This window comes from Thermobia domestica, chromosome 2 (genome assembly GCF_964235325.1).
Source record: "Thermobia domestica chromosome 2, izTheDome1.hap1.1, whole genome shotgun sequence".
Lineage (NCBI taxonomy): Eukaryota > Metazoa > Arthropoda > Insecta > Zygentoma > Lepismatidae > Thermobia > Thermobia domestica.
In genome coordinates, this window is record NC_137455.1 from 312403701 (window position 1) to 312692058 (window position 288358).

The 288358-nt window shown below is 35.3% G+C and overlaps 1 protein-coding gene across 3 annotated transcripts; it reads right to left on the bottom strand.

Moving 5' to 3' along the window:
• Window positions 1-64448: 64448 nt before the first annotated feature.
• Window positions 64449-205949, bottom strand: Epg5 (ectopic P-granules autophagy protein 5). Of its 3 annotated transcripts, XM_081748982.1 has the most exons (31): window positions 205717-205949; window positions 195680-197975; window positions 190218-190390; window positions 188770-188910; window positions 183053-183726; window positions 177279-177422; window positions 173053-173230; window positions 164813-164839; window positions 159649-159885; window positions 158451-158614; window positions 157396-157602; window positions 153220-153343; window positions 148145-148311; window positions 144552-144701; window positions 141002-141176; window positions 140025-140167; window positions 138915-139092; window positions 132320-132514; window positions 123014-123145; window positions 119377-119616; window positions 113945-114128; window positions 112003-112221; window positions 110019-110179; window positions 106833-107012; window positions 101341-101504; window positions 92103-92311; window positions 84177-84428; window positions 72866-73082; window positions 71291-71497; window positions 69148-69267; window positions 64449-66688 (listed from the first exon to the last, which is right to left on the bottom strand). In XM_081748982.1, exons 1-31 carry the CDS (start codon window positions 205753-205755, stop codon window positions 66454-66456), a joined length of 7932 nt encoding a protein of 2643 aa, XP_081605108.1. In that variant the 5' UTR covers window positions 205756-205949; the 3' UTR covers window positions 64449-66453. The 3 variants fall into 3 exon arrangements, with proteins under 3 accessions (XP_081605108.1, XP_081605110.1, XP_081605109.1); XM_081748984.1 differs by lacking the exon at window positions 132320-132514; XM_081748983.1 differs by lacking the exon at window positions 164813-164839 and having other exon boundaries at window positions 205717-205948.
• Window positions 205950-288358: the final 82409 nt, after the last annotated feature.

Consider the following 288358-nt stretch of genomic DNA (forward strand, 5'->3'; position numbering starts at 1 on the left):
TTTAATCATAGTCTCTTTTAGCTCAAAGGACATAATCGTTGGACACTAAACTGAATTTTTTATTATTTTTTGCCACTTTGCCATATAGGGGAAAGAAACTGGCCACTTTATTCCTGCTTTACTGGCCCTACTTAGTTGCAGGGACGTCATGTCAGACTTCGCTTGAGGGGAGCAAGAGCACCACCGACATAAGACTTTCATGTTTTGCACTAGTATATTAGTAGACAATCTATTAATGTATATATGTATTCCTCAAGTTCTTGAGGGGGGCAATTGCCTTCTCCTGTCCCCCTAAATGACGCCCCTGCTTAACTTCTTTAAGGAAGTTGGCTAGAACTTGCCTTTGGCAGAATACTCAAACAGGCCATGCTTTATTATTATCATGGCTATAACTCAATTTTACTGTAAATATTAAAAATAGGTACGTTTGGTCGCTGAGAATTTATATAAACAACTTATGTAATATATTTCTGCAAGACTTTTCTATGCTTTGTTTTAAATGATGTTTCAGTAAAGTTACATTGAAAAATGATAAATGTGACACTTGATTGTAATTTTAAAGCGATCTTCTGGCAATACATGTGCCAATTATTCACTGGAAACCTTTATAGTGTACAATAGTAAGTTACCGTAATGAAAATGTTAAACTTATGCAATACCATTTGTGGAGTCGCCAAAATATAATAATGGCTTATTGTTACGCTGTCTGAAGTCATAAACTGTCTACAGAAACACGTTTTCTGAAATTCTACTCCAGAGTTAGACCTACAGTGAAATTTATAAAAGTTAATTGTCCTCGGTTCACCACAAAATGACTAACTTATCCAATTGGCCAACTTATTAGCTAATAAGAAGAGAACATGGTTATAGCCGGGTGGTTACACTAAATATGCGGTTAAATTAATCATGTTGTCAAGCTGCATAGCTGGATAAGTCTACAGTTTATGGAATATTTTCACTTACATACCGGTATTCTGTCTATACGTATATTCGCTTCGACAGGTAGTTTAATCTCCATACTCAACAATATATTATAAACCAATTTACCGCAAGTCTCAAGTATGCTATCAGTTACATTAATAAATGAATTTTAAAAAGATGAATGTTAAGTAGGTTAAATTGGGATTGACTGATTGATTTATCGAAATTTAACGTCCCTTTCCTAGTACAGAGGCTGTTACGCTCAGCCTTACCAGAGTTCGAATCCGACTGGAGTCGAACCTCGGTTCATCTGAAAACGCTATGGACGCGAGGATTCGTCCGCTGGGCCGCCTAAATATTACTTTCCCTCCTACCACTGGCGCAAATCCAGGTGGGTTGAGGGGAACATGTTCCCTCCAATCTTGGAACTGGGGGGACTGTCCCCCCAATAATTCGATTTTAAATGTGTTTTTTTGGGAAGAAATGTAATGATTTGTGTGCGATTGCCTCAAAGGAAAGTAAGATGAAATTGATGTCCCTCGAGAATGAGCCTCAAATCTGTCCACCTTCCAATGTTGAACACAACTCTGCTCCCCTGATCCTCCACAGCATTATTTTTCAACTTCATAAATATTTTGAACATGGTTATATATATGTATATTGGAACGGTCTTACACGCCCCCCCCCCCCCCGTGTTCAGGACAGATTTGCGCGGTTGTCTCCTACTTCACTCCAAGACCAACCTCCCTCCGAACGAATTCCAGGGCTTTGGAGAAAGGAAATTCTTGGAAGTGGAATTAAAAAAAAAAAATACGAGTGATAAAGGAAATGCTTTGCTTCCGATCTTCTTTCATATAACACATGCTGCATAGCTGAAAAAGGAAAGTGTTTCTCTAATTTTAATATTCTGGGAATAGCTACACTGACTTTCATTCTTTTGTGTAATTACTACAAAAAAAAATGGGTAGCCAAAAAATAATTAGAAATTATTTAACAAAAATTATTGCCAAGGTACTCATCAAATATTTTAATATTTAAATGAGTCAGCTCAGCTAGATCCTTATGTAGCAATGCTCAGTTTTGTTGTTTTGCCTAAATTAAGATGAGAGGTAATTTAAACTTGATTTAATAGAAAATACAACACTGAATTTGGATAACACTGCGCCTCCATCTGCGCCCATTCCCACTTCCTAATGGCCATTTTCCGATTGGTCTTCCAGTCAAGACTTTGAAAGCGTCTCTACTTTCTTCCATTCTAGCTACATGACCTCCCCACCTAAGCCTTCTAGGCTTGACGACCCTAACAATGTTGGGTAAACCGTATAAATTATGTAGTTCCTCGTTATGAAGTTTCCGCCATTCCCCATTCCCGTTCCTCTTGGGTCCGAATATTCGTCTCAGGATCTTGTTCTCAAATACTTTCAGTCTATGTTCTTCCCTCAGAGTAAGCGACCATGTTTCTCAACCATACAGAACAACAGGCATGTTTATCGACAGAATTTGCGACGACAAGAGATTTTGAAACGAATACTAACACCAATTCTCTGCTTTTAGTCGACATTTAATTTCTTCGTGAATATGATTTTCGTCTGTTAATATTGACCCTAGATGTTTCAAAGTATCCACTTTATCAAAAGTATTATTTAATATTTTAACGCATCCATAATTTGCCGTGTTACGGTCCCGGCGCACTTCCATGCATTTAGTTTTTTTTTTTTTTTGCATTTACTTCTAAACCATGTCTCTGCACGCGTTTAATAAGATCTCTGCATTTCTTTCTATTGTTCTCCTATCATCCCCTATTAAATTTACATCATCAGCATATGCCATAACCTGGTGAATTCCGTTGAACTCGAGGCCCTGGTTGCTATTTTTGATTTTCCTTATAGTGTATTCCTGAACGAAGTTAAATAATAATGGCGACAACGCATCTCCTTGTTTCAGGCCATTTTCGACGTGAAAGCTGGTGGACAAAAATTTTCCTACCCGGACTTTACTTTGGGATTCATTTAAACATATCTCAATTAATCTAATTAGCTTTCTCGGTATTCCAAGTTCTGTAAGAACGTTGTATAATGTTTCTCTGCTAACCGAGTCGGACGCTTTTCTAAAATCAATAAATAGTTGATGTACCGGGGTATTGTATTCCCACTTTTTTTCGAGTATTTGGCGAATGGTAAATATTTGGTCGATAGTTGATCGATTTCGTCTAAATCCGCACTGATAATCTCCAATACTTTCATCTGCGTATGGGGTCAATCTTGCTAATAGAATATTTGAAAGGGTTTTATACGATGTTGAGAAAAGAGAAATGCCTCGATAATTATTACAGTAAGTTTTGTCGCCTTTCTTGTGAATTGGAACAATGATTGATTCTTTCCATTCTTGTGGCAATTCTTCCTTGTTCCAGGGGCCGCGGTGGCTCAGTGGTAGAGCGTTCACCTCTGGTGCTTGGGGTCTCAGGTTCGATCCCATCCCCCGCCAAGTGAACTTTGTGGTGGACAAACACCGTGTGCGTGGGTTTTCTCGGGGTTCTCCCGTTTCCTCCCACTTTCTTCATTCCACCATTTCATTCATTACTCATCATCACCGTCTCCTTTAGCCTAACCGGCATAACCGTGGGACGTAAAACTCAAAGATTTCATTTCATTTCATTTCTTCCTTGTTCCAAATAAGGAGAATGAGTTTGTGTATCTTGTTACACAATTTTTCTCCACCAGCTAAAATTAACTCAGCCGGAATTTCATCTCAGCGGAGATTTGTGTTTCTTTAATTTCTTTATAGCGGTTTCTACTTCTATTCGGTTGGGAGAGCTCCTCCGTGGCTAAGCGGTTAGCGTACGCGCCTTTGGCGTGGGAGGCCCGGGTTCGATTCCCGGCGGGAGCTCATGTGGTTCGGATTCCACGTTAATCAGTAGGTCCACGTCTCATATAGCCTCGCTGCTGAAAGGGACGCTAAACTAAAATTAACTAACTAACTACTTCTATTCGGTTGGGTTCTGGAATATACGGTTCTGCGGTGTTTATCTCCTTTTCTCCACGCACATTAGTTTTTGGCTGCGTGTTAAGCAAATCATCAAAGAAATCTTTTCATCTCTTTAAGATGCTATCCGTATCAGTGAGAACTGTTCCGTCAGCTTTCTTTAATATATAAGCACGAGGTTGATAACCTTTCTTAAATTCGCTGATCCCCTTATACATGGCCCGAATGTTTTTATTTTTACTATTATCTTCAAGTTCCTTAATTTTAGCTTTCAAAAAATCGCGTTTCTTTGATACATATACATGCAATGAAATTTTTAAGTTTTACGTCCCACGTTTATACCAGCTAGGCTAAAAGAGATAATGATGATGAGTAATGAATGAAATAGTGGAATGAAGAAAGTGGAAGAAAACGGGAGAACACCGAGGAAACCTATGCACGCGGTGTTTGTCCACCACAAAGTTCACTTCACGGAAGCAGGGTTTGAACCCGGGACCCCATGCACCAGAGGCGAACGCTCTACCACTGAGCCACCGCGACCCATATATATATCATAAAATTTAGTTCGTTAAAATGGCTTGGGTTTCTTCCACACCCGACAACGATAAATTATCATGCTGACAGCGAGGGTTCTTGTTGGATGGTGAGCGAGATGACCACTTATCTGATTCTTAAAAGTCATTCTCTGTCCAAACTCCAGATAGAACCAAAAAAAAAAAAAAAAAAAAAAAAAACATAAGAAGTGAAACAAAAGTATATATAGGGTCTATATAAATAGATTTATAAATTTATATACAATTGTGGAAGGTGGTGACTATCATAAGGCTATATGAGAAGGGATCCACTGATTAAAATGTAATCCTGACAACTACGTTGGGTTTGTATCTGAGGTAAGTAGCCAACCGGAATCGAACCCAATTCATTAGTTTGGTTGATTTAAGTTTAATATCCCTTTTCAGCGCTGAGCAAGTGTTCGAAATAGGATCCTAACCACTAGGATTCTAGTTTGTATGTGAGGCAAATACTCCTACTGGAATCAAGTGTATGACCACACAGACATTTGGCCACAAGAAGCACAATACACGAAAAATGGTATCCATATTTTATATGCACGAAATATGATTTGCTTAAAGATTATAATTTATGAATTACAATATAATGAGTGCATGCTTCACTGAACTGATTTGCTGCGAGATGCCATTGAACGAACAATCTTATTCAAATATATTGTGAAAACTTTAAGTATCAACATTCAATTTTTGGGAATTGATTATTATTTTGTTATTTTTCTGTTAGCGATAGAAGAAAGGAAGACGGAAAGAATATTTTGTAAACGTAAGAATTAGATCATTATGTAGGCTACGTACAACATTCAATGTAGTATTTGTTTTGTGCAGTTGTTGCATATACTGACCACAGTCAGTATATGCAACATATACGTACGTAAAGAAGTAACGTACGAAGTGGGTAGACGGATTTTATTCACAGGTGATTTTTTTTTTTTTCATTATTAAATTTTCTGAGAAGTGTTTGGAAAGTATGTCAATTTCGGAGAATACGTCATTCTTTGCTTACCTGAAATTTAGCTAAACTAAACTGTATGAAACATCCTGGAAATATTCCAATAATGAGTGGGAGAGAGTGATAAAGTCGAAGAGAGTGGTGATAGAGAGACTAGACTAGATTATAATGAATGTCATTATAACAGTCAATTTCTTAACAGAAAGCTCTGATCATTACTTGCTAAAGCGCGGAATTTTAATAACTGATATATATTACAGTTTATCACTTAAATATCTGTTTAGCAACAAACAGATATAGCCATAATATTTGGTTGGACTACATTATACTGTTTATGAAAGAACATAATGATAACTTCAATTTTTATAACAAATTTAATATATAGGACGCCGTGTGGACTTTGTGGTGGACAAACACCGTGCTCGTGGATTTTTTCGGGGTTCTCCCGTTTCCTCCCACGTTCTTCATTCCACATTTCATTCATTTCTCATCATCATCGTCTCCTTTAGGCTAACCGGCATAACCGTGGGGCGTAAAACTCAAAGATCTCATTTCATTTTCATTTAATATATAGGATGAACTTGATACTGGCAGTTATTCAGTTCTCAACTGACTAGAGTAGTAGGAGCTGATTGACAATATGTTACTATGTGATTCGTGAGTAAATACATTGTAAAAATTTACTTTATAAAAGATTCAAACCTTGTTATATTTTATAATCAAGTGAGTTTACAATGAATAGAAAATTATCGAAAGATGAAGATGTGTTCATACTTTAAAAGTGATGGCTACGTACATGACAACAATTACAAAGATACGACAGATATTTGTGCAGCGTTTTCCGAAGACTGTCAACTCGGCAAGCAAACCATAATCTAAATCAAGGGATTCAATAGGTGGGTCTGTAGCGAATTTTCTGAATTTGGTAACACATCACTTGGCAACATTAGTGATGTAAAATGTACTTAGATGCTTAAAATATATACTTTGTGCATTGAAAATGACGGAGAACATTTGAACACTTGATTTAGATAAATTAAGATTTATCTAAATGTTAAGCTGCAATTTGTAATAACTTACTAGATTCGTAATTGATAAATAATGTATTTCAAATGAATTTTTATTAAGTGACCTCTAGGTATGCCTCATCTTGTAATTTGTTGTTTCGTGACACTAATTATGATTATCTTCCTACGAACATACTGGAATACATATCATCCATGTTGATTAGAAGGCAAATCTTTTAAATCTAATTGTTATCGGAAATGCAAACTAAAAAAAATGCTAATAAATAGGCTTTAGAAAATGCACTTCTTGTTTATTTAGTTCCAGATTGAGTTACTCGGAGAAAAAACCCTTCCCACTTTTGGTCCACATTTTCCTGTGTATATCCTATTTGATACGGTATAGTTGAATCCTATGATCTTTCAACCAAACCTAATTCTCTCGTAAATCAGGATTGTTTACCTTCTTCTCAAGTAGCGGATAATAGCTGTGTTTGATGTCATAAAGTGCAATACCTATTGTTCTTGTTTTAATTACAAAACAAATACCGTGCAAGAAGTGTGCGTGATTCTTCCTTGTCAGCTCACCGTACAAGACTTGACAAGGAAATTGAAGTTTCATGGATTTTAGCTATTCGTCCTCTTGTGCTCATAAAATAATCAGGGTGGAATGGAAAATAAACAACAATTGTCCACTGCAGATGGCTTTCCTATAAACAACATCCTGTTCGCTTACAATAAAACACCCGTTAAAACTTTTGCTATTTATGCATTCTATGGAGTCGCGTCCTGTAGACAATTATAAAGGAGGAATGAAAGGAAAGTATTACTTCTCATAGACTAAACACACGTTTCGATGGTATATTTCGAAGTAATCGCGTCACATTTGTAGATTTAACTACGAATTAAGTTTTCTATTTTACGTTAGAATTAAGTGCAGATTACTTTAGTTTCAGTCTCGCATCTAATGAATAATGCCCTTTCAGGCAAGAATATTACAAAATAGGATGATCCACAGTGATCCAAGTAGGTACTATCAATGGTAATTTCAGGTTTCTTCTGGAACAGAGCCGCCTGTATGGGATAACCCCGACAAATGTCTGAAGGCCCCGACGTGAACTTTTTCATTCAATTCTGGTTGAAGTTTAGAATTCTTGGCAGCAACAAACCATAACTTTTCCGAAGACTGAAGTAAATGAAATTTGATTTTAAAAATATAGATTTAGCATCATTCTTTGCTGAGCAATAATATAGGAATTTAGCAATTTTTGAATTGTTACTTGGTTACCTCCATACAAACGTTGTTAGCAATAATGGGGGTGGGGTTCGAGGCAAGATGGTGTCAGGATAGAAAGAACTGTCTCGAACTCAAGTTTAATACAAGCGTAGTTTTTTTCTTAATTTGTTTATTTTAAATACAAATTGTAGTAAGTGTGGGTATTCCTGGCGTCAATACTTTTCATATTCACAATAATTTAACTGTGAAACCATATTGTTTAACACGGGCTATTTCGGGCTGTATGCCTGCGCCATTTTGTTTACATCTTAGTTTGTAACTACGACAATTTAAATGCAAACTAATTTTGTTTAGTACAATTTTACTGTTTTATAACAGTGTATAGTGCAATAGTCGACATGGCTAATGGTTGTGACATTCATTTATAACCCTTTGGGGATCTCATGGTACAATTTGTACCATACGGGGTGTTTCATGGTATATTGCGTTATAACTCTCCTATTTGAGCTTTTTCGTCCGGTTTTCTTTTTTTTTTTTTTTTTTTTTTTTTTTCAAGTCCAGGGGCATTGCAGAAGACATTACGGATGGTTTCACACCTTCCTGTGTCGAGACATAGGAGGTGATGACGTCATAAGTCTAAAATTTATATTTTCGTGTAATACTTTTTGGGGGGGGGGTTATGTAAAGTATTTTTGGCGGGCTTATTTTTGCACGTAGAAGATTGAAATTTTGCACAAACATGCAGTCCACCGAGTAGTATTTACCAGATTTTTCTTCAGATTTCTGCGTTAAAACAGGGAAGGGGGAATCCAGAGGGTCAAAAAGTTGAAAAAAGGGATATTTTTACCCCAAAATCCCGTTTTTCCTTATTTTCCCGCCTTAGATACATGATGGAGACAAGTGAATGGTACCGCCTGAAAGGCAGTTCTATTCTGAAGAGAATGATGTGCGACACATGGCCCTAGGGTAATTAGGAAAGTGTCAGGAAATGTTTATCAAAATATACTTCTGTATAGGGGAATTTTGGACATTTTCGGTACTATTTTTGTGCTGGCTTATTTTTGCACCTAGAAGATTGAAATTGTACACAAACATTCAGTCCACTGAGTAGTATTTACCAGATTTTTTTTTTTAGATTTCTGCGTTAAAACAGGGGGGTACAGAGGGGCTAAACGTTGAAAAAGGGAAATTTTTACCATAAAATCCCTTTCATGTGATTTTCCCGTCCTAGATACATAATGGGGACAAGTGAATGATACCGCCTGAAAGGCAGTTCTATTCTGAAGAGAATGATGGGCGAAACATGACCCTAGGATAATTAGGGATGTCTCAGGGCATGTTTAAAAATTTCCCTCTGTATACGGGAATATGGGACATTGTCCTATATATATATATATATATATATATATATATATATATATATATATATATATATATATATATATATATATATATTTTTTGGCGGGCTTACTTTTGCACCTGGAAAATTGGAATTGTGCATAAACATTCAGCCCACCGAGTAGTATTTACCAGATTTTTTTTTCAGATCTCTGCGTTAAAACAGGGGGATCCAGGGGGGCTAAAAGTTGAAAAAGGGATATTTAGACCCAAAAAATCCCGTTTTTCCTCATTTTCCCTCCTTAGATACATGATGGAGACACGTGAGTCATACCGCCTGAAAGGCACTTCTATTCTGAAGAGAATGATGGGCGAAACGTGACCCTAGGGTAATTAGGGATGTCTCAGCAAATTTTTTACCTGAGATCATGGTGTTTTACGGTAATTTGGGGCATGGTGGGAATTCCTGATAAAATTTCTCCCGCCCTTGGTATTCAAGATAGAAACTTGAAATTTGGCACACACATTCAGTATACCAAGTACTATTTATAATTTTTTTTTTTTTTAGATGGCTACGTTCACACAGGGTTGCTCCAGGGGGGGCCAAAGTGCGAGAAAAAATTCCCTCCAAAATTTTCCCTTTGACATTTTTCCCGCTCCTGGTATATAGTGGAGGTCCGTGAAATTTGGAAGTCCATGAAATCTATTGGCTGGATCTACTCGGAATGGATTTTCAATAATTACACGAGGAATGAAAATTTGTACTGCGAAAATACTGACAATCCACATTCAGCACAATTGCACGTCCCCAGGTCCTTTCGGCCACTCCTTGAAATTATCACTGGGTATTGTCACACTAACCAAAGACAATCGTGAATAGTTTGATTTCGGAAAGTTTCCTCCAAGGGGAAATTTCAATACATTGTGGGTAAATTGTAGTACTGAGAAAATACTGGAATCCTTATTGAGAGCGATAGAAAAACTCGCCTCTGCTCACCTCTGAAATCATCCATCACTTTGATAGTAAAGAATTGTGTAAACAATATTAATTTGACAGAATAACTTTTTAAAAAGTTAATTGTTTGGCACTATGTTGAGAATGGCAAACATTTCGGTTACTCCAAATCTTTGAGAGTTATACGCAGGGGCGGATTCAGGACCGACTTCTGGGGGAGAAGACGGTGGGTTGTCATAATGCTACTTTTAAGGACTCCAAACTCTGGGATGGATTTTATTTGTATATATAAAACAAGAAAGTTTCCTTTTCTGGAGGGGGACGATCGCCCCGATCGCCCCCCTGGATCCGCCCCTGGTTATACGGAAAGAAAACTAGCACAATAGTACCGTATAATTGGAGAAGGAACATCAAACAATTGTAACATACGAAAATTATAGCCAAAAAATTACTATTTGTAAATATTCTTTAGATTCATAAATCTTTAGATTCTTTTACAAATTTATGTAAATATTTTAAGCCTTACTTAAATGCTGACTTAAGCCACGGTAGTTTCCAAAAAATAATTCGGATTATTGAGACAAGCCCAAAATTTACTTCATTTTAGCACGCACATTGAGAAACTTTCAGACAAGAAAATATGAAAGATAAGGCCCTATGCAGAATACATTCCAAGATTTAAAATAAAAGGATCCTATGAACTGAGTTCCACTTTGATACCAGATACTTCCTAGCTATTAGACAACAGAGTCGCAAGGTCTGGCTTTGCTCAGCATCTACAACAAATTACTACCGGTATTGTGTCTGTCTTAAATCGTATCTTTCGTATTCAAGCACAACACTTATGGCCACTACGTGAAGACAGGTTAATTGCATTAAAATTTCTATTATTTTATAATTGGATTTGCATTCTCTTCATTACACTTTTTCATCATCTCACGCAAGATACTGTGAGTGGTTAGTGTGAGATATTAAGCAGATTAAGAATGCCAACTAGGTATTTTCGGTTGAAGCTCTAGTATCTTGTACTTTGATCAGAGTAAAACAATTTTGCCAATATTATTTCTCGTAATATGATCTCTAACACGAGCGATTGGTGGTTGAACGAATGTTTGAATGGTTATAAACTTTAATTTGAAAACGGTTCTCACGATTTTCATAAAATTTGATTTAAAAAAAAAAATCTTACTTTTCAGTACTAGCAAGCAACTAGCTAGGTTTTAACTTTGAGAAACCTCATTTAAAGCAACACGCGAAAAAAAAAGGCAGGGTTTGAAAGCACACAAAATAATTATGCTTTACGATAACTACACCATTTATGTACTAAGATGAAGTTGCTACTGAACTGTAACCTCATGCTTTTCATTATGGCATTAGCAAGATGACAGTACATAGTATGGTTCATGAGATAAAGCTCGAAATTATAATTAACATTTAATCTTTAATTTTTAAGTAGAATATTATGCAATGATGAACTACATACATAGAGGATACGCCATTTATTTTGTAGCTTTTAAAGTAATAGATAAAATTTGATGAAATTTTGTACCCTACAAATATCGACAAGGAGATACTATTTGACGTACTTTACATCATCACCAGGTTAACTATGTTGTCAACCCAATGTAAAATTGTATTTCTTTAAATGGTACTCTTAGGGTTATTACATATTTCAAAAATAATGTTAAATGCAAAATCTCACCAAATTTATTTATTAGTTTAAAACTTAGGCTACAAGATTATTTCAAAGTAAACAGTCTGCCTCGTATATATCAATCGAGAGATCACATGGAGCTGAACACAATTATATACACGAGAGTTCAATTATCATGCGTAGTTTCCGACAAAAATCGACGAGAAAAATTTTTATGACGTTGGAAAGTATGATGCTAATTAACTCTATGGCCTATGGAACCCGATGCCGCGTGCACAAAAGTTCTTCACTGACTTCTATCCTTAGCCAGCTGGATCTAGTTTCTACTTTGTGTTCCTATTTCTGCGAGATCCATCTTATATTGTCCTCCCATCTGCGCCTAGGTCTTCCTAATGGTCGTTTTCCGATTGGTCTTCCAGTCAAGACTTTGAAAGCGTTTCTACTTTCTTCCATTCTCTCTACATGACCTGCCCACTTGAGCCTCCTAGATTTGATGACCTTAACAATGTTGGGTAAATCGTATACATTATGCAGTTCCTCATTATGAAGTTTCCGCCTTTCCCCATTCACATTTCCCTTGGAACCGAATATTCGTCTCAGGATCTTGTTCTCAAATACTTTTAATTTATGTTCTTCCTTCCGAGCAAGCGACCATGTTTCTCAACCATACAGAACAACAGGCATGATTATAATTTTATATGTTCGTTCCCAGTAATCATTAATATATTTTATTCTGTTGAAATAGATTTATATATGTACTGTGCAGTATAGGTTAAAAAAAAAAAACACCGTTAACTAGCTGACTATCTAATGTTGTTTGTCTTCTTTCAACGGATACACTCTAACAGTAACGCACATACTACTTATGAATATGACGTAAACCTCAACCGACGTTAGTCAACAAATATTTTTTTCAAAAAGTACGATGCAGAGTCCTTCTCCCGCGAAAATATTTTAGTGTAATCTGCTTATTACTGTTTGTTTGCTTGTACCGTACATGTAACTTATGTGTAACATAACATTCAGCACCGAAGCTGAATGAAACGTGGACATCTTGTTTAATGTGGGATCAGAATCATACAGCCCATACCGGGGATCGAATCTGAATCTGTCACACGCAAGGCAAGAACACTAACGATTTAGCTGCAAGAAAATGACTTCGTTAAGTTTAACGTTCCATAATTATGGCCTATAGGTTAAGGAGACGGATGATTAAAGCAAGTGAATGATGATGGAAGAATTGGTGGAATGAGAATATGGGAGGAAACGGGAGTACCTCTAGAAAACTCATGTATACGATGTTGTCCATCACAAATATACTTGGCCGGGGATCGATCCAAAAGCCCATGCGCCAGAGGTAAGCGCTCTAAATTTAGCTGAAAGAAACCTTAGATCCGTTATCACGAATTATTTTTAAGGAGATTGGTTTACCAAACACAACTCTTTTATACATTTACCCTGTCTCTCCGTGTGTCCGTTCGTTCGTCTTGGAGACAAAAAATCTCAAAAATTACTTGATGGATCACCATTAATTTTGACCAGGATGTAGAGAATCTAAAGTTAAGAATCGAGTACGTTGATGGAGATGATATTCAGACCGGAAATGGTAAAAAAAAAAAAGTAAACCATTTCTGATTTTAAAGTTAATCGCTATAGAACAAAAAACGATAATAGATAGCGAGAAGCGGATTCCTATAATCGGGACTCCCAAATATACATCTTTAACACTCTACTAAAAGCAGAAGTGATAGAAACGCACTACAATTTCCAGTTTTAATACTAATCCACAACAGCGAGAAGTTGCTTATATGGAATTGATTTAGCATTCTAATGAAATATGTACCATCTTCTCTCTTAACTCTCAATTCAAACCGGAAGTAGCAGAAATCAATCACTCTATTGTTGATTGATATAAAGTAAAAAAACGGTTACATATTGCGAGAAGTGGTTTTCGGCAATCAATCTGGCGTCCTGAGAATAAGTACCACCTCAATAATAATCTCTCTACTGAAACCGGAAATTGTAGAAATATACTACCACTTCCGGTTTCAATAATAATTGAAAAAATATCACGATTAGCTCGTTCGTGACTAAGCGGTTAGTGTACGTGTTTTTTTTGGTGTGGGAGACGCGGGTTCGGTTCCCGGTGGGAGTTCATGTGGTTCGGATTCTACGTTAAAGCTATAGGTCCACGTGTCATAGTCTCGCTAAAAGGGACGCTAAACTGATGGAAATTTTAAAAAATACTAATAAAATTGAGAAAAACTTATAATTATTTTCTCCAAACGCCGTCGTATACACAGTTTAAGATATATAGAGAAAATTCGTTAAAAAAAAAATCTAGCGCGAGAAACCGTTTTACTCCCTTTCCAGCCTCTTACATGCTGAATTTAAGAAAAATTTAAGAAATACAGAATTTTAAGTAATAAATTTACAACATTCCTATGTGTGAAATAAGTATCTTTGGATAAATGTTACGTAGGGTCTTGTCCTTTGATCCATCTATCAAATATTATTGGGAAATAAAGAATTTATATAAAATAATATTGCATAATGTTTCTGTATTAAATAATTTGTTTGATACTTTTATGATTGAAGTATTATATATATATATATATATATATATATATATATATATATATATATATATATATATATATATATATATATATATATATATATATATATATATATATATATAATATGGATTTCTTGAAGGGGGTGCACCAATAAATACAACTACATTTGATTTAAATTTTTAAGTTTTTAAATGTCTTTAGGCATCTGTGGTGCGAATGACGAGTATTATTTTGTTCAGTGAATCCTTTTCTTTCAAGTTTCAGAAAATCGACGTAAATTATTGCTTTTGTAAAATTTAAGCTTTCTTTTAAGCCTCAGACACATAACAGCAGAAAGTTTCGGAAAATGTTGCTTTTTCAGTGCTAGGTTCTCATCTTAAATAGTGTATATTTACGTATATTTACAGTGAATGGGGGTGTATGTACTCCGGTGCACCCTCCCTAAATCCAGACATATATATATATATATATATATATATATATATATATATGAGAGAGAGAGAAGGAAGCATGGTGGTGAAAAAAAATCGAATTCGACATTTCAATTGATTTACACGTTTCATAGTCCCTATATACCGAAAAAAGTGATTTTTCACATGACTGTCCGTTCTGATGTACACTCGCCTAGAGGTTATACCGTTCAATGTGTCGAAATCAAATTTTAAATTTAAGATGTTTGTGATTCTCAGGGGCTGACGATTTTTCTTCATATCCCCCAAAATAAGGTAGTTTACTGGGGATAAAAATTACAAGAAAAGTTATTTTTCTCGAAAACAGCTCTAAAAATCATGAAAAATTCGCAAGGGGAAGTTTACTCTTGGGATCTTTTTCACAGAGAATTTTCTCAAAAATGATTCAGACAATTTTGTTCATGTAAGTAAATGTTTCATTGAGAAAACTACAATATGGTATAAACAATTTTTATTTAAAAATTCACAAGGGATCGTTTACTCTTGGAGATGGGTTTCCAGGACGATTTCCTCAAAACCGATTCAGGCAGCTTTGTTCATATTTTATAAATAAATGTTCCATTAAAAATCTGCAATATGGTACAGTCACGAAAGAAAGTATTCTGCAGTTGACAAAATTTCTTTTCCTAATAACTCAACAATAAATTAACCTATTAGAGCACCGACTTTGGCAAGTTGTCAAGTTATAACTATTCTAAAGATAGCACCAAAAAGATCCAAATTAATTCATTTGTTCTCGAGTTATTGGCAAAAGAAAATTTGTCAACTGTCAAATACTTTCTTTTCCGTGTGTACAAACCAGGAGTTTTCAAATTGTGCGGCGCGCCTCCCTGGGGAGGCACCGAAGGTTGTCAGGGAAGGAGTGAGGACTTAAAAAAAATTCTACAAAGGACATATTTCTAATGCAACACGCATACTTAAGTCTGCACCCTTCTTCTTTGCAATACATAGTGGACTAAGCCTATGTATCACCTCTGTTCCACATACGATCAGAGATGACTCTTTTACCTTTGGCTTAAATATATAAAGCTTGTTAGCTGGCCAGTAATGATCTTCTACTATATATCTGTAAAATAGTATTTCTTCTTAAATGTCTTTGGAATTTCGTGTGACGCCATGTTAGCCGAATTTTTCTTTCTCTTAATTTTCTGTTATTATTTTTGGGACGATTCTTGAGTTTTAATCTTTTCTAAAGTATTCACGAATAGTCTTTTTATATATATATATATATATATTTTCATGGGTAGAAGCCGTTTTGCGTCTTGCCATTTCAAAATATGTGCCGAGATTTAATAAATTGTGTGACTGAAGACAGGCTCATACATCCCATTGACTTTGCTCAACATTTAAAATTGCCGGTTTTTATAATTTAAATTCTCTCTGCTCGTATTTATCATAAATACCTGACTTACCACAATGTATAATTGTTAACACCAGCTAATAACATTAAAAGGCGTAGTCAGTGTGTACACTGTAGATCACCTGTATCAACGATATATTTCCATTAGTGATTAGTAAATGAAACATAGTTTATCATAGTGACAGTCTTTCTTTTAGGGACACATGAGTTTGTGTTGTTGACACATTTCATTTTTGTCAGGGGAGGAGCGTTCAGATTTTGGTGGCTGAGGGGAGCCTCAACTGCAAATAGTTTGAAAACCCCTGGTATAAACCATTTTTCATTAAAAATACACAAGGAGTAATTTATTCTTGGAGTTGGGTTTTTCAGGACGATTTTCACAAAAAAAACTACTCAGGTAATTTTGTTCAATTTTCATAATGGTTTTACGCCCCACATTTATGCCCTTTAGCTACCAGAGACGGATGATAAATTAAAATGAATGGTAGAATGAGAAAGTGTAAGGAAAAGAGAGAACTGCGAGAAACCTCATGGACATGATGTTGTCCACCACAAACTTACGTGCCCGGGAATCGAATTAGAGACATCCCCCTCTGAGCCATAGTGTCAACTTCACTACGTGGGTTGTGAACTCAACTTTGACCCATTTCCATTTGCTTGTTAGGCATATATTCTTACTTTAAATACGTCCTTCAAATTTTACGTAGCCAATAGGACAGTAGTTCCAAATTAGTTCAAGGTTGCGGACCCTGTTTTTGTTTTTACGGCAAGGTGCGGACCCCACATTTTTAATTTTTTTGTATCTGTAGTGTGATAGTAGTCGAGAGATATGCAGCAATTTTAACACAGAATGATATACAAACTCTTATTTATGTTAAAAGCGTATAACATGCAGTACGTACATACAGGGGTTTCATGTCATTATTTATATATTTTATAAATTGTGAGATGTAAATAAGGTAATAGCCACCCTAATTTCGTTGAACGGACCCTAGGGATCCGCGGACCACTAGTTGGAAAACACTGGAATAGGATGTTTTTACATAATCATGTCTCATGGTTTGTAACAGAAAAGGTTTTAGGAAAATGCGAAGATGGAATAGTTTATCTCACCTCTCATTCCCTACAACATAAAACAACAACAACAACAACATTGAATTACTGAAGAAAAGAACGACAGTGTTTTTAAGAATAAAAGAAAATAAGACATTGCACAGGTATTGAAAAAAGAAAACAAGAAAACATGGTCGCGATGGGTTTCCCAGTTCCAGAGATTGGTTTGCAGCTTCATGATTTGTAGAACTGCTAGAATAGTGTTCAACAACAAAAGTTTTTTAGTCAAAAACAAAGTGTCAGTGTTTACTGCATTGAGAGTATAACGGTCATATCTTGTCCCATATTATAATTATTATGAATTATAGTTTTAATTATAATCTAAAACTTCTAATTAGTCACAGGTTTCAAAAACCAAGGTCACGTCTGCTGGAACACAGGCTAAACAGGTATTTACACTGCATTCTTTAACATTCGAGGAATAAGCTACTTTTACATTAGAGGAACTCAAAAGATTATAGAATAGCACACATCTGCTCTGTTTTGTGTTGCACTTTTAACGATGTTCGTCGAAACTATTTCTATGATATGAAGACACTGCATAATATCATAAACATGGAGATTTTCTACAGGATTAGGATTAGAATTGATTTTTGGGCTTTCGGCAGTAACGCAACTAAGGGTAAGGTGCGGGGTAAATGGAGGTGTGACCAGGGCGTCGGATTGGGGGGGCGCAAACATTTATTTTCACTATTAGGCAAGGAAAGGAGTTTTAGCGCACTAAGACCATAAAAAAAAAATACCTCAAAAACTTAAGAGGACAACAACGACTCACCAACCTTAGGATGATATCCATAGAGCATAAGTTAGCTTCAAAGCTATCTTTTGAGGACATTATAGAAACCTTTGCAGCCAAAAGAGCCCGCAAAGTTAAATTTTGTTTCCAGCTTTTTGTGTTTTTATTTAACTTACATCAATTTAAGAGATTTGCAAAATGCCTAAGTATAATATTTGAGACAACAGTTTGACTGTTTGTCATAATTAAATACTCCATTCTAGAGCAACAGGATTGTTGATTCATTCTACACATAAGCACATCCCGATATAATTCCAAAAACATTTTGATTTATAGTTATCATGATAAGATTATAAGAATATGTCAAGAATGCTACTGTCAGATTATTTGGCAATCAAATACTGTTAAGTTTGGTGTTTTGCACTAAAAATTAAATTATGTACTGCAATTTTGAAATCAAGCTGTACCACTTGAAGAAAAAATGGAATAAGAGAACTACTGGGAGGATCCAGGGGAAGGGCGATCGGGGCAATCCCCCCCGCCAGAAGAGGAAACTTTCTTATATATATATATATATATATAAAACCCATCCCAAAGTTAGGAATCCTTAAAAGTAGTAGTAGGACAACCCATCGCTCCCCCCCCCCCCAGAAGTCGGTCCTGGATCCGCCTCTGCTGTGTGATGCCAATATCAGGTGTAGTCAGGGAGCATTTTGGATTGGTTGGTTATGGGGTGGAGGAGAGTTTTTGCCTGGACGACAACTAACCTAGTTGCGTTACTGGCTTTCGGCATCTATGGCCATGTTAGCCCGTCACGTATGAGGGATGACGTCCCTTGGCGAACACACTATCCGGGGAAACGGAAGGAAGAAATTGACCTGGGATCTGCATATTATACACCATCCCAGCATTTGCCTGGTGTGAATGAGAAAAACCTCTCCAGGATATTTGACCTGAAAAAGCTTTTACACTTTTTTTGACCGAGTATCCCCACTGCGAATCGAACCAGAGACTGCTCGCACTAAAGACATTTTCTACAGTGAGATAAATTCAATTGGAAGGTCCCAGAAATATTTACAGGTATATCTTTATTATTTCATTTTAATGAACTCTAGTAGGGAGACTGATCTATTTGGAAATGTTAATTAACCATTCATATCTTCAAACCTTATGAATGTTAGATTTATAGTTTTCTCCTTGATATAAAAGCTTCGAATAATAATAATAGTAATACAGTGAAATCTCTAAATAACGGACACCACTGGGACATAAGTTAAAATGACAGGTGTCCGTTGCAGAGATGTTAGTTACATTCTTCACAACTCATATGATAATTATATGCAATGTACAGTAAATACTGTACTCATTGCTTGAATTACTGGGAAAATCATCTGTAATGAAACAATGGACGTGTACTGCAAAATATGACATGTGTGATAAGCTCAAATCATACTTCTATAAATGTCCCATAATTCGTGTACTAACTGCATTAAAAAGTAAAAGTAATTTCAGAAGAACATAGAATACTGTTATATTAAATACTGAAAATGAAGACAACCATCATGAAAGTTCATGAATTTCTTGTAAGAAAGAGCGTAATAATAGCTGTTTGCCGTGTAATCCTGCAAACACATGTTTCTGACCGAAGTTTGGTCGTAACTGCTGAATTAATTGGAGGTATCAATTCAAGGTTTGTTTTGAAATTGTGGAAAGAATTTTCTGAGTGAAATACGAGTAAGCTGAGAATAATTCTTGTCTGTTATGAAGAGGTTGCCAAAACGGGTTAAAAGAAGACTGTCCGTATCCGTAAAAGGGAAGGTTCTCTCCCATAATAATTCGTACGTTTTTGCTCGGACATAAAAGTCTGTCCGCATCACGGAAGAGTTAGTTAAGGGAGATTTCACTGTAATAATAATAATGGTGCACTTTTAAGGCCTAGTTTGTGATACATGGTCAGCGCATCGATCCTTAAAAGTCATTATTTCCAGCTTTCTTAATGTCAGTCTCCTATTTTTAACTTAAATAGCTCTTATACAGGCTTTCGAAAGAACATGCCCTGCATAAGAGTGTCATGTAATTGCTATTTAATATACCTTAGCTCCGGAGGGGGAGGGAGATACCTCCCGGAAGTATGTCTAGAAGAAACACTGTTCTTATGTTATCTATCATGATTTAAAAAATGCCCTACCGGGATTCGAAGACAGAGCTACGTTCATCTAAGGCACGGGCGATAATAATTTCGCTACACGGAATAAAATTATTATTGTTACTACAGCGTAATCTACAAATTAATTCCTACATATATAGCATGGTTTTCTTACCTGATTGTCCTGCAGTTTGATGAAGTAGCAACAGCATAAATTGTATCACAGTAAGTAAATTTATTAAACACATCCGTCGTAAAGAACACATTTATCTTCTTTTATATGGAGCACACGGCGAATGGTCACTGTGCACTCACTACTCAATCACAATAATTACAATTATATTTCCTACGGATTTTTCATAATTTCACAATCTATCATTGATGTTAATGTGAAACACTGACGCAAAAACAATCATTTATATGAAAAAAAAAAGTTAACACAACAAGTCAACTATAAATAGACCTCATCTTTCTTTAGCACAGATAATGGTCACTGTTTTAACCTTCGATGCACCGAGCACTTTAAAAATAATTATAATGGCATTAAACCTGTCTCACGTTATTACACGAGCGCGCGTTGTCACTTTCAATGGAAACTTGTTAGTGCAACCGGCTGCATTGTGAGCAATGCGTGAGCTGTCAGTCAGTCAGCTGGAGGTTTTCTTGCGTTCAGGTGTGAAATGCTCGTCAGTTTACTTTCTTCCTCTGCGATCCACACACTGTGCCTCCATCCTCAAGCACTAACGACGAGGGGAAAGGGAGTGACAAGGTTTCCATCTAAAGAAAGAAAAATCCAACATTGCTCTTCCTCGTAGGATTCACGACTACATAAGAGATATGAACGAATATTTTCTTCAAAATGTTACTCATCTTCACGTTCTTTGTTGAGCTTCAGCCACAAACACGGGGATCTCTGGAGGGGAGACGAGGGGGACGCGTCCCTTTCAATATTTTGAAGTACAAAATATTCAATATTCTATTCTAATTTAATTTATTTATTAACGACATAATAACATATAGGGCTAAATAATAATACAGTGAAACCTCTCAATAGCGGACACCAATGGGACGTGAAGTTTTGTCCGTTACTGAGAGGTGTCCGTTATAGAGAGTTACAGAAATTTAATGTCTCATAAGGGTAATTGTATGCAGTAATATCAGTAAATACATTATGTATGGGCGTAAAGACGTAAAATTCAATATGAAAATAGTCTTATTTAGTACAATTTCAATTACTGGGAGGGATGAAGGAGAAATTCATTTCTATTAAATCATAGCCTGTTATTGCTGGACAATGTTTAACGAAAAAGGCATGCTTTTTCCTCTACAACGGAAATAAAACACATTAGCAAGTGTCCTCTAAAATCCTAAGTACGATTGCAGAAGAAACAAGTGTGTGTGTGTGTTTGTGTACTGGCGCGGCATCTTCGTTGACAGAATGGATGAAAAGGCAAGCTATTGGGGGGTGCATATTTATTGACCCAGGCCCAATCACAAAGAATATCATTTTAGAGAAAATGAAAAAGGAAGCCGGGAAAACTCCATCCCAGACTTGTACCAGTATCATGAGTAAAAGAAAAATGTTTCTTTTCCAAAAAAGTAAGAGAGGTAGCATTGCTCGTTGAAAATGTTTGTTTTGTTATCTATGAAATTATCGGTAAAGTTGCAAGGTCCAGACGAAAAGGATTAAATTTGTTAGGGAAGGGAAGATCTTTCGCATAGAATTCCTGGCCTTACGACTAACCCTGCATGAGTGTTATTGCTTATTGAAAATTTTCTAGGATTTCCGCCAGAAACCAGTTTATTGCGGGAAAAAAAATTAAGTTCAGCTGTTCTGTTTGATAGTTCACCAGGTCTGGACTCATGAGAGATACACTTATGAGGAAAAGACTTTTCTGTATTCTGTGATATATCACAGAACCGAGAACAATTCCTGTCCGTTATGAAGAGGTTATTCAAACGTTTGGGAGGGAAAAGGACTGTCCGCGTCCGTATCTGAGAGTGTCCGTAAAAGGGAGGGTTTTGTTCCGTAAGAGAACATATATTTTTGCCGGGACAAAAAAATCTGTCCGTATTATAGAGGTGTCCGTTATTGAGAGGTGTCCGTTAAGGGAGGTTTCACTGTAATAATAATAATAATAATAATAATAATAATAATATTTATTTTAAATACAATATTCAGGCTGTGAAACGATTATAACAGAGTTTTTGATATGTCTCAAAGATAAGAAATGGAATCGAAGTTAATAAACAGATTGGGCTAGGCACTACCATTTAAATTACTTTCTTTGATGCGCTCCCCCCCCCCCAAATTTTACATGCCAGAGACGCCAGTGTCTGTAAACATTTCTATAACAGCTGATCAGCCTTATTCATTGGTGTTGATTCCGATTAAAGTTCTGAGTTAACCCTCTCAAGCAGTTTTGCTTGGAGAAGACTCATGAAGATGTTGCATGAACTCTGCATGGAAAATATCATAATTGTTCTTTATTAGGTCCATAATAAAGTGAAAAACATAAACTGGCATTTCACTATCTTTAGGTTAGTCTCCTATCTTTCATTTAGCCATGTCTTGTGATATTTCCTTTTCATGATTTTTATAAAGGACTGAAATAGTGTGAGGTCACATCATTCTCGTTACCACAGAGATTGCATTTTTTTTTTTATTCTAAACAATATGGCATAAGAATTTAATTACAAAGTGATGTATTAATTTCCAGGTGGCAAACATTAGAAATGAAATCTTTTAAGTTTTACGTCCCACACTTATACCGGCTAGGCTAAAGGAGACGATGAGGATGAGAAAGGAATGAAATGAAGAAAGTAGGAGGAAACGGAAAACCCCCAAGAAAACCCACGTACACGGTGTTTGTCCACCACAAAATTCCCTTAGCGCAAGCTGAGATCAAACCAAGGACACAGAATACCAGAGGTGAACGTTTTACCACTGAGACACCGTGCTCCTGGCATTAGAGTAAATTTATATATATATATATATATATATATATATATATATATATATATATATATATATATATATATATATATATACGAGGGCTATCCAGAAAGTAGATTACGTTTTCGTCTGTGTCCGCTAGGGGCGGGGCTAGCACGGCCATCTTGGGGTCAGAGCGTTGCGCAGCTCAGTCGGCATCTAGCCGTGCTAGTGAGAGGTTCGTGCTGTGCTCCGTTAAGATACTGTGACGGTTTGAAATGTCTGCGTTAATTGAAAATCCCGCGAGCTGCGAGGTGCGTGCAGTAATAAGGTTTCTGACAGCAAAAAACTGTAAACCGATAGAAATCTATCGGCAGCTGTGTGAAGTGTATGGGGACAACATTATCACTGAAGGTGGAGTGCGACAGTGGGTCATAAGATTTAAAAATGGCCGAACCAATGTTCACGACGAAGATCGAAGTGGGAGACCCAGCAAAGTGACTGCCGAACTTGTCGAAAAAGTCGATGTTAAAGTCCGTGAAAATCGAAAGTTCACAATAACGGAACTTTCTTTGAGTTTTCCACAAATTTCGCGAAGTTTGTTGCACGAAATCATCAGCGAAAAGCTTGGTTACCACAAGTTTTGTGCAAGATGGATTCCAAAAATCTTGACAGAGGACCACAAAAATCAGCGAATGGCTGCAGCGTTGCACTTTTTGGACGCCTACAATAAGGATGGTGACTCTTTACTCGATCGCATCGTTACTGGTGACGAAACATGGGTGAAACACGTGAACTGTGAAACGAAATTGCAATCAATGCAGTGGGGGCACACAGGTTCTCCCCAAAAACCCAAGAAATGCATGCAAACAATGTCGGCAAGGAAGATGATGGCGACTGTTTTTTGGGACAGAAAAGGTGTGATTTTGGTGGACTTCCTGGAAAGAGGCACTAGAATAAACGCTCAAAGGTATTGCCAAACTCTGCAAAACCTCAGAAGAGCAATTCAAAACAAGCGCAGAGGAATGTTGAGCTCTAAGATCTTGTTGACTCACGACAACGCCCGGCCCCACACGGCAAATATCACGCGTGAAGTTCTTGAATCTTTTCAGTGGGAGTTGTTTCCTCATCCGCCGTACAGTCCCGACCTGGCACCGAGCGACTTCCACCTATTCCCAGCAATGAAGAAGTGGTTGGCTATGCAGCGTTTTGATGACGACGAACAGCTGCAAGAAGAGGTAACGAAGTGGTTGAAGTCGCAGGCGGCCGAATTTTTCGACGAAGGAATTTCCAAGCTCGTACATCGCTACGATAAATGCCTTAATTTGAATGGTGATTATGTCGAAAAGTAGTATTTGTGTGTGGCTTTCATCTGTATATAATAAAATTTGTTTCCTATACTTTGTTGATTTTTTATTCCAAAACGTAATCTACTTTCTGGATAGCCCTCGTATATATATATATATATATATATATATATATATATATATATATATATATATATATAGGATGTTTCAGAGCTAGGGCTGTCCAAAATTGTGGAAAAGCTAAATTTCAACAGACCCTATTTCGAATTCGAGAAACTGCGGATGGTGATCCTTATCAGCGTAAAGGGAATCACGCATACGCAATCTAAAATGCATATTTTATCAATGTAGATACAATGACTGTATAGAGTATTTCCTACAGGGTGTAATTCTCAGATATGTTCTCAATAGAGTTTTCAGATATCCCCTTTGATCGAATCCAATTTGCGAAATACTTCGCGCCTTTGTCTCTGTATATAATGGATTTTGCTTTGCTGCAGTTGAAAAGGTACACCAACGTTTTATCCAATGTAGCGACGTATTACCAACTTTGGTTTGCTGATGCTTTCGAACAGCTTCCGAGCGTTATAATACTTCATCGGCAAGGTCATGACCACTAGCCATGAATACCTTCCCAAGATTTAATCGTTGGCGCAAAATTAGGGATGCGCACGAGACGAGTCGACAGGATTTTCCTGACAAAATTCGAGTCGCGACACGGTTCTTCCAATAGAGAAATATACATTTCTCGAGTCGAGACATCACTTTTACAGCAAATTTTCGAGACGAGTCAGCCACAAATCTTGTCTTGTGCGCATCCCTACTCAAGATACGGTTGATTTCCAAAGACACATTAAGTCGATTCACCATCTGTCTTTGGGTCGGAAGATCCTCCTGCATGGCTATTCTACGAAGTTCCGCTTTCATGGGGGCTTGTGTGCACGGCTGTTCTTGTCGCCTTTGTTGGAAAACTAAACGGTGGACCACGAAACCCCTATACATACCAATCACATTTTATTTATTTATTTATTTTATTAAAGTCAAGCTAATGTCAGAACCCTTGCTGTTACACTGCTTCCTGATAATTGAAACACCAAACGTTATGTCGTAGAGGGCTACAATATTGTGGGCTCCGGGTCATTTAATTAAAAGAATGATCCGTGGACCAACAAACCCTCACAACAAGTGAAAATTTCACCGTTGTTGGCCAAGATAGCTAACAGCAGGAATACGCTTCCTCGTTAATCACTCAAAAACCTAGATAAAACACATGCAAGAAAAGTTAACAGCTAATGGTATGTGACTATCACCCAGGTGAATGATCGAAAACAACCGAATTAAAATCACACTATTTATTAGGCTGATGGTCTCAATATTTAAATATACAATTTAAAAGTATTTTACACTGCGAAAATATTTAACAAAATATTTGTCCAAAATATTCGTCCACTGTTTCCATAAACTGTGATACTTATGATTGTCCTCCGTGTAGCACGTGTTTTGCACTTCTTCTTCACAAGAAGCTCACTACTTGCTCCTCTGCTGCCGAACTGCTCGGATTTCCAGTTCCTGCCTGCTCCAGTCACCGTCGAGTTCGAAGTGGACGAGTCTCTCCCGCTGCTTGCCGAGTATAGCCGCTTCGTAGGTTCGCCGACTAGACAGCAGTGTTGCCAACCTTTGGGTTGACGTCACTTGCAGAGTTCTGTGGGAGGGGACTACCACAATATAAGCATACTAAAACGATTATTTTGGCAGAGTTTTCGACCTATCGAAAATGCACAAACACTTCCAAAAAATATATAATATGTTTCTTCCGAAAGTGACGAAGTTTAGGCGGTATTTTCGGTCCAGTTAGAAAACACATTCTTTTACAATTCACACATTACACTGAGTCTGACCAAGGGCGGGTGCATTCATTCTGCACGTAGGGGAAGGAATAGCATTTGGTCAAACATACGCGGAACAGCCTTCTATTTATTGTTATTCAATACTATGTAGATGAAATATCCGTTCTTCGCACGGAAAGGATAGGTTTGTGGAAAATATTTAAATCCTCTTTTTCCTTAACCCGGGATCGGTCGGTTGTTAGCAGTGTGCTCAATTTTGTTTTTATATCGTTTCTGTATGTACGTAAATTTGTCTATTGACCTGTGCTGCCATCTAGCTGCAGATTGGAATGTTTTGCGTGGCCAGGAAAATTTTCATTAATCTCTCATGTGCCCAGTTTGAAGCAGAGTCGGCATAGTGACACATGTTCTGTATGTGAGCGGGCCGCTAACAATCGACCGATTGTGTCGGTGTTTTTTTTTTTTTTTTTTTTTTTTTCGATCATTTTAGTGCGTTAATGTGATTTCGAGGTGAAATGGATTCTGAAGCTGCCCAGATAAGACAATGGTTAATGGAAGAAGAAAATGACACATATATTGATAATAATATGTTGTCAGAATTTGACGATTGTGCTGATTCTGACGCAGGTGAAGACATAAATACAGACCATGACAGCCATAGTGAAGAGTCTGCCAATGACATTTCGCCTAGTTCTGGTGTTCATTATCTGGGCAAAGCCAAATTGTATGTTTGGAATGCTCTCCCACCACGACAAACAACACGTAGAAGACGAAGAAATATTGTTCTTTATCCTCCTGGTGTAAAGAATGAAGGTGCGAAAAATGCTCAAATTGTTCGTGAAGCATGGAAGTTATTTTTGAGGATGAAACAATAGAAGAAATAACCAAATTTACAAACGACCGTCTTTACAAACTGAGAACCAGCTACACAAGGCACAACGAAGTTCCTGACACAAACATGGATGAGATTTGCGCTCTCATAGGACTGCTGTATTTGGCCGGTGTTCTAAGATCTCACCAAATAGTAGAAGATCTGTGGAATACAGATGGGACAGAATACTTTCGTCTCGTAATGGGCTACAAATGATTCTTGCTGTTATTGAGGGCTATGCGGTTCGATGATGCAAAAACAAGACAGGAAGGAAGAGCTTTAGACAAACTGGTCCCTATTCGAAAAATATTTGATGAGTTTGTACAAAGATGTAAAGACTGTTACAGTGTCAGTGAATATGTAACTATTGACGAAATGTTAGAATCATTTCGCGAAAGGTGTACATTCAGACAATATATGGTTAAAAAACCAGCTAAGTATGAGATAGAAGTGTTTGCGATAGTAGATGCCAGAACGTTCTACACATCAAATATGGAAGTGTACGTTGGTAACAACCAGATGGGCCGTTCGTGTTGGATAACAGACCTGCAGCTGTTGTCAGGAGACTTGTGGAACCGATCCGTGGGTCAAGGAGAAACGTTGCAATGGACAATTAGTTTTCTTCTGTGCCTTTAGTGAATCAGTTGGTTCGTGAGGAAAACTTGACAGTTGTAGCAACACTGAGGAAAAACAAGAAAGAGCTGCCACCTAAAGTTGTCAACACAAAACAACGGCCTGTTAACAGCAGTCTCTTTGCCTTTTCAGAAGACAGTATGGTCGTTTCCTATGTTCCACACAGGAATAGGAATGTAATACTTATTTTAAGCACGCACGACTCAGATGAGATTGATGGAACAAATGTTGACTTGTTTAAACCGTCTGTCATAACATTTTACAATCTCGCGAAAGGAGGAGTAGATGTTGTAGATCAAATGATGTCCACCTAGAGTGTTGCCAGTCTGTTGCCGTTGGCCCCTCAGAATTTTTTTCACATTACTGGACATTGGAGCCATTAATGCCCAAATTATACTTTTGTGCAACACCAACCAGAAAATTACGCGCAGAAATTTCCTGAAGGATTTGGTTCTGGATCTAACAAGAAATCACATGATCAGGAGACTTTCAATGTCAGGTGTTCGAAATGATGTGAAGATTCGTATTAGGAAACATCTCCAGCTTTCACCTGAAGAAACTGTCTCCGAGCCAACCAAGAGCTGGGAACGAGTGAGGTGTGTGTTTTGTCCTAAGAGAAAAACCGGAAAACGAAGACAAGATGTGCCAGTTGTCAACTGCCCATCTGTGGAGAGCATGTAATCATAATCTGTCACAAGTGTAGAAGCCAGAAGACCGATGCCGCTGATGACACAGAGGAAGGATAAAATATTTTTGAGTGAGATGGTAGTGTTACAGCAGTAAATAAGGAGGTTTTCTGGAACAAATCTTGTAAATTTTCTTCAAGTCTACTGTTTCAGTGAAAGTTTACATGATTTTTAATTTTGTTTCAGATATTCAGTGGTTTTAAGTGTTCAAATGTTACTCAGTGGTTTGCTGCAAGCAACTTGTGACTTTCGATTCCTTAGCTTTTATTTACGCATCGAAGTTTTTAAAAATTTTACGATGTTGTGTTTTGTATTTACTTTAACTTTTTCCAATAATTTTCACAGGTGTTATTCCTGTATATCTTCCTGTAAAATGTTAAATAGCGAACACAAGTACAAGTTGATAAGATGAATATAGATAATTCACTTTTTATATGTTAGGTTAGGTTTATAATTTTTCAATAACATTTAATAATTGAATATTACAACGTGAAAACCTTGTATTGTGCAAACTAACAACAGAAATGACTATTTTACAATCATAATAATAAAGTTAATGCTTATATTGTAAGTGTGAGCACGATGCTCACAACCGACCGACCGCGTTACACAATATAACCGACCGATGCAGGCGCGTTTCAGCGAAATTATAATGATAAAAAATCCATAATATACTCTATTTTTGGCATACATTTGAAACACCCTACCCTCTACATTACACCTTTTAATCAAAGTAACATGATAGACACCATGGATGATGCAGGTAATAAGGTGGGTTCCAAAAACCATTTCAAACGAATTAGCCATTTTCCCAACCGCGAAAATTATGGATTCGACACTAATCTCGGTTCTTTTGGACATTAAATTTTTCACTTCTTTTCACCTCCCTACTGATAGGGGCTGAACTTGGACAGGAACGTGACTGTCACTATTCATCTCAGTAACCTCGAAGATTATTGACTCAACACTAATATCCGGTTGTTCTCTATTACTTTTACATATCATTCACTTCCCATCCTCACCCTTAGGGGGTGTCTTACCCCTATAATATTTTTCCAGATTGTAAATCAATCCAATTCTTACTGAGCAGGACTATCATTTAATAAACCTAATATGTAATTAGAAGTGGATAGATATTAAAAGAAGTGCTTTTCGACTATATTCGTAAGTTCGCAATGCGATAAAAAGATCTTGGCCAAGTATAAACGCAGCTCGTGAAACGAAGTGAAGTTTTAGAAACTGTAATTGTCACCTTATTGTTACATTTTTTTTAAAGTACAACTCAAAACACTGAACCTGAACCCATATGAACTCCATAATGGATTGAAATTAGATTCCAAATAGTATTGAACGGTCCATTAGTACTCTATTGAGATTTTTTGCACAACTTCTGTAGATCTACGATTCTTCGAATATATATTTTCGAATTTCTTTCGAACAAGTTGCAGAAAAGTTGTCATTGGGTTAGAGTACTTTGTGTATAAAATTGCAGATTTTTTGGTCCACTCCTTGCCCTGCCCACTTAAGAAGGTCAAAGTTTTCCGCGCCCTAAATTAGGCAACAAGCACGTCGTGGGCTGCATTTTTTAAAACCATTTTTCGCGCTTGTAATGTATATTAATACCGAGGAAACTGCTTTTAAATGTAGAGATCGTAAGTTTGAATGTTTTTAATGTAAAAATTTTTGTCTTTTTTTAACTCATTTTACGTTGCGAAGAGACGAAGATTCAAACAAAGGTCATGTATAAAAAATGTAGTTTTGTGTAAGTGTTTCTTGTTTTGTTGTTATTAACGGCATATCATGGGCGTAAATAAGGACCCCGCAGACACCCTTAGTTACGCCACTGCGGCATATAGTTTCTCCATAGCTCTCTAAGTTCATAAAACAAAAATAATTTAGTGATTCTTATTCGGATCATTTTTGCAGCTCTCGAGTGATTTCGAATTCACCCAATAAAACTAGGAAATTTCCCAAAACTCACGACGAGAAGGGCCTGCAACTAGAGTTTCTCCCATTTATCTTAACATGTTGTTATTCATTCTTCTATTAGCAAGCTTGTTTTCCCTTCACATGACATAATCATGCTTAGTTCCAAATACTGGCATAGGCTGACGAGAGGCAAGTTTTGCCTGTATGTGACCGTCACTTCTCTGGCGTTCACAAACTGCTTTCGAAGCCTCCGTTACCATACGTACGATCCTCTCAACGACTTAAGTATGGTACAGAAACCATACTGTTATAATTGGTCTTGACTGCGTTTTTGATGTTTTCCTCAAATTGGTCCGTCATTATCGATTTAGTCAGCGGTGGTTCCGTTATTTGGGTGGAAAGCCAATCGATTATGTCATAGTAATCGAGTGATGCAAAGTTGATTTCGGGAACATTGAAACTCCGAAAGCCTCTTCTTTTCTGTAGTCGGCATTTCTTGACACGTCTCCATCTCAAAGTTTTAATATCGCTGCTTTTGTCCGTTATCATGGATCAAAGGAGATTTTCAGGATGACAAATATTTATTAACACGTACGGATGAATGAAAAATTTTGTTTCACTTTCACGTCTTCTGGAAGAAACTGACCCAATTCAACGATTTTCCGTAAGTGTCGAGATCCGTCTCAGCACGATGAGTGTAACCTAATTTCGAAGCACATAAGGGCGTAGACTCGAACCATACTGAACCAGCCAATGTAACGCTTCTTCAAGTGCAAGCGTACTTATACAATTATCTTGATGAAGTTATTAAAAAGCGAGATTGTACAATTACTTCAGGGGTTTTCTTTGATACGTTCGGCGAATATGTGTCACTAGAAACAGCTCGACATGTCTCTAGTAGGTATTGTTGGTCGGTACTCAGTTGAAATCAGTCATTATTTCGACCCATTGGACTTCAAATCGGTTGGGAAGAAGCGATAGGCAATTCTTTACAGGCAGTCAATCTTTTTTTCAATCGAACCAGATGGTGTCTTTGGGAAGGTAGATGCTCTATCGAGGTATTTAACCAGGTGGCAGAGAGGAAGTTCGTCCATATCAAGTAGACACAATCCTCTGCAGCTTCTTTCCGAACTTTTTCTCCACACATGTCATTACTTCACCAAATCTCACACTAGTTTCATCGCATCCGAATGTAAGCAGTTGTGAAATGTTTGTTTCATTTTGCTCTATATACATAAACTGCAGAATAGCTTTTACTATTTTGTCTCCATACCCTGAAAGCGAAACATGTCCGAGATAATTTTAATTGGGTTCTTACATTAATGTATAGTGGTTTTCTTGTATCTCTCTTCAGTAAAATTTATTTCCAACTTTCTCTTTTTCGTCCATCGACATAAAAGCCATGAAGTCCATCTTTCATCAAATCGCACGCCAGTTTTTGCTTATCCAGTCAAATTTTCGATTTATCTATTATTTAAGCGGCGTCTTTCGACGTGACAACGCCAACGTCCTGAAGAACTGCAGTCGCTGTCATAGCTGCTTTTCTATATGAGATTCTTGTATAAAAAACAGCAGCAGATACATGAAGTAGTGATAGGCAAACTTGTGAAGAACTACACACTATTGTGTATATATATGTGTGTGTGTCTAGGTCCAGCTTCGAATTCGAATCCAGTAGTACTGCTTGAGTCACTCTTTTGCCTCACCTCACTCGCATGATTAATAACGTTGGGTCTGTCACGCGTGATGTTGCGTTCGCTCTTCCCTTCGGGTTCTTGGAAATTCTCAAACGCAATGAAAATCAACAAAATGGCAGCAAATATGTGGACTTCAGAAAAAAAATCAATAAATATAAAAGATCCTTGCTTGTAAGTATGACTTTTTATTAGAATATTACTAACAATAACAATATTAAAAAAAAAAAAACTTTTTATTTAAAATACATTACAAACAACGTATCGAAGTTAGAACGAAGTTATTTCCGATGCTTAACCGAAAAAGGCAAAAATGCTATTTGTAACGTGCTTATTGCCTACCTTCGACCGCAGACAACGTTGATATTCTTGAGGCAGGTTATAGAGTTAGCCAAAAATTCTGCAATTTTCAATGTAAACCCAACGACAATTTTTCTGCAAATTGTTCAAACGAAATTCGAAAATAATAATAATAATAATAATAATAATAATAATAATAATAATAATAATAATAATAATAATAATAATAATAATAATAATAATAAACAAAAATCGATTCATTCTATTACTCATATGCTTCACAGATCTTATTAGCTTAGTGTCACGATCAGCCAGTGTCTCAAATTTTCTACACTCGTCAGGGCCGGATTTAGGGGGGTGCACCGGTGCATGTTATAAAATCGTAATTTTCCCATTTTCATCCCCCTCGCCCTGCCCAACGAGAAGTTAATCGTAAAAGATTTTTACATGTCGGTAATTTTACGATTGAGATAAAACTAAAAATGGAATCCTTTCAAGGCGTGATTTGAGTTTATGAAGTGATTTGAGTAATTTAACTACTACAAATCACTATTACACATAATTTTGTTTATCTGAAACCACCTTATTTACCATTTCGTACGAGGTATCATCAATAACTAAATATAAGTTCCGGTCGTCTATGTCCTAGTTTTGATATTCATATTGTTTTAGATTTTTTATTATTCTACTATTATTGCTTATAGATTTTTCCATTTAATATTTTGAACTAATTATCATTTATCGGGCCGCGATGGGTCATTGGTAACGTGCTAATCTTTGCCGCGTGGGTTCCCTGGTTCAATCTCAGCTCCCGCCAAGTGGGCTTTGTACTGGACAAATATTGTGTGCGTAGGTTTTCTCGGTGTTTTCCCGTTTCCTCCCATATTTTATCATTCCACCAATATCTTTCGTCTCATTATCACCATCTCCCTTACCCTCGGTGCATAATCGTGAGACTCAAATAGTAATAACAATAATAAGCCGAGGTGAACCGAATTCAGAAGCTCCCGGTTTACAAAACTGAGGAACACAGCCTTTGGTGCCGAGCCGAACCTGTCCCTAGCCAAGATCGGCCTAGCGAGCTTTATTTCTCAGACAATGGACTACTTGTCCTCCAAACTTCGTTCAGATCCGGCTAGTAGTTGCCAGGAAATAAAGTACCACACACAAAGCAAACGGAGCCGACTCGGATCTTGTCCCTGGCCGAGCCGGACCACCAAATATAGCAATCTTTATTCCTTACACCCAAGGCCGCCAATCCTGGGGGGTCGCTGGGGCCCGGCCCCCGAAAAGCTCATGTAGACCCCCTATTGTATTTATGAGTATACAATATTTGGCATAATTTGAGTGCAATTTGTCTTAAAATCTTCATATATATATATATATATGCCTTCTGCATCTGAATGCCCCCCTCCAAATTTACAGAGAAATCGGTGTCCTTGCTTACACCAGTGGTTCCCAACCTTTTTTGTTTGAGGATACTCTTTACTGAACGACCATGACTTACTTCATTTTTTTTAATTAATAATAATCATATAATTTATGATACTACAAACTTCTTAATCTAAGTGACACGCTAAAAAAATCTTAATAATAAACAACCTGACCAATAGATTCCGTTAATAAACAACCAGGCTAATAGACTCAGATAATAATAAACAACAAGGCTAATAGACGCCGCTATCTGCGCTATCACTTGCCTGTATAACGAAATCCTGAATAATTGAATAAATATAGGTGGTTAGTGGGCAAACTAAGAAAATAATAACATAATTAAAAAATATTAAATGTGAGCAATTTGAGCTTTCAACTAAGCACGATTTTAACCTACAGTGGGCTAAATGGTCGGGAGCCGAGACAACGCTAGAGGATTGTTAATGGGGCGAGCACCCCCATGGTGGCTACATCTACCCCCCACAGTGTTGGGTAAGTTACTTGTAAAAATGTAACGCGTTACAAGTTACTTTACAGTAGAAACTCGATTAACCGTCACCCTCGGGACCGGGACCATGACGGTTAAGCGAATAGACGGATAATAGAAATATCGTTATAAACCTCTACAGTAGATTTAAAAGGTTCTGGAAGAAATAAATAACCTTATACAAGTGAATAATACATGTTTATACTGTATTTAAATTACTGTACTGTACTTACATACAAGAGTAACACTGAACTGGTAGTGAAATAACCACACATTTAAAAATAATCTGTCATCTTCTTCTGCTTCTTCGAACGCCGAGCTTTTTGTGCGGCAATGTTGCGTATTTTTCTAAGAAGAAGTATCTGCGTGGCACTCGCTTCCTCTTGTCTCTCAAACCAGTCGATGCACTGGGTTAACATTTTTTTCGGCTTCGGAGTGGCTAGTGGCTGGTCGTTGCTCAGTTTCAGGTTCTTCATCCCCGTCGTCAGCTTCGTCATTGGCCTGCAGAACATTAGATATAATTTCGTCGTCACTCAGAAGTTGAAAACGTCCATCCATTTTATCAGATTCTAACCAGGTTGTTATTTCTTCTGTCGTTAAAGTTTCACTGTCCAATCCGTTATTGCAAAGTTGCACAATTTCCTCAACACTAACCGTATCATCAGTAGGAAGTTCAGGTTCAGGTTCAGCTTCAGGTTCAGGCCAAAGCTTATTCCACCCATTTTTCAGACTTGAATCTTTAAGATCCGCCCACGCACTGGCAAGATTAAATATAGCATTCTAATGTTGTAGGTTTTCCAAAATTCCTTAACTGTCGTTGCATCGTCAGATGACAGCAAACTTACAATGAAACTTCTTCTGTACCGACGTTTCATATTTTCAATGATCCCCTGGTCCATAGGTTGAATGAGGGTTTTAACTTAATCAAAGGGATGTGACGGAGCGTTGTCCATAATGAGAAGTGCTTCCTGCGGCAACTTCAACTTGGCGAGATGATCTCTAACTTGCGGTACAAATACTTTGTGAAACCATTCCGCAAAAATGGTTTGGTCCATCCACGCGGTCTTTTGTGAATAATAGTTCACAGGAAGAGCATTCAAATTTAAGTTTTTTAAACGCGCGTGCTTTTTGATTTACCAATCACTGCTAAGGGTAGCCTATGCTTGCCAGTTGCATTCGCACAGACTATTGCAGTGATGCGATCTTTCTGGACCTTAAAGCCTGGTGCTGTCTTTTCTGAAAGTGATGCCAGTGTCTTTTGTGGCAAAGCTTTCCAGTTGAGCCCAGTTTCGTCCCAGTTGTACACTTGTTCTCTCACAAGTTTAAGAGCAGTAATTTTTGCCTGGTCTTCTATGACTGCGCTGTTTGAACTAAGTTTCTCGCCACTTATATCCAGTTTTCGAATGCCGTGACGAAACTTCAATTTATCAAGTCAACCCATGCTGGCTTTAAAGTTAGGATCCCCATCTAACTTTTTATTAAGTTCGATTGCTTTTGTCACTATAATTGGCCCTGAAATTGGGATTCCTTGACTTCGAGCTTGAATAAACCACTGATACACAGCATTGTCGAGTTCTTTTATCTAGCAGGTTTCATAGTTTTACGAGTTTTTACATCTACATCGGTACTCTGCATTTTTGACACATGCTGCTCAATCTTTTCGGCATCCCGTTTTATGTCAATACGGTCGTTCTACCAACACCATAAATCAGCGCGATACTTGTTGCAGTTTCGCCCTTCTTCAAACGTTTAATAATTTCAAGTTTTTGGTCAAGTCCTAACACGACTCGTTTTCGCTTTTCAACCACCTTCCAAGCATAACAATCAATAGTAAGTTGATACGGAGTATGTACACTCTGTACGCTTTGTAACAGTACTCGTACTGTACACACTAAATCTGCGTGCCAACTCAAGGTGTCCAGTGAAACTGACAATAACTGATTGAGTTCCCAAAACAGTAGGAGTGGGGCAGGGCCTACGAAAGGGTGGGGGTGGGAATTTTCCGCGTTCAATAACAATGGACTAAAAAATAGTCATGACGTCAGAGAAAATTAAACTTTAATTTAAACAAAGAATTTTCAATTTTACTAGATATTTATGGAAGCGTATCTAATCAGCAATTCTCTTAAGAAAATCTTAGACACAAACCTCCAGTTTACTAACTTTTATATCTCTTATTCCATTGTATACCTGTACTAGCTAATCCTATTGGAGATGATGTCTTGCTCTCCGCTTGTTCAAAGGGCAATCCTGCTCCAGATAGTAATGCACCAGAGTAATGCATTTTGGTGCAATGCTGCCGCAAGCCGGACCGGCGTTGGAAAAAGCGGAAATCAAGCAACATCTCTCTTTTAAAAAATGGATTTTTATAAATATCCATCACAACTTATAATGATTGAACAGGACCAGAGTAAACCGTATTCCTTCCATGTTACACTAATATAGGTCGTCTTGAAAATAATTCATAACAGTTTGGAATTTTATTTTTGGCATCTTGAGTGTTTCAAGTCCATGCTTTTCTCCATAAGGGTTTCAGTACTGTACCAAGTTTTTGTGTGGAAACTAGCATGACCAGAGGTGACGCATGACTATTTCAGTCCATTTCGCTTACACTTTATTCCGTGCTCTGCACGGCGCACGGCGTCAATTACGGCGTCAAGTACAGTACTGTCCGGAGCAGTGACGGATAACAGAGAGTGAAGGTTAAAAGAGTAACGGTTAATCGATTTTCTACTGTACTTTCTCTTTAAATGCAACGCGTTACTAGCGCGTTACTTTTAGGCCCGAAACTTTAAATATGTGAAAAAAATACTACTTCAATTTTCCGTACTACTATTACTACCGCTATTATTATTATTATTATTATTATTATTATTATTATTATTATTATTATTATTATTATTATTATTGCACTTCTGAATCGTTTTATGTAAAGTATAAATTTTTACTTGTTATATGAACATTTTCATATAATGTAACATTGATAAAATGCCATAGTGCGTTACTCGTAGGAATGGGCACGAGCGAGTTCGAGCCAGTTTTCTTTGAAACTCGATTCGATTAGAAACATACATCTTTGAGCTTGACCCGAAAACTCGGCTCGAAAAATTTCCTCCACGGTCGACTCAAATTGGGGTCGAGTTTCGAGTCGAGTCGAGCCAAATCCGGTGTGTAGTTTCGAGTACTCTCTTCAAGTATATTACATAGGCAATATAATTATTATCAATGACACTACTACTACTACAACTTTTATTATTATTATTATTATTATTATTATTATTATTATTATTATTATTATTATTATTATTATTATTATTATTATTATTATTATTATTATTATTATTATAACAACTGTGTATATAAACATGAAAGACAGCCGGTTTGTATTTGAATACTAAAAACTAGTTGATTGCTACCCTCGGTAGTCGTGAAGTCTAGGAGTCAAGGACATTGTTCACGAGATTCTGAATTTGGGTTGAGAGTCTAGGTTGAGTATTCGGGCCCGAGCCAAACGCTGTTAAAAGTTATAGGGCACTGGCCAAATATCTTCAAAACTGCTCTACTCGGGTTTGGAATTGTCAAGAACTCGAACAGCTCGGCTCACAGCTCATTCACTATCGACCCGAACCGAGAAGTGAGCCGAGCCAACAGCTCACCCACCGACTTGGCTAGAGCTAGAGTTGAGCCGAACCGAGCAGATAGCTCATCCCAACCAAGCCAGCATGAGTCGATGGTTCACCACAAGTGATCAGACTCGAGCCATCTTGTCAGTTGAGCCGAGCAGAGCTGAGCTTGTTATAACTAGGCTTGAATTCGAATCGAGTCGAGTTTTATCTTGACTGGTGCTCATCCTTATGCGTTAGAGAAAATGGTTGCTTATTATTATTCTGCTAAACTAATTATATAATAATAACAATGTTGTTCTGTAAAATTAAAAATACAGAATATAGAGAAACATTACACTACAACTAATAAAATGAGCTGGGGATGAATCTAAACTTGCCAGTAACTCTAAAATCGATACATGCTTTTTAAAGCTAGTTTCAAACTCTATAATCAACGGGACTGTAGGATAAGCAAACTAATCTGAAAGAACTCCAATATTACTATCAGCAAACTATCTAGTAATAAAGTAGGCCTGCTCATCAGAACAGTTTATTCATATTATCCCCTTACTGTATATCGTAAATTATGGCACCCTAGTTGTTGATATTTTCCGCCGGAGCACTTCAGACACTTTACTTTTAAATTCTGTCCACCATCATCCTCAGCTGTTATTATTATTATTTTTTTTTGAGTTTTACGTCCCACGGTTATGCCAGTTAGGCTAAAGGAGACGGTGGGGATTAGAAATGAATGAAATGGTGGAGTGGAGAAAGTGGGAGGAAACGGGAGAACCCCGGGAAAACCCACGCACACGGTGTTTGTCCACCACAAAGTTCACTTGGCGGGAGCAGGGTTTGAACCTGGGACCCCGAGCACCAGAGGTGAACGCTCTACCACTGCCTTAGCTCTTTAAGAAAAAAAAATATTCTTTCAAATGTTCGAACGGTAAAATAGGCCTATTTTCGTTCTCCATCTTTATAAAAACAATACCAATCAAAGTAAAATGGACTACCGGTATCATTGCACCCCTAGTTCACTCACTGAATGAATTGATTTGGAGTTGTCAAAATATACGACAAAATCTTCCAGGTGCTTGCAATCAGTACACCTGATTTCCCTGAGGCTGTCCTCATCTTCCAAAAACAGCAAGTGGCACTACGAACTTATCTGTTTCTCTGTGTGTCGGTGATGTCGGTCACTGACATACGTAGTTCATGTTCGATTGTTTCATTCTGAGTAATTCACTTACAGGAAAGAAACGTTTCCGAAATATATATATATATATATATATATATATATATATATATATATATATATATATATATATATATATATATATATATATATATATATATATATATATATATATCGGCCATTCCACGTAAATATGAGCCTAAGGACAGAAAATTGTTTTAAATATATTTTGCTCGTTATTTATTTAAAAATGACCAGAAAGGTTCAAAATTTACTATGCAGATCGATTTCTTGTTAAAACGTTTTAGTTTTTGTCTTTTTGAGCGATTGAAATTCTATGCTGTACGAAGCCAGTCGAAGGGAGAATTTACCAACAATATTGGACACCCCTAAACAACACATGATAAGCATTTGATTCAGTTGCACTGCGATGTAGACAAGCACGTACACCTTAGGAACTGAAGCTCAGAAGTTTTATAGCTGTTAGTATATTAAGTAGTCTAATATTTGACTACTTTTTGGTACCAATGTAATTATGTAACGCCCGTTACAAAAAAGATATATATTTTTTTCTATACAACTTGTACTAAAAGTCAGAAGTAGTCTATCTTTTGCAAAAGTAAAAATGAGCACATGGGCAATACAACAAGAAAATGAATATCATTATATTTATAATTTAATAGTCAAAAACTGCGTAACGGGTGTTACATTGCCAATGTAACGGGTGTTACACGTGAATTGTTAGCTTGGTTTAAAAGTGATATTTTGTGCACTTAGGCTAGCTCTAAGGCTCTAAATAGGGAATTTGAAGTTAGTAAAGTTATAGAGGGTCCTCTTCTGAAGACATAAATTATGGTAAGGATGAGCAGTGGGCGAAATTAAGGGACATTATACCGGAGGTGATGAAATGCACTCCAGAGAATATAATATCTAGGAAATATCGTACGATGGGGGACTCCCTCTCATTCCCCCGTTAAGTCGCATACTCAGGGTAGTGATTAAATAGCATAAAAGTGCCGTATTTTAATTGAGTACTCATTATATACCAGAAGTCTACTTCTTTATCAGAAGCCCAATACGCTGCTTTGGAAGTCTTCGTTTAGCAAATCATTAGAGGCTGCAGCGTGACAGATTTTCATTAAGAAACCAGAAAAACCCTACACTACAATGATGTATACGCAGACTCCGAATGAAGTTGTGATCAGCCCTTTGCGGAAAGATGTTTGTGTTGGAATGTTGTCTTGCTGGCAATGAAAGATGAAATAAGTAACAAAGATTATCGTCAAGTTGGAATCCGTCAAGGATTTTCGGACGAAAATTGTGATATTAGAGTTATGTTCCTGAAATCTTGTGGCGAAAAGGAATTCGAACTACGCCGAAGTTTAGAAAGTATACTAGTGAAGTGCCGTAAGGGGGGTTTAACGGGGCGACGGCCCCGGGTGCCGAAGTAAGGGGGTAAAAAATTCGGTAGGAAAAGAAAAGGAAAGAAAAAAGGGAGAAAAATACTTCACATATCAGTACAAATAAGTATGCACTTAAATCCTCTTCCTGTTTTAGGAATTGGTCCTATAATGTTACTCATGTTAGGAAAATGCATGTGCACATATATAAAATGGAAGGAAAAAAGTAATAAAAAATCCTCGAAATCAAGGAAAAGCAGGGTTTATTTTGGAAAAGTTTCTTATGGTTTGCACCAACCATAGGGTCGCTTCGCGGCTGGTCTGTCGACCTGACTAATATTAACGGGAGCGCCGTCGCATACTCTCGCCCCGGGCGCTGATTTTCCCAGCACGGCACAATATAATTCATTTTCATGACATGATTGGTAAACTGCCAAATCCGGTTATGAAAATTAAAGAATAACAAAGTTGTGTAGCAGTTTAGTTCTAGAGTTAATGTCACTGAAGCATAAGAAAAATAGACTTTTGTTGATGATCAGTGTATCAACAGACCTACATATTTAATACTGAAACCTCCTACATTCTTCTGATTTATATGTTTATTATTTTGTGTTTTTATTTCCTACACTGTATTACATGTGTATTTTTTATCTATTAACATTGTAATATTTTGTTCTTTACATAATATGTTCATTAAAAGTGAAGTTGGTTTAAGTTCATTCGCACTGTGTAACACCCGTTACAATTTGTGTAACACCCGTTACGGTATTGAACATTTTTTAAAATAAAAGCCATTACACTTATGGAATTTCTGATTCTAATATTCACATCATCATACTTTCAGACAAGTGTACACATAATTGGAAACAAATTCTGATCTGGACATTCGCAGAGTTTGGCTTAACTTTGCATGCATCGGAAAGTGCATGTCCAATTGCTGTAACACCCGTTACGCCACATTTTTCACTCTCACTGAGTTGTGGTATCATGTATATGTAACAAATTAAGTGTTTACTAAAATACACAGACAAACGGTGATGTTTCGAGGCAGTTTGATATATCTTGACCCATTAAGAACATTTCTATAACAATTTCTATTCGTCCAAATGTAACACCCGTTACGATGGAATGGCCGATATATATATATATATATATATATATATATATATATATATATATATATATATATATATATATATATATATATTGTAGTTAGTCATCCGAAATGTAACGCGAAAAAAGTAACGCAAACTAGGTACGTTAAAATTTGTAACGCGTTACCGTTACAGTTACTTTGGAAAAAATGTCACGCGTTACTAGGAAACGTTACTTAAAAAGTAACGCGTTACTTACGTTACGTTACTTCCCAAGACTGACCTCCCAGACATGTGGTAAAGCAATATAAAACTCCTTTTCCGTAACAAAATATAGCTGCAGCTCCAAAAGTTTCTCAGTCCTCCAAGGAATTAAATATGGCGTCCTCTCTGCTCGTGAGGAACATTAGTATGTGTAAGATTAGATGATGGAATATTAAAGTTCGCATTCTTACGTGATATTAATTCCAGCAGTGTCATTTCAGCTTTTGCAGGGGTGGAAGGTAGTCCATTGATATAAATAAAACTTTTACATTTTTTATTAGTATATTAGTTAGGATTAGGAATAAGGGATTACAAAAAAAATAGATTTCTGGGCTTTCAGCATCTACAGTGTTGAATTCAGACATTTTCACCCGGGGGGGAATGTCAACTCCTCGGGGGGGAGGGTTGTTTTTCTGTATTTTTGCAAGAAAGCAGCATATTTAACAATTCCATTCACATACAAATCTTACCTAATATTGAGACTAATATTTGCTGATAAATATTCAATGTGAAATTATTTTTTAAAAAAAAACAATCGTTTGATTTCATCTAAAGCATTAAATAAAGACTGGCAAAAATATTTTACACTAAAGTTTAACTGCTATTTACAGTAGCTATTTTTGTTATTATTTCCTATATTCAGTAGTTAGATCTACTGTTTGTTACTAACGTAGAAGTTTTTTAAAAAGATTTAAATTAACTCAAATATTTTTTGTCCTAAAACAAACACAGAAATATCTTAACAAAAAGTTATCATTCTTTCTCACACTTCTGATTCTAAATCAAGCATATTAGCCTTGGTTTCTTCACTGCATACACATCAATAGTTTAGTTTACGAAATCTTTAGTAGGATTAGTGCCGTGTCGTGGAAAATCAGCGCTTGGCGCGAGAGTATACGACGGCACCCCCGTATATATAAGTGAGGTCGACAGACCAGCCGCGAAAGGCGAGAAAATTTTGAAAAGTAAACCATGCTTTTCCTTGATTTTGAGCACTTTTCATTACTTTTTTCCTTTCATTTTATATAATATGTGCACATGCGTTTTATTCCTCTGTTTTTCTTTTCTTCTTTTCCTTTCTTTTTCCCTCCCGAATTTTGCACCCCTTACTTCGGCGCCCGGAGCCAACGCCCCGCTTGCCCCTCCCCCATGGCACGGCTCTGAGCAGGATCTTCATCACCTTCAATAGCAGTCTTTCACTTATATACTACTATCATATTGATAAATTCTATATAAGTCTCTAATCCAGGAGGGATAATTGTTCCTCCCTGATCCCTCTAAATGACGCCCTCTGAATCTCTCCCTTTAACTGAATTATTTTTAATTAAAGAAAGGTGTGTTTACTTTAACAATCGTAAAACACATTTACGTCTGTTACTTCCGATGCGAGAAATGAGATTTAGGTGCCCTATTTCAAATAATGCAAGAACTGTACATTTTCAAGAACTGAAGTCTGTTGACATCAGAGATCATATGAAATGATCGAAAGATTTTCCCTATCTTTCCTTTCCTATCTCAATTTGTGCTTGTGCTACCTACTAATATACAATATAGGGCAAGAGTATAGTACCTACTAAAATACAAACCTTTCTTCAACAGTTAACAATTTCATGTTCTGCCAAACTCGGTCATAGCGTTAAGAAATACAAGTTTTATTGGCTATTTGGTATTCTATCTTAGATGTTACATGTTTAATATTTATATGGAATGGGTCGGCGTCATTTATATGTATATTGAGAGATTGGATTTCGTCTGCACGTGCACGGAAAGAAAGCAAATAATTATGTGAAGTAATTTCTACATTTTGTGACTGAATTTTTTTGAGTTTCTCCGGGATGGAATGAATTTTCTTCGGGGGGAGATTCCCCCCCGGGCTACCCCCTGAATTCAACCCTGCAGCATCTATGGATATGTTAGCCCGTTACGTATGACGGATGATGTCACTTAGTGATCACACTATCCGAGGAAAGGAAAGGAAGGAAGCGGCCTGGGACCTATATGTTAGGTACTGTCCCAGCATTTGCTTGGTGGGAATGAGGAAAACCTCATTCAAGATAGCTGGTCTGAAAGAAGCTTTTACACTTTTTCGATCGAGTGTCCTCACCGGGAATCGAACCCGGGACCATAGTATTAGTATACAATCTATTAAAGAGTATGGGTATCTAAAGTCAGGGAGTAAATTGTTGCCTGTCCTCTCCAAATAACGCCTGTGATTATTTCTCTTTCTTTCCGGAGTGGATTCCGAAACAATTTTTGTCCTCATTCGATATTCTGTATTATTCTGTCCCGATTTAACAAGGAAATACATAACTGCATAAAAAAAAACATTAACTCTGAAAGTAGAGCTGCAACGTAATGGTATAATTGACGTATACGTAACAAGAGAAAAAAGGACGTTTTTCTGCTATATACCTGCCTTTATTCATCGCTGGTAGATGACACTTGTTAATAAATGTCATGTAAAGAATATAAAGTGTATGAGTTAGAAACACTGTCGGACATGTTCTACGATTGGAGAGGAAGTAGGTTAGTAGTGTAGTATTTTGGTGGGAAGAGTTAAAGAGGTAGGGGTAGAACATAACAAAACAAACAACTTTGATCGACCTCACGCAGTATACAACTGATCCTCCATGGCTATTATGTATCATGCTTAGCAATCACTCGACCGTAAATTAATGGAAGAAGAACGAACGTTTTTTAAAAAAGAGAGAGAAAAAACAACAAAAATAACATCGACGTTCAGGACTGAAACGATGACAAAAAGAAGAAAAAAGTCCTTTAAAAGAAGAAGAAGAAGTGTCTACAACTACATCTTTCGAAAACGACGTGATCTTTTTTTAGCCCTGATTTTTCGCCCCAGTTTGTTCATGTTGTTTGACGCTTAAATATTCAAGGCCAGTTTTCATTATGCTTCTAAAATGGAAAAGAGACGTACGTTTCGTATTATACAGCTTTACAAATTGTAATCAGTAGAAAGTAAAGCATGCGCTAATCAATAAAGGAAATCAATCTTCAAAGTAGAGTAGTACATATTTAGAACTAATTCTCGCTTTCAATCTTATTTCACTTTTTTTTTTTTTTTTTTTTTCATCTCTGAATCAATATAGCTTTCCATTGTTCAGCTGATGCATCTATCTGCCGGAGGATAACTTAAGTTATTGACATGAAAGTATAAAAGAAAGGGATATTGTTTGCGCCGCCGTATATTTGGAAAGACTAGTAGCACATGCTATGCTTGTAAACAAGATGTATGCCAAACGAATGGTAGACAACGCATGTCATCGTTTTTTTTTTTTTTTTTTTAACTTCATAATTAGGTCCCTGCTGGAGAGTTTCACTTCATTTATTCATCAGCTGTACACATAAAACAAGGAAGGAAACTAATATTTCTCGTCCACAAATAGCCTATAATTTAATAGCGTGTTCAAACAAATGGTACTACTGCTGCGCAATCGCTTCGCAACTGCGATTTGATGATAATGAAAGTTGATTTGGTATTGCGAAGAGACAAAGCAAGAGGTAGCATATGCTTCGTTTATATATATACTAGCTGAACCTGCGCTCTCTAAATAGCGCATCATTCGCATATGAGCATAAATCTTCTCATTCCTCACAACATATGTACATGTCCCTTTACAAACACAAGTGAAAGACGTATTAATTTAAAAAAAAAATCGGCAAGGGGTATCATAAAGGGGAGATTTTTTCGATTATTTTTTCTCAATATCTCGCACCGTTTGCAAGATTTGAGCCTACTTCCGCTTGGAGTTTCTAATTCATGTATGACCAGTGTTTTCTTTCTTCTTGCACGCAGTATGTAATAAGCAAATACATCATATATGCAACTAATTATAATGTCAGTTATATATGGTGTTCATTGGGCAAAACACTCAAAAAATAAAGATTTATCTTAGACTCGAGAAATGCTTATAATTCCTTTTTTCATTATCACTTTGCCATGAACATACGCCTGAGACATATACAACCCCAATATACAACAATGTGGTGTTGGAATGTAAAACGCGTAGGATATGATGCTTTAGTTTTTTTTTTTTTTTTTTAATTTCAACGCTTCCAGTGTACCCTAAAAATGTAATAAAGAAATAATACCCATGTCTTTTTTAAATATTCAATTAGAACTGGACAAGCTACGCAAAATTTGCAATCGATCAGTGAAAACGTCATCTTTCTAGAGCCTGTAGTGTCCAAGATCTCATTGTCGAAAGGGTTGGCCACAAACATATAAATTTCCAGAAAAATATAGTTTAAAAGAACTCCTAAGATTGCAGCATAGTTCATTTGCATTCATTTTGGAGAAGGCTTATTAAAATACAAAGATTTTGAACACTAATTTCATATCATAAACTCTATGAAAAAGATATAGTTAACTAATTTAGACTATTTAAAGTACAAATACTTAAACTGTTTGTCTCTTTTAAACGTGAAATCACACATAACCGTAAATGAAAGATTTGAAAGCTAAAGTTATAGGTTGGAACTCGGGCACTTTTAATTGCTATTGTAGTATTTTAATAGATAGATACCAAGTAGGCATAAGTTACAATTTATGTTTTTGCTTGACAATCAGGGGCGTCATTTAGAGGGCAAGGAGGGGCAATTCCTCTCCACTGAGTTTGAGATTTGTATAGATTTTATCAATAGAATAGTAGTGTCAGTGAAAAACGCGAAATTTTACTTATATCAAGGGGTCTTGACCACCCCCCAAGCCAAATCTCAAATGACGCTACTGTTGACAATCTGCACAATTCTAACCGAGATTTGTCAACGATTTTTTTTTTTGGCACCAGATTAACACCGGGATGGTATCTTTAGATATACATCCAGGAGACTTTATTTTCTATTGCTAACGCGGAAGGATTCTAGTAACTTCTAGATGAAATTAAGAAGAAAAAAGAACAGGGCATAAATTTACAAAATGACACGAGACGAAAGAAACTTTTTTTTTTTTTTTTAAGAATCGAGACGAGAAAGAATTCGAGAACCGAAATGATACAAAATACTTCTAGAAACATTACAAGACGAGATGATAAAATCTTATTATTCATTTTATTTCGTCTCATGAGCAACACTAATTGAAATGTTTGATGTGTGTTTCTTTCAACGTCAACGATTCAACGTCATTTGTGCCCTTCTCAATTGGGGCCACGGAGAAAATTCATGTTCAAGAGTGTCAGTTGCGACCATTGATGGCTATCTGTAAAAGTATCTGACAGATGCGTCATTTGCGACCATGTGGAACTGTTAAGTTCAGTTTGATTCCATTCGGTTCATTACGAGCATTGCCACCTCGGTTAGATGCATTTTTCTGCAATAATAATTAAAACATAACCTTACAGGGAGTATTGAAATATCAAATATAGGAAACCGCATTTTTCTCAAGTCATTATAATATACACTGTGTAGTGGTTTACTGCTCAAGTATAAACGTTCGTTGTAGACTAATATAAATTTTACAATAAAAACTGTTCTAAGAAGTAGTACACAATTTGCAGTACCTGTAGTGCAGTGTTTGTTTCAGAAATAATGTTCCGGGGGGCACGTTGATACTATTCTATATATATTATAAACGTATTATTTTGTTCTGCTACTAGGGGACACTGTTAGAGCTCCGGGAAGCAGTGCCACCCCAAAAATAGGTCTGGAAGAAACACTGCTGTAGTCTACTGCAATGTAAGAACAAAAGTTTAGACTTCGTTTTCTTTTAAACGCTACTATATGTGTTGGCAGTCGTGTAGCTAGGGGTTGAGGTGAACATATGTTGTTTTTAAAATGCCACCATACATTTTGGCAATAGCGTAGCTAAGTGGAGGAAGAACGAGCATCTATCCCCGCTCGCAACATCTAGAAGTGCCAATTGATGTTACAAAAGATGAATGAACTTCAGACTGAAATGTGTTTTCCTCTTAAATGCACTTCGTAATGTTACAGTTATGTGCACAGTTACATTTATGTTTTACTGTAAGTTTTCGTTTATTTTTCTGATCATTTTAGCTATTTTTGTATTCAAATTTCTTTAAAATTACCGGTAATTCGTCAATTTTTTTTTTATAATGCCTGACACCCATTTTCAAAATTTAATTTCATTTTCCATTCTTCAGGAATAGTATAGCTACTAACAAATTCCTAATGAAATCTTTATTTAATTACAAATCAAAATCCTTTTCTTTCTTAAAAGATAATTTTCCTCTTTTTTTTCTTTTTTTTTTCTTGACTTCAAAGCTGACATAAGGAGCATTCAATTTGGTTAGCATATAGAATTATTCCTTTTGATGTTAGGAGAAACACATTTGATGTTTCCCTTTTTAATTTCACTTGTCGCGATAGTCAATGTATTTTATGTTATGTAGATACAACGATATGTTGAGCATGGTTTCCAAAACAACTATGAAAAGAAAAAGAAGGTATGGTGAGTTGATATTCGTTTGTATATTCCCTGTGAAGGGTGCGACACTTTTTTTTTCCTGTCTGCTTTTTCCAGAAAAATCTTTGGAAACCGAAAATTTGTTTAATAATTGAAAAAAATGATAAAAAGCAATAAAAATTGTGCTCATAACAATTTTAAAGGACATCGGGGTTCTTTCACAACATGGAAAGGAAGCTGATTGACTAAAAAAAAAAAAAAGGGCCTAAATTTTTATTTCCGAACCGCACAGTAATTCAAAAATGCAGCTCACCACGTCTGAGATGCAGTCTTTTTCATTGTTTACATTACTACCTGGTTAAATCAAAGGGAACGAGGAATAACAAGAGATTACAAACAAAATCTTGATAAATTACATTTATAGACACCTGGTTTCCATTTTAAATAGAACAATTAAGCCCTTTTTGGTATCATTTCTTCTTCTCTGTCTATGGCTCCGTTGTTCGCTGATCATAGTAAGCGTGCATCCTAATCACTTAGTAACCATGTGCATCCTAATCACACAAAGTGCATCGCGCGTGCTTTTTCCTGCTTCCGGGAGCTAAAGAACTCGTCTTTCCAATTAACATTAAAAGACAAAATATAATTTTATAAATTTAGAACATAATTTTTATGAATGTATGGTATTAACCTTGTAAAGGAGTATAATCGAGTAAAGGAAATGTCCATTATTTTAGGAAGAAAATGACTCAGTTCGGAAGCTTGTCCAAAGACTTTACAAAAGCACTGAGATAGCTTGGGCGTCGCTGTAGAAAGTACAATATACAAATCATTTGGAAGACTAATGAATTACAGAAATTGACAAAAAAATGTTACAATACTCAAATACAAAGAGAACAGAAGATACATAAGACAATATAAAGAAGTATGATTATGATGAGTTAGGAAACGAAATATACGACAAAATTTATTCGATAATACCAAAATAGAAAATATGAAGAGAAGAAAAGAAAAAAATATTGAAGGAAGCGAAAGAATGAAGAGCAATTTGAGCTCGTCCCAGTATTTAAAATTAAATTATAATGTATCTAAATGAATCTGAAATACAGTAAGCTTACCAAATTCTTTGACATGTATCGATGAATCATAATGTAGGTGAAGTTATCCACTTAACAATATTGGGCAAAGTGTTCGAATACTATATTTTTAGAATATTGTTCTTAGAATGTTTTTCTACTTACTTTCTTTTCTGGTTTTGTCTTGCGTCAAAATTTCCTATAGATAAACTATTTACAAGGCAATGGAAAAATATTTTACGAATTCAAGTCTCTTATGGCCTTATCAGTTGATGTTTTTATATATATATAAACTATTGATTAAAGTAATTTTTCTATTGTATTTCAACAGCGATTGCTGCTAATGTCTAAGCTTGTGGCTATAATGAGAAAACTAATCTTAATGGAATATTAATATCGCAGCGTGATTAGAAAGTATGGTATTCGCCAGTCAAAGAAATATCATTAACAAGCTATTAATATTTTTCTTTGTGTTTTATCTTGTAAAAACTCGTAAATATTGCATTTATAATTACTATAATTTCAAGCTCATTATCCTGAAACATCTTAAACATACTCAAAAAGCCTGCAGATGTAGATGAACATTCTTTACTGCGAGTGCAGCTAAACAAGGCACACTGGACAGTGATAAATTGGCCACTTAATACAAACCACCTGCGTAAATTGAAGAGTTTTGAAATACATATAAAATTATATGTACATAATTACCAGTATCACAAAATAAAAACAATAACTTGATAAAATATGTTCTTCAATTAGTGTAAAGTATACTCTCACCATTAAAACATATGTAATAACTATTATAATTGTTGCATATATCATGATTTAAATTTCTATACAAGTGTCTGTCTCATAAGTTGTAATTAAGATAATGCTTTTTGTAAAGATGTTTAACATTTTATTGCTATGACATGCTTTTAGACTTACAATAGAACATTACCACCAATTACAGATATAGAAGGCTGCGATTTAGCTGCAAAATGGTATATACAATGAAATGTTTTGTGGAAAATCTTTGGTAGAAGGGAATGTCTTCGAAAATTTCCATTATTTTAAACTATCTTTCTTAACTGTTTCATCAAAAAGAGTTGATATTTTAGTTTAACGCTTCTTTTTCAGCACTGAGATTATATAAGATATGGATCTACAGCTTAATGTAAGATCTGAACCTGGAAAAGAACCCCAGATTCCCGCCGCGAAGGAGGGAATTCATCAATAATAATCAAGATGCCACATCAAGATCAGTTTTTAGATTATCAAACTATGCTATGCATAAGTATCGGAAGTCGTATAAAATTACTATGTCCGTCTGTCTGTCTGTCAACAGAAAAAAGTGAAATCTTTGAATTTAACGTCCCACGATAATGCTTGTTAAGCTAAGGGAGATGATGATAAAAGCAAATGAATAATAATAGGAGAATTGGTGAAATGAGAAAGTGGAAGGAAATGGGAGAACCCCGAGAAAACCCACGAGCACGATGTTGTCCACCACAAATTTACATGGCCGGATATCAAACCAGAGACCCCACGCATCAGAGCTAAGCGCTCTACTACAGAGCCACCGTGCCCCCGAGAGCTCCCTCCTGGCTAAGCGGTTAGCGTACGCGCCTTTGGCGTGGGAGGCCCGGGTTCGATTCCCGGCGGGAGCTCATGTGGTTCGGATTCCATGTTAATCAGTAGGTCCACGTCTCATATAGCCTCGCTGCTGAACGGGACGCTAAACTAAAATCAACTCAACTCAACTCAACCCACCGTGCCCCCAATGTTTGTCAACAGGTATCAGAACAAAACCGTTTAGATATCGAGAAGCGGTTCTTTGCAATCGATGTGTCCCAAAAATAGCTTTCTGGTGAGTAGAATATGTTTCCTCTTTTTTACTCTAGTCAAACCTGGTGACAGAAATTAATTAATTTCCTGTTTCAACATTGATCACCATAGAGTAAGAAAGGTAAAAGATAGCGACAAGTTTTATTACAATGACTCAGTGTTTCAAGAAAAGACTATCTTCACCTAATCTCTCTACTAAAACAGAAAGTGACAGAAATTTACTACTACTTACGACTTTAACACTGATTTTTATATATTGTTAACTATCTATTCAAACCGGAACTGCTAAAAATTAACAATTTCCGGTTCCAATGTTGAGAGCAAACGGTAATAAATAGCATTTTCTTAAAATCGATTCCGTGTCTCAGAAAGATACCATCTTCACTTGAGTTTCACTACTGATTAATGAAAATGATTAAAATTAAATAAGTAGAATTAGGTATGGCAGATGATCCACACCAACCCGTATTCCACGCTGTCTCATAAGAGCATGAGAGGTAGGTTTTAATATTTTTTATAGAAGTAAGTAAAAGAACCCTAATTTCCCTCAAGATGCTTGGCTATTTTTATTTTTACTGTATATACAATGAGGTTAATTGCCCAATGTCTAAGATACAATTTACAATAAGATTTACGTCAGGAGACCAACTACTATGGCTCAGAATGTCTTTTTTAGCTGAGTTTTACTAGAGGAGGTAATCGAACTTATAGTTAAAGGTAGAGACCTCTCATCAATGTCCGTGGTTACTTCCTTTCCACATGCTGCACTCCAATCACCCTCGACGTTTAGGCTGTATTTTTAATTTTTCTTTCCCTTCTGACCGCCTGAGGCCCCTTATATTCCCAATTTTATTAGTTTTTTTTTCACATTAAAGATTTATTTTTTTTTATTATTTTTTTTTTTACAAAAAGTCTCATTACCTTTTATATCAATTGTCCCTTAGGACAAGGTTGTTATAATCAAAAACATCTTCATGGTTCCTCTTTTTTTCTTCATTAAATGTTTTTAACACTACCAAAGTCAAAGTGGTGGAAATCTACTACTAGTTCCGGTTTCATAGAGGAAATCAGTTAGAGAGCGAAGCAGTTTTCTAGGGTAGGTAATCTTCATAAGACCTAAAAGGGATAAATCCTTAAAATATGGGCACAAGACCTAAATTTTAAGTCTTTTATCATTTAGGGCTTATGCCGTTTAGGACTTGTGCAGTTTAGGGCTTATGCAGTTTAAGACTTCTGCCTGTGCCATTCGATTGCTCTAGTTCTGAAATGTACCACCACCAGATAGAACTGCGATAGTGCAGTAGTTGTCACAATGCTGTTACAAACATAGCTAGTTAATTTCAACGGTAACAGGTTAATACTAAAACTATTATTATTATTATTATTATTATTATTATTATTATTATTATTATTATTATTATTATGCAGTTATACATGAATTATATAAAATAACTTATTTCTTTGTAAGAATATATTAAGCCAGATTTTCTACATGAAGGTTATTACAAAATATAAATTCCTTCAGTAGAAGATGCCTTCGTAAAGAGATATCCAAAGCATGAACTGATATATTTTTATAAATTTGTTTATTTGCCAATGGACTGTGCCATCAGAAATGCACCTCCCTTTATAAAAAATTTTTAAAAAAAATGAAATTTTCCGCTTCTATTGTACCTAACCTATCAGAAAATATATCAAAATACTTTTTGAGTGGGGCAGTTTTCTTCATTGTAGTATAAGGCCGCGCCTCCATTACATCCGAATGCGACTGCGAACGCGAATGCGAATGCGAACTGCGAATTCATGTGCCTCTACTACATCCGAAGTTTTGTGAATGCGAATCAAGTTTAATATCTCTTTCAAACCTTCAATGTGAAATATTTTTGCTTGAAAATTCATATCTTAAAGTTTTCAGAGCAATAATAATAATAATAATAATAATAATAATAATAATAATAATAATAATAATAATAATAATAATAATAATAATAATAATAATAATAATAATAATACTGTATTAATTTCCTTTGTGTGCAAAATAGAGTGAATGTCGCAAATGTCGCTCCTGTTATTATTATGCTTCTGTGGTAACCGCTATGTTCACTTTGAAATAAATAAACTAAATAAAATTTGAGATTTCAAAATCAACCAACTTTCTAAGAAAATTTTCTCCATGAGTAAAAAACCCGTTTTTGCTATTTCAAACATATTAATCAATATTATATGTATTCGTAAAATCATTATTTGAGGAACAAAGAGGAAATATAAATTGAATAAAAAGTTGCGGTTCGTGTATTAATTAGATCTTCATATTTTAAAGAGAAAACAAATAAAATTATAAATATCTTCCACTCCAAGTTCTTTACTTACATCTGCCCATAATTTGTTCACGACGTGTCGTTTGTGGTAATCTGGATGACCTTGGATCCACAATGGAACTTTATAAAAAACACAATTTATTAAAACATCAACATATATTTCCATTATTATTTTCATTTTTATCTCCGCACCTCGCACCGTCGACTACTTTCACGCAAAAAGAAGTTTCTTCTCTCACGTAGCGCTCAATTTCTCTGCAGACGACGCTCCATTCGCATCAATTCGGACGAACAATCCCAGCATGTTGGGATCGTTCGCATTCGCATCTTTTCGTCGGTTTTCGCAATTCGCAGGTCGGAACTAATCGAGGCACTCCAATTCATTTACACGTGCTGGGAAATTCGCATTCGCATTCGCAATCGCATTCGGATGCAATGGAGGCGCGGCCTAAATCTGTACTTTCAATTGGCGATTCACACGGTAGAACATTCACTTCTGATGTGTGGAGTACGTGGTTCAATAGCAGCTCGCGCCAAGTGGGCCTTGTGGTGGACAAACACACTCAGCGTGGGCTTTCTCGGGGTTCTCTATTTTCTTCTACTTTTTTCGACCCCGCCACTTCATTAATTCTCATCATCACCGTTTCTTTTAGCTTTCTTGTAGTATGTATTTCCTTTAGGATTTTCCAATCATTCCCATTGCTTGGAGTTTAAAATTTACCAAGAATAAAAAGTGAATTTACTCTAACCCACGTTCTAATAAAATGCTTCACGATAATTTATTATTATTATTATTTTTTTTAAAAAAATATTTGAATTTGTCACAATATCGTGTGAGGGTTTTCCCACAATTCCATTAGTTAGGGTTAAAATTACCACGGTTATAAATGAGCGCGTTCGTTCTTCATAAATTTTATAGTGAGCTAACTCGTTTTGGAAAAAAATGTGAACGTGATTTGAGTTAAATCGAAATATACGTGAGTTTGAGCGTAAACCACGCTCAACACCGTATATTGTTATTTTCCTAAAAATAATGTAATCATCCAGCTGTTCGTTTGCTGTTGTCCGATCTCTGAGAAGAAACTTTAAATACTAATTTGTCAATAAGCTAATGATGCAAGCTATTGAGGTTAGCGCTAGAAATATTGCGAGGCGGTTGGAAATGCATCTATGTCAAGTGATATTTGTATAGTTGGTGCAATTTATCATATTTTTTATGTTGTCCAAGATTATAATACGATAGTTATGAACGAACCAAAGAGAGAGAGAAAATATCTTTCCTTGTGTACAAATTCGTAGGTTATTTTATTTCTAAAGAAATCAATAGAAATAGACCTGCATCCCGCAAGTATTGTGGGAAAAAAAAATCACCTCGATATTTTAATAAATCAATTACTTTTTGAATTTCTCCACGTAATAACAAAATGAAAGTAGTAGGGCCATGTTTGATATTTTTCTTTTCTTTCCTTTCCATTGTGAACTTTTGTCGTCTTTTGGATTAAATTATTTATTTATTTTGCAAGATATAAATCATACATTAGTCTCGTTCTAGTATTTTACTTTCGAGGGATGATAGGGAAGAAAAAAGTATATGACCGTAAAAAAAAAATCAAATTAGAAGGTGTCCCGGCCCATTGAGGTTTCTTGGAAGCATGTGTAGTCCCACTAGGTAATCTCTATTATCCTCAGCCATACGTTGAATGTGAACCGTTGCTGGTGTCGCAATTCATGCAAAGTATAGTGATTTCCGTCGCACCAAACGTGTGTATTGTGGAAATTTACAAGACCGTCGTGGGTGAAACCTGCTTCATCTGTAAATGAAATATCATCACATACTGTGGATGCACTGCAAGCTAGTTTTTCATCCATTCACAAAAGGCAATTCTTGGGGCAAAATCCACTGCCTAAGTCCTTGTACACGTTGAAGGTGATATGGATATAACAAATTACGATGTAAGATGCGCCACTTACTACTCTTAGATACGGCATGTTTCCGTAGCGCTATTCTTCTAAGTTGAACTTCCCGGTAACGCTTCTACGCGTTGTAGCACACTTTCCTCTACGTCGAGTGTTGTGACGTTTGGCCTACCTGTTCATTCTCCAAATCCAAAACTTCAATGTTCTCGTAGGCGTTGATGAACCCTACTCTCGGGATGTCTTCGGTTGGGGAAAGCATTTTGGCACATTCGAGTTAATAGTTTCAGGATCTCTGAGATGAACAGCAACACTTCCGATGCCATCCAAGTTCATCCTCATTAGTACCCGTGGTGACCAGGAAATGGTGACATGAAAAAACAATAAAAACGACCGATATTAGTATCGAATACATAGTTTTCGGAGTTCTAAAGTTGATTGCCGATACTCCCTATACCATTCAAGTCCACGTTTAATTTCCATTATCACGCCTGAGGTGGTGGGAAGAGGTTAACATGTAAAAATAATTGAAAACGACGAATATTAGTGTCGAATCCATAGTTGTCGATGGCGCTGAGATTAATAATTACAATCCCAATAATGTTAAAGTCGAAGTTTATCCTCCATCAGCATGAGAGGAGATGAAAAATAAAATGTTTTAAGTGTCGAACAAGTTCGTGTCGACTGAGATTAGTGTCGAACAAGTTCGTCAAGCTATTAGTTTACGATTGCAATGATATTTAATCCCAAGTTTAGGCAGGAACGAGCATGTCAGCTGGACTGGGAATTTCTAGACGCAGCATCAAAGACTGCTCGCATGTCTATCTGTAGGTCTACATCTTTATAGCCTCGCTGCTGAAAGAGACAAACTGAAAATCAAATCAATGTGAAGAAACAAATTATAGAACATGTCTCTCTTAAAACGAAAATTTTCAAAAACACTGGGCCACAAGTGAGTTTATTTTTAATGGAGAGTTTATATACAGGGTTTCATCCTCATAGCTTGATGGTTCGTAAGATACTTAATTTTTGGCATAAATTGACCTCGCCCTGCTTTTTCCTTTAGGATATCATTTTAATAAAGGTAACATATAAAAAAATCATATAAAATGGTAGGGCCATTTTCACCAAGACCACTTTCAATTTTATTATATAGATTACGAACGTGGTTTCTTTCAACAGCTTGCACCCCACTTGCTCGCTCTTCACGCCTCCCTAGAGGGTACACCCCTCAGATTGGGAGCCACTGCTCTATTGCAACCAGAAGTTCCAGTTTCAGTACTGAATTTGCATAGTTTGGAAGAGGTGTAGTTTCCCACTGTGAAATGGAACTCACTTTTTGTATTAATTGGAAAGGCGCGTGACTTTGTCCTTATAGAGCTGTCTCTGATCCATTATTCTACGACATGGGTGTTATAATGTAATCCAATTCACTTAAAGACAAGATAAAACGATAAAGAAAGGTCTATTTTCTGTGAAGTATGCCCGCCAACTCCCAATTACCTAAAATTCTCGTCCCGGTATGGGTCTGGACCCATGGAAATAGTGGGTTCTATCTTTGATAACCTTGGTATTGCGTAAGGGCAAAAAGGAAAAATCAAGAATTATCAAGCTCATATAAAAGAAGCGATCTAGAGTCAAACTCTTACCCTCTCTAAAATATTGAATTCCTAGTCAAGGAATTGATGTTACATTCAACAAAGTCCTATACGCAAACTTTTGATAGGTTCCAGATTTGGTGTTAGTAAAGCTCTTCTCTCACCTTGTTGAGGGTTCCTAACCTCACGCAAAAGCGATTCATTGTAACTCCTTTCCAGGCAAGTCGCATGGGAGCGCAAAGACTTACATTACTTCTACGGTTACTTCTAGGTACCCAGGTTATTCCGGGTCTAGGTACCATCTCGTGAGTTTCACATCATTAAAAAAAATCCATATCAGAATTTAGCATCTACAGAGCTCTCCATCTTTAAATAGTGAAAACTAATGGGACACCTGTGCGCTGCTTAGATAGCAATCATATCTTCTGTTGCAGTTTGTTCTAATTTATAGTAAAAGCTGTCAGTGTTTTTTGCTCCATAACGCAACTTTTCACTAACTCCATTTATACACTGTTTTAAAGATTGTTATTCCCAATGGCAGCTGCTATTAGTCGTCTCGGAAGTCGAATCTTCAATTACTGCACGGTCTAATGGTCAAAACCATATAAACATATGGCGGGTCGTGTTCAAAGAACTGTTTTACTACTTAACAGTTATATTCTACATTTAAAAAAGATGAAAAAAATAACTGGATTGACTACTTTTAGCCTTATGCATCATAATCACCAATATTACACACTGGATTAACGTTTCTTTTCAAAGTAGCCCGGAGGTGATATTCAGAATAGGTGTGGGTATAAACGATATTATGGGCAGGATGCTCCAAAGTATTGCACTAACTTTCTGACTTACCTTAATTCCAGGATAGAGAATGTCACGGCTTGATGGCAGTCCCGTAACTTGTGTGTTTGAGGGTGGGAGGACAACTGTCCTTATTTAGGCTCCCTTCGTTTGAAAGGAGACTCACTTCTACATAAAACTTTGTTAGTCTATATTATACGATACGAACATGAATCTATAAATTAGAGGGATGTCCAAATTGAGAGATTATACTGTAGTATGCTGATTGATTTCCAGTTTAACGTCCCTTTCAGCAGCGACGCTTTTTGCTACTGTCCTAAATTAGGCGGGTTGTCCTGAATTTTAAGGAAATTTTCAGCATTTCGAATTACGCTTAAGAGGACATATACGACAGGTCAAATACAAAATATGGGACAGATAGGAACGCATTATATGGCGGATGTCAAATTATCCAAAACACTTAAAACAATATCGTTGTGTGCCTATGCTACTGAGGCTTACCTGGGCTCAGAGGCACAGCGCACACTAGACGCTCTTTTCCAGATGAGGTTTCCATACCTACAAATCTAGAACGTATCCTCATGTTTATTCTACGAAGGAGATTATGAGAGTAAATAAAGGGTACACAAATTTCGTGGAGGAAATTGTGAGCAAAAGGAAACATTCATTAATAGCAAAGGTAGTGTGTGAGGCTCAATGCGAGTACCTTTGTTCTCTAAAATGAACCTAATTTGGAATTTAGTTTCTAGAAAAATTTTGATTAGTCTCGGGCTGAAAACAACACTTAGCCTCAAAACAGACATTCAGACGGGAGAGCAGAGTTATAGACATTTGTAAAGAAACTACAATAGATTCAGATCTATGTCAATGAATGCTTACTACTTACGGACTTAAAGTTTTCCATTCCAGTTCGTCGTGATCGGCACCAACACTCACACAAACACTTCACTACTACACAGTTTAAAGAAGTTGATCGGTGGCACTTGTTTAATCCATAAAGATGAATGGAAAGTCCTCTAATTCATTGGACATCAAAATTGCTAGAAGTTCAATCCTGAGCGGTGACCAATGAGGAGTCGGGGTCCCAGCATCATAGGCGGCTAGCAATCGTCTTTTCCCTTCTCTTCTGTGAGGGCGATGTTTCCCGGTGACTTCCCTCTTTTTGGGCGGATGTCGAGGGTATCTTTTAAATACTCTGAAGTATCCAAAGAATTGTAAAACAGTCTTTTTACGTATTGGATGTCTTCTTCCTCATATTAAATTTGTCTTTCGATGATTAAGTTAAACAAATAAGGAAGAGCTCGCACACGCAGATCTTGCGCGACAGACTTTTGGAGGCAGAAAGATTAATGTTACAAATCGTTGGTCTTATTTGTAGTTTCGTATGGCGTTCTTCGAGCGATGAAGCGTCCATATCTCAGCAAATTGATTTCCTGGCGATGAGAACGGTCTCTTCAATGCGTTTCTATCTTAGGTTTGCAGTTTCATTGATTTTTTTTTTTTTTTTTTTTAATCTTATGCTCTGTCTGCATGTCTGTTTCCCGGCTAATGTTGAAGGCCGATTTAATGAAGTAAGAAAAGTAATTGTTTCTATGCAATGAAAATTAATTTGGAATAGTTTAGTTTTTCTCCGATTATTTCCTTTTACTCGTTCTTATTTATTTTTTGCTTTCTTTCTATAAATTACAAATTAGATGAGTTTTACGATATAGAACAGATAGTGACACATTATATCGGGGGGGGGGGGGGGAATCAAATTATCCAAACACAAAATATGGTAGAGATAGGGACGCATTCTATGGCGGGATGTCAAATTACTTAAACACAAAATATGAAACATATTATATAATTCACAGCGTCTTAGACTATCGAGATATCGACATGGTTCTAGCGCTAAAATTTTCGTGTTGGCAGCAGTAAAATCACAGTCAATGATGTTATGCTTTGATCGGTTCAATGGTTCATATAATTTTTGTTCAACTAACCGCCAACAAGCTGATGCTATATTTTCTGTATCGTGTTTTGTTTAAAATTTCATTACAGTTTTCATTCACGAATATATGTATTTCTTTCTATTATTCGTAAGAAATTGTTCTATGCACAATTTTGGTTCTGAGGAACCGGCGATCTGCACATATTAATAAACGTGTTCCGCTTTACGCTTATCAGAAGATGACAACTCCACTTGAAACATCCGCAGAAGAGTAAAAGAAATTTTATTAATACCCTCTCACTTACGTATTTACTTAGAGAGAGAAATTAACACATTTTAAATTAAAATTCTTAAAATTTTAAGTGAAAACACTAACTCTGTTGATTGCGTCTGTAAGAATTTTCCGGAACAGTTTCGACCACTTGTTCACCATGTTAAATCATATACATTAATTTTAGAATCTTTGCAATGAAGGTGCAAAATATATTTATGAAGTGATTCGATCTTCATGTGAATGATTTAACCTGGCGAACAAGACCGAATAAGTGGTCGAGGGAAACTTACCGATGTTATGAACGGAGTGTGTTTTTTCACTTCATTTAAATGGTCGAAACCATTCAGAAAAACTCTACAGATGTAATGAACGGGTGTATGTTTTTACTTATCTTTTTAATAATCCCCACACTTAATTCACATTTGAATTTGGCGATCTTTTAAGATTCTTAAATATATATACCATAAGGAACTTGAAGATAGATCGTCCCAGAGTCTGCTATTGGATTCTTCCTGCACCAATCAACCTAGTCAGAATTGTTGTTACTCATCAGAACCCTGCTTTATTTTTCCTGCCATCTTCTCGTTGGTTTACCCAATGTTTTATTCTCCAGGCTTCCCCACTACATCTTATGCGAAATTCCCATGTAAGTGGCGAGTATCACCCACCTTAAACACCTTGACTTTATTTCCCGTAAGACAATACCTAGTCTGTGGTTGAAAGTTCCGCACTTACTAACTTTACTAGTGGCATGCACAAAGTCGGAGTCGAAGCTATGGAGAGTAAAAACTAAAGCAAGCAATAGTTCAAAAGTGGCAGATATAATTTTAATGCTTAAGCCTAATTTACAATCTGGCGAAAAATGCTTCATAAAAAGATATGAACCAAAAGGAGAAAAAGAATGTAGTAATTTCTATACTTTCATATTTATGCCAATCGATGCTGGTTTAAAAAATTAAAGTATAAAAGTTAATGATAATTGTATACTATCTCTCCTTAACCATATTATGTGCTGTTATCTTGCTTGTGACACAATGAAAGGTTTGATGAGCTTTTATTTTAGTATGTTTCACCATAACAGGTGGTACAGCGTCAATATTCGTGTTATCAACACCAAAACTTGTTTCTGTCGACTCTTTCGAAAACTGTAAAGATTTACCCTAAAGAATGTGATTTTGTTCACCTCAATGAGGTCTATCAATTAATATATGACTCATTTGGGCATTTTTTTTTCATTACACGCTAGTGACAATATAGAATCTATCTGTTTGTTCAGCTCCATTTACACGAAATTTTCCTCAAAACAAGAAGACCGTTTGCGAGTTAGCGACCGAACTTTAATATCCAATTCAACGGACAGAATTACGCTTTTATAGACTTTCCTTATACTTTTAGCTTCTTTGATATTACTCGCGACCACGAATATTATTAAATAAAGTAGTAACATGCATCTTCCGCCATTATTCGGGCGTCTTATTTGTTGTTAGCTTCGTTCTTATTTGTAACACTACGCCTACGTATTTCAATTTACCTCCTCTACATTATTAATGTTAATGTTTCGGTGAACTTGGTAGACCTTCTGGTCATATACTTTATTCTATCTCCATTCATTTCCAGAACAATTTGTTACCAAATGTCAGTAAGATAGTCCCATTTTTCTACGCTGACGTTATAAAGTTTATGTTGTTTGTGTATACAAGTAGCTGATTTAGGTAACCAATGATAGCTCTATGACACATAATTAATCTTCCTAATTGCTTATTCGAAAGTGAATTTAGGGGACACACACTACGCAGATTTCGAAGATTTGGCAGTATATTTTAGAAAGGTGAAGTACAGTTTTAAATATCTTACCCTCAATTTGAATGCAAACCCCCAAGTATGTTAATCAGCGGGTCAACTGGAGCTATCAAGGATAACTGATAGAGAAATCCACTTACCTTCCCATATCACTCTCTATCCATGCACCACTTCATAGCACGTGCACGACAGATCGGAAATAAATGAAACGAAATTACAAAAACTAAACATTTTTCGCAATACTTTATTGTTGTAAATATGTAAAACAACTATTATAAAGGCCAGTGATTCTTATAATTTATTATTAACCAAATATAAGGCAGCTTTGTAAAGTGAAATTTCTTAAAATGTAAGCAACTGCGTAGTATTTTTCTATTATGCTTGATTCATACTTGTATAGCGTAATTATTATGCTTTTACATCTGATGTATATTGGATCTAAAAGAAGATGCACAAATTATTGAAAAAAATAAAGAGCTTAATATAAATAATTATTTTTGCCACTTAATGTCATGTGTTTTAAAACTAAATTTAACTTCATACATTTTCTCTAACACATTACCTTTAATTCGAGAATACATTTAAATTATTCTGAGATAAGTAACAGAAAATTACGATCATCATCATTTGCTATAAGCTATTTTCTATTTATTTACTTCTTCAATTACCGAATACGTGCAGCCACAAGAAAAGAAACAATCAATCTTATATATTATCTATCAACAAGTTTTACTTTGCAGCATTATTAAATTTAGCACAATTATAATAATCACAAATAATATCACAGGTCAGATTTACTTAAATAATTTACCTCTTACACACAAATAAACTATTTCATTGAAAATATACAAGTTGCACGACATTAACAAATTAACAAATGAAAACGACATACAGTAAAATATGAAAAGAAAACTTAACACACCTTTTCTACATTAACAGTGCGCCGGTTTTTAAAATAAAAACAAACAATATATAGAAAAGAATATATAGAACAAAATAAAGATAAAATATGTAATTATATTTACATTCTCTTTTAAGTTTTAAAAAAAAGTATAGAAAAAGAGCAAAAAATTATAATTTCTGAAATTTCCCAGAATTTGATCGACTTAAGCAGTTACCATAAATCCAGGGGTAAAAATGAGAGGGGAAAACGGGCAGACGTCGTTCGCACACTAACGAAAAATATCAACGGCGTCCCCACCTTTCTAAAAAAATTACAATGGGCAAAGTTAGGCACGGGGAACGGCGTGAAATCAAGCGTCCACCTACCTTTTCAGATCCACTTTTACCCCTGAAATCTTTTTCTTCTTTTTTTTATAAGTACCTTGAAGTAAAATTATTCAATATATGTACGATTATTTCTATTAGTGTATGACGCTATGGATGTAAAATATAGGACATTGAAGAACTTAAGTAATTCTAGAACAATGATTTCAATCTTTTATGAACACTACTTTATTTTTAACCATGTAATATGTTAATGTAAGAACAATGCAGTGAGATTCAAAACTTTTAGAAAAGTGACATGAAAATATATGTAAAAATTCTCAAAAAGTTGTGAAGTTTTCCGTAACTTCTTTTAGAAAAAAAGCCTTGTAAACCACATTGAAGCTGCCAAATACTATATTGACAAATGTCATACTAACATCTTAATATACACTTAAATTAATAGCACATATATGACAGGAAATCGATGTAAAAATGCGAGCAAGCGCGAATACCACTGCTGTGCAATTGACTGAACACATATTAGCCTTATGTATGTTATGTGCTTACAACCATGGAAGTTTCAACAGTATCCATACAAGTGAGAACATTGGGTAGCTTTGAACTAGGAATTACAAAGATGATAATTGAGTAGCTTATTCGAGTTACAAGATTGAATACATCCATTTGTTTAACATATTCCCACATTTTGTTTCCTTTTGGAAAAAGAAATGTTCATTTTTTAATCTGTAGTTTTAATTCATGATAAGTTTAAAATTCTAACACTATAATCTGTATCGTCTTTTTTTCTTGCTGAATTAATTGAAATTTTGCAACATTAAGAACGTCTTGTAATGGGCAGAACAACACATATTTTATGATTTACAGCTCACCTCTACAAATTTTAAGCTGAAGCTTTGAAATCTTTCGCATATTTTGAGAGAACATGAAAACTGATTTTAGCATCCCTTAATTCTATTAAACAGAAACTTAAGTATAGTGGTTAGAGCGTTGGATTCGCGTCCACGTGGTCCCGAGTTCGATTCCCGGCCGATGCTTCCCAATTTTCGGCGTCCATCCTGCGTCGTGAGACAAATTGGGGAGTCATGTGAATAAAAGGCGTGGCGGCCACTAGATCTAAACTGCGTGACAAACATCTTGGCATCTGAAGGCGGCGCTCCAAGTTCTTTCTAAATGCTGCTAGCAAATGAGAGACCAGCGGTATTGCCACGTTTATTTTGTACACATCCACGTCTATTTTCTATCACCTGATTGCGCTATAGTATGTCTGTTTAGCCATAGCCACACCCCTCAACACTCAGCAACATCGCGTCAGAGCTTGCGTTTTATTCGTTTAGCTGAAATGCCAAGATGTTTGTCACAGGCTTTAGAAAGCTCCTGATACGCATCGCAGCGCGTTGACCACGTGTTCATCGCTAGGTTGTACGTAGTTCAGCCGGTCGCTAACAGATGGCGTTGGAGCGGCTCAGGCCCACAAAAGGTGCTGTTAGGCCAAGTGAGAGGTGGACAATTCCGTTTAGCAAAATTTAATTTTCTTTATATTTTCGGAGAATTTCTGCTCTTCAGTATTATTTGTCCTTTCTTTTAAATGGATTGCTTAAATTTTTGCTCGAATATATATATATATATATATATATATATATATATATATATATATATAAAACTTTCGCACACTTTCTCGTTTTACTGAACAAAAGTACCGGAACTTAAAACCCTGTATTATATTATTATAATGCTCTCATTTTAAAATAAATAAAATGCGATATTGCACAGATATAAACCTTTATATATAATCTGCAATAAAATGAAACATTAAACTTTTTTCAGACAATAAGGGGAAAACAAAACACACAAATAGCATAGCTGGCCAAGATTTTCAGTACGAGAAAGAGATCTTCTCTGATACAGCGAGATTTGACACAACTTTTTTACTTGTACGGTTGAAATATTCAAGCGAAGTTCAATCTAATATTTCTAAGATCTTCAAAATTAGACAATAATGGTGTTAAATCTCATTTGTCCTTAAATTAAATTTAATTTTTTAAAAATCATTTTGACATTACTCTTTTCTTTAGGACTGCTTATGCATCGCTTGTGCGTGTACCTCGGGGAATATGTGTACCACATGCTGACAATTATTAAGATACTCAAAGCTAGCTATTAAGGAAGTAAAATGTATTCATAACGGATTTTATTTATATATATATATATAACATTACGAATTTATTGAATTGATATATATACATATGGTTTCACAAGGAATAACTTTATCTCAAGCCTTCATTTCTCTTTATTTGTACATACAGTAGACTCCGAGTATCCGGTTTGCGATTATCCGGTCTAGTTTTCTTTTATGGTAATTAAATGAGGAATGCAAGGCAGTGGAAGCGGGCGTCTGCTACGATCCTCCTACGTGTCGTGTGCAAAATTCAAGTTGTGACAGAAAAAGAGCATCGTTCTGCTCCTTGTTCATTGTTTCGTCAGTGTATAACGGACCTCAAAACAGTACGCTTGCCGCTGGTCCTGATTATAACTGTACATACGTACAGTATTGTATTCGTAAATTGTTCTTCGGAAAATACGTACTGTATTACAACAGTGAGTTTTGGTATAAAAACTGCTTTCTGGTATTGGTGGGGCAAAGAAATGAGTTCATAGAACTCCAGCCTATCCGGCTTTTTTGTTATCCGGCCTGCCCTTCCGCTACATTAGGCCGGATACTCGGGAGTCTACTGTATAAAAGAACGAAAACCTCTCTTATTATTATTCTTAATTTTCAGTAGTGCTACTCCAGACCTGTCAAATAAACTGAATATATAGTTCACACTACACTACCCATGTTTCACAGCTCGCTTGCTCTTTCACATCTTGTTCTTTCTTCACATAGATAACTGCGGAAAATAATGAAATTATGCAGTATATAAAAGAAAAGTGAAAAATGATCATTAACATAAAACCCGCGAATATATTCAAATTTCAATCATATTAATTCGCTTTATATACAAGTGCGCTGACTTATCCTAGAAATATTTCATAGGAACTCATGACATTATGACTAGTAACAAAAAAGAATATATATATATATATATATATATATATATATATATATATGAATCAAGTACAACTCGCTCGATTCTGTTTTCTAAAACGTTCAAATGTTCTCTTTAGTACATTCTTTTGTTATGTAATATACAATGATTTATTTAGCTGTTAAGTACATAACAATATTATCATGGTAGTGTACACGGATATATCGTGTACATAAACAATAACAGATTACAAGATTATCACAATATAATCTTGAAATACCTTGAGATCTGTTGGGAACACACAAGCAAATGCAACACAAAGAAGAAAAAGTATGTGTATTATTAGTGATTAAAAATATTTAACCTCAACAATAAATAAATTCTAATTTATGTTCTTCCTCTACATTTCTTGTAATAAAATTACACAATAAATATAACGCGTCGTGTAGATTATTCAACGGAATATTTTAAACATGGATAAAAACCACAATTTTACAATAGAGTGTAAGAAATACATTCAACTATTTTAATCAGTGCTTAAAATTTAGATTGTTCAATGAGTCTCACAACGATCATTTTACCCTTTTAACTCTGAAAGATATTTTTCATGGTAAAGTTCTGTTGTAAGTGACCCAAGAACATGTTCGGCATTGTGAAGAGAGTTACATCCATCACGAACCAACTTTACAGCTATTTCCACCACTCCTCTTAAATCCAAATACTGTTTATTAGTTGTTAAACTCTCGAGCACTTGAAGAGCCTTGACAGCCTCCGCTGTAGGGATATCTTCACCAAAATCCGGTGATGATGGCCTACAAAAAAATACATAGCTTATCTATACAGTAGAGGAATTATAAGTTTTCGGGAAACCTCGACCGAAGATAACAAATTCCCCCCCCCCCCCAAAAAAAAAAAAGTAAAAACTTCCTAGTGTAGATATTTTCATATGCAATAATTATGCAAAATTATAGGTTAATGAAATATGAAGAAAATCTCACGAATCATTTGTGACACCCCCCCCCCCCAAGAAATCACCGAAAATTCTGGATTTTTTCAGGATTAATGTGTGATGCCATATTCTCAGGTTACCAAAGAAATATTTATGACATATGAACAAAATCGCCTATTTGGTTTTGAGAAAATTGCTTAGAAAATCTCTCCTCAAGAGTAAAGTAGCCCTTGTGGATTTTTAAAGGACAAATGAGTTATGCTATATCGTCAGATTAGTAATGAAATATTTATTTATGAAATATGAACAAAATCGACTGAGTCATCGTTTAAAAAGAGTTCATCCCACGAATAAACTATCTCTTCTGGACTTTTCCTAGAAAAAAAAAAAACGACTTATACAATATTATAGGGTTGTTAATGAAACACTGATCTATAAAATATGAAGTAAATACAGCACTTTTTGCAAAAATAACAGATTTTCATTTGGACCCCTCTGTAAACTATAATTTTGGGGTGAGAAAGTATGGCAGCATAATTTAACGTCGTGGAAGAAAACATCTGAGATTGTAAAAGAACTGAGATTGTAATTTCTTGAAGCAGAGTATTACAAATATCTTCGAGATCACTTAGATAACCACATCATTGGTAGTTGAGAAAACTACGGAGGGAATAAATAGGTATCTCTAGCTCTTTTGTCAGCTGATGTGCATCCTGTGCATGTAATACGTTCGCTCAAAGCCGTCACATAAAAACAGAGTACTTTTGTGTAGCACGTACTACGGAAGTAGTAGAACAAAATTTTGTCGAAATGGAAAAGTGAAAAGGAACGAGTGATTTCGCATATTACGTTTTGGCCTCAAGGTTTCTAGTAGTATTAATGGATGTTAGGAAGTCATGTATTTAAGTGTAAATTGAGTGATGAAACTTAATTGGTAAGGTATAAAATAGAAACAAGTTTGTGTTAGGAATTTTCTGCTACATTTGATAAGTTATGTGTCATTTGATAATGAAAAGTGAAGTTATACAAAATACTGCAAACATTCGCACGAATAACTTAAGGAAAATTTGTTAATCTAAATTTGAGGAGAGGAAGAGATTTTAAATTTTCGACTCAACACTTTATAACTTTTCGTTTTTAAAAAAAATCATTGCTTTGGAATCGGCCAGTGGTGAGGCAGTTTAAAAGATACTGCATGTGCCTTCTGTTTCATGTTTTGAGTTAAAGGACACGATTACGTATTTAAAGCAACTTTTGATAAAAGATATTACTTTGACATTTAGTCTTTACCATTATATAAAGTATAGAAATATTGTTGACTTCAAGTGAGAAACTTACGAAAGTGTTACATAATTTAAAAAAAAAAAATGTACATATCAGAAAACAGGAAATTTACAGAGAGTAGAAAAAATTTCTCTCTTTTGTGACAGTCGTTTGAAACAATTTTCTGCGTTCCCTTCAGAATCACGGACAGTTCGTTGTTGTTGCATTTAGTTTTCGCTGAAGCTGTTAAGATAAACTTAAAAGAATGAAACTCCAGATTTTCACTTCATTTGCCACCATATTTAGGCTTTGTTCAAAATTTTTACATAAATGTTTAACTACATTTTTGGATGAGATTTAACTTTGGCTTACTGGCTTTAAAAAAGTTAATAAACGACCCAAAAGCGAATTTATATTACATTCGTCAGTGCTAGGATTAGTTCCATTCTGGAGAGATTTATTTCTGTGCCTATGGATAAAACTTATTAACAGTCATAGGCTCATAACTCTTTCTCACAGCAGGGCCGCGGTGACTCAGTGGTAGAGCGTTCACTTTTGGTACATGGGGTTCCGGGTTCAATCCCTGCTCCTGACAAACACTGTGTGCATGGGTTTTCTCGGGGTTCTCCCGTCTCCTCCCACTTTCTTCATTCCACTATTTCATTCATTTCTCATCACCACCGTCTCCTTTAGACTAGTCGGCACAACGGTGGGACGTAAAACTCGAACATTTCATTTCATTTCTTCTTTCTCAGAGCAGAAGAAACCCTTGATACTCCGTGTATGTCATATGACAAAAGAAAATTCGACCCACCCACCCCTAGAGAATTTTACATAAACCTTAAGTTTAAAATTTACTCCTGATACGGTATGGCCTCTAGTCAAATGAACTAGAACATATTTACAATAGAACAAACGGGCGGACAGTCATTATTTATGCATAGGGGCCATGAAACGTGTAAATCCGTTGAAATCTCGAATTCGATTTTCTTCACGATCACCGTATTTTCTTCTCTCCCATTGTTACTTGAAAATAAAAAAGGAAATTGCAGAGCTCACCTTCTACTGCAGTTTCTGCCAGCAACCGCTCCTGGAGCCTCGGAGTGAATTCTAATACCATCTTTACCAGGAAGTTGAGCCAGAATGTATGCTGCCATAGCACGTGATAACAGCCTGAATCTGAATGCAGAAACAAAATGGCTCAAAATACAAAATAAGGAACAGTGAATATACAAAACAGTGTAAGTCTTTACTAATGTATTATAACAATGTAACAACTGTCAACAACTGGTGTTTATAATATGTAACTATAATAACTCATATCAAAAATTATGGAAGAAGCATATGATCTACTTTAATCAAGCAATAAATAGTAGCTTAAATAAATAATTAAAAGTATCAAATAACTAATCCAATCAAAGCTTCAGTTCATAATATTTTGTGTTTAATATGTTTACGAAAATAACTAGTGTCGTAATCCTTATGAAATAAGATGAACTTACATCAGATTTTACAACCAATTTAATCAAGACAACAGTTATCACAATAACTTCTGCGCAGGAACATATGAAGTTAGAACAAAAGTAACTTACATATTTGCCATCCAGGGTCCTATTGTTGTACCCAATTTTCGATTTCAAGTGGGAATCATAGTCATATCAAATACAATTACAAATAGGATTCCTCTCTATGTCATCCACTTAAAGCCTCTATGTTTTTGATGTGAACATGATTCCCACGTAAGTAAGTTTCATTTAAGTTTGCAGCTTTCTAATTCAAGTATTTAAATACGAATAGGTAATTTTATTATGTTACTAGAGCAACTAATCCATTGTTACATTGACGTTAGCTATTGTTACAATTTTCTTCTCTTTTTTGTTTAAATACTGCCAATCTATTAAGAATTTAGTTTCTGTTATGAAGTATTTCATTTCTGTAGTGAACATATTTTCGTTTATGTAATAATATGAATACTGTCATTTCAAATATAAGCTATTTCTTTCTTCATATGATATGGCTTGAGGTACTAAACGCTCTATTAGATACTGCCTATTGTAACTAAGAGCAAAGATGCTAGTACGAAATCCGATAGCCTTCTCTGCACCCTAGCAAAGATTTCTCATGCATTTCCTACGATGTGATGATGAAGAAGAAAAAGAAACTATCTCAAGTACCTGACATATTTCTGTGTTTTCTCTTGTATTTGTGTGTATTAATATATATTATAAACTTTTTTTATATTGCTCAAAAAATTATCGATTGCTTGCAACACTATCACAATATACACAACATGAAAGACAAGATAATAAATATCGAACTTAAGTAAGTAATTTTGTACGTATTATCTACATTTAGTTTTCTGTACTGTAATATTTAGTAGCATCAATATCAAGCTTATCTTTATCAGATTTCACAACTTCTTAGTAGTAGTAGTAGTAGTAGTAGTAGTAGTAGTAGTAGTAGTAGTAGTAGTAGTAGTAGTAGTAGTAGTAGTAGTAGTAGTAGTAGTAGTAGTAGTAGTAGTAGTAGTAGTAGTAGTAGTAGTAGTAGTAGTAGTAGTAGTAGTAGTAGTAGTAGTAGTAGTAGTAGTAGTAGTAGTAGTAGTAGTAGTAGTAGTAGTAGTAGTAGTAGTAGTAGTAGTAGTAGTAGTAGTAGTAGTAGTAGTAGTAGTAGTAGTAGTAGTAGTAGTAGTAGTAGTAGTAGTAGTAGTAGTAGTAGTAGTTGTTGTTGTTGTTGTTGTTGTTGTTGTTGTTTACTACTACTACTACTAACAACAACAACAACAACAACCACGACTCCTCCTCTTCCTCTCACGCTTCTCTTCGCAGTATAAAGTACTCCTAGCAAACCAAGAACGTCTCATATTGTCCAAGATTGAGATTATGAGGGCTAACGTTGTCAAATTCAATTTATTTACACTGCACTCTTCTTCGCTTTGAAATTTAAACAAATCGTGATATTCTGTTTAGTTTTTCGATAAATTAAAAGACGTATTTTTCAAGTGACCAAATGTGTAAATGTTTATAATTCAAAACAAAAATACTAAAATTGTGTTTGCGATGCAGTATAACTATTGATTAAGATATTTTTACATTCTATCAAAAACTTTTTTTTTTTTTTTTTTTTTAACCTTTCCAGTCACCAATTTCAGTATTTTTCCTCCACCAAAAATCCTAACTCTAATAATACCAGTATCCATTACCTAGTTGATAGAGAAGACTGTTTTCCTAGTCCGATAGCTCCTAAGATTCCCCAGCCAGAACGATCCTCCGCGAGTACACTCAGTGCGTGAGCAAACTTCTGTAATAATTTAGCAGGTAGTTTTATGTCGCCTGCATACAAACACTGCCTCAATGAAAGGCACAAAATTTTACTCCACAGAAGAGGAAGTTTGCTCTCTGTTGATTCGCTGTAATAAGAATAAGAACAATATTTAGAAAAAAATGTTATAATCTTCATTAGCTTACAGAACAGAAATGTGAGACCGTAAACTACCAAATTCATTTAATTTCATTTCTTTAATGGTATCATAATTATAAAGTAAATCGACAATTAATCACAAACAACTATAGCTAACAACTGACATCAGCTATTGCGGGAAAAAATCGCTCTTCATTGATTATTTTATGACTATATTTACAACATAGCTGATTAACTTTCTCATAATTTACTTTCTCATGCCTCAGTTTCATGTATTTTTTTTTCTTTTTTCTTGATAATTTAACTAAGTCCAAACCTCAACTTTGATAAGCCCAAACCTAAAACCAAAAGCCTATATAGCATATTTCATATGCGTACCAAACTCGTCACGGTTCGCCTAGCCGCTAATGGTACCTAACGCTTTCCAAGTAAACTTTCATTTCATATACTTAAATCCATCTATACATCTTCGATAGCTACAAAACTGAGTTGTCAAACAATCGAAGAAAAAAGAACTACGTAAAAGAATAACATATAAGAACTTCCTACAGACTAAAATAAATAAATAAATAAATAAAAAGAAATCGCAACAGGTCCTACCAGCCGGCTTATGCATGGTTAGCACAGCGGCTCCCCTCGCCATTAATACTGGCTTCCTAGACCGGACCAGCTTCCAAGTCGCTCTCCCAACTTCTTCACGACAGTAGGTGGATACCGGAACGCAAACACTATCTAGTGAATACGAACGATCACTTGTCTTTCCTCGGACCAAACTCTGCTTGACTTCACTGATCTCACGAGAAACGGTATTCCAGTGCGGTTAGGGCGATGGCACTACCACCTTCAAACAGTGAAAGTATTTACCTCTCAAACATTGCAAGTATCTATAAACTCAATACCGGATTTTTCAATAGGTCAAGTCCAACACAGTTTTGAGAACTAAAGATTTTATTTATTTCTCTTTCTAAAGGGTTTCACTAGAAGGCACAAACTCTCACACACAGAACACCGATTTAACAACATACAGAAGTCACTGAAAAAAGTACAATCAAATAGCGAAATAGTTTGAATTATTGTCTAATTCATTGGATGCAAGGTAAGATTTTCCTTCTTTTAGTTATTCAATATGCATCATACTATAGCATCTACGAGCAATTTAAACTCGTCAATGTCTATCAACATGCCAAATTTTATAAAGATCGGATAAGTTTTATCGACCACGATATATAAATGTTATTCTTTTCTTTCTTTCTTTTTCTTTAAGTATAGGTGATATTCATCCCCCACGAAAACTCAGGAGCAAATGAATTAATTTACAAATAACCGCAATGTAATGTGAAATTTACAAACAACTTACACTGGTTTTACGTTGATCATCCAGTCAGTCAGAGTTTCTAGAATGTGACCTTCTTCGTTGATATCTCTGCACGTCTTCAGTTTCTTTAACAACAAGGCATACAGAGTAAGAAGATGTCCATTGTTCACAAGGCTTTCTTCTACAGGAGGTTGACGAGGTGCTCCAAGTTCTAGACTGGAAATCGCTCTATTCCAATCTGGTGGTGGAACAGGCGGTACTGAAATATGCAAAATAAAATGAACTCGTAAATGAATTATGATTACAACAAAAGAGTATCGTTTCACAGTGTGAAACTAGGACTTCCAACCTGTGTGAATCCAACACTCAAACATGAAGTTGTGCATCTATATGTACTGGTTGCAACTGAGTAATAAGATCAAAGATAAAACTTATTCTTCAGACGTTGAATCCATATCAAAAAGCCATTGCTCGATATGCCTTATTGTTTTTGTTTTATGGTGATAAAGGTTGAAACCACATATAGTTTATTTCAACCACTTCCTGTTTGAATAGAGAATAACAGAGGAGATGGAACCTATCTTTCGGACGCTGAATCAATTGCAAAAAACCGCATTGCGATATATATCTTACCGTTTTCTTTCTGACACCAGTCGACAGACGGACAGACAAAGCCATTCCATAAGACTTCCGACACTTATGCATAGCATAATTTGGAAGTCTAATAGAAAGAATAAAAGAATAAAGCCATGGATTTTCTATTAAGGTAGTACAATGCGAAAATTATTCTTGACAATAATGAAATATCATTTCTAAACACCAGAAGAGCATTTTCTTATTTGAATCAACACAGCACGTTTGGCAAAGAATCATCACATCTTCGAAGAAATTTAAGAAAAAGATACACAAATTGGCATTTATTCCGAAGTTGGGCGTCCGCTTTCGCCACGTTTTTTCGCTGTTATCTTCTTTCCACACTTTCTGCAATTTGTTATTAGGTTCATTAATCCGTGCTCTTCACAAACTTTTAAAAGATTTTGCTCGTTATCAACGTATTGTTTCACAAATGTTAAAACTGTTAGTTCATTGCCCTTGTACATTCGCCATGTTGATAACATAAATGCTCGTTTCTTTCACACAATGCAGCTGTTCGGTTACCTTGCGCCAAGTAGTTCCCTCCGCTTGCCGTATAGTCCCATGTTTAAAACCGATTATATATAACATACACAGATTTTTCGAGACTCTTATACATTATCAAGCACACAAACGATCAAATTATCCATATCTTTCCTGTAAATTTTAAAAATTTTGCTGGAAACGGACGCCCAACTTTGGAAATTAACCCCACAAATTCAAAATTTCTTACTTAATATTCTCAAAGAACTGGTTTAATACAAATCTAGCCTACCACTGTTTTTAACGAATTACCACCATAGTTTTAGTATCCCATTAATATCTGTTATTATAAATGATTAATATCTGTTATTATAAATGAAATACAATAATTATTTAAACACCAATCATTTTTCAAAATTTTACTATTGTTTTTCACAGAGTTTTAAGGCTCTGAAACCACTCACCGTTCGCATTATGCACCGTTTATCGTCTCTGTCGGCTGCCATACGCGATGCTTACGACTGAAAACAGTATCTCTTCCTTCAAATGTTGTTCTCACGTATAAGCCACAAGTCATAGTCCAATGGGTTAAAATCCAAATTGCTACAAGACTAATCTGCTGGAAATATAGCTTCAAAATCGTTTTTATCACAGGCTCTGGCAAAGTGTTATTTCCTTTGTCACAGTGACGAGATTCAGAAATGCCGCCATAAGACACTCGTCATCAAATAAAATACGAGTCAAGATGGTGGTTTTCTCTGAGACAGCTCTCCTAGCATAAATCTTCTATTTTGTAGGTTGAAGGAATTTTCAAATGGCAAAATTTCATCATCAGCGAAAAATTGAAAATTTTATGCGGTAAGAACGCCGAGACCTGTACTTTCCTCTGATATTTAACTGTGAACAAACAAATGGCTTGTACTTCGTTGGCAAACTCTCACTCTTACCTAATAGCTTATTGTCCACTAAGTGAGATATCAATATCTTTGAAATTGATACATTAGCGTTTTGCGAGCCACCACTGATCTCTTCCTGGCAAGATTTCTCCAAATTCAATCTGTCACTTCCCTAATCCAGCAGTTCGTCCTTACAATGTGTGGCTGACACTTTCTAGAGCAGTTACGCACATTCCAGTCTTAGTAAATATTTTGTTAGTCAAACAGACAAACATTCATGTAATATTCAGCTCCTGAAGCACGCCAAAGATTCACCAAAGCTAGATTTCCTACATTATGTACCGATACCACAACAACACGATTCTCAACTGTTTCATAAAAAAAAAATTTTTTTCTACTTCATGCACGTCACACTAATCCGTCATCTACTAAGCTATTGATGACCTTGACTACTTGTTGTTTGCCGCCTATTAGAAGTTTGAAATAATATTTATGATAAAGAATGGATATACTGATGTTTTGTCTACCATTTGTCAAAATGTCAGGAAAAGATTTTTAAAAATGTATAAATAATTTTTTTTTTTGGGGGGGGGGGGAGAGGAGAACATGAGAATGCTTTCCGAAGCTAAAAGAGGATTGGTGACCTCTCCAGTTTGAAACTCATTCTCCGTTGCACACTGACTTGGCGTTGAAGCTCTGCACAAAATTCTCATATTCAATAATACAAGTTCTTTTTTTTTCTGTTTAATATTTTATATAGACTTCACAATTCTTTATATTTTTCTAATACTTAAAAAAAAAAAATAAATAAATAAAAATATTTATAATAATAATAATGTAAGAGATTTTGACTTTTATATATTATCCACGGCGAGCTGCTAGATTAGTAACTTATACAGTAAATTCCACTAGACGTTTACAGAACGTATAACTTATATAACATTCTGAAAGAATAACGACCCCTCTTGTTTTTAAATGCGAAATAATTGGTGCAAAGCGTTTCGTTTTTATTCTGTGGAAAAAAAAAATATCAGGCTGAGTCGAAAGTAATGTTGTCTTTTAGAAATTCCAGTTTGCGTGAAGCTGGAGCAGTGGAATGGGAATTTCAAATAACCAATGCTTGTTTCGAGGCAAGTCATAGTACACATGTGACACAATGCATGTCGAAGTGAGGCTCTCATTTGCAATTTGACTTAGTAGAACGGTAGAGAGCAATATATGTATATTATTAATATTATTATTACAACAATATGAAAGGTAACACAATTGTTGTATTAGTTCATGAAATGTGTATGTTTAAATTTGAAAAAAATAGTTGACAGTCTCACTGCTCAACGCTGGTCCTGAAATTCAAGTAAGGAGAAATAAACTTTAAGAAAAATACAAGAAGCACAGATTGATGTGGTCTTTACTCAAGGTACAAGATATCAACTTAAGAAGCAGTTTGCAGCCGAGATAAGAACCTCTCAAACTACCATTCTGGCTTATCACAGGCTTGGGTTTATGAAATGTGATCTAAGGTTCTCATAATCAACAGACTGAACCAGACTAGACATTTTAACAAAACGTCACTTGAAAGATTCTAGGTTCTAGTGGCGCCACGAGCATTTATTTTTACAAGCCTCATGTGATGCATCTAAAATGGTTCTATCTAGGTAAGTCGCATTAGCAGATGACGACAGATCCAAAACTACGGCAATATTGTGATTATGGTGGAGCTGTAAATCCTGCGTGCCTGAAAATCATTCTGGATGGCGCCTTATTATGGACATAAGTTATATGCTCACCCAATGAAACGACTACGCAATACAGGGTGTGACTGAAAAGTACCGGAACTTTTCCCGCCGCGCGGCTCCCTGGCGTTCGAAAAATGTGAGGGGTGGGGGAAAATGTGCGCGGGACTTTCCTCTTTCAAGCGGAACTTGGCCCAGTGCGCTGCGAGCAGCGGTTGAGAAAGCATCGCTGTCCGCGCGAACGTCGTTTTGGTCGTCGGTCACGTTTTTTGAGCGCCGAAAATGGAGTCAAAGATTGACCAACGCTACGCCATCAAGTTCACCGAGGGGTCGTACTCGTAGCACCATGTTTCATCACCACTGATCACACTGTCTAATAACTCTTCGTCGGCTTCCACACAATCCAGTACTTCACGACTCATTTTCACTCGCAGTTCTTTTTGCTCCTCGGTCAACACCTTGGGGACCAGTTTGGCGCACACCTTCCGCATGTTCAATTCTTCAGTCACAATTTTTTTGCACTGCATAGTATGTCAAATTAAGTTCTTCGCTGATCTCCCGGAGGGTTGTCTGACGGTCCAGGTTCAGGTATTCGCGAACTCGGTCGACGTTTTCATCGCTTTTCGACGTCGACGGCCTCCCAGAGCGTGGTTCGTCATCGGCGTCCTCCCGGCCTTCCCTGAAGGCCTTGTGCCACTCAAAGATCCGAGTACGGGACATCACATCTTCCCCAAAGGCTTCCTTCAGCAGGTCCTGGGTCTCGGTGAACGTCTTTTTTAGTTTGACACAAAACTTGATGGCGTACCGTTGGTCAATCTTTGCTCCATTTTCGGCGCTCAAAAAAACGTGACCGACGACCAAAACGACGTTCGCGCGGACAGCGATGCTTTCTCAACCGCTGCTCGCAGCGCACTGGGCCAAGTTCCGCTTGAAAGAGGAAGGTCCCGCGCACATTTTCCCCCACCCCTCACATTTTTCGAACGCCAGGGAGCCGCGCTGCGGGAAAAGTTCCGGTACTTTTCAATCACACCCTGTATATTGTGCTGGCTTGGTAGAAAGAAGATTTATGTATACAACGGTCTATCATTTTGTGTCATGAAATGTGAACAAAAAGTCTGAGCTGCAGGGATCAGAGCTGTTGTGCAACGTCTTTATTTCTTATCCCCATCAACCAGCACGTTTCTTACAAAGCCAGACCACCACTCAATATCAAAGGGATGAAGTAAGAGATAGAAAAGTTCCTCGACCTCATTACCCAGAATTAGTGTCCACGGAGAAACGATATAAAATGGACAACATCGCGAAATAAATAAGAGTTGTCATGCACGAAGTCATAATAAAGAAATTACAAAAAGATACTTCGACTCAACCTGAAATGAAATAAATACAAGGTAAATACACACACACACAATAGCAAATTAAGAGTAAAATGTGAGTATTATTCGCAACAGAACCCTTTTGTTTATAATACTTTCAGCGGCATATTTTCTATATTAGACAGTGCTTTCGCAGCTGCATCAATGCGGCAAGCTAAAAAGAAAATGCAACCTGTTCCATAATTGTGAAAAATTACTCAGCTTATTATTTGAATGTGCAATATCAAAATCTTTTATACTCTTGTGCGGCTTTGAACCTAAAATTAGAAGCATATTTTATACGAAAAACTATCATTGCAATTCAAACTGAACAAAGGTGAATTAAAAACGCTGTAGGCACTGGAAAATGATCAAACCTTTCATCATTGCCCTGGTGGAAGCCTGCAAAGTGTTTCGTCGTCTAAACGCTGGAAAAGAAGCAGTTCATATATTTGTTTACTTAATCACTGAATACATCAAGGTTTCCTTCTTTCTCCCAAGTTTTACTTTTAAGAAATATAAACTAATTCAAGGATCGAACGATAAATATGGATGCTTCATGAAAATTTATATATACGTATTTCATACTATAACATCCCTTTATGATAAGAAACACTTCGAAACTACAATTATAAATTTCTACTCGGAAGTTCTTTTTTTAAATTTATTTCTAAATATACACTAGAACAATCAAAAATTTTGTCTTTATTACTGAAGTGTAACAAATACTGAGAACAAACTATAAAATAGGTTCCGTATATTACATTATATTCTCTATGGAACAACTAAACATTTCCTATCAAATCAGTGTCTAGTTCAGTTTTCCACTGCAGCTAGGACGTTGGAGCTGAACATACTATTACAGACGTAAAAAATTTATACAAAACTTCAACCATGCGAAAATTTGTATTTGAATCTTATTATATTAATACGAAAGAACCGGAATTGAGCTTAAATAAAGGAAATCTGGATAACCAATGGTAACATCATAAACAATTTAAACCATAAACACGGACAATGGTAAATTCCCTTTGAATCTCTTTTGCACCAAAAATTCCCACGAAAACAACTAAAATAGGGATCTTTTCTTTGGGGGGGGGGGAGGGGTAGATTACACGGAATTGTGATACGGTAACATTGGTGCTCTTGGAACGGAACTCATGCTAGTGAATGAGTTCGTGAGTTTCACTTACATACTTCGTAAGTAGATGCGTGTCTTTATATATATTTGTTGCCATGCAATAGTCTTCAGTGTTCAATAAATAAGTTGCATGACATTAGACTATAAAATTTCGTTTAAGGATAGTAGTTTCTAAAAGATGTAAGACAAACATTTGGATTTAACAAACATCTGAGCAAGACCACAGGATGTTGCAAGGTAACCGACACATCGTCCCAAAAAATAACCTGAGGGCATATAGGTAAGCAATTTATAGTTTTCAATAACTTACTACAGTAACAATTACGTTGCATATGCTTATAACATTACTTTTGTACATTGATTTTAATTCCTGTCCTTTCCTTTTTGTGCAAAATCATGGATATGTTTTACTGTTCTAATGATAGATACATTGATAGTTCTAATGATAGTCATCCTTGATTTTCCCTTATATTCCACAATGGTTATTCTTCGGTAGGGAAATTTTAAATGTATGGGTTTTAAACATACTTTATTTGGCAAATGTTTCTCAAACTATGGTCCGTGGAACAAACGTGGTGTTCGAGGTACAACTTTGTGGTCTTTTTAAATTAAATATTAGCCGAAGACGACAAAAAAAAAAAAAAAAAAAAAAAAAAAAGACTCAAGTGAACTACGTATCACAATATAGTTTCAGATCTCAAACGGATGTGGATTATATAAATAATACATTATTCAATTTAATAATGTAAAGATTAATAAATGTTAATATTTTAAATAGATGTATTATTATCAAATATACTTGGTTATGTTCAATTATTTAAAAATATTAGATGTACAACTTTGCTTCTGCCGTTGTTTTATTTCCCGGCATTCGAGGTTTTATTGTACAAAAATTGGTTATATATTTACGATTCAAACCATCGATGGCCACTACTTTCTCCCATCTTTCGGGCAACGTACGAATCCTGCATCGAAAAACCTGTTCATCCTTTAAGGTGAGCCACGTATCGATACAATTTTTTACTTTTCCATAAAAAAGTAAGAGCTGGTTAGCCAGGCCGTGTGCCATTAATCGGAACAAGCGACAGAGGGAGCAATGGCTGGAGAATACGGCGGGTGGGGCAAGTTCCCATTTCAACGTTTCCAAGTATGTTTTGACCGACTTTGCGACATGGGGTCAAGCATCGTCATGGTGCACAATCACTTTATCGTCTCTCTCGTTGTATTGCGACCGTTTGTTTTTCAATGCTCAGGTTAAACGCATTGCTTTCGATACAGATCACCTGTGATTTGTTTCCGTCGGTTTTAGTAGCTCATAATACACTACACCAAGCTGGTCCCACCCAATACAGAGCATGACCTTAGAGCTGTGAATATTTGGTTTGGCCGTCGACGTGGAAGCATGGCCAGGAAGTCCCCATGATTTTCTGCGCTTGGGGTTATCGTAATGAACCCATTTTTCGTCCGCAGTCACAATGCGATGCAGTAATATCTTCCGTCTTGTATTTTTGGTGTGCCCAGTTCAGACAATTTAATCATTTTATTTTAAAGGCTGCTACTTCTTTACCCATAGTATAACTAATCGTTGTATGTTTTCACAACGGATAGATCAGCAGCGAAGCAGACGATAGTAGCCGACGGTCTTGGCTGTCGCCAGCAGCTAATCACCGTCCTACCAGTATTTACGTCACTCTGGTAGGTGGGATTCCTGTGAGCAGCAGGAACAAAGAAGCTGCATGACGTAATCATCATTGGGCGCCGAGACTCCGATTCGAGACAAGTAATTTACATTCGCTGCTCAAAACGATTCATAGAAAAGATAGCAAATATGTGAATCCAGCGTATATTTCATTTATCTTGTGCATCTACACATTTTAATAATTTCAATGCAATCTCCTTATTGTAAAATTATGTAAGTATAATAGTATTTGAAATAGAGCATTTATTCTGCTCGTAGCAACAGCGTCAGATTGATTGAGAATTGCTACCTCGTGTTATTTCATGGTGCAGTATATATTGGTACAAACAGATTATCGTTTTATGTTTTCTTTCAGTTCAAATGCTGCTGTAGTTTTACTCTATTCATAAGTTTAAGGTTGTTGTTTGAATTTTTGCCTACGTATGGTTAGCGGTGAAAGAAGCTATTACGCTAGTGATAACTTGTTTCGTCATTAATGCTCAGGCGAAATATTCGATCAATGACTACCTAATATAATGCTTACTCTACTTGGATTTCCATCCTATAGGGTAAGCATCAGTCTTTGCCTTTCAAGCAGCTGTTCACAAGCAAATAAAAGTCGTTCAAACGCTGGCTTCAACTCTTACTGCACCCAATTTCCTTGTTTCTGAATCATTCCCATGGCTTTGAGGCGTTTTGAAATGGCTTGTTGAGTCACTCCTAATGATCCTGTCAATTCTTCTTGCGTTTGACACGAATCTTCAAGAAGTAATGCCTCAAATTCTGCATCTTTGAAAACCTTCTCTCTTCCACCGCCATGCCGGTCTTCGATGTCAATCACCGTTCTTCAACCGCTGACACCACTCACAACACACTCTTTCACTAATAGTGGTCTCTCCGTAAGTGTTTGAGAGTATTCGATGATCCTCCACCGCATATTTCTTCATATTGAAGCAAAAAATTAAAACCTCCCACAAATGAAGAGAATTTAGTTCGTAAACTGACATTTTCAATCGAGAATAACTTTACGATGCGATCAAAAATCGACTATGATTCGATGGGGTTACGTTGACAAGTGCCCAACCTTCATGTATGACGTCTATATCTGATTATTTCCACCATCACTTACCGTTTGAGCCATCTATTGGGAAACGGCGGAAGCAAAGTTGTACACCTAATAACGACAAATAAAATACTAATAAGTAACTTATTTTCTTCTATTAATACAATGTAAAATAACGAAAAATTTAATCAATAAGCCTATTATTAAAAAAATGTAAGTACAGTACATGTTCAAAGCATAACAAACGAAAAAAAGATAAATTTGGGACAAGAGGAATCGGGTCCGTAGAACATTCTGACTAATAAAAGTGGTCCCCACTTGAAAGAAAGTATGAAAAACGCATGTCCATATGATTTACATTGTCATTACCAGATACGTATAACACAATCAGCACAAACAGTTAATTACTTTCCCTTCAGCTTCTACAGACGGTTACGTCGTCACTTCGTTAATTTTTTATATTATCCATTTTCTGTATTTTGGTCGGTATATGGGATATACAAAATTTAAGATCATTTAACAATTTCTTTTATCTATGAACAGAAATTGAACATTAACCCCTTGCCATATTTTGACGCGCTGGACGCGTTGCTTTTCACTTTTCACTTCCGTATTTTGACGCGTGTCACGCGTTCCGATATTTGAGCGAGCGGCTGTTTTCGCTTGTTGTGAATAGATTGCAGAAGCTTTCAGGTTTCCTGTGTTTTGTGAACATCTGTTAGTTTAAGTAAGCGCCAGAAGAGGCACAGATGTTTGTTTTTGTTATTTACAAAACAAATTAAACAAGTGAATGTGTCAAGTGGAATTTAAATATGGCTACGCGCAAGAGACCGGTATATCTAGGAGCCGAGGAAATAGACAATTATTTGGCTGCAAGTGATACTGATTCAGAAACTACTAGTGAAAATGATGGAGTAAACTCCAATGAATCTGTCAGTGATACAGGCAGTGAAAGTGATGGTGAAAGTGATGTCCAAAGTGACACTTCAGTTGATGCTAATATCGCACCGAGTGTCAAAAGAGGGAAAAAGGAGAAAAAAAAATGGAAATGGGAAGAAAAGAACAATGAACTCTTGTCATTTCAATTTACGGGTAACCCTGGTATTAGGCCAAGTGTTTGTAGACTATAGGGGGCAATTCTTCGGTATTAGATGTTTTTTTTTAAGTGTTTGTTTATTTCCACGGCTCCTAGATACACCGGTCTCTTGTGCGTAGCCATCTTCAAATTCCACTTGGCACATTCATTTGTTTAATGTTTTGTAAATAACAAAAACAAACATCTGTGTCTATTCTTGCGCTTGCTTAAACCCGTAAATTGAAATGACAAGGGTTCATTGTCCTTTTCTTCCCATATCCATTCTTTTTCTTTATCCTTTCTCCCTCTTTTGACACTCGGTGTTTTATTAGCATCAACTGAAGTGTCACTTTGGACATCACTTTCACTGCCTGTATCACTGTGTAAGCCAACTAAAGGTAAGAATATAATAAACATTATTATTTGATGTCATGTAGTTTCATTAATTTCACATAATAATTAATACAGAGTGATCATGTTGTAACTACTAACACTTGGGGTATACTGCATTCACGGACCATACAATAAAGCATACAGCATTGCAAAAAAATTCCGAAAAAAGTCATATGTGAAGGGGTTAACAGGAAGTGCCTAGACAACAGAATGGATTTTTAAAACTTTCTGTATTTTCAATAGTTACTTCTTTTCTCTTGGTTTGAAAGCATAACGTAACAATATTCTGTTGTTTGTTGTTTATTACAGAAAGACCAGATTATTACACAATTTGACTTGAAAGTACAGAATGAGAAAGTCAAAAATTAGAATGATTTTCTGACTGGAAGATTTTGTCCTCTGTGATATTGACCGTGTCGCTTTGACCACGGCCGGTCCATTTTACTTGAAACCTGTAACGTGAGCCAGTTTTCATTGGGGTCCTTTGACATAATTTTTTTCCGATCCTGACCCTTTTGATGCAGGGCCATTGACCGGATCTCTCTGTCCTTGCCCCTTCGTCCAGGTCTTACTGACACGATATCGTTAGGAAGATGCCATATATAAATCAAAACCATAGGAAACATTGAAGTCTTTAGTGAGTGAAATATTTATCATTCTGGACATCAAACGAATGCACTGGCGTACGAGGGAATCATGCGGATAGCAGTGTCCTTGATTTAAAGAGTGGTTACTATAAAATGTAAAGCTATTGCTACAAAACTTGCCCTAACAGTGAAAAACTTTATATTCCAAGTCGTCATATGCACTGCGCACTTCGGTAGCAACATATCAAGCAATTCATTCGCATCCCAGTAGTCTAGATGTTTTAAAAGCCGTGTAAGACTTATACTTACTACTTACCTACATCCTTGAAGAAAGACTGTAAAGCTGCTTCCAAAATTGCCCCAAGAGATTCTGGTGATTGCACACTTGAACCTGCTATTCTAAGAATACCCTGAAGCACAACGCTGGTAGAATCGTGGGAGTTAAGCCAACGAACAATGCCATCAACTGCTATTTTCGACATTGGATTTGTAGAAGGTTGATTCACCAACGTAAAAAGTTCACCCAATAGCAAGGCACTTTCTGCTACTTGTTGTTGTTGAGGTACAGCTGCAAAATAATAATTTAATAATATCTATTATATTTACTTCATACAATAGTATACCGGTATCATAACAAAAAATAAATGCCTATATTTGCAAGGTTAAGTTAATAGTTGCTTTACAACCTATAACTTGTTTCTTGTTAAAAAAAAGGGGGGGGGGGACATATTACAATTTAATTTTGGAATATACAAAGAAATTCATGAATTACAATCAATGCACATAATTATTAATATTTTTCTCTTAAATAGAAACACGATTTGTTGATTTGATTAAACAAAACTAAAGTTGATTGGCTTTGTTGATTTGATTAACCATACAACCATATTTACTCACGTATATTATATTCACGCAAATATTACTCATGTAGCACTCGAAAGAAATTCACCAAGTCTCATGTAAGAGTCTATCATGAATTAATTTTCCGATCCTCGAAAACAGAGATGAGTTTTCATTTCAGCGAATGTACCATACTTTTTCTGTTGATATGCGCACTCATTTGCACCAGCATTTTCATTAAGACTACTATTACTTGCATTAATTACATATAAATTTCCAAAGAGTTCTTATTTAACGACAAATTTCTCGATTATATTACGTACTTCAAAGTTTACATCGAATTTTTGCAAAAGAAAGAAATGAATAATATATGAGAGTAAATATGGTTAATATTGTAGAGATATATTAGAAAATTATAATATTTTATTTGGTGATTGGGATAGTTATATTTTAAAATCAAACTTAAAGCTCAGAATATTACAACGATGTTAAATTGTGACATGTATGGCACGTGTTATTGTTTGTTATTGTCTGTCTGTCTGTGTAAGCAGTTGCACATGGTTATGTTTATGTTTTGTTATTCATGAAACCCTGGCGAGACGCTAACTCGCAGGATTATGTAAATAGAAATTAAGAAAATTAATGTCAGCTTGAAATGTGTAATAACATCATTTGTTAACATTGACACAATTCGGATATGGCATAATATTCAGATTCGCAGAAATTGATAGTCTGGGAATTCGGTCACAATGTAATACGGTTTGAAACAAATGTTTGACCAATAGCTGAGGTAAACAAAGTCGAATCACAACATGACGAATTCCATCGTCTGCAAGATGAAACAAAAACCCAGATTTGGATGGAATGTGGATCAGTCGAAGAGTAGCGGATGAGCCATAGATCAGTCGAAGCTCAGAAGTAGATCAGAAGTTGATCTACATTAAGTTCCAGGTACAACGAATTACCATCTACTAATGGTTGGCAATTAGTTGGCTAACTGTGGAAGCCGAGTCGCAGATACCAATCTCGTCCGGATAGGGAGACATAGCCCAGCAGTGGATATTCGTCGTTCCAGTCTGAAGCTATATTACCAAGGTATGTGTACCTCAGTTATGTGTGTTACTCGTGATCGAAACTCCAGGCATTTGACATACTGTGATCTGAACAATTAGGTCATATCCAATATTCCACACACTTACACTATGACATTCGTTATTCAAATACATGACGTTTAATTGAATTAAAGTGTTTTTGTGATTATCCTCTCGCTAGAACATCTACTTGCTAGGTACCCAGGGGTGCCCACAAGGGAAGGCTATGACGCAAACTGCGTCATTGAAATATTTGGGGGGGGGGTAAAAAATCTATATAAATATGTTTGAGGGGATGTAAAAATTAATTGAAAAGATTTTTTTTTATGGAAGAATACCTACGGATAGACAATTGAGGGGGGTGCGTCATGGATATGAGGGGGGTGGGCACCACTGAGGTACCTACTCATTTCAGATAATAAGTGGCAGCAGCTTCTTTACGTCAACACTCAATTATCCCCAAGCTTAATAGGCACGATGTAAGGAGGTTGTTAATATGGTATCTACACTTCTGGTGTAGTTCCGTCCGTGTGTGATCATTGTTATACAGAAGACGGTGTAATTAACTACAGTACACGGATACTGTCAAATTATCTTGTTTATTTATTTAAAAATCAATTTTGGAGTTATTTTTATTTTTGACGAACAATTAGAATTAGATTCAGAAAAAAATATTCTTCAGTTTTTTTGCGTTTGAAATCAAAAAGACGATACGTAATAACAGCAAGAACAGCGGAGGCTCAGTGATAGAGCGATTCTACGCGCCGAAGGTGAGCGCTAATTCGATCTTAAATCCCGCTAAGTAGGCTTCATAGTGGACAAGCATCGTGTGGGTAGGTTTTCTCATGGTTCTCCCGTTTTCTTTCACTTTCGTCATTCCATTATTATCATTCATTTTTCATCACCGTCTCTCTTAGCTTCGATGCATAAACTTGGGACATTAAACTCAAAAAAACATCAGTTTCGTGTTTCGTGCCAAAACTCGAATTCCATTCCACACAGAAGTAGTTCAGTTTATACGTTCAATTATAGATTCATCTCGGTGCTGAACAGAGGTGTTAACTTCAAACACAAATATGTAATACGTCAATGGGCTTGCTTGCTTAACTATAGGATGCTTCATACAGCGATACAGATATTTATCGGCTCACTGCATAATTAATTTTATTTGTTTATTTTTATTACGAAAAGTGTGCAGCAGTAAATGGGCCAAGCTAGAGTAACATTAGTTCTACGTTCTACAATCAAATATATTGCTACTATATGTGAATTATTATAAATGGCGTCCCAAAAATATGAACCATTTGGAAATCAAAAATAAAAGATGAACCTCGAAGCAAGTCTTTTCACTGAGATAGCTAGTGTCGAGTATGCAATTAAGTGTAAACATGTTAATTACTTACAGAATATTTGCACACCTTAAGTCACTTTATTGCTTTGTAAGGACGCTTCATGCAGAATAAGTGATGTATGAAAGTCAGACGAGGCCAATCTTCATCTCAATGGATTCGCCAATACGCAGTAAGCTAAATTTCTGATATTGAGCCTTTGACCCACGTGTCCTTACAGTAATAAACTGAAGGTATGGTGTGCAAAATGGTACTTATTTTAACGACGTCATCTTCAAAGCAGGAAGGTCATCTTGTGAGTGATTAATATGTTTACAATCAACTGCATATTCTTCACTAGTCATAGAGCTCCTTCGTGGCTAAGCGGTTAGCGGAAGACCCGGGTTTGATTCCCGGAGGGAGCTCACGTGGTTCGGATTCCACGTTAATCAGTCTCATATAGCCTCGCTGCTCAAAGGGACGTTAAACCCAAAATCAACTCAACTCTTCACTAGTCATCTTCATGAATGCACCTGCTAAGAGGTTAACCATCATATCTTTATTTTCAACTTCAAAATGGTTTTTAACAAAAGGAACACTGACAAAAGCTTAAAACCCACTGTATTTTAAATTATAATATGAAACGGTTTCGGATATCTAATATTTCCTTCTTCATCGAAGATTTATGTTCGATAGTGTCTGAAGAAGGATATGTTAGATATCCAAAACCGTTACATATTATAATTTAAAATACAGTGGGTTTTAAGCTTTGGTCAGTGTTTCTTTTGTTAAAATAATCAATCCAAAGCCATGGATAGTCTTGCTTTCAAAATGGTCTATATTTTTAGGACATCCTTTATATTTGATTTTCACGTATTTGTTACGAAATGCACTAGAAAATTCATACTTTTACAATCGGAGCACAGACCAGAGATTTTATTGAAGCACTTTTTTACATTAATGATTTTGATTGTAACAAATACGTACAATAATGTCAACTTTGAAATAGTAGAATGAGAGCTCACGGTGGCTCAGTGGCAGAGCGTTTATCTCTAGTGTGTAGGATCCCTAGTTCGATCTCAGCCCACGCCAAGTGAACTTTGTAATAGAAAAACACCGTGTGCGTGGATTTTTTCGGGTTTCTTCCCATTTACTTAATTTCATCGTTATCATCCATCTCATCATTATTATCTCCCATGCCCTCAGTGCTTACTCATGCGACATTACATTAAATGAATATAATTAAACAATTAATTTGTTTATAGATATCTAGGTATATGAAGGTCATACATGAATGTGCCATTTGAAAGCATCATTTTTATTTGAAAGTATAATATATTCTCCTTTGACCTTCTCTTGTTTATCATAGCACATACATACACAAATAATTACATTGAAAATATTCCGAAGTTAGTAGCATTTTCTTGCGACTTCCTACAGTATTTTATGCGAATGTGCAAGTGTTTAAAACTTAAGTTACAAAACGAATATCATAATGTAACCCAAAATTTCATTAAAAAAAAAAAAAAAAAAAAAAAAAAAAAAAAAAAAAAAAAAAAAAACCTATCTGATACCAAAATTACAATTGTTTCGCTGCAAATTTGCATTGTCGCGGTCACGAGATGTAACCTACTTCACATGTAACCAAAATTACATTTAGTTCAAATCTCCACTCTATACGTAATACTTCCATTTTATCCGACGAACAGCAGTGTGGGTAAAATTGAAATTTTGCGTATAAGTAAAGATTAAGGAATACTGTTTCTTTTTCTTTCTTGAACCTTCATTTTTTGCTTACCACATTTAACACATTTCTTTGTTACCTCATATATAATATTTTATTCGACTGTCGGTTTTACATTAGAGTCGCGACCTTAAAGCCATGTTAACGTTATTACTAGAATTGTTCTTGTATTCGATAGTTAAGGTATGAACTGTAGCTAAAGTGTTCCGGCCATTAAACTGAGCAGCCTGTTCTCAACTGCAATGTTTGCACTAAAAAATGTAATAAATATTATATGTTAATGGCACCAAATATACTAAAATTGTTCTACATTACTTAAAGATCGTATCAAATAATACATTCTTTAAAAGCAAGATTGTTAAAAAAGTTAAAAATTGAAAAAAAGTAAGAGTTTCAGATTGTAATACTCATCTGGCTGCCATTTTAATCTCAATTCCTACTTCATTTATAAAATTTAATTAATAACCACAATAGTCAAGATATTCCAGTACATAACCATGGTCGATAGATACTGCATGCCACATCCTTCTACTACCACCACCAGTGGCAACAGCAGCAGTAGCAACATTTCTGCCTTCGAACAAGAGACCTGGTTGTTGTAGTAGTACATGTGGTTGACGGTTTGTTGGAATTTAACTTCCCTTTTCATTATTGAAACTATAAGAAACGTACATGTGATTCAAATCCCAAGTAAAATTATAGATTCATATTTCATATGTAGCTCAGTGTTGAAAGGATATGATAAACAATCAAACAAAAACAAACCAAAACCAACCCATTTTGGGGGCCTAAGCGTGCTCCAGCACCATCTGCTAGCGACGGGCTGAACTACGTCCAGCCTAGCGGCGAGCACGTGATCAGCGTGCTGCAACGCTCTGTCCCAAACAGGCGCATTAGGAGCTTTCTACACTTAGTGGCCCTTACGTCTTGTTTTCAAGTGACTCCCCAGTTAGCCTCACGACGCTAGGCGGACGCCGATAATTGGAAAGCACTAGCTAGAAATCGAAGTCGGGACCACGCGAGACGAAACCGAGAAGCTTCAAAATTATATGTAAGAAGAGATAGGCACAAGCTTATAGTGTAATATATGTTAGGGGGGTACACTGTTCGAGTGGAGACACCAAGTCCGAAAATACAATGTCTCTCCAGCACAAGAAAATCTATCGTGTCCGTGACAAATCGGAGATACAATAGTGTGTGATTTTGGATAACTCCTCCTACTTCTCGCGTCCTACTTAGAGTGAGCGTCGCTTCACCCCAACGGATTTCAGCTTGGCTGTCGAGCCCGTAGAATTTGAAATTTTGAAGTAGTCACCCTGGTCCTCGATGTAGTTTGTCAGAAACTCACGATAGATGTCTCTGTAGTTTAAGGTTTTGCTTCTGCTTCCAGAATATGTTCTGCTACTTGAGTATGTTTTGTTATGTTTATAATATAAACTTTCTGGATGATTCCGAACTATTTACATAATTTAGAACGTTGACATGTTTTCATTAAAGTATTGGCTTGTACTAATATAGGTCTGAAGCCTGGTTAATGGTTTTGAGAGGTAACATATGGGAAGACACAAACCAAAGTTTTTTTTTTAACCTCCACCTACCATGCTATTACTGGGAGCAAGGAAAGGAACGCTCGCCAGAAAAACAATCCTTTTATTTCATGTTATACGTAATGACAGCACCTGAGAGGCTATGTACAGCTTAATTAATGTATATAATCTGTTTAATTTAGCTTAATTACGCTGAAAACAATTTTAAAATCCAAGAAACTTTGAAAGAAAACAGCGTTCAACGCTGCAACCCCAAATGTCACTTTGACAAGAGTTTGGGTTATCTGTCACTAGGTGGCAGCACAAGTCAAGACCAAGGTCGCAGTGCAAGGAAAGTGAGAATATTGCAATTTTTTTTGTGTTTATTTTAAGTTTTCGGATAGAGTACGTTAATGTGTGATTAAGTGACTTATACCAATTTCAAGCTCGCTAAACGATCTACATAATGAACATAGTGACATAAGATGATAACATGATAACCTCCCGTGTCGCATCTATGTACAAAGACTGAGTTTTAAAAGCTTTGTGCAAGTAGGGACCAAGATACGAACTGCGTCGTATAAAGTTGTATATAGTATCACCATGTGTATATATATTATCCTCTTAGTGCATCGTGTAAATAGATATATTTTATTCATTTTGTTTCTGCGTGTTTCATTCGAGCAAGACTCTTTAGTGCCATGCAATTTGACCGCACTATGCTCGAGATAACAACCGACACTGGTTTGATGCAACGTAGAGGGTGTTAGTTACAGACCCCTGTAGAAGTGAGGAACACAGCCTACTTTCGACCCAGAGACGGAGGTAATCCAGGGAATGAGTCCAGAGTCCCACCATCAGCAGTAGGAGTTTGCAAGGATCGGAGATGTGGAGAATGGTGAACTGAAAACCGAAGGACACTTCAAGAAAGAAGACCACAATGAAGTTGTGAGAAAAGCGTGCACGAACGGTAAACTTAAGCGAGAGCTCCGCTAAAAATAATAATAGTGTTGAAATTCGAAATTTAATTTTTTTTTCTTTTCTCTTTCTTTTGCTCACATGCGCGCGAGTGTCAAGTGAAATGTATTCGCACTCTGTGGATTCATATCAATTCGATTAAAAGGATTGAAGCTGAGATCTTGGAGAGTTTTCCATTCCATCACCCCATCAATGCCGTCAGGTATGTATTGGCAATTTCATTTCGTATGTTCTCTTTTCAGGCCAGATGCCAGGATTTGGTAAGCCCCATGAATCTGCTGGGCGTATTTTTATGTTGAGTGAGTAATTTTCGACTCAGGTTGTGCGTTAAAACTACGCGTACCCTGTCATTAAGATTCTCATATTCTAAATTCTATTTTCTAAATTTTAAATTTTAATTATTTTTAGCTCTACCGACTGACTTCAATGCATTTGCATTAAGCTTTGTGAGTGGAAGGGTACAGCTCATTAAAGTAATTGATAGCTTGTGTGTGATGTTTCCTCCCGCATTACCATTTCACTAAGTCATTTAAATATTAGTTTACACATCACATACGTAAATCTTCCCCCCGTTCACAGCAAGTAAGTGGTGACGGACGAACTGGCAAAAGATGAAAACAGAAAGAAACGGGAAGACCTCCAGAAAACTCACAGACACGATTTCGTTCACTAGAAACTCACATGGTCTCAGATCAAACCATCAAAAAAGTATAAGAGAAGAAACATTCAACTTACTAGTTATAGTAACCACTTCCACATCATCAAGCAGCTTCCTTACGGCTATCTGAAACGCAACTTCCTTCTTTGCAAAGAGAGACTTGTATCTTCCAGCCGAAGATAATAGTAACTTCACACAAGCTCGTACAAAAATCTGTCTTTTCTTCAAAGTTTCCAAATGGAAATGACTAGCAGACGGTGTGTATGCAGCCACAACCTGCAATAGTCTGTAAATATATCGAAAAGAGGATGTTACTTATTGTGCTAAGAAAGAACGGGTTTACACACAATAATTACATATAAATTTATTCCCAAGAAGTATAATACATGGTAATACTTTAGTGTTTGATATAGTTCATTGTACAATTATTTTGGTATAGTCCAGGGGGAGTCCGAAAATAAGTTTCCCCTCTCGTTCTTCTTAGGAAAACAACAATGAGGGAAACAAGACAGCGGTTGCACGCGCAACCCCGCTCTCCCACGCAAATAGGTATCAGTCGCCCGCGATCCTGCAGATGGCGCCATTGCAGCATCTGCGTAAAGTGGAGATGAGTCTCTCAGTCTGAGCCTGGTAGCTATGGAGAGAAGGTGCGTTATGACATCGTGGTCAAGGGAGGAAGTGCGAGCGGTTGTCCGCTATGAATGGGCACGTGACGTATCGGGAGCAGAAATCCATAACCGCTTCGTGGAAGTCTATGAGCCTGATGTGATGTCGAAACAAATGGTGCGGAGATGGTGTTGCGAATTCAGTAAGAGGAGGCAGCAAATACTAGACACACCGAGACCTGGAAGGACGTGCACGGCCACTACAGACAACAATGTCAGGATGGTGGATGATATAATGCTGAAGTCACAGAAGCTATTCGACGCTTCTTCCGTATGCAGAGGGCTGAATTTTTCCTGGAAGTGTTTTTGAAGCTTATAGACCTGTATGAGAAATGTCTGAATGTACATGGTACTTATGTGACAAAACAAAGATACATCTGATCTTTAATATCACATATTATTTTTGCATCCCCACCTCCGCCTACAGTCGCCTGGGGAAACTTATTTTCGGACTTCCCCTGGTAATATGGTTCTGGCATTTGAATTCGAATAATACATTTCCAGTGAATATTCACAAGTACGTCGAAATCAGCGTTATTTCTGTTTTTTTATCTGTTCTAAAACTAGAATATTCACCGGATATTCAGATATTCTTATTTTACATTTCGATTGAAAATATCAGCTACTCTTAAACAGCTTTTATTATAATTTGTATCAATTCTGGCCAAATTACGGCTAATTAATGACACCAGCAGAAGTGCCTCTGTTTTTTGCACAACAAGAATAAAGTTTGTAGAAAATATCTGAAATATGTAAGTCATTGTCAAAAGTCTGAGTACACTATTGATTTTTACAATTTTCCAAATAAAAGACACTGTGTCCACACAAAACCATGTTTATTGGACTCTTTTTTTGAAAACAAATAACTTTTCCATATAGGGATACGAAAATTCATGGTCTTGTTGACATCGAGAGAAATTTATTGAGGAAAGCTGCTTGGCAATAAACAGGCAACTAACGTCACGTTTTGTTTGATGATACATCGTTTCAACGACACATAGTAGTGTGTATATGAACCTTTGTTAGTAGCTGTCTCTTTACTTCAACGAACAGTTATGTACACGCTACTCAATCTCATCAAAATATGGGCAAAACTGGATGCATATTTGTGACATGGGAACTTAACGTTTTCATTCGTGTGAACCAGTTGAATAGTGTGAAGAATATGCAAATACTATAAAATTCGAAAGGGAAGCTGTTAACAAAGAGTTGAAAAACGTGTTCAAGTGTATATTTTGAGAGAAGAGAGTCATTCTCTGCGAAAAATCGCTATGATCAGGCAAAACAGTGCTTCGGACTCTTGAAAGATAGTCACAAAGTGGTGTAATATTACACGGAAATGCACTGATCGTCCAAAAATAACAATTCTCTTAAGGACTACTTCACTGGAAAAATAAGCAAACGGAATAGACATTAGCAACACCGGAAGAACCAAGAGAACTATGGAAGAGCATTTCCAATCGGTATTAAATAGGACGGTGGCTGAGAGCGTTTAAATCTATAGTCTTGGAGGTACGATTGCAGTAAAGAAACCATTCTTTCAAGTGGAAACATTACAAAAGGTCAAAAGATACTCCTGAAAAAAAATCTAAATTCCAACTTTTCGCCTTCCAACGCCAGAAGTTTGTGCGTCGTCGTTCCGAAGAGCGTTTTCATCCCAACCATGTAAACCTACAGCAAGGCACGAAGAAGGTAGCGTCACTGTTTGGGGATTCTTTACAGACGACCATGTTGATAATTTAGATCAATTTAATGGAATAATGGACCAAAACACGTTTCACAACATTTAAGTGAGACATGGAATTCCATTAGGAACGAGAATTTGGAGCAGTAACTTCATACTACGACAGAATTACCATCCCAAACATTCTTCCAAGCTACGCAGTAATTGTCTGCAATGCAAAAAAGACGCTAAATCATCAATAAATGGAATAGTCCCCACAGTTACCGGATTTGTTACTCACGGAACTCTTGTAATGAATTTGACAGCACAGTCTGTAAATAGATGCCAACGAATACTGAAGATTTTTGGAAGACTCCTCAGAGCTACTGGAATCAAACAGCTTCGCGAAAGTTGGATAAATCAATGAAACAAACGACTGAAATTTGTAAAGCTCTTATCAAGACTAAGGCTCGGCATTTCATTGACGCAATCTGTCTCAGTGGAAACAAGACGTTGTTTTAATTTCTATAATATAAGCAATGACGTTTATTTTGCAGAACAAGTCCAACAAATTGGGTTTTGTATTCATATATACTTTTTTTCTTTTTTTGAAAATTCTGAAAAATCAGTAGCGTGCTCAGACTTGGTGCATATATATATAATTTTTTGGTTCAAGACATTTGTTGATGCAAGTTCGATATTAATGTAGTTACGTGTGTCCTCACAATATCGTATTTAAAGAAGTAGTAGTAGTAGTAATTATATTATTATTATTATTATTATTATTATTATTATTATTATTATTATTATTATTATTAAACTTTTAATTTCCCTACCTGTTCTTCGAAACAGCAATTCTAAAAACTTCATCTTACCAATAACTTAGGTATATAGAGAACATTTATACAAAATTTCAACTTCTAGAACATGAGAACTATTAATCCCCACTTCCATCCTCTCAGATGTTGAATTTCACGAAATTCCATTTTATTTTTGATCTAGTCACAGAAAAACGTTTCTACGAAATTTCAACCCTTTACGCCCAACGGTTTCGGATCCTCCGCATAAGATTCAAGGAGAACATTTGTATAAAATTTCAAGTTCTTACGCCCAATAGTTTCCAAAATATAGTGAATGTCGAAGAGAAGGTTCGAGGTCCCCTTTCCCTTGTAGGATCGCATTTCGTAAAACTTCGTCTTAGCTAAAGTTCACGGAAAACATCTGTAAAAGAAGTTCCTCCACTTAACAGTTTCGGATAACTAGTGAAGGGTGAAATAAGCTCCAAGTTTCTTCATGAGTTGCATTTCGTATAATCCCGTCTTATTCTTAACCTATAATTCCATGAAAGAAAATTTTCGTACAAAACTTCAAGTTTCTCTGTCCGACAGTTTTGGAGAACACGTGAACATAAAAGAGCTCAAGTTTCCTTTACCTCCTAGTGGTCGTATTTCGTAATTCTCCGACTTGTCCTTAGCCTAAATTCGAGAAAATCTGTATAAAATTTCATATTCCTCTGTCTAACAGTTAGAAATATGATGAACGGGGAAAATAGTGATAAGCCTCCTACTAAATTTATATTGCGCATTTTCTTTCCTTTCTTTCAAACCAGAGTTCAACGAGTACATTTATACAAAATTTCTATGTCCAATAGTTTGTGAGATATGGTAAACGTCGACAATACAATTAACATTTAAATAAATTATAACTAAATCACAAATAGCAGTTGGTTCGAAGCCCACAAATTTTACATTACAAAGGATTGAGTGGAATGCAGCAGTGTTTTTTATATTATCCACATATCTATACATATGAAATATAATATCAAAAGATTTAAAGCCCCTTCACCATTGTAGTGGTCGCATTCCGTCTCCAGAAGATTTATAGAACATTAATTTGAAATTTCTACTGATCTAACAATTTCGGAGACCTGGTGTACGGCGAAAAACATTTCAAGCTCCTCCCCCTTGGGATTCCCATTCCGTAAAACAACCATCTTATCCTCTGCCTAGAATTAAAAAAGAACATTCCAGACAATTTCAAGTTCCTACACTTAACAGTTTTGGAGACGTAATGAATGGTAAAAAAGAAGTCAGAAGTCTCACTTTTTTGCCTTCGGGTTTGCATTTTGCAAAACTCCGCCTAATACTCCCTAAAGAGTTTATGAAGGATTTATACGATATTTCAAGTTTCCACACCAAAAGTCTCGGAGATCTAGGAAACGGTAAGAAATATCTTAACTCTCATTACTCTTGAGATTCACATTAAGCAAAAACTCCATCTTATCCTCCGCCTAAGGTTCAGGGAGAACATTCGTACAAAAATGTTAAGTTTTTAGACCCAACGGTTTCAGAGACCCGGTGATAAGTGAATCAGTGGATTTACACTTTTATAGATGTAAAAGAGTACAGAAAGATACGTTTGTGTAGGTAATCTGCCGCAGCTTTCCTTATTATTAATGTACGAAAACAACTTATACCTTGTTTTTATTTTTATTTCTCTTTCTAATTTCCGCAGACGGTTACGCTATCTATATTGTATGAGTTATAAAAATTTTATATCTCTGCTGCCAAGAGAACTCAAAATTTATAATACGAGTATAACATATACATAAAATATGAGCAAAAGAAAAAAAGTGCAGTATGGATGCTGACAAGGAACGGACATGAACCTGTCATCTGGACATCCAAATCAAATCTAGTCCATTCGATAAACATAACAAAGATATGTTCATGCACCAAAAATTAGGTACCATGGACAACGGGGTAAGTCCCTGGGGCTTATTAATCCTGTTAGTATAAAGAAAATCGTAGACTCGCAGTGAAATAGCTATTACATGAACACTGTTCATTGTAAAGTCATAGTTTATAGTTCGTTCTCTTCAGCACAAAACAAGCTTTCCAGAAGTGCTATGTATTGGGGCCCACAACGTACTTAAACGGAGAAATTTGAGAGAATGTCGGGAAAAATCCCTCCAGAAATCCCTCGCATCAAGTTTGGACCCCTCCGGAGTGGTCCCGGGTAAAAGCACACAATCCAAGTGTATCTCGAAAAATACTATTGGGGATAAGAAATGTGTGTACCAAGTTCTGTATTGATAGACGGAATAGATATGAGATAGCTATTTAAAATGTGTTTAAAAATATTTTCAAAATCATGACTATTATAGAATATTAAGTTATATATATATATTTGCTACTTCATTATCTGTGGATGCGGATAGAGATGCTGTGGATGCGGATGCGATATTTTATATCCGCGCAGACCTCTACCCGTGTACAATGAAAGATTAAGAAATCGTCTCACCAGAATAAATAACATGTTATACATAAGTAAATAACACACACACACTTACTTATTTACTTACAGTCACTCACTCACACACTCGTTCTCTCACTCTCTCTCTCTCTCACTATCTCGTTCATATATGCACGGCCGCAGTGGCTCAGTGATACAGTGTTCATCTCTGGTGAATGGGGTCCTTAGGTCGATCTCAGCTCGCGTTAAGTGAATTGTGGTGGACCAACACCGTGTGCGCCAGTTTTCTCGGTGTTCTTCCGTTTCCTCCCAATTTCTTCATTCCACCATTTTATACATTTCTCATCATCACCATCTCCTTTAACCCGACTGGCATAATCGTGGGATGTAAAACTTAAAGATTTCATTTTCAAATATGAAGGCCTCTCCACTGATCTGGTGACTACCGCACGTGCCTTTGATGTGTGGAGCCCCTGGTTAGATTCTTATTAGGAGAATCTTGAAATCTGAACGCATCACAACGATTCGGATTATTGAATCTTAATCTGTAGATCGAGGTCTTTCACAACCTCGGTGCTGAAAGAAACCCTAAACTTCAATCCAACTAACCAAAGCAATTTCTTACGGTACTCTACCAGAGTTAAAAGGTGCTTACCTTTACTGCACAAGACGTCAAATGAATAGAGATGCAAAAAAGCCGGCTTTTTTGAATCGATGGTTTTTTTCACATAAAAAGCCGGCTTTTTTGGGAAAAAAACGAGAATTTTGGAAATTTTGGCTTTTTTCAACTTCATGATTTTTCTATCTAAATAGCTTTCTTATAGTATATTCTATAGTTAGATAAGAATTCCATGACCTGAATGTGATATTTCGCTCTGAAATTCACCATCAAGATGAATGGAGCACATGTTTTACGAATTAAAGCTAACATGAAGAATGTAGTATTTGAGGGTAATTTTAGAGGCTATTTAACTTTATTTTAACTTTTGAGTTATCGACATCTTTTTTTCTTCTCTAGTTTGTCATCCCTGTTTCATTTCTAAGATCTTTTAGTACTCTAGCTTCTAGCGCAAAAGTTAAACTTGCCCGTTTTTCTATTTATCCGTCAAAGCGTACGTTTTTCAATATATCCGTCAAACCGTACTTCCACATTTCTGTTATACTGTAGCTGTGAAGTGATTTAGCAATAATTTTCCGGACACAACCTTGAATACCAATTTATACAAATAATCAGTAGCGGATTTAGAAAAGTACTTTAGGAGGGTTTTTTCTGATTGTTTCGTTTCCTAAAAAGTCCTAATTTTATTTGGGAAGTGCTTGAAGTTTATGAGTACAGGCATAACTAATATTTCGTTTCGTTTATATGTTTAGCAATAATCTTCCGGATACAACTTTAAAAATCATTTTATACTGAGAATCAGTGGCGGATTTAGAAAAGTATTTTGGGAAGGGTTTCTTACTAATGTTTAGTTTTTTTAAACATTCGTAATTTTTATTTGACGGCAGCTTAAAGTTTATGAGTAAAGGCATAAATAATAGATATTTCGTTTGTTGCAGACATTCCGTAACTTTGGGGAACGGGCTTCAGTCCGAAAGACCGCCTCCTAACCTTCGCAAAACCGTCACTGCTGGTAATTAGTAATAATAACGATTTAAAAACAATAAAAAAGGAAGTCGCCCAACTCACAGTACACGCACTATTTCTACTTTCACAGATGGAATGAAGAAAAGCTTTGACAGAATGGTCGAATGCTGGTTGAATCCCGGACTTCCCGATAAAAGCGCAAATCATTCAGTCATGTTTGTTGTGCAGTTGTATTTAGCTTAACTTAAATATATTCCGTAGTCTTTTTTTTTTTTTTTTTTGGGGGGGGGGAGTTCCGTAATGATATGTTGAATCCCTCTTGTTAAAAATTCAGAAAACTTGAGGATTGGGTGAACTGTGATGGTGGTTCTATAAAACTTAACTGTAGAATTTCAAGAATATACAGAACCAAAAGCTCTAGATGTGCAGTCTTTAAGTGTATCATATAAATCTAAGTATTTCTCTTATGTTTTATTTTAATTTTATTTTGTTTCAAAAAGAGGGTATGGAATATTTTGAAGTAAAAATACTACATACTATTTTGCTAGTTATTTGTGTATTCTTTAAAAAGAAGTGTTTACTTTTAGGGTTGGCTGATTTACACCAACTTTTTTTTTAATAACTGGTTTAAACCACAAAAATAAAAAGAATGAAAAATGCGAATCGTGTGAACTTCATGGTAACGTTTCCAGATATCAAACCACCTGCAATAGTTTTATTTCCCTTTCACCTTTTAATCAAGGTGTCCCATGTTCAATTCTCGGTCGAACCACAATCCTTCTTTCATGCGTAACCCAAGTAGCGGTTCGGATGTCAGTTTAAGCGAAAGTCTTCTCCTTGATAACCTCGGTATTTCGTAAGGATGTTAAGCCTAAATATACGAAACAAACCAAATTGTATATTTCTACATGTCTAAATGCGTTTGTTTTATAAAGAAGCCAATATTGCTTAAATATATTGATAGAAATTGGCAAAATTTATCAATTGCCTACGTAGCTTCCAACATTAGCTTGGATTGGACTTTCAATGATATCTACGTACCGGTACTAAATTTGTAATTTAATACCTCAGTTTTAGCGTACTGATTATGGTACGTTGACCTTTAAATTTTACATGCAAAGCAATAACAGGATTTTCCCGTTATTGTCTTACATTTCAAGTAATGACGGGATTTTCCCAATGGCTAGGGCGGGAGATTCTCAACTTAAGAAATTTACTGACCGCACTTCTTTAAGCTTATGGGAGTTCTTCCGGCATAACCCCGCTGTTGCATAATAACATCAAGGCGAAACAAACTTAGGCTATTTCTGTGAATATGTAATATAAATACATAAAGCAAAAAATCTAAGTCAAAAAAGCCTGGTTTAAACCAAAAAAGCCTGGTTTAAACATCCCCCAAAAAACGGGTTTTTGGCATTTTCAAAAACAACCACGGTTCTTGCCAATTCTGCTTACTTTTGTATATAGGAGGTTAAAAAATTCTTATTATATACATTGGTTAATCCTGTGGAATTCATAATGTAAATATGTTGAAGAAAAATTGTTTGAAATATTTTTTCGAAATTCATAGTTTATTTTCGATGTTTTATATTATTATCAACATCAACCACTAATTAAATGATTTTTTGTGTTATAGAGAAGCGATACAAAGTCTGTTTTATCAATTTAAAGCAGTATTTTGGAAAAAAGCCCAAAATTTCCGAAGCAAAGCAGAAAAAACCGAGTTTTTTTTTTCAAAAAAGCAGTTTTTTTTCCGAGCCCTTGCATCTCTACAAATGAATAATACTTAACAAGAACTATGCAAGAAATATAACGACGACATCATTTACTGTATAGGGATATCGTTAATGAATCTGAAATAAGTTTTAAAAAAGCGGAACAGGAAATGGTATCAGATGTCCTCGAACACTCTTAACATGCTTTAGTATATTAGAAAATTTTGCATCTCTATTACATTATTTATTTTATTCCTCACTTTAAGCTGGAAAAATCTTTATAAACATTATGGCAAAATAGAAAATTGAAAACAGTAAAGTTACTGGAAAATAACCTGCAAATCTATTACACTTTCAATACTTAGATAGCATTAATTTGTTACTGCTGAGAAATTAGTTCTCTGTGGTAGAGTACACTTAACAAATACTTACTCTAAAGCTAAAATGTCAATTTGGTTTCTTTCCTCCATTTCTAAAACAACCCGAGGATCGCAGCTCATCACATACCAATTTACAACCTGCTCGAAAGCTGCTCCGTCAATTAAGTGCCACGAAAACTTTTGAGCATCTAGAAGCAACGGAGCTATTTTGTTCGTCTGAAAAATAATTAAATAATTTTCAGTAAATTTAATGAACAGTAAAAAAAATCTAACACTACAAATTGCGGCATGTACCGATACTTTCTTTCTAGCACCAGTTTAACAGTACTACATTAAATTCACAGAGATGCAGGGGCGGATTAAGGGCCGGGCGCCAAAAGGAGCCTCAAAAAGTAAATGTTATAACGTGTTTTCAACTGATTTTTTGATTTATATTCTTGTAAAGTGGCGTCAATTACATCATCTTTTTCCATTCCACCATGGAAGAAGAGAGTTTTTCACAGTACTAGGGGGACTGTATCGATAAATGGAGACATATAGCATGTAGAAGAAAGAGTGGAGGGGAAGATGGTATTGTTTATATTGGGCTATGTTCTTTGCGAACTTTCCCCAGGCAATGAATGTTATTGGATTTATATATATTATTCTTTTAAAGTGATAAAAAGGGGGAACAGTACATACAACACTTACTTTTGATTTCTTAGAAGCGACACCGCCGTGCCAAACTGTCGACCTTTGTTGAAAGTCAGTTTGAATATGAGGCCTTTGATGAGAGCACTGCGGATCCCAAGACTTTTTTCAAAAGTAGTTTTTATTTTCACGTTTTGGATCAAGCCATAAGCTCACTAGAAGAGTTTTCTCAACTAAACCAGTACCATGACCTATTTGGGTTTTTATACAGGTTCAAAAATAAAGACAAGGATTCCCTGATGAAGAAATGTGCTGACCTTCAGGTTTAGCTGATGAAGAAAATTGTGGCATCGGGGGGGGGGGGGGGGGGTCCAACAGGAACTATTCTTTTTACTCTCCCTACTTCTACTTGACGAAAATGCTAAAAGCCTCCTTGAAGTATTGAAATACTGGACGAGTAACCAGCTGACTGAAAATTTTCCTAATGTATCAATTGCACTCAGAATTTCCATCACGTTTCCTGTCAGCGTGGCTTCAATCGAAAGGAGCTTCTCAAAATGAAAACTAATTAAAAAGTATTTCAGATCTACCATCTGCAGGAGCGCCTCATGAGACTCGCTATGATGTCGATTGAGTTCGACAGTCAAAGATTTTGCAGACAAAAAAGCTCAGACGGTTATGTTGCAATTGTTGTGAGGTGCTGAAAATAAATGTATTTAAAATTGTTTAATGTGTTGCTAATTTTCAGTAATAGTGGAATTTAACATTTTATTTAGTTTTTCTTAAGTTTTGTTATGCTATTAATTATCACGTCCGAGGCCAAAAGTTGCAAAATTAAAAAAGGTGTAAATTATTCTAGATTTTAAGGTACTGTTTTTATGGAAGAAAAAGATATGGACGCTTAACTCATAAAGGTCTATAAATTGACTTTCATATGGTTTACATACTTATCAAACTTACGACAGTTAAAGGATTTCTAATACTTGATAAAACCTGTTGTTAAGCTTTACTGTTGTAAGAGTTTTCAGCTTTTGTTCAAATTCATGAGATACGTTTTATGAATGCTATGGACTTCAACTACTACGATCTACATAAAAAGGGTTGTTTATATTGCTGTGCGTAAAATACATTCAAGATAAGTGAAATGTATTTATTGTTATTTCTCGTTATTAGAATAGATTGTTACATAATCGGATATATGGTAGAATGATTCCTGATGTTATTGATATAACAAAACAATAAAGCCTACAATATAATGTAGTAATCATGTCACCATTAGTAGTATTCGATAAATGCTGTTTGATATTGTTTTTGTTTATACATATCGATGTAAATCTGCCTTATGGATACATAAATAATAATAATAATAATAATAATAATAATAATAATAATAATAATAATAATAATAATAATAATAATAATAAACACAATGCAACTGATACCATATGTACACTCATGTCCAAAATTATTGTCGCATATCTATAACTGTCTTCTTGTAAGAATATAATTTGATAATGATTTGCAGGGTACTTTTAATAATGATATTATGTGTATAATCAGGAAATGTATATTTGTGGTAAATTTCATAGATAAAGAATTATAAATACGAAAATTATAATGAGTAAAATAAAATGTTAAATGGACAAGAAAATTTTATTTTTGTTTTATTGTTCTTATTTACTGCTCTTTTGACATGAAATTTGCCACATACATGTCTTTGCCGACTATACACGCACTAACATTATAAGAAATACCGGATGATTCGTTATCAAATTATATTCTTAGAACAACATATTTATGGACATGCGACAATAATTTTGGACATGAGTGTACAAGGACGAGTCAAAAATTATCTACACTTTTGTCATAACTTTTCTTACATTGCGCACTTTGTCTTCTGTCCTCACATATTTTATTGTTATAGTGTTGTGGTAATGCTCTGAAAGTGTGACCTTAATTCCTCCATTTTTCTTCCTTCTGTTGCAGATATATCATGGCTGCTCCATTAGAAGTTTGCACCAAAGAGAAACAACGAGCAGTGATCCGATTCCTCTGGTCGGAGGATGTCAAAGGGTCAGACACTCATCGCAGACTATCATCGCAATATGGGAGAAGTGCACTATCACGTAAAACTGTGTTTTGTAGCTCGAGAAGTTTAAAAGTGGTCGAACAAGTGTAACGCATGAAGAGGGAGCAGGACGGCCATCAACCTCCACCACAGATGACAACATTCAGTAAGCTCGAGAGATGGTTCTGGCGAATAGGCAAATCACTATCGACCTAGCTCCATCTGGCTTTCACTTGTTTGGGCCACTCAAGGATGCTTTGCATGGTCTCCGATTTGCCTCAGATTTAGATGTGCAAAATGCGGTGCAAAAGTTGCTTCACGACCAACCGAAAACCTTTTATTTGTAAGGAATACGTAAGCCCGTTGACCGTTGGGCCAAGTGCATTGATAAGGAGGGAGATTACGTAGAAAAATGATGTGCATAGTATAACCCTAAAATCATGTAAATAAACTGTAGAATGAAAAGTGTAGATAATTTTTGGCTTGCCCTCGTACATTTTAAGTACTAAATATAACTACATGTATATCATGTATTTGAGTATTAATTTTTCTTTTTGAAAAATGGGTTTAAAATATTAAAATCACTGTAATAAAATGTAAAATATAGGGTAGAACTAGGAGAGGGCGCTAAAAAGTCACTTTGCCTGGGTGAAAATTTTGCCTTGGTCCGCCCCTGCAGAGATGTTTAATGCTTACACAGTACCAAAATCAAGAAACGTATGATATTTGATAAAATTTATTTGTACACGATCTACTAAATTCACTTTTCTCCAAGCTATACTCAAAACTTGTAGTAAAAACCGACACTGTAGCATTCTAAAGAATAATTGTGGCAACTTTGAAATGAAGGGCTTTGTTGAATGAAAGAGAAAATATTATTATTATGTACTTTTAAGATAAAATTACGTTTGTTGCTGATTGAACGTAAGAAACACATATTAATGTAAGTTAATACTAACCTGGAAGTATTCCTACCAGATTGAAAATTATCTTCAAATAGTCATCTATATTTCTAGTGCAAATCTCGAATGCTTTTCGCCGGGATGGTTCGAAGCTTAGATCACAATAACTGGTGGTACTGATCTTAACGTAATTATGCAATTTTATAGATATCCTATTTATAGATATAGATTTTATACTATATACAATAACAAAAAATTCACATCGAGAGGTTTGGATCTACCCTTGTGTCAAGCTCCAAATTATTTTATTAAAGATAAATAGTGCACTATGTATATTCTGTCTATGTATTGATTAATAATGACTGTGTATTAATCAATAATTAATTACAATGTATTTTTCATTTACAGACCTTAATAATCCCAAATCTATGGACAGTCTTTGAAAATCAGATAATGATGATTTAAGCTTTGAACCATCCCGATGAATGGCACTCGAGATTTGTGCCAGAAAATTGATAAAGATTTGAAGATAATTTCAGTCTCATAGACCAGGTTACTCTTAGTATTTCGTTTATTCATGAGCAAAAGAAGAAAAAGCAATAAACAGTCTGCAATATTTTAACAAATCGTATCGTTAACATTGTAAATTTTTAAATTAAAATCTTAAATCTTTTAAATGAAGCTAATTCCAAAATGTGTACACAATAATAACCATCTGTTATTGCCAAAAAGCGAAATAGAAGTTTTTATTTAAAAACAGTCCTAATTTTAATTATAAATTTGATTAAAAATAGAAAACTAGCATGAATAAATACATATAAAATTGCTGCAGTTTCACAATTGGGTAAATGGTGACTACTACCTATAAACACATATTTTATTACAGTTTTCGAAACGCCAACATCTTGTTTGGTTGGGATAAGCTAACAACATTGGGTTAATAATATTTTCTTTAGCTGGCAAAATATCTTCAAAAGCTTTAGCTTTAGCTGGCAAAATATCTCTCAGGCACATTAGAGCACTGAACAACAGTAAAATGAAAAGCCGAACACATTAAGAATAGGGGTTATAATAAGGATTGATTATTTATGCTAAGTTTATATGGATCAAAATGTAATCTAAATATTGAAATTATAGTCAGATTGAGCCAAGTAAACCATCCAAATATTCTGAAACCCTTATGAAGGAATACTTATTTCATACAGTCTTTGTTATTAACTATAAGGAGCTTTCAAAAAGATTTCTCCCCAGTTGTGTCAAAAATTACGCTTCACGTCTACTGTTACAGACACTGCAAATATCCTAATACACCTCCTCATTACAAGAATGGAAACTATGCAATGTGTTTTTGTTGGAGTCTTATTTCGATCATCAAAGATATATCGGTCCACATTTGAACTGCTTCTACTAATATCTGATGTTATAAAATGGACAACATTTCCCATATGCATCGATCTTCTATATATGTTTTATTGTTGAGTTCTTTCTTTGGACAAACAGAAACTTTATCCTGGACGATATTCGGTTTTGTCCATGTTGTTACATATTTCTATGCTCAAGCTTAGTGATAATATAAGAAAAAGAGCAACAGTTCTGAGAATTTTAAACGGAAAATGATACTTCCTACAATTTCTGTAGCATAAAGGAGAAAACCTTTCGAACGTTTCTGATTTATGGTTAAAAATCTGGAAAAAAAAATCCTCAGACTAAACATACCAGTAAAAGAAAATCGAAGGAAATACTCGATATATTCTCTATTTACAGTAGTATTTATTGGAAAGAAAGAAAATTATATATATATATATATATATATATATATATATATATATATATATATATACATATATATATAACGCGGTGATTTCGTGTCTTCATGAGTACAAGGCATGCTAAATTAATCCATTTGTTCGACTTTTAACATAATCTGATGAAACTCGTAGTTACCTGACGGACAGTTGGTTCTGTAGAGAGCTTGATAAGCAAGTGAAGTAGGCACACATGTGTTCTCACAGCAACGTGGGATGGAAAGGCTGACGTGATATATGAAATCCAATTACACCACGGTATTTCGATAAACACACCACCAAGGAATGAATGACAATCTGGTAAATACTGATCAATCACCTAGAAGTAAATTATATTGATAATTTAACATGTTAATTAGATATGTTAAACAATGCAATAAAGTGAAGTATGGACTATAAAAAATTACTTAAGAGTGCCGATAAATAATAATACACACAATACTATTACTAAAATAGAAACCAAACTAATTCCCTTGACTTGACATCCACAAAAAAATATAGCCGGGCAGAATGCTTTTAGTTGGGTAATGTATAATGAATGGTTAGTACCAGAGGCGATTCCTCCATGGAACAGACTGGAACTCTCTTTTCCATTCCTTTTGTGCTTGCCTAATTAAGGTTTAAATTACTCTAAAACCTGCACTTCCTAGGGAAAAAAATCATTCGCTGCCTTATTGCAAGCAAGCGTCATGTTGTCTGCTCTGCAAAAGGGCAATGCCGTTCAGATTAACATTCAATTGCTGTCAATGGTGAGACGGATGTTTTTTTCCGAATGAAACTGAGCAGACACGATCATAGCAACAAAACTAGACAAATCTGTGTTTGGCCTGTTCCTACCAGTGATTGGGCATAGTGGATTATAACGCATCATACAGTTAGTTCAATTTGTTTATATTGTAATGACTTTATGGATAGAGTCAATAATGGACCGAGATTCATCCCTTCACCAATTTTATTATAAAATTAAGTCTTTCGTGTCTACAAAAGTTCTAATAACAAAGTTTCTCTATAATGACCAGATTTGCTGGTTAGAATGTTCTGTACGGGTAATCCCTTAGCTTCATAGCAGCCCTCAGGATTCTCAAGGATTCGGTTCTAGGAAACCTCAGTTCATAGCAGCCTTTGCGAGGTACAGTGTTGTTTAAGGTGATCCCCTTAGCTTCATAGTAGCCTCCAGGGTTTAGGATACGTTATGACCAGTTGTCGACTGATACCAGGTCCCTCCGTGGTTGAGCTTTTATTTATCCTCTTCGGGTCCTTTCGTGAGGTCCGTTACCTTTTGGCTTCCTCCTGTGTCTTCCGTGTTGACTTCTCGTCTGCTCCATTGTTTGCAATCAATAACACGTGTTGTAATAACATGTGCTTCTGTCACGATGTGGGGATCCTTACAAAATAATTTTAGTTTGCTAAGGAATAAAGGAATTTGTTCATCCTTTTGTATAACGTTGTATATGTTGTATATGACACTGTATAACTTTCTTGATAAAAATAGGGAAGATTTAGATTTCCATACTACTAGTTAAACATGTGCAAATTAGACGACAACGGAGTAGGTGAGTAGTAGCGCTTTCAAGTTCATGAAGTCAAATTTCGTGTTGCACAGAAATGATCCACGTAGATAGATCAGGTGAAAGTGTGTTATTTCGGTTTATTGAGTGTTATGATATTGTACGGTTATTTCAAATGACAGGCCTATCTCTTACCTTACAGAATCTAAAAAAGAAAATTTTACACTAGGCATTTTCTACGTAGTCACCATAATTCTACAAAACGTTTAACTGAGTGTTTATTAAATAATAAATTGCCATATTAGTCATATTTATTTTGATATTAAAAAGGTGTTGAAACGTCTTAGAATTCAATGATCATATTTTTATGTAAACAGTGAATATCTTGAATAGTCCTAAACCATCTTCATCCAAGTACTGCGTAAAGACATTTAATTACACTACGACTGACGGTCAAATGGATCGCTATGTGATAATGAATACGTAGAAAGGAACAGAAAAAGAGAAAGTCTGATTAGTGTTAGAGGTAGGACCGCAACCAGCCCACAGAGGTTTGGGGGCCATGAATAAGATCGGGTGGGCCAAGTCATTAAAAATTCTCTTACAAATATCTAAATTGTGATTTTTGTATTAATAACAACACTTTGTATTACGGTCTGGAGGGGTCATGAAAAGTTTACGGGAGGCCAGACCACCCTAGCCCCCTCTAGTTGCGGGCCTGGTTAGAGATGTTAGTGGAAAATATTATTGGAAGTTCCAAACTATTTGTTGAACATAACTATTTGCTAGAACTTCCAATAAAATTCAAAATTACGTAAGCAACTACATAGCAGAGGAAAACGAAACAGGGCATGAGATTTTCAGTTCTCTCTTTGTTGCAATATTATTTCACGAAATAACAGGCGTGGCAACTTTGAACCCTGCTACACTACGTGACGAAGAGCGTCAAGGTGGAAAAGAGGTTTCCATGGTTCGAAGATGTTATTGGAAATCGACCAGCCGCAGTAGTGGTCGAACATGTGTAAAAATTAAATGAATTCTTTAACTTGCCCCACGATAAGGTCATTTAAGCTAAAGAAGATTAATGATTATGAAAGAATGGTGGAATGATAATGTGAGAGGAAAGGGAACTCAGAAAACGCATGGACACAATGCTTTCTTGTTAGTAACGCATGCTAATATCACATTGTGTTTGACAATACCAGTCTTGATCTGTTCCCCGATCGGAAAATCACCACATGCCACTGGCCAGTATTTTGGCATTCATCGCCACTAATTCTTTATCCATAGCAATCAACAAAACTACTATAAATTTCACTTAACTAAAATACGGGAGTAAACAGAGATAAACTTTTCTGTTAAGCTTAACTTGAAGGAACGTGTACGTGTGGGGTTGGTTACTCGACTTGCTCATTTTATCCCCTCTAATATTGTCAACAATTTTAGCATTTGCTTTTCGTTTCTTTGACTTCAAAAGCATGATTGTGGGACGTAAAAAAAAATTAATCTTTTAAAAACAAAAATGACAAAAAAGCACATTATGTAACTATCAAAACGCTACAATAGCAGCAAAACAAGTTTTTTTTTAAAACTACAATAAATAATTGTAACTCTAAACTTGGAAAGATATATATTTTCAAAAAAGAAGATAATTCAAGATGAAGATGATAACTCATAATAAATTTGTCACAATGGAACAAATTGGCAAGTGCTGACTTATAAAGAAATAATGAGCTTATTTACTTTATAATTTGAGTAACTGGTGGGCAAAATATCATTCATGTACAGAAGTAATACAAGATCATTTAATTTCTTACCTTCAACATCAACTCGAGATCTTGAATTGTAGGCCAGAAGCGATCCCAAGGAAGTGTCAAAAGGCTACCGTGCATAACATTTAAAATATGGTCTTTCACTGCTGAATGGGCGAAACTCGTAACATAATACTGCCATACAAAACACAACACATTGCTACAAGCTGAAACAATATAAGAACATAATTCAGTACTATCCAATGATCAAACTGCACATATCGTGTAATAAAGGAGATTTGAACCCTCTTACCATCACAATGGAAGTCATTTGCTACGTCTCTAACAGTTTCCACCTAACAATAAGTATTCCCGACATATGGAATAGCAAGTTCGTCAGGGTTATATGAATATAAACTAGAACATTTTTTAGTGTTTACAATATTCATTCATCATTAAAAATCAAGTTACATTTTGTAGTAACTTTCGCTTTATTTCATCACAGAAACGTGGTAGTGTACTGAAAAGAGACTGCTCGCATCAATACTAAACATACGTTTCTTTGTATTTAAAAAAAAAAAAAAAAAAAAAAAAAAAAAAAAAAAAAAAAAACCTATGATTTGAATTAGAAATAACATTCTGGTATTAGGAATCCAATAAAGAATCCTAACTGCTATCCCACCATGAGCGATACAGTAAACATAACTCCTCCATTATGTATATCTACTAACATGCAATGAAATGAAATCTAAGTTTTACGTCCCACGTTATGCCGGCGAGACTGTGATAATGACAATAAATGAAATGGTGGAATAAAGAAAGTGGGAGGAAACAGGAGAACCCCGAGAAAACACACGCACACGGTATTTGTCCGCCACAAAATTCACTTGGCGCGAGCTGGGATCGAACCTATGACCCCAGGCACCAGAGACGAACGCTCTACCACTGAACCACCGTGATGTCTACTAACATGTCTTGCTTTGCAGATTATTCTAAGCTAATTATTTTGAAATCAAGGAGCTGTAAACCATAGCGAGAACCACAATGAAAGGATGAAGTATCTGTATTATACATATTAAGAGTCATTACCTATAAAATTGCACGATTTTCCTTACTTTAAAAATAATAATACTGTAAAACACAAGACGATATTAAAATTTAGAAAATACAACAGCCTACAGCATGCGAAGTACTATGAAATTGAATGGCAAGACGTCTGAATACATTATTTTCAGTTGAGAACTTCGATATAACTAAGTTGTGACATCATAAAGTGTCTTTTGTAGACCGCTAGTCTTAAATGATTTAAATAAGAAAACGATCTAAATAAATAAAACTTTTTTCTAATTATTACTATTTTTAATTTTTATCTTCATCGAACATGAAAAACATCTCCATCAATACGTTCCATATTTGTATACCGAATAAACATACTCGTATACATTCTACTACCAAGAACTGGATTTAAGAAACCTCTACCCCTCCCCCTTTAAAAAAAATCTGAACAGGACAAAACTAACAAAACACTATCATTTTATCATTTCGCTAGTTTCAATTCCTTCACTCTTGTTTGAATACACACTTTGTCATTATAATTATATATTTTCTCTCCATATTTTCCTTACTACTTCCATACCAGCTAGTCTCATCATGTATATTTCCTTATTTATTCTTTGGGTTTAATTTCATCTGCTATTCTACCTACACTACTTACGCCCCCCTCTCCCTCGCTCTTTTTCCTCTCTACTTCTAATGACACTCAATGCAAGTTTAATGTTTTCTTTGATTTTCGAGAATGTTTTTGGAAAATCGATCTAGTAAAGTTTTCGTCAGTTACCCCACTTTACATTGCGTACTAAATTTCATGCATACCAGGAACCGGAGCCATGGTTAACACTTCTCTTCTTTTACAAGCTGATGGTGATCCAGTTGATTTAGAAGTTAGACATCCGCCCATTTTATATATATATATATGTGTATGTATGTATGTAAACTCCAACAAACCGTATGTGAACACACATCAATAAACAATTTTAAAATGCACCCGTACCTGGCAGTGTATCCAATAGAAATCTTATGCATTCAACAAACATCACAACCATTCGATTGGCATGACCACCATCGCCAGGTATCCATGGCAATACAGCTGCTTTATCATCTGTAAGTTGTTGAATCCAGCTTGCACTTTGTTCCTTTATTTGTTTACCCCAGTACGGTGCAATCCATGGAGAAAACATCTCATTCAGTGGTGGCCACAACTTTTCAGATACTGCAGAAAAGAAAAGTTCAGTTAATAATGCAGATTATTTTGTTCTAGCTGTTCCATATGAAGTATACAATATGTCTACTAAATTTCAAGACTGGCAACACTGTAAGGTAACCACTGGAGTCAATAAGCGGTTATTGTATGTAGCTTTTTTAGTAGTATGTAGTGTTGTGCATTACAGAAAGAATTCATGAATTTATGTTCCGAATTTTGTGAGTTAGTGATTTCAGTGAACTATGTTTTCTTTGTTCGTCATGAAGTGGTAAAGTGGAGCAGAAAGTAGCCATCAACTTTTGTATAAAGCTTGGCAAAACAGCCATGGAGACCGTGGATATGATTAAACAGCTTACAACAATGATGCTCTTTCTCGAGCGAACATTTTTGTGTGGTACCGTCGTTTTCGTAAGGGTCGGGAGGCGGTCACGTACGACCTTTGACTTGGCCGTCCGGTAACCGTTCGAATTGACGAAAATGTTGAAAAAGTATGGGAAAAGCTGGCTGAAAATCGTTGTCAGTCCCACAGGATGATTGCGGAGGACTTGAACATTAGTAAGGACACTGTTCGGAAGATCGTGGAACAAGATCTACAGAACAGGGAGTTTTGTTCTAGATTTGTGCCCCACAATCTGACAGAGAGACATTGAAGTACAGACATTTTTTTGTAAAAGAGACATGTTTCAATCATTCGCCCTGCTCATCTGACCTGGCCCCTGCAGACTATTTCTTGTTTCCAAAGGTCAAAATGGCGTCCAAAGGAAAACATTTTGACTCATTTCGATTTCCAAAGGGCTGTGATTAAGGAATTTAACACTGTCGGTAAGATGACTTTCAGAAAGGAATTCAGAAACTATACAAACGTGTAATTGCCTGTATACAACAAGGAGGGTCATATACTGAAGATTAGCAGCCGATCAAGGTAATTCTGTTCTGCATTATTTTCTGATAATACCAGTCTTAAAATTTAGTATTTATTTTATGTGTTGCTCTAACACTAATTTCACTTTGTGAAGATTTTAGAATATCTTAACTCTCTGAGTACATCCAAATCTATTCACCTCGAATGACAAGAGTGTCTTAAGTTGCACTATGCTATTACCTGCTTAATTATTCTTTTAAAATAGAGAGAACTGGACAGCACATTTTTGGTACAACTGGGACCCTGGTTCGATCTCAGACCATTTGAGATCAATTCCGCCAGAAGTAACTTGTCAGCATCATCCGTTTCCTTTATCTTATGGTACATGGCATTGTGGAACGTTTCCTACATTTCTGAAGATTTCATTTTATTTTCAGAAGGAACTTTAAGGACTTATTCTCCACACTTCCCCTAACATACTAAAACTTATTTTAAACAATAATAATAAACTATTAAAGAGAAGGGGAAATATTTAATCCCCTGCTGGAATATTGCTGATTTAATGATAGGCCATAAAAGATAAGTCAGCGTTCAATCCAAGCTAGCGTGATTAGAAAAATCTTGTTTCGTTAACACAATGTTACTTCTTATCAAAATTCTGGTATCCAAGGCAAGTGTTACCAAGTCAACAAGTGCTGCCAAATTATATAAAATAAAGGAAAATGATACTTTTAAATTTTCCGTATCAGTTACGTATGTTCAGTGATGACTATGTATTTGACATATTTTTCCAATTTATGGACAACAATCTTTGAAACAGCACACAACATTATGAAAATACTCAATTTTAGTGTCAAAAATTTTACGCACACTTATCAGACAATGTTCCTTTGTCCTGCTGCAACGTACACACAATCAATGCGTGGCCCACCATTCCTAGGAAGACTGTGAAAGGTTCGATGTAAGCTCGATATTTCGGATATAAACCATACAGCCCATATTGCAATCTTTCTTTAGTAAAATACGTTGACAACAATCGAGCAGTCTCTCTTATCTGTAAATCAAGTAATTAGATATTATTATAATCATACTGTTGCTTTTAAATAAAATACAAACACTAAAAATTACATATGCATACATTTAAAGACCTCGAAATACGTTCCAAAGTGAACAAAGTAATTTCTGATTTTACGAGGGTGACTCAGACAGTAATGCCTCCAAGCCCACTACTTAACCAATTGTATTGTAAACATTCTGAACTGTTTATCGTTAATGTATTGATGTTTAAGCTGTAGAATGTCACTTGTTTCATCTTCCTATCTCTTCTAGTTCCAGAATAATTGAGCAATCCATGGCATTCAGTGGTGACGTCCGGTTGCAACAGCGGGCTGTTATTGAATTTCTGACTGCGGAAAGTTGTACGCCAGGAACGTTCATCGCCGGCGACGAGTCGTGGATACACCATTACGACCCGGAAACGAAGTGTCAGTTGATGGAATACGGCCACACATCCTCTCCTCCGTCAAAAAACTCAAAGTTGTCTCATCTGCTGGCAAAGTGTTTGCTGACATTCTGCCTCATCCTGCCTATAGTCCGAATCTTGTGCTCTGTGACTTTTGGTTCCCCAAACTTAAGGATCGCCTTAAGAACCAACGCTACAGTTGTGACACGGAGATGAAACAGCAGTTCGGCAATGGTGTCGCCAGCAGCCACCACAATTCTTCGCCGACGGCATGAAAAACACTGCTTCGCGTTGGCGCAAGTGTGTTTCCCGTAACAGAGGCTACGTTGAAAAATGATGCCATCATTTGTAGGTGACACTGCAAACTTTCCACTGATACATGTATCGGTGCTATCTGTGAAACACAAATAAATGTATCACCTTGGAGGCATTACTTTCCGAATCCCCCTCGTAGTATCCAATATTACAAGTTTTTAGTTTTCCACTACAATTTGAACATTTAGATTATAAATACTTGGATAAAAATGTTTTTTTTTTATTATTATTTATACGGATTTTTATACCAATAGATGTGGAATTATGATAAAATAGTACGGACACATCTGATCGCTAGATGGGCAGGGCTAAAAAATACGAAAATAATCGTATCGCCAGTAGCTCAATTAATACAGATCCACCTGGCAAAGTGAGATCGGGGTTTACGATCAAAAGTGGGAGTTTGGAATTGAGAAATAAAGCATCAAAAGGACAAAACACTGTCACTAACAGCCCAATTGGTAAATTATTCACCAATGCACTGAACAAGAGGATCGGTGTTCGAGTTTCTGTCAAACCAAGAGATTATACTTTTCTGTTATATCTTTACTGTAATGAAAATATAAAGTTTTTAAAACAGTAATGGAATAATACAGATAAATTTGACCGTTGGATCGGCGAGAACTCAAAACGTGGTCTTCCTTTAGCAGGGCATATTATTTCTTCATAATTCTACCTGACACTGATTGGTACACTCATGTCAAAAATTACTGTCGCATGTCTATAAATATGTTGTTGTAGGAATATAATTTAATAACAAATTCACTCGGTATTTCTTATAATGTTAGTATGTGTGTAATCGGCAAAAACATGTATATAGCAAGTTTCATGTCAAAAGGACAGTAAATAAGAACAATAAAACGAAAATAAAGCTTTCTTGACCATTTAGTAACATTTCGTTTCACTCATTCTAATTTTCGTATTTATAATTATTTTCCTATGAAATTTACCACAACTATACATTTCCCGATTATACACATAGTATCAGTAGTATCAGTATTAAAAGTACGCTGCAAAATCATTATCAAATTATATTCTTACAAGAAGACAGCTATAGATATGCGACAATCATTTTGGACATGAGTGTACCTACTAAAACCTGGTGGAAATATAATAACTTAAATAATTGTTTTAAGTATAACCTGAATTCTCCCCATACAAAAGTTTAAATTTTTCGAACATTAATATATTCTCAGCTACGGATCAAGAGTATTTGATATGTTTTCTTTTGAGAATAACCTTCAATTATTGACTTTCCCAGGCTACCATACCTTAAAATTTACTTTATAACTCTGATTATATTCTTAAGATAGTAGTGTAAAGTTTGCTATAACACTCTCAATTAACAGTTTGGGAGTCAATGATATTTTAAGAAAGGATATCGATAAAATTAGAAATAAAGCTTGAAGGCGAATTTCGCTTTCTTTCCCCTGAAGGCTCTACAAACAAGAATACATTAATATCTTAATTAAAGTCTTGCAAATAATAACACACTAATAACTTCTTTAGAGACTTTGTCTCTTGAATTCTACATTGAACATATAAATATGTCACATGAAACATGTGCTTGCATATAATATATATATTTGTGAATCGCTTTAATCAAAATCATATACCTGCATTATGCACAACTATCACAAGCTTACTCAAAATGAAACCTTCTCCAAGTCTTTCATAGTAAATACTGCACTCCCCTCCATCAATTTAACTTTCTTCAATGAATTTTTGAGTGAAGAGAAATAGAAAGAAAAAAGCAACTAAACTAGTCGGTTAACATGGTACGTAACTATCAGGAATTCCCTTCTAACGCCGAGAACACATTATTGTAAACTATACTTGGACTTATTGTAAATTATACTGGTACAAATCACTGGAATACACGTGGTTGCAAAATATTGCACACTAAATTATCAACTATATAAATTTTCAGTACCTGGAGTTTCTCGTATATTTCAATGTATTTTATAACATAATACAAGATTTTGAAGAAAGATATAGTGTAACAATTACTTCGCTGGATCTCTAAAAAATCCGTAAGGTCAAACTGAATAAGCAATCGATTAGGTTTATCTCATTTACTAATATCTGCGATATCAAATAATACTTAATTTCTGTCGAAAATGTCAAATATGTTTTCAACTGAAAAACAAATATGTTGCGATCTGCTTCGTAAGGAATAGCTTTACTTCACATTCAGTAATATTAATACAGAATAGAAGCTAAGAACAGTGACTACATGAATTATATCAGTACATACGTAGAGGAAAAAATACGTGTAAAAGCTTGATTAAGTTCCAAATTATGTATCTATTAGAAGACCTACAAAATGAGAAAAGAAAAGTGTCATTTCTTAAATTAATTACTGGAATCCATCTAGTACTTAAAACTCAGAAAAGTAAATTTCACATCAAATACAAATAAAAAGATTTCTCTTATCTCTGAACTTTCTGATGATAAGCATTTCGAATAGACAGTTGCACTGTATTTCCACTACATAGACAATACCGCAAGCTAGTTGCTGAATCTACCACATTCATCGGTTTTATTTATTTCCTGTTTTGTCCTGACGATGTCCTAACCAAACAGAAAAACGAAGAGGAAATAGAAATCTTAGTTTCCCGTTTCATTTAACTACACAGATAAATCCCAATAATTAATTTGGGAAATTCCATTTTATTTTCTCATTTTGTAGATTAAAACCTCTTGTTAGTAAGTGCAACTTTTTACGAGATGAACACCATAATGTATTACTAAGTTTATACATATATATAGAGAGGAGGACTGGAACTTGTAGTGATGCGGTTGGACAAGTAATCAACTCGTTTTATGGACATTCCCCGTAGACCTAGAATATAGTATTTCTTTTCACTATTTTATTTACCTCCCTTAATTTGTTCCTGTTTCCCCTTGGTCTTTTGACTAGTGCGTACCTTATGCACACGGGGTCCCAGGTTACATTTTCCAGCAGGAGAGACTTAAAAAATTTGAACGCATTACGGTGATTCGGGTTTCACCTTAAACTTCACGTCCACGTCGTATAGCCTCGATGCTGAAAAGGGATGCAAAACTTCAACAAATAAACAAACTGAATACACTGTAGAAGGGTCCCGAAGGGCTTGAAAAGGAAATCCTGTTATGAGGATATTGTAGTATGAGTAATTTATATTTAATTAATTCTACTCCTGTAATTTCTTGTTACACCTATTGTATGAACAGTATATAATTATGTTATACATGTTTTTGTGTGTTTCCGGTGAGTTTCGGGAATCTTCGGTTCCGAGACGACCCGAACTCATTCGTGTTTTCTCATGATGCTAAACAAAGGGCACCATTTGTCAGTTAGCAGTTACAGGTATTTGTGGTTGTGGTTGAAAAACATGGACTTATGCTGGAAGAGGATACATCGAGTAGAAGACATGTATGTGAAAATACCTTAAAGCTTGTGTACAAGACTTCATCTTTTCAAAATAGATGACGTGTAAATGAATTTCTGAAGAAGGAAGAAGATCGGTACAAACCACATCTACATTGGGACAGTTTTACTGGAGACAATACTACTAGTGGTAGTGGAGGTATTTATGCACATAAAATTCACAAATCTAGTACTTACAGTATAAACAAAGTAAGAAACTGTTTTTCCTAATCATTACTAGAACATTATGTTGGTACCGGTAGGCGTGTTCTAAAACACCGCGGATACTCTGCAAATTAAAGATAGGAAGCATTGAACAGCTGTGAATGAACACGTGCCTTAAGTATTACGTAATTAATGTTGACAGGTTAACTCAGGACTACAGTGACACATTTTCAACTTTTCTGCGTAGCCTTTTGAACATTATTACATAATTTACAATCCGATAAACACACAATACAATACATCTCTAAAAAAGATTGCAAACCAACCACTTACTTCCACTGTTTTAAACTTTTTTTCGGTAGTAATGCAAGTGGTGCCTCCAGCAATCAGCATAAGCAAAAGGGTGAGAGGCTAGTATGATTGAATCAACAGTTAGTTCACTACTATACATAACGGCCATAGAATTACGTAAGGAGGTTAGGAAACAAAATGCTACATTCGGCATTAAGGGGGTTAATGTTCTTGTAGAAAACGAATTGTAAACGTAAGTGAATGGTAATGGAAAAATTGATGGGATGAGAAAGAATGGGAGAATCTGAGAAAATCTCAACATGATGTTGTTAATCATAAACTCACACTGACTATGATCAAAACTGCTATCTTTCTATGGAAGGTCAACAATCAACAATTGAACCACCGTGCTCATTTCTGTTCTTTCGAAAATATAGAAACACTATATCAACTATGACGCTTCTTAAGTCTAGCGTTGATGAAAGGTTTGTTTCACACACGCCACTGAGTGTGTGTTGCAACTCTTCCCAAGGTGGGCAGTCTTATAGAAGATTTCACTCATCTTTCGCAGAATAAAGAAACAACACATTTGGTTCTAATTAAATGCACTACGAATATTAGTTCACATAAGTTAATGATTATAAACGAAGTACTAACCTCCTGCTGTGTTAAAAGTTTCTGTTCCGTGGCGTATTTACGTATTTCTTCTTTAATTTTCCCCAAATTCTGCCCTTGTTTCAACTTCAGCTTATCGCATCCTAAGGCATTAAAAACATCATACCATACATCCAACGCAATGGTCTGACTTTCGCTACCACGTAGCAACATATTCAGTATTTCGCCATAATGTTCGGGAAAATCATACATCAGCAGTACTTTCAGATGATTTCTATAAACCTATAATTAAGAAAATATTTTATAAATAAATGATTATAAAGCACACAGGGTATTAGCAAAAGCTAGCCAAACTTCAGGAAGTGATTTTTCTATACTAAGCAAACATTAAAAAAAAAAAAAAAAAAAAAAAAAAAAGTTATTTCTTCTAACCTGCAAAGAAACAAAAACCAACTTCCAGCTTTCCTCCTCTTTTCCATTGCAAGAGGAGAAATCAAGTCATAATCTAGTCAGGAAAGGAAATGTCCTGAACGAACAGTAACGTTTGAAATGTAAACTTTCCCATTCACGTGCGTACTTGGTCTCTGAGAGGACACAAGCTATTCTTTTTATCACCAAATATTACAACTACATATAAATGTGTATATTTAATTTTTATATTAAGAAAAGTATTCACAATTTTTACTTATATATATTATTTTCGATATTTGGTCATTTCTATTACTTGGAATAAGAACTACTGGTTATGAACTCAATTTATAATAACACCATTTAAGTCAGGAGATTGTGCACAAACTAACCTTGCTTCAGTTCCCATAAGCATATATGCTATTTTATAATGTGGGAGTATAAGCCGAAGTATGTGATATTTTTCTAATCATTTGAAGGTCTTGTTAATCAGTTTAAGCATTATATCGATTCATTATGTTTGTTTTTGGATTGTACTTCAATTTAAACTACTGTATGGATGTAATAAATGGTGTACAATTTCTAACCTTGTTTTCGGTTGAAATAATCGTTCATTTAGTACACAAACTTTGCCATTCTAATAACTTCTTACAACTCCCGATTCTCTCATTTAAACGAGCAATAATTAATTGATAGTGTCTGATGAAGCCAAGTAGACAGTTGGCAAAACTGGTACACGTTAATAAATTTTACAATAAATGTAACGTTAATAACTTTTACAATAAATGTATTGTTTTGTTAAGCGAATAGTTTAAATCGGATTTAACTATTTGTTCTATGTTAACTTAATGGTCATTAACTATGTGTCAGTATCGCATATTGTAAGGTTGAGCCGACAGATAATAAAATTATTTCGCTTCATTAGTTTTTCTCACGTTATTTCTTTGACTTAGGATATAAATAATAGTTAGAGCTCAGTAAGTCCCACTGAATGCATTAATTAGTTTTAAAATTTGAAAGGGGTTGCTTAGGTAAGTCAGTAATCAGTTGAAGCCCGGTTCTTACAGTCTACAGGGCATAACAGTAGACTTAAAACTATAACTAAATCTAAAAAGTATTACACTTTTACTCTTTATATAATGTTAAAAGTAATATGTTTACGAGTCAAGTCTTACTATTTGATTTCAAGAGTTCTCCATATTGTTAATTATTATGTTATAATTTTATACAGTGTTATTTACCCTCGCACCCTTTTCTACAGCAATAATAATCTTAAAAGTTTTTTCTATTGTAATGAGCATAATAAGAAATTCAAAGTGTAATACGGGGGGCAGTCAAAAAGTTCTCGGAATTTAGCTGTAACTCTTTATTACCACAATATAGGCACACATTCACTTAATCGCCTTCAAAATAGGCTCCTTGAGAATACTCATACTTGTTCCATCGCTCTTGTCATATCTGCTGTTTCTAGCACCAGCGGAATCAGCGAATTTCTGGCTCTTCCCCAAGATCGAAAAGGGCCTCGAAGGTAACCGTTTTGCCACCGTAAAAGACATCCAAACCAAGGTGACGTTTGAACTTCGGAAAATACCAAAATAGGACTTTCAGCATTGTTTCCAACAATGACAAGAGCGATGGAACAAGTGTGAGTATTCTCAAGGAGCCTATTTTGAAGGCGATTAAGTGAATGTGTGCCTATATTGTGGTAATAAAGAGTTACAGCTAAATTCCGAGAACTTTTTGACTACTCCTCGTATCAACCCACATAATTTACAGTAACTACTGACACAAAATTAATCTGCATATAAAAACACAAAAATCTACATATAAGCATTCAGAAGGCTCCGGTGACATTTAAAGTAGAATTATATATATATATATTTGGTCTAGGAATTAATTCGTGCGGGTGGACAAGAGATGGCGCAACGAACGGAGCGTCCCACAGTTCCGTGTATCCACACATGTGTTGCAAACCCCTGTCATCGCGTATCGTTCGTAGTATAGGGTAGTGGATTAAAGCGTCAACAACACCAGTTTGTAGTTAAGTGAACATGGAGCAATTTGTGCCTGATAAAGTGTTTTTGCGGGGTGTCCTGCTGCATTACTTTAACATGCAGAAAAGTGCGACTGAAAGTCATCGTATTTTGGTGGAAGTGTATGGTGACCATGCTCTAGCTGAGCGAACGTGTCAGAAGTGGTTTGCACGGTTTAGAAGTGGTGATTTCGGCTTGGCAGACCAAGAGCGAGCTGGACAGCCAAAAAAATTTCAAGACGAAGAATTGATAGCATTGCTCGAGCAGGATTCGTGTCAAACGCAGGAACAACTTGCAGCAGCATTAGGCGTTGATCAAACAACAGTCTCCAAACGTTTGAAAGCCATGGGAATGATTCAAAAGATGTCACATTGGGTTCCACATGAATTGAAAGACAGAGACGTTGAAAGACGAAAAACCATTTGCGAATTGCTGCTTCAACGACAGAGCAGAAAGGGGTTTCTGCATCGAATTATTACGGGTGATGAGAAGTGGATCCATTACGAGAACCCTAAACGAAAAAAGGCCTGTGTGAAACCAGGTGAACCAGGTCCATCACAACCAAAACGAGATATTCACTGTGCAAAGGTTATGCTGTGCATATGGTGGGATATGAAAGGTGTGGTGTACTATGAGCTGCTGCAACCGGGTGAAACTATGAATGGAGAACGTTATCGACGACAATTAATGCGTTTGAAGCAAGCTCTGGCCAGAACACGACCAGAATGGGAGAACAGACATGATAAACTTATTGTTCAACATGATAACGCTCGCCCACATGTCGCAAAACCGGTCAAAACCTATTTAGAAAATGTCGGATGGGAAGTTTTACCCCACCCGCCGTATTCACCAGACGTTGCTCCTTCGGACTACTACTTGTTCGATTGCATGTACAACGATTTGATTGGACAGCGGTTTACTTCTTCAGAAGATATCGAAACATGGGTCTCTGACTGGATCGCTTCCAAGGATGAGGACTTCTTTCGCCACGGAATCCGTACATTGCCTGACAGATGGGCGAAAGTGGTGGCTAGCGATGGACAATATTTTTCTTAAGGTATTTATGTATTTTGTGTTTGTACTACAGCTTCAATGTGTGCGTACCAACCGCACGAATTAATTCCTAGACCAAATATATATATATATATATATATATATATACAAATCACCAAGATATGATAATTTGTTACTGTATGATTATGCTATGAAGTCACTAACAACCTTATTTTTATATTTACCTCGTGAAGAACTAGTCTTCCATCTTCAGGAACAAGGCCCGAAATAGTCAGAGCTTTACCAACGAGATCAATGAACTTCGATCTTTCACTCAGTTTCGGTCTGTGCTTCATAAGCCATTTGCTGACATCGAACTGTAATACAACAATCAATTAATTAATTAATCAGTCATGTATTTAGTTAGAGCAAAGAAATTCTAACTTGTTGCATGTAAATCAAAATAAAAGGTACTTGCTATTTAGAAAACATTCAAAAATAGATGACAATGTCACACGACCACACCTCTTCGTTTCTAGTATCTTTTTTTTCTCGGCTTACAACAGTATCGACGAACTGTTCTAGACTTGACTAGCGACTTCAATGTGTATGTTCTAAACAGTCATGCAGCTACCTTCTATTTTATATATCAAAGTAGAGCTCTATGTGTAATTGTAAATCCTCGCCTACTAGCTGTGGAACTTAATGAAATACATACATCAAGCTAAAAGGGCATTTCTGTCAAAACATTTTTAAGTCAATGAGTATCCATCGTCTACAAGCATTAGTATGAACCACATGATGATCCTTAAAAATATCAATGAAAGAAACACTTATACTGAAAAAGGAGGGAATTAAAATTGTAGTAGTTATTAGGAAACGTCAAGGGAAGGTTTTACTATTTACGAGACAAATTCTAAATTTCTATAGACGGCTCCAAGAACAAATACTACACCAATCTTGCTCCTTATCTACTACACAGTGTTCTTTTGTGAATATTGCAAACAAGTATATTTATACTTGCGTTTACACTCGAGAAAACAATAGATTTGCCCTAAAGACTATCATAAAAAATATTTTTAAAAAAGTCTTCAAATTAGATGAAATTTCGAATCATTACCGAAATGTGAATAATAATGTATGAAAAAATCAAGTACGGATTGGATGTAGTAACGGATCCAACCAAAAAATACGCAAAAGCATTTGAAGATTTAACCAAATCCAAAAAGTTTGAAAGTATCTGAATTCGGATTCATTACAGGTGTCAAAGAATAAGAAACCAACAATATTTGACATTATATGAACTTACTAATATTCAAGCCAGGATAATCTTAGAAGACTAGGTTTGGAGTAAGTATGTTTTATATCTTGAATTTTATCATTCGTACAGAACTGCCATTCGAACTTTTATCGGTTTCTTTGAGTCTACTACACTCTGCTAATAAGTGCAAAATAAATTATTTTAAGGCAAAGACTTATTCAATGTTTTCGTACTAGTATTGGTTCTATCACTGCTAATTTTCATGCTATTCATGTTACTTGATTTTTCGTTTAATATAGGTTACTTATACATAACAGAAAACCGGGTTTGACCTACAGAGAGAGCACCTGTTCAAATCTTAGATTATATTGTTGGTTCACGTTTCATAAGCACGAGTCCTGGAAAAAGATTTTAAAAAATAATAAAATAAAATAAAATAAAATTTAAAAAGCCTATAACAACTTATACAACGAAGAATCTCTAGTGCCCAATCCCTACTTTTGTTTGGAATGTGTTTAAGTGAAAGTGCATTGTATTACAAGAGTAAAGTGCCATAAAAAATGAATACGTGTGTGCATGAGTTGAGAATGCAAAGTACTGGCAACACTGTCAGAAGGCGAGTATATGCAAAATCGTGCGCGACAAGAGTCTGTAAATTTGTTAGTTTGAACCACTTTCGACATATGCTGCACCAACCAAGTCGAGAAATCGAGTAGTTGTGTTGTACGTGGCTGAAGTGGCCAATATTATGTAAGGCACCTTAAAGCATGCTTACGAAACTTAAATAGCATTCTTGGCCAAAAATCCAACTGATCTGGCAGAAATAGACGTCGCTGACCTGATACGGTAGAGCAAGCGTGCGGATTGTATCGGAAAGTTGCACGATAGGTCAAGGTGTTTCGTTCAGGCCTAAAGAAGACAGCTGACTGAGTGCTTAGCGGAGGAACAGATGGAGTTATTTCGAAATTTCCTTGACACTGACCATCGCTGGACTCAGGAAGGTATCCGCTGAAGTTGGACATAAGAAACTGTGTAGTCCATCCTGAAGGAGAAACTACCCTCATTGTCCTCTCACAAATACAGTGATTAATTGTTGGCTAGGTAAACTTAGGAGGTCTTAAACATCCGCCATACTCGTCAGACGTCATCCCCTGAAATTTTGCCCTGTTTCTACGGTTGAAAAGAACTCTTCTGAGGCACAGCGTTTCCAGATATTCAATCCTTGCTCAAAGTGGTAATCGCTGAAATCATCAAAAAACTTTCACCAACGTCGTAGGACAACTATCATGGATTTGGGGAACAGTGTACGGCAACACAAGTTACTACACTGAAGGTCTGTGGTGTGATTATCAATGTTCGTTCAATACTGTGGGTATTAATTACGTTGCTGGTACTTCACATACAACTCATGTATTACGGTGGATTCAATACATGCAATTAGGAAAATCAGCAATTATACGAAGATTTAAAGAACTATTTTCAGAATTCTGATGTTTCTTGATTCTCGACGCTGATAGTTTCAAAATTTGAACTTAAATTTATTTCTAAGCCTAAAATAAATGTAAATTTTAAAAGACATAAGTGTAAATGTAAACGTGCAACACTCAATTGCTACGTGAAAAAGGCCAAATTATGTACTTCAATTTCGATAAAAGTTCAGAATCCTAAGAAATGGAAGTAGCTTCCAAACCTTAGCACAAGAAATAACAATGCAGATTAAAAGACAAGAATGGATTTACCGACAATTCTTTAATTTATGAACAGTAATCAAACAAATATCACTAACAACAAGGCATTGCAAAAGCAACAGCAATTATTATTATAAAGTGAAGAAACGTGTCCCTTCTCTACTGTGAAAACAATAATTGAAATTTATTCGATAGTGTTTTCAGAGAAATTCATATTACAAAAATTAAATTCTACCTTTACATCTACTTACACCTGAATTACAGTTTCTATATCACTTTGTTATAGTACTAAAATGAAATCTTAAGTTTAACACCTTATATTATGCCCTAAAGGACGCACTGATAAATACAAATAAATGTTGATAAAATAATTGATAAAAAGTTAGATGAAATAAGTTGATTGTTGAAAACCTAAGCAGCACACACTATCTGTTCACTGGAAAGAAATATAATATGCGCCCAGACTTCGAATTTGCAAATCTAGATGCGTCCAGACTTCGAATTTGAAAATCTAGGAATTCTGAACCCTATCAATCAAGAATGTAGTGGATTTTCCAACAACCGGTGGTGTGTAGTGCTTCTACAATATTCCCATGTGATTTGTTTTTAATTACAGTAGTAATTATTAACATATCTACGTTATCATCGAATTTAAACAGAATAATTAAGACTACTCACCGTCTTCACACAAAACAAAAATTTCCATGGATGTTGTAGAACAGTCCGAAAAACGAGAAAAATTCAAAACTTAATTATTTTGTAGTGATGTTTTTCAAAACTGTTACACAATATACAAAACAAAAGCATTAAAAGCATAATTCGTTCAATGCTCGACTTTGAAGTTCACGAAAAAAAAAAAAGTACTTAAATTGAAACAGCATTGTCTATTACGCATTGGATTAATACAGCTTGAATATCAAAGAACATCTTTTACTTCTGGGATTAACGATTGGAAAAATGCCTCAAGAAGGGTGCAACAACACGAAAACTCACCTCAACACAAAAACGTGTGAGGAACCTTACACTGAGGGTTCATGGGTAGATTCTCGTGTGGTGGAGCATTTTGAGGAGGAACGCAACTACTGAAAAATATTTTAAAACAGATTGTTGTGATAGTCAAGTTATTTACCACTAAGGGGACTAAATTTTCGAGAGGCAGACAAGTACATAGGAAATCCTAATAATAATAAGTACATAGGAAATTCTAATAATAATAATTTTCTCTGTTCTCTTGAGTGTCTTTATGAATTCGACCCGACTATAGCACAACACTTAAGGACACAATATAATAACGTGAGTTCTGGGAAAACATCGTATTTTTCTAAAACTATATATGCGGAACTAATTACTTTAATGAGCGATCACATTCTTAACGAAATTGAGAGAATTGAAACAAGCCAAATATTTCTCTATTATTGTTGATTCTACACCTGATATATCTCATGCAGACCAGCTTACTTATAATACGTTATACAGTGTGTCCATAAAGTTGCACAACCTAAAGTTTGATTGTGTATATCTTTTGAACCAAGATCGATGAAGACATGAGACTTTAAACAAATGTAACCATGTTCTATGTAGATATTTTCGAGATCATACCGATGTTGGAATGTATAACGTTTTTGTGTAGTAACGAAAGAAAGTACCGAAAGTGTAAAATAAAAAAAAAATGTACAAAATGAAGAAAATCAATATTCAGTTGCAGAAAACTGATTTCCTGCGGGAGAATCTCTGTGTATATGTACAGTATGCATCAACGTTTATCTATTGGTGCGAAATCATGACAAAGTTGATGCAGTGTTGCCATGTAAAAAGGCTATTTAATGCAAGTCCGTAAAATGGGTGTTTTTTTTTGACAGAAACGCGGCCCCTGCAAACACTGTTGTAAAATTACTGCAATAGGTGTGTTTTAGGTTAATTAATGATAAGCAATGAGAATTTGCACATAATTGATAACCTGTGTTTTTATGCAAAAATTGGCGATAAAACAATTACTTACCTACAACTGGCAACCCTGGAATCCTCGTAGAAAGAGAAGGGCGCTTTACAGCAAAATGTTAGGAAAATTTTTTGATGACCACATCATCTTCGAAACTTTATGGTTCTCTCGTTCTCCGAACTTAGCATCACCTAACTTTTCTTATCGAGTTACCAGAAAAATGTGGTGTATAAGAATAACCCCACGGCCACAGACGAACTGAAGACGAACATTGAAACAGAAATTCCATCCATCACCATTAAAAAGATGTCAAGACACATGGTGAAGCATGTAAATTTGTGTTTACAAGAGCACGGCAGCCACTTCGAGAATTTGCTGTAAAGTGCCCTTCTCTTTTCACGAAAATTTCAGGGTTGCCTGCTATAGATGAGTAATTTTTTATCGCCAATTTTTGCATTAAAACTCAAGTTATCAATTATGTGCAAATTCTCATTGCTTATCACTAATTAACTTAAAACACGCCTGTTGCAATAATTTTATGACAGTGTTTCCAGGGGCCGCGTTTTAGTCAAAAAACACCATTTTACGGACTTGCAATAAGTAGCCTTTTTACATGGCAACACTGCATCAACTTTGTCACATTTTCGCACCAATGGATAAACGTAGATGCATACTGCACATATACACAGAGATTTACCAGCTGCATCCTGCAACTAAATATTGATTTTCTTCATTTTTACATTTTTTATTTTAAACTTTCGGTACTTTCTTTCGTTAGTACACAGAAACGTTACACACTCCAACATCGGTCATAATTTCGAAAATATCTACATAGAACATGCTTACATTTGTTTCAAGTCTCAGGTCTTTAACGTTCTTAGTTCAAAAGATATACGCAATTAAACTTCGGGTTGTGCAACTTTACGGATACACTGCATGAATACTAACGGAATTCCTGTTGAAGGCTTTTATTTACTTCTTAACAAATGTGGGACATCAACCAGAAGATATCGTAAACGCAATTTTCAATACCTTGAAGAAATACGACATAGATACTTTCAGTTATATGACAATGCTTCAAATATGTCTGAAACATTCTCGGGAGTTCAGGTAAGAATAAAGCAACTTTGTCCTCAAGTTAACCATATTCCAAGCACTGCATATTCTCTTAATATAAAGAGTTTATACACTGCAGAGAGTTGCACAAACGTGGTACCTTCATTTGGACTGCTCCAGTAACTCTATGTGTACCGACATTTTTATTTTTTATATTTTTATATTTTAATTAATTTTTTTTTTTTAAACTGAAAACTGAAACTCCAAAGTCTGAGCAAGACACGATAGTCTACCCATTATAATGCGTGTTACATTTTGCAAGATGATTGGCCACGAACTCATGATTACACTCATGAACTCAATGAAAGGAGAAGACAAAAATATCCACTACTGCTCAATGACAGCATCACCGAAACAACAGAACAACTGAAAACTGGATCAAAAAATTTCAGAATCAATACATTTAATTTAATACTGGATATTCTTGGTTTCTCTCTCAAACAGCACAGTGTTTGCTACCAGAAACATCATTATAAATTTGGCTTCTTAGAACGTCTAGTTACTTTGGATGTAGCTTCGACAGCTGCAGTGAAACTTATATCACTGTATAAAGATGATCTTGACTCCACTTTGGACGATGAATATCGTCTGCAACTTCTAACAACGGACAATGAGAAAGTAGCAACTTTATTATATCTACATGTAAACTTCTTCAGGAAGAGAACCTTGTGGAAGTGTACTCAAATGTGAATACAGTCCTTAGGATGGCGCTAAGTACACCGGAACTAACTGTTTAGCAGAACGCACTTTTTCAATCTCTGAAGCGTGTAAAGACTAAATGGAGGTCATAAATACTTGTGGAACGGCTTTTAGCTTTGGCAGTCATATGAAATAGTTAAGCATGAAATAGACTCCTCAAAAATAAATGTGTATTGCGCCATACCGCGAGAAAAGTTTTAGGGTCCCCATTTTTTTGCGGGAAACAATGTTATAGAATTTCATATCTAGAAATGCAGAATAGCTACTTTTTTAAAAATTTATTTTTTAATAGGACGGAGTACCACAGCACTGACACTGAAACGTCCGTTGATTTCTTGATACTAACTTTCCTTAACGATGGATTGGCGGTACAAGACCTATCGACTTGGGTTTGCATCACTGGCCACCGAGGTCGCCCGACCTCAATCTGTGACTTTTTTCTTGTGGAAGTTTATGTAAGACTGCGCTTGATTTATCCACTCTTCCAAGAAGAGCTGCATAATTGCATTAACAATAGCAATAACAGACGAATGCACAGGGTGTCTACTGGAATACCAGAAAGTAAATTCATGACTTTTTCATGACTTTTCATGACCTTTTTGTTCAAATTTTCATGACCATGGCGATAAAAATTTACCATTAGTAATAATAAACCCCTACCATCAGTGGTGCATCGGTTAAGATGAAGATCACACTACGTTCTTATTTGTCTAATGTACATAATGTCCATTAGCTGACAACTAATTTTAAAATGCAAGAGCAATTTAAAAGGCAGTAAACAAATTTTTAATTGCGGTTCAAAGAGACAAAACAAATTATAAAAGAAATTCGTTTTAAAAAAATAGATCAAATTTAAAATCTGCAAACTCAAACGAATAATATTATTTGCATAAGTCTAAAGACCCAAAAATACACAATTTACATTTCTTAGAAGTAAAGAAATAGCAGATCAGAAAGTTGGACAGTAAAAAGTTGTTACTATATTACAGAGACTAGAAGATGAAATGGGGAGCAGCTAGGAAGACAGTAAAGTACCAGTTAGCCAGCACTAACTGGTGGGGGAAATTCTCACAATTACTGACCTGATACAACTGTTTCAGTACATGCAGTATGAGGTATAAAAGTATGAAGTATAAAAATATACTCTGAGATTTCAGATTTTCATGACCAGTTGGGTAAATAAAGGACTTTTTCATGGCTTTCATGACCACTAAGCAAAATATATGACTTTTTCATGACTTTCATGACTTTCATGACCAGTAGACACCCTGATGCAAAATATACACAAAGATGTTAATTACTGCACACAAAAACGAAATGGAATCCGTTGAGTAAAGAATTTAAAAAAAAAAAAAAAAAAGAGTAGTCAGGTCCAGTCAAGTGCGAAATGAGCTTGACAATAGAGTGTATGTATACGCACGACCAAAGGTAGCCAGCCATTTGTAAAAATTGTGTAACTAAAACTTCATATTCAACAATCTTAAATGTTTTCAATCAACAGACATAAGATGAACCAACAAACTGAGATACGGATAGGAATGGAAAATGAACATTCAGAAGTAAAGGCGGGCAGCAATAGCGCTAGAAGCAGACAAAAGTGTCTAGATATTGGCTGGTGAAGAAGTAACTTTTCTACTTGCAACTCTAATCTTCATTACCGGATTTTTTTGTGATTAGAGATACCGTGCGCGTATTTACTCCAATAGCAACCGCGGATCTATGAACATGAGTAACCGCTGATGCAGGCCCATCGTTGCCATGCTCTTTTCTAGAATATTCTCTTACATTTAAACACGATCTTCCTTCCCTCGGAACAAGTGAACTAATAATTTCTAACTGAAATTATTGTAATATTTCAAATAAATAGAAAACGAAAGCAGAAATAACGATTTAAAAAAATAGCAACTAAACCTGTACAATAGTAACACTAATAACACACAGGGAATTTAGAAATCATGTGTGTGTGTGTGTTGTGCCACCAAACTTACAATACCACTCCACAAGTTTTCAGACAACGCACGTGAACAAATAGGTGGGCCAGACTGGGTGTTAGACTTCTGCAGTTATAGTCACAAGATCTTATTTCTGGAGATGTCCAAACCGGGCGTTTGACTGCTGCAACTGTAATCGCAAGACCTCATTTCTGAAGATATCTTTATAATTGTTCTGAAACCCATTTTTATATTCAAACTACACATAATAATCTAATGGACGTTTCAGGAACATTTATTTCGTAGTAATCTTTTTCTTAAATAGAAGAACATTACACAATAATATTTCAAAGAAGCAAAACAGAGCACTAAGATTGCCGAATAAACTGATAAAGTATACCGAGAAAATCGTTCATAACGTACCCAGCTATAAATATTGACATTTCACGTCTCTACTTTTTCCCAATATAATTTACTATTTTACCTTACAGTGCTTGAAAATTAAATCAGAGACCTATACCGAATCGATGGTAACAGTGAAATCGTATATAGCAAGGGTCAAAGTATTTTATTTTATAGACGTAATTCAACCTATAACTTTACTCCATATCCCTAATTTTCAGTAATTCACATAGTCTTAACCCAGGAAACGAAGTACCCACCCAACCCTCTTCTACTGGCCTATGGTATCTAGCTCTGCTAGGCAAATCAGAGTCTGCCTTTAGGCAAAACGCCCACATCTACATATAACATTCTTTAAGTACGGTCGAAAATCATATCAACAGAAACAAAACCAAACACAGTACCGGTTAAACCAAATGAAGATTATGTAGTAGATTGTAGTGAAAAAGACTGGAAAGAAAACGATGAACCGAAAACAGAAAACACTTTATTAACAGGTGCTTATGTTCTCTCACCTTAGACAGCAGAACAAAAATGAGATCAGGATCTTGCTGGGGGATATCAACAAGTGTCTGGTACATCTGCAAAAATGTAATAGTATCAGCTGCTGTGGGAGTGAAATGAGGTGCCAAAAGACCTCCAAGTTGTGGGTGCTGAATGATTGTAGCTAAAAGTCTCGAGCACTGACTCTCTTCCCCGCAAACAAACAGCTGAAAAAGAAATTGAATTTAATAATAACCTGACGATGTGTACCGAATACCATTAATTTGCTTTTCTGCACACAGAGGAAGTGCAACACATGTAAGGTAGTATTTACAACATTATACATTGTTCTTTTAACTTCTGATTAATGCGAAAATTTCACATTATGTAATAAGAAATAGCACCGTACATCAAGGAACCAGCAATAATGACACTGACGTCAATGTGTTGACTACAGGCGGAAAATGCTCCGTTTTATTATTTATTGTTACTGTTTTAAATTAATATTTGTTAATGGAGCTCCCTCATGGCTATGTGGATAAAACACGCGCCTTCGGCGTGGGAGACCTGGATTCGATTTCCGGCGGAAGCTCATGTGGTTTAGATCCCATGTTAAGCTGTAAATGCACGTGTCATATAGCCTCGCTGCTGAAAGAAGCCAAACTCAAATCTAGATTATTAATTACCATTTGTTACAATCAGCGTTCAAGTTACGTAACAGAAATCAAAGCTTTCGACCTCCAAAGCAATGACGAAGAGAACAATATTCAATATGAAACGAATTGTCAACAGAGCTATCGTCAAATTTTGACTGAAAGTTCAGGAAAGAAGAGTTTCTTGCAAGTGCTACAGTACTTGTTGATTTACGTCATACTCGCAATTATATATAGTTTATTTAGAATAGTTGAAGTGATTTAGTATTATACGATCAACTGAGGAAACAACAATTCTTTTCTCATACCGTATCTCTCTAAATATGAATTCAACGAACTGAAAGAATGAAAAATGTCCTGGTCTAATCGTACATTTTTCAATCTTTGAATTCCATTAGTTTAGCATTATTTGAATCAAAAAAGAAATTTCCTTGCTCGTTCCCATTCCTAAACATTCCAAAATAAACCTTGTAGCGAAAAAGTATACTGGTGGTACTACTACTACTACTAATAATAATAATAATACTCTCTCTTAAGGGGATCTTCTACCTCTTCGCTTAGGTTTCTAACTCTCCATTTGATAACACGTAAATTTTAATATGGTAATTTCTAACAAAGTATTACAGGTAATGACTTGAAATTTTTAATACAAATACACAAGACCCATATAAATCCAACCACGGTCTCCAATTTACGTTACATGCGTTAGATTAATTGTAATATATTCTTCAGAAAGTTTAGCAACTATGCTGTATATAGTATATGGATAGATCTTTTTGAAGGAATTGAGAGCCCTCTAGCCCTACTAGTCTTCGCAACATGTGGTAGTGATTTATGAGCGCTTCAGGCTAAAAACCAATGTCACCTCTGTTCCTTTCCTTCTAATTTTCTTTCTTTTTTTCCTTTTTTTCAAAAACTTGTTTTGGGCAGCTTTGCCCTTTTGTCGGCTGTCTATAGAAATAGCAGTCATACTCCCTGGAATTGTTGATTCTCGGTTGGAAGAGTCACTTCCTCTCCGTCGTAAACCTCAGTGTTAGATTCGACAAACAAAAATAAACTCGAAGACAGTAAATGTAAAAAGACAACAGCAGCAGTAGTTTGTATTAAAAATTTGGAACGAACATAAATATTGTATCTAAATAACGTATTTGTGTTAAATTTACTTTATCATGATAAGAAGTTCTATATTCTTCTCGTATAAGATGCTATAAATGCTCTACTTTGTAATAAAACTAAAAGTAATGTCTTTGAAAGATGGTACTAGACTTGGCAAAAATAGGTTTTGTGGGGTCAATGTAATATTTCACACATACAATATTTTTATTCAATTTTCAGAAATTAGTGTATTGGTAATATACAAAGTGTACAGTACATGTAATTAGTGTACAATATTAAGATATTTTGTTGATAATTGTTTTTTGGATGAGTTAACTTCAGGCATATAATCATTCTATTCTTTTCTATAATGTAATTAATATAAATGTGTACACAGAGTATGAATGTTGTTTGACAAGAGTAAGGTATTTCGTTGAAAAAAAAATGCTTTTTGTAGGATCATTTTAATTTTAGATATATAGTCATTCTACCTGTTTTCATAAAGTAATTAATATAAATGTATCAACAGTATAAATGTCGTTAGTGCTAGAAATGTAGTGAAATATTTCGTTGATAATTGTTTTTTGTAGAATCATTTGAATTTTAACCTTATACTCATTCAATGGGGTTCCATAGTCTAAAAAATGAAATGAAATCTTTAAGTTTTACGTCCCATGGTTATGCCGGTTAGTCTAAAAGAGACGGTGACAATGAGAGATAAGTGAAATTGTGGAATGAAGAAAGTGGGAGGAAACGGGAGAAACCCCGAGAAAACCCACGAGCACGGTGTTTGTCCACCACAAAGTCCACACGGCGCGAGCTGAGATCGAACCAGGGACCCCAAGCACCGGAGGTGAACGCTCTACCACTGAGCCACCGCGCCCCCCGTTCCATAGTCTAGTGGTTAGAGCGTTCGACTCCTGATCGCCTGGTTCTAGGTTCGATTCCCTGCTAGAATACTCAAATTATTGGCGTCTGCCCATCGTCGTGAGGCAAGCTGGGTAGCCATGTGATTAAAAGACATGACAGTCTATATAATTAATATAAATATATACACAGTACAAATGTTGTTTGACAGTAGTGAGGTATTTCGTTGATAATTTATTTTTGTAAGATGTATACTATTTTTATAATGGTAGAATGTGTGTATACTATTTATAGGATGTAGACCTATACATTTCTTTGTATAGACTTTTATAATGTATAATGAATTTTTATAATCAAGAGCGAAAGTTTAAAACCTTAGAATGGGCGAATCTTGCCACAAAAGCGAGATGTACCCGTAGAAAGATTAATAATAATAATAATAATAATAATAATAATAATAATAATAATAATAATAATAATAATAATAATAATAATAAGAGAAGGAATGAAGACGTACTAAAGGAAGCTAGTGAAGGACGACAGATCATGAAGATAATAGGAAAGAGAAGAAACAGCATGCTTGCCTATCTTATTCGACACTCCGATCGGACCACCGTATTGGTAGAGGAAAAGGTAGAAGAAAAACCAGGAAGTGGAAGACCAAGGATAGAAACATCTATAATTTTTACGTCCCACAGTTATGCCTGGTAGGTTAAAGGAGCTAGTGATGTTAAGAAATGAAGGAAATGGTGGAATGCAGAAAGTGGAAGGAAACGGAAGAACCCCGAGAAAACCCCCACACATGGTGTTTGTCCTCCACAAAGTTCACTTGGTGTGAGCTGAGATCGAACTAAGGACGCCATGCATTAGAGGTGAACGCTCTACCACTGAGCCACCGCGGCCCGACCAAGGATAGATGCAGTTACGAAGAAGAGACCTTATCAAATTATAAAACAGCTCTCCCAGGGGAGAGAAAAGTTTTAAAATTTCCTTCTTGCGCATCAACCTATGATTGAAGTGATGATGATAATGGTGATTATTATTATTATTATTATTATTTTATCGAGAATGTACTTCTGGGTTTCCTCCTAAAAAAATACACACACTATTTCCAACTATAGTTATCCTACTTTTTACAAATTTGTCTAATTCAATATTGGTTTAAATAGTAGTAGTTTTCAAGCTACATATATGAGTTCTTTGACTAACTGAATAGTGCACGCCCCTTCTGGCTCACTCGCCACTATTTAACATTAAATTTCAGATGCCTCGATACATTTGCATAAGTTTATTATTTCTAAAATAAACGTTACGTAAAAGGTCTATTCAAATTGATATCAAGTTTTTCTGACATTTGTATATTACGCATATCTTTCTTAATTTGTATTACTCACATTACCCCAGAGAACGAACACATTTTAGAGTTCTGGTTTGAACTTCTCTTACAATAATAAGCAAATATACGAGGAACAAATTTACCATTATTGACGATGCGGAGGGGAGGAGATTTTCTGAACTAGGAAGGAATGTGTGCGGGTGCAGAGCAGATGTCTGCACGGGTCGGAATTTTCAGCCCGGGCCCGGCCCGTGAATTTACAATGTGAGGCCCGACCCGAGTCCGAAATATGTCTTAGCATTTAGGCCCGAGCCCGGACTGAGCTCTGAGATAATCAAATAAGCCCGAAATAAGCCCGAATTACAGAAACTTAATTGTTAATGCAAAATTGTATTTTTATTTACAGCAATTCGAGGTTTGATTTTGCAATTGTGTTTTAAAAGTCCTCCAGAAAGAACGGTGCAATTTGTATCGTTTTACACTATATTTACAAAGTTAGGCCCGAAAAAGTCCGAGAAATATGGTTGTATATTTAAAAATTCACAGCCCGAACCCAGGGGCGTCATTTAGGGGGCAGGGAGGGCATTTGCCCCCCTAAGTTTGAGATTTATATAGATTTTTTCAATAGAATAGTAGTAAGTCAGTGAAGAACGCGAAATTTTACATATATCAAGGTGTCTTGCCCCCCCAAGCCAAATCTGAAATGACGCTACTGCCCGAACCCCTTCCGGGCCCGAAGTGATACATGCTTTGTAGGCCCGAGCACGTGCAGACCTGTAGTGCAGAGGCGTTTCAAGTGGTGGGCGACTGCCCACGGCCTTGCATCTTTAGGGACTTCGCAAAGACCAACGAGCCTAAATCGATTTGGCACTCACTTTTGTCGATGCAACAATAGAAACAAGTATGAATTCGGACTTACTTACAGAAAAACAATACATAAGGCTTCAAACTAACTTTTCATCTATTCTTATATATTAGATCGCTAGCATACGCGACAGGCGGCGAGTTTATTTTAAGATTGCAATAATGAATGTGTATAAGTCTTTATCGTTGGGATGAATTGTTTTCGATAAATTTTATTATAATTAGCAATTTTTAAAAAAGGGGGCAGAAAAAGGGAGAAGGAAGGACTCGTAAACCTTACTCGCCTTGCTGTGCAGATGGTATGGTCAAAATCAATACTGGATAGTGAAAGTGTAAGTGTAAAGGCTAATATGGAAGAGAGAAACAAAAGAACTTCTTCAGAGGGGAATTGGGAGGGGAGGGGAGGAAAGTACAATGCTGTGACACTTGAAATGCGTCTTGATCTGTATACTTCAACAAACTTTTCTTATTAGATTACGCAATTTCTAGTTTCTTACTCCGATTATTCAAAGTATACAAATGTTCTCGGAGGGAGTGACCGCCCCTCCCTTTAATCCTTCCGTGGTGTCATTCAGTTTTGCGTTTTGCTACTAATTCAAAGTGCTTTCCGAAACAAGTTGTCTTCTTGTGACTGCAGGGGGGTGGAAGAAACAAACAAACCGTGAAAGGAAGAAAGAAGTGGTTTGGGGCTCTTCCAGTCCAGACCATTCTAACCACTGAGAAGTGATAATCACATTAAAACCAGCTAGAACAGATGGTCAGCCCTCTCCCCTCTGCAGCATACTTTTTATTCTCTGTTGCCAAACTTACTGAAGAATATATTACAATTAATCTAACGCATGTAACGTAAATTGGAGACCGTGGTTGGATTTATATGGGTCTTGTGTATTTGTATTAAAAATTTCAAGTCATTACCTGTAATACTTTGTTAGAAATTAGCATATTAAAATTTACGTGTTATCAAATGGAAAGTTAGAAACCTAAGCGAAGAGGTAGAAGATCCCCTTAAAAAGTGTATTATTATTAGTTGAAACATTCTTCATTGACTGGAATTAAAATTACATTGTCGCTCGCTGATGAAACTCTTACCTTTCATATCCAATTTTTCTTTGGCATAACTTTTTTTTTTTTTTTTTTTTTTTTTTTTTTTTTTTTTTTTTTCTTCCGTACAGTCCAGTGGTTTGTGGGATACTTCGTTAAACTACGATCAAACTTTTCTAAAATACAACAGAGTTTCTCAATAAATTAGGACGGTACAAAAGAGGTAGCGAACTCTGGTTTACAAAGCAAGAAAAAGTGGCATTAAGTTTATGACCTGGTCCGCATCGTTCAGTTGCCATCTGGCCAACCATAGTAGTTCGTGGAGTAAAACGCCAGGAAATCTAATTTGCATTCTTTTTTCATCGAAAATCTTCCCCGTGACTTTCTAAACAACTCGCATTTATATTAAAACATGTAGTCATAATTAATGTTATTTTACTAATTTAAAAATTATATTTACGACTCAGAATATCTTGCGGGCAAGGAACAGTCGAAAGCAAAACATATTCTTCATATAAAATTAATAATAATTAATAACACCATCTTATTAATTGGAGGTGACCTTCAATAGGCTCGAGTCATCCAGAAGGCGCACATTTTCGCGACCCCCAGTGTGTCCCAACATATACAGTTGAAGAACTCCCGACCTACAGAATCTGGTCTTTCTAAAAATTATAACAACTTTGAAATATAAAATGCACATTTTTATGTCTCGAAATACACATTACCTGGCCATAGTTTTATCTATAATTACTGCTAAAATATACTGACCTGTCCGAGTATCTCGATGCATGATGTCAGTAGTTGTTTTGTTGGTGGATAATACATAGTATCATCGTTAAACAATGTAGTCATGTGATAAAACAACGTCACTCCAACGTCTTGAAGTTGGCCCATAAATTCAACATCACCTCCAAATTTGCACTGTTGATGTTCATTTGATAGAACACTGAAACAAATATAATTTAGCACTACAATTTTCGTTTTATAGTTTTTAAATTATTAATAATTGCAAGTTGCTTTTTAATTAACATTTCCTATAACGTAAACCGCTTGAAAACCAATTTCATCAATAAATTCTACGGCAACTCATTTTGCTCTTTTAAATTATTAAGGATTGTTCAAAAATCGTATTAAACGTCCAAAATTTTCCTTATAGCTGTCAGTATTGTCTAGATAGAGCTAAGGAAAGTCTTTAGTGGGGATAAACACATTCCATACAAGATATACCGCAAAGTTACAGCAAGCATCCAACATATACATGCAAATTTGGCATACTCAAATAAAATGAAAGCTAACATTTGGAAAAATTTCTTTCGCGAAACTTCAATTCTATGTTCCAATAACAATGACAGGACAATCGGTATCAACTTTTCATTAAACATCTGAAACAAAATCTTTATAGTACTGATATCTTTTTTAAAAAAATGGTTTAGAAATGTAGGACGGACCAAAACAAATTATACTATGAAATGGATAGGTATGACTTTATTTAATTTGGCTTCAAACAAATTACAAATATTTTCAGAAAATATAATTTTTGCAAAGAATAAATGTTCCCAAAGAACATGGACAAATTTGGCGTTAAGTATGGCTTTGAATAAATCCGTAAGAAGATACGAGAAGAGCAAAATGTACGTGTATCACAACTACTTTTAGCCGACACTGTGAAGAAAATCGCACAAATCACTGAGCTTTCAATGTTCATATGAATAAGCTTCAATAATTATAATCGTTTTATTACGTTTATCATAGAACGGAATCTTAAGTAACGGGAGACTTAAGTAAGGTACACGAACTTAAGTCTCATGTGAGGATTTATAAAGGAATAACATTCTCAAGGAGTAAAATATGTAAAAACTAAACTTTCCGCATACTTACGTAACTACATTCTCTATGAAAACACTGGAGCTACACACTTTCTGCGGTGGAGGTGCCAGCGATCGATTTAGAAGGCTTTCATATTCACTCCTATTTTGTTGAATTTGATGTTCCACGCCTTCGTTAATACGACTTTCACAAAACTAAAAGAAATCAAGGAAAATCAAAACAAGTTATATACCATATAACAATGAAATCATGTTTGTATCAATATTGTTTGTATAAATGACCTACCAAAATAAATTATCTTGCTTAAAAAACACGAACACAAATAAAAATATTTACAAAATGTATATTGTTTAATATAAATAATTTTATTTGTATGTGTCATAACGTAAGATTATGTTTAAATGTGTTATCTTTTAGTCTGTCAATTTAAAAGGTTCCTCCAGGTCAGGTTCGGTTTTTTGGAAATTGGAGTTTCATTTGAGAAGTCAAAAAGGATGGACGCACCTGGCGGTCACTCTGTGAGTGATACGTGTAGTCGTATTATGAGTATTTTAATAGTCTAGTGTAAAGCTAAAAACGAGGCTTTCCACAGAAGTAAACTTAAGCAGATTGTAAACTACAGTGGACTTGGTAGTCTATCTTCTTTGTGAGAATGGTGAATATTCATATGCATTCGGTCATCACACTGTCCGTCTCAAATATTGAGAGTTACGGACAAGAACAGAGTGCTAAACACTGTTAACGTGTGTGACTACCAACTCTACATAAAACTTAACCAATAAATTGAACTTGTGATAATTGTAATTTTTGTATCAAGCATGAATTCTGTGCGCCTATTAAACTGCAACATTCAACAATGTTATATGTTCTTAAACAAGTTTATAGGATTTATTTTAACGCAGCGAAAGCAGTTCTCTTATTGAACAATTTTTTAAAAGTTCACGTCTTCCTTAGGATTTCTTGCATCACTCAACTTGTTCCTTTACTACAAATTCACTACGGAAATGAAATTTTATATTTGTTTTTACCTTAAGTACTATTGGCGCTGGGCCAGCACATGTAGGATTTGATTTATTTGATGGATCAGTATCACAAGCAGCATGAAGAAGAATTTCGGTCTCAACATTTTTGTACAAGCTCGGTACCAATTCTGCAAAATTGCAGTCCAGTGCAGTATGTTCTGACGTTCTCAGCGAAAATATCCTGTAAAACAAATACAAACAATACAGTATTAGCCCAGGGATATCAAATCAGAGACAAACCACAATGTCAATTAATAACACAAGAAAAATGCAGTGAATATTGTTTTATAGTTTAGTATAGTCTAAGATAGCGGTAGGCAAACTTTTCAGAAGGGTCGAAGAAAACAAAAAAGTTTAGGTTGCGGGCCAATATAATCTATTAAAAACAATAATCACACATTTTACAAAATTCTTGGAATAGCAAGTCCTATTAATAATTGGAAGTTTCTCATAATCTGTTTCTAACTGCAATCCATCGATTCTCAGAAGCGAAGTCAAATGCTCAACTGTCAATTTGTTTATTACAACTCTTTCGAAGCAATCCTATTCTTTTCATTCGTCAAATTAGGAAGATGTTATGGATCGGATAGAACCTTTCAGGAAGGGGAAGGGGGGCAACTGCTCGCGGGCCGTAGTCTGTCCATCACTGGCTTAAGACTACTGTGTAGTAGTATTTACTTATGGTAAGTCACCTGATACATACAGACTAGCATGAGACACCCAAGCAAGTGCCCATCAGGCTCATGCGTTAAGACGGCCCTACAGATTAGCATAGAGCGCCCGGAAAACTACTCCTCGACCCCATGTCTTAACAGGACCCTACACATTTGGACGCTTCTCAGTTTTTTATCTACTATATTTTTTTTTCTTTTTCCCTCATTTCTCCTCCTTTTTATCTAAATAAGTGTTCTAGCGAAAGTGTTCTTAATATTGTAGTTTATTACCAGGTAAAATTATGCTGAAGGGGACAAGAAGCACATAGAAATGGAACAGCTTATAGTGTATTTTTTTTTTTTTGGTGTGTGATAATGCTTTCAATATCTTAAGAATTCATTTTTCATTCCCGCTTTGGGATTCCATTCTTTCAACTCTCTCTCCCTATAAGTACATCTCATATAAATTGTCCGATTCGAATGCAATTCGCATCACAGAATGTGTTTGCAGAGGGATGCTGATTTTAATCTGAATGTCCCAGCACACCGGCCACCGAGTGAAAGGTGATCATAGTGTCTGTAGAGGGCACGTTGCAAATACCTTGAAGGTTACCGGACAACACGACGAGTGCATATTCAAATCCGGAGTGTGTGGATTACAGTCTTTGTCTGTATAGTGGGATGTATCAGGACGGGTGGTTGTATTGCAGAATGGTCTCTCGCGTGAGTCATGATGTATTAGTGACCCGCAACGCCGAGGAATGCTTGGACAACAGGATCATGACTATCAATAAAATCAAAGCTTTTGTCCGCCCCGCCTCTACTCCCATGAGCACAAAACCTACACCTACACCATGTGAACGCGTGAGCTCAAAACAATCGATTGTTGAAGGCATACTTACGTTTCTCTCGTAGGATTACCTCTGACGTCTAACGTTTTCGATGGTGTCAGGATAGAGAGCAGAGTAAAGAAGAATGAAGGCCACTGGTATTCAGTAATGACACTGTTTATCGGAGATAGTGATAACCGTTAGACGCACAAGTGAGGGACATGTTCGACACCACAGCTGGAATTTTGGCATGGAGGATAGCAAACTATTCAATCAGCTCGTCTGTCTTCTTTTACGGATTTATGACTAGTGTGTCGTATATTCATGACGTCACCAATCCTGTCCCCTAACCTCATCTTATTTGGCTAAAGAAGACGTGTGGTTAATGAAAGTGAATGACAGTGAAATTAAAATCTTTATGCTCTCCCACTGGGAATCCAACACCGGACTATGTGCACCAAAGGCACAAGTGCTAGCCACTAGACCAGCAGGGAAGGCTCTATCAAACACGTGCTGGTCATAGTATAACAACACCTGACTGCCAGCTGGCTACGGCAGTTATCATCACCCACCTATGGAAAAATCTTCAGAAACCACGGAATGCATTTAAAAAATAAATAAATAAATACACTCGGCATCCGTAAGGAAATCTCTACCCACGCAGCTGTTTGTATAGCTGCTCGAGGCAATTATTAAGGTGAGACTGTATTATTTTTCGAACACTCTGTATAACATGCTCGAAATGTCCCACGGACGCAATGATGGGTTCACTACCTTCATCTTTTCTTATGCGCAAAATTTGGACCAGACCTAGGTTCAATATAATATAAGATATTGAAAAATTAGACTTACACAGAAAATGAATTTTTCATTATATGCATATATAATTGTGGCAACGGTAGGTGAACATTAAAACAATGTGCATGAGAGTGCAAGAGTATAACAATGTTCCACTTTCATCTTAATGCTATAGGTAATACTATATAACAGCGTTTCCCAACCGGTGTGCCGTGAATGGGCCGCTGGTGTGCCGCGAGGAATCGAAACAATTATTAATTTTATAGCAATCAAATTGCAAAAGGTAGGGAAAAATGTATATTTGTATTTCACATTACTATGAAACTCTACTGTGAATCTACAATTTTAAGTTTCATATCGGGTTACTGTTCTGTACATTTCTAATGTTGAAAAAAAAATGGTTATCATTGTTATGACCATTATTGCTTCTTTATTGTTGCAGACTATTTCCTAACTTAAAAATTTAAAATATCATTCAATCCTTTCGACAAAGTACCTACATTTGTGTTTTAAAAGTAAATGAGATTTGTTTGTTCGTTCGTTATTTAGTGATCTTCCTTCTTAGTAAAAGGTTGGATACAGTTTTTAAAAAGAAAGCGTATTTTTAAAAACTTGAGTCTAATATTTTATTGCAATTGTTTTCTATTTTTAAATTAGAATGAAAAATAAGCATAATGATTTACCACGGAAAAAAAACAATGATCGAACTTTCTTCTCTGTGAGTAGGAGACCAATAATCACAGAAAATATACCAGTTTTATATTTACAAGTAATAACATCTATAAGTGTGCCGCGAGAATCCAAGTAACACCCGTAGTGTGCTACAAGTTGAAAAAGGTTGGGAAACGCTGCTATATAATTTGACAAAATGACTTTTTTTGAAGTAAAAAATCGTAGGGTTTTTTTTCAATTTAAAAAAAGTAATGGATTTTTCCAGTCCCATGGATACTCACTTGGGTGTAGGAACTTACGAAATAACGTATGAACACCACATTTTGGAATGCTGGAAACATTTCCATCTAACTTTGCCATCTTCCAAATCAAAATCAGATATTCTCGATGCCTGAGAGGATGTATGAACTTTTACCACGTATTTGAAATAGTATGAAGAAATATGAGTTTTTAAAAAAAAATAATTAAATACTTAAAATAACATGTTCACAAAATACACGTACTTCAAATCTTAAGAAAAATTTCAGGTCTAAACCGGAATCATAAGCTAGGTTCTGTGAACTGTATTCTATGTTTATATTTTTTAAAACAGTATGCACTTACTGTGAATACTCAAGTATTGCTTTAAAGGATGACCTCAATCCATTAAGCATAGCCCCTTTGTTAATAAGCATTTCCCTCTGAACTCTTGGAACAACTGGTTTCATGAATCTCAACGGTGGAGCAGGTACTGGATGGTCATATGATTTTAACCTGTAACAAGGGAAACAAATTATTAATTTGTATATGTATTTCTGATTAAAACTTACTGATTAAAATGGAAATATAAAGTAGACTCCCGTCTGTATAATAATAATAATAATAATAATAATAATAATAATAATAATAATAATAATAATAATAATAATATAATTAAAGCTGTTAGTAGTAACAAATGAAAATAACTCTAAATTTTCTTAAAAGAATATACACGGTGTGCTTGGAAGTTTTAAGACAGGAGCCGCCATATCTAGAGGGGATAGGTTCGCACGTGAGTGTGGAAGGGGAAGTCTCTTCTATCCTTGAAACATCCTACAAAAATCACTACGATACCTTTGTTCAGTAGAAGTGGCGATCTACTAAATGAAGACCTGTGTAATTAGCGGATTAGTGCTTTCGTAAAATAAATTAAAAACAGAACAACGAGTATGTGTGAAATTTCGAGTTCAAACTGGGAAATCAGCTTCGGAGATTTATTAATTCCTAAAAATAGCTTTCGTAGATAAAAGTCTGGACCAGTCAAATGTGTTTATCTGATACAACAAATCCAAGGCCACGAATCAATCGAAGACGGCCTCGGTCCGGTCGGCCTTTCACTCAAAAACCAAGAGAATGGCAGACGACCTGAATTAACATTTCTACGCGATTCAGTTTATTTTAACTGAACACTGGCATACATGAAGTTCCACAGCAAACGACCCACTCCTTACAACTCGTCACCGCGTCGCGCTAATTTGACCGTGGATAATTGGAAAGGGGTGTATTGGTCCGATAAATCCCGGTTTGTGCTACTCCTCTCGGACGCGAGTGTGCATGTGTGGCGCCAACAGCACAAAGCTATTGATCCCTCGTGCATGGTGCGTACTGTATACGCAGGTTGAGGCGGCTGTATAGTTTGGGGATGCTTTTGTTGACATGGACTGGGACCGATGCTGGGTTTAAGGAACACTCCACGGAGCTGCAGCTTGTGAATTGGCCCCATAACTCACCGGCGGATCTTAATCCTACAGAATATTTATAGGATATTGTGGAACGAGCTCTGCGCAACATGACTCCTGCACGACATCTGTGGGCTCATTGTGGGACGCCATCAGGAATATATGGTATCAGATCGCCGTGGAAACATCAGAAACTACAAGAATTCATGCCACGCCTTATCCAGGCCGTCACCTGAGCAAAAGATGGACCAACAAAGAATTAGGTAGGTGGTCGCAATTCAGTGAGCACTCAGTGTATTTATATATATATATATATATGTATGTAACTGAGAACTGAGCAGAACTATATAGGTATGTACTGCGTTCAATAGAGAGAGGCAATACTGACAACCATTGAACCAATACAGGAGATCATCTTGTGAATAAATTTCTAGATTTCGATTTCAGCTTTTATTGTTTGTGTACGTTTGAGTTCTTAAATCATGCAACATTTTGCGATGACTGCCTCTGCCTCTGTCCCTGACACACTCTCTCTCTCTCCTTTCCCCCCCTTCCCTCTCTCTTTCCTGACTGCGAATTTATCTATTAACTAATTTCTACCAAACTTTTCTGGGTATTTTATTTAATTTTCGTTTAGCGTCTCTTTCAGTAGCGAAGCTAGATGAAACGTGGATCTACAGTTTAACATGAGATTCGAATCACATGAGGTCCCGCTGAGAATCAAACCTGGGTCTACCACGCCAAAGGCGCGTACGCTAAACGCATAGCCACGAGGGAACTCGGGGTGTTTTATAATTGATGCTTTGTGAGTAGGTTGTAACTCCGAATTGTCAAACACACAGTAATCTGCTGAGACATTACTTTACCTCAAAAATGGACCAACACGGATTATGCATAATATTAAAATTAATGGCACAATTTCCATTTCGACATGAGGAAATACACACTCGCTGAATTGCATAAAGCAATTTTGCTATGTGCAATATTTAACTAAAATAATATATAAACACCTTCACCTAGTTTCTTAATTTTTTAGACAGAAAAATATTTGTTTGTCTGATTAAAAAATAAATAAAATTATTAAGTTTGAATAACAAGAATAAATGAGATCTCCAACTAATATGGTAACAACACATACGAGGTCTGTCTAGAAAAAAACCGAACTTTATAAATATAATGCTACTTACCGTTTGTTGAAGTTATTCAGATTTAACATCTTCAGACTATTTCCCTTCACTATTGATACATTGTTTCCAACGCGTCTTCCACTGTAGGAATGCACTTTTTGGAATAGCCTGAAGGTCCCATAGTGAAGTTTTTGTTATCTCTTCTATGGATTGGAAACAAATCTTTTAGGGTAGATTTCAACTGCGGAAATTGAAAGAAACCTGCAGATGTTAAATCAGACAAGTAAGGTGGCTGGGGTATAACAGGAGTATTGTTATTCGCCAAAATCTCCTTAATGAGGAGCTCCAAATAGTTGGGAGCATTGTCATGGTGCAACGTCCATGCTAAATTTTTCCAAGCTTCCGGTCTCTTTTTTTTGTCACAGTCTCAGTTAAACGCTTCGTCACTTCTAAATATTACTCTTTGTTCATGATTTGACGACGTGGGTCGTATTCATAAGGAAAAACACCACAAAAATTAAAGAAAACAATAAACACTAATTTAACGTTTGAGCGACTTTGACGTTCTTTTCTGGGTCTCGGAGAAGATTTTGCCACTAATTGAGATGAATGTCTTTGTTTCAACGTCATAGCAACAGATTAAAGTATCGTCACATGTTACGATGTTTTTCAAGAAGTAATCGTCTTCTTTTGCACGATCCAAAAGATCCTCACAAATTTCCAAACGTGTTTCCTTTCGTTCACTTGTAAGCAACCGTGGAATAATTTTTACAGCAACACAAGGTACGTTCAGTTTCTCAACTACGATTATGTGACAGTACGATTTACTGATTTCTATTTCCTCAACTATTTCGCGGACAGTCAAACAACTATTTTTCCGTACCACATCGCGCACTTTCTGAATATAAACATTATCACATTATGTTCATGGCCATCCAGGTTTTGCCTCGAAGTCGATAGGTGTTCTTCCTGCTTTGAAATGCTGAAACCATTCACAGCACTGTGGTTGGTTCAGATTCTTCCCCATACATTTCCTGCAACATTTTTACAAGTTTCTGTTAGTCTTGCCCAACTTGATACAAAATTTTGATGCATACACGCTGCTCATAGTCACGCAATGGCACAAGGCAGGATGATGCAATTACTGTTAAAATGTTTGAGAAGAATCCTACTACGGGGCGATGGAAAACAGAATATCACGAACAACTTCGCTGATTGTATGTTTTTGAAGTTCGGTTTCTTTCTGAACAAACTTCATATAAAGTCTCCATAGTGTAAAATAGACGAAATATATATGACTTAAGTAAATATACATATATTGATTTATGATAATTAAAAGCCATTTGTTACCATACATCTGTTGATCACTTACCTTCGAAGAATCCTAACTGTTGGTGTTTCCTTTTCTTCTTCTGTCAACGGAATAGTTTTCTTTGTACTGGGATCATTCAAACGGAAATGTTGAGCTTCCCATTCCCGTGCAGCGTTCTTTTGACTTTCACGTACTCCTTCAAAATCTAAAAATTCCAGCCACGGATTCTATTTCAAAGGAGATCAAAAAAATAATTTGTTTGTAACGGATATGGAAAATGAATATGATTATAATAAACAATAAATGAATTTTTTTTAAAGTATTTTAAATAATGAATGATATACCATATCACATTTGGTCATTCTTTCCAGGGACTGTTAACAGAAGGTTCACAAGTTAAGAACATCACCTTGTGAATCTACTCTTGTGAATTGCTTTCTAGAAAAAGAAAGCATTAGACTATAGTTAATAATGATAATGAAAACCTCTTTTTAGGTTAACCTGTATGGCTGAAGAAACCGCTAGGTCTGTTGCCACAGTAACAAAAGCCGGCAGTGAATTTTATCATGTGCCGATTTAATCCAATCCGGATTGTTAAATACAGAGTTCCTGAACGTAAGTTCTTATGTGGAAATTATGGTACTTCGCTACGAAACTAAATCTATTTCTTTTTAAGGTATGTAGCACGCAGAACACATTACGTGGTGTATGATGATGAAACTTACGCTCAGTAGGTGACACTATTAGGAAACAAATAAGCAGCAGTGTTATTCATATACCATGTGAAGGAGTTTGGTTTATATGGTGTGATATTTTCCTTATTATTGCAACAGGAAGAGGTTGTACATTTATACCACTTCCGGTTATAGTGGAGAGATTAGAGTTAATTCTTACTACATTCTTGGGATACTTAATTCATAACAGATAGTCGCTTCTCTCTACTCTACAACGATCACCGTTAAAAACTGAAAGTGGTTGATTTCCGCCACTTCCGGTCTAAATATGAGCTATTAGACTGGAGATGGAACATATTCTTAAGACACTTAATTACAAAAAGCCGCTTCTCGCTACCCATTACGATTTTTATTCTACGACGATCGTTAAAACCGGAAGTGATTGATTTCTGCAGCTTCCGGTTTGAAAGGAGAGTTAAGAGAGAAAACTGTACCTATTCTTATAACTCTAAATCGATTCGAAATAAACCGTTTTTGGCTATCTGTCATTGTGTTTGCTCTACGTAGATCAATATTGAAACCGGATGTTGTAGAGTATTTCTACCACTTCCGGTTTTAGTAAAGAATTAAGGATGGAGTTGTACTGTATTCTTGGAACGCTTAATCGATTCCAGAAAACTGTTTCTCTCTATCTATTCCTGTTTTTGCTTTATAGCAATCAACGTTAAAACCGGAAATGGTTAATTTCTACCACTTCTGGTTTGAATATCGGCTCTAAAAATGAATTTGTTTTCTAACTTTTGACTACATTCTGGTTAAATTTACTTATGATTGAGGAAATAGATCTTGAGATTTTTCGTCTCCCGGATGGATGGACAGTAAATATATAAAGAAATTTTGGTAAACCAAACTTCTTAATGACAATAATAAAATCCTAGATCTATGACAAACTGCGCATCATATATTACAAAGAATAAAATAGATTCCTGTACTTAATATATGCCTCTTCAAATTCTGCACACTTACCACACTTTTGTTGATTTTGCGTAGAGCTTACAAAAATTTCATTGCGCATGAGAACAGTTATATGGTTCAAGAAAAGACAATAAACTGGCAAATGGAGGAAGCTGCATTATGCGAAACTTCACAACTGTTATACATCACAAATATAACTCAAATAATAAACCTGAAGCTTTTAGAATGGGCGAGGTACGTCACTCACATGGTAAACACATGCGAGATCTTTAGTACTGTATTAGAAGAACTTGTAGGGAAGGGATCTTTGAGCTAAGGATTAAGAAGGGGAAGGAAGAATAATAATCTACATGCAGTGGCTAAAAATAATTATTAATGAACTGAGTTGATACACAGGATTTAATGGCGAACTTCTGTTTCAGCGGCGATGGGCTTTGGAGTTTCTCAAGCGATACACCTAGTTACTTTAGAGCATATGAGTTCGTACATAAGAAAATATCTAAATTATCATAATGATCTTAATGGAAACTCAAATTATTTTTTTCTATTTTTATTAACTGATCATGCCATTTTTCTTTAGAAAGCCTACTTGCCACTAACGGTGCTTCTAAAATCAAGTTTGTCAAAACATCTTAAAAAAATCGTTTTTGATACTACTAGGGTGTCCCGTAGTTTTCAGTGACAACCATATGGAAAATGAAAACGAAAGAAACTGGTGTAGAAGAGACTTAAATCACTGTATTCTATAGTAAATATCATCACTTGCGCCAAATTTGGAATGCTCTGTGTATACCACTCCTTGGACTTCGAGTCGAAAAATATTTGCACCCCACGTCGCACATCATCCTCATTGGCGAATGCTTTACTACGAAGAAAATGTCCCATTGCACGGAAAAAGTGATGATGTAAAGGTACTAAGTCAAAACTGTACGCTAGTTGTGGTAACAGTTCAATACCTTCGAGGTTACGGAATGTTTCTCTGATGACACGAGACATATGGCCGGTAGTATTATCCTGCTGCACCAACAGATGTTTGCGGTTAATTTAATTTTGTTATTATTATTATGATACAGCTTGATACTTTCGTTCTAGTTGCTCACAGTAAAGCTCAGTGTTCACAGCACGACTATGAGGAACAAATTCCTGGTGCACAGGACCTTCAAAATTCCACCATACACTAAGCATAACTGTTCAAACAGCTCCTGTTTCGCCACAGTGCTGCATCCTGCCTAGGTCCAACTATTAATTACTAGTGTCTGGAATCTGATAGTAAATTCACTTTTCGTCTAACGTCTCAAGTCGTTTCATGAAATGCTAATCTACAGGATTTTTCAAGAATACTTTGCACACTTCCATCGTTCGTCGTGTCTACTCAGGAGTAGGGTTGGCTGGTTTAAACCAGCTGGTTTAAAAAAAAAAAAAATGGTTTAAACCAAAAAACGCAAATGTTCGTAAAAGTGTAAGTGTTTGTGAAATCTTGATGAACACACATTTGTGGGTTATCACGTTTCACTCCCGTATATTATTCGTATTATATTCAGACCTAAATTCCCCATTCATTACTCAAAAAGATTATACTACAAAAGCAGCTTTTTTTATGTAAGTTTATAAGTGTTTGTTTTGTGATTTTTTTTATAGTTATTATTGTTATGTAATTGCAATCAAAGAAACATTCTAAATATTGTTTTGTTTCAATTTTTACTATTGATAAAATACATCGAAATGCCGTACTTTGTGTGTGTGTGTGTGGGGAGGAGGGGTCATACAGACCCCACGAGAGGCATTTAGTGAAATGAGAAGTATCTTCGATATCTATTTATGTATAAATGAGTCTGAGCCAAAGTGGACTCAAATAATTCGTATCTTTGTGATATGCAAATTAAGTCGTCGTATTTCTTTAATTTGGACCAATAAAAGTCGTTGTTAACTAACTTGAATTAAATTAGTTCTTCTGTACTCCGTAGTACTTTAAAATTGTCCATATGTAATTCAGTATAATGGTTTCACTTGTGCAACTGTTTATCTTTTTGTCCTTCTGAAATGACTCTTGAGAGCTATATTAAGAGGCATGTAAAGATCAGTACAACGTATTTTTATCAGGATTCCTTCGTGAGTGAGTCGGCAGACGTATCGCATTTGTGGCCAATTAGTCCTGGTTCCGAGTTCAAATGGAGGACAATTTCTCTCGGATGTAACTCGAGAAGCAGTTTTTATTCCGCTTTAAGCTTATGTGACCCCTTCCAGCATAACCCGGCTGTTGCATAATAACATCAAGGCGAAACAAACTTATTTCTGTCCATATATGATATAAATATATAGAGCAAATTATTTAAACCAAATAAACCTGGTTTAAACCAAAAAACCTTTTTTTTTTTTGTTTTTGGCTTTTTCAATAAAAACCATGGTTTTTGCCAACACTGCTCAGGAGGAAACTGTTCGGAAGAATTCAACATCGTCTGTACACCTTGTCGACACTGCCAATATTCTTTGTATGGTTGATTTTAAGGTACCCACCACGGCAACAAACATACGGGTGCTGGTACTCGGATTTCACTTTACAGCTTGGTGTACAGCCTCCATTTTGAAGCTAGGGGCTCTTCTTGCAGGGCCTTTCTCTGGTAAGTCATAATCACCCTATTTGAATTTTTTGACACACACCTTTGCTGTACCCTAACTCGCTGCAAGTTCCTCTTACGCCGCACAGGTGTTTCGTGGTACTTCATGGGCTGTGTGTCTCAGTTTAAACTTATACAGAAGAAGCTCACGAATAAGCATTCTTTGCCGCTCCATATTTTAGGTTAGAAGTGCACCTACCACTAGACTAAAGACAGTCAGTAATGGATATATACCAGAAAAAGGATTTATCTGTACATTGGCGTATTCGTTGCTATGTTCCTGTTAACAACGAATGTTTCCAGGGATTCTCGAAGTTCATGTTCTCATATGACAGGAAACTTACGGGATACCCTGGTATTTTATTTGTAGATGACTATGCGCGATGGCCTTTATAAAAACAGATACGTTTTCTTATCGCGACCTCAAATAGAAACAATTAAACTATTGTGATTTTTTTTCTTTCTTACAAGTTTAACAATACTGAATACTGTAGTTTACAAATGAGAAACTTCCACTTTCGTAAGTTCTCTTTCAATAGCATTCATTAGGTCGTCTATTGCTGGACGTGTTGCCTAGTTTCAGCTATTCAGAGCAAGATGTTTCATTGTAAATGATTAGTTTCATTACCTAGCAAATTTAAAGGTAGTGGTAGTTATAACTAGGATAGACTGTTGTCTCTATCCCTAGCTGATGTTTTCTCAACAAATATAGCACCTCAAACATACAAAATTAATTGAAATTACAGATTTAAAGGCAAGTTCATTTTAAAACTCATCATATACTTCTTACTTAGATTAATACATTACAAACAATACTTTGAAACTATTTATTTCTTACATTTCTGCAGCCTGTAAATTCAAAGCTGCTTACCTTATTTCCTTGAAGAATGAGTACTAATTTCTCTGAATCATACTGCGGCGGAAGCGCAGGTAGATATAAATTTGGTTCAAGAAGTCTTGGCTCTTCAAGCCACAAGCTGAATGTTCGGAATATCCTGAAATATTAACAAACCTTGCAGTAAGAGGAGAAAAAGCAATTTAAATACACTACACTATTCTTTAGGATATTTATCATTTATTAAAAATACACTCCTGGAAACTCATTTGAAAGTACTGGGAGCAATTTATTTATGTAGAAAGAAATTGATACACAAGAAGAAAGTGATTATAGGTGGTAGTGATGTCAAAATAAAGCCCATAGGACATTCCGAACAGGATGAAAATAAATTTTAAAAAATAAATAAATAAAAATAAAATTTAAGTAGACACCTTAACTCATCGTGATCGCATCTTAACTAACTAACCATCCCGAGCGGCTATAAGCAGCCAGAAGTACAGATATTGAATGTCTGTCTACGGTATCCCACGCTGTATCTTAGTATAGGTGGATATTGGTAACTGCCAGAACCCGGCAAATTGTGAAGTGCCATCTCATACATGCTCTATACTTTTAAATTCACAGAGCTAGCACGATAGGGTACAAAGTAGAGCACACTGGGTTGCTCTATGGATACATGCGTTATCCTGCCAAAGATGGAATTTCCCTCCAAAATGTCGAAATAAGGTCCGAGGGCAGAATTGACGTTATGAATGTACAACGCACTAGTTATACTCCCCAGAATGAGATCAGAGCAAGCCTGGCGAGTGACTTATTCCCATATCAGAATGATAGATGTGGGCCTTGTATGGCTAGTGCGAATACATGGTGGATTTTCCTGCTTACCAACACGTCTATGAACATGAACTGTGTTAGAGACAAAAACGATTCTCATCACTCACTGACTTCCATTCGCCTAGCAACTTCAACTACTTCCACCACAGAAAAAGTTCTCGGCGATGAGCATGTCAAGGGTAATCATACGAGAGAAGCGCGGAAAAATAGAGATTTGATTCCAACAATCGATAGTTTATGCCCTTATGTTGGGGAAGAGGGTAGACGTAACGGTGGATATCTATCGCACTCAAGTTCTCCGCCCTGTCAGTTAGGGCAGTCCGAACTATCTTTATGTCCAGATGTCCAGGTGTTTCCAAGCAGTGACGGAAACATCTGCTGTGGAAATTCTCTGCTTACTATTGTGGATATTACCAGTGCTCCAGTGACACGTCACGAGCCACGCAAATGGAAATTCTGCGGAACGGAACGGCCACCAGGCCTTTCGCACTTTCATCAGATAGCTCCGTTCAGTTGCTTGCACAATACGCGTTTGCTATGGACATTCTAGCATTACAGACACAAACTGAAATATATATATATATACACACACAAGCAGTGGTGGTGAAAATAACTGAAGATATCGAAACACTTAATATTACACAATTCAGAGACAGCTGGACTGTACGTTTAGCGCTTAAGAACGAGTTTGGGAAATTTTAAATTAGTAAAATGTTACTGTCAGATTAGCGTAGACGCAGAACCACGATTTTTGTCAGACTTGCAAAAAAGATAACATTTTAATACATATGGACTCTAACGCGAAATCGATTCTATGGCAGAATACAATAACAGATAGAAGAGGAGAAAGACTGTAGGATTTGAAAATGAGTAACAACTTAATAATGGTCAACGTAAAAAGAAACCCACAACCTTCAGGAACACTCAGGGAGACGAATCAAATATTGACCAGACAACAGCTTCAACGAAAATACAGTCTAATAAGAAACTGAAAAGTCTTGGACACCCACAGCTAGTGTTCACAATATAACAATTTCTGATATAAAATCAAACATCACAGAAATAGCTTTAAATGAAGGAGCAGAAAGCCTTTTATACAATCCGGAGGAAATAAATGGGAAGATATTCTGGAAAGAAATAAAATTACAACAAATACAAGATAAAAATTATCTAGATCAATTGGACCTATTTGACAACACTTTTTATCACTTGGAGAGAGGACAAGCATTCTCAGCAGGAATGCTTCAGTTCATTTATTTTAGGAAATCTTGACATTTGGCGATAGCGAAAGGAATTAAAAATTTTAGCTGTCACCTTTACATAAAAGAAAGGTGTGCCAAGAAAGGGAATTGCCAATCACAGTGAGTGGAAAAGCTTCAAAGAAACATTCCCAGCAACCTTTCTATAACACAATAACGTGACAAAACGTTCTCTAACAAACATTGAGCTTTTCAATTTCAATTATTTCAATGACAAATAAAAGTCCACTGAATATAAGAGTCTCGCCAGTATAAACATGAATGAAAGCGATCTGATTAAGCAACCAATCCTCAAATATTCTACCTGCAAAATTTCATGGAAACCAGTATGCGTAAAATCACTTCGATTCGCGGTAGAAATCTACAGGCTCCATTGACTTACAAGGCATTATATATATATTTGCAAAAGTAAGTTGATTTATTTCTCTAACCTTGAATTTATCGTAAATTCAATTAAGTATTGAATTAATTAATTATTTAGGTCTTTTAACTTTGATCATTTCAGATTAAGGAAATAGATTACTCAGGCAAGTCACTTACTATTTGCTACTTCTGTATTGTATCAATTTTACAACCTACTTTAAAGAATAAGGAAGATATATCTGAATCGAGAGAATAAAAGTACGCGAAAGGAGAGTATACTAATTACATGGTTAAAATTCTGATAGTACCATGTTCAAATATTCTAATTACGTTCTTAGTGCCTTCGAAAGAAACTGTTCGACTGTTTGAACAATTTAGTGGTAAATGCATATTTGCTTGAATAATGCATGAAAATTATTAAATTATTAGAACAATTTTAATATCATGAGGCACACATTAGTGTTGAAAGAGCTACTTTGAATAACCAAAAATAAAACCACCAATATATTAAGTAAAATACTAGAAATTATTATAAATTTATGTTTAGAAACAGGCGTAATATTCAAAGTGAAAACAAACTGAAACCTTCAATTTAACATCCTATGGTTATGCTTCTTAAGCAAAGGAGACAGGTGGTTAGTGAAAGTGAAAATTACGGAAGCATTCATGGAGTAAGAATATAGAAGAAAACGTGAGAACTCGAGAAAATCTATTAACACGATATTGTGCAACATGATATCGGATCGAACCAGAATTCCCCAAGGCCGCGGTGGCTTAGTGCTGGAGCGTTATGGTGCATGGGGTTACTGGTTCGAACCCAGTTCTAATAATTCATATTTACGGTTACTTGTGTGTCAAATAATTTAGTCAGTTAATATCTAGTTTCCAATGTGTAAAGAAATCCGTTAACTTTTACACAATAAATGAATTATCAATAGATCAGAAATAGCCTTTATTTTACTTTCAGACTGACGAAGAAACTTCGATCTTTCGTATTAATAAGACTTACCCTATTCGAAATCATTACCTTAGAATAATCACTCGCTAAATTAAAATATACTTTATATACAGGATGAATCTTCATGAACAAATACGACTTTTTTTTCTAGTACTGACAGTAGTACTTTTTCTTTTCTTTTATTTATTTATTCATGAAGAAAGGCTGAGGAACAAGTTTCCACTCTTAGATACTATTTCCCTAGCGAGGTCCAACTTTTTCTACTCCTAGGCATTTTGAGGACTCACAAAGCATTACACAGTATAAAAAGTCAACGAGAAAAGAAACTTATGCCGAGATTTGAGATTTTAACGATTTACAGTACTGTTGAAAAATGGTAGCAAAAAAAAAAAAAAAATAAAAAAAAAAAATAAATAAATAAAAAAAAAAAAAATAAAATAAAATAAAATACCGTCCCATATATTCAAGTGTACTTATCGTAATCATTATCATCGTATTTATCAGCTAGTTCAACACTCTGACACAAGACAATATTATTTGCTGCCATTTTCTGCGTCGCCTTGCGACTACAGACTGATTTTGAACCGTTACGTATTGTTTCGAATCGTTACGGATGAATACGTTGACCATACAAAAGTCTTACGGATTTTTATAAATGCTTTTCATTTATGGAATAAATAGAGTAGAGACATATATACAACTCACGTACTTATGTAGTCAGTTTAATATTTCCTGCATGATTACGTTGAATTTCTTGTATTACTCAAATAATGAACAGCAAGTGATTGTACTGACCTGGAACATTTCTCGTACCACTGCCTCTTTTCTGCGCTAACATCATTCTTCTCATTGTATTCTTCGTTCACGTGATCTGCACTTACAGTCGATTTCTGTTTATAGTATTCAGTTGCGTCTTGAATTCTCTTCTTCAATTTCTTCAGAAAACCTAAGTTAATCATACCCTCAAAGAACTTATCACCAACACCACCCTGGTCTGGTACTCTGAAATGAAGAAACATATCTCTTGGAATGTGTAATAAAATGTGGCGAATAAAATTACATGTAATGTACGGTGTAATATTAAACATAAAAGCCATTTTTAATGTGATATCCATTGAGAGTGATGTTTGCTGCCGGCATACAAGAGCAGAAGGAAGAAACAGCCCAAATATTTTAGCATTTGACCAGATAGGTAGAACTTCACGGTCAGCACGGATAAACGGTGAGCACATCAATTCCAAAAACAAATGGTTGAGTGAATCAGACGTATGAGATACTTAATATCAAGGTGGTAATAATTCAGAACATTTCTTGCTTTACAGTGTCATTAGGACATCATATCCGCACCTACTAATCATCCCCATTAGTAGTAGGATGCTCCTGACTGATAGCGTAATCATCTATATCTGTGTCGCTTCGTGAGAATAAACAACGCGCTAGAATGTCTCAAGTGATGTTACACCTAATCGGAGAGGTACACATATGTCCCCCAGGACAATGTGGAACATGTCCAGATCAACGAATATGCGAAATACGTGATTCACAGGACTCCTTCTGTTGATGCTACAACAATGAGCCATATGTCTAAACTGGACGGGCATAGTCCGACGAGTCTCCGGATATGGGCACATACTAACTGAATACATAGTTTCTTCGTATCAACACGAAAAGAGTATTCAGGCCGACGATATTAAGATAATCTGAGGTATATCCTCTTGCAGCTATATAGGATTCTAGCTATTCTCAAGCGGTCCTCAACTTTCATGTTCATCTCAAACTTAGTTTGAAATTATATACTTCAGTATATAATTTAATTGTATAATGTATTTAATTTGAAAAGTAATACCTACCCTGAGGCCGATGGTACTCTAGCCAAAAATAAGGTGAAGAATTTCTGCCATATAAGTGGAAGTAGAGGATGATCTAACGGAGTATCCAACGCCTGTTGAGACCATCGATAGATCGACAAAGTATTTGAATTAGGTGGAGATATCTTCACTGAGCTTGCTGCTCTCTATAAATAAAAATAAAACAAGAGACTAAATATTGATTATCAATCTACAAATGAAAACTATATATCTGGGAGATAAAAATTCAGAATAGTGTGTAGAATAATTTTGATTAACTATTATATTTTAATTATGAAATATCTCTTTCCTACCTCATCCCGTGAAATGTATTCCTGCGTACTGTTTCGGAACAAAAATTCACTGTTTCTTCCACGCACCTTAAGAAAACACACTGCTACATGAAATATGTTGTTACGGAAGATTTTTTACTATATAGAAGAATATTTAAATTAAAGACTGATTCTAACAAGTTTTAGTTTATTTTATTTTACTTATTTGTGCATTTACGCAAGGGAAAACTTAATTTTAGTGCTTGTTTTTCGAGCGGACTTTCAGAACACATCAGTAAGTATTTTGTTTTTACAAGATCCATACTAAAAAAAGGAAGAAATTCATATCACTTTGTATCTCATGTAGCAGCGAATCTTAAGGTGCGCAGAAGAAGGAATGAGTTGATGCTCCGAAACAGTATGCAAAAACGTATTTCATCGGATGATTAGATACTAAAAAGTTGTTTCATAATTAAAATATGCATCCTACTGCATCGTGAAGCAATTATTATATTTTAAATTAAAATATTGATTATCATTAGTTAATTATCATTTTTCAGTTGAACAATATCACTCACGTATTTCTTCACTTTTATGATCCCATTTTTCTTCTTTGTACAATCTGTAGTATATATTATTTTTCCGAATAGCCAAAATATTTGTAGTTCGACTTAAGTGTGCGTGGTTTTCAGTAAGAATCCCACAGGAAGAACATTAGCCTACAAGGGATGAACATGTAACACTACAGGAAATATTTTGATACGAACGTGCAAGAGAACGGATGTAATTCGTATGAAACTGCTCACCGTTTCACATATTTCCTCTTCACATGTAGTTCATAAATCTTTTATTTTTGCGGATTAGCGGCCAATTCTTCAAGAAAACAAAATTAAAAAGAAAGTATTTATAAATGTTAGAAGGGAGCTCACCTTCACAGCTTGGTCAACAGAAATTCTATCGCCTAAGCGAATTTCTTTCAAAGTTTGTCTCCACAGTCCTGTCTTTTCTTCAATTTCATCTTCCTCAACTTCTAATACGAAAAACGCAAACCATGGGCACTCAGCACAAGACGAGCGTGACATCAAAGATGTTAAGGGTACTGTACCAGTAGCTACCCAATTTATAAAAGATGTAAAAGCTCCTCCTTGTCGAACCGCTGCTGGACTCTGCAAAGTAAAATACAGAAACATAAAAGAAATCCTCATACATATTCACAAAAAACTAATGGGTATATGAGTACAACAGTGAAGGGAATATGAACTATAGTATAATTCATATGTAAGATATATTTCAATATATAATAAACTAAGAGTTAAAACATACAAGCCTATTGTGATGCTTTCTTAACACGAAAACTTTAGAGCAGGCTATATAACACGAATTATTATCGAAATTTAACGAAATAAATAAATAAAGAATAAATAAGAAATTACATGCAAGAATAACGATTGACAGTACCGGTAACTGTAAACGCAGAAGTGTATTACTAAAGACCAAAACATGCGCATAATAAGGGAGAAAAACACACTCAGACCGTTCCAAGTATTTTAAATTAATTCCGTATAATAACATCCAATTGTAACTTTGTGTAACTGTCACTTCGTGGAATCCCTTTTTGAATGTTTCCTGTTTTAGTTATATAGTGAAATCACGCTACTGCACTGATTACTGCTACCATTTGCTGTACAGAAATGCAATTAATTCTTACCTACACCAATAGGGGAAGTTTCGCACAACAACATTCGTAAAATATTATAAATAGTACTTTCTACATAAAAATAGTCTCCAAGTATCATCTTAATTAAATATACGCCAAAACTTACTTTTCCAGAGTAATATTTTTACCACCTTTGGTGCACGTGGTTCCGTGTTCGATTCCCGAAGGAAGCGCGTAAAAATTTGAACGCATTATGGTAGTTCGGCTTCTACGTAAACTTAGTTCCACACTTCGTATAGCCTCGGTGCTGAAAAGAGATGTTAAACTTAAAATTAACAACTAAACGAAATTTTGACGTGTGGGCTGCAAAGAGTTAAATAGTTACGCAAAATTTGCAACTTAAAACGTCTTGCTATGAATTTTCCTCAACTGTTTTGATGGATTTAAGTGTCTCCATCGGTAGGATGGAGTCCCGTGAACAGGCGAGTCTGCTGAAACCATCTAAGAAAATTTACAGCAAGACATATTACGTGGTAAGTTTTGTCTAACTATTTATTAAGATGAGTCAACTTAATGTCGTTAGATAAATAGCCAATTATGTAAGCGGGTAAAATTACGTATCAAATAAGATAGTGCCCTAAATACTTTGTTTCCGTTAAAGCACTGATTCAAAACATGCGAATTCATCAAGCTTCTCACTCACTTGTCTTCTTCTACAACCTCATTTCCAGATCATTATTATTATACGGATGGGTAGTGTTATTTACAAACACTGTATCGTAAAGAAAGAAAGAAGAAAAAAGGAACAGTATTCGGAAATACTGAATACCTAATAGTCAATTTCATAAAACAGCGCTTATATGGTTTGCTAAATTTTTACAGTAAATCTAGTCTTCACAGTGAAGTTGAAAACAACTTCATCCTATTTTCGTGATCAATCTTGATTTCCAGTCGAAACATTGAAGAAATTACATTTACTCGAAGGATAAGACGAAATAAGATTGTTAAACTTTCCTGAATATATTTATCTCAAAATAAGACAAAAATCGGTATGCTTCTGTCATTGTGCTTTGTTAATGGGAACAATGCAGCACAACTGTTGTAGAAGTTCGCATACCATAACGGTCCGGCATAAATGACGTAAAAGTCGATATAACATAATTTTGAGCGTCACGTACGATAATTTGTTTCATTCTGACTGAATTTTTTAAAAGGAAGGAAGGAAAAGTATAGTTCTTTTTGATAAATTCCTCATTCAAAGAAACAATATGACCATGTGTATACTTACGGTTGCGATCAGAACTTTGGAGGTGGCAAGTGCATAGATAGTTAACTTTCACTTTAGAATACTTTGTGTTTTAGTTGTTGTTGTCATAATTACACATAGTAACTTGCGGAATGTGTAACCGATTGGTTTCTATGCGAGAGTTTGTGTGCGTACTTCAGATTCGAATACCAGTGTGGCACATCATATTTACAATTAGGCAAACGTCGTATGGCATTTGAAAAAAGCTACTTGAATTAAGTTATATATTTTTCTTTTAAAAAAATCAAATTCGAAAAATTTTAAGTTTTAGTTCTAAAGAATTCCTGCTCATTCTCTGACAACTACATCATGTAGAATATATACGCATATAAAGTGTAAAAAACACGATAATCTTGCTCATCGGAATCAAACAACCTGAATTTATTTTCAGAGAAAGAAAAAAAACATTGACTCTCTTAGCAAAAATAAATAAAAAAAATAAAATAAAACAAGAATTTTAGGAATGATACAAAAAAAAAATGATCAAAAGATTGCTATCTTGGACAAGAATTAGTTTTTAGATCAGGAGCTACAAAATTTTTCAACGGCCCCTACATCGAGTTTCCGTATTTTCTACGGATTAAGCACATCATATTGAGTTAAGGGATAGTTTGGGTTTGGCTACACTATATGTAAGATCCAGATATAAGGCCTACAAGAAAATTTTTGATTGAAATATATTGGTTCTTTTGATAAAAAAAAAATAAATAAAAAATAAAATAAAATAAAATAAAAATAAAATAAAGACGAAACAAAATGAAACACATCTCATAAAAATTATCCGTTTAAATTATTTGGTGTATTCAATTATTTATTCTACACTTCTTTTAATAAGAAATCATTCTCCTGCACCTTTACACTCAACTGAAGAATGCCCGCTTGACTGTTGAAAGCTTTCGGCGAAATGAAACAGCAAAGAAGCAAGCAAAAACCATAAGAAATTTAAAATGTTCTCTGTTTGTGTGCCAATTATATTGTACCAACAAAATAGGAAAAACAATTTTTCAGAATACTCATTCAAATATCCTAATACTATCGTTAATATGAATCCATTTGAACAAATTCCAACATTTAGTGAGGGGACAATCTGAAATGATAAGAGTTTTAACGATCGAGATGTTGCAACTTTATTAATAAATATCATGATATTCTCTTGGCACATACAAACCCTTAACAGACATGAGACACTTCAACGAGGAAGGGTAGTCGAGCGGAATCACTGCATTTGTCACATCAAGTGTTCAAATGCCTTTTCTTATATTTTTAGAAACTTCAGAAGTTGGAAAACGTGAGTAAAGAATAGAGGTGTACAGAACATTTTTCAATACTAACAAGGGAACATTCCGATTTGGTGAATTCAATTGCTGAAAATGATTGCTAGCACTGGATTCAGCACCAAAAGAAATAGAGAAAAAGAGGGTGTTTAGTAGCAGACCGAATACAGGGTGGGAGATAAGTGAGGGCAAAGTGCGAAGATAGAACGTAGAAAACGTTTACAAATGCTATGTTAATTTTGAAACAAGTAGAGAGATTGAGGTCACATGTTGGGTATGAGGAATGCGTCTAGAGCTACACTGAATGGACGTAATGTGAAACATGGGGAACATCTGAATAGCCGCCATGTTGAAATTAGCGCAAAAAGATTATACGGGAAAGGAGTCATGTGACATATGGCTCTTGACGCACACCGTCTATTGATAGTTTTTGAGACCTCTGTAAGAGGGGCGTTCCACGCTATTGTAATGTAGCAATACTGTCGTAAAGGTAGCGTGAATGAGGAACTACCACAAACGTAAATAAGGCCACTTTCCAGCCAACAAAAGTCCCGATCCACCCAATATTCGTTTATATACTGGTAAAAGTGCAAATATGACTAAGGACAATCTGAAGGAGCTCATGATTGACGTTTTCTGGCCTTCTATTGAGCAAATAAAACTGCTACTCCTCGTTGATTCATGGAAAACTAATAAAGATGAAAAGTTGGTGCAGAAACTGTACAATTTTGAACTAACCCGCCTCATTAACCCTGACAGTTACACGTCACTCATACAACCATTGGATGTGTTCTTCTTCCGTCCCTATAAGAATTTCGTAAAATATATGACTCCGTTTTTGTGTCATCTGACTTAAAAACGTGACAACGGGACAACTTCATTAACTTGCATTAACTTACCCAATTCCAGCTTATAGCACCAAGATTCCAAGCTACGCTTTTTACAAAACTGGATATTTGCAAACAGCACCTAGCGCATTCATGATACCTGTCGACTACTGCTTCAATTTCAATACTGAAACAGCTGTGAGGAGCCCGATTGTGTATGTTTATCCTGTTTCAAATGTGCCCACTGTTGTCTCCATTTTTTATCAACCAACAATCATTGTTAAGGTCCCTAACAGTTGCTTATTAAACAGAGGTCTCAAACAGTATTGGCCACTATTGATTTCAATAGACGGTGTGCGTCAAGAGCTATATGTCACATGACCTCTTTCCCGTATATTCTCCTTGCGCATGGCGGCTTTTCAGATGTCCCCCATGATTCACATTACGTCTACTCAGTGCAGCTCTATATGCATTTCTTATATCCAACATTTGACCTCAATCCCTCTACTCGTTTCAAAATTAACATGGCATTTCTAGACTTTTCCACGTTCTATCTTCGCACTTTGCCCTCACTTATCTTCCATCCTGTACATGGTCGGCCACTAAACACCCTCTTTTTCTCTATTTCTTTTGGTGCTGAATCCAGTGCTAGCACTCATTTTCAGCAGCTGAATTCACCAAATCGGAATGTTTTTTTTCTCATATCTTTTTTAAAGGCAATACACGAAAAAGAAAGAAACAAAGACAATTTGTTCTACAAATGCTTAACTAATCACATTACTCTACCAAAGCTATTTTTATCAAGAGATCTAAGAAAGATTTTCATGAACATCAAAAAGAACAAAAAATCTCTTAAGCAATACTACTTACTGCAATAAAAAAGAACTACAATCTATTTGGTACATTACTGCTGGCCTTATGGTCGAACACAAACACATTACGAACTCTTAAGCAAACCTATTTTCTTTCTAGTTCCTTTTTAAACTGATAAAACTGTCAAACAAAAAGCATGCAAGAGAATAAACTAACCTCCTTTTCCATTTCTTCCACTGACTGCTGCAGATATAACAATGAAATAATTAACTAGACATATTAAAAAAAACTTCCAAGAAATATTTACGAATTAGGTAGTGAACTTTTTCGTTAAGTTTTGCAAAAGTTGTTTTCAAAGGAACCAAAAAGAAAATATGCGTAACAATCGATAATGAATCATTGAACAACGTTACCTTTAGTTGAAGTTTTTCAAGAAATGTTATAACCTAAATAAAATTCTGTCTAAAATGCGAAAATTTACACCAAAAACTGATATTACAGAACTCTACTTTTGTATAGTAAATAAATACATAAACTGGATTCCAAATGTTGCATTACGAATGACACCACCTTTCTCTAAAAACCTGCTGAGCTAAAAGGGTTTTTAAAAAATCTGTAGTCAAGTGAGGCTATTTTAAGACAAAAAATAACCACTTTTACTATAACTCCTGCATTATTAATGCCAGGAAGACAAAATAATACCAGAATATAGTGAATTGAGACCTCTATTAGATTCCATCACCTGAATGTCATTTTTCAAAAGGGATTCTGAATTAAAAATTAAAAACAGCCCATCATAATAGCCCAGCATTTGGGGCTATAATGAGACAATAGTGGAGCTACTACGGAACATGATTATTACTCTGGCCTATCGACAGTCCAGACACTGCTTCAGTAAGAATTTATTTCATAGTGTTTTCTTTGTTCCTGCCAGATTTCTCATTTTAAAAATGAAATTAAGGTGATATACATGCAAAGCTTTGAAGAACAGGCTAGATATTACTGACGACACAAATTAGTTGTTACATAATGTTATTTACCTGAATAGTGATACACTTTCGATTTTTTATAATAATAAATATTAGTACATAAACAGAGAAGCAGTGTATTTTATTGATCGTAACAGCACTCTCACAATAGCCCCGGGAACTGTCTCATAATAGCCCCATGTCTTTAATACCTAGCCCCACACAGGTTGCCTGACACGTGGAAATTTTTGGTGTTACTCCTTAATGCAGGGTTCCTACTGATCTTAATTATAAATAAGAAAATTAGAATGTGTAAAACAAAATGTTGCTAAATGGACAAGAAATTTTTATTTTCCTTTTATTGTTCTTATTTATTGGTTTTGACATGAAATTTGCCATATACATGTCTTTGCCGATTATACATATGCTAACATTATAAGAAATACCGGGCGAATTCGTTATCAAATTATATTCCTACAACAACATATTTATAGACATGCAACAATAATTGTGGATATAAGTGTACATTCCAAAAAATCTGAGCAACGTTCCATACTGTGATCATTAATGGTTGGCTAAGCTGGAATTGGTGTCCAATTAATGTTATAAAAATACACTGCATAAAATATCCCTAACTTTCCCTCATTTCCAGTCTCTTTCCCTGACCTGCACCATTTTTCCTGACTTTCCTGACTAGTAGGAACCCTGTAATGTCGACTACCTGCTAATATTTTGACTTTTGGATCATGTATAGTTTAAGAGTTTTACAATAAAAGTTTCCTAACAAAAGACTTTTTTGGGGGGGTCACAAAATGGGGGGTTTTGGGAGGGATTTTTTCTAACCACTAGTCAGTGCTCAATAATGTTTGACATACATAGGTATAACAGATCATTCAACGGGCTAACATTTAGTACTTTTTAGAAGTCCCTTGTATACATCGTTTTAATTTTGTGCGAATGTCTTATAATAGTCCCTCTCTTTAGGGCGTATCACAATAGCCCCACTTGGCCCTAATTAAGATCTTAACTCTATAACTGTCATTCGTTTATAGTAACAGGTGAGAGAAAAGGAAAAAAAAAGAAAAAAAGAAAATAACAACATTTAAAAATTGCTATGTTGCCTAAAATTTAGTATCCAGAGCAATTTCATAATACCATAAAAAAAATCAGTTGTGTTCGGGACCCGCCACAAGTAAATTATCAATTAGTCAAAACTTACAAAAATCTATAAATATTTAATGTTAGATCGAGGTAGATACCCACAATGTTCCAAAAAAAATACATTTTAAAATGTTCAGCTGTTTTCCCGTGATGTGATCATACACAATGCCGCTTTCAATGAAGAAAAGAAAATGCCCTAGCAAAAATTCAATCACAACCTCACCAGTGCCAATTTGACTGCATACCTCTCAGCGTTGTTATATATATATATATATATATATATATATATATATAGATATAGATATAACCACATAACTTTGAACTAATGAACAAACGGTTGAAATTTTGTACCGAGCAAATATTAGCAGGGAGACACTATTTGACAAACTCTGTGATACCACAAGGTTAACAGTGTTGCTAGCCCAAAATAGAGTAATAGTTTCAAATGTCACTACGTCAGATTATTACATATTTCAAATCTACATGTAAAAGGGAAGCATACAGTACTACGTTTGAAGTATTACCACTAAAAACGCTACAGTATTACAAACATCGAAAAACATCCAAATTTTGGAGGGTTCTACAACAGTAATAATGCAAGTGAAACGGGCAGGGTAATGCACATTCATAGTACTATAATGTCGAATACTACGGTCATTATATGATGTGTTTCTAATAAGTAGAAAGAAAGTTACAAGAAGTGAAAATTTAATTTTTTTCAAAGAACATTATTTAAAAAAAAAATACTAATTATCAAATCGAATTGCATAGCTGGTTTTCAATACCATTTACAGCAATTTGATATTTCAAAACATTCGGGAGATATGAAAAAAATGACAAAATTTGATATATTGCTTAAAATGGCGTGTTAGTGAAAACTTTCTAAAAGAATTTTTCATTTATTTTGCTTGTATAACATTACAATAATAATTTTTGGTACGTGTAATTACAATAAATTCTCAGAATTATGTAATTTTAAGCTGTGTTGCAAATTTTTACTGGTTTGAAATATCAAATTGCTGTAAACAGCATTGTGATTTTCACATCTGTTGAAAACCATCTATGCAATTGGTACAGGTACTTATCTACGCAGTTTTTCGAAATAAATGCTTTTAAAAAAAGTCAAATTTTAAATCCCTTCTAATTTTGTTCGCATTCATTCGAAATTCATCGTATCATGACCATAGTATTACACACTAAAGTACTAAGGATAGGCATTGCCTTGTCATGCTTATTTGCGTTATTACTGCTGTAGAGGCTAATAACATTTGGATGTTAGTGATACTGTAGCATCCTTAGTTTGCAGCATGACAAATGTGTTATTGTATATTTCTTTTTACATGTAGATTTGAAATATGTAATAACGTGGAGTAGTGCCATTTGAGAAAATACAACTTTATGTTGGGTTGCAAACACTGTTAACCTTGTAGTATCACAGAGCATGCCAAACGATGTTCCCCTGCCGGTATTCACATGGTACAAAATTTCAGTTTAATAGTTACAAGGGTATATCAAGATATAAAGGTCCACGCTGTACATATTATTCACTTGGTAATGGTTTGTCTTCCTCAGACGTGTTTGAATTCTAAACTTTAAATTTCGAAATGGTCAAGTTAATCGAATACTGTAGTATACGCTTAATACACGCCTAAAAACCTACGAAAGCCTGTAAACTGTACGCAATTTGATTTTATTTGAAACAATTTGTCATATAGACTCTAACGTGTTTTCTGTAACCCTTATATCTAAATCTAAAGTAAAAAGGTTTTTACATGTTTAAATTATTTTGTGTTATCTTAAATTATTTACTAACCATAGATGTATCTAGATGTATCTGTATCTAGATATAGATGTATCTAGATATATAGGTAAGAAATATATATAGACTGGATATCATCTTCCTTTCTTTAAATTTTAATTCTTGAACCTACTTGCATTTTTAAGTTTTTGACTCTTTTCTACAGCCTTGTCATGGAAAATAACAATATGACATCAGGATATGAATAAGGAACAGATTCACCGGGGAAATGCAGTGTGCACAAACACCTAAATCTATATAATGCTTCGATTCACTCGTCAAGTGATGATACAGCTCTCCCTACGGCACGACAAAGTCAGGCTGGGTAATCTTTTGAGTGGCAAGTGAGGCTTTCCAATTCGTGTTGGTGTTTTTACTGTGTCAGTGTTCATGTACTAATTCCCACTTTTTTTCTTTTCTTTTCTTTTTTTCTTTCTTTTCTTTTCTTTTTTTTTTTAATCACTGTCAACCAAACTTTATCTACGTTAAGTCTCAGTTGTTTTAAAAGAATAAACAAATTAAAAGAAAAAAACAGTCCCTGTATTTCACTTCTGACTACAAAAACAATTCTTGACTCTATAATATTTTGAGATATTTATTGCAAATAATATGAAATTCCTTTAATCTTATATCCATTTAACAAAGCTGGCATAGGATATTCTTTTACGCTACCAACAATCAATAAATAATTAATCTATTTCCATGAATCTCATTGAAATAACGAATTAATGCTTATTTCGAAAATGAGATGAAAATGAAATCTTTCGGTTTAACGGCCCACGATTATGCCCTTTAGGCTAAGGGAAACGATGATTAAAGCAAATGAATTATGATGAAAGAATAGGTGGAATGATTTAGGATTTAGATTTCTGGGCTTTCGGCATCTAAAGTCATTTAGCCCTTCATGTTTGTGAGGGATGACGTCCCTCAGCGAGCACACAATGAATTGGTGGAATGAGAAAGGAGGAGGAAACTAGAGTACACCGAGAAAATCCACGGGGACAATGTTGTTCACCACAAACTTACTTGGCCGGGATCGAACCATGGACCCCACGCACCTGAGGTAAGCGCTCTACCAATGTGCCACCATGCAATGCTTAATTCAAAAGCAAAGTTTTTCCATACAATTGATTTAGTAAGTGGCGAATATGCCATTTATAACAAATATTCTATGTACCTAAAGTGGACTTACGGAAGCATTGGTTACGCGCTTATTATTTTGTTGCCTAATGTTTTAGAATCTAAATAGTAAGTTTACTTTTCTCCACAAGCTCAACCATAAATTTTACAAAAAGATGAATCTCATCTAGTTCATTGATTAATAGCTCCAATTGCGAGTCCTCTTTACAGTGTCATCAACTGTAATAACATACACATTTTAATTTCTTTATGAGTTAAATATTTTCCATTCAGCTATTGTAACATCAGCTTAGCAGAAACGAAGATGCCAATCCCTCCACTTGTGAAATAAACTGTCTCAAAATAAAAAAAAAATTAGAAAAAAAAATCCGTTATACAGCATTCCAGTAACTTTAATATTTCAATCTTAGTGGTCCTTGACTTCTTTTCGTACGGAACAGAAGTTACGCATTTACAGACGAATTTAAGTGGAAAAGAGGGGGTACATGTCAATAAAATCTCTTAAGGACATTTTAATAGGGTTCGCACTGACTCACTTACAAATTTGCTATTTCATTTCAAATATATTCTCTAGGGTATACTTTAATTCACTGAAAAAAAAGTGCGCTATTTCAAATTATTTCGCTAGCTCAAATTATTTCGTAAGTTCAAGTTATTTCGCTAGCTTGTAAGTACGATAGCATTGTCCTGATATATCTCAAAGAATATCTGGCATGAATTGTTGAAAGATGTAAATAATACACAATATAAGTATGCCTAACATAAAATTAGTTAAAGATTTTTCAGGGACTAAAATTTGAAGTAAGTGATACGATTTGTAATATTTCCGAGCATGCCTTCATACAGTCTTAAATATGTGAAGTTTGCCTATCTTAATATACGGTAGTTACGAAATAAACTATGTAACTGCATTTTAGAATAATGCAACTCCATTTCATCAACTTGTAACAACTATTGAAGTTCTTTTTTTAAAAAAATATGATCTTATTAAAAAACTTATTAACACTTCCGACTAGAGTTGATATAGATATACGTTGATCCCTACAAAATGTAAGTACCTACCGATGTATATTTACATCGTTAACTTTAAAATTCTGAAATTTCATATTGCCAGTGTCATTGTTTTATGACTTTAGCCACTTTCCCCAACTTTTATCTGTTTTTTAAATTAGACACATTCACATTCACATTTACATTCACATTCACATTCACAAAGGATATCTAGCTCAAATCGTTTTTTGAAAGAAAAAAAAAGTTTATGGGTTGAAGATTCTCCATTGTATCATTTGACGTAAATAAGATGAGGACTCAAAGTGTTAATACCGTAACCAGGACCATATTGAACACTTCTGCCGTCCCGGGTCACTAAGAAAATGCTGCCCCTGAATAATTTATCAACAAATACCGGTATAGAAAATTTGAGACAGCCAAGTGAATCATCAATATTTACGTGGAAGATGATGAAAATAGCTTATGAAGTGTAAAAATCAGGTGTCATGTCCGTATGTGTTCACATAATAATTTTCTGAAATTTCCAAAACCAGAGCACAAAAAGAGACTGGTCCGAGAAAATTTAACACTACCCAAAACTTGCCGTCCCAGGGCACGGCCCATGCGTAAATATTGTTCTAACTGTAACTATTAAAATCAGGGTTGGCTTAATCCATGTGCTATTATTATCTTGATTCTTTTATACGTAACGAATATTACAATACTGCAAACCTTGACAACAATGACTTTCGATCCTCGTATACTACAGTTATGTAGGCTGATCAAAAGTAGTGAGACTCAAGTGGGCTGCGCTGCTGAAAATTGAGGTAGAGTCCGTTGCTGCCTCAGGATATCATTGAACTAAAAATGGACCCAACTTTAGAGTTGGAATATTGTGCGAAATATTATATTCACCCGAAGAAATGTATTTCTGAGACTTAAAAACTACTTCAGCAGACATACGGTGTGACCTGCATTACAAATACCTTAGCATAACGGTTGCATAAAGGCTGCATGAACAGGGAAAACGCAGAGAAAAATACGAAATGTTGGATATCAACCCACACCAAGGACAGACCCTGTAAACAGTGTTCGCTATTGTGAAGGAAAATCAGTATCTGAATGTCTGAGAAGTACCTATGCTTAATATGGTAGTGTGCAGGCTATTATATCAATAGATTTTCTGTGGCCCAAGTTTTTTTTTTTTTTTTTTTTTTTTTTTTTTTTTTTTTAATCAACGCCTACTTACAAGAAGCCAACAGATCCAGTAAACATGCAACTCAACTCATACAAATACTTAAAAAGGTCCAGATAAAGTCATGATTATTGTTACTATTATTATTTTTTATATGAGGGCCTCATTTACAATGATACAGTGCCAGCTACAACTACTAACACTGATGAATATTACTAGGAAGTAGTGGCCAAAATAGTAGTACTTTTTTTCGTATAAACCGCCACAGGAAGAAATGTGCATCATTTGAGGTTGCGTCAGGGCAATACAGGCTCGGATGTTTCATTGGCTGTAATGAGCTTTCTGAAACAAAAATTTTTGCCTCGCCCTGAGATTTCTGGCTATATCCAGAACTAAAGAAATAATCTGTGCTCGCCACTTTTCATCCAAAAAGTAGATAACAAAAGCAGTGCACGCAGTCCGCAAATTTTCCTCAGAAAATTAACTGAATTACGTGTTTGCAGCATGGCATGAGCGCTCAAAGTATCTATAAAGGCATATTTTAAAATAAAACGTGTACACTCATGTCCAATATTATTGTCGCATGTCTATAAATATGTTGTTGTAAGAATATAATTTGATAATGAGGTCTCCCGGTATTTCTTACAATGTTAGTATGTATATAATCGGCAAAGACATAAATATGGTAAATTTCATGTCAAAACAGCAGTAAATTAGAACAATAAAACGAAAATAAAGCTTTCTTGTCCATTAGCAACATTTTGTTTTACTCATTCTAATTTTCGTATTTATAATTCTTTCCCTATGAAATTTACCACAAATATACATTTCCCGACTATACACATAGTATCAGTATTAAAAGTACCCTGCAAAATCATTATCAAATTATGTTCTTATAAGAAGACAGTTATAGATATGCGACAATCATTTTGGACATGAGTGTACATAAATTGATTAATTACATTCTTTGACAGAAAAGTTTTTCCTTTTTGATCAACTACACAAAATGTACCTACAACTCCATAATTAAGAAAAACAAATCCTTCACATACACTTAATTGCATGAAACAAAATGTAAATACACTCCTTAAGATTTAAATCTATTTGAAGTAATAATTTAAGAGACTTTGAAAACCACTAACATAGAAACGAAATGAACACAGAAATGAATACGTTATTTAAAATATATTAAATATATTCCTACATTGAAAAGCTCCCTTAGCTTATTTGAAACTGCTTCCTTGGCATCAAAGTGGAAAAATGCAGAACGAAGTAATATATCCATCAAATATAAAACACCAATCTCCTTGGTCCATTCAGGAATGCGCGATAAACATGACATCCATAACATCAAGAGAGGAGCAGGACTCAGAAGACAATATCTAAACAAGAAAAAATATAGAACAAAATAAATGTTGTTTGTTATACAGCAAACGCGAATTTTCTTTGACTTGCCAAATTAATAATTGCAATTGACGAATAAAATAATAATACACTATTGTGGTCTGTTATTAAGAATAATGAAGAAGTTTCCACGTGATTGAATGATGTTTGTACAGCTCTTCACCACAAGAATGTTAATACATTGTTTCATTATTTGATTTTATGACTGATCGAGTAGATACATGCAGTTACCACAATCAGCTAACTATTCACCAATTACATTCTAACATATAATTGTAAGGTATCCTACGGGATATTTTGAATGAGAATTCTTCGGCTTTAGCATATACTGGGTACGATCAGTAATTTGCGCTCAATTTTATATATTAGTAATGTTTCAAATCAAATTTATTTGTAACAGCGAATTAGGGATGTACCGATACCACTTTTTACCGATACCCGATACCGATGAGGCCGATAGCGATACTTTTGGACATATTTCTTATATATTATAAGAAGCAGAATTTCATATTAGGTTCCACACAGAAAATATATTTCCTCTACATGTAATCCAGCTCACATAAAATAAACTAAAAAGAAGCAAATACTTAATAATGTAAACTTAATTATAAGAGTCAGTGATTGATATTTCGAGTGATAATGTACTTGGACAGTTACATTGTATTTACTAGCTTCTATTACATACATATAATGCAAACGGATACCACCGTTACAAATTTTTAATGTTTACAAAATTATGCGTGCTGAACTAGGTATTGCTGTGTATACTATAAAATAATAATAATAATAATAATAAAGTTATTTAAGCGAAGTCGAAAATGATAAAACTATTTATGAATTTTAGGACTAATGGTTTTTAACCAGTAAGTAGGAGAAAATAATGACAAAGTGGGTGTCTTGTAGGTTTCTTCCATACAGGGTTCCTACTGATCTGGAGAAATCTATTTCTCTGACCCTTGGCAGGAAATTCCATGACTTTCATGATAGGTGTCGGATGATATTCACATATAAATAAGGAATAAATAACGGTGAATATTTATATATGAGAACATTTATTCTATAGAGACAAATAGTAACCAACTGTTCATACGTGCATTCCACTTAGCTTCCATAAAAATCTGAACAATGTCCATTATAATGGTTGGCTAAGCTGAAATTGGTATACAATTAATGCTAGATAACATATATTTTATAAAATTTCCCTGATTTCCAGTCTTTTTCCCTGAGCTTTCCTGACTTGCACCATTTTCCCTGAGTTTTCCCTGATTTCCCTGACCAGCAGAAACCCTGCCATAGCATTTTCTTCTGAATCGAAACCTCTGTCTCGTTTGAGATTCAAATGACGGGCCTGCTATCCTGACCACGGGAGCACGAAGGCAGAGGGCGGGGTGGGACCCCCCTGGCTCGCGAAAATGTATACGTAATATACTGTAGCAAACCACGTATATTAAATACCAGATATAACATAGCAAACAATACACGTCTCATATAGCTTCGCTGCTGAAAGGGATGTTAAATTCAAAATCAACTCAACTCTCAATATAGCAAACATGGAATACCCTCCCCCTAGAAAATTTTCCTCGGGTGCCCATGATCCTGACTGAGGACCTTTGACTTTTCTTCAACCACCGATTTTGGCATCGAGGTACTAAAAATATCAGTTGAGTACCAGTAGTACAAATCAAAGGCGTACACATGCATAGAGCGATTGTACAATTGATAATTTAGATCAACTTTACGTATAAAAGAAACCAATGAAATGTAAGTGTCACTGTTATTAAACAAATTGAAAATAGTTCGGAAAATGTATTGGTAAATATTGGTGTCCAATGTCCATTTGCCGATATCGATACTCTCAAAACTGGCCGATATCACCGATACCGATATATCGGTACATGCCTACAGTGAATTACTCCCTAATAACTTCTTTAATAGTAACTAACAAAAGGAAACAATAAATGTGAAGTATATTTACTATATATAAATCCAGCTGTTTAAAATCCACCCACTTTTTTATAAAATTAAAATATAAAATAAAATAGTCTACCAATAAACTCGAAAGATATTCGCCATACTCTTTTGTATTCTGTAGTTAATTTCACGCAAACATGATAAACGTCGAATCTTCGCTGACAGCTGTTAGCGTTGTCCAGACATGCGTAAGGTAGTTTTAGTGAATGATGTATGGGAATTAATTACATTTGAAGTTTGAAAAACAGAAAAGAATGAAATACTTACACTAGTGAACAAAAGCTTCTTGCTGTCTGTCTTGTATATATTTTCGTTTATTATTATTATTATTATTATTATTATTATTATTATTATTATTAGAGTTCAATGACCTAGGATTATGTACCGAGGGTGTGAGATGAATGATAATGGCGCAATGACGAAAGTGGACGGAGGCGGGAGAACCCGAGAAAACCCACGTACATAGTGTTTGTCCATCACTAAGCTCATTGGTGGAAGCTGGGATAGAACCAGGTCACCGCGGCCTTATTATTATTTCCTATGTAATAAATTCCCATGCATCCTATCCCATTAAAATCTTTTCTTACCAGTGATTTGACAATGGTGACAGCTGTCAGTCAAAATTCGATGTTTGTAATACATTTGCTTGAACTTAAGTGTAGGATACAGAAGAGCAAGACATTTTTTAGCTTATTAATAAAACTGCTCTTCAAACGACTTACATTATAATGACTTAGTCTACTTTGATCCAACTTTAATGAAACACTCTCGCACATTTTCAATTATTTCAGTTGGCTCGTGGATAAACCGACGGATAAACTAAAATATTATCATCAAAAGCTGTAGTTGTAGGTTCAATTCCATGTGTATACAACTAACTATCAAGAAATTCCCGGTATAAAATTTTATGTAGTCGGAGATTATTAATTAACCGTGGGATATTATCTTTTATACCAAGCATAGGTCTATGATGATTCTTAAAATCAAATTAAATTTATATTCACAGCTACATTTTCCATAAAATATATAATACGCAACAATCCATAGCCCCCCAAGTCAGTCACGAAATCAGTTGAAATATGTAACTGCTATTATTTTCCATATTTTTATTATTTTCATTCCGCTTAAATGAAAGCTACATAAATAGTTATGGTATTGTTTTTCTTTGTTTTCTACTTCCTCTCTTTTGTATTGTTTGACAGTATTTTAACCATTTTGCGGTAATTTGTTTTATATATATATAACCCCGACAGAATGCTTCTCAATTTTGTTCTTTTCTTAATCACTCTGTCTGATAAAGTTTTGTGCGAAAATTTATAGTTTCGTTTATATTACCTATGCTTTTTTTCAGTGCTCTAATACTTCTTGGAACGTAGTCTATTTTAATCGTAACATTCAATAAGACAAACAATAACTAAAGACTACGCTTTCTTCTTTACTATTGTTTCTATTTTGTCTACATCTTTTTAACATCTCGATGACAAGACGTTCAGTCTAGGAAGCTAAGTGTTTGTAAATATTTTCTTCAGTACGTTTTGTTCCTTTAAATCTTTAAGTTTTACGTTCCACGGTTATGCCGGTTAGGCTAAAGGAGACGCTTTGTTCCTATCATGTAAGTAGTTTTAATTTTGATTCTCATATGTCTATGCTGGGATTAATACAAAGACATACCAGCGAGGGACATACGAAAATCCAAATAAAAGTAATCTGACACTATTTCATTTTTTGTATGCATATACATTTCCTTTTATTGTAGCCAAAATATCAATAATTCATTTACTCTCTCTACATCAAACAAGGTATAAACACAATACATATACCTACATAAAATGTTAGTTAAGAAAAAAATTATATCATACCGAAAGAAATATATAAAAGCCTATATACTTACCTTTATATATTCGGAATTAGATTTCTGGGCTGTCAGCACCTAAGGCCATGTAGCCCGTCACGTATATATACATATATTGGTAGCATACATATCAGCTACTTCCCAGAAAACAATAAACACATTATTACACAACACAGAAGGTACCTTTTAAGTGTGTCATTTACCTGTGAGTATTTTCAAGTTGTGACTCGATCATGCATCCAAAGAGTTTAATAACTGGTCCTGGGAATTCTGAAGCAATAAGATTCTTAGCCATCTTCATGTATGATCTATCAGCAGTTATAAGAGATATAATTACGGAAAGGAATCTGGAAAAATGAATTAGAAAAACATATTTTCATAACCAAAATTCAATACAACAATTAACTACTTCAATGTAAACTATTAGAATATTTTGTGATAAAAGTTACTAATCGTATAGCATTTACCTATATATTATTGCAAATCTCTTCTATTAATAGAAATGAAAACTAATGGTTGAAACTCTGGTCGTTGTAACTATGGCAGTAATTATATTCGAATTCTTTACTCTGCCTGAAAAGAAGGTAACAAGTAAATATAATCTGCACTTGGGTGGTATGGAAGCTCCTAAATTTGCAAAAAGTAACCTCCAGCGACAGTAGAATACTTATGATAATGATAATCCTTTTTTTCCTTTTGGTACTATTCCACTATTCACAAGGTGAATGAAGAAAATCTTAATCACGAAGGACGATTTCCGGTGCATATATTAGTACTACCACATCCATATTACAAAGACAGATTCGTAATCGGAAATTAGGATTCGTAGCTGGATCTGTCCTAACTGCAACATCAACATATACAATTCAACATGCAACATTGATCAAAATATAATGATAAAAACTGTAAAGTGGATTACGCTAAACTACATGTATTTCTATTTCTAGAAACTTTAATTTTGTCCGGTACATGTCAACCGCTTGAGGATATTTGCTACTATCTAACGGTGCGATGTATAACTAATAGCATTCTACAGGGTGAGTCAGGAATCTCTTACTATTCCTTATAAAATGCAATTGAGTGTAGATAGCCGTAATTGATAATTGTAGGGCCATGTCCGACTGAAGGGGAACCTTTATGGTGCGTGTCAGGTGATCGGCCGCCATATCGCTGTCTGCCGTTTTGAATCTCTCTCAAAAAGTTTAAATGGGAAGGGGATCATGTGATATATGAAACAGGACTAGAATTTTACGAGAAACTCAATGGTATAAACAGATTTAACATAACTATAATAATTTTGAAGTTATAAACACATGAAACTCAATTTCTCTCTTTACTTCTAGGTGATGAACCATTCTATTAGCCAAACCCATTGGGATCGTCAAGATGTGGGGCGGTAGAAGTGTCCGTCCTGTAGCTCGTGATTTCAATGAAAGGTATCCTCAACATGTTCCAGTTTCGTACGTTGCAGTGGCACAGTTACTGACCAACTTCGATGAGACAGGTATAGTCGAGGATAGACCACGATCAGGTAGATCCAGAACTGCTACTGACGAAGGCATAGCTACGACAGTGCTCGCATCATTTGTTGTCTCTACTGCGCAGCACAATGGAATGTCACGCTAATCAAAATTCCATTTCAGGGTATTACACACGCATAAAAGCATCTTTACAAGCTGCAGCTGCAGCAACATCTTTCTGAGGATGACCCAGATACGAGAGCGCGATTTTCTGAGTAAGTAGTGGAACAATTGCGGGTGGACCCCAACTTTGCAATGTACATTTTACAAACCAATGTTACAGGGGAAGTAAACAAACAAACTCTAGGCTACTGTTTCCAGAAAACGCCAAGTTGACAGATTTGTGTAAAATAGTTGGTGCAGGAAAATTTATGGTGTAGGCAGGGATCTGAGGGACACGTATCATTGGCCAGCTGCAGAGCGTTACGTGGACATGTTAGAACAACTATTCTTCCCTCAGTGTTGGCCCCGGTGGCAGCTTTCCCTTATTTTACCAACATGATGGGGCACCGCCTCATCATAGACTGCAGATTCGTCAGTATCTGGATGAACAATTCCTGGTCCTGGTCGATGGATTGGTCGACGTGGGCCAGTGGAATGACCTGCCAGATTACGTGATTTATCATCATTGGTGCACCTGTGGTGCCACCTAAAAGCAATGATATGTGATGAAAAGACTAGGGATCTGGATGATTTGGAGCAACGGATATACGATGCATGTGCACAAATCATACCTGAGATAACGCCTCGTGTTCAGACAACTTGGAAAGAAATGAAATCTTTGAGTTGTACGTCCCACGGTTATGCCGGTTAGGCTAAAGGAGACGGTGATAATGAGAGATGAGTGAAATGGTGGAATGAAGAAAGTGGGAGGAAACGGGAGTACCCCGAGAAAACCCACGAGCACGGTGTTTGTCCACCACAAAGTTCACTTGGCGGGGGCTGGGATCGAACCCGGGACCCCAAGCACCAGAGGTGAACGCTCTACCACTGAGCCACCGTGCCCCCCTTCAGACAACTTGGGAGAGACGTCTGCAAACATGCATAGCGCAACACGGCCAGTAATTTTTGTAAGTGGTAATTTCAGTTTCATATGCTTGTAACTTCAAAGTTATTACAGTTGTGTAAAATCTGATTACACCATTAAGTTTCTCTTAAAATTCTAGCTCTATTTTATATATCACATGATCCTCTTCCCATTTAAGCTTTTTAAGCGAGATTCAAAATGGCGGACAGTAAGATGGCAGCCGTTCACCTGACACGCGTCATCAAGGTTTCCCCTCGGCCTAAAAAGTCCCCATAATTACTAATCCCGGCTATCTACACTCGCTTTCATTTTATAAGTGGTGGTACGGGACTTTTGACTCATCCTGTACAATTGTTCAATAGTAGAAAATGATTTGATTTTAGTTTAGCGTTCCGTTCAGAAGCGGGGCCATATGAGACGTGGACATACAGCTTAACGTGGAATCCGAACACATGAGCTCCAGCCAGGAATCGAATCCGGGTCTCCTACGTCAAAAGCGTGTACGCTAAACGCTTAGACACAGGGTGGAGCTCAATAGTACAAAATGAGATATGAATAGACACCGTTACTCGTGAAGATATTAACGGGTTGTCAAGCCAAGCCACTTGGCGTAACGGTCCGATTTGTGGGCCTGAGCCGCTTCACGCCATCTGTTAGCGATTGGTGGAACTACATCCAACCTAGCGACGAACGCGTGGTCAGAGTGCCGCGTCGTCCTATCGCTAACTGTCGTATTGGGAGCTTTCTAGACGTAGTGGCCGTCAGGTCTTTTATTCATGTGACTCCCCAGTTTTGCCTCACGACGCTGGGTGGACGCCGAAAACGGAATAATATAACAAAGAAGCAATAATGCACTTAGCATTGTAATTCTTTAATACACAGTGTTGCAAACTTTAAGGAATAATTTTTGTATATTGTAAATCCACTTGAAACCTACATTGTCCGATAATTTCATGTAAATTGCAAACGACCTCACAACTAAAAACAAATAACTTTAAATATACACTATACTTTACAATATCTCACTCGTCTCCTCCCTTCCCTTTTGGTGTCATGGGTGCGAGGACGTTTAGAAGCGCGGCGCGATGGTTGAGAACTAGTGCTAGGAAGAGCATCGAGTGTTGTTTCCGTGTCACTATCGGAAGATTGTAGTTGTTCTAATATTGTATCAATATCTAAATATTAGATTTATCGTCCGTTTCAAAAGCATCTGAGTCGCTATCATGTAATATTTGCATAATTTCTCCGGGCGAAAATACGCCACTATCATAAGAACCACGATATGTCCCGGTGGTATTCATGACCAAAAGCTCTACTAAAAAGAGGAAGTGAACCCTAATCAAACTACAAGAAGAATGCTGAAACAACAACACACACTTTCACTGGCTTATAAAACAGAACAAAAATAGCTGCATGTTTTTTTTTTTTCTTTTCTTTCTTCTGAGTACTCGTATCTTTTTAAAGAAATATATACTTGACACAGCATGTCATTTAAATCTACACAGCACGTGACCTGTACGCATGAAGGTGATAAACATTCGTGAAAAGTAAACAGAAAGGACTAGTTGAATGCTGCCGTCGGTTTCTTTCGTCAACTGCTTGTTGAACTGCAGGAGCTGGCCTTGATAAGTTCGCGGCAACTAAAGTTGTCTCCGGGTCTCAACGCCTTGTAACAAGAGGGCAACTATAGTTGTCCTTCGAGCGTTAACGGGTTGACTTCATTAAAATCCCCGACCAACATAATCATTTTAGCTATCTACTGCAAACACAATTCAAAAATTTACTTTCGTTCAAGGGTTATCGTGTGGAATAACGGGCGTACATACTATAATCACAATCTTGTACGTCCTACTTGCGTGATCCTAATGAAGTCAATACATTACTTCAATTGAAGTGACTGTTTAAGATTGAATGTTGGTTGAATGCAATTCAAGAGAAGAAGTACGACTGCATTAGTGACCGAACTCGGGCCACTAACTCCAGAACGTCTCTAGACTAGTAACACATTTTCACTCTCTAAATCCGTGATCAGTCATTGGTTGTATGCTTGGGCTTTTTAAAACAAGTTTACATAGGGTCTTTGGTTATCCACGCATTACAATTTCATCTGAAGTAGTTTGAATTACAACACTCAGCCATGTCTTCAATAATGTTTATTCACGAAACTTGCTTCAAGTAAGACGGGCCACTCGTCACAACACAACATTGCAGGGATGTATTAATGTTCGTATGGGTGACTTCATCAAGTAAGATGAACATTACATTCGCAAAGGTTGTCACATATTTCATGACCTCCCTGACTCCCAAGCTCGTATCTGTTAAAGAGTTTGCTGTCGTAGCCATTGAAACGGAAGAGGCTTTGATGATCACGATAGCTGCTGCAGCAGCAGAAGACTCAAGGACAGCTATACTCTTTACCCGCGTACTCGACACCTTCATAACCAGAAGACAAAGTTTCGTGTCGAATGCTTTTGTTGAACTGGAGTTTAGCATCCCTTTTAGCACCACAGCTATATGAGACGTGGACCTAAAATTGACATGGGATCCGAACCATACACGCTCCCATTGGGAATCGAAGCCGAGTCTGCCGCGCCGAAGACGACTGAGGTCTTTGTAGCTTCGAAGTGTATGTTTTTAAATACATGATGAAGTGTACTGTTCACAACTTAACGCTTCAAAGACTACAAGACATAAGAACAAATAATTTGACTGGTACTCTGTACAACTTCTCCAACGCTACGAATATAACTTCCTGCCATCCTACATGTATACATTTCTCAAAACAAGTTACCAAACTAAGGTGGTATGACCTATCAGTAAAATAAATAAATAAATAATGTAAAAGTTTTGTTCCGAACATATCTAAAACAACTGTAAGTGATATTTACATATGAACTATATAATACACCAGAGTAGCGTTTCTCAAGCTTGTTTTAAATGAGGACCACTTTCATTCGTCAGAATGTTCTATGGACCATCGTACTATACTTTCTATCGAAAGCCAACTTAACAATTTTTAAAAATGTTTTGAGCATATACCAGTATACTTATATATTAAAAATTGTACTGATTAAAATCCCCTTAATTTATATTGATATTAATTACAGAAAATATGTTTTAGTTTTTTTTTTAAATAATAACTGAAAGCTATCAAAAATATTTTTAATAACACATCTCTATAAACTATTTGAATACGCATATTTTCCTTATTAAATTATACAATATATAACATATACCTGAGATTCTAAACTGTAGTGAGAAAGGCGATTTTATTATTTTTTTTTTTTCTTTCTTTTTTTCCAACTAATGTTAAATGTAAGACGAAAACGATCTCGAAGACTACTTGTGGCCCACGGATCGTAATTTGAGGATCACTGCAATAGAGAAACAGAATGTGGTACAGTTATCGGAAACTACATTATATACTAACCTGTCACTTGTTGTTAGTGATTCCGTGCACTCCACAAAAAGTGGGATCACATGTTGCAACACTTGGAGAATTGCCTCATATCTATAGTGATATAGGAGAATATTTAGCTGACAAAATCCTTTGGAACAAATTAGTGGTACACTATGACCCCATGTTGTCATCAATACTGCAACGAAACATGCTACAGGATGCTTTTCCTTCACACCTAGCCTCAGTATTTCCAATCTGGGATCACTTTCTAAGTCTGGAACGATCTTGAAAACCACTTGCTGATTGGTGATAGCTGCCCTAACACAATGATCGGGCTGATCCAACATATGAAGTCTGAGTTTTGAAAGAACCATCCATACCCAGGCATTAAAAGCTTGTTCAGGGGTTTGTTGTCGAACAATTGAAGCCAAATTCGACACACTACTATACTGCTTTTCAGGTATAAACTTCAGACATGCTTCAACAATAATAAGTGCGACTTCACAATGAAGTTCATGCGGCAGAAACAGATTTCGACCAGCTTCGTCGAAAGCCCAGTTCAAGTTGCTTAATATGTGCCTTGCTAACATATTTTCAGTGGTTGTTAACGGACGATCCATCAGCCATTCTGATATAATTTTCATATCCTTTGGTGTTGGAGACCACAGATGTAAAGGTAACTCTTTGAAGAGGTACAGGCTTAGCTACAAAATAAAGTACAAGTAAATTATCAATATTCATTCATGTTTTCATAAGTAAATTATCAATATTCATTCATGTTTTCATAATTTCCTATTTTATTTTAATTACAATATGAGACACTTCTATTGATCTCACCAAGCGAAAAGAGCAAATCCATCGTAAATTGACAACAAAGCTATTATATTTTACTCAGATATATAAATCATATACACACATACATTCATATACAGGGTGGTAAGAAACTATTTGAACTAACTTAGGGAGCTGATTCCCGACTCCGAAACTAGCAAAAAAGTACTCTGGAACTTTGGTCAGTGAGGGATAGTTTCGGCTATATAAGGTGCCGAAAGCGTGGCATAGGGATTACATGCCAGGTTATAGGGAATCCATAAGTTTCTTTGGGGAATACCTCGCACACATCTTGCGGAGGTTTGAAACATACAGTTTTCAATCGAGCAGGTATGACTTTGAGTGTCATGTTCTAAACCGCATTCTCTACGTTGCGTTGTTTTTGAATTACAGCCCTCTGAAGTTCATTTTTCCCACGCTTTCGGCACCTTATATAGCCGAAACTATCCCTCACTGACCAAAGTTGCAGAGGACTTTTTTGCTAGTCTCGGAATCAGGAATCAGCTCCCGAAGTTTGTTCAAATAGTTTCTTATATATATAATTTAATAAACAAAATCAATTTTCAAAACAACATTTAACTTCCTTTCCGAATAATTTGGAGTTTCTACTGCATTTTATAATGTAGAGTATACTTCTGAACAAAGTGCGTAATTGGGGAATTGCTTCGAAAATATTAATCGGATATCTACCACATACTTACATTACCTAGGATCGACCTTAGGACACTTCGCGCCAAAAGCGAGAGCTACAAACTCAGCCTTTCTGCCGTTTTTTACAATTAAATATATTCAAAAATAAAGATAAAAGCTGAAGCCTCTTGGCAAACCTGTGAGGAAAGAAAGGTTGAAAAAACATTCCCCCCTTCTACCCTATAGCACAACTCTCAACATTTACAAAACATCGTCATTCGGAATACTAACTCACGAAAGGTAAGCAACATGGCAAAATGAAATCTTAACATGAAGTGTTAAAATAAACCTCTTTGCCCACAGAGTATATGACTATATTAATTTTCTTGTCACAATTAGTTCTTTTTTCTCTTTTATGAGAGAGCAGAGAAAGAGTAAAATAAAAAGATGAGGTTCTTAAATGATACATTCAAGACTGCAAATAAAAATCTTAAAAATGGCAGGTGGTGGCTGCTACCTTACTTCAAAGGTTAAAGAGGAAACATGGATTTTGAACGATTTACAAAGAAAATTTCCAGATTATTTAAAAAAAAAAAAAAGATTTAAAACACACATGGTATCACTGGCAGCTCAGTGATATATTAGAATCAATTCGACCAATGGGAGAGAAGAAAGGGCGTGGCCTTTCACTTTCTCGTGTATATAAGATCTGCTGTCACCTGTCTTTTCTCAGGGTTGGTGTCTGATGAAGAGGACGTTAGGTCCTTGAAACTGTAACATATTGTAAGTATAGTTTTTAATATATTTCATTTTGCTCTGGTCAGAACTGTGTTTTATTTGTTAGAATCAATTCGCTACGAAAGTTTTCCTCGAAATTTTCAGTAGCTCCTGTTGCTCTTTCAAAACTGTCCATGGCTTGTGTGCCAACAGGGTCACAAGGAATTTTAACTTCATTTAATTGACGCTCTGCTCCAAAACTATAATTTAAATGTAAGTCAGAATAGAAGACGAAACGGCGGAAGGAGAGTTTTATATTATCAACATTATCTGAGTAGCGTTTTTTTTTTTTTTTTTTTTTTTTCTTTCTGAAATAAGTGAAAGACGCTTCATTCCTTGGTTTACAGTACGAGCAAAATTCAAGAATATTTTGGAATTATGCCTTCTAAAAAAAAAAGCAGCACCACACTAACAATGCAAACATATATATAGGTCAGTTACTGACAATAGTTGTCTAGTCTTTCCTATATGCAATTAAGTACAAATGAACATACCACATTTACCGGTATGTTCACTTGATTTCACAGTGGATTGGTGTCATGTTGTATACTTCTCTTGTATTTCGTAGTTTTTCACTCTAGAGCTATACTCACATTTTTCGAGTTCTTCATCTTATTACTCTATGCTTCTACTTTTCAAGCAATACTTTGATCAATTTACTATGGCTGCGAATGGCAGGCTTTACCTATATCTAATACAAGCATTTATCAGTTAACCTTGTACTGCTTACTTTTGTATACGAATCAGGCATTAAAAGTGGTAGTTTCAATCTTATATTTTCTATAAGATTTCTTGCAATTTCTGAATACCTTTCTTGTGTAGTTGAACTCGCACAACCAACCTGGACAAGTCGCTGTAAGACAGTATTGGATAGATACTATATAGTTTTTCTGAAAACATGTAAAACTTTACTATCCACACTACAAATTGCAAGCATTACGCTTTTCTAAATGAATTACTGACGGCATAATATTAAATAAATGTCATTACAACTCTGACTATCTTTCGAAGATATCTCAAAACTGAATATAAACCTAAAACCTGAATATACTTTTATATAATGCTCCTGTAATACTATCATTCAATTAGAATAAGCTAATTTTTGTTTTGTTCTACATGGGAAACTGAAGCAAGTTTTTAATCGATATTTTATTATTTGCTTTGTTTTTCAAGTGTAATAAATGTTATTTTACAAGTAACTCCTACATACACCTCTTTGGTAAATATGTTTCATTAAAGATTTTAAAAACAATATATAAAGAGTTGAAAAAATTAATATTAAACTAACGTTTGACTAGTGACAAACTGAATCCCTGATATCTCACGTTATTATACTGATACCTTACTAATCAATAAATCATAATCACATCGTAAAATATCTGCGCATGTAAGATAATCCTCGACTTCATCATTATATGAGAAATGAAGGAATAAACTAACCCACCTCATACCAAATCGTCTATAAGTAACTATTCAATTAAATTTAAAAAAGTAAACTTTAAAGAAAAAAATGAAAAAGTCTGACTAAGCTGGATATAAAACCCTGGATTTCGGCTTATCTTCAGATTCGCGGTAACCAATACACATTTTTACTGTTGAAGTTAGAGTTGAGTTGATTTTGAGTCTAACGTCCCGTGCAGCAGCGAGGAAATATGAGACGTGAACCGTGGAATTCAACCCACATGAGCTTCCGCCGGGAATCGAACCCAGGTCTCCCATGCCAGAGGCGCGTATGCTAACCACTTACCCACGAAGGAGCTCACTGTTGAAGTTATAGCTCAGGCCACAGAGACTATAATTAGAACTGCTGTTATACTTGGACAACCCAGCGACAAAATATCAATGAACACGTTTGACGATTAAATTAGGTACTATATGGTCAGGGGACAGGTTGTCTACGCATAATTGGTAGAGTAACGTTTAGCAACATCTGCGGTAAACAGTAGCCTAGGTTGCACTCTGGCCCAGTCCCACTTTTGAATTTCGTTCCACTAATAAATATTATTGTAAAAGCATCCAAATAAATGAACATGAACTGCATACCAGGTATTATCTCGGCTTTGAAAGAAGTTCCGTAATATTTGCGTATCGTCAAAGCGGAACTCCAAGATGGTGGAGGTGACGGCTCTTAATTCCATAATACATTTTGACTATTTAAGACCACTTGCTTTTTCTGTGAATCCTGGAATTCCTATTGTATTACTCTTCTGATATTATTTTAGTAGCCAATACTGTTGCTATCATCTGCCCAACATTAATGAAAAACGTGATCTAAAGACTTCTACGTGTTAATTCATCTTACTCCTTTTCCAAAGAAACACTAATATCAGTCAGAGTTTTAATTATTGGATATAACCTACACACAGTACCTCAAACTTGAAGATAACAGTTGTATACGAGATATAAATAAAAGAATATAAGACGCAACTATTTACTACTCATAATTTGAAATCCTGAATGTTATGATGAAAAGATTAATGTTCCAAAATTCTTATTTTACTTCACTTCACTTCAGTTTGCAAACTTCGCCTAAAACCAAACTGCTTCAACTTGTAGCCTCTAAACCTAACTGGAAAATTGAGTTACTAATTCAATTTAAAATTACTGAGACCGACATTTTTCCAATATTTTAATAATTATATTCTAATCCTTGTCAAGACTATTCTCAACTAAATTTATTTAACGCTAGATGTTTGGTCCTAATGTAATATGGTTCAAACATTTTTTTCTACTTCTAATGATGTTTTCGTAATAATTTTAACCTCCTTTAAGTTGTGTTCGGATAACCCCAGATATTTTGATAAGGCAGAGACCACAGAACTTTATAATTTGCATATCTTATGTGCTTGTATATTGTAGTTCCTATATTCTTTTTAGTCATTGCTGTTGTATTGACAAAAAGCCTGACTAACCCTCAGGATGTACAACGTTGTTAACAAAATAATTTTTGTAATCCGAAAAATTGCAGTTTGACCATGGGTGAAATCTGGACACTGAAGTGAAGTGAAATGATGTTCATTCCGTCATCATAAAATGCAAAATTTGAAATTGTAAATAGGGTAAACAGTTGCGCCTTATTGTGTTATATATGTACAACTATCATGTTCAAATTTTGAGTTACTGTGTACGCGATCACCAACATTTAAAAGTGACCTTGATACTAGTGATTGTAAAAGGATTAAGGTAAATAACATGTAAAAATCTTTAGAAGCCAATGTTCTTCAATTAGCCTCTGGCAATGATGCAAACAGAATTGGCTCCTGAAATTATAACAGGAAAGTAAGCATCAGAATAATAATAATAATAATTCCAGGGCACAAAGAAAGGGTCAGTAAATGTTATTTTGAACAAAAATGTATCAAATTTTGTGTTAAAAGAAACTTTTATTATGTCTTATTATTATATAAAATGCTTAAGATGTTAGACACTATTAAACTGCTAATATAATTTCACGTAAATTTTATACTGTTATAATATTCCTTTCTTAAACACAAAATGATAATATTTACCTTTTCGACACACACAAATTTTTCATTCAATCTGTACAGCAGATCAGACAGTAAAGACGGATGTTTCGCTGTTACATTTCCTAAAAGAACTCTTGCGTGTTTTGAACAAATTTCTTGTGTAGCTGAACTCACAAAGCCAACCTGTAACACAAAGAGAAATATATAGTAGGATTCACGTACTCGTATTACCAGTACACATGAACATAGGAAAGCAATTCATTACTATGGAACGAATGGATTGAAACGTATTTATTGGCAGGGAGTTGATAGCCTCTCAGTACTGCAAATAAGAGTGCCTATTTTAATGAATACATATCTCTTTACACACATACACAAATGTTAGCGGGTGAATTTTTTTAATTGTTTTTTTTTATTTAATTCTAAGTGTGTGTGTGGGGGGGGAGAGAAAACTAATTCGGATTATAATTAAAAGAGGTTTGTTTTAGAATCAGTCATTCAATATATATATTTTTTTTTAATTGTAAATAATGCGTGAAGTAAACAGAAAGGGCATTTACAATCTAAAAAGCGCTTTCGCATCATTTGGGTGTCAACACATATCTACATAAATAAGATATCCAGTCTTGCAGGTTGAATCCAATTAATCTCCCAAGTCGTTTACACTTTATCCAGCTCAACTACTAACGTGTAGCAGTCGAAGTGATGTGTATTTACTTTCAAGCTAATAATATAATATGTATTGTCGGTATTTAAATGAAATGAAATGAAATCTTTAAGTTTTACGTTCCACGTTTATGCCGGTTAGGCTAAAGGAGACGGTGATGATGAGAGATGAGTAAAATGGTGGAATGAAGAAAGTGGGAGGAAACGGGAGAACCCCGAAAAAACTCACGAGCACGGTGTTTGTCCACCACAAAGTCCACACGGCGCGAGCTGGGATCGAACCAGGGACCCCAAGCACCGGAGGTGAACGCTCTACCACTGAGCCACCGCGCCCCCTGTCGGTATTTAAAAATATTATAATAATAATAATAATAATAATAATAATAATAATAATAATAATAATAATAATAATAAGAAGAAGAAGAAGAAGAAGAAGAAGAAGAAGAAGAAGAAGAAGAAGGAGGAGGAGGAGGAGGAGGAGGAGGAGGAGGTGGTGGGAAAGTTCAATGTTGTTTGTATGTGAAGGGGCTGGAGAGAGTCTATTATTCCTTCACTGCCTGCTACTTAGTGAAGATCTTACGAATAATGTACTATTGGTATTTAATTTACGTTCATATACAATGGATGAAGTCTTTGGTATTCTGCTAAAACTGTCCGTAGATTTATGCACTTTATGGAGACAGCCGCATGCTTACAGGAACTGCAGATATTTTCATTGAAATCAAGCATTTCTGGATTCGAAATGAATAAAGACTCTTGTTTTCTTTTTAATAGGGAAAATAAATATCTCCAATATGTAGGAACATCATTACCATTTTTCTTACCTCGAAAAGATCCAACGTAGCAGATTTAATGAAAGCCCTATCCACATCTCCCCGAGCCATAGCCATGTTGGCGAAAGCCGTGAGCAGATAATAGGCCTCTGCATCGGGAATTGAAGTGATTTTCTCTTCAAATGCTTGCATTGAATAGGAATCTTTCCGTTTCATTTCGCATTCTGAAAGCAATTGTCAATTAGGTAAAACGACTAATATACCAGAAATAAAAATAATGTAAATATATACATAAAATACTGCATGTCAATATACAAGACAACTTAAATACAAACTTATTATTTGCTCAGCAAAATAATATATTTGCATTAAAAAAAAACTAAATACTTCTTATCAGAATCAGAATTAAATAAAAGAATCAGAAGCAAGGTGTCTCAGCGGTTGTATTATAAGATTGTACATTACTCCTGTATCTCATAGCGTCTGATGAAGCCAAAGAGTTAGTTGACGAAACTGTCACAAGTATTTAGTTTTTTAAATGTAAATATATTGTTTTGCTCAGCAAATAATAAATTTGTATTTAATTATATACAAAGCAAAACTTTTGGAACAAAAACAGGCACCTCTGTACAATATCACAAGAACAAAACTGAATATATCGATTAACACTTAACATTATTTGCATATTTGACTCACATTTTAAGTAATATTTTACATTTTATACTGTTAGCAGATAATTTATACTATTTAACAAGTAAGACTAACTGATACAAAAATTAATATTTTACTTTTCACTTTTGTACTACTTTTAAACCAGAAGAAAAATGAATTCACAATTTTATTATCAGACATTTAAGACAAGAATTCATATGGTTCAAGCTGCAACGTTAATTTTAACTTTTAACGAAAAATACTTTAATAAAAGGAATAAAGTTTTAATATACTTTGCGTATTCTTATTAGAATCAGCATAGTGCCACAATTTGAAATACAAATTTGTAACAAGAATCATACTTTCATTATTATTATTTAATGTGATTGAGGAAACAGCGTAAGCACTAAGAGTCAAATCCAGTGTTAGTTTAATTTACTACCTGGATATCCTTACAGTCCGAAGGAAGTGTTTCTATATGTGGAAGAACAACAAAAACTGAAATGTAGGTAGGAAATTTGAATTTGACTTCTAAGAGATGTGTGGTAATAAACAATATCAGAGACTAATTAAAGATGTCGAAATGATACCATCCTGATAAAGAATACGTCATGTATATTAAAACTTTATTCCTTTTATCATGCATAAGTGCGTATTATATGAAATGAAACCTAACATTTTATGAAAAGTTCATTAATTATATACAACTAAACTTTTCTTCCTAAATTTTGCCGCTAAGATTTTGGTCAAATATGACGGTTATTTGAAAACTTCTCAGATTGAAGTACACAATATTAATTTACCTCCTGAAAATTTTATTTATTTTTCAACCTAGTACAATTTTCTTGACACTACACGTTTGGTCCACCGATGTTCTAAACCTTTATTCCATTACAGAAACAAGATGCCTTTAGTCTTGCAACTCTCCTCCACTGACGCTTCCAAGCTTTTCATCTGAAGAAAATCGAAGTTCGAAGGTATTTTTCAGCTTCGGAAAGAGATGAAAGTCTGATGGAGTCAAAGTTGGTAAATAAGGCTAATGTTGCACGAAAAATCATAATCAAACTCACTGATTTTAGCCATACAACGATACCAATATGGAGGCCAAGATTATTGTGATGCATAATGTATTTCTTCTTAGATAAACAAGGTTCATTTTTGGGTTACTTTTTTTCTTTGGTTGGTCCAAAAGCTTTGCATTAGTATTCTGTGGTAATTGTTTTACCAGGTGAAAAATAGAAGGTCATTCCAATCACATCAATCACATGTACTTCTTTTGCGGCAGAGAATCAAGATAATACTTGTTTTGATTGGTTTCGTTTATGGGGCGTAGTAGTATACCTATATTTCATCATCAAGTGGTTATAAATCATCGCAAAAATCTTAAGCAATTTTTTATGGAAAGAGAATATTAATGGAATACAGGAAGTTTTCAAACACAGCTAGCTTAACTTTTCAAATTTACTGTATCTTCACAACGTAATTATTCTTAAAGTATTTCTACCACTTTCTACAACATAGGTCTAAAATGAAGCGGCTAGATAACCAAAAATTTTCTGCTAGAAAAGAGATAAGGATATATATATATACCGTAAACTGGGATTACTTGGAAAATCTGGAGCTATTTGGAAAACTTTTTTTTTTTTTTTTTTTTTTTTTTTTTTTTTTTTTTTTGTTACATGGTATAATAATGGGCGAATTATGACAGATACGTCGTTTTCTTCCAGATTAATGATAAGTTGGCACCTAACAGAAGCAATATGGATGGTCGTAAGTGTTGTCTTATTTATAGGTTGGTATAAAAATTCTAACAGCAATTGATACTTTTCTGTGTTTTTCTAATTTTCTGTAAATTGCCCCTGTGTTTCCAAAACGAAAAGTGATTTTTACCTGGTTGTGCTAAATATAATTGAGTTTAGTTTCCTGATGAGACGAATTAGTTTTACATTTCCACTCCCTTTCTAGGACAATCTGTGGCCATGTTTTAATTTCCTTCCTTTTTTCTACTAAAAACTGGAGGTACTCTGAAAGTTGTGTTCAGATGCACACAGCGATAGTGGTTCATCTGATCCGGATGATCCTAATGAAAAAAACATCAATGGAAAGTGAAACAGAAACAGTCGGTCTTTCTGATCATGAAGAAATGGAACCAGCAGGTCATTCTGATCAACAAGTAGGCGCATGTGCAAAACAATCACAGTGTCACGAAGTTGGAGTGTGGGTGATAGTAGCTTATCGTGGAAAGAGGTCATTTAAACATTATATTGGCCTAATATTGGAAAATGGTCCAGAACACAAAGTGAAGTTTCTAAAACACATTCATGATTTTAAGTCTGCATAGCCTGCAAATGATGTTGATAAGGGGATAGACAACGATGACATTATTGCGGTTTTGCCTAACTCACCTATACCCGCAGAGAACAAGATGTTTTTCCATATGATTTTGCAGCAAAGAATTTTAATATGTGAATTTCTACCGGTAGGGCCTAGCTTGACATTTACATATATTTCTTGTCCTTATTGTACTTTGTTAAATTATTATTATAACAGTATCATATGATATTTTTGCAAAGAGTTAACGTAAATGTAGACTTGGAAAAATGCCACCAGGTAATTTTGTAAACCAATGTAAGGCAACTACTGATCTCATATACACGTAGTCCATAAAATTATGTAGGACATGATTTAGCGTCTTAAAGAGGTCTTAAGGGCCTATGCATGTACTGACATTTGCCAAAATTTCCCTTGTATTGTTTAAAAAACTACCACTTTTATAAAAGCATATAGCAAAAAAAAATTGAACTGGTTCTGTAGGCCTTCAGGAAAACAAGCTTACTACTGTAGTTTAGATTGGTTCAACAATTCATTGTGTTTAACTTAATTGTTGTATTTTTAATTTAAAACAGTGTAGGAACCCATTACTATGAAAGAAACATAGGCATGTTGCATATCAATCTTCTTAGGAAAGTGTGATCTTGCAAGTGGTCCTTACCAAATAGCCCCATCTTTCACACAGCTCTTACTACAATTATCAAAAGACATATTTTCCACGTAACCCCAGTTTACGGTGTATATATATATTATATATGTGAAGCTCCAACCATCATGCCTCTTTAGAAGTCTTGTCAGGTCGCCCATTTTACCGCACCACTTTTACACCATGACACTCACAGGTGAACTGGTTACTGCTGACGGAAGAGGAAGGTCCACATGACACATTGAAAACAAAAAACGATCGGCAACCGCAATATGTCTTGTACAGTGGAGGGCCAAACTTACGTGTTCTGTATGAAGTGTTTTTAATTTTTTGGTCTAACCCATATATATATATATATATATATATATATATATATATATATATATATATATATATATATATATATATATGGGTTAGTTATATATATTTACTTTTAACTTTTGAATCATTGATGGTTTGTAAGGGTATACATAATAATGTCATAATAGCATTAGGTATGGACAGGTAGTTTTTCTTCTATAAGTATTGACTACCTGCCACTATTCCAACTACGAATTACTGATTCATCTCTTAACTTTTCTATCAACAATAGTGCGCTGTGTCGACTTAAGAAGTCACGAGAACAAGGAAGTCCGAAAAGAAAAAGAATAATAGACATTCACTGATTGTGAACACTCACAACGTTCACGAAAAATGTCTTCAAAAAGAAATATTTGTGCTGTTTTAATGTATCATAAATCTGTTAGCTCAACGTCTCGCCGCCGAGTCGTGAAGCTTGGGCTCTAAACCAATCATAGAAATATTTTGCTTGAGCTCCAACACATCGGAAAAATTCGGTACAATTCGTGGAGCCGCTTCCCGAGCGCACACTTGGGGAAATGTCGAACAGCTTAAATTCACCAACAATGTTGCCAAACTTTGACAACATAGTAAACGAGTATATAAAAAAGCCATTTAAAAATTATCAATAATAACACTGCACAACAATAACTACTGTAACAACTATTCTAAAATGGTAACAAAAGCACGAATAGTAACAACGAAAATATAACGCAAGAAAAAAGAATTAACAAAACGGAATTTGACAACCCGACAACACTATACTCTCGGGAGATGTTTTCCGTGTAGCGCGGGAGAAGACACTGACAAAATTTGATGCGTGGGGGTTGACGACTGGAACACCCTCGCGTTCTATTGGATGGTAAAATCGGTAGATCTAGGTCAAGTTTCACGACTCGGCGCGAGTACTATATGCTCCTATTACTTGAGTAATAAGTAGTATAAATGACAGGAGCATCAAAATTTTATTTCTTTGGTGAATCAACTTCATTAAGATTTAAAGTTAATGTAATAACAACATGGAATAAAGGTGACATTCTAAGTGTATATTTATTGTCGAGACTAGAGGTATGCACTTGTAATTAAGGTCTATTGGAAGCGAAATAGTGCGCTGGGAAACGGCATATACTGTGATGGATGACCTTGCATAATGCTCTATGTCCGCCAACTCTACTGTATTCAACTTTGGTCATGGTTCGGAGCACATGTTTATTACACGTACCGTCCTTCATACCCTCCATGTAGAATAAGAGAGTACAAAAACTCAACCCAAAAATAGGCCTATATTTACTTTCCAAATTACATTTGTGTGTGGGCAGCAGCATACTTAATAAATATAATGCAATACTGTATTATTCTTAAGCTAATATAGATAAATTTTTATCATTCTAAATTCAAAACATCGTTACGTCCGGCCAACCCACATTATAAATCACTCAATAGCAGAAAGCAATAATAGGCATTTCTTTTTAAATCTGTTAAAATAGGTTTAAAACTATTGAATATTTATATATATAAACAGCTTTAACCGCAAAAATTACCATACCTGGTTGGTAATCCGTTACAGAGCCAAACGATTCCTCCTCCTGATAATCTTCATGTAGAATATTGAACAGCCTCCAGAGCATGGACGTCGACACAACACTGTAAGGAATTACAGCCAGATACTGCCAGGCGCCTAATTTCTGAGATGAGAAAATACACTTTGTGGCTCGGAAAAAGAAACTATCATATTCAATCTGTAGCCGCTTTAGCATAGCAGGATCTGTAGCAAGGTAGGATGTTCTGAAGTTCTCCCAATGATCCGAAACATACTGAACCGTATGACGAATAAGCCTTCCTAGTCTCTTAGCGAATTGTCTATATCTAGGACTATTGTACGTCCTGAGGCCTTCCTTTAGCAACTTTACAAATATGGTAGAGAAAGCAAATAATTTTAACATATTGTGCTCACTGACCCTGGATATATCATAGATATCGGTCTCGTCCCTGTAATCAATCATTAACACGTGCCGAAACAGGGCGTCCATTGGTATTTGATTAAGCAAAGACACTAAATCGTTTTCTTTAAATTTGGACCACGCACCTTCCATGTCTTCGTCCTCTTCACCATCAGAATCAACTAAAACCCAAACACTATCTTCCGTTGACATATTCTCTTGCATCGCCGCGTGGATATGATCAAGAAATGACTCCCTTTCTTTGATAGGAAGCAATATTGTTGCCAATACAGTCACCAGATGATCAAGACACGGACTTCCAAAAGACGAACTGTGGCGATCTAATGTCGGCGTTGGAATCTGGATAAACTCACTGCACCATGAATGTATTCCTGCCGGGCACCTTAGTACATGATTTAAGACAAACAAATGATCATGGAATGTTCCTACGCGTAATAAAATAGACACCAATCTTCCAAGCCATTCACGAGTATCAACTACAAACTGACGGTCTTTGATTGACTTTCTTTGGAACATGAACAATATACTTATACAAATTTTAAAATTATTTACACACATCGCTATTCTTGCAGATGGATACTGTGACGATCCGTTTACCGGGGCATTATGCGGTAAAGATGTCAATTCGGGACATGAATTAACCACACCTTGAATATAGTTCTCGATTTGAAGCCTACGTACCTCCGACGAGTACGAATTGAGCGAGTGAACTTGATGAACTAACTCTTTTATGTTATTTAGTGTTCTATTGACAACGACAAGACATGGCTGGTTAAACTTAGCTATCTGGTAGTCATGAGACGCTGAAACAGGATTTCCATCTTGACATTCACCTTCGTCGGACACCATCATCATTTCAGTTGTCCACAACAATTTCTGTTGTTCTTTGTAATCTCTCTTGAAATTATCTATGTCTTTAATGTTACTAATAAGCCTGTTTCTTACTCTTAGATAATTCATAAGGAGCTCGTACAGGTCATGCTTCTGTAAGCTCTTTTGACTTTCCACAAATTGGTTAATGAATTCATTATTCATTTCTAACTCTTTATTTACACATAGTGATAGTAGCTGTGACTCAGTAAATGGTTTTATATCTACAATTACAGGTTCACTGGCTTTAACTATATCTTCTCTATGTGCTTGTTTTACTGAATTTTGAGATCTAAGATCTGTATCTAGCATATGAAGGTCGCTCCGAGTCACTGATTCAAGTTTTGGTGCAGTTGGCTCAGTATTCAAATCTTTCGTTACCACAATTTCAGAAGACTCATTTACTGAAGTTGGTGCCGATGCTTCTACTGATGTTAATTCCGACTCTTGATCACACTCATCGCATGTTTCTACTTTTTTGTCTTTTTCTTCCTCCTCTTCATGCTGTTCTACTTTCTTATGCATAGGTGAACATAATCTAGTGTCCACTTCAATATCGCATTTTAATTCATCCAGCTGACTAGTCAATTGTCCAATCTCTTTCATTTCAGTTTCGACATTTTCTCTGGGTGTTTTAACGGAATCTTCACTATAGTCTTTCACTTTGGGGGACTCAATAACAGCACTGACTATGTGTGTATTGTACTCTTCATGGACTTCCGACTGATCGTCACTTTCGACTATGTCACTCCAACGAACGCTAAAAGATTCATCATAACTTACAGTTCTACTTTCTCGTGGTCTGTGTACAGGCGCTAACTCATCTCTTTGGCTCTCGTCTAGTTTTGAGGAATTCCACAGAGGTTTTTCTTGCACTTCTTCATAGCTACAATCCAATTTGCCATCAACGGTTATTTGAATGCCACTGGGGTCACAACATAATTCTTCTAATGTAGGAACATCCGGGACACTTTCAATGTCATCTAGGGATGATCGTTCTTTCCGTTTACCCTGTGAACATAGCAAATAAAAACGGTATGTCAAAAATCACTACTAGATACTTGTTTTATTATTATTATTATTATTTTTAAATACACTGTTTATTATAAAACTGAATGCAAAACTGAGATGAGCATGCGTATTCTAGTTGCCACTATCATTTTGAACAGTTTGTTCAATGTTACTCAAACCTCATTCAATGTATCTCGTTCGATCATGAAGGAATGTTTAAAATCTGTTTATACTAAGTACAAGGGGCACATTTTTGGCTACCATTTCTTATATCCTGAACAGTCATGGACAAAGCAATGCTAATGTGTAGAACATGTAGAACGGTTTTTTCAGATATAACCGATCATGACTACCCCCACTTCAAAGCCATACATTATAATCACTACAAAAGCAATGAGCGCTAAAAGACCTGTACGCCACCGCATTTCAAAATCATCTACATCGTACTACTTTCATCGACCGAAATTTGCGGTTTCAAAGAAACGTATAAGTGGACGCATATCGCATAATAGCTAAGTTTGCTCACCTCAAGACTACTGAAGGATTCCACCTATCATATAATATTATTATTATTATAAAATCGACAATAATAGTTCAGAATTTACGAACTTTAGGGTATGTAGACCTATTTCTTAAAAACTAAATAAAATTAATTTTATACTCGTTTATAAGCTTGGAAAGCATCAGAGCTTCCTCGTGACTCTATGGCCAAAGACGACGACCCAAAATCGGTTCCCGATTCTAATGGCTAGTGCTCGTGCCTATGGTGCACGGAGTTCCGGATTCAATTCTCGCTGGGAGAGCCTTGAAATCTGAACTCATTACAGTGGTTCGTTCGGATCTCACCTTAAACTGTAGGTCCACGTCTCATATAGCCTCGGCGCTGAAAGGGATGCTAAACTCCAATCCAACAAACTAACCTCTGAAAGCATCTACAGAAAAAATAAAAAGTGACAGTTATCACTGCTATTGTATCTCGCTAATCGTGTAAAACCGCGGGAATTCCAGAGAAGTGAAAGATGTAATCTACCAGTAAGGTTCATCATCAGCACTACCAATGTGGACACAGAAAAAGAAAAAAACACTAACTACAAACGAATTAAGTGATGAATATTCTGATTCTCATTGATTATTTACTTTACATGGGGAAAATTCAAAATTCAGTCAGCACAGAGTTTTGTTGGACTATGTCACCGGACTATATACGTTCAGCAGAGAAAGGAGTAATTATTAATGCTACAAATAAATTTAATTTTATAGGCACATTAATATGTAAGAAAAAGATTTCGAAGTTTTAGCTCAGTTTTGTCATGACAAATATCAGAGAAGTCAGAAGATATTGGGTTTCACTTATCAGTTGCAAAGAATCAACATTAAGCGAGTTAAGAAGCACACAGAGTCCTAAAAATTCCATCTATTTGGTGAAATATGTATTTTTGATTAACAGGTTTAATGTTATTATGTACACGTAACTGTGTAGATACAAAAAATTAGTTTTCCATTGCTCCAAGCACCGAAAACAGTAAGTAAATGCAAATATATTTCACCAAGTAAATACTATCTTCTTAAAATTTCCTTCAACCTGTTATTCAGTTATTTATAGTAAACAGTAAAATGCTTATCTCATTCACAGCATTTCCCTCGGAATGGAAAGAATCCTTGTAACAATATGTATTTATCCTACAAGCTTTTAGTTCAACAACTTCTACTACCGGTACATTTAATCGCAGTGGCTCAGTAGTGGAGCGTATACTTCTGGTGTGTGGAGTCCCTGATTCGATTCCAACCTTCTCCAAGTGGGTTTTCAGGGTGTCCACAAAAAAATCCTTCCCAATTTCCTGATTTTCCCTGACTGCATTTTCAATTTTTTTCCTGATTTTTTACTGGCCTCCACCATCTTCATAGTCAGCCAACTTTCATCTTTCCTGTTGTATATATACATTTTTACTTTTTTACATTGTACACACAAGATTACAAAGGTGTACAAAGACTTATTAAGTTACAATTATAAATTACAAATTAATTTACAAATTACAAAATGTATTAATACTAAAATTTGTTGACATAAGGCATATGAAACATTAAAACACTGAAAATAAATAATGTGTCTGAGGAAGGCTATGTTACATAGCCGAAACTGTAACACAAATATATAATTTTAAAATATATATATAATTCTTTGGTCATTAGGAATTTTATTAGCAATCTTGAAAATAGAACGTTTGAAAAAAGGCACTTTTTCAATTATGACAAGTTATACAGACAAATTAAAAAAAAAAATGAAAAGAAAACCATTAAGAGCATGTCCTCAAAACATGGAATTGGACAATTAACAAACCCCACATATGAAAATAATATGTTTTGAAGAAGCTATTTCTCATGTAGTAGTAACAACATACACTTTAAAATAAAAGTGTTCGAAGTTCCATAATACAGACTGCTTTTCTTCTTTTCCAACTCTTTAATTCTTGCCTAAACAGCACTTTCTTTTAACTGTAATTCAGTCCGTAACCTGATATGTCTTTTAACATGTAACTCTTTCTGCTCCTGACCATTTCTTTTCTATTATATTTTCCCTGATTTTATAAGCATTTTCTTTGGTTTTCCTGACTTTCCTTGATTTTATAAGCATTTTCTTTGGTTTTCCTGACTTTCCTTGATTTTATAAGCATTTTCTTTGGTTTCATTGACTTTACCTGACATTTCCCTGACTTTCCAGAATGTGGTCTCCATGACTTTGTAGTAGACAAACACCATGTACGTAATTTTTTTCGGGACTCTCCCAGCTCCTTCCACTTTTTTTTTTTTCATTCAGTCATTTCATTCATTATCATCATCATCGTTTCCGTTAGGCTCGGTCCATAATCGTGGGATGTTGAGGTACAAAGAAAAAGAAAGGAAAAAACACTTCCTAATTTCAGGGGGATTCTGGCTCTTTCAGAAAAAAAAAAAAAAAAAAGATTAAAACCAAAAACTTATAAACAAGGTGCAGGAAAGTGATATATAAGGATGGTAGAATTTATCGAAAATCTGAATGGTATAATGCAAGAAAACTTAAAAGAGCTCCTCCGCACCTGATACATTTTACCAGGTATCAATCATGTCACTATAATCATGTTAATCCCTTTTTAACTACTTTTTCTTTTCAAATACAGACGTTATGAATCCAATCTGCCGAAATCAAGATTTAATTTTGTATTTTACATTTTACATATATTATGTAAAATAAAATACAAAATTAAATTTTGATTTCCTCAGATTGCATTCATAACGTCCTTACTTGAAAAGAAATAGTAGTAAAGAAGGATCAACATGATTACATATATATTAGAGTGGGTTGAATTCTGGTAACATTTTGGTGGGGTAACGAAATATGGTGAAATTGGTGCTCTGTGGCGTCTTGATAGTGGGAAATAAAATTATTTTGCATTTAAGTACTGAAAAAAAAAAGAAAAAAAAAAAAGAAATGAAAAGAACAGCAGTATAGTGGTACAGATTGCAGATCGGAACTCTATCCAATTACAAACTAAAATGTATTAAAAGTAACAATTACATTTTTTTCTTTTTCAAAGCGGTCCAGAACTGAAGCGGTAAATGAAGATTTTTGGCGGTCTTTGTGTGGAACATCTCAAGTTAAAAGAGAAACTGAAATTCAGACAGACGGAAGAAACGTGACGCATGTAAATACTGTGTGCCAGAGTTTTTTATGTGATAACTGTATAGTTCGCCTTATCAACCATTAAATTTTTACTTCTCTTGACTTTTAAACCGAAAGTAATCAGACAAGAACATTTTAAAAGTAGTGGTTTGAAACACACAAGTGGTTATGCTTTTCCCTAAATACTAGAACTGTTTTCTGTTATATTTTCTCTCTTAAAAAAAAAAAAAAAAAAAAAAAAAAAAAAAAAAAAAAAAAAAAAAATCAGTCTCATTGCTCTTTATCTTTGAAAGCGGACCCAGCTTTCATAAATGTGGGTTTTACAGCCTGCAAAAGAAATGCAGAATCTCACGAAAAGTCCACTAGTCATATATAATGTACTATCACTAAAAAGCCTTCTATATTGTGTGCAGTAAGTAGACTGTTTCCCGGTGTCTAAAACCTTTGAAGAAAACAGTTACTTACAGTTGGAGTTGGAATCAGGGAATACTCTAATAAAGGAGGGAATTAACAGAACTGTTAAAATTCAAAGGGGAAGATGAGCCAGACATTTTGAAAATGCTAAGTTCAAGCATAGAACTATTATCTGCCTCATGATTTTCTAAATGAAAGTTTAAACCTTATATACAGACGTGTGTCAAAGAAAATCGTTTCATCGATCCAAAACGCAAAACGGTTTGAATTAATTGCCGATGAAACATTCGATATTCATGAGACTTCATAGACGTCTTAACTATGAATGTCACAATATTAGACACTTTAACCAATGTGATGTGTGATGCTGTACGTAGATGTTGACTAGATATTCAAAACTGTCGCGGACAAGCATACGATGGAACAACTAATGTCAGAACTGTAAGAGGCGTTGCTGCTTGCATTCGCTAAAAGGTTCTAAGTGCTCTGCAGATTCAATGTTCTGCTCACGTCCTTCAACTCTGCCTTTAGGACGAGCTCTTTCACTGTTTCCCAATACAAGAAGCATTACATTTGTGCATGGAGGTCCCCAATTTAATCAGGCTTCATCTAAACGCTTCCGCGTATTCTACAACATGCAAAATTCTATGAATTCAAATGGTCCTTCCCTGAAACCCTTGTGTCCACCTACGTGGACTGTGCGAAATAAGTCATTAGAATCAGTATTAAATAATTTTGAAGTGTTAGAAGATAGCCTAGGGAAATTTCTCATGAAAGAAATTAGCCAGATATAAGAGCTACTGGTCTTCTAGCGATGATGAAGTTTTACACTTTCTTTAAACTCTACTTGCCTCTTGAAATATTTTCATTGACAAAACACTTTTTCAAACAATTACAGGAAATTAATATCTGGGCTGAAAAGACGAACAGAGCAGAAGTAACGAAGCATGTCCTTCAGTCGGAATGATAGGCAGAGAAAAGAAAGAAAGAAAGAAAGAAAGAAAGAAAGAAAGAAAAGACGGCAAAATCCGACATTGGTCTTATGTTCCAAGCACTGAAAGAATACTACCGTGCAAAATACTTTGAAGTCTATGACTTGGTTTTAAACACAGAAAATAGTACACGTGAGGGCTACACTTGATATGTGTTCAAGGATATTAATTAATAGTGCAAATTGAAAATCTGTTCATATATCCCCAGTTTTAATAGAAATATATTAAAAGGATATACATTTTGATTACTTAAAAACACAGTTAGAGTTGCTTTCCTCGCTTCGGCGAAGCAAAAATGATTCTTTAAAACACAATTCAGTGTATTTCAAGATCTGGATCTTTTATTGAAATTCTGACCAAAAGAGGTAACTCAGGATATGTTTTCGGAACTTAATAAGCTAATAATGCTTTACCTCGCCGTTTCTATGACATCAGTGACAGTAGAAAGATTATTTTCTGTTCTACGCATAACGAAATCTTACCTTGAAACAGTGCAATGACTCAACATCTTCTCGAAAAAGTTATTAAATCAGCAATATCATTGCCGAAAGTTCATATCAATAAATGAGAGAAGAGAGCGAATTAGAGGGAATTACAGTGCAGACAACTAAGTACGACGACTGATCACTGTATATTTTTCATCTCGAATATATTGTGATAACGGTCAATTCTAAATTAATAACGTCTCTTTTTATAAATTAAATTCTCTTTCCTATAACTTGCTAGAGACTACAGGTTAAATCTCACACAGTGTATGTGCTAGAAAGGAGAAGGGGTTACAACGTACGGTGAACTTTTTTCTTTCTTATTTTGTAAAATCCAGCCGGGCAAAGTTTTTCATCACGGCGCCATTGCGTAGAGCTCAACTGATTTAACTGTAATTTACTATCTTAAATGTTAAAATCATGGAATGTTTTCATTTCGATCCGCCAAAACTATATGTTTAATCAAGAAGAAGGATTAGGCTACATAATATTAAAAAAAAAAAAAAAAAATCTACGAATTAACATGAGAAAATGCAGAGAAAAAGGACAGATACTGAATCTTGCCTAATTTTACCTAACGTCTCTGTACATAAGGAGAAAGATAAAAAAAAAAAAAAAAACTGAAAACGGCTTCACTCGAGCAGACGGTAATAACGAATAGAAAATTTATAGGTAAAATACGATGAGAAATATTTTTTGTGACGGAATGAGGGTGTGAATATAATGTAAAGCCATAGTCTTCAAATTAAACATTTTCAGAATTTGGGGAAAGAAAGTGTAGCAATATTTTACTCTCCTTTCTGTTACGTATTTGTGTGTCACAAGAGTATGTCTGGTATAGTATGTCAACGTAGAAACTCGTCTGTTACGTTATTGTAAATAAATTGTAAAAATCTGTTTGTAAACAACTACACAACCGTCGGACAGCATGTTGAAAGATATTTCATTTTGGTGTGATGTCAAAATGGATGATGTCAGGGAGATTTTTGGTTGATCAAGATCTCATCAAAGGATCTTGGAAGCACGTGTGAGACTTCAACCACATTATGGAAACCACATTACGACAAGTCAGCACTTTCCAGTAGTATACAAGTCTCAGATTACGTCCTGAAGGGAGAGTGAAATTGTTAGCGAGAAAGAGAGAATTGGAGATTGCATCAGTAATACAAGAGAACTTCATTTACTGACTAGCAGAATTAACGTATTAAAGTCTGAAATTAATACTCTGGAGAAAACTGAATACATTGTTTTCATCACCAGGTAATTCTACATGGCATGAAGGTATGTACACTCATGTCCAAAACTATTGCTGCATGTCTATAAATGTGTTGTTGTAGGAATATAATTTAATAACGAATTCGCCCGGTATTTCTTATAATGTTAGTATGTGTATAATCGGCAAAGACATGTATGTGGCAAATTTTATTTCAAAAGAGCAATAAATAAGAACAATAAAACGAAAATAAAGCTTTCTTGTCTATTTAGCAAAGAACGAGTGTGAATATAATTGATTACTGTCAGTGCACAGTACATTGAAATGAACTTTGAGTAATATTGAAACTATTGCTTGTATAAGTGTTCTCTTCTAATCGTCGTTTATGCGTATACACCGTCGCTGACGCGCCTACTCCATACGGACGCACTTTTTTGCTAGCGCTCGGCCCTGTGCTGCGCTCCCGCCCAGACTCGGTTAGATAGAATTCATGGTTTTAGTGGACATCTAATACAAATTGGTTCGTGTTTTAGCACTGTAGTTTTCATGCCATACGCTCACACTGTCTTTATACTGAGCTCTCCAGAAGTCAATCTGCACGTAGCAATGGATATCATTTAGTGCATGCTCTGCTAAAAGAAATACAAAGCTCTAACCTAAAATATAAGAAATGTGTCAAAATTTGGTAGAACTGACTGCTCGAGTAATGCCTTCCTAAGTTTAACACCATACAATACGACATATGATTTACGTAGAATTCTTATGTATTCAACTTTATTTTTAAGCATATTCATGTTGAAATCTTTTGTCAAGTTATCTACGTAGTAAACTAAATGTAGTATAGCAGGTACTACAATCAGAACGACTTGTGTCATGCAGTTTCACGGATGTTTTCGTAAATAGAACAGAAAGGTCAACTCTATTTTCTAAATAATAGTTTGTACTTTTATATCTACAAACTTATTTTTATATACATTACTTTTTTAGGCTTTTTCTTCTGCTTCTCCATTGTAGCCATACTTGCGGAATTCGATGTGACGATCAATTTCAGTGGTACCAGGTACGCAGCAAATGTATTGCACAAGACGGTAAACTGAAATTAGTACTAAGATATTTCATTCGAACGTTAGTAACCTCACATTTTGTTTTATGTACTGTACAAAATTAAATGAAATGAAGGGCCTGATTAGATATTGAATTGCGTGATCGCAAGGCAATATTTGCGATCAGTTGCGACAGACGGCATTAAGTAAAATTTGAGATTAGACCAGGCACGTCCGAGGGATTATTTTTTTCAAGGTGCGAGCGTTGGGTGCGAGAAATCAAAAGATCAATTCCAGGGGAAACAAACCGATACAAAAAAGGGGGAAAGATCGATTACAAAGAAGCAAAAAAAAAAAAAAAAAAAAAGACACACAAGAACGGTCTCGAGTGTACTCGCACACACTTTGATGCATGCCTGCACCAGTGGCGTAATTAAAGACTTGAGGGCTCTCTGGCAGACAGCGTGGAGTGTGACCCTTCTCTACATTCCACTTCACGATATGGGGCCCCTGATGGCTTAGGTGCCCCTGGCCTGCACATAATGCATCATATAAAACAAAACAGTGCTGTAGTATTAAATATAAATAAGTAAGTACTACAGCATGTGAGAGCAAATTACTTTGTTTTGACATGTATTTCCAAGAACTGAGGAAACTTCGAAAATCCAGAAGGCAGTTGCCCAGTGCATAAAATAATGTATAACTAGGCAACAAAAGTATCGCCTAGTGAACAGCCATGTCACCTAGTGTCGCTTAGTGAACAGCATAGTGCAGGCAAATCAACCATCTTTGGAAGAAGAATTGCTCAATATTGATGATGCTACAAGTAATGAAGAAGATAACCCATCTTATTCTGGCTTGGAAGCTCTTCCCCAAAAACGTGCTTCAACTCCCTTGTCCTCACAGGTGCTGGCCCGCAGTAAGTACAGAAGTGGTATTGAATTGCAAAGAATTTATTTCCAAAAGGCTTCATAATGAGCAACAAGGTATTCTGAATTCAATAAATGCACTCGTCGAGGCAAGAAGCGTGAATGAAATAGTTCAAGCAGCACGCATCCAAGTTGAAAATTTATTTGGATAAAGTTCTATTACGTGAATGTAGACTAGATCGAAATTTTTCAAAGAAATCAGTATTATAATTTTATTCATAAAAACATTTCATTATATTGTTTACAACTGCATTCTGTCTGGATACAACTCTGGACAGAGAAACTATTGTTAGAAAGTGTTTACGTGCTTTTGGTGAAGGACATCAACAAACTGAAAATATCTTAACATTTGTACAAGGAAAACAATCATTTAACAAATATATTTTGCTTCGAATGTGAAAGGTGGACTTCCGGAAATACGTTATAAACACAACTTTCTCTGTCTAGGAAAGTCCAGATAGAAAGGACAAGAGAATGAAAACAAATGTGAGGTACAGCGGACTCTTTTTAATTCGAACCAAAGCTTATTCCCCTTGAAAACTGGATTATAAACAATGGTAAAAAAAAATCGTGGGTAAATCGAACATTTGAACCTCCTGTTTGGATAATTTGAAGTATTTACAGTGGAAAAATTTGCAGTGTTCGACAAATTGCAAATGGAACAACGTAATTTCAATTGGTTTTTTATCTGTTATCTTATCCAGAAGTGACCATGGGAAAGAGAATTTTTTCGATACCACCTCAACTAGACTGTCTCCCGTTAAAGAGAATCCGGCAGAAGATGGTTGGTACGCATCTCTCCACCTCCTCAATAACTTAGAAGTGTCCATCCCTTCTGTAGAAATGTCAATGACCCTGAACCCTGTCCTCCACTAGCAAATGACTTGCAAGAACGAGATATTTGTGCAATTATTTTTAACTGAACTAAAACAGTGCCAAAAAGGTAATCAGATTCGTTTGTGATCTATTGGCGTGCATTATGCACAATGTCGAATCGCGGCGCCTATTCTAATTCCTTACGAAAATGTGGTGCTTTATAGGTAAGGTGTATTGCATGTTAATTAGTTTTTCATATACAGTACAGTTATTTTATTTCCCTTGATTTAACTTTAAAATGAGAGTTTTTGGTTAATTTGAATTTTGGATAATTCGAAGTTTTTCTTGTCCCCTTGGACTTCGAATCAAAGAGACTCTAGTGTATATAAAAACAACTGGTGATTAAACCAGGGTCTTTCTGTCAGATTCATTCGGTAGTCAGTCTTCTATAGGCTGTTCAGTCTCACGTTGCGTATAGTTCGTATTGCGACAACGTTCAAAACCATTATACAGAGTGGATCAAAAATAGGTATACACCTCTGCATTGATCAAGTATAACATTCTAGTTTATGGGTTTATTTGCTTCGACTCTTCCGAGCTTAAGATATAAGTAAAAACACATTAAGGACAAATAATAAAGAAACTAAGTCTACCCGATGGATAACAATAATAAATGATATAAAATGCGATGAGCTGATCAATACTGTTCTGTATAGCTACTTTCGGGTCACCCTGTACTCTGTATTGGGTGTAGCAGTGTTGGAACCAATCATGTATGTTGGATAATTTTATTAGATTTCTATTTATTGTACTTAATTATAATCATCAGTACATGTCAATTAAAAGTTCCTCAGAACCGCAGGCTTTTATGTCCGGACTTTGTTGTTAATATTTATGTAATAATGCTATATTCTATATTGTTTTCTAATGCTGGATGGCTCAGTAACATTTTTCAGACAGTTGTGTCTGCTGTTGTTACATGTTTAATATTTGTAAGGGCCATCCACAAGCTTGCAACTTTGCTTAATTCAAAATGAACTAGGCTAATTGTTGCGTAGTTATTGAACTTTGCAATAGCATTAACTTTCAACCCGTTTTTCCACTAAATGTGACAACTATGGATACTAGAGGTAATAGAGATATTTACATGTTTAATTGTCAATAGGTTGTATTAATCTTGGTCTGATTACAATTCAATATCAATTACAACCATGATCAAGGTGATAATAACTACAAGTCTCAATTACAGGCCTTAATTACAATTATCAATGCTACTTAGCATAATTAACCTGTATGCTTAGCCAGGACGATTATAATTAACCTCGATAGTGTCGTGGTAATCGATTATGGTTTAATATTAATATGTTAGTGCAATTTCACCTTTGGAAGACGATATTGTAAGTTTATTTGCTGCTGAAAAACTTGCTGTTCCTATGAATTTAAGTAACTCCACGGCAAAATTATGTCACTATTTAAAGATGTCCAGACCGCACTCTGTATTTTCAAAATTGTTGCAGTCTTATATTTGTTTGGCCCCGCATAGCGCTGGGCCCGAGAGAGCAGTATCAGTTCATACAATATTGAAAACGAGTAAGCAGTCGAGTTATTCAAGGGAAGTTCTAAATTCAAGAATGTATATTGCTCTTAATAGTGTTGGAACAGCATTTTATGATCCTAGGCCTGCTGTGGCAAAATTTATGATCCTAGGTTTGCTGTGGCAAAATTTTTACAAACTAAAGACACAAGACAAAAAATTCCAGATCCGGAGTTACATAAGGACTAAGAATATATCAAGATTAAAAAAAAAAAAAAAAAAGAGAGAGAGAGAGAGAGAGCTGCATCTAGTGCGAAAGTTACCATTGTCTCTTGTGTGGTATGCTACTTTAGCTGAGTCATATTTCAGTTCTAAAGCTAGCTATTAGGATTTTGATTGTGATTTTTCAAAGTCAAAGAGTTAAAAAAAAAAAATGTTTTAATGATTTGTAAAAGCATTATCGTGAATTCTGATGTTCCATACATATTTGCTGTCTGTTACATAACTAGTACATTATTATGTAGCTTTGATTCTATATGTGATATTAATACTTTAAAGTACTTTATTATGTGTGTTCTTTAAATGTCATCAAGTATAGTAGTCAATGACCTCACTGCAATTAGCTGACTAGATTCAGTGTCACTAAATTTATAATGATGACTTCTTCACTAATAGAATATATCGTTGTAATCTGAAAATAAGGTGTTCAGATGTTACTCAGCCTTTCCGATTAGTGACATCGGGGCGCTGATTTTAGTGTTCTTTCTCCATAGCGTCCGCTCTGTTGGTTATCACATCATATATTGGTTGAAAAATTATATTATTATGGTATTCGGGGAGCTGAGTTATCATTAAGTCCTGCGAGTATCTTAGTAATAGACGTCAATCTGTCCGTATTATTAATGAAAGATCTTTTTTTTTTTTTTTTTTGGATGAACAGCAGGGATACCTCAGGGAAGTGTGTTAGGACCTTTACTTTTTCTTGTATATATAAATGATTTCCCAAGTTTTCTACCTTGTAAATCTGTATTATATGCTGACGACAAAACTCTTCTAAGTACAGATAAGAGTTTAGTGAATGTTAAAACTAAAAGCAATGAAATTTTGGAAATGTCGTCTATATGGTTAAAGCGCAACAAACTTTATATAAATGAATCTAAAACAGAGACTATATATTTTTCTCTTAGTAACATGACTGAGGTAGGTATGCACCATTCCTTAAAACTGTTGGGAATCCATCTAGATCCGAAATTAAACCGGGGTGAACATACTGAAAATTTATGCACGAAATTATCCAGAGTGATATTTTTACTAAGTAAACTGAAAACAACAGTCACAAAAACAATGCTTCTTGCAGCATACTATGCATTTTTTTCATTCTCATCTACAGCATGGCATAATATTGTGGGGTGATTCACCTGGTGCACAGACTGTCTTTAAATAGCAGAATAAAGCCATAAGAGCAATAAAAGGTAACTGATAGTGTATCGTGTGGACAATATTTTAAGGATTTGCAAATCAATGCTTCTTGCAGCATACTCTGCCTTTTTTCATTCTCATCTACAGCATGGCATAATATTGTGGGGTAATTCACCTGGTGCACAGACTGTCTTTAAATGGCAGAAGAAAGCCATACGAGCGATAAAAGGTAACTGATAGTGTATCGTGTAGACAATATTTTAAGGATTTACAAATTATGACAGTTCCCTCTCTATATATTTATAGTTGTGTTATGTTTGAAGAAAATGAGGACAGGTTAGGTTACCGTAACAATATCCATTCATATAATACTAGACATAAAGATGACTTAAATACTCCTTATATTAGGCTAAGTATAACACAAAGTTATAAGTATACAGGTATGAAACTATACAATAGATTGCCAGTGCATATACGAATGACGTGTGATAATGATTTCAAAAAACACTGTAAATCTTTTCTTGTAATTAATTCTATTTATAGTATCGGCGAATTTGAAGAAAAGTGTAAATTGTAACTTTTTTCTTTCTTTGTATAAGTATATACTGTATTTGTTTATATGCTGACACTGTCTATTGCAACAAATGTTGTTTAATGACAATAAATATTCTATTCTATCACATCCGGGCCGGAAGTTGTGATGCATAATATGTTATTCCCGTCAAGTGCGTGATCACCAACTCACTTTTAGTGCGGAAAGTGGTAATAACATGATGTAGAATAACAAAAAGCATCGACTTACATACTAATCAACTAACTCTATGGCCTATGGAACCCGGAGGTTCAATGCCGCGTTCACAAAAGCTCTCCACTGACTTCTATCCTTAGCTAACTGCATCCAGTTTCTACTTTGTATTCCAATCTCTGCGAGATCCATCTTTATATTGTCCTCCCATCTGCGCCTAGGTCTTCGTAATGGTCGTTTTCCGATTGGTCTTCCAGTCAAGACTTTGAGAGCGTTTCTACTTTCTTCCATTCTAGCTACATGACCCGCCCACCTAAGCCTCCTAGACTTGACGACCCTAACAATGTTGGGTAGACCATATAAATTATGTAGTTCCTCGTTGTGAAGTTTTCGCCATTCCCCATTCCCGTTCCTCTTGGGTCCGAATATTCGTCTCAGGATCTTGTTCTCAAATACTTTCAGTCTATGTTCTTCCCTCAGAGTAAGTGACCATGCTTCGCAGCCATACAGAACAACATGCATAATTATCGTTTTGTATATTTTAAGCTTCAAATTCCTCGACAGAATTCGTGACGACAAGAGATTTTGAACCGAATAGTAACACGAATTCCCTGCTTTTAGTCGACATTTAATTTCTTCGTGAATATGATTTTCCTTTGTTAATATTGATCCTAGATACTTGAAAGTATCCACTTTATCAAAAGTATTATCTAATATTTTAACGCATCCATAATTTGCTGTATTCCGGTCCCGACGCACTTCTATGTATTTAGTTTTCTCTGCATTAACTTCTAAACCCATGTCCCTGCAAGCGTTTAATAAGACCTCTGCATTTCTTTCTATTGTTCTCCTATCATCCCCTATTAAATTTACATCATCAGCATATGCCATAACCTGGTGAATACCGTTCAACTCTAGGCCCTGGTTGCTATCTTTGATTTTCCTTATAGCGTATTCCAGAACAAAGTTAAATAATAATGGCGACAACGCATCTCCTTGTTTCAGTCCATTTTCGACGTGAAAGCTCGTGGACAAAAATTTTCCTACCCGGACTTTACTTTGGGATTCATTTAAACATACCTTAGTTAATCTAATTAGCTTTCTCGGTATTCCAAGTTCTGTAAGAACGTTGTATAATGTTTCTCTCCTAACCGAGTCGTACGCCTTTCTAAAATCAATAAATAGTTGATGTACAGGGGAATTGTATTCCCACTTTTTTTCGAATATTTGGCGAATGGTAAATATTTGGTCGATAGTTGATCGATTTCGTCTATATCCGCACTGATAATCTCCAATAATTTCATCTGCGTATGGGGTCAGTCTTGCTAACAGAATATTTGAAAGGATTTTATAGGATGTTGACAGAAGAGAAATGTCTCGATAGTTATTACTATCAGTTTTGTCGCCTTTCTTGTGAATTGGAACAATGATTGATTCTTTCCACTCTTGTGGCAATTCTTCCTTGTTCCAGATAAGGATAATGAGTTTGTGTATCTTGTTCCACAATTTTTCGCCTTCAGCTAAAATTAACTCAACCGGAATTTCATCTACACCCGGAGATTTGTGTTTCTTTAATTTCTTTATAGCGGCTTCTACTTCTATTCGGTTGGGTTCTGGAATATACGGTTCTGCGGTGTGTATCACCTTTTCTCCACGCACACTAGTTTTTGGTTGCGTGTTAAGCAAATCGTTCAACTTACATACAGAAAATTAAATATATCGTCAATATCCAATTTTAGTCAGCATAATCTCATTTTGTAATTACTAAGTGAAGCTATCAGTGAACTGCAGCTCTGATATCTGCACAGAAATTCAAAGATTTTAATACGACAGTAACCATTAAATGATTGAACTATTAACCATTAAAGATTAAACGATACATTAAGGCAGAGACGGCATTGAAGGTGGGCGGGGGTGGGCAACCGCCCACCCATCTGCCCACCCGAACAGAAGTAGAGTAACGAAGATAACATCCTGTACTTCAAAAGCAATAGCTATTACTTTGGATTGTAATGTAAAAGGTTGTAGGACTCTGTTTAACTCTGCAATGAACAATGATTTTAAGACAGATACTTGTAGTAATATAATGATGCCAAATGTCGTGATTAACCTTTAAATTACGCGGACTTTAAATTCCAGCACCTCGTGAACTACGAAGACATTTAAACAGATTTCGTAGGGTTGGAAAAAATGTAAAAATAATCACTCGTAATTGCCGCAGACACATGAAACAACAACAACAAAAAAGTTACTTAATATCTCTACTTGAATTTAAGTTATTGACATATACGTGATTTTTATTGTTTTATGCATTATTAGTATTTTTGTTACTGTAAATTTTCTTTTTGGAAAGAAAACTAAAATTTCTGCCCCCATCCCTCCTCAAATATACTGAAGGAGAAATATGTGTTTATTATTCCTTGAAGTCCATTATTTGACATCACAATGCATGTAAACCTTCCCAGGAGAAAATACAAAAAATAAATAAATAAATAAAAATAAAAATAAAACTTACATGGTGTATCTAGTTTTAAAGAGGAATTTCCCCATCATTCCCAGATAATCCGCAAATTGCTGTGGACCAAAAAAAAAAAAAAAAAGTTAGCATGGCTAGAATTGTGTGCCCTCGCATGGTGTAAACATGATTAGTAGCTTGTTCTATTGGAATGAGTATAGGTGACTTGCTTTTATTCGAGCTCGTTTAATTACACATTTTCGTATTTTGTTTCTCCATTAACAGTACAAGCTGCTCGCAACTCACCGTAACCCGAACTCTGCACTTGTCCGAATGACATTTAGCCGGCGGGGTTGATACTTTTAGACTGGTTGCTCAAACAGAAACAGTTGTTGTGAATTATTGGACTAGATCAGGTCACTTCTCTGAATACAAGACTGTTTCAAATGACTTCTGAATGCTTAACTACATATACGGAACTGTACATGTTTTAGATTAGAAATAAACCTTGACAAATATTCGTTTGTAACTGGATTTGTGGCTTTTGAGCACCCCCTTTTTACGTCAAACAATTTAATAACCCGAACAGCTCAAGCAAATATTCGGATTAACGTGCGCTTCCTGCTGTAGTTATCGAAGATTACACAGATCTGCAACCAAAAAACTGTTTGCATAAGTAGCAAATTTTTAGCTTCTGGGTGCACCGAAGTCGAAAATTATCCCCGTTTCTTCCTGACCCGTCAAGTTTTTGAACAATCGAAATGTAACGTGCTCAAACAGCTAGCTGGAAATCGCTAAATTGCAAATGCATCACACGAAAATAAACATGAACATGGAAGATTAAATGTATTTGTGCTTCCCGAAACATGAAAATACATGTACATTAGTCCGGATGGGGATCACTGACACATATCGTAATGTATCATGAATGAGAGTACGAGATTACAAAGAAAAACCAAAAACAATAAATCTGTTCATAAAACGAATTTAGTAAGATTACATCTTAGATTTGTAAAACGTTGGTAAGTAGTTCTGGCTGCATTATTTGTTGCTCAAATATTACGAGTGCGTGAGTACGCGGGTTTTTGTTGGTCCTGATATTAGAAAATGACTACTTCTAATGTACTGTCTTCGTATGGTATTCCATATATATAGTATTATTTATGGCATTAAGTATCTTCTGAACAACTAACGAAATATTTTTTACCCGTTTATCTTAGGTTGCAGTGACTATGAAGAGAACGTTTAGGACAGTTATTCTAACACTTGCTGAGATAAGTAATGAAAATCGCAGTCGCACTTCTAAAACAAGACGTCTATTGAGTGAAGTGAATTTTCAGTTTGTGTTCCAACTCAACTTGTTCACACTTCTTGGAAAGTTGAAAAGATTGTCAGATTATGTACAAAATAAGGAGACCACACTGGCTGATGCTGTTTTAGTTACGAAGGGTGTAGTGGATTATTTTACTGATATTTGAAACACAGTCGAAGAGTTCGAAAAAAATTGGAATGAATCTTCGAGTCTTGCTGAAAATAATAGTATATTTCTAACGGGTCCAATGTCCAGAACACGATCACTGCCCCATCATTTACGTCAGTATATTATGACTTGAGGAAGAAGATATCCAATCCCAAGAAAACTACAGACTTAGGATATTTATTCCTGCACTTGACAGAATACTTGCAGAAATGAATAGGCGTTTTACAGAAAATACAGGTATTCTTTGAGGGATAAGCAGTCTTCACCCTAAAAGTGAACACTTCCTCTCATTTGAGAAAATTGAAGCACTTGCACGTCAATAAGGATGTGATGTTGATAGTGTAGAGGTGAAACTGAAACTTCTCCAGAAAGTTTTGAAACGTTATGAGGAGGAAAAGCAATACAAAATTACCTCCGTTTCTCAGTTTACTGAAGTAATAGATCATTTCAAAATTGCTTTCATGAAATTCACAAATTAGCCCTAATTGTTGTCACCATTCCTGTATCTAGTTCACCATGTAAGCGTTCTTTTTCGTGTCTTAGACGGGTTAAAACATATTTAAGAAATCGAATGGCAAACGGTCGCCTAAGCGATCTTTGTTTCCTCTCAATAGAAAGAAAACTTGTAATAAATATTGCTGTAGAGTATGTGGTAAACGCATTCGATGCTGGACATAAAAATCGACACATTGCTCTTCATTAAGATGCAGGTATAAAAGTTTATTGTAAGCTTGTTCGTACCATGTGATCAGCCCTTCAAAAATTAAATACATTGTTCTTTCTGTGGATCATGATTAAGTTTTGTTAATGGCTATTTACTTCTTTATCCAATTTATTTATTTATTGCTAACTTGAGTTTCAGTTTCAAAGATATCTATGTAAGCTATGATCAAACAATCGTGCTGTCGAATTTCCCTATTTTTTTAGTGTCATAGGTCTTTGCTGTTGCATATAGAGATCACGTCAAAAAATCTTGTTTTACTTTACCTACTTATTGTGTATTTCATGTTATTAACGAAAGGTAGAGTATTATCTGCTTGTCTGAGTTGTTTGAACCTTCTTTTATTTCTATGCATTCATTTGCATTCATATGCATTCTTGAAGAGAGAGGAGGTAAAGCTGTCTTGAACTTCATCGACTACACAGTACACACCGTTATTATATATATATATATATATATATATATATATATATATATATATATATATATATATATATATATATATATATATATATATATATATATGTGTGTGTGTGTGTGTGTGTGTGTGTGTGTGTGTGTGTGTAAAACTGGAAATAGAGGTAGTGTCTGCCTCGCGGAATTCGATAGGTCGAGCATATAACCACGAACTACCGCAGCCCATCCTAACTCCTGCATTTCTTCAGTCCCACCAGGCGAATGAAGGAATTGTACCTTCTATAAGGCCAAGTCAGCTGTGTTCCACATCCTTGTTCCTCCCCTATTTCGGTCTGAGCCTTAGCTAACTAAAGAGTATAAAAATTAAAACTTAGTTATTGTCAAAAACATGTCTATATCGCCCAGTTCTCATTTTCATTGTCCGCCCACTCAGAAACTAGGTCCGCCTCTTTCCGCCCACCCCGATTAAGCGTTTCTGAAACTAGGTCCGCCTCTTTCCGCCCACCCCGATTAAGCGTTTCTGGCGCCGTCCCTGCATTAAGGTCAGTGTCACCTTCACTTTATAAAATATATTACAGAAAGTATTGTACTAATTGTAAGTGTGATATTCACTGTTCACATGTTCCTTCTAGGCGATGCGATTTGAATGTGTGATGCAAAATGTTAGCGTGTAATAGACAGGATTGAAAAAATAGTTTTTTTAAAAAAAAAAAGAACAAAACGTGTTCAAAACATGAAAAAGGTGTTCAAAATGTTTTAAACATGTTTTAAAATACACAAGAAAAAAAAACACGTTTTAAACATTTTGAACAGTTTAAAACATGATTTAAACATATTTCAAAATCGTGTAATAACGTAATTATTAAGACTTTTTTGCTCTTGCAACCGATCTTTTCCTTTACTTTATTCTCGTTAAGACTACCTAGGTATACTGTGTTGGGTACAGAATATTTCAGTATAGATTAGTAATTCTCAACTTATTTCATATCACGACTCCGTTTTATTACACTCTCTTGCCAGTGACTCTCGTAACTACTTGCTTGGTTGTAATAAGCTTGTTAGGTAGATGTTAAACTCTACCTACTATAGAGATTTCACACAATCTATCAATATACATGGCAAAACAAAAGTCCTCACCACCCTTGTGTATTGAGAACGGGTTGAGGGAGAATGATGAAACTTGGAAGTGGTCTGACACATCAGATGGTGCTATCAGGCATCATGGCGGGCACCTTTGATGGAATTCGAAATTCCAAATGCAAAGGGAGTCACGTTACATGTTTTAAGCTAGAATTTTACCAGAAATACGGTTGTGCGGTTATTTTAGCCCTAAAGCCAGTCATTTCGGAGTTACCGCTTCTGAAAATTTTCTAGTTATTTCTTTAGGGGCTAAGCTCGCGTTTCGTGGAGCGGGTGAGATTTTTGTTGCAAATTTAATTACTGTTTCAGAACACTGATGCTAATAAAATTATTTTAAAGAATAAATTTTCGAAAAGTAGTGTTTGAAGCACACTTCATATTGTGCTAACTTTAGAATATTTTCTGCAAGCTATGTAATTGGTTGTTTTTTGAGTCAATAATTTATAAAAGAAAGAAAATATTTGGAGCGTTCAGAGCATAATGGATTTAAATCCATTTTCGATAAAGTTCAGTTTTGCTCAGCAAATGAATCCTATTTCAAAACGTAATATCTTCGCAGTCTTGAGTCCAAAACAAAAGTAACTAAAACTATGCAAATGGGCGTGGGATAGTTTCATATGACAGCATCTAGACAAGGGTGTCAGTGGGACAGGAGGGCAACCGCCCTCATCCCCACTCTGGATTTCAGATTTTGATTGCAGTTAGAAATCTTTTGGTAAGCAAAGTCCAACAGAATAAACTTGAGGTCCTTACACCGAATAAACACAGAGAACATACAGATAATTAACGCTGGAAAGTTGCTTAGGCCCAATTTACAGAATTTTAAGTAGAGCCACCTTTGGAATCCTTGGGCCAACAAGAGAGCAATATAGGCCTATAGCTCCATACGGCCAATGGAAATGGATTAAAACTTATTAAAATTCATTTTTATTCGGTGTAAGGACTTCAAATTTTTTATGTTGGACTTTGCTCAGGAAAAGGTTCCTAAATTTGCATTATTGTCCCAAAATCTGAAATTCAGGGTAAGGGGCGGATGACCTCTAAACGAACGCCCCTCTCTAGCAGCAATTATATAAAATTCTAGATTGCATCTTGTCATGTAGTTTTTCTTTCTTTCATCTCGGATTCGTGGTTGTGAAAATATGACGTTTTCCGTCGGTGTATTCTTTTGGATACACTCTGCATTTATTTAACGTAATCATGCATAATTGATTGTGGGATTCGGAGCTTGACTTGTTAATCATTCCCACGCTGCAGCGTACACAATATAATGTTAATATCTTAAACTTATGAGCAAGGAGGGGGAAATTAGCCCTCCTCCCCCATTCCATCAACGCTCTTTTCCAGCGGTTATCCTCATTTATTTCGTATACTTGGCTATGAAGATACTACGTTTACTGAGCAAAAGTGAACCTTTCTGAAAATAGACTTGGATTTCTTGTGCTCTGAACGCCCCATATATAAAAATATTTTATAAAAACTGAGTTGGAGCCAGATTTATCCTGTCACCCAAGTTTTTCGAAACCCATAAAATTAGTTTGTTTAGTTTGATTGATTACAGTTTTGCATCAGTAGCAAGGCTATATGAGACAAGGCTTTCTGATTGAAGTCGGATCCGAACCACTAATTATGAAATTTTACGTCGGATCGCAGTCAAAATCTATACAGCAAATTCCGACGTCTCGTGCCACTACCCTCAAAATTTAATGTTAAAAGACCGAAAATTGCGCCCTGTAGCGTGGTGCATAATATACAGACAGACGAACAAATTGAGATCAAATTGTACCAGACACTGGCGTTCGGCCCTGATGTTACAATAAGTATCATGCTTTAATAGTTAGTTACGCGGACGACTGCCACACCTTACGCTTTCTCGCCTGGTCCCTTCATACAAGCTATGCCAAGGTGTAAAGTTTTCAAGAAAATTTAGAACTGAGGTAGAGAAGAGGGACGAAATAAAATTTTCATAATATAATGAAAAATATATTGTTGATACAAAATTAATTCTTACCTGAAGTTTCCAGTTGCATTTCAACCACATCACTGACGTTAGAATCATTAGTAGCAATTTTCGGATCAACACTTTTACTATTTGTTTGGATTTCCAGTTTCTTCACAGCATTGCATTTTTCATAATGATTCTTCATTCTTTGGACTAAATCAACCATTTCTTTCTTACATGTTTTGCAACGAGCTCGTATGGTCGTTTTCTTATCTGATGGAGTTTGAGTTACTTTAATAAATTTGCTCCAAATGATGTCCCTTTTTCTTCCCGTAAAACTCATGTTAAACGATTCCAAGTTTACGGGGACTGAGAAGCATCATGTACTGTGCCAACAAATGCCTGCGATATTTTTATTTTAGAACTACAATTTACCAATAACCTTTTGTTTGTTTTCCGAATAAAACACAAAAATTTGTTTCCACGTTAATTATTTTATTTATTTTTTAATATCAGATCTACAAGTAGTCAACCTTCGACTACGACACTTTCTTGAAAGTTAATTGAGAAGCATTTAAACAATACAATATACGTTAAAAATAAGGAAAAAAAGAGACAAGATAAATTGTAGATCACCACATTGACCCGCTGTAGCCACGAGAAATCAAAACATTCACATGGGAAGAAAATAGTCTTCTGAATGGAGAGCACTTTTGACCATTTTCTTTCTCTACCAGATCTTTTTTTTACAAAAATAAAATAAATTAAAAATAAACACATGTTTAAAATAAGTCTTAAAAATACACGTGTTTAAAACAAATGTTTAAAACGTATACAAAATTTGTTTTAAACAAAATAAATTGTTTAAAACAAGTTTTAATCATTTGTTTTAAACATTTTGTTTTAAACAAAACAACCCTGGTAAGGGGACCTTACGAAGATCTTTAAATTGATACCTCATATCATGATGCAAGTTGTTCTTAAGTTCTAATGTCGCATAGTGACAATGTTTTAAAATATGCACTAATCTGTTCAAATTTGAAAGTTCATCCAACGCAAATCAAATTTGAGACCTTGGGCACACAAAGCGTGCGCTAGCCACTAGACCAGCGGATGAGGGAGCATACAATCAAGAAAAAAGTGATTTATGTGATCTTCTTAACTCGACACAAACAAACTAAATAACGCAAATTTAGTACCATGTCAAGTATGCAACACTCTTTCACTCAATATAATCATTGCTTTATCATGTTTTTAATGATAAGAGGGAGAAATTCACATTTTTCATTTCGAAAAAATGGGAAAGGTTAAAATATCGGTTGCAACGATGCCAATTTCATTAGTGTAAACTAATCTTTCAATTAATCAATCTACCAAATGAAGGTTTAATAAATTTACCTTCATGACTTCTTTATATATATATGAAAAGAAAGAGACCGAAAAACTGTTATTCTTGAAGGTACAAATAAATGCACAATTCTTTCCAAATCTTTCTATCTAATAATTTTTCATTTTTCTTACGTTATCTTTTTCTTTTCGAGTTTCTATCGTTAATTGATGTATGAGGAAGAGCGGATGCTGATGAAGGTAACTTACAAAATGAGAAAACAATAGTAAAGTTTGATTATCATTTGTCACGAATTCTAAAAGAAAAGAAAACATTCGAAATGATCAAATTATAAAGAAAAATGTATTTTCTCCCCTTTTACTTATTGTCTAAGGAGATTCTTTCTAGCCACTCGATTTTTCAATTCCAAGTTATACTTAATGTTTACTGACATGTTTTCTGTTTGAAAGCGATCCCAAACCATTTTTTTCTTTCTTTTCAAAGATTCTCAAGAATTCTTAATTTTCTTCACGAAGTAAAGGACGATGAAAGAGAAAAAGCAAAAAGGTAACATGAAATAAATACTTGATTAAAAAAAAAAAAACATTTTGCTCAGAGCATTGAATCATTTTCAAAGGCATCACCAGAAGCACTTTTATAAATTAACTTGTTCAAAGACATACCCTGATTTCTTTTAATTTGTATTAATGAATAATTATGACACGTGCAGATTAAATATTAAATTTTCTTTCGTTGAACGGGTATAAGAAAGTAAGTTTGCATTCAGGGGACGCCTGAAAGTTCGATAATTGATTTTTTTCTCGTTTTACATAACATTTTCATTAAAAAAAAAAAATGTGAAGATTTCTGAAATTTCTTCTTTCTATAATGTTAAATGAGCGAAATTATTCTGCTAATAGCCTGAAAATTGTATTTGTAGTAATTTCTTATCTGTTGTTTGGGTGAGGGAAAATCATAACGTCACATGAACCTTAAAATAAACGTATTATTTCATAATCTTGTTCTCAGTTGCAAACGGGTACTGAGAGTTTAATACCAAATACTGACGACACAAATTGTCGAGCCTGCCATTTTTCATTCCTTTCTATTTTGTATGTAAGGATTAGATATTTTTAATTGTGTGTTATAGAGAGCACCAACTTCTCGAGAGAATACTCTGGATACGCAACTGGAGGCAATGCCCACTATCCTAAATATAAGAAAAATAAGTTATTTTATTCTTTTTTATTATTAGTATTAGCTTTTTCCGTATAATGATACCTTCATTTGTATCAAAACATGTAAGAGTATTGTAACTAATCACAAAAAAGAATTTAGTATTTGATATACATTTTTTTAAAAAAATCTGAAAATAAAAAAATATATTAGTGTGAATGCAATGAAAAAATCTTTTTGGGAGAGAATTTTATGTATGTATAGATTATTATATTCTCAAATATGCACAGTATATAAGTTTTATGTATGAATTATTATTCCATGTTGTATTATGTTTATGTAATATATTTTTGCATGATATATTAGTTCAATTATTATTTTAGTGTGCGCAATTAGTGGTTCTGTGGCTGTAGCATCAGAAAGTCAATAATAATAATAATAATAATAATAATAATAATAATAATAATAATAATAATAATAATAATAATAATAATAATAATAATGGAATTTTTGAGTTTTACGTCCCACGAATATGCCGGTTAGGCTAAAGGAGACGGTGATAATGAGAAATGAATGAAATGGTGGAATGAAGAAAGTGGGAGGAAACGGGAGAACCCCGAGAAAACCCACGCACACGGTGTTTGTCCACCACAAAGTTCACTTGGCGAAAGCAGGGTTTGAACCCGGGACCCAATGCACCAGAGGTGAACGCTCTACCACTGAGCCACCGCGGCCACGTTAATAATAATAATAATAATAATAATAATAATAATAATAATAATAATAATAATAATAGTAGTAGTAGTAGTAGTAGTAGTAGTAGTAGTAGTAGTAGTAGTAGTAATGGAATTTTTGAGTTTTACGTCCCACGATTATGCCGGTTAGGCTAAAGGAGACGGTGAATATGAGAAATGAATGAAATGGTGGAATGAAGAAAGTGGGAGGAAACGGGAGAACCACGAGAAAACCCACGCACACGGTGTTTGTCCACCACAAAGTTCACTTGGCGAAAGCAGGGTTTGAACCCGGGACTCCATGCACCAGAGGTGAACGCTCTACCACTGAGCCACCGCGGCCACGTTAATAATAATAATAATAATAATAATAATAATAATAATAATAATAATAATAATAATAATAGTAGTAGTAGTAGTAGTAATAATGGAATTTTTGAGTTTTACGTCCCACGATTATGCCGGTTAGGCTAAAGGAGACGGTGAATATGAGAAATGAATGAAATGGTGGAATGAAGAAAGTGGGAGGAAACGGGAGAACCACGAGAAAACCCACGCACACGGTGTTTGTCCACCACAAAGTTCACTTGGCGAAAGCAGGGTTTGAACCCGGGACCCCATGCACCAGAGGTGAACGCTCTACCACTGAGCCACCGCGGCCACGTTAATAATAATAATAATAATAATAATAATAATAATAATAATAATAATAATAATAATAATAATAATAATAATAATAATAGTAGTAGTAGTAGTAATAATGGAATTTTTGAGTTTTACGTCCCACGATTATGCCGGTTAGGCTAAAGGAGACGGTGAATATGAGAAATGAATGAAATGGTGGAATGAAGAAAGTGGGAGGAAACGGGAGAACCACGAGAAAACCCACGCACACGGTGTTTGTCCACCACAAAGTTCACTTGGCGAAAGCAGGGTTTGAACCCGGTACCCCATGCACCAGAGGTGAACGCTCTACCACTGAGCCACCGCAGCCACGTTAATAATAATAATAATATATGTTAATAATAATAATAATAATAATAATAATAATAATAATAATAATAATAATAATAATAATAATAATAATAATAATAATAATAATAATAATAATAATAATAATAATCAAAGAATCATTTTAAAGCCAATAAGCACAGAAATCTCCACGATAATAGAGCAATCAAGTTTAAAAAAGAAATGTCCATGTCCCTTCTCTTAAAAGAAAATACCAATTTTTTAAATATGGTTTCTTATTAACCGATTCTTTTCTTTGTTGGTGTTGTTCCTTGAAATTAAACTATGAACACGTCTTGAATGCTTATTATTATTATTCTTTTTAAAATATACACTTTATCTAAACAAACCACGGAAAATTTCATGAGTGGCTAAAGGTGGTCGCAGGTGGGACTCGGCATCCCTGATACCTTCTAGCTACAGGTCTGAGTACAAATATTGAAGATGTGAACTATGTCCCCATATGAAACGACCAATATCTCTATATTGAAATTGCACTAATGAACTGACGAACAATATGCTTCACTGGTTCAGGTAGATGGTTTGGTCTGGAACAGGGACGTCATTTAGGGAGCAGGAGCGGGCAATTTCCCCCCAAGAGTTTGAGGAATACATATACTTTCATCGATTGTCTACTAATATACTAGTAAAAAAAAGTGAAAGTCTTATGTCGGTGGTGCTTTTGCCTCCCTCAAGCGAAGTCTGAAATGACGCTTCTGGTCTGGAATCATATTTTCATTTTTCGTCAGGTCTAGGAGAGCATTTGCTCATAAGTTAACATGCATTAAGTTGTTAATTTTGACTATTTTTGTATAACTCCACCTACATTACATTTTCCCCATTTTTGGCAAAGTATGCCATATCCTCGATAATGAAACTTTTGATAGTGTGTATCTTACTATAAATTGGATAGTCTGTGGATTTCTTTCTTTTTCTTTTTTAACCTTTTTCTTAAAGATAGTGGGATAAGTTTATATTTTTTATTATTCTTTAGATTTTTATGTATTGATTATTATCTAATCTCAGCAAATAGAAGATTACGCCCCTTCTTTCTTAAGAGTTGCAATAATTCCTAGATTTTAGGTGTGCATGTTCTATGTATGCAAATGCGAATATTACATGTAACTGAATAAGTGCTGCAACGAAAAAAAAAATAATTTTTAATAAAAAATAACGTCTGCCAAACAATTCGGTACTGGCTCGAACATAAATTAGTAAAAATTCTGCAATTGTCCTTATAGAAATTTTGCAATATCATAGATCTATATACTAAAAACTGAGACTTCCAGGAAATTATAATTACATTCTCATATGCACCAGTATGTTTAATTACTAGGCATGAAAGTTTGTTTTATAGCCACATAATTCACTAAATTAAGTACTTTTAGCTTAAAAATTAATTGAGAAAAGAAGAACAAATATAGGTCTACATATTGTCAGAGGATATAGGAAAATTGGAGACACTGTATTGTGCTGCTCCCTAGCAGTAGGCAAGAGAACTAAGTCGACTAGCATCATTTCATCACCGTGAGACCAAAGGAAAATACATTCTCGCATTGCTTCTGAGAGTAATCGCTATTCAGATGAAATAAATAAAGTTAGCATAGCGTATTTAGCTTTAAGTAATTCTGATTATTATATAATGTGTGCTATGAATAGCTAAACTATAAGGTTTATGCAATGGTTCGGCATTGGTGACTGGATCAGATTTGAATCTAAGTGGAATAGGCTACGTAGAATATACATACATTTATTATTATTATTATTATTATTATTATTATTATTATTATTATTATTATTATTATTATTATTACATAAAGGGAAAAGAAGAATCTAGTAATGATAGAGATATACACTTACACCTTCGCAAACAACTGAAGAAATGAAGTTAAATCAGGAGAAAATATCATAAATTATACACAGGGAAAAGAGGGATGCATGCTTAATTGTAATGAGAAATTTCAATGCAGTTGTGGTAGGTTATCAAGGACAGGAAGGTAGTGTCGTAGGCAAATAAGAAAATGAAAGGGAAAAGACTGATTACACAGAATTCACTAGTAATTGGGAACACTTGGATCAATCAGCACAAGAGGAGACGGTCGAATTGATCAAATAGACTATATTATGATTCAGGACAGGCATCAAAATACCTTAGAGAAAGCGATAACCTTTTCCAGGTCCGACAATTTCTCTCATCACAACCTCGTGCTTGGCGAAGTGAATAGTCAGCTAAAAATGTAACCAGAAGAAAAGTAGGCAACAAGAAGTTGAATACTGAAAAGTTGAAAAATGAGGAAGTAAGAAATCTGAAACGAAGAAATTCAAACAAAAAACATCAGTTCACAAAATCATGGTAACCATGTTTTTGGATCAAAAGGGGTGTGACTCTTGTGAAATTCTTGGAACCAGGACAAACAATTACAGGAAATGATTATTGCCAAGCTAATCTGCGACGTGCCATTCAAAATCGGCAGAGAGGAATACTATAGTTTGGAATTATTCTGATCCATGACAACGCCTGTCCACACACAGCTGGTCATATTGTTGGGACAATATAAAGAATTTGATGTGAACTGTTTAGTCATCCCCCTTACAGTCTCGACCTTGCCCCAGCAATTTATTTCTTTTTCTTCAACAGTGAAGTGTTCAAGACATCAGTTCTGAATTGACTGCACTCTCAAACGGCAGATTTTTACATAGAGGGTATACGGAATCTTGTGTTATGCCACATTCTGTAAAAGATGTCTTTTAATAATAATAATAATAATAATAATAATAATAATAATAATAATAATAATAATAATAATAATAATAATAATAATAATAATAATAATAAACTTTCCTGAAATTTTTAGATTAATATTACGGTCTAAAGTTTTCGCTACTTCTGGTGACAAAATGATTTTGTTTTTGTTTTTAAATACTGGACTAAGTACTCATTAATATGTAATTGCAGGGTGAAAAAGAAATGCGTTAATCAGAGTAGATTAATTATGTAGAATACAATATGTAAATATTCTATACAATCCATTAAAATGTTCATATTTTGCGAAAATACATGGAACCCTTTGATAAAATTAGAGTCGTGATGTCTAGATAGGTAAGGCATCTACCAGCAACAGGACAACGCGTTTTCGATCCTGGACTAAGAGGGGTGGTAATTATCACATTTTATCCTACTTCAGGTATGGATTAAGGTTTCACTCAATCTCTTGGGAAGTTGATAGAGAAGGCGGACGGAGTGTGTTACTGATCACCTCAGTTCCTGTCAATACCGAGGTCATGGAAATGTATAAAGTCATACTTTCACCCACTTATGGGCACACTGCCCTCTTAACCCAAATGGAGAGCATACTTGTACATTCTTCTTTCTTAAGTGTAACGTTCTTCATCGTATATTGTTCTGAACCACAACAACTGGAAATTAAAGATAGATATTAAGGATGTTGCATACTTTCCCTTATTCCATGAATGAAGAAAATCTGTTTAATAATAAAATAATATTAATATAATTTTTTTTAAAAATATTTAATTTGACACAAGTAAAACTCCTCTTTGAAATTCTACGATCACGAAAATAAATTTGAATTATAAGAAAACTTTCCATCTAGTTTGAAAGTAATATGAAACAAAGCTGCTAGGAGACAGAGACCACCAATTAACGTTTCAAATTTGACTTGAAAATTTAGAAAAACTAAGAAAAATGTTAAGAGCCCCCAACTTTCCTGATTTGTGGCTACTAGCCAGAGACTATAATAGGAGGTCGTAGAGTCGTATACGATGAGGATTACATTGGGATAGTTAAAGACATAGGATCCCTAACACAGAATAGGTAATTTCACTGCAGGTATTAGGATTAGGGACTATATCTAAAACTACAGTCTGCGTAGAGATAAAGAAAGAAAAAGAGAAAATGTTCGTAGCACATTTTATAAATCAGTAAGACCTTTTTTAAGAAAACAAAAATAATACACAACTTTTGTCATATGTTTTAAACGTGAAGTGTGGTTCATAACTCTGACCAACTGTGAGGTTTAGTTTGATGCTCTTCCTCTATTCCAAAAGTTTTGCTCTATTCTCCAATCTGAAGATTCTTCCCTCAGTTTCAAAAGAAAGTTGGTACCATCACTCATACGAGCGGTTGTACTAAAATATGTTATTTTAAACATATCTTTCCTTGGTGAATTCCTGAACTGTGTGGAAAAAAAAAAATGTTTAGAGGTTGAAACCTTATTTGTTTGCTTAACAAAATTAGGTTTCAGAGTATGTTAGAAACATATTCTTTGAGTAATTAAAATTACAGGAAAGATAATGAAATACATTGAACCCCAATTTAAAATTATATGCTGTTTAAAAAAACTTTTGATATACCACGCGACCAGAGATGGTGTTTGTCCTCTTTCCCCCGTGTATACGCCTGTAATTAAGACCATCCAAGGGCAATTGTTTCACCATCTTATATTTAATAGATGAATTTTGCGTAAAGATAATTTCAGTAATTTTTGTCAATATTCGAGAGGAGGTCTAGATTTTTCGAGGCTGGACTTAGTTGTGTCTCAGTATCGTCGCAAATTACAAGTGTCTGTCTTTATCTCGGCCTCGTCTCGAGTACGTCTCGGCATGTTGAGTGTCGGCCTCGTCTCGATTTATAAAAGTCCGTCAACCTTGGTCTTGACTCGAAATTTCTTTCTCGGTCTCGGTACCATCCATATTCTCAAGTGAGCATGAAGTAGGCTATGTTTTAAATAACAATCGCTGATGGCAATAAATACACATACATTTTCACGGGTGTCTGATGGGGGGCATGAGGTGGACGCGTCCCCCCCCCAATATTTTGAAGCACAAAATATTCAATATTTTATTCTAATTTAATTTATTTACTAAAGACAGAATATCATATAAATAACTATATTTATTTGGAATATAATATTCAGGCTGTGAAACTATTACAACAGAGTTCTTGATACCTTAGGCGGTCCGTGAAGGTAAGCAGAAAGGCAACAAATGGAATCGAAGATAATAAACAGGTTGGGCTAGGTAGTACCATTTAAATCACTTTCTTTGATGTCCCCTGCAAATTTTACATGCCAGAGAAGCGAGTGTATATTTCCTTTAAGAAAATATAATTTCTTTGCATACTTTTGTAGCTTTTAATTTCTAACAACGACGTCTCAAACACACTGAACTGTTATGCACACACACACACACACACACACACACACATACATGTTCGGTTTGTTTTCAACGCTTAGGAGGTAGCTCTTCGCATGAAAACAGAAGAAAAGTCCAGGTAACAATATGTCGAAAACGGTTTGCATTTCGAGATATGTGTAGGAGAATAGAATGTGGTGCCAAACATGTAATATATATATGTATATATATATATATATATATATATATATATATATATACAAGGGCGCCGGGGGTCCCGAAAGCTCATGTGGGCCCCCTATTGTATTTATGAATATACAATATTTGGCATAATTTGAATGCAATTTGTCTTAAATCCTCATATATATACCTTCTGGATCTGAATGACTCCCCCCCCCCCAAATTTACAGAGTAATCGGCGCCCTTGTATATATACAGTATGGCGCTAAATTCGTTGTACAAAAGCAGAGGAGTGATTCCTGAGAGTAAAACAAACAAACAAACAAACATAGGGCGAAAACCTTATAGTTTATATGTTATAGGCTGCCGAAAACATGAAAAAATGAATTTTAAAGGTTCATAGCTCCAAAACTATGGGACATACTGTAGTCGGGTCAAGAATTAACTTAGGAACTAGTATGTGCTCTATCCAAAATTACATGTTTTAGAATCCTAAGGTACTCACACAACAATTTTTATGGAGGTAGTTGGAGAGTACTTTATATCATAGGCCCGTAGTCAAACTCCTTCTATAAAAATTGTTGTGGAAGAACCTCAGGATTCTGAAACACTCATTTTTGGATAGGGCACATACTAGTTTCTAAGTGAAGTTTCGACCCGACTACGGCAGGTCCCATAGTTTTGGAGCTATGGACCTTTAGAATTCATTTTTTCGTGTTTTCGACAGCCTATAGCACGCAAACGATGGGGTTTTCGCCCTATGTTTATTGGAACTTTTTGTTTGTTTTACTCTCAGGAGTCACTCCTCTGCTTTTGTACAACGAATTTAGCACCATACTGTATATATCACTTTCCTGATGTTGCATTCGATGTAAACGAAGCAAAGCAGTGTTGTATGCAAGTATGCAACCTACATCCTAGTAAACCTAAATAACATTCAAGTAGCGTGCAAGATTCTCGCTGGTTTTGGCCTTGCGCAGGTCTTGCAGGTATGGTCTTGCTCTTGGTCTTGTACCACTGTGTCGTATTATTGTTTATATCCTAAATTTTTGAAATGAACACATTCAATTTAAAAACATCATAAATATAGATCTTAAAAAACGCGATTTTGCATACCACGCAACCAATTGACTGTGTTAGCTATGTAAAGTATTCCTGTATATCCATTTTGGTTATTGAAGCTCTTAGGATTTGATACTTACGTACTACTTTTTTTCTTTTTTTCTTTGTTGCAATAGATATCTAGAGCGATAATGGAGTTAATGAAGTTAGACAGTTAACATCTTTATGGGTAACGGTTGCTATCCATAGCCTATTCATTCTTAAATGTGTTTCACAACGCTGAAAACATTTGAGTTACAGGTTGCATAACATCTAGGGGAAATATTTAGATTTGATTTAGAGTTTAGCGTCCCGTTCAGCAGCGAGGTATATTAGACGTTGACTTACAGTTTAACGAGGGATCTGAACCACATGATCTCCTGCCGGAAATCGTACCCCGGTACCCAACGCCAAAGGCGTGTACGCTAGCCACTTAACAACGAGGAAGCTCATGTGTAAAATGTTTAGATACGAGTATCCTTAATCCGTATTATAAACGCAAGTCCATTCTATTTATGAATGTACGTATCGTGTGAGGGGAGACTTGGTCCGCGAGGTTTTGGGAAGACGATATTTCGATTCGGTCCGAAGGTTTTGGGGCGATGATTCGGTGGTGTGACTGTCCATATACAGAAATTAACGTGTAGGATAAACTAGTGATCAGTCTTGGAACTCTTTGGATCCTTGTTCTAGGTTATCAGTTTAATAATATGCGAATTTGCACTTTGATACTTTTAAGATATATTTAGAGCATCTGGCCTTATTTAAGGTTTTATAAGCTGTATTATAAATGAAATTAGGACATTTCTTGTAAGTATATTACTGACGCAATTTAACTTGTGTATCAAATTTGTAATTTTGGCTCGAATCCAACTAACTTCTGTCACAGAAGAACGTTACATGTTAGAAATTTTTATTGTCATTTTCGGTTCAGGAGGGGCGATTCGGTTAAAATAATCTATTTTTGCCCATGTGGCAGACAAAACGTTTAGATTTGTTGACTAGGTATATCTGGGTTAGCTAGGTTCATATCAGATGTAATTCTAGATTATTTATTATACACTGTATATAGAGCTTAATTTCAGTATTTATATCTCATTGAATGTTTAAGTTCATTATTTTGAGTAGAATTTTTAGTAACTATTTCATTGTATATTTTGAATGATATGTGGTTATAGTTCAGTCAAATTACATCAAAAACGGGCCAAACCTAGACACTTAGAATACAAAGATGAGACCTTCTGGAATTTGTTCGTGATCTCTTCCTCATTAACCTTTAGAAAATCCAAAAAAATCCAGTTGCGGGTTCTCCGCCATTTTGAATAAATAGACTGCCATCTTGGATTTCTCACACGCACTTATCTTATGCCACATAACTTCTAAACTAATTAACGTAGAAGGATCATTCTTTCTTTATTATACTTTTAACATTATAGGCAACGTGACAAGTTATTATTGCTTTTTTCCGAGAAACCATTTTTGCATAACTTTAAAATAAAGTGAAAAATTGGGAACTGTATTAAGGGACATATTCTTTTCATTGCCTCATACAACTTAACAGAGTAGAAATATGAAAAAAGTATTTGAATAAAAGTTGTTGGAAATTTCATAAGCTTTAAAACGATGTATATATTGTCACTATATATAATGTCAGAGATGCGCAATGAAGCTTCAAACGTCATCGGACTGCACACAATTTCTGTAGAAACATATGAATGAATCATTTAACATGAAGAAAAATATATTTAATGATTTGAAACTGCTTTTCCTTGCAATTTCCGGTAAGTATCAACAGGTTTGGAATAGTTCCGGCTACTTTAATCAATAGTTCGTAAACAGTGGCGTCGACAGAGGGTGCGCAAGAACCCTGAAAGTAGACTTTCGCACTATCTTTCTGTATGTAGGCCTATGTGTCCATTGAAATTAGTGTTTGAGATAAAGGTTTCAAAAAGAAGATGAAATTTATTGAAATTTATACAAATATGTTTTTTTTATGTTGTTATCCCGCAAAAAATCCAGTTGTAGGTTTTTCGTCTTTTTGAGTAAATAGTTCTAGTCCAGTGCAATTACGACCAAAATCGATCAAATTTAAATATTTTTTAAAAAAACGATTAAACCTGTTAGAATATGTTTTATGTATTGGTAGGGTGCAGCGTTTTACCACTTTTTTTTTCCGGAACGAAATGTAATACCTGGCAAAAGTGGCCAACCCACATGGACATTACAGGTATAGATTTTTTTCAAATCGGATAATATCTTCTGTGAGAACTATTGCCTCAAAGTTTCAAAATTTCACTGAAAAGTAGAAAAAATACCAAAGTTCTTCATGAATTTTAGTTATGTTAAAGTAAACATTTTTTGGTTAAGTACATGTTAGTTGCTTAGAAAACTGCCATTTAAGTATAAAAATGCCGGTTATTTGCCCTTGGGGGAATAGGGATGCCTCCTCTGGGGCCAGAAAAAGGGGCAAATTCAGTACATTTAAGCGGTTGTGCAGGTCCTCGCTCACTTGGCCATATAGGCTGTCCAAGCGTCCCAGAGTCTACCACGTGAAGGTGAGTACACGTAGGGCTCCTGCGCCAGCCCTATCCAACCAACCAACCATATATAGGGACGGATGAACTAATCCAGTTCGTCACTGTCAGGAAAAATTGTCACAAATTGGGACTTTGATTGCAATTTAGACACAGCTTGCCTAGAAAGTAAGGTTGACCTGATCATCCCGTCCCTAGCATCACTGCCACACACTCGAGAGGCTGCTTCAGTTACTAATTTCAATCCGTTCTACTGCCATCGTGTGGCATGGATAGACGGTGGAGGACTATTCTGGCACAGTGTTGTCAGAAAGTGAAAGTTTGTCCACGAGCTATTTGTTTGATACCGTCCTTAGAACTGGTGGTACAGCTATTGAAATATCAGTGCTTTCCCAAAAGATCATTTCAGTGTTATCTTTCGCCTCAAAATTCAGTCTGGGAATAATTTTATATCTCATCTCTGCTTCGTGTTTTCGAACACTAAGAATCTTATGTAATGCATCTTGTCGGACAGCAAATAGACCATCATTCGTCATGGCGAAAAGAACATTCTCTGGGAGTGCGAGAAATGCATTCGTCTGAATGGATGAACGGATTACAGCCTGATATTCATTTGGTAATTATCTAAACCTATGAATGGTCTCAAAGACGTGACGAGGACCATTAGCAATGGAAGACTTGAGATAAGTATCTCAGGTCTTTACTGAGTTTTCTGAGCTCTTCTGACTATGATGAGGTAAGTCACATTTTGTTGATTTGAATGACACCACTGGAAGCTTTTCACAGACAGATAGTTTTGAACCTATGGGACCTGTGTAAGAATAGGGGCTTGAATTAGTGCCAATATAGAATCGGCACTAGCCAATATAGTATCGAATTAGTGCCAATTAATGCTTCGAATAGAGCTCGGAAAAGCAGTTCATTAAAATGCAAGAGACAAATAGCCTGTTAGTTCCTTTAATTTCCGACGCATACCTCCCTTCCAACCAGTGTAAGTGTTTGTTCCATCACACCCAAGAACCTCTACTTCATCAAAGCCACCTTCGGTTTGGCTCACGATGTACTCGAAAATAGCCGTGGTGTTGTCATGGCCAGAGCCAGAGGATGGTGTCACGTCACCAACGTATTGAGAGCTAGGTTCAGACACAAGTGATAAGTGCTCTTCTCTAACGATGCCTGCGTGTGTTTTAGTGTCTTCCCTTTGACCATCAAAGTATTGGCTTTTATTGGGATCATCATTTCGAGAACTTACTTTTAAATTCCGAGCAACCTTAAGTTTCGCACGCCTTATTTTGCTCCTGTCCACAAATAAAGAAGAGTTATGTTGCTAGATTGTTGAGAGGTTATAATTCCAGCCTTTAAAGCTGCCTGAAGCACAGTTGATGTTATATGTGCCACAGCCCTTTTGATTACATTGTATCTCTGAGCAATCATAGCAGTTTCAGTCAAATCTAGCTTCGGTTTAGATGTTCTGTCTCTGGGTTTGGTCTCTTCCTCAGAAGAGCTTTCCTCTGCTTTCTCTTCAAGGTCTGCTTCATTGTCACTGAAGTCATTTTTGTGATATATTAAATAATATTGACTTTTTAAAAAAAGAAATACAGAATTTTCTGTGAAAATAGTGTTTAGAAAACTATTATCTGTAACGGCCAATTCATTAAGCTGAAGGCAACAATAACCAAATATAGCGCTTGAGAAATGGCGCCCAATTTGAAGCGTATCCGGCTCGTTCCTGATAGTGACACTGAGTTAGGCAGATCGGGACAGGAGAAGGGCGTTGCAGTATTGTGAGGTGGAGGGGTGGGAGTGTCATGGTGAAAAATAACAATGCTCTGCTACCGCTATGAACCACCAGTAGAAGGAAAAGGCAAGGACGAAAATAGCTGTAGAAACGTTTAATTGTACTGAATTTGTCCCCTTTGCCGGCCCCAGAGTAGGCACCCCTATCTCACCGCAGGGGCATATAACTGACATTTTGAGACTTGAATGTCAGTTTTCATAGCATCTGGCATGTATAAATCCAAAAATATGTTTACTTTGACATAACTAAAAATAATGAACAATTTTGGTATTTTTTGTAATTTTCAGTGGAATTTTGAAACTTTGAGGCAATAGTTCTCACAGAATATATTATCTGATTTGAAAAAAAAATCTATACTTGTAATGTCCATGTGGGTTGGCCACTTTTGCCAGGTATTACATTTCGTTCCGAAAAAAAAAGTGGCAAAACTAAAACAGTCCAAAAACTCTAGTTGTTGGTTTTCCTTTTTTTTTTTTTTTTTTTGCTGCCAATTATATGAGGAATATGTGAGGTTTATCACAAAACACTATGGTAAATAATGTATTTGATGGTTATGATGGTGGACCTAGCGTAGATGACATAAAACACTGGACATGAACAAATATACCATTAATACACGTAATCGTTGAGGATAACATCCACGTTGTTCCTTTATCTCAACAGGTATTTCTTTCTAACACAAAGAACAAATCTGAACTGATATCACTTCTAACGAAATATTTCGAGAAATTTGGTTGTACCGTACATCAATCACCTGAAGATGCAGACACATTAGTTGTGTTAATCGCACCAAATCTTGCTAAATACGGCTCTTCATTTAGGGTAACTTCGGCAAATAACGCCACCAATTCAACATATTGTTCTAGTGTTCAAGTCTTTTTATATCTAGAACCGTGCAAATTACATGGAAGATAGAGTGAACCCTCCGCTATAATGCAATGAGAAAACAAAGATCCTACACTAACAATGTCGACCACAATGCACTGAGAATCGGAGTAAGTATGAGATGGCGTTATTACCAGACGTGTCGGCAAATAACGCCACTTGCTTTACAACAACGGAAAGGTGTTGGAAACGTAACGAAATACATTTTGAACACAACTAAACAATGTTCTTGGCAATGTGCTACCTGTTTTGCTGGTACACAAAACTCATAATCATCGTACATGAAGTTAACCGGTAACTCTTGTGATGATTGCGAACCCCTTAACATAACAGCTGCAGTCGTATGGAGCACTACTCGTCGGAGCCAAACAACAATGCACAACCAGCGTCACACAATGTTCAGAAGCCACATTTAACAATTCTGCCAGAATCACATAATTCGTGAAACCAATACCCTCCAGAGTCCCCATGGAGCATATCTCCATCCTATGTCTTTCTAGAGAATGCTTGTTTCTTCGTGCCGGAAGAAGTGAAAGGGCAAGCTCTTGCGAATAGGTCTAGTGTTACTAATACTCTACTGGCAGTAAGAGAACACCCCTACCGTGGGATGAGATATGCTCCTAGTTATTTTAGCTGTAGGCAAGAGCTCGTGGATGGAGTGGGCACTCGATGGTGTTGAAGAAGAGATGGCAGCTGGTCATGTGCTTGGAGATGTTGGTGGAGGTTGCTGTTGCTCTGAGACATCATTTGGGGAAAAACGACATCGGGTATAGCATATTTGTTAAAATGATGCGTTGTAGCGCTGAAGCCTGAAATTGTGTTCTGAGGTGTTGCTGAACGGAACCATGCCTGTGAAAACAGTTTTGGAAACTGTAGCTTCCCAAGTATTCTTCCAGGATGCGTTCGTCGATAACTGTCAACTGTTTCAGAGCAGTACAATTTAAACGATTTGAAGAAGCTCTTCTCGAGCGGTTGAAGTTCATGGGTGCAATGTGCAGGCAAGCACAGCAATTTAATATACATGGGCTCAGCAGCATTTAAAATGGTAATATCAAGATGACTGCGATAACAATCTACAATAAGCAGTGCTCGGTCAGGGATCCAATGTCTGTTGAAATGTTCCAGAAATGTACGGAATTCTTCCTTTGTAACATAGCTTTTAGGTGTCATTGCATAGGTGTTACCTGGAGGAAGATCTTCACCAAACTATTTTTTTCATGCTTTCCCTTGTAAAATACCACCGGAAGAATCTAATTTGACCCTGATGCATTAGTGCAAGCAATAACACTCACAGTTTCACCTTTTTTGCCATGTGCGGCATTAAGTACTCCCTTGTTCCCTTTCTGTACCAGAATGTTTAGGCTACTGTTGGACGTTAGTCATAGCCCTGCATTTAATCTGCATTGTAAATAAGTTCAGGGTTGTCACAAAAGGTTCATAGCATAAAGTGTATTTCCCAATAGCGTATACAATTCGTTCACTATAGTTCTGTTGAAACGCATTCGTACACCATAGCTCAAATTCTCCGCCTTTCTGCACACGATATTCGAGTATCTTGCCATGAAAGCATAAAACCAGACTTTTCCGGCTCTACCACTACGACAAAGAAAAGCAAACTTTTAAGACTAGTATAGTTTCGATTAGCGATTAGATGGAGTGGCGTTATTTCCCGACGCGATAGTGGCGTTATTTTCAGAAGCAATATACTTTGTTTCGCCCATTATTTCTAAACCAAGAATAGCTTTCCTGCATATTTTATCTATATCATAATATTATGCAAGTACGGCCCTATCAACGCATACCTTTAGTAATAGTAAAATCTTGCTTTTACCCAAACAGTTCGAATACCTCGTTTACGCACTAAAAATGTGCGAGCTGTTTCCTCTGCTTTGCGGCTGTCACGTCAACATTTGTTCACTAGTTTCTCTTTACTGACGCCTGGCTGATCTCTAGTATTTGTATCTACAAAGACAACAGGCATCACTGTTTATCACACACCCATAAGCGGTCGCCTTACAAACCACGTGTTCATACTAGCACTGTGGAAAGTTTTAAATGGCGTTATTACCCGACTGGCGTTATTTGCCGATGTTACCCTATAGTGGGAGATATGCAAGCGATAAACCATAGGTCCAATATTTCACTTCAAAAAAGTAAACAAGGTAAACACTTCAAACATAAACAGATCAAACAATCAAACACAATGTTTCAATTTTTCAAAAAAAAAAAAAAAAAAACAATTTTATTGTAACCAATATGAGGGTAGTGTATATGCACTAAAACGTTTGAATAATACATATACACAGTATTCAAACCACAAGCAAATTACTAATTAAAATGTAATTTTCTGATTTGTTAAACATTAGTCTAAATTCAATCTAATTTGCTTATCTCTGACTTTAATCTCAAATATTCATTAAACTCCAATCTATCCAAAAATACTTCAGAAGGAAGCAGTAATTAATAGTTAATGAAATCTGGAATGCTTTACAAAAAATCAAATCTGTAATTCCTCTCTTACAAGCTCTCTCCTAAATTCTAATCTCAGTCGTCCAATCTTGATCAACAAAACTTGTCTAAATCAGCCTTCTTATAATTCATACTACAAAACCCTGTTTTAGTAATAATGCAAAATTGATTATTAACTTGAGCTTATTTAAAAATCAAATCTTGAACCTCTTGACAACTGAAGAGAAATCGAGAATATTCGTTTTCTTTAAAAAAAATTGTTAATTTCAATATTAAAACAGAATAGGGCCTATAATAGCTGCAAAGAAAAAACATATAAAGAATTGAAATATTGGATCGGAAATAGCTCGAGTTTCAATCACGTGGTCTCCGTTAGAATCAATAAATATATTTCGCCACTTAATTAGGAGGGATTTTATTATGGACTCAAACAAATGTAAAGGTCCGCAAATTTTATCCCTTTATGAAACCAATTCTACAGACGACCTCACAATATACATAAATCACGTGACACAACTACTTGTTTAAGATAAATCAAATTTGTCCCTCACCTGTATTTAGATTATTTGATTTTTACCTTCAGACCGTTAACCTTCAATGGAAACCTTTGCTTATTTGACTGGATAGAGGACCAATAACTAAAGCAATTCTTTGCTCAGTGCCAGACTGATATTTCCTCGAAATTATCGCGATTTCGAACAATCTACTCAGTAAAATTACGACTTGAATGTACTTTACGTCTTGACAATTCTTTCGGTTAACTGGTTGAAACAAAGTCAAATCCAGCAATCGTTCAGATAATCTAATATCAGAATTGTCCAACACTATTATTTTTTCTCTCTTTATAATTTTCTTTTTTTAAAAAAAATTCAGAAAGAATTAAATGAGAATTCAGACGTAAAATATACTTAGAATTAACTCTCAGAGCACCAAAACTAACTAAATATGAGGGATTTGTATTCACTATTATTTCACTGCCTCCTTTGGCCACCAAAATCCCTCTCCGGCTCTGTAATTTTCTTACTTCAAATATATCACCTTTTGCTTCTCCAAAATTTTAGAGAATCACTAATAAATTATTCCAACTTGTGAAATGTAATATAACTGTCAATTCACAAAGAATAATGAATAGTATTAACTTCACTGGCACGGAACACCGAGTTGCCCAACTAACTGCATTAAAACACATATCCTAGTGGTCAAAGGCAATCGAAGCGGAGAACGCAAGCCGTAACAAACCACCACATCTCCAAACCCAGTAACTAGTCAACGTAACCAAGACATAAGAGTCACGCTGGCAGGTAAGGATCGGCGAGAAGACCCCGCCCCGTAAACGATCGCGCGCATAGCTCGTTTTTCTCCAGTTGTCAATAGTTGAAGTATTTTCAGTCTATTCCTCCACACATTTTTCCTTTCAATTTTTCTTATTTTATTCTTTTTTTTAAAAAAAGAAATTTTTAACAAGAGTGAACTTATCATTACTTTAAAAAATTATTTACTCTAATAATAATAATATAAATAGGTATTTTTTATATATATTTTCCTTGTACGCATCCATTCTTCGTTTTCGTAGCAAATCGAAAGGATGGTATGCTGCACCTCATCCAGAAATACCAGAGATATGCTCCGCAACATAACGCACCGCGCGACAGTATGATACAAGATAAACGTCGCTAGATACCAATTTATGTCGAAAACGGAAAGGATGGGCAGCACCAGGATGATATCAAGTTATTTGATATGCTATAACACTGACTTGGCGGCCATCTTGAAAGCCGCGATCTTGGATATAGCGTAAGGTATTGAAATGAGAAGCGAGGTATGTGATATATCAATATAAGGTAAAATGCAAAAGGAAAATCAATGATGTAACCACGAAAAACAAATCTGTAATGTGTGTACGGGACAAAGTGTGGAAGACTCGGGCAAAACAAACTTGTATTCGAAGGACAGAATAATAGGGCAAGACCCCCGACAATTTACGCGACAAGTAACTGCAACAGTGTCTGTGCATGGAAGAGCATTCACCTTGACAGATTATGCCTCTCGAGGATATTGGGATTCCTTTTGGGGCAGTGAAAACCACAGTTGCAACCCGCGGTACGAGCGCTCGTTTGGAGACTACATAAACTACAAAGGACTATCTCTTATGGAACAGCAATTCGGCAGCTCGCTTCAGAGTGTAGGAGATATCATCTTGGATTGGTGATCAAAAACACGACCTATTTGGGATTGAAGCCCACTCCTGGACAACGTTTTGTACGTTTCTTGTTCAATTTTCTTGCTGTTTCGTGTGAACAAGGGACATTTCGACTCACGTTTCTTTAAACAACACTATCTGAAACAAAGTGTGTACGAATGAGAAAGCCCAGCCAAGTTCTAGCTTACATTTCTTTACGAATGTTTCTTTTTCTTTGCGCGTTTTGCTGCACTGTTTTGCGAACCGTCTCCCGCTAGAAGGCTAGTTTACCACACAATAAAACGACTCGAACTGTGTCTACTGGTTTCGAGAGTCTCATCCACATTCACTTTTATATCATGGTTGTTCAAAATCTCCAGCATATGTTCAGTTGCTTGTCGTTCGTCCACTGTCGGTTCTATCGATTGAATGTACACTTGTTTTGGAAGTACACTTTACATTAGTAACACCACATTGAGAGGGTTCGCCCTTGCAACTCTACATTGATGTTTGTAGATGAACGATAGTGCGGACACATTCACTACATAAAATATTGCGCGTTTCTGCTTGCGTATGCCACAAACACACTATCACTTCTCACTTGCCGGCCTCTGCTGTCACGTTCACTTCGTTCCATATGTGCCAGTGAAACCAGTAGACACAATTCGAGTCGTTTCATTCTGTGGTAAACTAGCCTTCTAGCGGGAGGCTGCAACAACTCATGGAATTCATAGAGTCAATGCAGAACGCTGCCTTTTCCTGATATTGTGACTGTTTGGGATCGTCACGAAACAGTGTAGCAAACTGCGAAAAGGAAAAGAAACATCTGGGCTTTCTCATCCGTACACACTTTGTTTCAGATAGTGTTGTTTAAGCAAATTTGGGCCGAAATGTCCTTTTTTTTTTTACACGAAACAGCAAGAAAATTGAACAAGAAACGTACAAAACGTTGTCCAGGAGTGGGCTTCAATCCCAGGTAGGTCGTGTTTTTGATCACCAATCCAAGATGATATCTCCTACACTCTGAAGCGAGCTACCGAATTGCTGTTCCATAAGAGATAGTCCTTTGTAGTTTATGTAGTCTCCAAACGAGCGCTCGTATCGCGGGTTGCAACTGTGGTTTTCACTGCACCAAACGGAGTCCCAATAACCTCGAAAGGCATAATCTGTCAAGGCGGATGCACTTCTATGCACAGACACTGTTGCAGTTACTTGTCACAATTGTCGGGGGTCTTGCCCTATTATTCTGTCCTTCGAACACACGTTTGTTTTGCCCGAGTCTTCCACACTTCGTCCCGACCACACATTACACATGTTTTTCGCGGTTACATCATTGTTTTTTTCTTTTGCATTTTACCTTACATTGATATCACACACACACACCCTTCTCATTTTAATACCTTACGCTATATCCAAGATCGCGGCTATCAAGATGGCCGCCAAGTCAGTGTTATATCATATCAAATAACTTGATATCATCCTGATGCTGCCTATCCTTTCCGTTTTCGACATAAATGGGTATCTAGCGACGTTTACCTTATATCATATTGTCACGTGGTGCGTTATATTGTGGAGCATATCTCTGGTGTTTCTGGATGGGGGCAGCTCCAATTTGGCATTTTTTCTTCTTTTCTATTATGTGTCCTCTGGGCGTAGTTTGAGTCGGATCTGATTCTGCCTTGTTCTGTACGTTGCTTGTTAGCTTTGTATAGATGTGCGGAGGAAGAAAATCTGGATTGTACAAGATTCTGCATGTAAAAAAGATTGGATCCAAACAACGCATTAGTGACACTTTCAACTTAGCAGTACAGTACTATCTCCAACAACAGCTGCTACAAATCAGCATAATCTCTTTGTGTTCTATCAAGTTCAGCAGTAGAAAAATCAAGAGATGACTTTAACTGAATGGAGCTGGAGATTTTGTGGTGATTATCTTCTTCGTGTAAGAATATTTGAACAACCTGCTCGAAAAGATTTTTTAAAGTTTATAGCATGCAACTGCCAGGCGAACTGCAGAAACAATTGTGAGTGCAAAAGAAGAGAGCTAGATTGTACATCATTTTTTGGGCAGAGTAGTGGACACGAATGTGGGAATAACACTACTTTAATTGAAGATGCAGGTGAAGGAAGTGATGATGAAGCTGTCACCAAAACCAACTTCTTTGAGAAGAAAGCGAAAACTGTGGACATTCAACTGCAAAAGCCTTCGAGAAAAGTAGACCTAAGTCTCAAGGTACACTGGTATATTTAGAACTTTTGTTTAAGTTCATTTATCATCGCAAGGCTTCTTACGGTGCCATATACACTGATCAGCAGTTAAATTAGAGACAGCAGAACAGTTGCAGAAACCTCTTTGCAGCGACTCCATCAGTGCATGTGAATGAAATACATCATTAGATTACTGCTGCTGTGTACTTCCTCTCTCGGTATCCGTGTCAGTGCAGTGTGTGATGAGCAAGACGAAGGACCTAAGTGCACTTGACTGTGGTCAAAGCGTAGGGGATAGAGGACTGGGTTGCTTTATTTCGGAAGTGGCTGCGGCACTCGGATATTCAAAGGCAACTGTGTCAAGGGTGTATCGTGAGTACTTGACTTCCGGAGTGGTTAAAGCAAGACAACAACACCGTGTGAGCAGCCACACAATTCGCAACCACCTACTCGCCATGGGGTACAGAAGCCATCGAGCCACGCGAATATCCCTTCTAACAGCACAACACAGAAAACAACGTTTAGTATGGGCAAAGGAACACTGCCTCTGGACCGTGGAAATGTGGAAAAAGATTGTTTGGACAGTTACACATGCCGATGAACCGGAAAGGGTGCGTCGCCAACCGCAAGAGGAAATTGATTTATCGTGACAGCAGGGAACTGTGCAGGGCGGTGGTGGTGCTATTCTTATCTGGGGCATGTTTGTGTGAACTGAAATGGGTCCCCTATCACGTGTAACACAGTCCTCACAGGCTACGGCGATATTCTGGACGTCCATGTCACGTCATTTGCTCGGCTGCTATATCCAGGTGATGATCTCATCTTGCAGCAGAACAATACGCTGGCCCACCGCTCTAGGATGGCAGCAAACTGGTTTGATGAGCACTCCTCTCATCTGGCAACACAGTCATCTGACTTCAATCCGATCTAACACATCTTGGACGCCATGGAACAACGCCTTCGGCTGTGGACCCTCTTCTAACTAACCTGCAAGCTCTGTGGGAGACTTTGCAGCAGATGTGGATAGAGATTCCGCAAGAACACTTCAGGCGCCTCGTGAAGTCCATGCCGTGGCGAATAGCCGCCGTTATCAATGCGAAAGGTGGTGTTACATGCTGTTAGGTAGGTGTCTATAATTCAACTGGTGGTCAGTGTATGTTGTCTTTCTTTTTATAACTACAATACTTTTAAGTTTACCAGTTTAATATATGAGCAGAAGAATCTAAGCACAATTATAAAGTTAGTACGTATACTAAATAGTAAAAAATCGGGTACAAAATGGATCTCAAAATTCCGGTAAGTATATTTTCCTTCATTTTTAATAATTAACCCCTTGTTTAAATCGCCATTTTTTATTTTTTTCTAAATTTATGTTTTCGAGCACAAATAGATAAAGCTTTAAGGTACACTGAACTTTTGGTAACACGCCGGCACATAGCCAAGGGGGAGGTCCGGAGGTCCGGACCCCCCCTTCAAAACCAGAAATGAAAAAATAGGGAAGGATAAAACAAAAAAAAAGAGAGAAAAAGAAGAATCAGCGTTAAAAATAAAAAAGCTACAGCAATCGTTTTGTAATAGTGTGGAGGTGAACAATTTTTTCATAACTTTTCGCCATTGCTTCTCTGCAGTATCAAACATGTTATTTCAGAATCAGTTTTCTACTGCTCCTTTTACTTGTCATGAAGATGTGTTAGTAATTGATGGAATAATAAGAACAAAAGGTTATGTGGACAGAAGATTCTGTTAACATTTGATTCAATGGAGAAAGGAACGCAGATATTGGAAAATATTTTACTAGATATTATTGGATAGTACTTTTTATAACAGCTGAGGTCATAATGAAAGGAAAATTTTTACATTTGAATGAACAGAGGAAGGAACGTAGATATTGTAGAATCTTTTTCAATACATTTTATATTCTTTTACTCAAGATTTCTTCATAGTTTGTTATTAAAATATTACTAACATATCCTCATTTTATTGTCCTAACAAACCAATATATGTTGCCAGTAAAATAGTTCGATTGATCGACTTCCTGATGTGACAACCACAGTATTTCATGTCACACCCTCCCATTACGAAATCCTGGCTAAAAGAGCCAATACATGTTGCCAGTAAAATAGTTTAGAATGATAGAGTCCCTGGTGTGATAAACATATTATTTCATGCCACGAAGTCCCTTATTACGTACCCGTACCCTCTGCCGACGCCACTGTTTACGAACTAATTTATTAAAGTAGCCGAAACTATTCCAAACTTGTTGATACTTACCGGAAATTGCAAGGAAAAGCCGTTTCAAATCACTAAATATATTTTTCTTCATGTTAAATGATTCATTCATATGTTTCTACAGAAATTGTGTGCAGTTCGATGACGTTTGAAGCTTCATTGCGCATCTCTGGCATTTTATATAGTGACAATATATATCATTTTAAAGCTTATGAAATTTCCAACAACTTTTATTTGAACACTTTTTTCATATTTCTATTCTGTTAATTTGTATGAGGCAATGAAAAGAATATGTCCCTTAATACAGTTCCCAATTTTTCACTTTATCCTAAAGTTATGCAAAAATGGTTACTTGGAGGAAAGTGATAATAATCTTGTTACATTGCCTATAATATTAGAAGTATAATAAAGAAAGAATAATCCTTCTACGTTAATTAGTTTAGAAGTTATGTGGCATAAAATAAGTGCATGTGAGAAATCCAAGATGGCAGACTATTTATTCAAAATGGCGTAAAACCCGCAACTGGATATTTTTGGAGTTTCTAGAGGTTAATGAGGAAGAGATTACGAACAAGTTCCAGAAAGTACCATCTTTTTATTTTAAATGTCTACCTCGAACCTTATTTTGACTGCATTACTATCTATTTTTCATGCTTTTAGTGTCTGAATATTATGTTTCTTACTATGTTACTAATCAGCTTTATGGCCCATGGAACCCAAAGGTTCAATGGCACATTCAGAAAAAGCTCCTCAATTACTGTTCTTAGCTAACTGAATCCAGTTCCTACTTTGAATTCCTATCTTTGCAAAATCCATCTTAATATTATTCTCTCATCTGTATCTAGATCTTCCTAATGGTCTTTTTCCGATTGCCTTACTTTCTTCCATTCTGGCTACATGTCCTACCCACCTGAGCCTCTAAGTAAAGTGTATATATTATAAAGTTTCTCGTTATAAAGTCCTCGTCATTATCCATTTCCATCCTCCATGGGTCCGAATATTTACTTCACGATATTATTTTCAAATATTATATTTTCAGTCTGCGTTTCGCCCTCAAAGTAAGCGGTCATGTTTCGCAACCTTACAGCACGACAGGAATAATTATTGTTCTACATAGTATTTTAAGCTGCAAATTCTTCGACAAAATTCCTAAAGGCAAAAGAGTTCGCATTGATTAATAACACAACTTCTCTGGTTTCAGTCGACATTTAATTTTTTATAGACATGGTTTTGGTCTGTTGATGTTGATCCTAGATATTTCAAACTGGCTACTTTGTCGAAGACATTTTAATGTATCCACGCTTTGCAGTACTACGGTCACGGCGAATTTCCATATATTTATTTTTTCCTTCACTTATATTTATTCACTTCTAAATTCATATCCCTGCAGGCGTTTAACAAAACCTTGTTATTTAATTCTTCTATTGTCCTCATATCATCTCCTATCAGATTGACATAATCAGCATGAACTATAATCTGGCGAATGCTATTCAGCAATAGGTGGTTGCTACCTTTAAGTTTCCTTATTGTGTATGCAAGACGAAAACTGAATAGTAATGGTGAAAGTGCATCTCCTTGTTTCAGGCCATTCTCAACATGGAAACTTTAGTAAGGTAATCCACTTGAAAACTCTATGAAATAGAGTGGGGCCGGTGGTATGATCCTGTAACCAGTCCTCTTGGAGGCGAGACAATGTGATGGGGAATAGTCTGAACTGTAATGGTTGATCTTTCATAGTGGTCTGTGCCAACTATGACGGTCCGGTCCAGTGTTGCCAGATCCGAAGATCAAAATGTAGCGAGATTATGCTCTAAAGGTAGTAGATTCGAACTATTTGTAGCCCAAGCATAAAAATGAATTATTTTGCAATTATTTAGTTTTATAATCATATGCATCGATTTAATAGAAACACCTGGAGTTGGAAATGCATTAAATGTCTGGGTTGGCAACGGTCAGGCGGTGACTACAGTTTCGGACTGTTGGCGGTGGTGTGTTAGGGCAAACTCCATACTACATCAAGAGCAGTAGAACTGCAATGTAGAATGAACTGGTAGACGATCATAGTATATAATGGACGACCTTTCTGCTTTTCAAGGAGACATGTTCGCTTGAATCAGTTTTCAGGTTTCTAAGTATACTGTAAAACGTTTACAGTATGATTTTTCACTGATATTCTTCCCTTCTTTAATTCATTCACTAAATTCTTTATCCGGAAGCCACTAATTATTAGGCCTAAGCATTAATTGAGACATCAACACAGTCAGTGTTACTGCAGGAACAAAAACTCAACAGAAGTCTAGTGTTGTCAGATATAAAGATTTTAAAAAAAAGTACTAAAACAAAAATGAAACTGGTACCGGACATGTTAGTTTTACTAAAATTATTGTTCGTAGTGAATAGAATATTCAGAAAAACAAATGTTTATTGTATTATATAAAACTAATAATGTGTGATTTCATATATGAAAATAAGAAATATTACGCATTCTTAAGAGTTATAGCCTGCAAATGATATTAAAAGTAGTCCAAAAGTAACGTGTCGCCCAATTTGAAATTCTGGTTGCGAGGCACTTAAAAAATGGCCCTATCCGCTATTGGTAGTCCAATCTGGCAACACTTGTCCAGCCAACGGAACAGAAAGTTAACAATAACCTGCAAACACAATTGAATGAAATGGTTGAATTCTGCACATCATTATCGTTGATTATGTTGTTTTAACCAAAGAGTTTTGTAAACATCATTTAATTTACTTAAGACATCTTTGTTCCTTTATCACTCTTTTGCATTGGACTTCTAATTAGGTTGAGATCTCTTCATTTAGACGAGATTGAAATCATAGTACTGAAGTTGAGGAACAAGCACTTAAATGATATCACCACGGACTTGCTTATCATTATGCCTTGTATATTTCCCAGACTTTTTTTTCTCTCTCCAAAAACCCATTCCAAACGTTTTCTAATTCAAGGCACGATCACTGTTCCTATTGCCGTTACTAGAAAGAAAAGAAAGGGTAGACGGCGATCTTTGGGGACTTCCCCTTCCTTTGAGTGTCGCATAATTGATCCGCCCTCCATCTTAATTTCTTACAACGCACAAGTTTCTCAACTGGAAAATAAATTGGTCTCTTAGCACTCGTTATGCAAACTCCCCCCGAAAAGAAATTCTTCTCAAACATTTCTTTCTTTTTTTCATGTTCTTTTTTTTTTCTTATCTTCACCTCACATCAATTGATCCTTTTTGCTAATGTAACCAATCACATTCGCTGTAATTAACTTAACTTATGAAGGAAAAAAAAGGAAAAAAAATAATACAGTTCACATTTTTTTTTACCGATCGAGGGAGAACGCTGGTCATAAAAAACAAACAAGAAAAAAACCTCTGATGAAGATAGACTGTGGATAAGTTTTGAAAGAAAATGGAGGCGATAACACGAAGAAAAAAGGAAAGGTGCTACATAGAGTCCAGACTTTTAGAGCAATGTATAGGAAAGTACAGTAAACTCTCGATTAGTTGGGGACCTCCTTTACTTTCTTTTCCTTCTTTTTTTGAAAAATATATTACGATATGAAAAGAAAATCGGATAAAATAAAAAAAACAATCACAAATAAAGAAGAGGTGTTTTAGCACAAAAAATCTGATTTCCATGTGTGTTAGTGAAAAACACTAAACCAACAAACATGTAAGTAAAGAGAACTACTATTTATGAAGTCAGAACTGCATGCTTAGGCTCCTTACTGTAAACAAAACCGTTCTAAAGCATTTTAGTGTTGATTTGTGTTGTTTTCCGGCCATTTTGCGAATTATCTGCAGTTGCCTCGCCACCTAATTCCGCGGATAATCGGAAGTTTACTATAATCAAATTTCACCCACTTTTTCCCTACTTGTATAAAATTTCTTACATTATAACCACAAGTAAATAATTATTGCTCCAAATAATAAAAAGAAATGAATATAGGTACCATTTCATATGTCCAGCCAATCCCGAAGTTAAAGACAGAAGAAAGAACTACCGTTTATGCCAATGGTAAATGTAGCGAAACTTAGATAAATTCTAAATGCTCTATTTATATTGAAATTTACGGACGCTGAATACAATGAAACTATTTTTAAATTTATTTATCTCGCAGGCAGGGATGGAGTGGGTCAGTGGGTCAAGATTTGTGAGCGAGTCAGAGGGTCATGGGTCAACAGAACGTGACCCACTGCGAAGCACCATGCACCGTGGCCCACCATCACCCACTCTCCTTAGTGCATTGTAGACTGCATCTTCTGAACACTGGTGAATTTGTCTGTCTAGGATTTACATTTAAGACCCCATTTGTCTTTCTTTTTGATTTGTTTCTATTTACTTTTGGATATTGATATTTGTTAATTGTAATAGTAGCAATAGGACTTAGTACTTAGCTTGCGAAATGAGTCGAATTTTTTTTTTTTTTTTTTTTACTTTTTTCCCCTTTAGGTTGGTTTGAGACTTTTAAATTTCATCCTCTTTTCCACTGAAAAGTATTTGTAACTCAACAAGAAAATAATTATACTGTATATGATAATTAAATAGGAAGTCATAGTGATATGCCCCATGACAAATACTTTTACCATTTTATATAGTAAAGGTCAGATCCACTGGTATTGTAACAGAGCAGTGTTTGAGCGATTAACCATAGAAATTCAAACTCTGATTAGTGATAATTTCACAGCCTTGTTTCATTTTAAGTGTAAACTTTTTATTCAGTTGATAAGAGGACGTGGATTATGGATCAGAGTTTATAACAATGAGCTTTGATGGGTGGTGGGTCGGAGTGAGGTCAGAGAGGGTCACAGTGGGACAGAGTAGGCCATGGTGGGTGGTGGATGAGAGTGGGTCATGTTGGGGTGGGTCAGTGGGTCATGGGTCACATTTTCATTAACCCACGCCATCTCTGCTATGAGGTCACGAGAAAAATGACCTCAAAGTTGGGATTAAACAAATATTATTTATTCCAAATTTTAGGTAATATTTCCAACTTGACCTCATGGAAGAATATATTAAAAGAAAAAATCATTTGATTCTGTGTCCTCAAATTACATGTATGAAATGTGCAATTAGACATTTATCTGAATGTGAGCACTGCTGCAAAGGGCACAAGCGGTAATTAAAATATATCAATGTTTTTAGGACATTTTTACATTCGAGCGTGATAGGAGAGAAGAAAGTGTGATGATCGTGAAAAAGGAAAGTCTAATCGAGATTTCAAAGGATTAATACGTTTTATGGCCTCCAGTAGACCGAAAAAGTGATTTCTGAATATCTGCCTGTTCATTCGTTCATGTCAGTGTTTACGTGCTCATTCGCCTAGAGCTGATGCTGTTCAACGTATCCACACTAAATTTTGTACTTAAGGTTTTTTATGAAATTCACAAGGAACATTTGGCGTTATGCAGAGTCGATCTGACGCTTGGTTAGTGCAATACTAAAGCGTTCGACTAACATATGTTACCTGCAGTAGTCAGCCTTTAGTATGACGCTAATCATACGTCAAAACGACTCTGCATAAGGCCCATTATGTCGAATTTTCTTCTTACCTCATAAATAACAGGAGTTTACGGAAGGGTGAAAATTGATAGAAATTTAATTTTCTCGAGAACGGTAGGAAGGAAATTGAGAGAAACTAAGACTCATGTCCTTTTTCAGTTCTTTCCGAAACTGCATATTGTGTTTGAACATAAGCCACAAAATCTTATTCGAGATCATCTCATTAAAATCTATCTCGTCAACACCTTTCTCTATCATCTCATATTCTTCAGTTGTCTCTTCCCGAATAACAACAAATGGGATTTCTCCATCATGTGTCCTGTTGCGGACTTTCACTAGTTTCTCTTTTGTAGACTTCCTTTTCATTTTCTTTAAGCTTCTACCCAATTGATTATCACTTTCTTTATTAATCTCTAAACTTTTCTTCTCTCTATTTTTATGTTTGTCCTCAAGATCTCTCCTTTTTTATTTTTTTTTCTTATCATCTCGCTTTATCCCACCTTCTGGTTCATATCTCTCCTCTCGTCTTCGAACTTTTCCACCACTGCTTTCTTTCTTTTCTCTCTTCTTGGTTTTCTCATCTTCAATATCAGATTTTGTTTCCTTCTTTTTGTCTTCTATATTCCCACCTTCTTTCTTCTCACTCTTCTTCTTCTTGTCACCTTCCATATAGCTTTCCGACTTCTTTATTTTTCTTTTCTCTTCTTCAATTCTATCTTCCAGATCGGGTTTTGTTTTCTTATTATTAGTTTCTATATTGCTACTTTCTTCTTCTTGCTCTTCTTCTTTTCACCTTCCATATAGCTTTCCGACTTCTTTTCTCTTCTTCAATTCTATCTTCCAGATCGGGTTTTGTTTTCTTACTATTAGTTTCTGTATTGCTACTTTCTTCTCGCTCTTCTTCTTCTTTTCACCCTCAATATAGTTTTTCGACTTCTTTCTTTCTTTTTCTCTTATTCAGTATAACCTTATTTTCTTCCTTTCTCTTTTCGCCTTTTCATCTTCACTATCGCTTCTTGTTTTCTTCTTCTCTGCAGGATTGTTTACTCCTGGTTCTGTTACTAAACTTGCAGACATTTCCACCATATTTTCCTCATTCTGATTTTAATTTACATGGTTCACAAACCTATCTGATCTGTGCCTTACTCCAGTAACCATATTCGTCCTCATTTAGGTTGACACATCTGAAATGGTTCCACGACCCACAGTCGTCACAAGCTATTAGTTTTCTGTTTTTCCGCTTTTGATTTGTTGCATTGTCTTTGACATTTGCGTCATCGCAATACACGCAGAATACAATCACACTACTGTCACTTTCTGACATTTATTTTTCTATTTTCAATATTCGATTGGAAGAGCTCTTCTTCCCTCTCTTCTCACGCCACCTTTCATTTGTAAATTCAAGAGAATACTTCAAAATTGTGAAATTTTCAAATAACATTTATTTTGAACACTTTTCTCGGAAAGTTTATTTAGGATCAGAAATAACACATATTTCCTTTTATATTCCTCAACAGCATTACTTTTATTATGTCAAACGGTTGTTACCATGACAACAAACCCGTCGCTTGTTCGCCATTTTGTAATACTCGTGTACGGGTCAGTATCAGATGTTCTACTTGTGAGGTGCAGACGTGCGTCAATTGGTATGGCGTTTCCTGGATCCATCTTCTTTGCAAACCACTCACAACTTACACAACTTCAGCTGCCGATGTTGCAGATTTCGAACAACAATGTCTGAATTGAGGATACCCTGAAGTCCTTCGGGGTCGATCTCCATTCACAAAGAACTGGACATCCATGTCCCAGTGGATACACCGTCCCATTTTCCAAAAAATGGGGAAAATTCCAAAACTCGTGGTAATGACGTGAGTTGATGTAAAAGTAAAATGGATCACAACAGGAGATAAATATTCTCTGCAAAACCTCACGTAACATAAACCAAATTATATTCTTAAATATTAATATAGAAATGATCCTGAAATATAGTTAATATCAGGAATATATTCAGATTTATACAGAACATTCAATATTTACAATATTGTTTCCTAGACATACTGAAACTATAGGAAGTATTAAAAATCACGAAAAATACAAGTAGAGAATTATTAGTTACTAGTTATTACTTACTAACATGTCTTATCAATGATTAACAAATAAAACCTTGTATATTTATTGCATGCTTAAATTCTTCCCCTCAACCAAAACCAAGATTCTTGTTATCGGGTGAGTTTAATATTTGTTTGAAGCATTTATAGTGCACTTTCTTTAACTTTAGATTAGGTCTTCAATTATGGTAACTTAGTTTAGTTTATGTAACGTGATGTATGTTTCAGATAAGTGCCTTATAATTGTAATAATTATAATTTCTTTTGTTCTCTTTTCCTAAGATGTCTTTCGCCGTAGACGAGGATGAAGATGGTATCCTACACACAGAGGTAAGTACTACGTCTAACCCTATTTCTCCATAGATTAATTAACTATATTGATCATCATTCATATCATTAATACTCTTTTCTTATTTATTTTCATCTTTATTTTTCTATAATATTACTATCCAAATTTTGTTATCGAAGTAACAAATTATTGCTCTCTTCTTAATTTCTTTTCATTATATCATATACGAATAAATTATTTTCTTTTTTACAGGGATCGATCAAAGCAGCAGCACCAGCAGCAGAGAACTAGCTCCTCCAAAATAAACCAAATCCATCCTAACAAAGTGACACACGACATTTCAGACATGCTATTGACAGATTAGAAACCTAACAACCACATAGATTTGTAATTTATAAGATAAAATTTGTAATTTATAAGAAGTATATTTGGCAAATCTTTAGTTTAGGCAAGGCAGTGACAGGAACTGATTGCATTAAGTACAAGGGCAATATTGTAGTAAATTAAAGTCCCCTTGGTCGTACATAGTCTATGAATAATCCCTAGCAACAGAAAGGAACCAATGACACCTGTGAATAATACTAACAGTGACGGGATATCACTGCCTTGCCCAAAGTAAAGAGTTACCGTATATTTTGTTATCTAATATAATTTATGTTTGGTGGCAGAAGGACATGGGAAAGACAGGTAGATCTCTCCCAACCTAAAACTTTTAGAGCAACATTGTTTTTATCTTAACCTCCTGGTTTTGAAACTATTCTATAGTTCTATAGTTACCTTGATATTATATTCGTCTTATTCTGCAAACAGGAATATATTTATCTAATTTCACTCAAAAGCACAGCTATTATTTAGTTAATTGCTTTAAAATAGTGTTTAAACGATTCGTGACCCTACTGCTTATATTCGCAAATATTTAAAGCTTGTCTTGTCTTGTCTTCACTTTTAAAAGTGCTGGAAAAATAAGAAGGGCACCAGGAAATGACCAATTTGTGCCATAAATGCTACAAGGAATATGGTAGTAAGTTAAATAATTTCTTCAGTAGAAATTGTACTAATCATCCTTCTTGAATATGTCAACACACTTTTATTTATTTTTTTTATATCGAGATTCCGGTTTTTTTAAGAAATTGTATCATAGCCTTAATTGGTATTCGTTGATTTGAAGCTAAAATATATTTATATGAAAACGGAGCACAACCTAAATGATTATAAAGGTGAAATAGAAATTGATTTCTAAACAATTCAAATAGATCACATTCGAATAGTATGTGATTCATAGTTCCAATGCCTCTGTCACACCAGCAATGATAAGTTGTTTTTTTTTTTTTAATTTGGTACAATTTAACAGGAGTTAAAGCCGTTCCTAAAAGCAGTCGGTAATACAAAATTATTTCTTGCCGAGTCCATGATTTTATATGTTTCTTGAGTTGTTCTTGTGATGATGACGATATAGACCAGTAAAATTTTCCTGGTAGGGTTTTTTCAACATCATACCATTTCCCTAATTCTTTATCGTGAAATTCTTTGACTTTGCGAAAAAGGTTACATGGCGCAATTTTGATATTTGTAGGATTTCCTGTTGAACATGATTGCTTTGCTAGATTGTCGATTATATTGCTATTTTCTTCAATATTTACATGTGCCTTTATAAATGCAAAATCGATCTGATAATTATTCTTAGACATATTTATGTATAGATGTTTTATATTTAAGAGTATCCATGTCATTGATTTATCCCAATAGGTATGTTGTAACTTCATGAGCACACTCAGCGAATCAGAACATATCACAGATTTTTTGATTTTGTGTTTTTTTATGTATAATAAGGCTTGTCTAATAGCGAATGCTTCTCCTTCAAAAATAGAAACTTCTTTCGGTAGTTTGTATTGGAGGGAGATTTTATTCTTCGGGATGTAAACTGCTGCTCCGACATTTCTATCATTATACTTCGAAGCATCTGTATAAATGAAAAATGTTTCATCATCAAAACGTTGTTTGAAATCTTTCCATATATTTTGATAAATTTTTTCCTTTAAATCCTCATTAAATATTGGTAAGTAATGAGGATTTATAACTGTTATTTGTGCCATATTTGTATTATAACTCCAAACAAAGCATGGTAATGAGGGTACTTTATATATCATTGATACAAATTTTTTGAAATTGAGATACGCTTGTACGATCCAAGGGAAATTCCTGATATATGGTGTATTCCTTTGTTGAAGAAGTAATTCTATTTGTTGAAGCTGCTTTGGGATTGTAGAGGAATTCTTACCAAAGATTTTTATTAAAAACATTGAGGCTGATTTAGAGAAAAGAACTGGGAACGGTATAATTTCTGCTTCTTTTAACATGGCTTGTCTAGGACAGAATGCTGGCTGTGAAAAAATTATTTTAATGATATTATATATAGCTTTTTCTAATTCCTGATAGTATGTACCATATCTATTATACAATAGGTTGCCGTAAGCAATTTTAGATATGTAGCCATGTTGTAAAATTTTCAATAAGGTGAAAGGATTAATTCCCCACTTTTTCGCTGACAAACACTTTAGTAAATTTTGGTATTTGAATTGTTCTTGTATTAAATATTGAAATTGAGCCTTCCAGTTTAATTTCTGGTCCATTCTAACTCCTAGATAAGAAATATATTGTTCACAATATAGTTTGTTATTTTTAAATGTTAAATGATAATTTCTAATTTTTTTTCCTGGAGAATAATAAACTTAGTTTTCTTCCAATTTAATTCCAGTCCATTCTTGTTCATCCAGATATTGATTTCTTGTAGTTGATTTTCCACCTGTGGAATAGCTTTCAATGTTTTTAGTAAATGAAGTTAACAAAATGTCATCAGCGTAACTAGTAATGTTATTATTCTGCCATTTTTTATTGATTAAATCCAATATATAGATATTAAATAAAAGTGGACTTAATTTGCTACCTTGTAGAAGGCCTAATGAGGTATTTCTTGATTCTGAGTAGGAATTTCTGACTTTAATGAATACCTGTCTATTAATTAAGGTATTGTAAATTATTCTAATAATTTTGCTAGATATTTTCAGTTTATGCATCTTTTCTATTAGGATATCTAAATTTACATGATCATATGCACCAGAAATATCAAACGATATAGCCAAAAGAGCTCCTCTTGATAGAAAGGTTTTATAGATATCTAATGTTAAATTAGATAATGCATCATATGTGGAGAAATTCTTTCTAAAACCTGTAATTTGTGGAGGAAAAATTTGTTCATTTTCTAAAAACCAGCTCAATCTGTTAAGAATAAGATTCTCAAATATTTTATAAGCACACGATAGTAGAGCAATTGGTCTAAAATTATTATAAAGAGCTATATCTTTGGAATTCTTTGGAATCGGTAGAATTAAGATTTTTTCCAAGTTGAAGGGATATGTCCTGTGTTCCATATATAATTATAGTATTCCAATAAATTTTGTAATCCTAAGTGAGGAAGATTTTTATAATGTGAATATGTAATTCCATCTATACCCGGCGAGGTGTTTTTATGAATATTTTTTAGTACCACTTCTAATTCATCTAATGTGAAATTTTTATCAATGACTACGTTGTTGTTTGATATTAGATATTGAGAAAGAAGACTACGATCATTATTTACAGAGCATGGAGTTAATTTATTATGAAATAATGGTAACCAATCTATATTTTTCAAATGAATTTGAGTATCCTGTCGATCATAATATAATTTAAATTTTTTCCAAAAATGCCATATTTTATGAGGTGATGTTCTGTCCGATAAGTTATTGCAAAATTCCTGCCAGCAAGATCTTTTCGTTTGGTTTATAAGTTTTTTTTGTTTGCGCTTTTTGTTTTTGATATTCAAAAAATAAATCTGGAGTCCGTATTGATATAAATTGTTTGAATAATATTATATTTATTTAAATAGACATATTTAAAGCTCACAAACAAAGTCGCTTGATAAATCTTCTTCTTCTTCTTCTTCACTATTAATAGTGCTGGTTTTTTGCATCGGGTTTTTTCACCCAAGTATGCTTCTAATGTTAGTTAATGATTATTTCGTATGTAGATGTATATCGATGTCTATTTTGTTGATTCAATTTTTGAAGCTATATGAAGTATCCATTTTTTTAAACTAAATAGGCCAATGATATTTATATTTTTTTAAATATTTATTTTATGAATATTTGAATCTTCCTGGGTCATATAGCTTCTTGAATATTGATGAAAACTTTGTATTAAGCAGTATATGTAAGTAGCGTATTAAGTTAATCATTATTATATATTTATTTTCTACTCTCTGTTAGTATCAATCTTCTGTGTGCGTTGAAGAATTTTCGATCATTTTTTTTTCAAAAGTTAATTCCAGTAGCTATCAAAAATTGAATAATGAGCCTTATAGAATTCCAATTGTTAGTGGCCAATATATATTTGTATGATAAAGGGGTGTATCCATAAGTTTTTATTAATTGTTTTAGTAATTCCATCCTTAAGTCGTGATATGCATCGCATTGGAATAAAATATGGTTGATTGTGCCGACTCCTTTGTCCCACCAACAATGATACGTTTCCTTTTTTTTAATTTGATATAATTTGTAGGGCGTTAAAGTCCTTCCAAATAGTATCCGATAGTATGTTATGACCTCTCTTCTGTTCCATGTTTTAAGAATTTTTTCTTTTTCTTTTTTGTTAGTGTGAATGTTCCAGTATAATTTGCCTGGCAGGTTTGGTTGATGATTTTTCCAATCATTTAGGTCTATTTGTAATATTTTTAATAGTTCCGAGTAAAAAATTTTTGGATTCAATTTTATTAAAGTTTTGTTTCCTTCTTTACACGCACTCTTTGCAGCTCCGTCGATAATGTCGCTATTTTTAATGTTGACATGAGCCCTCATAAAACCCAGTGTGATTGAGTAATTTTGTTTCTTCATGGTAGCATAGAGATATTTAATGTTAAGTATTAACCAAGAAACTTTGTTGCTCCAATGCGTGGTTGATAAGGCAGTGATTACACTTAAAGAATCTGTACATATTAATGCTTTTTTTATTGCCCGTTTTTTAATGTATACGAAAGCTTGTCTTATTGCAAATGCTTCATCCTCAAAAATAGACATGTTTTTTGGTAGTTGGTACTTGATAGTGGTGTTTGTTTCGGCTATGTAGAAATCTGCCCCAACATTGATGTTGGGGTATTTTGATGCATCTGTATATATTAGAGAATGATCTTGAGCAAATTTTTCTATGTTATATTGCCAAATGTTTTGAAATAATTGATTTTTCAAACCTATGTTTTTTTAAATTAATATATGAAGGAATTATTGCCTCTATTTGTACCATATTAACTGAATATTTCCAAGCATAACAAGCAATGGATGGTAATTTATGTATATATTGATAGTATTTATTTAATTTGATGAAAGCTTCCACAATCCATGGTTTATTTTTCGAATATGGAGTTTTCTTTTCTTTTCTTTTCTTGATAAATCGCAAATAGAACACCATGGAAGTATCTTGTTTAATTTTATTTTTCTTCTTCTTCCTTTTTCTGCTGAAAATATCTTCAGATACATATTAAACTACTCGTTGCCCACATTATTTAACATTAAAATATAATCTCAAGAAAAAGCTTTAAAATCAACTAACCTTGAACAAATAAGTAATATAATAAAATCAAATTTACATGTAATGCGTTTCAAACAATAAGAGTGCATTACAGATTTTGAGCTCGATCTAGTTGTTTCGGGAAATACTTAACGCAGTCATCGAAAGTCTTCACGTGATGCTGGATACTCCTAATCGACGCTCCTGCTGTTTTAATTAAACATCTGGATACTAATATCAACTTCTCGGTATCCGTAAGTTTAAATAAGGTGAGAGTCTGGGTAAATTCCTATAGAAAAGCTTAAGCAGTTCCATTGTATTGACCATCGAATTTCGGAAAGTCCTGAAGATCACTGTATCTAATCTGGTTCAGAGACTCATTTACCATTCAGGTTAACTTCAGAACTTCTTCCGTTTTCTCTTGATTGAGTTTTTCTTCCATTACGCTAGCTACCGAACCATCCACTATATCAGAGGTTCTCAGATTTTCTTCATTGTTAACAGTTTCCTTAGATGTTAGTCCAATAGGCCAAGGCAATCTTATATCGTTTTGCGAAGTCATATTAACTGGTTAAAGTTCATGTCTAGGGTTAGACCAGGGATGCAAATAACCACTCGCCCAGTCGCCCGGGGCTAGTGGTTCATCGGTGCGGGCGAGTCACTATTATTTATTTCAAACTGTAAAGACTGGGATGTGGCCTAGTAGCTTTTTTCTTGGGCGAGTAAAATTTTGTTGCTTATTTGCATCCCTGGGTTAGACTGACTAATAGTCATTACCACAGATGCAGTGTATCCCGTTACCGTACTAATAGTTAAGGGAGTATTTAAAACTGGTTCTTTACTTTGAGTTCGACCTTTGTTCTCCATCAAAGTTAACTGCAGAAAATTTTCTTCCAAGGTTTTCGCCTGTCTGTCGAATTCTCCTTACCATTTTAATAGTTTAGGCAAGTCTGATTCAGCTGATCTCTCTGTTGTTTTTGTTCACTCTATTATTGAAGACCTTTGTAACAATTCCTCTTGTTTTTGTATTACAACTTCTATTCTAGCTTCTACTTCTTCTATCCTTACTTCTTTCTCTCTTCTTCACCCCTTGTATTTCAACTTCCATCCGGCAGAAACAATTATCTACCTCTTTGCGCAAATCTTTTTAAAACCAATAATCCCCTTTTTAATTAATTCATCTTTGGAATCCATATAAGCAGAAAATTTTGTAAAAGTATACTCAATACTTGACTGAACAGTGGTTTTGAATTTTTTTTGCAATTGGGAACAGTGGCTCATCATATTTGCCATCAACTCTTTCCGTGACACAGTCTCATCATCTTACATTTCAAGTTTTCTTCCATTTGCTTCAGTTTTGGTTCTCTCTGCCTTTTCTTCTCAGCATTTTCCTTTTTCTTCTTTTCAATTAACTTAATTCCTTCTTAACTATCGGCAGCTTGCTTTCTTATCTTTCTCTGAATCATTGTTACTCTGTGCGCTTCGTTCCTTCTTTCTTTTTCATCTTTTGTGTGTCTACAAGTTCTCTTAATTTTCTCATTTGTCTCTTCTTCAGATAATGCTTTAACCTCTCATCTTCTTCTTTCTTCCTTTTCGCTTTCACTCTTGTCATTTTCTCTACATTTTTGCTTTCGTTCTTCGTGGTTATTTTTATTCTTCATCCTTGATCCTTCTTTCATCTCATCTTTTCTATTTTCTTCGTCGATACTGTTTTCAGCAATTGTTTCAGACGGGCCACCGATGGACGATTCATCTCCTAGTTTCTTCATAGAGTCCTACGCATAAAAACGTGGTACCATTTTCTACAATGACAACATTGTATCACTTTCCTTTTGTCTGCTAATTTCATAATGTCCTCTATCTTACAGCAGACACAAGAAACATCTTCCCTATTACTACTATACTTTGATATATTTCTTCTTATTTCATTATAACTCAGGAGAGCCTCTTCTTCCCTTTTCTTCTGTCTACCACATTTTTCTCTTTCCTTATTGTACACAGAAATTTAATCACGTTACTCTCACATCATCCCTTTTCTCAAGTTATAACAACAACAAAATCCTGTAGACTAAGTACGCCAATTTTTTTGCATTACAATCCCTGCCTGGAAGTTGTCAAGTTTATACTGTAATGAATGTACTAAAATGACTATAAGTGAAAGTTATTTGATGAATTTAGCTCAAATACGATTTTTCACATATATATGCACGGTGTTTATTTAGATGAAGAGTCAGATATTGACTTCAGTTGGATACGAACCTCTTCTAAACTGTTAGACGTTGTCATATTCTTCTGTAATTAGACATATATAGGTGTTATTTTGGATCCCAACTTCCTTGTAGTACCACGACACCAAAACAGTTGTTACGGTTCCCTTCAGTTGAAACATCTTCTTTTTGTTAGCACAGTTCTGCGGCGAAACTATCTTGATTTCCCTCGCGAGAACTGAGCCAAACTTTGGCCCGGCACAATGGAATCGCCACCCTCGCTTAAAAGAGCTTGGAAAATAAAATTTTATAAGTTGGGCAGATTCTAGAGGACTTGAGAGTTAACGTTTGTAAAATTATTAATAGCGTAATACCGTAGTAGAAAAGAAATAAGACCACGACATATTACTTTGCATTAACACAGAATCTGAAATTATAATAGGGTGTAAATAAAACTCAAGTAACACATAATTTCGTTTCAAATTTGTTTATCACAGATGAGACAGACATTTATTATACAAGTAATGCAGATTATATCGTCATAATTTTAAAAAAAATATTTGTATTTTTCTCTTGATTTCTATTGAATTATATCAGTCATCTTTGGACAAGAATCTTGTAAATTATCATTATATCCATCTTTTATTGTTAATCCACTAAATTACTGATATAACTGACTTTATTCATGATCATGCATTTTCTTCCTTACATTTAATAGAAACGGACTTTTGCAGAATCAGTTAAATATAGAGATCAAAAGTATAGATACGAAACTCTATTTTCTTCTATTGGCAGAATAACCGTTAATGTCTTATAGTTGGAATCTTCTGAAAACAAGACAAGTACTTAGCTATTATTATTATTTACTATCTTTCATTTGACTGATTCTTTTATATATTATTTTAATTGTAACTTTATATTCTCTTCTTACTTAGTGACCTAATTATTCCTTTCATTACTTAATTCATAATAATCCATTCAGCATTTGATTCGTTTATGAATTCCTTTGTACAGTACTACCAAATTATATTATTATTTTAGATTATGTCAACGTACATATCCTATGAAGTTTTCATTTCTATCACTTTAAGTAAACGTTATCTGCATTGAGTAAATTGTTTCGTAAATTATACAGTAATCATTAAGTTTCAAAACGTCGCAATTCTGTTTCTGCATGTTTTAGCAGACAGTCATATACCAGCAGATAAATTGTAGTGCATAACTTATTAAAGAACTTTTAATATGTTAAGTAATTTGGGAACTTTAATTGGTACACACGAAATTTGGACTTAAATTTTGTTATATTTTATATCCCAGAACAAATCATTTGAAAGATAACATGGTGGTAAACGATGATAGAGAGAGAAGAATCTGTCCCGAATATTCTAAATTTTAGCACTTCATGGTTGTAATTCCTTCCTTCTTAATGAAAATTTATAATTATTTACTCTCTATTTAACCTGATATATTTATTTGAATTTTCAAACTCCGTTTACGAAGATTAATTCTATACTTTCCAATAATATGCATAAACTTTTTAAATCTCTTAAGTTAATACTCTTATTTATATATTTTCGATTCAAAAACATTCATTAATTTTCTGTAGATTTCAGTTTTATGATCTTGAGATGCAGATAAAAATCCAATTTTAACATCCTGAGATACAGATTAAAGTCCGAATTGCCATGTTCGAATATCTAGTAATGCACTAGGTTCAGCTTTACTTAAGTGGCGCATTAAAAATCCACAAGAGGTATTTTACTTTCGGTTGTACATTTTCGAAAACGTCTTATAATTTTGTTGGTATTTCACAAGAAAATGTTCCATTAATAACTCCAGCACAACCTGATTTAGTTTAATGAATTAGAGCGAGAAAGTTTAGTGCGGTGTCCCGTATCATTTATTCCGGTTGAATTCGGGCCAACAAAACTAGTATAAGAAGCGGAATCAGAAAATAATTCAAACGCGGTTACTTTTATGCTTGGCATGAGCGTTAGGAAGTTTGTTAAAAGATTTGAGTTCCTGTGTAGCTTAATCAAGTTTTAAAAAAATGGTTAAAGCGCAGAGAAACCAAATAGGTAAAGAGACATGAAATTTGATATTTAGATTTTTCGTTTATAATCAATATGTGTTTTTAGTGTTTTTTTAAAATAAATATTTGACCCAGAGGGGAGAAAAATAGGTGGCAACAAAGAGGGTTAGGGGTTACAGTACTATATTACGAGTAGGTTGCCCATATCACGGAATCTCGTAAGGTTAGTGGCATAAAAACCAGTATTTGGACATTTCATTTAGAATAATAAAAACATGTTTTAGAGTATTTAAAAATCATTTTTTACATTTGAACTAGAAGGAAAGACAAAGGGGTGAAGATGGTTTACTGAGATGCCCATACCTCGGAATTTTTTAAGTTTTGATATTTAGACTTTTTTGATACATGTATTTAGTATTCCGGCATTTTTGATACAAGACCTAAAAAAACAACAAAAAAGTGGGTGGGTGAGTTGGTTCACTAAGATACCCATAAGAAGGATCTAGAAACTTTTGTTGTAAAAAAAATGGTGTAGGAAATTTTGGTATTGGAAAATTTGGTGCACGAAATTATTGGTGTTCAGAAAATTCGGAGTACGAAAAGTATATATATAAAGGGTAAAAATTTTATTGCAACCGCATAATAGAAAACATATTTTAATCTGTAGGATTTTAAAAAAGTTATAATGAATGCATATCTTAAAATATGACTTTATTTTAGAATTTTAAATATAACTTAGTAGTTTTTATTTGTTTACTTTTAATTTTTTTGACACTTCTTTGTTTTAATAATTGACGTACACTACACGGTCAGTGTTTTTATTATTAATAATTTGTTGCAGATGTAATCATAATTTTATCACTTGTACTATATATTCATTGCTAAAATAATGTAGAATAAGACAAAGTGCTGTATTTTTGCTGTATTTTAGCTGTTCTCAGCACGTAAAAATAAACTTTATTATTATTATTATTATTATTATTATTATTATTATTATTATTATTATTATTATTAGTAGTAGTAGTAGTAGTAGTAGTAGTAGTAGTAGTAGTAGTATTAGTATTAATATTAGTATTAGTATTAGTATTATTGTCCAAACTAACTCTAGGAAGAGCAGATACGAGGGTCACTACGAAAGTTTTGAGATGTGAAATAACTTACTTAAAATCAATTTAACACTTACATTTTCTCAAAGTATTCACCATTACACTGTACACACTTTTGCATCCTCGAAAACCACTTTTGGAAGCAGTGTTGCCAGTCTTTTTCTTCAAGTGTTGAAAGCTCATTCTCGTAAGCCACTACAGCTTCTTCAGGGCTGAAAAATCTCTTGCCACATATGCAATCTTTGATCCTGGGAACAGAAAAAAATCACACGGGGCCAGGTCAGGGCTATACGGCGGGTGAGTCATAAGTTTGACCTCCGTAGATTCTAAAAACTGAATTGTGATGTTGGCCGTGTGTGCGGACGCGTTGTCATGATGAAGCAGGATCCTACGCAATCCAGTTCTTGGACGCCGTTCCCGAAGCTTCTGGAACACTTTTGTTAGGCAAACAGTGGCAAACAGTAGTGTACCACTGAGCAGTAACAGTCCTTTGTTCTTCAACTGGAACAGTTGCAACATGGCCAGATTTGGAGAAGAAAGTTGCGACCATCTTCTTCCCCACACTTCGCGGTCGCTTCACTTTCGAAGGTGGATTTTCGTCTGGAAAGATCCAAACTGTAGACTAGCGTTTATTTTGAGGGTCAAATTGATAGATCCAAGTCTCATCACCAGTAACAATGTCAGAGACGCGTCGAGAATTGCCTCCATCAAATCTTGCAAGCATTTCTTCACATCATTCCACACGCATGCGCTTCTGCTGTTCAGTCAAAGTGTGAGGCACCCAACGAGATGAAACCTTCCTGAGCCGAAGATGATCATGAAGAAAGTTTGTTACCGCTGGCGATCTAATGTTCACTGTAGATTCAATGTCCTTGACAGTCGTTCGAGGATTTCCTCGAATCATTTGTTCCACATCGGCAATGTTTTCATCTGACACATCTGTTGCCGGACGTCCAGCTCTCTCTTCATCTTGAAGCGATGTCCGTCCTCTTCTGAATTCACCAAACCACCGAAAAATTGTAGCACGGGAAGGAGCAAGGTCCCCAAATGCCCCCTGCAAACGGTCAAGGCTTTGTGTCTCGTTCAAACCACTTTTGAAATCGTAAAGGATCATTGCCCAAAAATGTTCCCTTTCGAGCTCCATTCTAGACAGCCGAATACTGCTCACATCAACAAACAAGTGAAGGCGATACGGCGACGCCGATAAGCGAGGCGAGTTGAAAGTTGTTTCCCTTCTTCGTTCTGGATACCACTACCGAACGCAATTGTTGGAATTTAAATACTGTGCCACAACAATGGGTATCTCAAAACTTTCGTAGTGACCCTCGTATCCAGTTGGTGGATGGGTCAACAGCAGTCAATATTTTAGTGAGAGATTGAAAGTACTAAGATAAAAATATAGAGAAAGACCTTTATTTTTGTTTTATGTTATGTGAAATTGAATGAGTTATCCATTTGTGTTTGATTTTTCTTCTTTAGCCACAACTATTACTTGACAAATAACAAGGAAAAGCATCTTATCTGAACGTTTTGTAGTGGAGAGCCAGTAGTTCAATTGGAAGTAAGTTGTTAGCGGTATCTATATACAATATATACTTTATGTGAGAAGTTGGTGAACAAGTTATCGCTTTTCGTTAGTGCTCTTTCGTCAAAACAATTTTGTCAACATTTAAACTATAATGTCTTGCATGTCATCGCTTGTTACTGCAAAAGTTTAGTATTATTGACGTGTCGGAGATTACGTTGTCATAAATAGGAAATTGATAAATAAATACATTTTACAGAATTTGACTCACTAGTGCAATCCGAAAGAGAAAGCAAAAAAATAAAAAAATCGTAAAATTCCCTTCTTTCATCAGATTATTCATTTGCTGTTATAAAGTCTAATGAACATTTTTCAGAAATTTAGTAATTTAACCTTTGCCCTCTCTCCCTCTTCCTTTTCTCTTTTTCATCTGTTGCTTATGATATTACATTACTAGTAAATATCGTTCATAAATGTTACATCAATTTACCCTTACACCAAACTTCGCATAACAGTAATTTCGTGTAACAAATTTTCCTACATCAAATTTTCTACTTCCCCAAACTTCCCTGACACCAGAAATTCCGACTCTCTTATACGAGGGTTTCAAATTTTGTGCGCGACTTCTCAGTTCAGACGAATTCCTGAGAAGAGACGCAGAAGGAGGAACATGAAGTATTGCAGTAGTGGCTCAATATAGTATGCAGGGGAGGGGGTCCATCGGATCCGAACTTTCCCCCCAAACTTCGTAACTCAACATACTTTTGTACACTTTCTCAATAAAACTGTACTAGTTTAACAGGGAAATGATTGATATAGTATGAAAATTTGATCTTACACTTCATCTGTACTCTTTCTCTCATAAAAACAATCTAGTTCTATCATTTTTAAATGAAAATATCTTCTTCTTCTTGTTCACCTTAACCATAGGTTGGTGGGCAACATGGAAATTTTAAATTTTTTCTCTGTTTTGGGAGAGCTGTTTTATACTTTGATAAGATTTCTTCTTCGTAACTCCATCTACATATTCTATCCTCGGTCTTCCTCTTCCTGGTTTTCCTTCTGCCTTTCCCTCTATCGACACGGTGATCAAGTCAGAGTACCAAATAAGATGGCCAAGCATGCTATTTCTTCTTTTTCCTATTATCTTCATGATCTGTCGTTCTTCATTGGCTTCCTTTAGTACGTCTTCATTCCTTTTCCTTTCAGTTCATGATATGCGCAGCATTCTGCGCCAACACCACATTTCAAATGCTTCCAGCTCGGAAATTTCAGCTTTTCTCAATGTCCATGTCTCTGATCCGTAAAGTTCCACGCTCCATACCTTAAAAATATAGTGGAAATATTTTACAATTATTTATCGTCTTTTCAGGTACAGAATAATACCCGTTCAATACTACATAGACGTGTGCGCCTGAAAGTATGTCATTTTTCTTACAAAAATACAGAACGGGTAGTTTCCTCTTGAAGGCAAGTCCTTTTTTGGGGACACTTTTCTCAGAAACGACTCAGGTGAATTTGTTTATAAATATATAGTTGAGTAATATTTGTAGTATAACATGATTTAAATTAAGAAGTGCGAGTAAGAAAGTTTAGTGCGGTAGCTCGTACCATTTATCTAGATTGTTTCCGTGAGTATTTAATTATTTTCTCAAGGGACAGAAACGCTTTCAAAGTCTTGACTGGAAGACCCATAGGAAAACGACCATTAGGAAGACCTAGGCGCAGATGGGAGGATAATATTAAGATGGATCTCGCAGAGATAGGAATACAAAGTAGAAACTGGATGCAATTAGCTAAGGATAGAAGTCAGTGGAGAGCTTTTGTGAACGCGGCACTGAACCTGCGGGTTCCATAGGCCATAGAGTTAGTTAGTTAGTTAGTTAGGGACAGAGCACGGATTTATAAGCTTAAATCTGATGTAATATCAAATAAAAAGTTTGTAATTCGAAATTAGAAACGATTATTTTAAAAAAATGAAAAATAATCAATGTAATTGAATTTGAAACATAAACACACACACACACACACATATATACATATATATATATATATATATATAAGTAGAATCAAATGCATAAGTTACGAATAAGAACTGAAACGAATACGTAGAACTAAAATGGAAAGGAAAAGAAACAAACAAACAAGGCAAGTATTCTCTTCCCTTTACTAACCTTCAAGGACAATAATATTTACAAAATGTGACACGCCTAACCTATAACTAAATACATAAATATATTATTTCAGAAGATTTGTATTCGTTTAAGGAAAATAAAGTACATAAATTGTAAATCCTACAGTTGGATTTTCGGTAAACATTTTTTTTTTCACTTTCGATTTCTTTCTGAATGTAAAAGTATTGTTTCGAATTTCATCTTGTGTTGCATGTCTATAAGTCTATTTCTTTTCCTACAGAATTTCAAGCTCTTTTTAGGTATTTGCTAAATGGGTGGAACTAAATAACGAGCATCAGGTTAACTTTAGCTTTCCTTAAAACACTAATTTCAGGCAATAATCAAATGGGTCTTCTAAACTACCGCACATTTGCAGTTCCTGCTCCGTAAAATCAGCAGGAATGAATTACCTTTAATTTAGAACATCTTGCTCAGCATTCATTTCAAAAGACGCAGCAACAGAGTTATTTTCTAATTCTCTCTTTTGTGAAATGAAGAGATAGTAGTAACAAAAAAGTCTAATATGTCGAATAGCTTTACACATTCTGATTGGTTTACATTTAAGAAGTGGGACAAATTGTTTTATAGGCGTATACTGTAAGATCATAATAGACGAACCAGAAACGTGGACAACCAATGCGCAGAATAAAGGAAGATTATAATGAGTTATATAACAGTGCTATTCAACCGGGGGTAGGAGAAGATGTTTCTGGGGGTTACATAATGCTAAAATAATCATATTTCCAATATTTATTGAATGATCATAGTTGAGGAAAATTTTGAAATTTTCCATGTTAATTTTTCAGATGTGCACTTTATCCCCTTGTAAATAACACTAGTTAACAAATTTAAACTTTTTGTATGTTAAATGAGAAAAATCACCTGATCTTAAAGGAACTTTTTGCGCTGAATTCGAATATGCACTCGGTTTCTCTCCATCACGTACAGTTTTCCCGTAACAGAGGGATTTTCGGGAAATTCCCTCAAAAATTTCCCTTTTTCAGATATTTTATTCCCCTAGCTCCTGTCCCCTTACATATAGTAACATAGAAATTATACCTAAGTATACCTTGATTTATATTTAATAAACCCTAAAAGTTTCGTAAAAATCGCTTTTTTCTTTCTAGAGAAATAAATATATTTGTATGTATACTGTGTGCACTGTTTATTGCACCTGATAGTAATGCTTTCAGATCTCCTGAGTTGGGGTAAAAACGATTTGCTTTATTACTACAAACACAGACATAAAAATGAATATTTACAATAGTCAACAACACACTTGTATTGCTCTCTGTAAATTAGAAACGTGTATAAAAATAGAATGTACTTCCAACGTATATTTTTTTAAAACGTACAGTATATGTATATCTTAATACATATATATACAATTCTCCAAGTTTTTTCGTTTTGTTCATGAAATGGTTATCAAATGTTATGTTATGTTATCAAACATAATCTGTGCGTCGTGCTACGTCACTTTACTTGCATGGGTCAAAGGGAAACGGAGGTTCATGAAATTTGCTGTACCAATGGTGTGGAGAGAACCCACCAACCATCTGGATGATTGTTATTTTTGTCTCACAGTAGTTAAGGGACATTCTAAAAAAAGCAAATACACAATAAGTTATCCCAACGTTAAATCCGCAATTAGACCTATTCCGCACGGGGATGAACTTCCACTTCCCGAGCCCCCTACCAACTGGGAAGAGATATGGCCAAAAGACTCTGATGATGATCATGACCTTGATGAACCATCGACATCAACATGTACATCCAAGGATCCAACGTTCATCCCTGACTGTGTTCGCGAGCCACATTTCATCCGGCAATGTGAACTTAATGACCTAGTCCGTGATTTGCACCTGACAAAACAAGACGCGGAACTTCTGGGATCAAGGCTCCAGCAGTGGAACTTATTGGATGCAGAAACGAACATATCAGTGTACAGGAAAAGGCATGTTCAATTTTCAAGCTATTTCTCAATGCAAGATAATGTGTGCGTATGTACGGATATAAATGGGTTGATGGCGGAGCTAGGAATTCCTTACGTTCCAGAAGAATGGAGGTTATTTATCGACGCGTCAAAGGTCAGCCTTAAAGCTGTCCTTTTACATAATGGAAATAAAAAACCTTCTATACCACTTGTGCACTCAGCGAAGAGTAAGGAATTCTATGACACCATGTCAACTTTGCTAAATCTTATAAATTACAAGGACCATTGTTGGCAAATATGTTGTGATCTCAAGGTAGTTGGTATTTTATTAGGACTGCAGTGCGGTTACACGAAGTACCAATGTTTTTTATGTTTATGGGATAGCCGAGCTGATGACAAACATTATGAAGTGAAGGAATGGGAACCTAGAGTGAATTACGTACCTGGAGAATGCAACGTCAAATACGCTCCTTTGGTAGATCCTAATAAGTTATTACTACCACCACTTCATATCAAGTTAGGACTTATGAAAAACTTTGTCAAAGCCATGGACACATCTGGTGAAGGTTTCAAGTATTTGCGAGATAAGTTCCCTAACCTGAGTGATGCTAAGATTTCAGCGGGAGTGTTTATTGGTCCCCAAATTAGGAAATTAATGCTTGATGATAGCTTTGACAGCAAGTTAAACAGTGCTGAGCTAGCTTCCTGGACAGCATTTAAGTGTGTTGTGCGCAACTTTCTGGGCAATAACAAAGCTGAGAGTTACACAGAAATCGTACAGGACATGATACAGAAATACAAAGAGTTGGGTTGTAGGATGTCTTTAAAAATCCACTTTTTGCACTCCCACCTCAGCTTCTTTCCTGCTAACCTAGGTGCTCTCAGCGACGAACAGGGGGAAAGATTCCACCAAGATATAATGGCAATGGAGAAAAGGTACCAGGGACGATGGGATCCTTCAATGATGGGGGACTATTGTTGGGGTCTTGTTAGAGAATGCAACATTTCTTACAAAAGAAGGAAGTAGTGTACGTTTTTGTAACCCAATGGAAGTTTCATATATTGTGATAGTTTTGATTGTCTTTTCATGACCTTTTGGTACATTTGTATTATTGTTTATTGTAAATTGTCACACTTGTAAATTATATTGTATTATATTTTATATATGTGTTTGTGGTAATAAAGCAAAACGTTTTACCTCAACTTAAGAGATCTGAAAGCATTACTATAAGGTGCAATAAACAGTACACACAGTATACATACAAACATATTTATTTCTCTAGAAAGAATACAGCGATTATTACGAAACTTGGAGGGTTTGTTAAATATGAATCAAAGTATACTTAAGTATAATTTCTATGTTAGTATATGCAAGGGGACAAGATCTTGGGGTGTAAAATAAACGAAAAGGGAAATTTTTGAGGGATTTTCCCGAAAATTCCTCTGTTACGGGAAAATCGTACGTGATGGAGAAAAACCGAGTGCATATTCGAATTCAGCGCAAAAAGTTCCTTTAAGAACAGGTATTTCCTTTTATGTAACAAAACCTTTGTTAACTAGTGTAATTATTCGATATTTGGATAATTATTCTTTGTTCCAATAATTATTCGAACAAAGAATTTTATTCGAATAACAAATTTTCGAAGAATCCATTATTCGAGTAACGAATTATTTGACTTTTGGTTTCTGGGCCACTTACGTTTACTACCAACAGTAGCGACACCATACAGCGCTGCTGTAAAACTTTTGTTTGTGCCGAAGTCCAAAGTATCATTCTTAAGTTACTGCTAAACTTTTCGATTAATGAATAGACGGATTTAGTTAAATAATTACTTACTTTTTTTTATTTTCTTGATTTGTTTAAATTTACGTAATTTCTTCTCTATGTAAACAGTTAGTTATAATCACTGCCAAGTTTATATAGTAGGCTACCATAAATTTTCGATCAATATGATTGGTCGCTCATTACAGAGTGTTTTCGAGGTTCACAGCGCAGTGCAATTAAGGAGAAAGAAAAATAAATAAATAAAAGCTTCAAAAGAGTCATATCTGTTTGAAGTATTTTGCGTTCATTCTTTATTTTTAATACCTAAAAAGAAGCATTAAGAGAGATTGCAAAATATGTTAAAGGCATCTGCTTAAGTATAAATACAAATAAACGTGATTTGTCGCCTATAGTGTGATTTCGTTTTCATATTATGCCTTTGATATTACACTACTTCATTTTTATAACACACATAATCTACGCTCTCTGTACTTAAAAGTGTCACCGGGTGTCATCTTCAATAAAATAATGACTGAGGAGTGGAATAACTCCTTTTAAAAAAATGGTCGAAATGGTTGTGAGAAAATTTAAGTGTTTACAAGGAAGTTGCTTTTGGGAAATAGGAAAAGGGGAGAATTCTCTGTTCAGATGATGTATCACTAAGCCCAGAGATGGGTTTGCTTCATGTTCGTATGGTTTTCTTTGACTCTTCGTATATAAACATCCACCTGGACCTCCGCACAAGAAAAATAATAAAAAAAAAGGGACAAAGATGAATACAGTACAAGGACAGCGCCATACTGTGACAGCAGCGTCCGTGTGGTTCATAAAGACGAGGAGGCGGCATCTTTTGACTTCTGTTCGCAGCAATTAATCGTCCGGAAGTATAAAACCCATGCATCCACTGGTGCTTGCTCTAACTCCTTCCTTGGAAAATGAATGGGAGGGGTGTTGGTGGTTCGTTCAAAAGGATGATACCGGATGACATCTTTTGGTTTTGGTTTAGTTGCAAGCATCAACGCCACTTAGATCAGACGCCCTTTAGTTTGTTCACCGCAATGTCATTATGCCTTTACATGATAGGACACTTGTAGATTTATGATCAACTAAGAATCTTATTATGAGAAACCTACGACAACGTGGCGCTATCTATCCATGATTCTGTTTCCAGTGGATTTAATAATTTTTACATCATGCATCTTTAAGAAATTATTAATATAATCCCTTCCAGTTCCAGTTACCTCCCTTACGGGAGATTTATATACCCTTAGAGCCCTGTGGACTGTTTCACTAATATTGTTTTCAATGAAAATTGTTTGAAATAAAATTATGTATTAACATGGCTCGTGCCAAAATGGCCGAATTAGCATGTTTTAATTATAATGTTTTTTTTTTTTTTACACTATTCTTGTAATAAGGAAGGATAAGCGGCGCATGAACATATTGAAATTGAATAACAGTATATAAAAATTGTAACAAATAACAAAATTGTCAAAAATATTAAAATGTAAATAGTAAAAATTGTATAAAAACTGAGAACAAAGCTCCCCAATACTTATTGTTTACAGCGCCATCTCTTATCCCACACAATATAATACCTTATGTTCGACTATTATTATCAATAATAATTTCTATAAAAACTTCGATATGAAACGATATCTTAATCTTCTTTTTATCATTTCATAAGTAGTATGTATGGCTTTGTTAAGGATAGCTGTCACGCAGATTCAGATTTAGAAGATAAAAACTGTGCGGGGGAGGGGGGGCAACCAGAACCTACACTATGATAGGTATATTATGAGTTTACTATAAACTTTCGAAAATATACAAATAATAGCTTCAATTGAGTTTGTCACTCAAAAAACTGGGGGGCCTAGGCCCACTGGCCCCGGACTAGATCCATCTCCGGTGTTACGTAGGAAGAAAATAAACAATATGAAAATGAAATCTTTCAGTTTTACGTCCCACGGTTATGAAGGCTAAGCTAAAGGAGACGTTGATGAGAAATAAATGCAATGGTGGAATGACTAAAGTGGGAGGAAACGGGAGAACTCCGTAAAAACCATGCATACGATGTTTTTCCACCACGAAGTCTACTTGGCGCTAGCTAGGATTGAACCAGGAATCCCACGCACCAGAGGTAAACTCTCTACCACTGAGCCATTATATATTTTATCTTTGGATCTTCTTATCTTTATAATCTGCGTGGCCTGAAAGCAGTCAGATCCGCGACCGGGCCAAGTGACCCTCTATGACCCTGGGATCACGAAACTTCTTCATACAAAGAACCTCGTTTAAGCCAGCTAATGTAATTCTAATCAGCATGATTCTCTCCCTCTCTCCTCCTAAATCTATATACTTTCTCCCTCTGTCTCTCTTTCTCTTGTGTGCTCCTGAGTGTGTCAAAACACTGCACTGAAATATAACTGCAAGGTTTATCAGAGTATAAGCGCTTGAGAATCGCAGAAACTCAAAGCTATATGTTTCTGTTATGACAGATGTCAATGTATAAGCTAAGTGAGTCTCTAAAATTGGTTGCGTAGCACATGATTCTTAGCCTAAGTTCAAGTAACTGTATTATTTTTTAACATGGGAAGACGAATAGACATGGAATTATAAACGAAACACTCAAGACAGAGTATCGTGATTAGAAAATAATGTCACATTGGAAATCGAATACGTGAATATTCAAACTCAGGTAGTTGCATAACTCTGGAACGTCTGGAGCAATTCAAATCGTACTTGATGCACATATAACTCATAATTTAAAAAAAATACTATAGAGGCAAGACATCACTAACATCTCTAGGGGAGGGAGGGAAGTTATATTTAACAACAGCTCCTAATAATTATGCAACTCTTTGTAGCTTAAAACAATTGGTTGCTTATACAATAGGGATATCACTTTCATTGAAATGCGTGTCCTACGGGGGAAGGGGTTCAAATACTTTCCATAAATCTATTCTCCCTGTGCGACAAACCATTAATTCAGACAGAACCTGAAGAGTGTATATTCCAGTGTCATAACGGAAAGCTTGAAGAATGTATGCTCCAGTGTCTTAACGGAAAGCTTGATGAATGTATACTCCAGTATCATAACGGAAAGCCCGATGAGTATATTCCAGTATCATAACGGAAAACTTGATAAGTGTATACTCCAGAGTCATAACGGAAAGTGATGAGTATATATTCCAGTGTCATAACGGAAAGCTAGATGAGTATATATTCCAATATCATAAGGGAAAGTTTGAAGAATGTTTACTCCAATATCTTAACGGAAAGCTTGATAAGTGTATACTCTACTGACATAACGGAAAGCTTGATAAGCGTATACTCTACTGACATAACGGAAAGCTTAATAAGCGTATACTCCAGTTTCATAACGGAAAGCTTTATAACAGTATACTCTACTGTCATAACGGAAAGCTTGATGAGTATATATTCCAATGTCATAACGGAAAGCTTGATGAGTACATGCCAGTGTCAATTTCATCTTAATTGGCGGTGTAGTTATTCAACAGCACAATTTTTCAGTTTACAAAATAAATCATATTTCTCGATTGTCTCAAAAACTAATAATGATTATCTCAAAAACAAAAACTAAAAAGCTCATACTGTTGGTTTTTTACTTTAATCAATCTTTATTTTGAAATATTTTACATAAAGCTTTTTCTTCCCGTTCAAAGACGGGCATTTCAGCTAGTCCATTATAAAACTCTCCAATAATGCTGTAGAGCTGATTATGATTTTGGCTTTCTCCGGGTCATTGGGTCTACCTGAGCCAAAGCTAAACTAATCTGAGAAATGAGATCCAGAAGCGATATTCGGGCCAAACATCGTGACCAAAATGAATCAGGTGATTCCACAGTGTTACTGCTAATCTTTTAATACTGAGGTAAATAATGGTTCAGTTTAAGAGATAAATTACTATATTATTATTTTAATCAAAGGTTTATATGTATTGAAACATGCAAAAAAAATATTAATGGATGAATTTGACGGCATATAAACAGCGTAAATGAGGTATCTGGAGGGAAGTATGCAAAGAACGTGTGAGATAACTTACGGCATAGAGACTAGCATGATAAATGAAGGACAAGTGGGTAACAGAAGGAACAGAGTAAAAAAAGAAAGATAGGAATAGATATAGAGAACGAGATAAAAGATTGAAGATAGGATTTAAAAAAGAAAAAAAAACAAAAAGGGATTTGGCAGTGTGACTTCATCATGGCAGCCAAAAGTTATCCCCGAAGCTCTCACTCCCTGATTTGTATTAACGAAAATCAACTTAAATCAACAAGACACTAAGTGAGTGTACGTTCACACAACATAAAGAAAAAAAAAGAAACCCTTGAACTAAAAATATCGTATTCTTCTTTCTCTAAGGCTATTTGCCGTAAATTAAGGTAAGAATTAGAATAACAAATAAAAAATTGAAATGGGAAAGGGTCGATGTACTGTAGCTGACAGAAGTGAAGAGCTGGTTAATATCTCGAGATGAGAGCTGCCTCTAGTCAACAGGAAGACCAAAGCATCTAATAGTCCTCCAACAGTTTCTTTCATGAAGGTTATATAAGATCCGCCACAACCGAACGACAAATGGCACTAAGTTTATCACTTGCGAACTGTTTCGCTTGCCTAGTCACATTTGCTTTTTTTTTTAAATGTGAACCCCCACCTCCTCCCCGTCTCGTTTTATATCAAATGGGAATTCACCAACAACTGCATGTGTCACCTACTTTTACTACTTCAGTGCAGGAAATGTTTGCGAAAAATATACATCTGCGGTGTTAATTTTATATTTTCGTGTGCAACAGAGCTAATATTCACATCTTCTGTGCTGCTACTTTTAAGACAGCAATTCTATTGAGTTTAAGGGAGATAAATAAAAAGGAATGTCCTACTTACGATGAAAATCACCCTCAGAGCTGCTTCATAGCTATGTTGTTACCATACTTGTCTTCGGTATGGGATACCTGGGTTCTATTCCCAATGGGAACTCATATGATCCAGGTTTACGTAGTTCATGTCTCATCTGTATCTAAATTAACCAACCAAATCCCTTCTCCTCTTTATCCAAGTTCCCAAAATTAAATTAAACATTTAGTTTTATCTTCAACGTATTATCTCATATAAGCTAATGAAGACAGTAATATATGGAAGTAAATTATTATGGAAGAAACGATGGAATAAGAATGGGGATGAAACTTTGATAAAAACCAATGGGTATGGTGTTTTACCACAAACTCACATACGTTGGAACTGAATCAGTGACTCCGTGCACCAGTGAAGCTTCCTGTCACCCTTTCGTAGTTTTGTAAGTTGCACAAAGGTTATAGTCAGTAGTCCTAATTGAATATTTTCAATAGAGATGCGCAAGACCAGTCGAGACAGAATTTTCCTGGCAAAATTCGAGTGGAGACACAGCTATTCCAATAGAGAAGAATAATTTTTTCGAGTCGAGACATCACTTTTACAGCACATTTTCGAGACGAGATAGCCTCAAATCTTGTCTCGTGCGCATCCCTAATTTTCAATGTCCAAAAATCAAATTTAAAAAAAGCGTCAGGGATATTGCTTCTAACTATGAATTTTCCATTTATGGAAAAATGAGCAATTTACGTATAACCTTTTTCCTAACCTTCCAAGTTCTTGTTGCCCTCTTAAGTTCCTACTTAGTTGAATCTATAACCCTATAATATCAAAAAAAAAAAAAAAATTATAAAACATCAAGAATATTAGCGATTTTAACAATGAATTTATTATAGACACAATAAAAAACAATGAACACTTTCTTGCATACCTCTTCTTTGCTATGAATTCTGGCAAAGATATTTTAGTGGATATACATATGATTTTGACAATCTCAAAAGAAATCATAATTATATCAAAATCGGAAATGGGAAGTGTCAATAGATAGTCAAGAGTCGATTTTGGAAATGTAGCATTTCGCACCTAATGACCTCTTTGAAACGAGTGATCTGATACAAAAACACCCGCACTGATGATGCAAAGCAACTATTGGTAAACAGATCATATATTTAAACTATTCTATTTCACTGTCCTAGTATCGTTGCATACGAGAGCAGAAGTAAATTTTAAAAAATTCAAGACAAACGTGAAAATTCTCTTCTCGTTTCTGAGACAAGAGTCGAATCAGGACTAGAAATTTCACGGGATTCGTGAGCAACTCAAATCTGAAATCTCAAACACTATTTAGCGTGTGAAGAATATTTATCAACGTTTAAAGATACGCAACTCATTTCTCATTATACTCCAATCTATATTATAAAATTGAAAGTGACTATGTTTGTGACTCTTAATCTCTTGAACCACCCGTCCGATCTAGTGTTGTAAAAAAACGTTTTTTTTTCTGTGAAGTTTTTTTTTTTCAATAAAAAAATCGTTCTTTTTCATGTTTTTTTCAAATGTCTGTTTTTTTTTCTGGCAGCTATTATTTATTGATTTATCTTGAAGATTATTGAAATAATCAACAGAACTTGAATCGAAGCCCTCGTAACTTACAAATCGTTTTTTCCTTGTACCTATACGAGCAAAATCGTGTGATTATTCCATTCGGACCCAGATCATTTTTGGCGTTTTCCTACTTTGTCAATTAGTGACTTATTGCTCAAAAACCATTTACCCTATTGATATGGTTAAGACCTTGTTTTTTAGAAAAGGAATGTGGCTATTTTTTGGTGTACATTACATTGCAGTGTTGCGAGCGGGTGGGAAATTACTGAGGGAAATGTAGGGGTGAAAATTTACAAAGATCCCTAACCGAATTTCAAGATTTTTGTATCTAGCATCACTAATGCCATATGGGTCTAAGTCACCTAAAAAAATTCTTTGGTGGTTGACAAGGTACAGTGAAAATCTAAAGTCGCTGGCTTCCATTCAAAGAGAGAAAGAAAAAATTCTCTGTTTCCATACACATGAAATGTTGACACTTTTTACGCCTCAGAAGCAAAAACCAACAGATATGCCGGGGCTACAGCTTCTCTAATTATCCTATTGAAACTTTTTATGGTGCGTTCTGTAGGCTAAAGAGAAGGCTTTCAGGTAGTGGTACATTTGTTGCAACGTAGCGAGCAAGAGGGAAATAATAGAGGGGAAAGGGAAATTTGCCAATTTTTTTTACTTAAAATCAGGAATTAATTGTTTTGGCTGGAAACACTGTCATAAAACAGACGTAAAGTATCTGAAAGTAAACCTTCGTACCCCAAGAATACTTCCTACAAGTATCATGGCGATATCTAACAAAGTAAGCATGATTTTTTTTTAAAAAAAATCTCATTCTACCTCAGAAATTCACAATTTTCTTAACATTTACAGAACATAGTTTATTATAAGCCTTAACTGTACTTCCCCTAATTATTCTACCGAAACTTTTTATGGTGTGCTGTGTAGGCCAAGGACGAGGCTTTCAGACAGTGGTACGTCTGTTCGAATGTAGCCAACAAGAGGGAAATAATAGAGACAAAAAGGGATTTTTTCACAAAATTTCTCCCTAAAATCGGAAATTAAAATTTTCTGTAGCTGGCAACAGTGCTAGCAGACACACATAAACTATCTTAAAAGAAGCTTTGGTATCCCTATAATATACCCTACAAGTATTGTGACAATATCTAATAAAGTAAGCAGGTCATTAAAAATATTTCAGTCTACCTAAAAAAAAATCACAGTTATCTTTCCACTTAGAGAACAAGATCTACTGTAAACCTTAACTGTACTTCCCCTAACTACCCTATTGAAACTTTCTATAGTGCGTTGTGAAGGGTAAAGACAGGATTTTCAGATACTGGCACTTTTGTTCCTATGTAGCCAACAAGAGGGATATAATAGACAAAACACGTAACTTTCCCCTAACATATTGAATTAAAATTTTCCGTAGGTGGCAACACTGCTACCAGACAGACGAAAACTATCTTAAAATAAACACTGGTACATTACTAATATATCCTACAAGTATCATGGCGATATTTAAGAAACAATGCTTTTAATTACCAAAAATATATTTCGATGAAGAGAAAAGTAGGGGAAAATAAAGAGTTAGAACCTTAATCCGAATTTTTCGTGCTTCCCCTAATTACCCCACTGTAACGATATGTACCCGAGTTTGTTCAGTAAGAACAAATGTTCGACTGACGTAAGTTGACTTGCATTCCGACGTATAGGTACGGTTTATAACAAAAATTTCGAATTTTTTGCCCAAATTTAAGGATATTTTAATTTCCGTAGTTGGCGACACTGCGCGCAAGCCGTCCAATTGATGTCAACAATTAGGTATCCATCGGACGTATCTACCTGACAAGTCTTAAGGAGGTCTCTCTACAACGAATGAAGCTACAGGGGAAAAGTAATAAAGAAAATTCGAAAATTCTCGAATTTTTGACTGGGGTGAATTTGAGAGGGAAATTCGACACACAGAAGAAAAAGAAACTAAAATGATAAACTATGGACCAACCATATTTGGCAAGAAATATATATATACCGATATCTTAATTAGTGACCATACAGGAGCGGATTAAAAAATTGACATATCCGTATGTGCCACTTTGGCCACCTGGGTCCGAAAGGGTTACGAGTGTACATTTAATTACATTTTTTGACTACTAACTTGTGTTGTATTAATTATAGTCTTGACTAATAATAATATCGTTGTTGTAAACAATCACAATCTCTCCTTTTTACATCTTAGTTCCAATACTGATGCTGAGAAATGCAGGGTGTTTCAAAATGAATATCGGGGAATTAAGTCTTCGCAGTACTTATTACATTTTACGTACAATTATAAACAATGCATCAAATAAAAGAACACCTCAAACAGTATTTGCTTCAAGTGTTCGATGTGAGCTTCATTCGTCACATGGCACACATAGAGTCAATAGGTGAGAAAGGCCCATAAACTTTCCGCCATATGGCACAAAACATTCAATTCACACAGACGGTTGCACTGTAACTACAGATTCAGTCTCTGCAAAGTTAAAACACACAAAGCTTTCTGGTCTCTAGTCTCCATCTTTGCTACTTGCTCTTTCTAACGGCAGACAGAGGAAACAATGCATGGCATGCGTGTGTACAAAACTGTTTGAGTTGCTCTTTTATTTGATAATACTTATAATTGTAAGTTAATTGTAATAGATACTACAAAGTTTCAAAACCCTGATATTCATTTTGAAACACCCTGCATTACTTCAAATTATGTCATCTTATATTCATGTCTTGTATGTACACTCATGTCCAAGATTATTGTTGTATGTCTATAAATATGTTGTTGTAGGAATATAATTTGATAACGAATCCGCCTGGTATTTGTTATAATATTAGTATGTGTATAATCGGCAAAGACATGTATGTGGCAAATTTCATGTCAAAACAGCAGTAAATAAGAACAATAAAACAAAAATAAAACTTTCTTTCCATTTAGCATCAGTTTCTTTTACTCTTTCTCATTTTCGTATTTATAATTCTTTTCCTTTGAAATTTACAACAAATATACATTTTCCGATTATACACGTAATATTAAAAGTACCCTGCAAAATCATTATCAAATTATATTCTTACAAGAAGACAGTTATAGATATGCGACAATCATTGTGGACATGAATGTACATATCATCGGGCCGACCCCAGGCAATTTGTCGCCCGCGCAATGACGTAATTTGCCGCCTAAATCTTTCTCCAGAAAGAACAAATCTTAAAAGTCACGATTTTAAGTATGCTACTCCAGCATGAACAACGAAAGGGAGGGAAACTACACTCGCACTCAGAAAGGCTTAAATACTTACTACAAATACAATATTGTTGTGTCTGTTTTTTTCTTTAAATATTAATCTATTATGTTAGTGAAAGATAAAGCAAATACATCTGAAAGATGGTAATCCTTTTTATAGAATTCAATATCGAGTTTCAATCTCAACATATCAGTTTGCAATTATAGTGCAACTAGCTCTTTTACCTTTATTTCTTAATTTCCTTCTACATCTGTTATTTATTTTTTTTTTTTTAAAAAAAAGTGTTTCCACTTTCCATGATAACAATCTTATTTGCGACAAAGACAAGAGAAGCTTTTGTATCAGAACTTTGATAACTAACCAAAGGGGACAGGCATTCGAGAATTGAGTTCCTGCATTTGACAACAATCAAGCAATTTATTCTGGGATTTATTTTATCATTTGCTTTAGCACTGATCATGTTACTTAAAGTAATGCGACCTAAACATAATTTATGAATGTAGTATTCAAATAGAAGGTCAGCTTAGTCAGTGGTGCCCACCCCCCTCATGTCCATGACGCACCCCCCCTCAATTGTCTATCCGTAGGTGTTCTTCCATGAAAAAAAAATCTTTTCGATTAATTTTTACACACCCTCAAGCATATTTATATAGATTTTTAATCCCCCCAAATATTTCAATGACGCAATTTGCGTCATAGCCCTCCTGGCTTAGTAAATTTAGCTACCATGATCATGAAGTCTATCTCCAACAAGAAATATTTATTTTAAATAAAACACTTATGACAGATATTGCAGCCCAGTGCAAATGCACGTGTTGCACATATGGTAGAGCCAGCAATGCATATCATATATCTAGTCGACAAATTATTTATATGATATTCAGAAAATATTAGTAGGCAAATTAGTATTAGTTTTTACCTTTAGACAAGTTATTTGCATTTTATACTGTTCGTGATATTATTTTCGTACTTATTAAAGGCCTACTTTCACGAAAAAAAAATGTTCATTTATACTTTTATTTCTTCGTTGATATTGGTGAAACAGTACAGAAACACGGATTATTAGTAAGTACGCTACTCATATAAATTGTAAAATATTTGTACCGTATCAGTATCTAGTGTTTAATTTATGTTGCATTTTATGGTAATTACACCTACATAAAAATACTTCAGACTTAAATGACGTAAGATACATTACAAATGACTATTTGAAAAAAAAACGAAATTTAGAAAAAAAAACGAGAGGCAATGTTTTTATTCTATAAAAAACGTACATTTCTGAAAAAAACGAACGGTTTTTTTTTCTATTTACAACACTAGTCCGATCTCGATCAAATTTTTAACATAGATGGAGTTATGGTCTGGGAGTGTTTTTATCTATTCACTTTGATAGTAGAACTTAGGGGACGGAGAGAAGGGGAGATATAAAAATAATAAAACTTAATAACTCTTGAACCACCCGTCCGATCTTGATCGAATTTTCAACATAGCCTGGGAGGTTTCGAGCCTGAGATGATTTTCCTCTATTCACTTTGAGGGTAGAACTTAGGGGAGGGAGAGGAGGGGGAGATATATCTATATAAAAATGAAAGTGTCTATGTTCGTGACTGTTCATGAACCACCCGACCCCTCTCAATCAAATTTTCAACATAGATAAAGTTCGGGCCGGAGATGGTTTCTATCATTTCACTTTGAAGGTGGAACTTACGGAAGTGGGGAGATATAAAAAAATAAATAAAACTTAATAACTCTTGAACCACTCGACCGATTTGGATCAAATTTTCAACGGAGATGAAGTTCGGGCCTGGAATGGCTTTTATCATATCACTTTGATGGTACAACTTCAGGGAGGGGAGAGACATTTAAAAATGATCGAAAATAACCGATATTAGTGACGGATCTGTAGTTTTCTGGGTCGCTGAAATGAACAGTGACATTTTCGATCCCGTTTACATCCAAATTCAGACCCCGCAACTTGGAGGATATATATATATGGAAAGGAAAATAAAAAACGTATACTGAGAAAGACTTTGTCTTCTCTATCGAGCGGTCGATTTGAAAGAAGTGAAGTTATATTTACTGTGTAACTTACCACTTTAGCAAAAGCTGATTTCCAGTTGGAGTGAAACTTACAAGATTGCAGTCCTTACTTCTGATGTTGTTGCCTCGAGTATATTTTCATTTTTGTTTCATTTAGATTTCTATCACCTAATTAACGAAATTTATTCAAATTCTTAACAATTCCCATTTCCAAAAACAATACAAAATAATATTGGTTACTTGAATGTCCTTTTTTAACATTCGAAAAAGCACATTAATATGTCTTATAAAAATGATTTTTAAAACTGTTCTTAAAATTTCATTACACTACAAAATAATAATAAACACTGTATTACAGAATGCCACGTGTTGAAGTCTTACGTACTTGGGAAATTACCTTTGACATCAGAAGAGATCACTGCTTTGGGTTACGAATCTTCCTTTTTCGGATATACAAGGATAAATCAAAAAGTAAGGTGAAATTGCCTGTCAAACCCATAGTATTGTGTGTAGCTAATTAATTCTTTTCCATGTTACAGGTAATCTGGTAATAAAAGTGTGACGGCTTGTACAACATTCTATGTCCACCCGTCTGGTGCTGAGAGCAACTCAAAGATGGCGCAACGACTGGAACATTACACCAAGGAGGAAGTGCGCGGTGTCATTCGTTTTTTCTGGGCCAAGGGAACAAAACCATGTGATATTCATCGAGAATTGGTGCAGGTCTATGGAGATAGTGTTATGTCGCTGAAACAAGTGTACGTGTGGTGTAACGCATTTGCAAGTGGTAGGAGTACTGTCACAGATGATGGCAGAAGTGGCAGACCATCAACGTTCATCACCGACACGAATGTGGCTGTCGTCGATGCCATGATTCGTGAAGACAGAAGAGTGCGGTTGCAGGACATTGCCAATGAATTGAATATCTCTTATGATTCCGTAAGCGGTATCGTCCATGATCAACTGGGCTTCACAAAAGTGTGTGCGCGCTGGGTACCCAAGCTTCTGAGTAACGAACACAAAAACCAGCGAATGGGCATTTCCCTGAGCCACCTCACACGTTATGCCGACGAAGGAAATTCATTCCTTCATCGCATCATAACGGGCGATAAAACTCCGATACCTCTATGGACACCTGAATCCAAACGTCAGAGCATGACATAGAAACATCCATCGTCACCACAGGCCAAGAAATGCAAGACAATAGCATCTGCCCAGAAAACAATGGTTACTGTCTTTTGGGACCGTCTCGATGTTATTCATGTTGAATTTCTGGAAAAGGGCACGACCATTAATGCAGACACCTACTGCCGAACCCTGGACAGGCTGAAAGCTGTCATAAGGCAGAAACTGCGGGGGGCACTCTGAGAGGGCGTGTTGTTACTGCATGATAACGCACGTCCACATACAACAGAACGGACCCGTACACACCTCCGCGGGTTCAAGTGGGAAATTCTCGATCACCCTCCGTATAGCCCTGATTTAGCCCCGTCGGATTACCATTTGTTCGGCCCCATGAAGCAACATCTCCGTGGGCAGCGTTTCCAGACACTGGCAGAGGCACAACAGGCTACACGTACCTGGTTAGGAAATCTGGAATCACATTTCTTTGAACAGGGCATGGATGATTTTGATGGGTTGGAATAAATGTTTAGACAACTACGGTTCCTTCTTCGAATAATAGTGTGATACCATACTTCAAACATAGTAAAGCTTCATCGACGTATCTCTGTACGCTTTTCTGTAAATCAACAATTCACCTTACTTTTTGATTCACCCTTGTAAGTCCTAATCTTGATACATAACCTTAATTGTTACGTTAGATACAAAATACATAATAAACTTGCACCTCCCACTTGGCAAGCGTGACATGATGTGAAACTATTTTTTTCTGCAAGTTTTCTCGGGCTTCTCCCACTGACTCAATAGCGCATCCTCTCCTCACTGAATTCTCTCAACATACCCTTGTTCTAAAGGGATAACTTTAAAGCAGGAATACAAATAAGCATGAAAATTTTACTAGCCTAAGAAAAAAAGATACTAGCCCACATCCCACATTCTAATCATGATTATTATAGTCTTTACTGTTTAATAATTCGTCCGCACCGATGAACCACTCGCCCTGGGCGAGTGCTTATTTGCATTCCTGCTTTGAAGGGTTACTTTTAAAAAAAACGGAAAGAAAACAGAAAAAGAGATTCATACAATATGAATTTTATTTCATTTTACTTATTTGTCTGTTTCATTAGCTTATAAAACACGAGAAATTCTCATGTGAGCATTACAGTTGTTAATAAAATAATACAATATTATCAGGTAGCAGAAGACATACATGATATTGTACCTATGCATTCATGTAAACACAAAACTATAAAACAAGATATATCAAGTATGTAAATATGTTCATTTTCATCGTAAATAGGTAACCGTTGTACCACACCTGGCATGTACTTAGGAGAAGTATTTGTTATCAGCTTTTCATTTAATGAATCGTTCCTTAATAGTGTAATAGATTTTTACAGCAAATAGGTTAAATAACTTGTTACGGAATAGTAATATTCTTCAAGTACATAAAAAAGTTAATTATGCAACCTAACAGAATTAATATACACGGTTTTGGTTACATTAGCATATTTTTTTTAATGCATAAACAAATATGTGATTTCTTGTCTTGTATTATGACTATGAACATTTTTGTTAAGGGTAAAAAATAATGGCTGTTTTTCACAGTAAAAAGAACAAAATTATAAATGTATAAGCTACTAAGTGTTAAAATTTTTGCTTCTATGGAAACCTTTTTACATGTCGATTTTGCGAGTAATGCAAAAATTGTTCTAATCGCTTTCTTTTACAATCGGAAAGTGCTTAAACTAGTTTCAGTAATTCTCTTTTGTATTATTCAGAAGTTAATTAATGAATTAAACATTAGCGTGATAAAAGCTAAGAAGTGCTTCTCACAGTATCTTGAAGTTTGTATAAGGTAAAACACACTTAGCTTCTTGTCTGAAGTAGAGATATGAGCAGAACATGAAAGATCGTCATTTATAGTTACATCTAAAAGCTTTATCATACAAGAATTTGGGAGTAAATGAGAATATATTTTTATTCTAGGTAATATACAGTGTTTCCCTGGGAAATGAAAATGTAAGAGAATCGACTTGTCATGATTTATAATTAATCTGTTCGCTGTTAACCACTTTACTAATTTTACTAATATTACATATGTTAAAATTAAGTTAGCTTATTTAATTTTGTACTGTCATCAGAATAAATAAATATTTTTATTTGCGTGTTTGCTACTTAGATGTATTGACAAATATCAGGACCTAACTCAAAATGCCGAGAGAAACCTATTCATTCTGGTTACATCATTTGATATCTTTAAAAAAAATATCAAACTATTTTAAAGGTATATTTTAATATGTTTCAAATTTGTTGTCTGTTTCGTTAACAACACTAATTGTCTTGTCTTGTCTTGTCTTCTTCACCGTAACTGGTGTTGGTTGAACTGAAGACCTAGATGCACCCCTGAAATATTGTCCAACAAATGTGCTTACTGCTTGATGTTATTATTGTTTTATTAGGAATGATTGATGTAATATTTTTTTTAACTTTTTTTTTTATAAGTTAATCCCTGTGTGCTGTAGAAATTGAATCATGTATGGCCTTCCATGAAAGGCTAGTATGGCCTTCCAGTTTTTTGATCCGAGAATACTTTTGTATGAGAAAGGTGAGTCACCCAGATGAAGATATAATTTGTTCAGTAGAGTTGGTTTTATATTCTGAAAGGATTCACATTCAAATAATATGTGATTTAAGGTTCCAATCCCCTTGTCACACCAACAATGGTATGTCAATTTTTTCCTAATCTTATATATAAAAGAGAACGTACAAATCCTTTGTTCCCTCACCACGCTAATACGGCTGAACCAATTTCTTTCATTTTTGGGGGGTTATTAGGATTTGGACCCTAGATGGTTTTTATCATATCACTTTAATTTTCAATTACCAGTGTCTTGAGATAATTGACCATTCAAGTGTCCATAACGTACAAATCCTTTGTTAGTTCATCATAGGTAAAAATAAACGTATTTATATGCAACCCGCATGACCGTGTCACTCGGCGGGTTAACATAAATGACAGGCGATATAATGTTAACATTAGTGCAATCTACTATGGTTTTTATCATATCACTTGAAAGCGAAAAAGTAAAAATTATCTAAGTAACAACGTTTATTGCGTTCCGGGGTGACCGCAGCGAAGCGGGGCGGGTTAACATAAATGACAGGCGATATAATGTTAACATTTACTGCAATCTTCTATGGTTTTTATCATATCACTTGAAAGCGAAAAAGTAAAAATTATCTAAGTAACAAAGTTTATTGCGTTCCGGGGTGACCGCAGCGAAGCGGGGTGAACGCTGCTAGTTTGATATAATTTAGTAGGAATGAAAGCAGTGCTAAATATGAGTCGATAATAAATTATAACTTCTCTCGAGAATCTTCTTCTCTCCTAGAAACCTAGGTATGGTACTTACTGTTTAATGTTAAGTACTTGTAAATTAATGGAATTCAAATATACATTGATTTTGAGTGATAATAAAGTGATACAATGATAATAAATTCGAGTATTAGTAGTTTCTTTATCACTTAGAGTGTTCCTTTGTAACTTCATGTTACGTAATTTTATGTTTAAAATATTATCTTGCTTAGTAATAAATTGATTCTTTGTATAACATTTTCAACTTTTAGTAATAAAATTGTTAAAAAAAATTAATTGATACAAATATTGTAACAAAAAATTCTAGTATTATACACAATCACTTCTATAATTCCACACTTTCACCTCAAACCTCTCCTAAATTCTCGAATCCATTCACTATTTCTTTCTTGACCTCAATTGAGGATTTATGTTATTAGGTACAGACGTAAGTCCCAGTCATCTACAACACTGAGTTTTGTTGTAAATAATTGATTTGTAATATGGTAATAGTAATGTACGAATTTATGAAAATGATTGATGATTATGAAAAAGGACAGATACCATTCACTCTTTATATTGTTCTGTAGTTACGTACCTAGTTTGCCAGGTAATGCTCAACCAAAGATATTACAGATTCTTCAATTGTTGATGCTAACAAATACCAATAGGGTTGAAATATTAAATATTCCAAGTTATTTAAAAGACAGAAAATTATTGTGCTAAGGTGACTAGGCTTCTAAAAAAGTGACTTGTTGACAGCAGACGAAGCAAGAGGTGTACTCATTATCATCACTATCATCATCACCACCGAGTCAGGCGTCTAGTACAGAGAAAGGAATAACTTTTCTCGTGTTTCTTCTTTTTCTGTATGAAGACTTTTCTTAATGATGCTAAAGCTACACCCAATTGATTTCGCTCACTTATTCACCTCCTCATTCTACGTCAAAGGGAATGACGTAGGATCCGAAGATAAATTTGGATGTCAGTAAAGCAGGTCGGTAGACTGGGAGCGTTTCGGATGATTTTTCAAAGAGTTAGAGAGGCAGAAAGGAGTAGCTTGGCAGCTCTTACCGTTCCGTGTTTCATCTATCTTTTCCCCTCTTTCACGATATCCTGAATTGAGCTGGACGTAAAGAAGAAGAAGAAAAAGAAAAAGCAAGACAAAGCTACAGATAAAGAAACAAAGAAAGGCGCGCACAGAAGCGTACTTTTCCTCCTTTTTTTCTTCATTCTTCCTATGCTTAAGAGAAAAGTGATTAATAAGAGGTATCAAAACTGACGCTAATTATGTGAGATGGTGTAAAAGGACGATATTCAATTCGGAACAAAAGTATGGAAAAGAAAAGTTTTTGTATAGAAAAAGAGATGGTTCTTCCTCACAAGCAAGAGTTTCATTCATGGATTAAAGAAAACAAATGACTGACAATGAGCGAAGTACCAAAATTTGCTCATGTAATGCAGGGGAGAAGAAAAAGAAGAAAAGGATTTGT

Bases quoted from the DNA above. Each gene is read 5' to 3' on its own strand.
- Epg5 (XM_081748982.1), bottom strand. From the start codon at position 205,755: ATGGCTACAATGGAGAAGCAGAAGAAAAAGCCTAAAAAA. The intron at 197,976-205,716 runs GTAATGTATATA...CTATGTTCACAG, and splicing joins AGAAGAAAAAGCCTAAAAAA to GGTAAACGGAAAGAACGATC. The intron at 144,702-148,144 runs GTAAGTGATCAA...CCCTTGTTACAG, and splicing joins ACAGTTAGGATTCTTCGAAG to GTTAAAATCATATGACCATC.